At 44.5% G+C, this 281,260-nt stretch overlaps 3 protein-coding genes and 1 pseudogene across 6 annotated transcripts; 2 read left to right on the top strand and 2 right to left on the bottom strand.

Annotated features, from left to right (window-relative positions):
- Positions 1-56,874: 56,874 nt before the first annotated feature.
- Positions 56,875-64,900, bottom strand: LOC148454110 (receptor expression-enhancing protein 6-like). Of its 2 annotated transcripts, XM_088461308.1 has the most exons (6): positions 64,600-64,900; positions 63,240-63,333; positions 62,935-63,073; positions 61,335-61,503; positions 61,118-61,191; positions 56,875-57,210 (listed from the first exon to the last, which is right to left on the bottom strand). In XM_088461308.1, exons 1-6 carry the CDS (start codon positions 64,712-64,714, stop codon positions 57,193-57,195), a joined length of 609 nt encoding a protein of 202 aa, XP_088317434.1. In that variant the 5' UTR covers positions 64,715-64,900; the 3' UTR covers positions 56,875-57,192. The 2 variants fall into 2 exon arrangements, with proteins under 2 accessions (XP_088317434.1, XP_088317435.1); XM_088461309.1 differs by lacking the exon at positions 61,118-61,191 and having other exon boundaries at positions 64,600-64,895.
- A 300-nt stretch (positions 64,901-65,200) lies between these two features.
- Positions 65,201-174,644, top strand: LOC148454108 (proprotein convertase subtilisin/kexin type 4-like). 2 transcript variants are annotated; one of them, XM_088461306.1, is made up of 15 exons: positions 65,202-65,411; positions 68,623-68,727; positions 81,062-81,157; positions 82,050-82,178; positions 98,263-98,339; positions 149,346-149,434; positions 149,512-149,684; positions 150,254-150,466; positions 159,441-159,541; positions 159,756-159,859; positions 159,989-160,106; positions 160,989-161,168; positions 161,246-161,370; positions 172,872-172,991; positions 173,936-174,644. In XM_088461306.1, the coding sequence occupies exons 1-15, from the start codon at positions 65,259-65,261 to the stop codon at positions 174,472-174,474; spliced, it is 2,322 nt and encodes a 773-aa protein (XP_088317432.1). In that variant the 5' UTR covers positions 65,202-65,258; the 3' UTR covers positions 174,475-174,644. The 2 variants fall into 2 exon arrangements, with proteins under 2 accessions (XP_088317433.1, XP_088317432.1); XM_088461307.1 differs by lacking the exons at positions 81,062-81,157; positions 82,050-82,178 and having other exon boundaries at positions 65,201-65,411.
- On the top strand, positions 157,829-158,603 carry LOC148454109 (RNA-binding protein 7 pseudogene; annotated as a pseudogene).
- A 19,808-nt stretch (positions 174,645-194,452) lies between the features above and the next one.
- LOC148454107 (CTD small phosphatase-like protein 2) lies at positions 194,453-228,754 on the bottom strand. 2 transcript variants are annotated; one of them, XM_088461275.1, is made up of 11 exons: positions 228,680-228,754; positions 225,908-226,095; positions 225,359-225,470; positions 215,237-215,362; positions 212,800-212,902; positions 212,577-212,688; positions 209,833-209,895; positions 207,806-207,885; positions 207,429-207,555; positions 207,225-207,320; positions 194,453-194,751 (listed from the first exon to the last, which is right to left on the bottom strand). In XM_088461275.1, exons 2-11 carry the CDS (start codon positions 226,028-226,030, stop codon positions 194,689-194,691), a joined length of 1,005 nt encoding a protein of 334 aa, XP_088317401.1. In that variant the 5' UTR covers positions 226,031-226,095; positions 228,680-228,754; the 3' UTR covers positions 194,453-194,688. The 2 variants fall into 2 exon arrangements, with proteins under 2 accessions (XP_088317401.1, XP_088317400.1); XM_088461274.1 differs by lacking the exon at positions 194,453-194,751 and adding an exon at positions 202,342-202,897.
- Between the last annotated feature and the right edge of the window lie 52,506 nt (positions 228,755-281,260).

The following is a 281,260-nucleotide window of genomic DNA, read 5'->3' as shown; positions in this document are numbered from 1 at the left end:
GGTTCTCCCATACCTCCGAGGGCTCCAAACCGCATATGGTCAACAGTGCCTTCAACTTCTACATCTCCCCGAAATCCACCCTGAGTTTGGTTCTTCATTCATCCTAGTTGGAGCTATGCCAATCGTTTTCTAACCATTTTTTTAGTTGTTATTACAATATTGGGTTGGTTCACTTTTGATGTCTTAGTTAATAAGTCAATGCCTAAGTGAAGTATCTGCGCTTTCGCAGGTTTGGGGTTTTTTGTTTTTGTTTCTCTAGATATTCTTATAAAAATCTTGGGATAATTGTTTTCTTCTTTATATATATATATTATATGTAGTATTTTTAGTCATGTTTGCAGTGTGATCTCAGATAGTGATTTCTATAATATGTTTACGTATTTCGGATATTTTCAGTATTTATGATCCATGTTAAGTAGGGTTCTTTGTTCGGTGTTATTGATAGGAGTGAGAGGCCAGTGCCTTGCCCCCTGGGAATTGTTCTCCTACTATTCCTCTTCTAGGCGCTCAGTATGTCGGACTCTTACCTCTTGGGGTCTACGAGTCTTAATTTTTTCTTTTATGTATTTTGTTTTGTTTTATTAATCCATTTTATTTAATTTTTTTAATTTTGATTTTGTTTTCTCTTTTTTTTCGGGGGGGGGGGGGGCATTTTAACTTATAACGTAAAGGGCTTAAATAGCCCACAAAAGCGGAACCAAGTTATTCTTAGATCTAAAGCGAATGCCCGGTGATTTGATTATTCTTTAGGAAATGCATTTCCGTGGTTCAATGCACCCTGAACTCCGTTCCGCAAGGTATCCTGTTGTATTCCATGCCTGTGATTACTCACAAAAAAAAAGTGGAGTGGCGATTCTGGTTGCTACTCATTTACAGTTGGAACCGGAAGCGGTGTTTAGCAGGGGATTTTAATATAGTTCTTCATCAGAAATATGACAGATCCCACCCCTTGCCTCCATTGTTGACTTATATGGGAGAGCGTAATTCTAAAGCACTATTATCTCAGCTTAAAAACCATTTATTGTTTGACACCTGGCGGGTGCAGGACCCTCTTGCCAAAGATTATACATTTTTATCCCAAGTGCATAAAATATATACCAGAATAGATATGATATTTGTTGGCCAAGCCATGACCCCTCATGTTACGGGGGTTGATATACACTCTATCACATGGTCTGACCACTCACCAGTCTCCTCGACTTTATCTTGTCTTTCTCGACTTTATCTTTTCGCTCTTTGCGGATGATGTATTATTTACACTTTCTTCCCCTCATATCTCTGTCCCTATTCTTTTCAAACTCTATCCTCCTATTCTGCCATTGCTGGACACCAAATTAATTATTCTAAATCGGAGGCCCTCCCGTTACATGTATCCTCAGATACCCGTAAATTATTAGAACACAATTTTCAATTTGCTTGGTGTTCCACAAAGATTAAATACCTTGGGATCTATATCACTAGTTCCTATAGCTCTCTGTATAAGGACAATTTCCCATCTCTATTTGCTACTGTGGAATCAGATTTTAAAACTTGGAGGGGCCAGATAATTTCTTGGTTTGGCAGGATGACGGCAGTAAAGATGAATGTGCTGCCCAGAATTCTTTATTTTCTGCAGACTTTTCCAGTAAGAATCCCCAGTGAGGTTTTGAGTCGGGTGCAAGGGGCAATAATTAAATTTGTCTGGCTAGGTAAACCACCGAGAGTGAAGTTCTCTACTTTTATCAGGAGTCCCGTGGAAGGTGGACGTGGTCTTCCTAATGTGCGAAAGTATTATTTTGCTACTCATTTAGGCCAAGCACTCACTTGGTTTACACCCACAATCAATTTACCGTGGGTACAAATTGAAACTGCTGAATCCTCATTGTATTCCCTGTCTTCCATTCTCACCCCCTCTATCCCTAAACAGAGTGCCTGGGGCTTGGTCCGACCACTAAACTGACCCGTTCTCTATGGCTTTTATGCACTAGGCGATTTAAACTTTCATCATATCCATCCCCTCTGACTCCCATTTGGGATAACCCGGATTTTCTTCCTGGATTATATACCAATAGGTCTCACTCGTGGTTCAATTTACCATCACAACCTAGATTTCTATTTGATTTACAATTTTTCTTTTTATTGACTATTTTCTCAGTATCAGATATTACAAGTCTGCTGAAACAATCTACAAAAGGGCCGGCTGTCGATGTTGATCGACAGCTCGACCCGTTTTGTAGGCGGGCGGGGGGGTGGCTACACAAACGGAGGCGTTCCTGACGGAATGCTAGCCGTTTTGTGTGCGGCCACACTGACAGCAGTGATGTCACTGGGGAGTTTCCTGCTCTATCAGAACAGGAAGCTCCCTGGGCCTTGCGGTTGCCGAGACCCAACCTTATGGTCTCGTCGCAAGCCCCGATGGTCTTGACCATCGCGACCATCACCCTGGTTGGTCGATAAGCTGTGGGTGGTAACCCAGAGCTTAGCTAGCGACCAGGAGGCCGCACTAAAAAAAAGAAGCGGCCGCTCTCATTCAGAGAGAGCGATCACTTCTTGCGACCGCCTCTGAATGAGGGCTGCCTGTGTTAATTAGCTACAACTGGCCGGTGCACTACTGCTCTCAGCATAGCCTGTGTACTGTTGTTATTTTTCTCAGCAAAGGCCCTCATGCTAGCAAAAGACTGTGGGCCTGATTCAGAGGCGCACGCTATTTGCGTGCCCTCGCTCTGAATCAGGGCGTCCCTTTTTTTTTTTAAACTCCGGCCTCAAGGCTGCTCGCACACCCACAGCTTGAGTGAGCGGCCTGGCGATGGTCGCGATTATCGCGACCATGGCATTTCGAGGAGACCCTTGTGGTAGGGTCTCAGCACTCGCAATGCCACGTGGACGAGCAGGAAGTCCACTACTGACATCACGAGTGATATCAGTAGGGCCGCCCACAAGCGTTCTTCGGGAACGCCTCCGTTTGCACAGCCACCCCCCCCTCCCCGCCTACAAAACGGGGCGAGCTGTCGATCAACATCGACAGCCACCCCGTTTTGTTGCAAGACCCAGAGCGAGTGATTTCTCACTCGCTACGGGGCTTGCGCACGCGTATTGGCCCACCATCGACCCGCTTGTGAGTGCAATGCGCTCGCGAGTGGGTCTGAATCAGGCCCTGTGTTCATTAGCTGCAATTGGCCGGTGCACTACTGCTCTCAGTATAGCCTGTGTACTGTTGTTATTTTTCTCAGCAAAGGCCCTCATGCTAGCAAAAGACTGTGTATATTAGCTGTAATAGGCCGGAGAACTACTACTCCCAGCATAGCCTATGTATTGTGTTAATTTTTCTCAACAAAGGCCCTCATGTTAGCAAAAGACTGTGGGCCTGATTCAGAGCCAGACGCTATTTGCGCTCGCTCATTCAGAAAAAGGGGCCGGCTATTTAAATTGAGCGCTCGCTCTTTGCGGTCTGTTGACGCCTCTATGTCTGAGCGAGCGAACGAAATATGCGCTCGCTATTTTGTAAAAACGCCCCCTGGCCGTTCGCATCATACGTCATCTCCGCTATTTATTAGATTAATCGGGTACATGGAAAGACATCTGAACTGCTCACAGTGCTTGTGGTAGGATTTTCCTACCGCAATCATGCGAACAGTTCAGGCTAAGAGACAACCAAGTGACGTGGCCGATGACGCTGCTTTGTTAATTATGCACACCCTTAAAACGCCCGTTTTGACCATTTGGCATGCCTGCGTTCGGATCTCCACTCCCCGTTTTCAAGCACCTTCCCCTGTTACCACCCACAAACGCCTCATCCTGTCACTCAAATTAGCAGGCACTCGCTATTTTGCAAACACACGATTTCCGACCGCACTGACTGGTTGGCGCATGCGCATTACGACCCATACGCATGCGCAGATGTGCGAACATCGCTCGGAGCGAACGAGCAGCTCTGAATCAGGCCCTGTGTTTATTAGCTGCAATAGGCCGGAGAACTACAGCTTCCAGCATATCCTATGTATTGTTTCCATTTTTCTCAGCAAAGGCCCTCATGCTAACAAAAGACTGTGGACCTCATTCAGAGACGCTCGCAAAATGCGAGCACTAGCTCTGAATGAGGGCAGCCGCTTTTCTTTTGAAAGGCGGCCTCCTGGCCGCTCACTAAGCTGTGGGTTACCCCCCACAGCTTTAGCGAGTGACTAGGTGATGGTCGCGATGGTTGAGACCATCGCGACCATTGGGACTTGCGACGAGACCCTAGGGGTCGGGTCTCGTCTACCGCAAGCCCCAGGCAGCTTCTCTGTCACGGTGTGTCATACTTTTGCTACAGGGAAATCGGTCACCAAAGCATTCCGAACACACTTAAACCTGGTGCTAGTGGTGCAGCACTGTTAAAACTTTCAGAGCATCACATATATGCACCTTACCTATACGGTAGTTTCTCACAATGTGGAACCTCTGAAGTAATGTATCCTCCCTGGGAAGATGGCGTCTTCAGTCGGTGTTCACTATTCAAGTAGGTCACATCGTCCGGAAGATGCCTGTTTGTGTAGGAATTTTAAGAAAGTCATCATCATACAACAGTGGTTCAACCAGACTAATTTCCCCTGTGTAACCTTCTTCCCCCTGCATCTCTCAGCCACACAATCTCCCCCTACATCATCTCTCAGAACACCAACCCCTCCCCTTTGCGTCGTCTCTCAGCTAGACCATCACCTCCCCCCTACGTTGTCTCTCAGCACACCATCACTTCCCCCCTGCCTCGTCTCTCAGTCACACCATCACCCCCCCTGCATCATCTCTCAGCACACCATTGCCTCCCCCCGTCGGCTCTCAGCTACACCATCACCTTTCCCCTGCGTCGTCTCTCAGCCATACCATTGCCTCCCCCCTGCATCATCTCTCAGCACACCATCACCTTCTCCCCTGTGTCGTCTCTCAACCATACCATTGCCTCCCCCCCTGCATTATCTCTTGGTACACCATCACCTTCTCCCCTGTGTCATCTCTCAGCCATACCATTGCCTCCCCCTGCATCTCTCAGTACACCATCACCTTCTCCCCTCCATCATCTCTCAGCCACACCATCGCCTCCCTCCTGCGTCATCTCTCAGCACACTATCACCTTCTCCCCTGCGTCGTCTCTCAGCAACACCATTACCTCCCCACTTCGTCGTCTCTCAGCACACCATCACCTTCTCCCCTGCATCTCTCAGCCATACCATTGCCTCCCACCCTGCGTCATCTCTCAGCACACCATTGCCTCCCCCCCGTGGCTCTCAGCTACACCATCGCCTCCCACCCTGTCATCTCTCAGCACACATCACCTTCCCCACTGCATCATCTCTCAGCAGACATCACCTTCCCCCTGAGTCATCTCTCAGCCACACCATTGCTTCCCCGTGTTGTCTCTCAACACACCATTGCTTCCCCCCTGCATCATCCCTTAGCTACACCATCACCTCCCCCCTGTGTCGTCTCTCAGCCACACCATCAAAGATACACACACACACTGACACAGATACACACACACTGACACAGATGTACATACACTGACACTGACACACACACACTGACATAGATACACACACTTCTTTCACACAAATGCACACACCCCCTCCCCCGGCAAAAAAAACTAAGAGTCTCGCCTGGGTGCTGCGGAGCTGACAGAGCGCCAGTGAAGGAAGAATGATCACCCGGCAGCTCTAAGAATGGGAATGACTGCCTGGGAGGGGCTGTGCGCTTCTGCTGCAGCTCCCCCTACAGTCAGCACCAGCAGGCACAGTTGTCTGCCAGTGCTCATTTCAATTAATAGACAAGTCTTCGGTCCGGTGCCAGGTGCAATGGTGGTGGGGGGACGGGCAGTGCAGGTATGATGCCCTAGCCGGCGGTGCCCCCTCTGCTGGGCCTGCCATGGTGCCCAGGGCATGTGCCCCGCTCAACCCCCCTAGTTATGCCACTGCCTCAAACACACACAATGCTCCCTCATCACTCAGATTTCCTCCTCCACTAACTCAGCCACCCCCTCACACACACAGCTTTCCCCATTCACTGTGATCCCCACCTACAGCTCTCTCCCCCTCCTCACTCAGATCCTCCCTTCACACACACAGGCAGATTTCACCCTCCTCATGCAGACCAACCCCCACACACACTCATACACACACAGCACTTCCCCTTAATATAGCTCCCCTCCCTTCACATACACAGATATCCCACCTTACCTTTCTCCTCCCCCCTCTTGACTGTTGCAGGGCATCAGAGAGCATCCATCCGACCAGGGAAGGGGGGGATCACCTGCTGCCGAGATTAGGCTGAAGCACATACACAGATCAATGCCTCCATACTGGGGGGGTGTTGTGGGAGGAGCCACAAGCGCTGCTCCGCCCACACCATGCCCCCTGTTTGGAGGCTCTGATCTCTTTATGGGTCAAATTCAATTTAATGCAAAGCTGAATAGCTGCAGGAGGGAGCTCCCGCAGCTCATCAATACAACACTCTGTGGCCCTGATTCAGAGCCGGACGCTCTGACAGAGCGCTCACTCTGAATCAGGGCCATCCTTCTTCATTTTTAGAGCGGCCTCCTGGCCGCTCATATTGCTGTGGGTGACCATCGAGCTTGCGATGAGACCCTTGGGAACACCTCTGTCTGGGCAGCCACGCCCCCTGCGCACCCACCAAAGGGGGCGTGCTGTCACTCACCATCGACAGCACGCCCCCTTTGGTACAAGACCCGGAGCAAAGGCTTGCCCGTCGCTATCCGGGTCTCGTGCATGCGCACGACAGAGCCGGCTCCGTTGTGCGCATGCATACTGGGCCAACATTGACCCGCTTGCGAGCGGGTCTGAATCATGCCCTGTGTGCCTTGTTGGGAAATTGGTTAAGTCAGAGAATGCCAGTTCTCGCAACTTAACTTGATTGTTTAGGCGTGAGAACCGGCATTATCTGACAAAAGTTCCAGGCGTGCCCGCCACTTTTGTCGGATTTTTCCTCACATCCCCAAGGGGGTGCGAGAAGAAATCCTTTAGCCGCCGAAACAGAGCAGTGTATGGAATAGCTGTGAGAGCTCCCTCCAGCGGCTATTCAGCTTTGCATTGAATTCAATTCAATTATGTGCTTTAGGGCAGCTCAGCAGCAGGTGATCCACACCCCAGTCGGATGGCTGCTCTCCAGCACACTGGGCAGAGTAGGCGCCTGGAGCAGGAGCTGCACTGGAACCACCACGGCTATGCCCCTGCCCTAGTGTATCAGCTTTTTTTTCCACGGCAACCCTAGGCCAAAAGTTTCTTGAAAAACACAGCAAAAATTATTACAGTAAGTAAATTGTGCTTACATGTCATCTTTAGGTTCAGATATGTGGTGGTGGGCAGGGTTGCGCTTCTTTTTGCCCACATATTTTATGATTGGTGACAACCGTCACTGGTTTTTAGTATCACAATGACAAAAACTCATTTTATTTGGTACTGGACCACCAAACCGTGGCACCCATGCAAGTCCCTTGGTTGAAAACCACTGTTTATGTGATTCCAGCTTAGCTGTGGTGATGGGATTGGAATGGAAGAGGCAGAGATGTAGACATTTTGGTGGGAAGAGGCCTCTGACAGAAACCTGCACTGGCAGTGACAAGAATAATTTTTTTCCTGTTAACACTGCCAGTCTCAAGCACATCCTCTGGCCTATTATCATGGAGGCCTACCCAATTGTTTATCTGGCCTCGGGGAGGAGTGGGGGGTGTAGTCATACAGGCGCACTACTGTCCTATTACGTGGCTGTTTTTTAGTGCAGTTCTTACCAAAACTCAGCACCCATACACCTACCGACGGATCCTGCAATGGGATTGGAAACGTTGATCAGAAATTACATCAATGGTCCGCGATCCATCGGAAGATCGGTGAAATTCTACATGTTGAATTTCACCGATTTGCTAATCATGATCATATTCTGATCGTGATCGGCAACCAGTGAAATCCAACATGTTGGATTTCACCAATCCTGAGATGCCGGGTTGCAGGATCGCAACATTGCGGCAATCCGTCACTAGTGTATGATCACCTTAACAGTTCAGGTTTTAATGATATCCAATCTTAAGAACAGATACTTACATCAAATTTACTGAGGGGGATGCGGTGACATTACCGGCGGTCGGGATGCCGGCCGGCGGCATCCCGGCAGTGGAATCCCGACCTGGGACTAAAGATAGGCGTCGAAATCATGACACCTATCTTTAGTCCCATGCCGAATTCCTGACAGCTGGCATCCCAACAAAGGTAAGCGGGGAATGGGTAGCGTTAGCCGCAGGGGAGGAGGGTTAGGTTAGCCAACCCCTGGGGGGACATAGGGTTAGGCACCCCCACGGTGTGTTAGGGTTAAGCATGCCCAGGGGTAGTTAGGGTTAGGTAACCCCCTCGGGAGGGTTAGGTTTAGGGTGCGGGGAGGGGGGTTTCAGTTTAGGCACCCCATGGGGGGTTTTAGGGTTAGGTACCACTCCAGGAGTTTTAGGGTTAGGCACCACCAAGGGGGGTTAGGGGGGCGACAGGGGAGGGATACCTTACTTACCACCTCCTGTTGGGATCTTGAACCTTTGGGCCTCCAGCATCGGCATGAGAGCCGATGGCTATTCAGCCTTTGGTAGTTCATACCGATACTATTTAAGCCACCTATGCTCAAGCATGGAAATCCTTAAAATGCATAATGTAATTGCAGAGTTTGGGAACCTCTGGTCTAACAGATTCCCGATATTAGGAAAAACGGCATACACTATACCTTCTCTCCAGTGTATGGGGCTTATGTAGTAATAATTTGCAGCACTGCCACAATTATTCACAATCCGTATTGTGAAGGATGTTTTCATTTTGTATGAAAATATTCCTGCTATGTAGCGATAACCGCTGTCCCTGCGAGTTACATCCTTGGCATATTAGAGGAGTCCTTTATATTTGTGATAAACTCTTCCGAGGGAATGTGACGCTGCGCACGGTGGGCCTGATTTAGATGTGGATGGTATTGCTCAGCTGCAAAGAAGCGCTGTGTAATACCATCTAGCAAATATTTACATGCTGCAGGAGGCATCTATAAGAAGCAGACACCTCCTGCAGCAATTACCATCTGAGTGCAGCATCTGTAGAAGTCGCATTGGATCACCATCATGACCATCACACCGGCCAGTCTGAGTAAGCTTCAGCTTACTCAGGTTGGCAGCTTACAAGGCCAGGAAATCTGCGTCCAAAGACGCAGGACCTGGCCACAGCACTACCAGAAAATGGGGGCGGCACACTTCCCGGGAATGCAGCGCAGGCATCCCCTGTTCTGCCCCCCAAATGCCACAGCATGTCAGTCATCACGGAGGTAACTACGACAATGATCTGAGCATCCTCATGATGCTTCGACCAGCTCTACAGGTCAGTGACGTGCGGTGAGGTCAATAGCTGGGGAGGCACACATATCTTTTTTTGTATTATTATTATTAGAGATGTGCAGGTTCGGTTCTCTGAGATCTGGACCCACCCGAACTTCTAGATCCGAGGCGAGAACCGAGCTAGGCTCGAGGTTTTCCGCATGACTCGGATCTCAAAATGAGGCAAAACGTCATCCTCCCGCTGTCAGATTATCGCGGGTTTTGGATTATATAAAGGTCCCCGCGATCGGCACCAATTTAGAGAGAGAAGCTAGCAGACATAGTCAGTCACTCAGTGTGCATGTCCACTCGGGGTCTTGGCCTGAAGGCTCCTGCCGTGTTGTCCATGAAGGGGCTTAGGCTGCAGTATATAAAGGGGGGCTTCCTTCAGTGGGTGCTGCAGCTGCTGTGTCACTTGTCCTGTCAATTAACTGTGGCTGCTGCTGTGTTTTTGTCCTGTCCATTCGGCTAGGGCTGCAGTCCATAAAGGGTGCTGTGTTGTCCAGAGGGGGTGCTCTGTCAATTAGGGGTGCCCCAGTTTAAAAAAAATAAAAGTGCTTTTTTTGTGTGTGCGTTAGCAATTTAGCTGCACTATTATTGTTCAGTGACATTGCCGCAGTTTATCGTCCACGTATTTATGACTCTGCAGATGGTCTGTCCGCACTCGGCAGGGTTGCTTTGTTGTCTATAAAAAAGGGTGGTCTGTGTTGTTCATCATTGGGCTGCTACCTCATTCAGGGGTGCTCTTCCCCAGTGTGAAAAATATAAAAGTGAAATGAAATTAATATCATCAATATCAATACACAAAAAAAAAATTATTTTTTTTTGTGTGTGTGTGCATTAGAAACTTAGCTGCACTATTATTGTTTGGTGACACTGCCGGCCAGACTGCAGTTTATCGTCCACATATTGTGATACTATAAGTCATAGTGCAGTGTGTTATTCTTATTCATAAATAATTTATCTTGTGACACTGTAAGTGGTAGCGCAGTCTAATATTCAACTTTTCTCTTCTTTCCTCAATTGTGCTTAAATGATTACTCTACATGCTGACTACAAGACCACAACAAAGTGGTAAATAACATGCGTTATATTATATAAAACATAATGACATCACTGTAAGTGGCAGCGCAGTGTGCTATTCTTATTTATAAATAAGCTTCTGACACTGTAAGTGGTAACGCAGTATTATTCTTATTCATAAATAATCTTGTGACACTAAGTGGTAACGCAGTATTATTCTTATTCATAAATAATTAATCTTGTGACACTAAGTGGTAGCGCAGTGTTATTCTTATTCATAATTAATCTTGTGACACTGTGGTAGCGCAGTGTGTTATTCTTATTCATAAATAATCTTGTGACACTAAGTGGTAGCGCAGTGTGTTATTCTTATTCATAAATAATTAATCTTGTGACACTAAGGGGTAAATTTACTAAGAATCGAGTTTGGGTGACTTTGGTTGTGTTTGCAAACTCATGCGAGTTTAGCCTTTTTTTCAAGCTCGCAAATTTACTAAGACCAAACAGGTGCGAGTTTGGAAGTGAGTTTTCTCTTCTCACTGTTCAAACTCATGCGAGTTTGCAAACTCAACTAAACTCACCATCGGCCAAACTAGGAAGTACTTTACATGGAAAAGATGAAACTTGCAAATTTACTAAGAATCGAGTTTACAATCACGGGTGAGTTTGAAGCAAACTCACTGTTAAATTGAAGTTTTAAACACTCACCTCTTGAGCTGCGCGTTTGGCAGAAACATACACAGATCAGTGTGATTTGTGTATGTTTCTGGCTGAATACCGCATATATATTTGTTTCTTTGTAAAAAAAATTACGTAGGCCCCCCCCACTAAAACTTAACCAGCCCCGGACTTGCCAGCCTGTCCTGGTACCTAAAATTATGGGGAACAAAATGAATAGGGTTCCACCGTAAATTAGGTACCAGCACCTGGCTGCAGGGCTAGTCCAGGTTTTAATTATAGGGGGAAAACATTTGCGTAGGGGTACCCCTATAGTTAAAACCAGCTCTGGCCCCTTTATAGCGGGGGGGCTGCTGCCACAGGCAGGGGAGCCCTTTTACCGGGCCCCCCAGCAGCAGCATCAGTCCTGACCGCTAGTCAGCCCAGGCAAGGGATCCCTGGGGAGTTGGGGACCCCTCCAATAAAGGGGTCCCCCTCTCCAGGGCACCCCTGGCCTAGGCTGATAGCCCGGGGCTATCCCCGCCACCCCTGGATGGTGGGTGGCGGGTTGATAGTGTAGGTGTAGTGTGTAAAATTTAAAAAACAACATTGTCTTTACAGTAGAACTGCAGGTCCCAGCAAGCCTCCCCCACATGCTGGTACTTGGAGAACCACAAGTACCAGCATGCGGGGCATTAAGGGGCCACTGGGACCTGTAGTTCACCTAATGAAATGTGTAAAAAAAACACAAGACACACACACCGTGAATATAAAGTTTTTATTACATACATACATACACACACATACTCACCTTCTTCCAGATGTTCACGTCCCTTTCTCAATGTAAAGTATCCTATGGTTGTACCTGAAAAAAAGATCCAATACTCACCTTTTGTCCCACGATGTTCTCCGCAGTAATCCAAAGAGGGACCCGAATACACTGTATCAACATGCTACAGCATGTTGATACAGTACCGCTAATGATAGTTCATGGAGAATGAGCTATCATTAGTGGCAGAACGTGAGCCAATCATCAGCGGCTGAACAGTAGAGGCCACTCATTGGCTGTGACCCACGTGGGCTTAGCCAATGAGCGGCTCCTCCACGTGGGTCCCAGCCAATGAGCGGCCGATAATGTTAAGCCGCTGCTGATTGGCTAACGGCATGGTAACTAATGACAGCTCAAACCCTGAGCTGTCATTAGCGTTACTGTATCAACATGCTGTAGCGTGTTGATACAGTGTATTCGGGGCCCTATGTGGATTACTGCGGAGAAGATTGTGGGACAAAAGGCAAGTATTGGCTCTTTTTTTCAGGTACAACCATTGGATACTTTACGTTGAGAAGGGGACGTGAACATCTGGAACAAGGTGAGTATGTGTGTATATGTATGTATGTAATAAAACTGTATATTCACGGTGCGCATGTCTTGTGTTTTTTTGCACATTTCATTACAGGTGAACTACAGGTCCCAGTGGCCCCTTAATGCCCCGCATGCTGGTACTTGTGGTTCTCCAAGTACCAGCATGTGGGGGAGGCTTGCTGGGACCTGCAGTTCTACTGTAAAGACAATGTTGTTTTTAAAATTTTTCACACTACACCTACACTATCAACCCGCCACCCACCATCCAGGGGTGGCGGGGATAGCCCCGGGCTATCAGCCTAGGCCAGGGGTGCCCTGGAGAGGGGGACCCCTTTATTGGAGGGGTCCCCAACTCCCCAGGGATCCCTTGCCTGGGCTGACTAGCGGTCAGGACTGATGCTGCTGCTGGGGGGCCCGGTAAAAGGGCTCCCCTGCCTGTGGCAGCAGCCCCCCCGCTATAAAGGGGCCAGAGCTGGTTTTAACTATAGGGGTACCCCTACGCAAATGTTTTCCCCCTATAATTAAAACCGGGACTGGTCCTGCAGCCAGGTGCTGGTACCTAATTTACGATGGAACCCTATTCATTTTGTTCCCCATAATTTTAGGTACCAGGACAGGCTGGCAAGTCCGGGGCTGGTTAAGTTTTAGTGGGGGGGGCCTACGTAATTTTTTTTTTACAAAGAAACAAATATATATTCGGTATTCAGCCAGAAACATACACAAATCACACTGATCTGTGTATGTTTCTGCCAAACTCGCAGCTCAAGAGGTGAGTGCTTAAAACTTCAATTTAACAGTGAGTTTGCTTCAAACTCACCTGTGATTGTAAACTCGATTCTTAGTAAATTTGCATGCTGGTACTTGTGGTTCTCCAAGTACCAGCATGCAGGGGAGGCTTGCTGGGACCTGCAGTTCTACTGTAAAGAGAATATTGTTTTTTACATTTTTCACACTACACCTACACTATCAACCCACCACCCACCGTCCAGGGGTGGCGGGGATAGCCCCAGGCTATCAGCCTAGGCCAGGGGTGCCCTGGAGAGGGGGACCCCTTTATTGGAGGGATCCCCAACTCCCCAGGGATTCCTTGCCTGGGCTGACTAGCGGTCAGGACTGATCCTGCTGGTGCTGGGGGGGCCGGTAAAAGGACTCCCCTGCCTGTGGCAGCAGCCCCCCCGATAGAAAGGGTTCAGAGCTGGTTTTAATTATAGGGGTACCCCTACACAAATGTTTTCCCCCTATAATTAAAACCAGGACTGGCCCTACCTAATTTATGGTGGAACCCCATTCATTTTGTTCCCCATAATTTTAGGCACCAGGATAAGTTGGCAAGTCTGGGGCTGGTTAGTGTTTTGGGGGGGGACCTCACAGATTTTTTTAAAAATTAATTAACCCCTTTTATACAGGTCTTAACACACAAGCAGCTTACACATATCTCAGTGATATATGAAGGCTGCTTGGAAGAGAGAAAACACTGCAATCTCGGGTGAGTAATCTCACCAAAACTCTCCTTCAACTCTCCTTAAACTCACCATAAACTCACATGAAAACTCGCATCTGAACTCGCAATTTTGGGGGAAAAAACTCACTTTGCTTCACCATCAGAAAACTCACTTTCAGCTAAACTCACTTCTTAGTAAATTTGCGAGTTTTAAAAGGGAAAACTCTCCCGAGTTTTGGTGAAGCAAAGTGAGTTTAAACACAACCAAACTCACCCAGACTCGATTCTTAGTAAATTTACCCCTAAGTGGTAGTGCAGTGTGCTATTCTTATTCATAAATATTGTTGTGACACTCTAAGTTGCAGCACAGTGTGTTATTCTTTTCATATTCATAAAAAATCTTGTGACACTGTAGGTCATTGATACTCCAGTGTAATACTTAAAATTGGTACAAATTGACGTGTGTGCTGCACCCCACTTCATTCATGTTTGTTGATATGGAGAACGATCAGTTGAGACTTGAGAGGAGAGCAGGAAACACGTACTAGTGCTGGAGCTGCTGCCAGTGCCACCAATCATAACGATTCTAGTCCATCTACATAATCTACTAAAGCTGATGCCCAAGGGCATACAGGGCTTAAGTCAGGGCATCTAAAATCAAGAACTAATCTTTTACAGTGGTAATTCAAAGGGAAATTTGCTGCAGAAATACATAAAATTGGCAATATGCCAGTTTCACCACATGAAGTGGCAAGGAAAGGCTAAGGCCTTGGCCTTTATTTATAACTGATGGTTGCGATTCTTATGAAGATGTAAGCACAAGTGAACATGCTGACATAGAAATCGAGGATGCTTCTGTGGAAGTGCAACAGGATGAGCAGGATATTTGTGTAGCTGACACTAATAAGGATGTTGATGATGAGGATGTTGCTTGAATAAATTAGGCACCAGTGGATGAAACAGTTGTTGCCCATGATAAGGAAAAGCCCATTGTCATGCCTGGGCATGACAAAAAAAAAAACTTGGTTGTGTCGTCTCATCTGCATCACCAGTGGTTTTTTTGGGTGGAAACTTTAATTTTTTTCTCGGCAGATGCACTTGCTGGAGAAACTAAAGAAGTCATCACGTGCCACTTGAGCTGACAATTTGCTTACCAACAGCTCTTTGCATCTCTTCAGATCTATGTCCATTGGGAAGAAAGACACATGTCTTCATCCCTTCTGGGATGAAAATCCACTCCCAGCAGCAGCAGGCATAGCGCTCAATGATTCTCAAGAAAGACACAATGTACTTAAACCTTATCTTGCATTTGCTCTGTGGTTAAGTGGACAGTGAGTACAACAGAACTTTGGAGGCAACTAATTAAGTTTTTTTTTAATGTCCCTGTACAGGTTGGGAAATGCTTTTCTAATGAAGTGGAATCTTTGCAATGGATTGTTTAACAGTCAATTGTTTTAAGGCACTACTAGTAGTCTTCCTGGTCCCCTTCTGGAATGAAAATCCACTCCCAGCAGCAGACATAGCACTCAAGGATTCTTCTGGGGCAAGGACTGATGTGAATGAGTAAAATATTTTTTGTAAATACCTCCCCTCCACCTCTCCCTCATAAATTTGCTTCGAAATCAAAAAATGAAATAAAATTTACTACCAATCAACCCTTCCTGTCCCTGCCTTCAACTACATACATACTCCAACTCCCTCAGGCCTCTTGAATAATAAAAACATTTGTTTCCTGATATGCCATGTTGGAAGTTGAACTGCCACATGTTTGTGTCACCCACTGCTGCCGCTTAGCTTAGTCAGCCAGCTAGGAGCAAATTTTGGACCTATACCAGGTGAAAACAATGTTGTGAGCTGTGAGGTGGTCAAAATTGACTGGAAATGAGAGGAAATTAATGTTATTGAGGTTAATAATACTGTAGGAACAGAAATACAGATCCAAAATCAAAACACACAAGGGGCGGTTTTGGCAAAACCAAATCCAGATCCAAAACACAAGGAGATACAGATCCAAAACCAGAACACGGGGGTCAGCGCACATCCCTAATATATATATGTATAATTAATTCAAAAAAGAAATAAATTGGCCAAGGTTAATAAAGACTATGATGAACAAAGCGTGTATTCATGGGCCACTGGACATGCTCCATCTAAATTCCATGCTCAAAAGAGTAATTCATTTAGGAGACAACACTATAAAGATAATGACACTACTAGCGGTAACAACAGTTCAGCTGCTAGTGACCAAGGTAATACTGCCTCCACTTCATCCCACAAACCCCCTTTAACGGTCACTACCCAGGTCACTTGGGTGTTAGGAAGAGGCACCGTACGAGATGCGGGGGTCAGAGTGAAAGGACAAAGAACATACGGAAAGAGAATCTAGTAGTAAATCTCTCGTCACGCACCCCGACTTTGGCTGAGACTGAACTGCTAAACCATGGTCTTTCCTTCATCCCTACTAATAAATTTGACACTTTTAATTGGAAAATTAATTGGTGGAAATTCAACAGGAATTTGAAACTCAAAAGAACACTTTGGCAATACTTTGACTGATGTTCCACTTAGTGGCAAAGGTCCCATTAAATCTAAATCCACCTTTGAGCCTCATTCCTTGAATGCCTCCATTCATTGTTTTTCCCGTGTTGATGATCAGGACGTGTGTGGTGCCACCTTGGAGGATGCTAAACTGTTCTCTAATTTATCAACTTGTCATATTCAAGCATTAAAGTCCTTACAGGATGACCAGTCCATCATTATACGCCCCGCTGATAAAGGCGGGGCGATTGTTATATTAAATACAACAGACTACTGGACTGAACTTTACAGACAGCTCATTGATACTGATGTGTATAAACATTTGGACTTTGACCCTATTGGGATTTTCAAGCAAGAATTAGACATCATATTACAGGAAGCTGTCGATTTGAATTACATCTCTGACAAAACTAGATCTGGTTTGGTTACCGAACATCCTGTAACACGTTATACTCCCTCCCTAAGATCCATAAAAATCTTGCCTCTCCCCCGGGTAGACCTATAATCTCGTCTTGAGAATCACTATTCCAGCCTATTCCCAAGTATTTGGATTTCTACCTCCAACCTCTGATTCAATAAGAAGCTTCTTTTTTAAAAGATACAACCTCTTTGCTTCTAAAACTACAACAGCTGAAAAATTTACCATCTAATATGTTGCCATGTACCATCGACATTGTGAATTTATACCCAAGCATCCCACACCTTGAAGGCCATACCACAAAGTTGGTCTACTTAAGTGGAAATCTTTTCTATGCTGGCCCCAATATAGGACTGTTCCTGGATCTACTCAGATTGACCCTGAGTACAAATTATTTTTACTTTGACGGCAGATTTTTTTTGCAACTACACGGATGTAGCAGAGGCTCTAATGTTTCTTCCATCTCTGGCGAATATCTTCATGTTTAATATTGAAAAACAACTGTTTCTAGACAATCCGGAATTTTCCAGACATTTACTTTTCTACACACACTACATCGACGATGTACTGGTCTTCTGGTCTGGTTCTGTATCAACAGATCTATGGAGAACATTAATCTACAATATCAAACTATCAAATTTACATGGGAAACCAGCTTTGACCAAATACATTATCTTTTTTTTTTAACATCCTTATTTTTGAAGCACTGAATGGTACAACAAAATATAACATTCATAATATCAAATTACATATAACATTAAGATGAAAAGTGTAACATGTAATTAAAAAACAACCAAATATTAGAATAAGGTCATCAACTATATTAATTTACCTTATAATATAGATATTTTGAAATAAATTAGTCTAATAGATAAAGGTAACCTTGTAATATAGAGTGTACATAGTAGGCATAACAATCAAGTAACACCACATCTCAATATATAATCAAATAAACTAATCAAAATAAATAAAAGGAAAAAGAATTGTGCTTGCCCTCTCTCCCCCGACCCAATATTAATGGCTGAAAAATTAGAGGACAATGGGTGGATCACCCTCTGCCAGATGCGTCATATACCAAACAGTATTGGATAATGAACCATGAAGTTGAGCTCTAACAACACTAGCAGTGGCGTAACTAGGGCAGGGCGAGCGGGGTGCGTGCCCTGGGCGCCGTTGGACCGGCGGCACGGGGGAGGCGCCGCCGGCCACGGTACCGGCCCGCCCTAGTTAGCCAGTGTAGCGCCGACCGCAATGAGTGCGGTCAGTGCTACACATTTACACAGGACCGGCGCTAAGCTTCCAGCGCCGGTCCTGTGCTGCACACCTGAGCCAGTTCCCTCCCCCTGAGCGCTTGCCCAATAGCACTAGGAGGCGGGCTCAGGCTGTGCATAACACACGCATCACCGCCAGCGCTGGCGGCGATGCATGTGTTAAACAGCAGCCAATGAGAGTCAGATAGACTCTCATTGACTGCTGCAGCACCCACTGCAAGAGCCGGGCTTCCGTCCAGCTCCTGCAGTGGGTAATGGGACAGATGTCATGACGTCTGTCCCATAATGTTGAGCGCGCCAGCCCGGTAGGACTGGTGGGCGGCGGCGGCGGGAGCGGCGGTGCGGACCGGAGCAGCAGCAGTGTGGATTCAGGTAAGTATATTTTTATATATATATATATATATATATATATATATATTAGGGGTGAGCGGGTTCGGATTTCTGAAATCCGAACCCCCCCGAGCCCCCCCGATCCGAGGCCGATCCGAGTCAGGCTCGACTTTTCCCGCCTGACTCGGATCTGAAATCGAGGCAAAACATCATCATCCCGCCTTCCGGGTCTCGCGGGTTTTGGATCCTATATAAGGTACCCGCGTCGGCGCCATTTTCTCACTCGGCTGTGGACAGTGAAGAGGGAGGGTGGGAGTTAGGGCTGGCTGGGCTGTGTAGTGTAGTGTAGTGCAGTGTTGTGCTGTGCTGTGCTGCTGTTGTCCATAGGGGCTGTGTCCACTACTTCAAAGTCCATAGGGGCTGGCTGGACTGTGTTGTGCAGTCAGTTGTCCATAGGGGCTGTGTCCATTCCAAAGTCCTGTGCAGTGTCCCAGTCCTAAAGGGGTGCTGTAGTGTTGTCCAGGGGGTGCTCCCCCCAAGTGCAAAAATAAATAAATATTTTTTCTGTGTTTGTGAATTGTGTGCACTGTGGCTGCACGTGCATCAACAAAGGTGCAGCGCCAAGCATGCGCCTGTGTCCCATAAGTAAAAGGCTGGCTGGCTTGTCCGTTAAAGGGTGCTGTAACCCCCAAAGGGCACTCCAAACAAAATAAAAAAATATTTTTTTTTGTGTTTGTGAATTGTGTGCGCAGTAGCCGCACGTGCATCAACAAAGTAGTGCCAAGCGTGCGCCTGTGTCCCATAAATAAAGGGCCGGCTGGATTGACCACTAAAGGGTGCTGTAACCCCCAAAGGGCACTCCAAACAAAATAAAAAAATATATTATTTTGTGTTTGTGAATTGTGTGCACAATAGCCGCACGTGCATCAACAAAGTAATGCCAAGCGTGCGCCTGTGTCCCATAAATAAAGGGCTGGCTGGATTGACCGCTAAAGGGTGCTGTAACCCCCAAAGGGCACTCCAAACAAAATTTAAAAAAATATTTTTTTGTGTTTGTGAATTGTGTGCGCAGTAGCCGCACGTGCATCAACAAAGTAGTGGGAAGTGTGCGCCTGTGTCCCATAAATAAAGGGCCGGCTGGATTGACCGCTAAAGGGTGCTGTAACCACCCAAAGGGCACTCCAAACAAAATAAAAAAATATATTTTATTGTGTTTGTGAATTGTGTGCGCAGTAGCCGCACGTGCATCAACAAAGTAGTGCCAAGCATGCGCCTGTGTCCCATAAATAAAGGGCCGGCTGGATTGACCACTAAAGGGTGCTGTAACCCCCAAAGGGCACTCCAAACAAAATAAAAAAATATATTTTTTGTGTTTGTGAATTGTGTGCGCAGTAGCCGCACGTGCATCAACAAAGTAGTGCCAAGCGTGCGCCTGTGTCCCATAAATAAAGGGCCGGCTGGAATGACCGCTAAAGGGTGCTGTAACCCCCAAAGGGCAATATATTTTTTTGTGTTTGTGAATTGTGTGCGCAGTAGCCGCACGTGCATCAACAAAGTAGTGCCAAGCGTGCGCCTGTGTCCCATAAATAAAGGTCTGGCTGGATTGACCGCTAAAGGGTGCTGTAACCCCCAAAGGGCACTCCAAACAAAATTTTAAAAAATATGTTTTTGTGTTTGTGAATTGTGTGCGCAGTAGCCGCACGTGCATCAACAAAGTAGTGGGAAGTGTGCGCCTGTGTCCCATAAATAAAGGGCCGGCTGGATTGACCGCTAAAGGGTGCTGTAACCACCCAAAGGGCTCTCCAAACAAAATAAAAAAATATATTTTATTGTGTTTGTGAATTGTGTGCGCAGTAGCCGCACGTGCATCAACAAAGTAGTGCCAAGCATGCGCCTGTGTCCCTTAAATAAAGGGCCGGCTGGATTGACCGCTAAAGGGTGCTGTAACCCCCAAAGGGCACTCCCAACAAAATAAAAAAATATATTTTTTTGTGTTTGTGAATTGTGTGCGCAGTAGCCGCACGTGCATCAACAAAGTAGTGCCAAGCGTGCGCCTGTGTCCCATAAATAAAGGGCCGGCAGGATTGACCACTAAAGGGTGCTGTAACCCCCAAAGGGCACTCCAAACAAAATTAAATAATATATTTTTTTGTGTTTGTGAATTGTGTGCGCAGTAGCCGCACGTGCATCAACAAAGTAGTGCCAAGCGTGCGCCTGTGTCCCATAAATAAAGGGCCGGCTGGATTGACCGCTAAAGGGTGCTGTAACCCCCAAAGGGCACTCCAAACAAAATAAAAAAAAAAAAAAATTTTGTGTTTGTGAATTGTGTGCGCAGTAGCCGCACGTGCATCAACAAAGTAGTGCCAAGCGTGCGCCTGTGTCCCATAAATAAATGGCCGGCTGGATTGACCGCTAAAGGGTGCTGTAACCCCCAAAGGGCACTCCAAACAAAATAAAAAAATATATTTTTTTGTGTTTGTGAATTGTGTGCGCAGTAGCCGCACGTGCATCAACAAAGTAGTGCCAAGCGTGCGCCTGTGTCCCATAAATAAAGGACCAGCTGGATTGACCGCTAAAGGGTGCTGTAACCCCCAAAGGGCACTCCAAACAAAATTAAATAATATATTTTTTTGTGTTTGTGAATTGTGTGCGCAGTAGCCGCACGTGCATCAACAAAGTAGTGCCAAGCGTGCGCCTGTGTCCCATAAATAAATGGCCGGCTGGATTGACCGCTAAAGGGTGCTGTAACCCCCAAAGGGCACTCCAAACAAAATAAAAAGATATTTTCTGTGTTTCTGAATTGTGTGGGCTGTAGCTGCACGTGCATCAATAAAGGAGCAGCGCCAAGCGTGCGCCTGTGTCCCATAAGTAAAGGGCCGGCTGGCTCATTTCTTAAAGGGTGGTGTAACGCACAAAGTGCACTAGTCTCCTACAAAAAGAAAAAATTATTTTCTGTGTTTGTGTGCACGTATATATCAATATAACATAAATGGAGATCCAAACTTTCTCCGATAAAAATAAAATAGGGAAAGATCAAGAACCACTTCCTCCTAGTGCTGAAGCTGCTGCCACTAGTCATGACATAGACGATAACATGCCATCAACGTTGTCTGCAAAGGCCGATGCCCAATGTCATAGTAGAGGGCACATACAATCCCAAATGACAAAGGCCCTCATTCAGAGCCGTACGCTCTGAGCAGAGCGCACGCTCTGAATGAGGGCCGGGCTCCATTTTCATGGAGCGTCCTCCTGGACGCTCGTATAGCTGTGGGTCACCACCCACAGGCTATACGAGCGTGCTTTGTGATGGCCGCGATGGTCGAGACCATCGCGACCATCGAAATTGCGAGCCGGAGCCTGCGGTTGAGGTTTTCAACCGCAAGCTCCGGAGTGATTTTGGCTCTATCAGAGCCAAAATCACTCCCACTGACATCACTAGTGATGTCAGTGGGCCGGCTTCTGACGGGAGGCGTTCCCGTGGGAACGTCCCCGTCAGGGAGGCACGCCCCCGGCACGCCCACCAAAGGGGGCGTGCTGTCAATCAACATTGACAGCACGCCCCCTTTGATCGGACACAACGAGCAAAGGACTTTCCTTCGCTCGTCGCGTCTGGCGCATGCGCACGACGGAGCTCCCTCCGTCGTGCGCATGCTCAGTCCATAACATCGACCCACTTGCGAGCGGACAGCCGCTCGCGAGTGGGTCTGAATCAGGCCCAAAGTTCAGGAAAATTACCTTGAAAAAAACATTTAAATCATCTGAAGAGAAACGTAAACTTGCCAATATGCCATTTACGACACGGAGTGGCAAGGAATGGCTAAGGTCTTTCCCTATGTTCATGACTAGTGGTTCAGCTTCACATGACGACGGAAGCCCTCCTCCCACTAAAATAATCAAAAGAGTTAAGCTGGCAAAAGCACAGCGAAGAACTGTGCGTTCTAAGAAGATATCACAAATCCCCAAGGAGAGTCCAAGTGTGGTGGTGGTTGCGATGCCTGACCTTCCCAGCACTTGACGGGAAGAGGTGGCTCTTTCCACCATTTGCACGCCCCCTGCAAGTGCTGAAAGGAGCACCCACAGTCCACTTGCTGATATGCAAATTGAAGATGTCACTGTTGAAGTACAACAGGATGAGGATACTGGTGTAGCTGGCGCTGAGGAGGAAGTTGGCGAGGAGGATTCTGATGGTGATGTGGTTTGTTTAAATCAGGCTCCGTGGGAGACAGTTGTTGTCCGTGGGATGAAAAAGCCCATCGCGGTCATGCCTGGGCAGAAGACCAAACATTCCACCTCTTTGGTCTGGCAATATTTCTATCCAAATCTGGACAACAACTGTCTTGCCATATGTACCATATGTAAAGGTGAAATAAGTAGGGGTAGGGACGTTAACCACCTAGGAACATCCTCCCTTATACGGCACCTGCAGCGCGTTCATAAAAAGTTACTGTCAAGTTCAGAAACTTTGGCTAAGACCGTAAGCAGTCCAGGGACACCTAAATCCCGTTGTCCTGTTGTATCCAAGCGCCTGCAAACCACACCGTCAACTCCCTCCTCGTCAATTTCCTCCTTAGTCAGGATCGGAAGTAGTCCTGCAGGTCAGTCACTGGCATGACTGACTCTCCTATCCGGGATTCCTCCGGAGGATCCTGCATTGCTACGCCTCCTGCTGCCGCTGCTGCTGTTGCTGCTGGGAGTCGTTCATCATCCCAGAGAGGAAGTAGGAACACCACTACTTTTACTAAACAATTGACCCTCCAACAGTCCTTAGCGAGGAGGATGAAGTACGACAGCAGTCATCCTGAAGCAAAACGTATAACTGAGGCCTTGACTGCTATGTTGGTGTTAGACGTGCGTCCAGTATCCGCCATTAGTGCAGTGGGATTTAGACAATTGATGGAGGTAGTGTGTCCCCGGTCCCAAATTCCGTCTAGATTCCACTTCATTAGGCAGGCAATACCGAGACTGTACAGAAACGTCAGAAAAAATGTCCTCAGTGTCTTGAAAAATGCCGTTGTACCCAATGTCCACTTAACCACGGACATGTGGACAAGTGGAACAGGGCAGACTAAGGACTATATGACTGTGACAGCCCACTGGGTAGATGTATCACCTTACGCAGCAACAGCAGCAGCGTCACCAGTAGCAGCATCTCAGAAACGTCAGCTCGCTCCAAGGCAGGCTACGCTGTGTATCACCGGTTTCAGTAAGAGGCACACCGCCGACAACCTCTTAGAGAAACTGAGGGAAATCATCGCCCAGTGGCTTACCCCACTTAGACTCTCCTGGGGATTTGTGATATCTGACAACGCCACCAATATTGTGCGGGCATTACATCTGGGCAAATTCCAGCACGTCCCATGTTTTGCTCACACAATAAACTTGGTGGTGCAGAATTTTCTGAAAAGCGACAGGGCGTGCAGGAGACGCTTTGGGTGGCCCGAAAAATTTCTGGCCACTTTCGCCATTCAGCGACTGTGTGCCAAAGACTGGAGCGCCAGCAAACACTCTTGAACCTGCCCCGCCATCACCTGAAGTAAGAGGTTCTGACGCAGTGGAACTCAACCCTCTATATGCTTCAGAGGATGGAGGAGCAGCAAAAGGCCATTCAAGCCTATACATCCACCTATGACATAGGCAAAGGAGGGGGTATGCACCTGACTCAAGCGTAGTGGAGAATGATTTCCGTGTTGTGCAAGGTTCTCCAGCCCTTCGAACTTGCCACACGTGAAGTCAGTTCAAACACTGCCAGCTTGAGTCAGGTCATTTCCCTCATCAGACTTTTGCAGAAGCAGCTGGAGAAAGTGAAGGAGGAGCTAAGACAGAGCGATTCCGCTCGGCATGTGGGACTTATGGATGAAGCCCTTCATTCGCTTTGCCAGGATTCCAGGGTGGTAAATCTGTTGAAGTCAGACCACTACATTTTGGCCACCGTGCTCGATCCTAGGTTTAAAGCCTATGTGGTGTCTCTCTTTCCAGCTGACACAAGCCTGCAGAGGTGCAAAGACCTGCTGGTGAAAACACTGTCAGCTGAAGCGGAACGTGACACGTCAACAGCTCCTTCTTCATTTTCTCCCGCAACTGGGGCTGCCAGAAAAAAACTTAGGTATCCTAAGCAACCCGCTGGCGGTGATGCAGGGCAGGCAGGACCAAGTTTGGACATCTGGTCCGGACTGAAGGACCTGGCAACAATTTCTGACATGTCTACTGTCACTGCATATGATACTGTCACCATTGACAGAATGGTGGAGGATTACATCGGTGACAGCATCCAAGTAGGCATGTCAGACAGTCCGTACCTGTACTGGCAGGAAAAAGAGGCAATTTGGAGGCCCCTGTACAAACTGGCTCTATTTTACCTGAGTTGCCCCCCCTCCAGTGTGTACTCCGAAAGAGTGTTTAGTGCAGCCGGGAACCTTGTCAGCGAAAGGCGTAGGAGGTTGCTTCCACAAAATGTGGAGAAGATGATGTTCATAAAAATGAATTATCAACTCTTCCAGGGAGACCAGCCTCCAGAACGTACAGAGAGACCTGTGGTGGTGGATTCCAGCGGGGACGAGTTAATACTCTGCGAGGATGAGGATGTACACAACACTGAAGAGGGTGAGGAATCGGTGGATCCGTAGAGCCAGTTTGTGCAGGGACAGATTAATTGCCAGCTTGTTTTGTGGGGGCCGAAACGAACCAATCATTTCAGCCACAGTCGTGTGGCAGACCCTGGCGCTGAAATTATTGGTTTGTTAAAGTGTGCATGTCCTGTTTATACAACATAAGGGTGGGTGGGAGGGCCCAAGGACAATTCCATCTTGCACCTCTTTTTTTTCTTTGCATTTGCATTATGTACAGTTTGGGGCCTAGTTTTTCAAACTGCCATCCTGTCTGCCACTGCAGTGCCACTCCTAGATGGGCCACGTGTTTGTGCCGCCCACTCGTATCACTTAGCATAGTCATCCAGCTACCTCGGAGCAACCTTTTGGACATAAAAACACTATTGTGAGGTGTGAGGTGTTCAGAATAGACTGGAAATGAGTGGAAATTAAGGTTATTGAGGTTAATAATAGCATAGGAGCAGAAAAACCCACAAATTCTGTGATTTTAGCTGTTTTTATGCTTTTTTTAAAAAAAAATACAGATCCAAAACACAAAACCCAGAACCCAGAACCCAAAACACGGAAGGGTGGTTTTGGCAAAACCAATCCAGATCCAAAACACGAAGAAAGATCCAGATCCAAAACGAAAACACGAAAAGTGGCCGGTGTACACCCCTAATATATATATATATATATATATATATATATATATATATATATATATATATATATATATATTTTTAACCTATCTGCACTACTGGGGGCACAACGGGGGAGGGGGGTGGCTACTACTGGGGGGACCTCTACTGGGGGTGGGGGCACAACGGGGGAGGGGTGGCTACTACTGGGGGCACCATTATTGGGAGAACCTCTACTGGGGGGGCTACTACTGGGGGCACTTAATCGGGAGGGGGAACATCTACTGGGGACTACTACTTGGGGGGGGAACTACCACTGGGGGCATTATAAAAGGGGCCTACTACTAGAGGCACTGCACTCGGGGGACCACTACTGGGGGCAATAATAGGAAGGGCCACTACAGGGGACCCTGGATAGGGGTGATCACTACTGGGTGCCTGCATAAGGGGGACACTACTGGGAAAACTGCATGGGGGGACTACAGCTGGGGGCACTATATAAAGGGCACTGCATAGGGGGGGTCTACTACTGGGGGCACCATATCAAGGGCACTGCATCAGGGGATACCGCTACTGGGCGCACTGCATTGTGGGGACTGCTACTGGGGCACTGCATAAGGGGGAACACTGCATGGGGCACTGCATTTGGGGGGCCAGTACTGGGGGTACTGAATAAGGGGAACTAATTGGGGGCTGTATAAGGGGGACCACTACTGGGGATACTGTATAAGGGGCACTACTATGGGCCTGCATAAGAGGGACCACAACTGCATACTGGGGGTACTGTATAAGGGGTACTACTGGGGTTAAGGTGCATATGGATAGGAATGTTCAGTGTGAAAATAAAGGGGTGTGTCATGTTGACACGCCCTATTTTTAAGTGACCACGCCCATTTTTGCCACACGCGGCTTCGGTGCGCGCACATCAGGGGGGGGTTCCCTTTTCAAATTTGCCCTGGGCTCCAAATACCCTAGTTATGCCACTGAGCACTAGATAACGTTGTAATATAGCTCTCCCACACACCAAAAAATTGTTCCACTTTCCTGTCACTCTCCAACATTACTCCCACCCATTCCATCCGGAAAAGATAAAAGAGTTTAGCTTTGATTAGCGACAAAGATGGTGATTCAGTGTTTATCCAAATTTGTAAAATAGACTTACGGGCTGCTGCACTAATTGCAAGTAGCAGTAGCAATTTTTTACCACCTCTGGAGATATTTTGACCTCTTGGAGAGATGCCAAAGAGCGCCCATTCAGAGGTTAAGGGCAGGTAATTAACTAAATGTTCAGTTGAGAAGTTACGCACTTGTACCCAAATTCTACAAACTAATGGACAAAGCCAAAGGCAGTGATAGAGGTCTGCATATGACTCACCACATTTAAAACAGTTATGAGTGGTAGATACTCCTATTAAAAATCGAAGCCGGATGATTGGCTGAGACCAGATCTTAAATTAATATCTGAAGATGCCATGTTTGCGTTGTCTGCACGACGCCATCTGGCGTAGTCAGTATAATATCATTGTGCACGGCGCTATTTTAGCATTGTGTACATCTGCCATGTTACTGCACACTGTTAAAGACTTTACATAAATGCACACGAATACATATTTAAAGACTTTATATATTCAGTGCTGACAGACAAGTCTTGTGGACATGTCTGGGACTAGTAATTGAAATACACAAAGATATTGTGAGGTGCAGATGAGTGTTTTAACTAAACCATTGTCTTTAAGTCTGACTATCATTGTATGCCTAAACGAACTTGCATTTACATTTCCAAGTAGGCTGGAGAGGCCTTTGATTACATTGCGATTCCATCAAGTGTCTGCTGGCCATCTCTGATAACTTAGTTCAGACAGAAGTAATAATAAAACCAGGCACTGTTTAAAGCTATAATATATATATATACACACACGCATACTGTATATATATATATATATATATATATATATATATATATACATACACATACATACATACATACACACACTTAAGTGTTCATATGTGTATCCACAATGCGTGCACACATATACACTGTTGCTATTGTAAATAAAAACACACACAGCACATATTTTGCACTGTACACAACCCCTGCATACAGTACACCTTTTACGCTGCATGAAGACACACAACGCATACTTACATATAATCATAAATATACACGCACTCATAAAAGGTTCCTGCACATTATGGTTTATATTAAAGTTAATTATGATGTAAAATGGATGTATTTGATATCTAAGGTTTAGTACATGATAAGCAGAAAATGTTTGGTACCATGCTAAACCATTGTCTATTTGCAGATCTCCGGTTCCATCGACAAGGAGATTGCAACATGCGTCTGCAAGTTATGGATTATAGAGAATTAGGTGTCAGTATGTACTTTGTATGTAGTGCCTATTGATTAGTTAAAACACACACAAAGAGCCGTTGAAGGGCTGAACTACCACTGTACAAACTGACCTATGAACTGTATCGCAACAGAAGAACCAAGAGCAAGAACCAATGGGATTATGCCAACTCATTTCTTTTGTACTGTTCACTCTCTGTAGGGTATATATTCAAGCGCTCTATGTCAAGTAGTCAGTCAGTCATATTCTTTCTTTTGATGGATGCTTATACAACTTGTATCGCTTATCAGCGACATTTAGGGTGTAGATTATTAGGTATTCATAATTTAGATAGGGATTATATGAGTAACGCAGGAAATTGGGGGAATCTTCTCTTTGTTTTTGTTTTATGGAAAACAAATAAAATCACAAAAACTAATATTGCAATTACATATTGTGCCACTAGATGGCATTATAAGATCACAAATAGAATAAACCTATGTTACCTGTGGACTAAAATATATGAAGTATAGAGCCCAGCATAGAGATTACCCGGCACTATAGGGCAAGCAGTTTTGCTTTATAGTCATACAATGGTGGTACAATACCACAGTATTAGAAAAGTAATCAGAATGTTATGTTATAGAGAAATTATCAAATTGGGTGACAAGTCCCTAAAATATGCTATAATAATATAAATGATGAGATTAATATATCTCTATGTGCAGAAAAAAAGTAGATATCAATTTAAAGATGGCTTTTGATGAATAAACACATCAATCAAATATACTTAACAAATATGATGAGGTCTGGCTCCCCCACACAACACAAAAAAGTTAACTGACAGCAGCAGAGTCCCGGAATGTGTCCGTTATCGAATTTAGACTTTACCCAGACAACACTGTCTTCACTTGTTATCAGAGTATACTATAGAGAAGTTTCACCGTAGGCTGTCCTAGGAAAGACTCACTGTATGTTGTCCCAAGAACTCTGTGCTACTGCTGATAGTCAGGAAGGATTCCCAGCAAATTAATTCCATCCACAGGAGCAAGTGTCCTTTTCTTGTCCCCTGGGGCACTGCAATTATCAGGAAAGCTGGCTGAAAGGCAGTGGTCCCTGCAGGGAATCCCGATCAAGCCCAATCTGCAAAACGGAGGCGTGAGTGGTATGATGCTCAGACTGGTGTTTTCCAATTATGAGTCACCCCAGCTTAATAGCAGCAACCAGTCGCTCGTAGATGGAAGAGCAGCAGCAAAAGGCAGCCCAGATCTCCGCCGTGTCCTCCCGGCGGGCACCCCCCGCGAAGTGGATGCGTATATGTGGAGCCCCTCAAGCCGCTTCTTAGCAAAGATCTCCCCGGCAGTGCAGCTGCAACAGTCTCCTGCGGATGTCCTCAGCGGCAATGGAAGGCAACACAGGGTGCAGGATCCAATGCAGTGCAGTCGGCGCTCACTCAATGGAGATCTCCCCGGCTGCACAGAGGTAACAGCCTCCCACGGGTGTTCCCAGCAGCAGGCAAGGACGGCCAGAGTCCAGGGGCAGCTAGCAACGTCGGTGGGTACAGAGATCGACTGCAGTAAGAAATCCCTTCTCCGGAAGGGCAGAAAATTTCGCCTCTTTTCAGCAGCCCTGAGCAGGAACAGGCCCCCCAGGTGTCACTCCAGTCGGCAGCCTCCGCTTCAGCCACAGGGACCGCGCTCCAGTGTTAATCGCGTGGAGTGGGCAAATCAGCTTCAGGTAAGGCGCCCGTCTATTTACTCCCTCATATACAGGAGTTCCCGAGGTTTCAGGTATAAAGGCCAACCCAGAGACATCTGAGATCTAATGGTCACAGGCAGAGAAATATGACAGCAGGCTTTCAAGACAGCTGGTTTTCGCGCCAAAATGGCGGTCATATGAGCCACTATTTTTAGTGGCCGGACTCCGGTGAATAACGCTTCCCTAGACTAATAAAGGCTCCAAAATCTTCCTCAGGTTTAGCTATGTGTAAGGAGGCAGATGGTAGCCCCCAAAATCACCAGATTACGAGGATGCAAACAGATTTCAGGAGCCTCAGTGGGAGCACAACTAAAATGCAGCCATTCCAGAAGCCCCGCCCACCGGAAGTCCCAAATACATTATCTTGATGTAAACATTAGCTGGAATGGATGCTTTTTAGATACAAATCTGTTTACCAAGGCCACTGATAAAAACACTCTCCTCCATGGAAAAAGTCATCATCCTCTAGCCCTTAAACTTGGACTTCCCTACTCACAATTTTTGATTGTACGACGCATTGTTAGTGATGAAACAGAAGCCATTAAACAGATGAAAACTATCCTAAATAAATTCCATCAAAGAGGTTACCGTTTGAAGGATCTGAATACAGCCATGAATAAAGCTCTGTCCATTTCTAGAGAAGTGAGTCTTACACCAAAGAACACCAAAGATAAGAATACCAACAATATGATTTTTGTGAACACTTTTTCTACTTTGAGCCCTCAAATTAACTCAGCTGTCAAAAGAAATTGGCATTTGATCACAACTGATCTGCAACTCTGCTCACTTAAGAATTTCAGAGTTATGTCTGGTTACCGTAGGGCCCGAAACTTAAAAGATCGCTTAGTGGAGGCGTGGCTTGGTGGCCTAAGATGGTGGGTGCTTTTCTTAGGAGCTCCACACCCAGCATATCCTAGCGGATTCCCCTGCTAATCCTGGGGGACAAATCCACCAACCTCCACCTCCCATAGCCCCGCTGAGGACACAGGGGTCCTGTTGACTGTATTTGTGGGACCCCCTGACGGCGTATCATCCCCTGACAGCGTCTCATCCCGCTACCCCACACCAGAGGCCTGCCATGGGAGCCTCCCGACGCCATTACCCCGCGCTCTACGACCTCCTTACCGGACTTGGAGCGGCATCTGTGTCCGGATCTGCGCCGCCGGCGAGGTGACTGGACTTCCCGCTCGCGGCCACGGCTGGACGCCGCGGGTCCTCACAGCTGCGTTTCCATCCTCCCTCCTCACAGAGTGCTGCAGTCGGCGGCTGACGCCTCCGCGACCTGCGCTCTGGAACTCCCACTGCCGCTCCTGGCTGGGTCCGGCTGAGTAGCAGGATAGCGGGTGTATTATCTCCACCTCTTGCCCCCTTGCAGATTCTCCAAGCGGCGCTCAGACTGGTGGCCCGGGCTTCCTGCTCCCTGCTGGTCCATACCTCCTAGAAGCTCTGCAGCCCTCCCCTGGGGATATTCACATGCCAGACCAGGACTGCCTCTACTAAGGTCTGTATTGCAAAGCTACATTGGAGACCAATCTGTCTACACATATATATATTTTATAACTATTGTAAGAAGCAGCTTTCCACCTGGTTTTTCATAGTAATATTAGCTGCCTTGAAGAATATTTCCAGATGGTTCTCTTGTGCTGAAGCCCCACCTGGTGGCCACTGTCTACGATTGCATCCCATCTGCAATTATCAAATATGCTGTAGAGTTAACCAGATCCGCTATATAATGGGATAATTCCAACCATACGACCTCCAGGTGTGCTCTGCTGACAAGAAGTTACAACCGCTCCTCCCTACGTGTTCCTATACCCTATGTCCCTCTCCGTCAATATGCCTAGAAATAAAAAATCGGGCTCTCAAGGCCTTGTGTCCTATTTTAAAGCAAACCAGGTCAATGACTCTCAAAGACCTCCTTCTACCCCGTCTCTGGGTGGTGCTTCTGATGTCGAATCGGAGGCAGATGAACTAGCGGCCCCATCTACCAAAGCAGATATCGCTGCAATTCTCCCTGAGATGCGTAGTTTTCGTCAAACAATTCATGACGAAGTCCACAAGGCAATCTCTGGCCTCCAGTCTGAAATTACTGACATAGGTTCACTTGTGGATGCTCTTGAGAGGAAACAAGAAGAGATTATTAATTTCCAACAGATGTCTGAACAAGATAATATCCAACTGACTCGGGACTTTGTGTTGCTCGCTGACAAACAGGAGGACCTTGATAACAGGGGGCAAAGAAATAACATCAGGATTCGTAATATCCCTGAGTCCGTGGAGCCTGCCCACCTCGAAGATTATCTCCTACGGCTCTTCCGGTCCCTTGCCCCTACCATCCCGGATGATATGCTTCTCCTCGACAGAGCTCACCGGGCCCTCCGACCTCGCTCCCAAACATCTGAGTCGCCGAGAGACGTAATTCTCCATTTCAACTATTTTAAGGCGAAAGATCAGGTTTGCTCCCAGGCCAGACGTTCCCCAGATATTGCCTTTGAAGGTGCCAAGCTGTTAATCTTTCAGGATCTCTCTCCTCTCACCTTATCAAAACGAAGTGACATGAAGGACATTACCAGAATACTACGTGACCACAGCGTCCGCTATCACTGGGGCTTCCCCTTCAGTCTGCAGGTTCGATCGGGAGACAAATTTCTCATTGCAAGGTCTCCAGATGAAGCCCTACCTCTACTCTCTCAATTACATCTCCCTCTCCCTGGTCCTCCCACCACAAATGTTCCTCCTAAGAGCGATATGAGGACCTCCCCCTCAAAGGTCCCCGGACCCCCGACAAAGGATGTGGGGCCCTTACCTCAACGAGCCCCAAAGAATACTTGGCATACAGTTGGCGATAGCCCTAATCCTTCCGCAGTGACCTGACTTATCTACCGCTCTTTCTCTGCTATCTAATACTTTTCCCTACTTGGGAATTAGGTCCTTTTATTGGACTCTAAATTTCATCACGACTCAAGAATTCATATTACTGGTGCAGTTCTCAGGTTATATTTCTAGTTTTGCAACATTTTATTTCGTTATATTCTAGTAATAATGTTTTTTATTTCAGTTACCATGTCCTCCTGTGTAAACCACTATACTTCTTAGATTCACTGCTCTCTTATGGAGCCAGTTATCCCCTTAACGTGTTACTTCAAATATCCCCCATAGCCTTATCCCAATTATTTTTATGAGTTCTGGGGCAATATATACTGTAGATCGGAGGTACATTATTCTGCCTCTGATATCCCTACGGGACATCAAATTTTATTATCTGCCGTGTCTATTTCTCTAGAATTTCTCATAAAAGTTCTATGCTGTCAAACTTGTATATTTCGATGACGGACAAATTTTTTATTTTTTTTACCTATCCTGGCTAATGCCCTTCCATATAGTATTTAAATTATAAATGTGGCTCCTAGGAATACTTATTGTCTTGTCTATTACTATGTTTACTTTATGTTGCTGCTGCAAATAGGCAGAATGCTTTATTGTTGTACTTACTGTTATAGAGCTTTATTATTTCTATTGTACTCCATTTTTGCCTTATCGACCACACCATTGTTATATAGCCTTTGTAGGTTGTTCCCCCCCCCTCACCCTTTCTCTCCCCTCCTCTTAAACAACTGTATTATTCACCGTCCTATCCTGACCACCCTCCCAGTAGTGGTTATATTGCTATCCCCCTTCCCCTAACTCACCGTGTTGTTTTCTTGTGTCATCTTTGCTATCGTTTCACACCTAGAGCTTGTTCTCCACCTTACTATATCCTTGTAGATTAGTGCCACTCCTTTGGCACCTCTGACCACTCACCCCCAAGCGGTCATTATGACCGGCCTCGGACATTCTAGGCTTTTTAGCCAATTACTTCCGTGGGTCCGACCACAAGGACGGGGCCTTCCCCGTTACTTTTTTTCTCTCCTTTTCTTCCCCCTTCTTCTCTTTTTTTCTTCTTTCCCTGAGACCGAAGTCTGGACTTTCTGGTACACTACTCACCTACTCTCTTTTGACCACTACTTGATAACCATTTTATACACACCCCCATGACCACCAAACTTATCACATTTAACGTTAGAGGTTTGAACAGCCCACAACGTCGATCCACCCTGTTCCATACTCTTCGCCAACTCCAAGGCGACGTTATTCTTCTACAAGAGACCCATTTCGCTGGCGCTAGTCACCCCGAATTGAAATCCAAATACTTCCCCTCCACTTATCATGTTTGTGACCCTTCCTGTAAAAAGAAAGGTGTTGCTATACTATTCTCTCGACGAGTCTTCTTTACTCCCTCCTTGGTTGTTCGGGATCCAGAGGGGCGCTACCTTATCTTGGTCGGGGAACTGGATGGTACCCTTTTCACGTTTGTTAATATATATGCCCCCAACTCTGCACAGCCGCGCTTTTTTCGTACCTTGAGTTTGCTGCTGTCCCAACATAGAAGAAGTATAGTGGTCGTGGCAGGTGATTTTAATACTACCTTAGATTCACAGCTTGATAGATCTAAGCCTCCCCCACGATCATCGGCTAGCTCGGTTCGTGCTAATTCTGACGCATTACAACAGTTTCTCTCCCAACACCTCCTATTTGACGCTTGGCGCGTGAAAGAACCTACTGCTAAAGATTTTACCTTTTATTCACCTGTCCATGATGTTCATACAAGGCTGGATATGATCTTTCTTGGGATTGACCCCGCACAACTAATTCTAGACGCCAGTATTCACCCCAGCACCTGGTCAGATCACTCCTCATTTTCAGTTGATATTGACTCTCCCTTTCCTCGTAATAATTCTCATATTTGGCGCCTTAATGATAGACTCCTTATGAATCCTACCCTGCGGTCACAACTAGCCTCTGAGATTACAGAATATTTCTCTCTAAATTCTAACCCTACAATCTCTCCCCAGTTTCTCTGGGACGCCCACAAAGCTGTGATCCGAGGGTCTTTGATTAAGTCTGCGGCTCATGCCAAGAGGGCCAGAAGCAAGAGGCTTCTTGAGCTTATGGATCTCATTGCTCATCTGGACAAAATTCACAAAGCATCAGGACTGGCGGAGGATTATCGCGTTCTTGTAGCCGCCAGAGGTGAACTTGGTCTTCTCCTTACAGCAAAAGCTGAGACATCTCTTAAATGGCTTAATCAAACATTTTACGAAAAGGGGGATAAAGTTGACAGAATACTGGTGTCTAGACTACGTTCCAAACTTTCGCAGAACAATGTTTTGACAATTAAATCTAGCTCAGGTGTTCCTATAAGAGATCCCCTACACATTACTGAGGAATTTTGTAAATTTTATACTAATTTATATAACCTCTCGTCCTCTTCAGGCACTGTATTACCTGCTGTGGACTCAGTACAAAACTTTTTAGCCAGCTGTCATTTACCTAAATTATCCTCTTCAGTTCTTGAATCTTTAAACGTTGCAATTGAGTTGCAGGAGATCACAGAGGTGATAGGAAACCTTAAGGCAAATAAGGCACCTGGCCCTGACGGCTTTACAGCTACTTACTATAAATCCTCTGCCCCCCTACTCTCTCCCCATCTTGCCACGGTGTTCAATTGTGTGATATCTGGTGGTTCTTTCTCCAAAGAGGCCCTTGAGGCCAGGATTATTGTTATTCCCAAAGAAGGTAAGGACCACTCCAATTGTGCCCATTACAGACCCATATCACTGTTGAACACCGATGTCAAGATTTATGCAAAGAGACTCGCTAACCGCTTGAATTTAGTGCTGCCTGACTTGGTCCATAATGATCAGGTTGGCTTTATACCAGGGAGGCAAGCAAGAGACAACACTAGGCGAATTGTTAGTCTCATTCATTCTATTAACTCTACCCGAACCGCAGCCCTGGTGCTCTCCCTGGACGCTGAGAAGGCCTTTGACCGGATCTGCTGGCCCTTCATGTTTCAAACTTTGAGGGCCTTCGTCTTGGGCGGTAATTTTCTCCAGGGCATCCTGGCCCTATACTCTACCCCTTCAGCTAGAGTCTCCGTCAATGGTCTTCTCTCGTCCCCTTTTCATATAACTAATGGCACTAGACAGGGGTACCCTTTGTCACCTCTGATCTTTGCCCTTGTCATTGAACCCCTTGCAGCACAAATACGCCTTGACTTGGGCATTAGGGGTGTGTCACTTGGAAAATCTGAATACAAAATATCTCTTTTTGCTGATGACATACTCCTAACCCTAAAATCTCCTCATACATCTCTCCCGAAACTTTTTCAAGTATTGACTGACTACGGCTCACTTTCGGGTTATAAGGTCAACTTTCTAAAACTGAGTCTCTTGCACTTAATATGACACATAGGGCCTTGGATCTCCTGCGTCACAATTATAACTTCTCCTGGCACCCCTCTAAAATTAAATATTTAGGAGTCTACATAACAAACAGTTACGACACTTTATACTCTGCAAATTTCCCCCCTATGCTCAAAAAAATTAAACTGGACCTTCCTCGATGGCGTGATCTAATAATCTCCTGGTTAGGCAGGATAGCAGCAATCAAGATGAACCTTATGCCTAGATTACTCTACCTCTTTCAGACCCTCCCTGTTGCTGTTCCCAAATCAACCTTATTGCAAATTCACAGGTGGTTTGTCCAATTCGTATGGAAATCCAAACCTCCCCGCATTGGTTTCCTGACTCTCTTTGTCGTCCTACCACCAAAGGGGGAAACGGATTTCCCGATATTAACCTTTACTACTATGCTTCCCATTTAAGTCAGGCAATAGCCTGGTTTACATTATTTCAAATACCTCGCTAGGTGGAAATTGAAACAAAGTTGTGTAATGTTCCCTCCATATCTACTATTATAGGCCTGGCTTCACCTGATAGACCTCAATCTGCTCGCTCACACCCGGTCATCTCCTTTACATGCTCTATATGGGATTACTGTAAATCAAATTTTAACATCAACACCTACCCATCCCCCATTACCCCAATATGGTCGAACCCAGCATTCTCCCCAGGTTTCAACCTTGCCCGTTTTTCTCCATGGATTAAAAGTGGCATCAGGGTGGTATCTGATCTCTGTGAGTCAGATGGATGCGCCCCTCTGGATTCCCTACAGAATAAATTTAATATATCTTCTGTTAATACTTTTACTTATATTCAAATACGTCACTTTATTAACTCTTTTCCCATTAATTCAATTGTTAGATCTTTAACACCCTATGAGTCTCTATGTCTCCGTAATCCTCTTATGAAAGGTGTTATATCTGTCATCTATAATCTTTTATTGAATGTTAATATATCAAATACACCTGGCCATGAACTTCAATGGGAGAAAGATTTGGGGAGTCCACCAGATGAGGATACATGGTCTGTGGTACGGGAAAGGGTATCCAAATCTTCTATCTCCACCTTAATAAAGGAAAATGCCTACAAGATATACTACAGATGGTACCTGGTACCTACTCGCCTGCATAGAATGTATCACTTAGCATCTGATCATTGCTGGAGAGATTGCAGTGAGGCAGGCACCTACATTCACATTTGGTGGTCATGTCCTAAGATAGCCAAGTTTTGGGATGAGGTTGCTGTCCTCCTTTTGGACATACTAAAAACTCCACTGACTAAATCTCCCTGGTCCTTCCTCCTTGGCTGTCCACTTGAGGGCCTCAATCCACATGCTGATAAGCTTTCCTCACATATCCTAAACGCAGCTCGATGTTTAGTTGCAAAGCATTGGAAAGATATCAACCCTCCTCCTCGCCAACAACTTATAAATAAAATTTGGCATGTGGCGGCCATGGAGAAGATTTCAGCTTATCTCCATAACACCTCCCATAAGTTTCTTATAGTTTGGGGTGACTGGTTTCTCTATAATAACACCACACCACATGGATCTCTACCCTCAGCCTTTTCGAACCTTCTACTTTAATGATTATATTTCACCTATTAATTGTTGAATTCCGGACTCGGTCTCTTCTTTAATTCCCATGTCCCCTCCAACATATTTTTCCCCTCCTTTCTCTTCTTTCCTTCTCTTTCTTTTTCATCTCTCTACCTCCAACGTAGTCCTGCTTTCCGTGTATATTTTCCAATATTTTGTATTGCTCTATATGTTTATTCTAATCAGATTGGATTGTTGATATATGTGCTAACATGATATTATATTGTTTTTGTCGATCTGATTATTTCATATACCTCTTTATTGGATTATGTATTGTTGTATTATTTTACTTCTGTAAAATCTACAAAATAAACTCGTTAAAAAAAAAAAAAAAAGATCACTTAGTGAAAAATAACATCACCAGTTTTACTCAGACCGCTCCTATATCTAATTTTTATCTAAGAAGCCAAGTTGTTATAAATGCTTGGGGTGCACGACGTGCCGTTACATAGAAACTGGGAATTACATTTCACACCCTCACTCAGGCAAAAAGATCTTACTAAAGCACGTCCTTACATGCACCAGTTCATTTGTCGTGTATTCCATTCAATGCCCTTGTGGATTGCTCTATATTGGCAAGACTGTGTGCCAGTTCCGAGAACGTATGGCACAACATCGTTCAGCAATCAGATTGGCTGTTAATGGGCGTGAAAGTGACCAACCTGTAGCCCGTCACTTGCGTGATAATAATCACTCATTGGCTACGCTGAGTTATAAAATCAGAGACCATATTCCACCATTGCCGAGAGGAGGCAACAGAGGAAAAACTTCTTCAATGTGAAGCGAAATGGATTGACCGACTGAATTGTGTTGCTCCTTATGGTCTAAATGAAAATCTATTTTTGGCATGGTTCCTTTGAGTGATTACTGGTTGCTATCGACCCCGTTTGTAAATTAGCTATGGTTTTGCTCTTTTGGTCAATATAATTATCTTTGCCCTTTGTGTTACATTACCATATATTTGCGCCTTAACCATTAGAGTCTTTTTTGTATCGATTAGCTTTTTGAATACACCCTGCTCTGTCTCTTGTAGGGTTTATTGATCTGGCATGATATTTACTTTTTTGATGCCGATGCTGTGTATGGCGTTTTATATATTATTTGCCTTATGGGTTTTGTGGTGTTTGGTCTGATACTATACTTAGCTAGTCTGTATCTCTGATATACCACATAGGTGACAACACCTACCTGATGATGTTCTAACGGTGATGTTATTTTTCACTGCTGGATTTATATGTTTATTTTCAATGTATTGATCTCATTTGGGTACCAGTTACTTGTGTATGTAAGGCTTTATCTATTCTTCTCCCCCTCCCTCTTTTTATGCTACTTTTCATTAAGTTTTTGTTATGCTCATTATTTCATCATTAATGTGATCAATAGTATCATTTGTTTACTTTTGTGTTTTATCCATTTGTTTTCTTTGATTATCGTTTTTTATTTTTTGTCCAGCTTGCGCTTGACTATGATTATTTGGTTACTATGGTGATGGGTTGTTTCACTTTCCTATGGGTGGTCTCAACGGGATGACGCCTGGCGTTGTCTGGTGACGTCATCTGTCCTGTCCCGCTCCTCCGGCTGGCTGCAGGTCTCGTAGCACCTGGGTGAGTGTTTATGTATATAGGTTTGTAGCTGTATTGTAGTTGGTCCCTGAGGAAAATCTCAGAATGAAGAGATTGAAACGTTGGAATACAACTGACCTGTTGTTTCACCTGCTTTCAAGTCCTATGAGTTCCGCCATTGCATATTTTATATATAAAAAAATAAAAAAAAATAAAAAAAAAGAGCCAGCACATCCTTATAGATAATGCAAATTTACTTAATCCATATAAAGTGCAAAAACGACATCAGTGCATCCATACTAAAGTGTATATCCAGATAAGGGCGTAGGACAATTGGGTATAAAGCAGCAGCATGCGCATAAATAATGTCAGCCGAAAAGTACTCATCCATGAATGGCTAAGTCCCAGATCCTGTAATAACACCCAAACAATACTCAAGATCATTTAAAATATAGAAAAGTTTTGTAAATCTCTAGAAGCGCTCTCCACATAACATGTTTACAAAAAGATAACCAATGTGTATTACACAGAAACATATAAGCAATAATCACACATTTTATTATATATATATATATATATATATATATATATATACTGTATAATGAAGTGGCACTCTGAGACTTAAAAGCAGGTAACGAATGTTGTTTATTCCATAAGCTGGAAAAGCGACCAACGTTTCGGGGCCACACCGCCCCTTTGCTCACCTTGACAAAGGGGCGGTGTGGCCCCGAAACGTTGGTCGCTTTTCCAGCTTATGGAATAAACAACATTCGTTACCTGCTTTTAAGTCTCAGAGTGCCACTTCATTATACAGTATATTTTCCTTCATTAGGAGGCACCTGAGCACCGTTTTGATGGTGGATTTACTAGAGTGCCGGACTATTTGTACAGATATATATATATATATACACACACACATACATACACACACACACACACCACACACTATATATATATCCAAAAAAGTCCAGCACTCTCATGCATCACGAGACAACGTAGGGTGCTTCCAAGAGCCAACAGGCCCCTTAAATAGTCTGTTATATCCGTAGTCGGAAGGATGCACTCTCCATTAAAATCATCAAATAGAATTTATTCATCGATCAGATCAAATAATGTGTGAAAGAACCAATTCTTGGTCGGTCGACGTTTCGGTCCCAATCTGAACCTTTTTCAAGACCATTCATAGTAGTGTACTAGATTCAACAACAGTTACTGAATATAATATAATCATCTGTAAAAAATAAGAAAAACATAATGACCTGTCTAACAGGCTCCCATACTAAATCACAGAATAACGACATATGTAAAGTCATATTATGGAGACCACCACCATCACCCTTTAAGGTGACATCCAAAACTACCCGGGCATGACAGGCACCGCGTGGTAAACTCAAAAAGATATTTATATTCAAAAGACATACATATAAAAAAAAAAAATATATATATATATGTATATATTAGATACCTGAGCAGCGACAGCCCAATATAAGTCCAACAGGAGGTGGGCAATAAAAGGCTCTGAGGCAATAGAATCAATTGAAGATACAGTCAACTTAAGTTATATATGTCCAGCTGAAAAGCTGGAACAACATACAAGCCAACCCACGGCCTCCTGAAGACAAAAAAATGATAAACGCTCATTGTAAGCTACAATGGGTAAATGACTGCTCACAGTGCTAGATATCAAGAAAGAGTTTACCAACCTGTGCCAGACGCGGATACCGGATAGATGGTGAAACCACTCCCAGTCAGAATGGCATAACGGCGCTAAGTGCAGCCGCTGGTAGGAGACAGCCGTTGCTCTGAACATTCACCTGTTCAGGCTTGGCTTAAAAAGCCGCCGGGCGGCTAACCGCGTGACCGGAGTGTGTACTTCCGTGTCACGTGATCGCCAGGCTGATGGCCGCGTGACCGGAAGTGGAGTACTTCCGCGTGTCGGCTTGACACGCAAGCCACGTAGCTTAATTAGGGGAAAGAAAACAACAAGGACTGTAAATATGGGAGCCTGCAGGAACCAATCCAATCAAGTGACAGAGTCAGCTTATGTAAAAGGCTATATACAGGCAATAAAGATATGAAACTATTGATATCAAAACATAGAACAAAATAAAGGATCAAGCATATAAAGACAGAAACAAACATATATCCACATTTACCAAGACATACATAAATGACCTCTGGAGAAATATACTCCCTCAAGAAAGAATACACCTATGACTATATAATACTCAAAATATATATATATATATATATATATTCTTTCAAGTTATAGACTAAAGGAATATGCCTAATGGATTATGTTCATTAAGACCCCTTGGGGTAACAGGATCTAATTCATGGATCCAATAACTTTCTTGTTTTTTCAATGCCAAAAGTCTATCTATACCCAATCGAGGGGGAATCCAATCAATCAATTTACATCTGAGAGATGCAAGTTGGTGGGCTTGTTCAAGAAAATGCCTGGCTACAGGTTTATCGCTTCTGCCTGTCTGATTGGCTGCTCGGATTGATGCTCTATGATTTGCCATCCTATCTCGAAATCTTCTGGCCGTAAGGCCAACATAGTAGAGGCCACAGGGGCAGATGAGTATATATATATATAAGATGGTCTAGAGCACAATGTAACCTATATTTAATCTTGATCTTACGACCCGAGTGAGGGTGTGGGAAGGTAGGTCCACTTATCAAAGAGGTACAAGTAATACAGTTACCACAGGAGTAACACCCTGGTCTTTTAGACAATAAATCAGATATGTCACCAGGTTTCCCGGGGAATAGGGTGGGTCTCATCAACATCTGTTTTAAATTAGGCCCTCTCCTATACGCCATCATGGGTGGTGACATGTTCTGAAACGGTAATGACTTATCACTCCTAAGTACTGGGCAGTGCTTTTTAAGGGATTTTTGAGTTATCCTGGCTTTCGCATCAAAAGTGGTGGTGTAGATTAAACGTGTATCTTTCGGTTTGCTGACAGTTTGATCCTCAGGAGATGTCAGAAAGATCTCTCTAGCCCTCTGCAGACACCTCGCTAGAACAGATTGTTTATAGCCTCTATCAAGGAATCTCTTAGTCATTTCTCTTAGTTGCAACTCCCTCCTTTCCACCGTGGAATTAATACGCATGACCCTCAAGTACTGTGACACGGGCAAATTATCCTTCAATGCTGTCGGATGGTGACTTATAGGAAGTAAAGCCAAATTTCTATCTGTGCATTTCCTAAAGAGGGAGGTAGATAAAATCCCGTCGCTAAAGTTGATGGACACATCCAAAAAATTGATCATATTTCTACTAATTTCATGTGTGAAACGTATCGGATGATCCAAGGAATTCAGGTCCGCTACCATATCCTCAAAAGCCTCGATGGTATCCTGCCAAATCAAAAAAATATCATCAATGTAACGATGATAAAATCTGATCTGATTACCATATTTGGAAATTATATGTTCTTTCTCGTACTTTGCCATGAACAAATTAGCATACGACGGGGCTAGATTAGAGCCCATAGCTGTTCCCGAGATTTGCAGGTAATAACCATCTTTATATTGAAAATGGTGTTTACATAATACCAATCTGGCAAGTTCTAGCAGAAATTTCGTAGGGATACGTTTCAAAGGTCTAGTGATCAAAGCTTCTTCCAAGGATTCTAAACCTTCTTGATGTGGAATCACAGTATACAACGACTTAACATCCATAGTAGCTAATATGATGTTATTCTCCAAAACTCCTAACTCCCTAATGCACTGTAGAAAATGCCCAGTGTCTCTAAGATATGAAAAATGATCACAGACCAAAGGTTGCAATTCACTATCAACAAAGAGAGCCAAAGGTTGCAGGACTGACCCCATAGCAGCAATAATTGGTCTGCCCGGCGGTTTCTCAAGGGTTTTATGAATTTTGGGCAGGGTGTATAAAATAGGGCATTTTGGTCTATCTACTGAGAGGAAGTGATATTCATCCTCATCTAATCCACCTCACTAGCTTGTTGGAGTACTGAATCAACTTGTGATTTAATGTTGTCTACTGGCCAAGAGTCCAAACGTTGGTATACATTGGTATCATTGAGCTGTGACATAATTTCAGCATCATAATCAACCCAATCTTGTACCACTATTGCTTCACCTTTGTCCGCAGGGCGAATCACAAGGTGCGGATTCTCAACCAGAGATTGTAATGCCTTTTTCTCAACCAAGGGTAAATTATCGTATACTCTAGGGGCTGTGGTGGACGATAGATCATAGTTAACCAACCTTAAAAAGGTTTTAAGGCTAGCATTGCTAAAGGGCGGATCAAACGTGGAAGGTCTTTTAAATCTTTTAACCTCCGACATAGTGTGGCTTTTGTTGGAGAAAAATTCTCTTAGTCTCAAAGTTCTGCCAAATTTATACATATCTATAGTGTTCTTAAAGCTACTGTGTCTGTACGTCGGCACAAAGGATAAACCTTTGGCTAACAACTTCACTTGAGACTCTTCCAGTGGTACACTGGATAAGTTAAAAACCACATCTACATCCGTCTTCCCCTGCATCGCCGCCTTGTGACCACCCCGCTTCGGGTGCAGTCTTCGAAATTTTCTATATCCACTATGGGAGGATTGTTGCCCTGGTTTGGTCTGTTGTCTAAAAAATGACCCTCCTTTCTTCGCAGATCTGGATTAACATCAGTGTCAGAGGTAGATAGTGTAGACCCTGATTCGAATTGTTGGACCCGCTTACGCCTGGGAAGTCTAGGCTGTTGTCTAGATCTAATTTGTGAATTATCACCCAACAGCCATCGGTAGACCGTATGATTCTGATAGTCTGATGTAACAGTATTAAGTTTCTTCCTTTTAAATGAGGTCAGATCCCTCCGATACGAATCGATCTGACCTTGCAATCTTTCTAGCCAGTTGGTTCCCTTATCCTCTCTTAGCAAAGGCACTGTAACAATATTTTCTTGCTCAATCTCTACCTTGACTTTCTGCAATTCACTCCCTACTTCCTCAATTACCAGGATGATCAAGTCAAGGGAGCATTTATTCAAAATCGCACACCATCGACTGCAGAAGACAGGGTTGTTCCTCCCTATAGTGGGGACATTGTGGATAATAAAACCCCTTGGGATCTGCTTGCGACGGTGATATTCGGACAAAAATTGCCCATGTAGTTGTAGGTCAATTTCTCTCCTTTGCAGTCTTAACAGTCTATAAAATAAGCCTGCCGAAGTTTCAGCAGGTAATAGGTTAAAGTCAAGTTTGTCAAACAACACTTTACTGATCTCATCATCCGTAAAGGAAAGTGCACCACTTTCCGCCTGGGAGAGAAGATCGTCATCTAACAAACTAGTGCCACCATAAGCCATTCTCTAGGCAATCTATAAAAAGCTTGCGCAACCGGGTCGCAAGAGTTTTTGATATATCAAAATAGCATATGCATTTCCGAAAAAGATAACAATAGTACAAATACAATAGATAGAAAAAACCACAATGTGTTGAGCTAACTGCCAAACAACAAATGGTTGATTCTTTACAAGCAAAATGAGTTAGTTATTTATACAGATGTATAAAAATAATGTACATATAAATGGGTGACAGGAAAAGCAAGCATCGACAAATGCTGATGCAGCTCAAAATATCCAAAAAAGTCCCGAACTCTCATGCATCACGTGACAACGTAGGGGTGCTTCCAAGAGCCAACAGGCCCCTTAAATAGTCTGTTATATCCGCAGTCGGAAGGATGCACTCTCCATTAAAATCATCAAATAGAATTTATTCATCGATCAGATCAAATAATATGTGAAAGAACCAATTCTTGGTCGGTCGACGTTTCGGTCCCAATCTGAACCTTATTCAAGACCATTCATAGTAGTGTACTAGATTCAACAACAGTTACTGAATATAATATAATCATCTGTAAAAAATAAGAATAACAATGACCTGTCTAACAGGCTCCCATACTAAATCACAGAATAACGACATATGTAAAGTCATATTATGGAGACCACCACCATCACCCTTTAAGGTGACATCCAAAACTACCCGGGCATGACAGGCACCGCGTGGTAAACTCAAAAAGATATTTATATTCAAAAGACATACATATAAAAAAAATATATATATATATGTATATATTAGATACCTGAGCAGCGACAGCCCAATATAAGTCCAACAGGAGGTGGGCAATAAAAGGCTCTGAGGCAATAGAATCAATTGAAGATACAGTCAACTTAAGTCATATATGTCCAGCTGAAACAACAGACAAGCCAACCCACGGCCTCCTGAAGACAAAAAAATGATAAACGCTCATTGTAAGCTACAATGGGTAAATGACTGCTCACAGTGCTAGATATCAAGAAAGAGTTTACCAACCTGTGCCAGACGCGGATACCGGATAGATGGTGGAACCACTCCCAGTCAGAATCAGGGTCTACACTATCTACCTCTGACACTGATGTTAATCCAGATCTGCGAAGAAAGGAGGGTCATTTTTTAGACAACAGACCAAACCAGGCCAACAATCCTCCCATAGTGGATATAGAAAATTTCGAAGACTGCACCCGAGGCGGGGTGGTCACAAGGCGGCGACGCAGGGGAAGATGGATGTAGATGTGGTTTTTAACTTATCCAGTGTACCACTGGAAGAGTCTCAAGTGAAGTTGTTAGCCAAAGGTTTATCCTTTGTGCCGAAGTACAGACACAGTAGCTTTAAGAACACTATAGATATGTATAAATTTGGCAGAACTTTGAGACTAAGAGAATTTTTCTCCAACAAAAGCCACACTATGTCGGAGGTTAAAAGATTTAAAAGACCTTCCACGTTTGATCCGCCCTCTAGCAATGCTAGCCTTAAAACCTTTTTAAGGTTAGTTAACTATGATCTATCGTCCACCACAGCCCCTAGAGTATACGATAATTTACCCTTGGTTGAGAAAAAGGCATTACAATCTCTGGTTGAGAATCCGCACCTTGTGATTCGTCCTGCGGACAAAGGTGGAGCAATAGTGGTACAAGATTGGGTTGATTATGATGCTGAAATTATGTCACAGCTCAGTGATACCAATGTATACCAACGTTTGGACTCTTGGCCAGTAGACAACATTAAATCACAAGTTGATTCAGTACTCCAACGAGCTAGTGAGCAGAGGTGGATAGATGAGGATGAATATCACTTCCTCTCAGTAGACAGACCAAAATGCCCTATTTTATACACCCTGCCCAAAATTCATAAAACCCTTGAGAAACCGCCGGGCAGACCAATTATTGCTGCTATGGGGTCAGTCCTGCAACCTTTGGCTCTCTTTGTTGATAGTGAATTGCAACCTTTGGTCTGTGATCATTTTTCATATCTTAGAGACACTGGGCATTTTCTACAGTGCATTAGGGAGTTAGGAGTTTTGGAGAATAACATCATATTAGCTACTATGGATGTTAAGTCGTTGTATACTGTGATTCCACATCAAGAAGGTTTAGAATCCTTGGAAGAAGCTTTGATCACTAGACCTATGAAACGTATCCCTACGAAATTTCTGCTAGAACTTGCCAGATTGGTATTATGTAAAAACCATTTTCAATATAAAGATGGCTATTACCTGCAAATCTCGGGAACAGCTATGGGCTCTAATCTAGCCCCGTCGTACGCTAATTTGTTCATGGCAAAGTACGAGAAAGAACATATAATTTCCAAATATGGTAATCAGATCAGATTTTATCGTCGTTACATTGATGATATTTTTTTGATTTGGCAGGATACCATCGAGGCTTTTGAGGATATGGTATCGGACCTGAATTCCTTGGATCATCCGATACGTTTCACACATGAAATTAGTAGAAATATGATCAATTTTTTGGATGTGTCCATCAACTTTAGCGACTGGATTTTATCTACCTCCCTCTTTAGGAAATGCACAGATAGAAATTTGGCTTTACTTCCTATAAGTCACCATCCGACAGCATTGAAGGATAATTTGCCCGTGTCACAGTACTTGAGGGTCATGCGTATTAATTCCACGGTGGAGAGGAGGGAGTTGCAACTAAGAGAAATGACTAAGAGATTCCTTGATAGAGGCTATAAACAATCTGTTCTAGCGAGGTGTCTGCAGAGGGCTAGAGAGATCTTTCTGACATCTCCTGAGGATCAAACTGTCAGCAAACCGAAAGATACACGTTTAATCTACACCACCACTTTTGATGCAAAAGCCAGGATAACTCAAAAATCCCTTAAAAAGCACTGCCCAGTACTTAGGAGTGATAAGTCATTACCGTTTCAGAACATGTCACCACCCATGATGGCGTATAGGAGAGGGCCTAATTTAAAACAGATGTTGATGAGACCCACCCTATTCCCCGGGAAACCTGGTGACATATCTGATTTATTGTCTAAAAGACCAGGGTGTTACTCCTGTGGTAACTGTATTACTTGTACCTCTTTGATAAGTGGACCTACCTTCCCACACCCTCACTCGGGTCGTAAGATCAAGATTAAATATAGGTTACATTGTGCTCTTGACCATCTTATATATATACTCATCTGCCCCTGTGGCCTCTACTATGTTGGCCTTACGGCCAGAAGATTTCGAGATAGGATGGCAAATCATAGAGCATCAATCCGAGCAGCCATTCAGACAGGCAGAAGCGATAAACCTGTAGCCAGGCATTTTCTTGAACAAGCCCACCAACTTGCATCTCTCAGATGTAAATTGATTGATTGGATTCCCCCTCGATTGGGTATAGATAGACTTTTGGCATTGAAAAAACAAGAAAGTTATTGGATCCATGAATTAGATACTGTTACCCCAAGGGGTCTTAATGAACATAATCCATTAGGCATATTCCTTTAGTCTATAACTTGAATATATATATATAATTATATATATATATATTTTGAGTATTATATAGTCATAGGTGTATTCTTTCTTGAGGGAGTATATTTCTCCAGAGGTCATTTATGTATGTCTTGGTAAATGTGGATATATGTTTGTTTCTGTCTTTATATGCTTGATCCTTTATTTTGTTCTGTTTTGATATCAATAGTTTCATATCTTTATTGCCTGTATATAGCCTTTTACATAAGCTGACTCTGTCACTTGATTGGATTGGTTCCTGCAGGCTCCCATATTTACAGTCCTTGTTGTTTTCTTTCCCCTAATTAAGCTACGTGGCTTGTGTGTCAAGCCGACACGCGGAAGTACTCCACTTCCGGTCACGCGGCCATCAGCCTGGCGATCACGTGACACGGAAGTACACACTCCGGTCACGCGGTTAGCCGCCCGGCGGCTTTTTAAGCCAAGCCTGAACAGGTGAATGTTCAGAGCAACAGCTGTCTCCTACCAGCGGCTGCACTTAGCGCCGTTATGCCATTCTGACTGGGAGTGGTTTCACCATCTATACGGTATCCGCGTCTGGCACAGGTTGGTAAACTCTTTCTTGATATCTAGCACTGTGAGCAGTCATTTACCCATTGTAGCTTACAATGAGCGTTTATCATTTTTCTGTCTTCAGGAGGCCGTGGGTTGGCTTGTCTGTTGTTCCAGCTTTTCAGCTGGACATATATGACTTAAGTTGACTGTATCTTCAATTGATTCTATTGCCTCAGAGCCTTTTATTGCCCACCTCCTGTTGGACTTATATTGGGCTGTCGCTGCTCAGGTATCTAATTATATACATATATATATATATTTTATATGTATGTCTTTTGAATATAAATATCTTTTTGAGTTTACCACGCGGTGCCTGTCATGCCCGGGTAGTTTTGGATGTCACCTTAAAGGGTGATGGTGGTGGTCTCCATAATATGACTTTACATATGTCGTTATTCTGTGATTTAGTATGGGAGCCTGTTAGACAGGTCATTATGTTTTTCTTATTTTTTACAGATGATTATATTATATTCAGTAACTGTTGTTGAATCTAGTACACTACTATGAATGGTCTTGAAAAAGGTTCAGATTGGGACCGAAACGTCGACCGACCAAGAATTGGTTCTTTCACACATTATTTGATCTGATCGATGAATAAATTCTATTTGATGATTTTAATGGAGAGTGCACCCTTCCGACTGTGGATATAACAGACTAATATTATAATTATATATATATACACATACACACCAATTAAGGTTCAATTGTAGATCATCCATATGAGTCCCAGCTAGTCTGAATACACAGTTCCAACTTCTTTATGGTTTGTTTCCACCTGAATAACTCTATGGAAAGAATGTGCCCATCCTCCCTTATGCACTGACCAGCAGTATGGGCATAGGGGGGTGGGGGGCACACAGAAAGTAGAAAAATAGTGCAGATTTCCTATAAAAAGCAGTAATTTAATAACTAATTGCACTTACAATTTGCGAGCAGAACAAAGCATGTAACATAATCCAATGGTAAATACAGCATCAGACATCAGTAAGCGTGTTAATCACAGTCCCAGATATGGACAGGGATGGTAGGATCGTCACTCCGGATGTTCTGACAAAGGACCATTAGTGTCCGGAACACATTAAGCGGGGCTCACTCATTGGACCTGTTGTGGCTTTTGCAGTATCGGAGGTTGTGTTTTTTAAAGTGGACCTGAACATCCGGAGTGGATGGGCAAACAATTTTGGCCAAATTTGTAGTAAGAACCTCACTTAAACTTTACAATTAAAATGGAGTAATATTATTTTGACAATCATTGATCTTAGTACTCAGAGTGTGCACCTGTGTTCCTTGTCCCCTTCATTGTACTACAAGTCTCAGCATGGTAGCTCCTCTTATTGTTTAAATTTAGGGTGTGCAGTCCCCTCCCCCTTTCCTCTATATTTGTGTATTTGGTACACTTGAGGGCTGAGACTCCTCCTGGGTCATTCCATTTCAAGTGGACCAGGGAACCCACTTGACCCTCTCCGATTTTGTTTAAATTTTGCATGAAGGTTGGTATATATGTAGAACTAAAGGCGCCCATCCACTAGACCAGGGGTCTTCAAACTTGGCCCTCCAGATGCTGTGGAACTACACATCCCAGCATGCACTGCACATAGTTTTAGCATGCTGTTATATCAAAAAGGTGGCAGTGCATGCTGGGATGTGTAGTTCCACAGCAGCTGGAGGGCCAAGTTTGAAGACCCCTGCACTAGACGATAAAATTGAGCGATTGAACAGTAACAATATCCTTATTGTTCATTAATCGTTCGCAAATAGTTTAGAAAAATGTCTAAAACGACCAGCGATGCGCGCTCCCACTGGTTGTTGGACATCTATCATCGGGCAAACATGCTGTACAACCTGACAACGAGTACTTTTTTTGACAGTATGAGGCCAAAAAAAATTAGTAGTGTAAAATGTTTCCTGGAATTCAGCTGCCCATATCTCCAAAGGAAAAACATTATTTCAATATGACATTAGTATAGTTAACCATCCAAGTGGACACCATCACAATCATAAAATAAGAGTACTTAGTTCCTGTGACAATGTCATCTAAAATTGCTTTCACAAATAGTGCTTACGGCTTACACAGTACGTAATATTATAGACAACGAGGCATGTTTAAATGGCTCTCACCATAAGGCAATAAGTTTCAATCTTGTAATTAGGCACAGTTATACAACTTTTAGTGCTCATTTTAAAAATATTTATTTGGACTAAATAATATTCCAATAGTGTACAGATACATTTGGCACAGCTTTGATTAACTGAAAGTGTCCTAATTTTAAAGCCCGTTTTCTTCCTTCTGAGGCAAAACGCCTATCCAGATAAAATATATGTATTTTAAAGTGCGCTCTGAATGCTGGTTCAAGAAAATCGGTTAAGCTCCTTGTTTGCTATTGGATTTCAAAGATGGCGGGAATTTTAACGCACAATTTGTGAAAGCAATATTAGATGACATTATCACAGGAACTAAGTAACTTTAAAGTCTGTTATTTTATGATTGTGATGGTGTCTACTTCAATAGTTAACTATACTAAAATAATGTTTTCCTTTGGAGATATTGGCAGCTGAATTAGTAGTTAGTTCTACATATATACCAACCTTCTTGCAAAATGTCATCAAAATTGGAGATGGTCAAGTGGGGCCGTATTCAATATTGGTCCACTTGACACGGAATGACGCTCCAGGTTGGTATTTGCACCCTACCCATCTGCCCAGTTTCCTACATTGCGGTCTACATATTAGAATGGGCACTATGAGAGGAAAGTCCTGGATAAATTGACATAATGTGCTAGTGACCCATCTTATGGGGTCCACCTTGACGTGGTGGATGGGCAAACAAATTTGGTCAAACTTGTACTTAGTACCTCACTTATACCTATATGATCATAAACATCAACACTTACTGTATATTTAGACCAGGGTGGCAGGACCTATAGCAATATGTATCTTAAGAAGTATATCTGGAGATTCGGCCTACTTAAATAAGCTGCATCTTTAGGGAGAATGCTACGTTTACGTGTACACATGTACTGTAACAAAGTGGATTTTTGTGGCCCACAAATAGTTCACACAGTAAGCACTACATAGTTTTCCATGGACAAAACTATAGACTGTAACTAACTGCCAGACTCACAGACTAAGAACATTAGATGGACTTTGTTTTTTGCCCTTCGTAGTACATGAAGTGAATTTTGTCCTGTCATAAAATAAAAAACACTGGCCTGGCTCCACTCCCAAAGCAAGATTATACTGGTATTTGACACACAGGTTTTCCCCCAGTACACTTCTGTCTGTACTTGCCTTATTGACAGTTTCAAGATTTTGACAGGTAATTGTATAAATGAATAGCATCAAAATTGTGTCAAAATACTTAACATATGCGCCATAAAATACATTTATCTGAACTTACTCTGAATAAAAAAAAAAATATTCAATAGCAAATTGTTCATCCTGTTACTGCCTGAAAACAGGAGCAGAAAATTGTGCTCAATTTGAAATGATTAGTTTTTACAGGTTTTCAGTCAGAATTTGTAGGATTGGAGCAAGTCCAGGACTCTGGAGTAGTGGCAGAAGAACCGAGTACCGACATATATGTACACGTACACATTGGTCTCTTTAATAATACATTTTGTTTTGTTTGTTTCATCTCGATCCGGTAAGATAAAGCTGACAAAGTTCAGGTTATTTCTAGGGGTTTCCACTAAAAAATTATGCAGTTTTCATGAGAATCGGTTCAATAGTTCTTCCGCCAATTTGAAACAGACAGACACAACATTCTTATGATATTAGTATAGATATATAAGATAAGTGGCGAGGAAAAGGTTAAACATCCCATAATAAATATACAGTACATACGTAATATAACCAGTAGGAGATAGAACTGAGCTTTCTAAGCACACATTCACCCAACTCATTTATATGCCTGTGGGGTTAGTTGTACATTGTTCTGGTGCACTGATTGAGCACTCATATCCACACCCACAGCAGACTTGGGGGTCTATTTATAAAGTAGTGAAAAGTGTGGACAAGATGACCAGTGGAGAAGTTGCCGATAAATCAATCAGCTTTGAAACAGCATTTACCAAATACAGTCTATAAAATAGGCAGGAGCTGATTGGTTGCCATGGGCAACATCTCCACTGTCCACTTCTCCACACTTTTCACTGCTTAATAAATAGACCCCTTGATAGGAAGAGCTCCTACCACTAGGCATGTGCATCAGCTCTATTCCATCTATTAGACTGCATGATGTGGCCATGGCTCTAGTAAAATTATACTGTATACTACCGATTATGGTCATGATTTGAACTACTGGCAAGTGTGTTTCCGGGCAACTGGAAACCTCCCTGTGTTTACCTATGCTGTACTTGTTGAAACCTACATATATCAAAAAGATACCACAGGCCTGATTCAGCAGTGCACGCAAGTGCACTGCTGATCGCAGATTGTCGATCAGGAATCTGCACGTGCGCAGGATCCATTCTGTGAATCTGCAGAATGGGTCCTGCGTAGTCGCAAGCAGACCATTGAATGCCTCTGCCTGATTAACAGGCAGAGGCATTTAAGGGGCGGTGCAGGGGCGGCCAGCGTTCCTGGAGATGGGGGCGCGTCCGCCCAATTTTCAGGGAGTGGCCAGCCCAGGATCTGCGTTTATTGTCCTGGGCTCGCAAGCCAGCCAGCCTGAGTAAGCCGAGGCTTACTCGGCTGGTTGGAGGCTCGACTCCAACCACAATCGATGGTTGCAATGGTTATCCCAGCCTGCGACCTCAGTCACAGTACTGGGATCGCCTATGTAGCAGGGGCTGTCATACACCTCCTGCTGCACTTCCATAATAGCAAGGATCGCAATTGCAAAGCTGCCTGTGTGTGTACATCATATATCTATAGCCTGTGTGGAGCTTTGCAATTGCGATCCTTGCTGAATCAGGCCCTATGTGTACAAGTATAATAAAACACTGACTTAAGGATAAATTGAGTACAAAGAGCAAATATTATATTCTTAATGTTTAAAACATCTTCCGCAGTACTATCTGGTTTCACCAGGGATAAAAAGACACCACAATTCACCATCACAGGTGTACAGAGTGCAGGACACTAACTAACAGAAAAGGGAGCTCCATTAGAGAAAGTGAATACTGTAATAATAATTAATACTAGAAAGTTAAAATTAACACATACTGCATAGGCCAGTACAAGGCATGTGTAATATGTGTAGTTGCAATTGCTTCCTGCATTCTTCCTGTGACAGTTGATTGAGAGATTCCTCATCTCACATGTCAGTGGTGGCTCCTGTTTACTAATATATGAATCATGTCCAGTCTATTGTGAGAGAGCATCTGCCATTTAAAGTTCTTTAAATACACCACTTAAACCAAAGTTTATGAAGGGTTACCATATAGAATGAACATGCAGCATACACAACATGATCTTGCTTTGTAGAGTAGTGTGCAGATGCATGCCTAGATGGAGACCAGTATTCTGAATAAAATCATATATCAATACCCCTGCACTTATTCTGCAATCAATGATCCCTCGTATCATGCAGGGGGTGCTACCTCCATAGATTATAGAATACAGTACATGAAGAGAAAGGGAGATATATACTGTAGGTACAATTTGCTATAAGTGTTAAACATTTACTTTTGTTTCTGACTTAAGATTCCAAACCCACAAAGAAATAGCCACCAAAAAATAATAAAAATCGAAAACTGTAATATATAGAAAGTAGTGGACACTGAATGTAGACACAAATTGTTCTCCTTCACATTCACAAGGTGTAGGCAACCTGTGGCACACCGTAAGTTGTGGAACTACACATCCCAGCATTCCCTGCCATAGTTTTGCTGTTAGGGCATGCTGGGATGTATAGTTCTACAGCAACTGGTGCACAACAGGTTGGCATTACTACAGGGGGAACCACTCCTGAGGGCACTGCAAAAGGGTCACCACTACTGGGGTCAATGAATAAGGAACACTACCACTGTGGGCACTGCATAAGGAGCACTACCACTACAATGGGCACTGCTGTGGGCATTGTGTATAAGGGGCACAAATGTGTGTCATACAAGAATAAGGGACACTTCTATTTGGTGTAATGTGAATCAAGATTGTCCTGTGTGGCGTAATTTGAATTAGGAATACTATTGTGTGACCAAGCCCCTTGTTAAAAGACCACACCCCTTTTTCAGCACGCTGGAGTGGGTGCAGATGCCTCACAGAGATGGTGAAACCCAACATTGTTAGTCCCTCTTCATTTTTTGTTCCCAGTAGCAACCACACACTGCAATCATGGTAGTTTTAGCACTGTACACAAGTGTTCCCACAATACATATCTGATATTAAGATGACTTGTTCTCAGTTATCTGCTGCAGTCCTGCGGAACATCAGTCCCCAAAGTATTTTATGGGGCTGCAATGTGCCTGTATGCATCAGGCTCCGTAAAGTGTAGCTAAATTACAATAATTGACACATTCCGGCCTGTGTGTTTAATCCAGAGTTAGAAACAAATTTAAAAAACAATAAATTTAAAAAAAAAAAAAAAAAAAAAACACGGGGCAGTTTGCACCTTGGCAAAACTGAAGCTGAGGCAGACTGTATACTAGGTCCCAGGTTGAATTTTAATGCATCTGGGTGATTTGGAGCAGCACATCCCATACACTCAGTACATCTTGGATAGGGCAGACATTGGACAAACAGATAACCACCGGGTCTGTTCCAACTATGGCCCCATTTCCACTCAGCCATCTATAGCACCCTGGCAGCACTTTGGCCCCAAACCAGGGGCATACTGTAGCTGCCATGGGCGCGGTTGGTACAAGTCACACAGTGCCTACGGGACCCTCCTGCACCCACTTTTGGTGGAGTGAGTACTGAATTTTGCTCGACTGCGGGTGCCGCTGATCCCTCCTGCTTACTGCTTCTTAGTCATAGGCACACTTCAGCCTGGTGACTAGGAAGCAGTTTGCTGCAGGGATCATCAGCACTGCAGCCCCTGGCCCTTCTTTCATGACTCAAGTGAGGAGAGACACTGCTATGGGGAATCTGGCATATAGTTAAAAAATAGTCTAGTGTATACGCAGCTTAAAATATAAATATTAGCCTATTCTTTATTTACTGTATTTATTTTACTTTGTGTATTGTATTTTAAAATCTATCCCTTTTTATATACTTCAGAGGTCTAACTCTAAGAAAAGCTGAAAAATAAAACAAACTTCCATTTATTTTTCATCTTCAACAATTTAAAAAAGGGGGATGAAGGTGATGTAGTCAGTATCCAGGAGTGCGGGATGCCGACAGTCAAAATACCAGCGTCGGGATCCCGGCACAAGTATCCCGACCACCGGCATTCCGAAGGCAAGCATCAGGGGTTGGGTTCAGGCACTTGGGGTGGGGGGTAAGTTAGTGTTAGGCACCAAAGAGGGATGGTAAGGGTTAGGGACCTTACCGTGTAGTGTTGGGATTCTGACTGTCGGGAGCCGCTGTCTGTATTCTGACCAGCAGCATCCTGACCGTCAGGGATCCCATACCCAACCCTTTAAGAAGGACCCTATTACATCTTCATTATACACATTTTTCTTTTCTCAACCATTGTACCATGAAACGTACTTCTCAGAAGTGGAGCACGTATTAGTATGCCCTCCCTTCCAAGTCTGCTTACCGGCACGGATCTCAAACAGTAGGGAACAAGGTAACAGCAACATAAAAAACAAAAAATCATTTTAATTAAACAGCAAAGAAAACATATGAACAATGTTATGCTTAATTATTTTCAAAGAACTTATGAATCTAGCTCTGTGCTTATTTGTAAACATTAAAGCTATGGATGCTACAGAAATAAATTTTAGATATATATATCTAAAAAAAAAAAAACCTCCAAAAGTAAAGAAAGATTTAAAAAAAAAAAAAAAAGATTAAAAAAAAATAATTACGTGCTTAAATGTAAATTATGCTATCTACTATAGTGCAACCATAACCATTCTGTCTGGGATGATCTTATTCATTAAAATGTGTGCATTTTTTTGTGTCTGCTGGGTGGTGCCTCTTGCAAACTTTTTGGTGTAGGTTCCTGCCCAACCGCAACACAGGGACCACCATGCTTTCCTCTCTCATCCTCTGACTTAGAGGACTTGGGAGAAAAAAGAAAAGAAGAAGAAGAAGAAGAAGTGTTCACACATATGTAGTACTAATTAAATGATTTGTGTGTAATGACACTTGTTTAAAAGTGGTGCAGCACCACAGTGGCTGTACAAAGCTCAACACCCATATAAGTCTAACAAGGTAAATGTACAGCTCTGCATTTCTCCCTGTGCACGTAAACAATTATATAGCCAGTAGGATCTAATCTTAACCAACCGCAGATTCACATTTATTAGTCATGGCATTTCCATCAGATCACAGATCAGAGATTGCCAGATTTGAAGGAGTCACATACTTTAACCTTTACTCAGTCTACACTCTGCTATACAGCAGATAAACATATTTGAGATAATGGCGAGTAATAAATACATATAGCCACTTCCCAGCATACTTGCAGAAAACATGTAGTGAAATTAAAGAAAATTAGTCTTAACAGATTTTTTTTTTTTTTTTTCTGAGAAGTTGAGGCATCCTAGAAAGCAAAGAAAGTCCGTCATTCGCTCTGATCGACTTCCAAAGAATGGATCATTGCTCCTTTGAATGCTAGATGGAAACCATAAAAAAATACATTAGAAATCTGCAAAATAGTTAAAAAAACAAACAAAACACAACATGCACATTGTATTTTGAAAGGGTACAAAGAAGGAAACAGAAGGGAGCGCATGTATAGTATGAAACAGTCATACTGCAAGACTGACCACTGAAAATAGGCCAGGTTTTAGGAAACTGCCTGTGTCATCCTGCAGAGTTTAGCAATTCAAATAAAGCCTCTGGGTATAAGAAAGCGTCCTCTCACATAATTGGGCTATATATTTTTCAAAAGTAATTTGATAATTCACTCAGTTGTGAATTAGAACTGTCAGGCAGATTCCTCATACACAAAAACATATTCCAGAGGCAGTTCTACTGTATGTTGGATATAAAACTAACAGATTACAATACGGTATAGACACAATGCTCATGTACAACTATTAAGCTGGGTACACACCTAAAAGATATATCTGCAGATCGACTGATCTGCAGATGTTGGTTGTTCATACACACTGAACCACCATCTGGGTCACAGTGGTCGTGTGAACCACCATCTGGCTGTGGGTTGTGTCGCCCCACCCTCCCCGCAGCCTCTGCTGCAAGTGTACTGGCGGTTAGCCGACAGTCCTTAAGGTGCGTATCCACTTAGCGTTTAAACAGGCCGATTGAACGATAACAGTTATCGTTCAATAGCTTGTTAATCGTTCATTTTCGACCAGCGATGCGCGTGCTGGTCGTTTTTGACATCCATCATCGCCCGAACATGCTGGTCAACTTGATGAAATCCGGGTTGCCCATGTTCGGGGTTGATTGATGTGCTTACACTAAATGACTGAACGTTCAGTGTAGGCACATAAGACTGTGAAACGAATGCACGATGTCATAATAGTGCACTTGTTTCATTTCTATGTCTGCAAGTGGATACGCACGTTTACACACAGCACGATGGACAGATATCTGCGGCTATATCTGCCATTGGCTGTGCAGCACAACTGACATGATATGTCTGACTGTATTCGTACACAGACATAGCTGGTACACCCTGACTGAAGGGCACACGATTTATTGGCTGATCAAATGATCGGCCAATATATCTGCCAGTGCGTACCCAGCTATAGAAAGAAAAACCAATGCAGATTGCTACATTTTGTATAACTAGAATGAACAGAAGTAACTACTTTGTACACTAGGCTTTATTTTTATGGATAGATCGATCTCTTTAGAAAGGGAAACCAGAGCCTCCATCAGTAAATGCTCCCAGCTAAATGCAATGAAAAATCCACTTTCCCTAAAAGGTAGAAATATGTGGCTAACTGCTTTTCACTTTAAAATGATGGACTACAGCTGACATCCATGTTATCTAAAGGTCATAAAACTTACCTATTCTGTCCTTTTAGGTTCCAAAGGAAGATAAAGTTATAGGAATCTGTGGGAGGTTCAGTTAGCCCTGTAAAGTTATCAAGGGTGAAAAAGGGTGAGCCTCAAGCTTTATCACCAGAGGCTATACAATTAGAAACCCTTTTTCACCCGAGACCCTTTTTTACACTTGCTAAAAATGGGCATCAAATGCGTTAACTATGCGGTTATCGGGTGAAAAACCCAGTGATCAGGGATTTCTTTTCAGGTCTCATGAGACCTGACACAAAATCCCCGTTAAATGGGGCTAACTGAATATCCCCGGGGGATCATCAATTATGAGAAATTAAGTAAAGTTTGGGTATCAGGGGGAAAGGATTACAGTTACCTGGGAAAATATGAGAGACAAGGGAGCCTATCAGCACAATTTGCCGTATCTGCAAGACAAATCGGCTAGTGTGAACGCACCATTGCGCGCACCCACGGGTCGAATGCGACGTTTTCCGGTCAGCCATGCTGCACGGCCAACCTGAAGATATCGCATACGATTAGGTGTCAATTGTGTAGCGTGTACGGCCAACCAGATGATATTTCGGTCCGATTTGGCCAATTTTGAGGTCATATGCTATAAATCATATACAATCAAACGATACAATATATCGTTCGGTCGTATGCGATACAGTGTGTACGCTCAATATCGTATGTTCTGGCCTCAAGGGAAATTGAATGCAAAATTGGTCCAATTACAAATCGTTCAGGTGTGTACCAAGCCTAAAGGTGCACCGCATAGGGCGACTGCTGTCACCGCCACTGGCAATCGTGCGGTCTCCGCAGACTGCATGATATGCCGGCTTCCCCCTCCTTCATCTGAATGGGATCGTACATCGCATCCCAGGTCAGATAGTTTTGCAGAAAGACCTGGGGATGCGATGTACGACCCCGCGGGAGCGCGCAGCACAATATCAGGTACGATATCGTGCCCATACACGGCACGATATAGTACCTACATCGTGCCGATCTGACGGATCGGCACGCATATCGTGCAGTGTATGGGGGCCTTTAGAATGGTGTAAAACAAGGTACTTAACCAATTTTCTTTTACATTCACCAAAGTAACTAATAGACCCAAGCTGCAAAAAAATAAAAATTAAAAAAAAAAAAAAGATGAATTTACATACAAAATAAGTTTCAAAAGTGTAAGTTTTAGCAGGCTATTTATTTTGGAATTCTTTGTACAAGGGACGGAATTTTGCATTACTTACATCCGCAGAGGTTGTGCAAAAATAAATTGGTTGCAAAATCTAAAATTTGCCGATAAAACAGATATATCACCTACTGAAATGAGCATTGGAATTTCAATCATGAGGTAGTAGCAGAATAATATTACTACAATTACTTTATTACAGTTAACTATAATGATAGCACAGCAATAAGGTTTTAAGTATTGCAAACTGAATGCAATGATTGGAAATACAGTCAAGAAACAAACAAAACCTGTTAGATATCTGGATAAAAGCAGCTATAACAATAGTTATGCAGTACAAAATATCCAATCTAGTCCAGAAAAATAGCCAACTTATTCGTGAATCCTAGAAAAGCATGGTGTGCTCATACAACCAGGACCATCAAAGGACATTTATCAGCTAGATAAGGGAGCTCAGCTTGGAACAGGCCAATTTCATGCTAGAGCCATAGTTAGTACATATATTACCCAGATCACAAAAGCTACAAGATTTAAGACTTTTTATTGTTAAACTATGTACTTTGCAAAGAAAGCACTTTGGTTATTTTTCATTTCTTTACTCCATTATTCAGCAAACAGTGGCTAAGATGGAATGTGGGGCAGAAATTATTTTAGTTTTCTTTCCGTAAGAGACAAAATTAGTTTTCAAATTAAAAAGTTAACAGTAGAAAGGCAACAGTGTGGTTACTGTCTACAACATATTCTTCATTTTTGATTGCCCAACATCTTCCCCTCATTTAATTTCTTTTAAAAACAGAAAAAGAAGTGCATCATTCCCCCGACTTCAAAAGGTTTAAAATCCCAGAGCAGCAAGCTATAACTGACATTTTAAGTTGTGTCTTGTGCAAGATGTGCCATTGTGTGTGAGGGAAGATACCATAGAGCACAGCGTATAGAAAATTGACCCTAGATATCAGGAAAACAAAAAAGAATTGGCAGGTTGTAACTTCTAAACCTAAGGCACCATGGTAGGAATTTGTAGGTGCGAATTGGGGTAGTTATTTAACAATGGTCTCTAAAATTATCCAGCTTTTGTAACATGTATTAACCCCATAAATATTGCACTCTCTGTGGCTTCAATACAGACCACATTAAAAACTGTACTCAGCCAGGCAATCTGGCCATGTATCTCAATAGTTACACAAGCATGTGTTAAATATTCTGGCACTGATCTGTGTTTTCAATGTAGATTATATTCCAGTGTGGTGAAAGCAATGCTTGGGTTGAAACCTTAGATATAAAATCAGATATATTTTTTAAGCCATAATGAAATGGGCAGCACCAAACTGAGCTCCCTAGATCTTGAATTTTGGTACATACAGAGGTGCTGGGAAGGGCCTGCTGGCCCCCCTCACGAGCCAGGAGAGATCTGCTGCTGGTTAGAGTCTGCAAGACTGTGGCATTAGGGAGAAAGGGAAAAAATTGAAAGAAATTGATAGACAAAAAAAAAAAAAAAAAAACACACACCACAACATGTGTGGGGCCGTGTAAGTATCAGGTGAGGAAATTCTGGCAACATGGAAACAACATAACATACCATGCCTGGCGACATTTTCTGCTGTGTTCAAAGCCTGACCTCCTAGATCATTCACTACACTGTCGACAGCTTGATGGTGCTTTAGGAAGAATGGACGGATGAAGCGGCTGTAAATAATGTGGGACCCATTCCATGAAAAAGGAGCCATACACCAGAGCAGGAAAGCACACTGCAAAAAAAGCAAGGAGAGGTACTCATTAAAAACACAAAGAAAAATAATGGAGTACTTGCTAATCATGAAAAAGGAGATGAAGAAAGGATAAGCAATGGCACTATAGAATGAGCTTATCTGACAAGTATACTGCACAGAACAATAAAGCTGGATAGACACTGACATATATTGGCTGATCAATTGATCGGCCAATATATCTGCTGCCAGTCAGCCAGTGTGTACCCACTATATATATGTCTGAACGACGTCGTTCAGACATATCGCATTGGCTGCAGACATATCGCATTGGCTGTGCTGCACAGCCGATGGACAGCTATGTCTGCTGACATATGTCCATCGAAAAGTGTGGACGGGCGGACCGCCCATACATATACAGCGGCAGCCACTGGGAGGGGGAGGACCCACCCCCCCGCCCGATGGGACCCACCTACACACTGAACACAGATGATGGTTGTTCAGTGTGTACAAACAACCATCATCTGCATATATATCTGTGGATCACTCGACCTGTAGATATAGCTGTTAAGTGTGTACCCAGCATAACACACAAAACCAGAAAAAAAAAAACCTATTACAAGAGGAATCATTCTGCATGCATTCCCTGCCAGCAAACTGCTTGTGAACAATCCAGGAAATACTGCTCACACAGATTAGCCCTTATAAGAACCATTCCTGGCAGTTCTCACCTGTATGTGACTAAAATGGAGAAAAGAAAAGAGAAAAAAAAAAAAAAGTAATGTAGACAAGCCACCCATGTAGTTATTCAATGGGTTTTTTGTCTGTGGCATGTAACCGCACACAAAGGAGCAACTAAAAACAATCTCAAGCTATTCATTCAAGTATAGGATATGGGGTGTACATTATATGTGAAAACTGGATCGGCTGCACTTCCTGTAGTACATGAAGTTTATACCCGAATCTACTTGCCTCTGATAGACTGGTAGTTGAGTACAGGTAACAAGAGGGTCCCAAAGGGAGGGGAGGGGGGGGGGGTGTAGGTGTGATCAGAGAGCCACATTTCTTAAGCTGATAACATACTATGCAGATCCATTGAATGAACAATCATTCCGACGCAGATCAAAACGACAGATCGTGCAGATCGCATAGTGTGTATGGACTATCTGCACGCTCGCATGCAATATCGTCCGGTCGCCTGTGCTGCATGGCCAACTAGATGACATCGCATGCGGCGTGGCTGCAGGTAAAGAAGGATGGAACGAGGGATCATTCAGTTGTTCATTACATCGCCCAATGGGTACCCATAGTACAATATTTCTGCCCAACAGGAAGTCTTATCTTCTGGGTACACATCAGCAAGCGTGTACCCAGCTTAAGATGGTAGATAATTCACAAGCAATTTGCCCATGCAACTTGCCTGTCAACATCCTGCAATGAAAAGGCACTAGGAGGCACCGATAATCATCTCACCTTTCCCAGATAATAAAAAGGAAACCAGAAGAGAAATATATCAGAAAAGAACTCCACCACACTGAACACTCCATAAACCACCCAGTACGTCAGCCATATTGTGTCATCTTTTTTATCTGGACTCTCGATGGCTTTAATTCTAAAGGAAGAAGACACAAATATCAGATAATATGTAAAGTGCTTTAAAACTCAAACATTACATGCATGTGGGGGAAAAAGTTAAACACAGAATATCAATCTTGACTCATTCAAAAGCAAAGATTATGATCCTCCTTCTTGCTGTTAAAATAAATCTCAATACTTACGATGTGTAGGCAGGATATGCAAAACCAATTAAATTGCAGACCAGAGAAGCCCCATAGCCAAACACCAAGTACAAGCCCAGAGAACATATGGAGCCTAGAGAGACAGAAAGATGATCTGAATATGAAGCACAATAGATTTAGCAAAACACTCTTTACTCAGATGTAGAAAGATAAGTACAGTGCATCCGGAAAGTATTCACAACGCTTCACTTTTTTTCACATTTTGTTATGTTACAGCCTTATTCCAAAATAGAATAAATTAAAATTATCCTCAAAATTCTACACACAATACCCCATAATGACAACATGTAAAAAGTTTGAGAGTTTTGCAAATTTAACAAATTAAATAAATAAAAAAACCCACTAAGAAATCACATGTACATAAGTATTCACGGCCTTTGCCATGAAGCTCAAAATTGAGCTCAGGTGCATCCCGTTTCCACTGATCATCCTTGAGATGTTCCTACGGCTTAATTGGAGTCTACCTGTGGTAAATGCAGTTGATTGGACATGATTTTGAAAGGCATACACCTGTCTATATAAGGTCCCACACTTGACAGTGCATGTCAGAGCACAAACCAGGCATGAAGTCCAAGGAATTGTCTGTAGACCTCCAAGACAGGATTGTCTCTAGGCACAAATCTGGGGAAGGGTACAGAAAAATATCTGCTATTTTGAAGGTCTCAATGAGCACAGTGGCCCCCATCATCTGTAAATGGAAGGACAAAAATTAATTTATTCCATTTTGAATAAGGCTGTAACATAACAAAATGTGGAAAAAGTGAAGCGTTGTGAATACTTTCCAGAAGCACTGTATGTGAAAATGAAATAACATATGCTAACATGAAATAAAGAATGTATTTACCAATTTGAAATTCTGTTTAAAGCTGAAACAGAAGTTTGTAAGTGAATGTTTTATAAACAGGATAGAGCTGTAGCGAATACAAGGTTATATAATCCTGTGTAATAAGACTGTAAGCACCACAGGTTCACCCGATTAGTGACACCAGACATCCAGCTCCCCCTCCCCCTGTGGATGTATGTGTGCATTGTGCAAGCGTTATCAGCAGTGATCATGGTTGTGAATGACATGTACTCAGGGCAGGGGTCAGCCCTATACCAGCACACACACACAGCACGGTGTAGTTACCTAACCGCCTGCCACCTACTTTATGCAGCCACCGGGGGTAACAAGCCCAAACTTAAAAAGTGCCTAGTACGAATGTATCCTGCACACACACTGCTTATTATGGCGTACACGGAGGGTGGGAATCAGGGGGGACACTTGGTACGGGGCACTAGGGCTGCTCATAGCGGCTGTTATCCCCCCCCCCAACATAATGTAACACCGGCCGCTCACCGGTCGCCAGGTAATCCCTCTTGATACCGGTCTGTTCCTCAACGCTCCCCAGCAACCGAGACACAACGTTATCCCCGTTCAGGTAATTACGGAAGCGCTCCAGGAGAGACGGCATGATGGCGGCGGTGACGGCCGGGCTGCCCCACACACGGCGATAACTGCGGCTCAGAGACAGAAAGAAGAAATCCGCTTTTCTCCTGGCCAGCGATGCCTAGCCCCAGGCTGCCTACGTCACATCGCGGCCGCCAATCACTGAGGAGGGGTGTGTCCTGCTCTTCATACAGGTGCGGGGGGCAAAGGTGTGCAATGCATTATATTACACCTCCCTTCTTCTCATCTGTATTACTGCAACTACACACTGAGGTGCCCTGTGGCATCTCCTGGCCTCCCCTATTGTCTTCCCTGGTCCTTCTAGTTACTACTCTGTATTTATACACTGATCTCCGTGAGCGGTAATGATAGTACATAGTGTAGCGCTGCATGAGTAGAGTGGCGCTGTTACAGCGCTACACTTGGCTCCTCCCCCCTCCGCCTGTGCCTGAGCTGCGGCCGCGTGGAATCCCGCCCATAATCCCCCACGTGCGCCCTGCCCTCTCCCTCCGCGCTGTTGCTATAGTGACGGCGGTGTTGGGCAGCTGGAGGAGGCGGTGGTGGGGCAAATGATGGGAGCTGGAGCGGCCCTGTGCCTGCTCAGCCTACGCTGTGCCCTGGCATTCCGGGTGTACACCAACAGCTGGGCCGTGCAGGTGCTCGGGGGCCCGGAGGAGGCGGGGAAGATAGCCAGGAAGTTAGGCTGTGCCAGCATGGGACAGGTGATCACCCTGCCCCGGGCCCGGAGCACACCGCCCGTTTGTGAACGCATTAATATATACAGATATACTGGCGGGCGATATTTAAAAAATATATAGATATTTCACTCCCTTGTAAATGGCAGCCCTGCTGGACACTGCATTCGGCAACTCAACTAAGTTTTAACAGCAGTCAGATGTTTCAAAGACCTGTATAAAAATTGTCACCAACACATAGGCCCAGGTTTTTAATTCAGAGCACTGTCCTCTCTTTTTTTTACGTTTACTAGCAAAAGTGACCTCTTCATAGCATAGTGTGAAATTATTTAAAGTGTCAAAAACGTCTGAGTGTATAAGTATGTTACGTGAAATTACATCAGTGTTGGACCCAAGTGGGAGCTTGGCCCTGGGGAGGAGAAGGAGGCTACGGTCACCCCTAGGAAAAAGTGTGTGATGTGTGTGTGTATGTGATGTGTGTGTGTGTGTGACGTGCACTATTTATTTATTTTTAAATGTATTAAATTGCCAGCAAGAGTTACGGATTTTATATATTTGTTCCTTGTCAGTTATCTTATATTACAATTGCTCTTACTCCGTTTTTAAATCTCATCTGTTATTATTCTTTTGGCTCTACAACATATAGCTGAACTGCTACTTAATAGTTAAATATTACTAACCTACAGTATTTCTTCCCCTCACTGTGTACTTGTGTCTCTAGGAGCTGTGCCATGTACTTTATATCCCAAGTATCTTCTGTTTATGTATAGATATTTCAAATCTCTTATATTTGCCATTTGAAAATTACTTTTTTATCTCTTGAGGTGCATACGCACACAATGATCTTTTGAACGATTATCGTTAAACGATATCGTTTAAAAAATCGTTCACTTTCTGAGTCAAACGATGAACGATAATCGTTCATGCGCGTTCACGTTTGTAGTTCAGTCAGACTTGTCAACTCAACGATTTTCAGTAAGGGAATATGCAAAAATCTTTTGTAGATCAAAAAAATCGTTCATTACACTTTAAAAAATCTGACAGATAATGGAGCGTACACACGGTCAGATTTGTCAGACTTGTCAGATTTGTCAGATGAACGATTAAACGATCTGAACGATTTGAACGATTTTAACAAAGTTTTGAACGATTTGTACGATTTGAACGATTGAACGATTTTTGACTGCATTAAAATGAATGGAATCGTCCAAGTCTGACTGCAAACCCATCAGATGTCAGAAATCGTTATCTGACCATCGGGAACGCGCATCGTTGATCGTCCATCGTTCAGGCATGTCAGATATGAACTATTTTCCTTCAGATATGAACGACTGAACGATTTTTAAATCGTTATCGTTCATATCTGAAGGAAAAATCTGATCGTGTGTATGCACCATTATCTGACAGAAAATCGTTCATAAAATCGTTGGTAACAAAATCGTTGTGTGTGTATGCAGCTATAGTTTTGAGATGTCATACACCTATGATTATTATTTCATATGGAACTGGTGGAATTCAAAAGCTCACACACAACGATTTAGTTAATGAACGATTTTAGTAAACGGTTTTCTCCCTTGAAAAAATGAACTAAAATCGTTTACTAAAGTTGTTCATTTACTATGTTCATTTAACGATTTTTTAGAACTACAAACGATTTTTGCATATTCCCTTACTGAAAATCGTTGAGTTGACAAGTCTGACTGAACTACAAACGTGAACGCGCATGAACGAAAATCGGTCATCGTTTGACTCAGAAAGTGAACGATTTTTACAAACGATTATCGTTAAAAAAATCGTGTGTGTATATGCACCTTAATACTGCTGTTTCCACCCAAATCTGTATATGGCAGTCTGTGAGAGCTTGTCATTTGTTTGCTTTGTTTGAAAGCTCTACCCTTTCATTCTTGTCATAGCAATGCTTCCCATATGCCATCAGTTACAGTATATGTAAGAGTCTGCTTTTGTGAGTGAGGAATAGATTTGTTGTAAGTATACAAGTGTTGTGTAGTTCATGCCCTGTGTCAAGTGTCAACCCTTGTTTAAGATTTTATTGTCTATATCAGTTATGACAATGATTTCTTAGATTAAACTAAATTCTAATATATTTTGTATTATAATTAACCATTTTTGCTAATATCCAAAATTGCAATTGTATACCTTACAAGAAGATATCTAATGCTGCGTACACACGGTGCGATTAAACAGGACGATATGAACAATATCGTTATTGTTCATAGTGTTCCCTCTAGCTCCGGCGGGAGGCAGGGCGCCGGAGCTAGAGAGGGCATGTCCGTTCGTGCGCCCGAGAAGGGGGCGTGGTCATCGAGAAGGGGCCTTGCCAATGAGACGCGTCCCCTTTTCGTCACTCTTGGGGGCATGCCCGGCACTTACAGACATGCCGGGCAGCCCCCAAGCCCTGCTGACAGGGAGAATAGATGCCGGGCGCATGCGCCCGGCGTCTATTCTCCGGTCGGTGACCGGGACACTGCGACCCGCGGGTGAAGACGGTTCCCGCAGGCTGTTAGGGCAGGGCGCTTTTTGCCCTCCTTCTGGAGGGCAGGGCGCTTTTTGCCTTCCAGAAAGAGGGCAGGGCGCCGCGCCCCGCTAAAACAGCCTAGCGGGAACGCTATGTTCATATCGTCCTGTTTCTGGTCCTCTCAAACGACCAAATGATGGTTGATGCACGGGCACGAATGGTCGATATTGATATCGCCCATCGCCCGTGCATGCAGGAGTACATGGTCGATATCGACCATGTTAGCCTGTTTACTATTGGGACCCGCGATCGTTCATTGCAGGTCGTTATAGTTGTTCGATCCAGCATATGCAGGATGATCAAACAACGATCGTCTGACCGTGTGTACGGAGCATAAAAATAACATATTATTTTAAATGCAAGCAACCATGTTTTAAGCTCCAGTCCCCTTTATAATGAAGAAGCAAATCACCAATACATGTAACATACTCACAATAAATACTATTTCCACATAATATCACTTTACACAATTTAAAAAATTATAATCTTTGACTTTGTAAGCTGCTGGTTATAGTGGGGAATTATTATTATTTGGCCTGGGAAACAAGTTGAGATCTTAGTAATGAGATCGTAAACCAACTTCTATAAGAGGTTACCAAATGGGGTGGTAAGTTTGGGGACATTTCTTGTTTTTCTATGAAAGTGCTGGTCAAATATTGATAAAATCCAAGGTCATCCATGATGTTTTTTCTTTCTGTACAGGTAATAGTTGGCAGCAATTTTTATCATATTCAGCACCGCGGAGTACAAAGAAAATCATTTAATCCTCATAGGAGCTGGCATATAAGATTGCAAAAGGATCCTCGGGTAATTTGTAAAAGTGTGCATCATCATCATGTTATACTTGTGATATGACTCTATGACCTATAGCTGTGCTCATGTTTCTCCTAGTTGTGGGTAATATTGCTTGTTCTGTATAAGAGCCATACCAGTGTAAAGCATCATCTGGTTAGTTCTGTCCTATTTGGCCTTTCCTAGCCATAGTAGTTTTTTAAGAGACAATGTAATCCTATCATTGGGGCAATATTCAAATGTTAGTGGATGCGGTGCCAGGCACCCGACGGAGCAATTCAACTGTTGCTCCGTTCAGATGCAATAGATGCTGGTGCCGGCATTTCTGCTTGCTGCCTCCTGAGAAGGCCAAAGTAAATCAGAAAAGTGTGATAAATCCTGGACTTGGGTGCCTAAACTGCTGTTTGGCACCCTAACCAGGACTTTAAACGGGTTTAGCAGTTTTATGCAGCTAAACCCGGTCAAATTAGGCGTGCAAGCACAATAAATAATGGACGCCCAAAAACAATTGAATTGCAACATTGGGCACTCATTAATTAGAGCGCCTTAAAAAACAATTGTATCGCGCCCAAATATGTGTAATGGCATCTTTGTTGCTCCCCGATTTATGCCATGTGAATTGTACACCATTCTGTTTCTTCTGAGAAGCAAAAACCTTCATCTTTCAGTAGTAATTAGTCTATAAACTGTATATGTTTTGTAGGCTACTTTTTTATAATAGTAAGTTGCACAGCAATATGAAGTATTAGCCTTTATTTATTAGCCATTTAAAAAACAATTTGGGCAGAATAAAGATTGAATGGATACACATAGAGACCAAATCGCAGGTTATACAGGCAAGATCTGTACAATTACATAAAAGTTACATTTAAGCAGAATAAAATGAATGGGTGCAATTTCGACCAAATCCCAAATAATATTTCTTGACATAGGGGGCGATTCAAATCAACGCGAATTGAATAGCGCCAGGAGCGAGCTCCCGGAGCTATTCAATTCAGTGTGCTGTGTGGTCGGAGAATGACAGTTATCGCGCCTTAACAAGGGTGTTAAGGCGCTGTAACCGGCATTCTCTGACCAAAGTTCCGGGCGCGCGGCTGTTAGCGCCGCGCTATGTAGAAAAACAGCCGCGCACCCGGCACTTTGGTCGGATTTCTCTTCGCATCCCCAGGGGGGGTGAGAGAAGAAATCTTTAGCACGCACAAACAGCGCGGTGTGTTGAATTGAATTCCCCCCATAGAGTCCCAGATAGAAGGTGCTTTGGTTGGGGGCTTAGTAGCAGTCTCCGGGAAGTAAGAAGCTAGGCTGCAAATCTGCGGACTGCCAGGCAAGGATCTTGGCATACCTCACTAAGGCCCCTTTACCAATGAAGCATAACCCCTTTAGTGCTCGCTAAAGAGGTTATGGCCTCGTTTCTGCCTTTAACAAACAGCGGTAATCTAAGATCACCGCTGTTTGTCACAGCATCGCTCTCGCCATCTTTCAGCAAAACCTTCCAGGCACTGCCAGGTCCCCGTGTCATGTAAATACCAGTGAATTTTTCGTAAGTATAACAGTGATACTAAATGAAAAATTCCGCTGGTATTTGCCTTCGTTGGTAAATGGGGGCCTATATGACTTGTTTATGGTAGTAGAAACTGAAGCCTTCCTACATCAAAATTTCATAACTGTAATAGAAAACCTGTCCTATTCAGAATTGCTAATACTGATCGTGTTCACTTTAGGATTTTTTTGGGCAGGGTGCTGATCAGTGAGGATGGCACATTTTAAAGGGCAAAATTTTGGATGCAACGCATCTCTAAAGCTGAAGTATACAGTTATCATAATACTTTGATATAAACAATGTAACGTTATATATACTGTAATATAATGCCCCCAATTCATATAACACACTAGTGCCCACAATTCACGATATACCAAACAGTAATGCCTTCAGTTCATATTATGCCACATAGTAGTGTCCACAATTATTATTATTATTATGCCACACAGTAGTGCACCCAGTTCATAATGTGCCATATAAAATGGTTTCAGATATAATTTCATGAGAAGTTCCCTTTTACCTCACCTGATAAAATAATTTTTTTATTTATTTTTTGAACTTGTCATGTTGGGCACATTATAAAGAAATGCTTAGACTGTACTTGGGTCACAAGAAAATTATGCTAGAAAATGTATCAGTACTGAATACTAATATATATGACATGTACTAAAACCCATGTTCTTTGTTACGTTATAAAGCATATAATTTCATGGCTCTGCACGTGTTTAAACAGATGATGCATCAACTCCCTATGTTATGCAATACTATACAGAAAAGCAAGCTTTGTGAGTCTCGACGAGCTCAGGGTGGCTCATCTCTCCTTTGCAGCGGCATACCCCATGAATGGCAGAGGGACACCTGTTGTCTCCCGACTTGGGTGGCTCTGGGGCGGCAGATCACCTTTGGCATGTGAGCTGAAGCTCAATGCTGTTGTGTGACTGGAAAGCGCCTCTTGGGGACTGAGTTATGGCCAGGCACCTGGCCTTTTGCTCAGTCCATCTCCACCCATCTCACAGTGTGTGGTGGCTCCTAGACTGTCACTGGTATCTGTGAGGCTGCGGTGGTGTGCTTCGGATGGTGCATGGAGCAATTCAGTAGTTAATTAAGGGGCAATGAGCAGATCAACAAAATGGCCTAGTGGGAACACTACACTGAAATGTTCAGTCTTTTGCCCATTGATAAATTGTTTATAGGAGTCATCCTAGATTCCAAGATCTTTCCTCTTCAAAAAAACAGAATCACCTTAAATATCACGTTGATACTTAATCCATTCCTGATCACTATGCAAGAGTTAATGACCGTGGCTATTCCAGCAGTGCCTTGGGCACAACATCAGTTAAAGCCTCTGCAAATCGAAAGTTTAAGAACCTTCAACAAAAACAGTCTCTAGACCAGACATTTTGCAAGGAAGAAACTGCTAGGGCTATTCTAGTGGCCCATTTGCTGGCATCAGAAGGGACTGGTACTCAGCCTTGAAAATATTTGAAGATTCCTGGCTACTGCCAGAAATAGCTGACTTATGCTTTCAGTGTCCCATATTAAACCCCAGGGATACAGAAACTATGTACCTGGATTCTGAATTGGAGCTACTTAGGAAACATGGACTTTCAGGCAAAATAATCAGACCTATAATACAGGGCAGCAGTTAACCAAAGGATCTATCTTAAGGTTATCCAGAATGCTCTGTGGTAAGCCAAGAGGTCAAGGGCCTGATTCAGAGGTGCACGTTAATGCAGCCGCAACTGTGTCTTTTGCCGGAGCATGATTGTGTCTTTATGCTATATAAAGACGCAATCACGCTGCCGCCAATGAACTTCGCACAGAGCTTATTAAGATGCACCATCTGTCATTGCACCAGCCCCATGGAGGTGCAGATTGTCCATCTGAATGTGGCTGCTGGTGTCAGTGCAACTGCAGCAAAAGACTTAGTCGCTGACAGGGACACATCCACGCGCACTTCTGGTTAGCCACCTCACTGTTACCACCCAGAAACACCCACTGAAATTGCCTCTGTTCATATTCATTCTGTAACTCCTGGCAGTAACCATCAGGACACATGCGCAGAGTGAAAACCTTCTATTGCTTGCAGCATCGTCACTGTGTCTGCCTCTGAATCAGGCCCAAACTAAGTGTTCCATAAATTCTGGACTACTTACAATCAGACTTAGAAATACGCTTGTCCATTAGAATTTTAAAAGTGCAGTTGGCAGCTTTAAGCGTATCCTATGACCCTTTGTGGTGGAATCCACACTGGTTAAAAGATATTAATTTTAAAATTCCCAGCAGAATGTAATCAAAAATCTTTTTAATCCTTTAACTAAAATCTTTTTCCCTTTCTTCATGTGGGATCTCTACAGCCTGCAAGCTTGTGCTTTCACCAGTTCTCCAAATTTTTCTTAATTCTTGTGCTATTCTGAGACATGGTGCATTCCATCCTTCAAAAAGTAATGTGTTGATTTCCTTCATCTTAAAAAGTGACTCTTTTATCTTCTTGCCAGAACCCACAGTTCAGCACTTCAGAGTTTATCTGCTATAATCGCTGAATTGTCCTGATTATTAAGTATATCGCAGGGGATATTGTAATTTTTAGTGAAAATATCCCTGCTATGTACAAAGGGGAACTCTCAGGTACAGTGTTGTCCCTGCAAGTTATATCCCAAGCATTTAGTAGAAGTCTTCTCCTGTGGAAGCTGACACAGCGCATGCGCACAGTGTCTGCGTTGAAAGATCTCTCTCCTGCTCCTGGAGCCTCCATAGGCTTATATCAGTTTACACCGTCTGATGATGGTGTAAATTACTGGGACCAAAAGCGAGTTTGGTGCATAGGGGTCAGATCGTAGACCCCATTGACAATGATGGGGACTGCGATATGACGTGCCAATTAGCACTTTTTCTGTGAAGACTAAAGGGCTCTCTGATAACTTCTATATTTCTAGCAAAAGTTGTAACAAACTTTCTTAGATTATGTTCTGTTCTCTGATGGCTCAAACAAGATTCTTGATTCTGATATAAATGAGTTGATAAATTACCTTTACCAATTCGCAAATGTCTTTCTGCCAAAGCAGTATCAGCTACCTGGTGTCAAGATGCGGCCTGGGATTGGCTGCTACTCACCTCTGCGCCGGTGTCCTTGGGCTTAGGTGTTCAGTTGCTGGGAGTGGAGATGAGTGATGAATGAGTATTCTCCCTGGGGTCTGCTAGGGCTTTTGTACGTGCGTCCTGGTTCCCAGGGTGCCTGCCATGGGCGCAGCCATGTTGGTTCATATCACCTGACTAGTCTCTCCCAATGGTAGTCTTGTGGTCTCTCAGCTGATCCTCTGATCCAATGAACAGCTACCTAAGGGTATTTAAGTCTGACTCCAGGAACAGGAAACTGCTGTTCAACTTCGCTGTTCCAGTGTCTGTGTTATTCACCAGTGTTTCTCTGCGTTATTTCCTCAGTGTGTTGCTTCAGCCTACTCACTGTTCTCCAGTATACTTGTATTGGCTTCCATGCTAAATCTGGAGCGTTTTACTTTAGCTCTCCCTCGGTACTCCAGTGTTTCATGTTCCTATTCCTGTGTTGTCTTTTAGTGTGCTACTTAGCTCTCTTTCAGCCTCTCTGTGTTACTGTGGTGTCAGGTTTCTTGCTAATTACTATTTAGCTTTCAGCTGGACCTCTAGCAATTCCAGTTAATCTCCTGTGTTCAAGTATTCAGTTCATCTCCTGTGTTCAAGTATTAGTTCATATGCTAATATTCATTCTAATATATTTCCGGTCTTCCTGCCACTCCCAGATACCTGTCCAGAGGGCCACAACCTGCTCACTTGGTGCAGCAAAACCCAAATCCCGATTGGAGGGGATCATCGGTGAAGACCATGAAGTGGGTTAAACTCCGTGCCTCTGGGCAGGTCTAGCCAAACCTGGGATTGGCCGCAATAAAGAGACCTAGTCTGTCACTTACCTAGTTGTTCCCTAGCCACCCTAACCCCCTGGCTCTTGTCCTCACCTGAAGAACTTCCATGTGGTTCGTGACACCTGGGCTGAGAAACTAATTTGCAGCACAGTGACCTGGGACACTTTTCATGCCTTCTGTTATTTTGAGATCATGCCTTTAAAGGTTACCCTCTGTGCATACCTTTTTAAAGTTGTGTCATGGCGTTGTAACAAAATTGCAATTACAACTCTTGCTATTCCTTTTTTTTCCCCATGAATTGTTAATGATGGTGCCAATATTTATCTTCTCATTATTTTCCTCTATCCATTATAGTAGTGCTGTGACACCTTGCGGGGCACTTGCAGGAGTGTCCACGGGTTAGTGTTCTAGTACCAAATACAATTATTAATAGTCTATGTGATAGGTAAACTCAGTGCTGGAGGCTGCAAATCATAAAATATGTGAACAAACAGAAGTGAAGCCCTGTGCACCACCACACACTGGAATTTATGGATGACATATAAGTACAGTTTACTTAATTTATTACATTTGCTGAATTTCTCAATAAGAACTAGTGCCATGATTCAAGGAAGCTTGGGAACAACTGCATTATAAGATATCTACATATTTATCTAAATATAAAATGGTGAAAATATTTGAGGCATTTAGAAATGACAAGGAGGTGCCAAGTAATGTAATCACCTCAAGTAGAGGTTAACTGATCTAATAGTATTCTATCTTGGATTCAACTGCTGGACCCAGAGAATTCATCTACCATGATGAAAGAAGACATCTTTGTTCTTCCTTTGGTGATCTCATCCTCTAATGGTAGAAACTGGCACCACAACTTCTGCAGATATGGGTAATAAGTGTCCTGGTTCAGTTTCCAGCAGCATCCATGATGCCAACGTGCACGCAGGTACTCCTAGCTGGCAGATAACCACAAGAGTGCCCATACAGCTTACAAGCGGAAACCTGCTCCAGAATTAGAAGGCAATGAAAGAAAGTTCAGTGAATATAAATGGTGTAGGACAGGCATGATAGCCATCCGCCGTCTGTCTTAAAATTTCTACAAAGACTCTTTTATGTCTTTACTTTCTACTGTCTCTCCTCATTCCAACCATATCACATCATCTGCACATAAATGGCTTCTTCAGTATTGGTGGCTAATGATGCTCTTGACTTTCATTGACACTCAAACTTCCTCCACTAGCTACAATTGTTATTCTACTACCTTGTGTATCTGTTGTTTCCCTCTCCTCTTAGATTGTAATTTCATTTGGCAGGGTCATCTTTATTTTCTGTTTCATATTAGTGTAGTCGTTTTAATTGTTTCACGAGGCCATGAATGTGCAGTCCTTTGTTATATTATAAAGACTCTTGCAGTACCCAAGCATGTCTGCCTGCATGGTGTTAAGATGAGTTTTTTTCTTTCACCTTTCAATTGCCTACCTCTTTTAGGTCAATGTTTGTGTTGTTACGGAGAGTTAATGGAAACAAAAGTTATTCTTGTACGGTATGCCGGCGCTTGGGATCCCGGCAGTCAGAATCCGACGCCGGCAATCCGACAGGGTTAGGATACCAACACCTGTCGGTCAGTATCCTAACCCTCATCGCTGCCTAAACCTAACCCTCCCCCCAAGTGTCGAAACTTATAGAAGCTGGGGTCCACCCACAATTGTCCAAACCAGCCTTAGGGCTGTTGACACCAGGGTTGGCTTACCCAGGGGAGTCGGGCAAAAATGCATGTGGCCAACCTCCTGAGTATAACCAGCCCTAGTGCCAATAGCACTTGGGCTCTTCCCGCACACATCTAGGGGTGGGTGCTTGATACTAGTGTTAAAAGTAGATAAACACTTTGTTCTGGAAAAAGACAAGTCACAGCTTGACCTGGATGCCAAACATGTTGGCCCTTGGAGAACCACAGCTGCCAGCTTAGACCTGTAGTTCTGCAGGGGCAAAGAACATATAGTCTTTCAGCCTTCTTTTATCAAAGACTTAACTATTTCAGTTAACCTGAAGTAGTACAAATAGATGAATAAAGAAACAAAAAAAACAGGATTGCCTTGCTTGTGGTGCCCAAAATAATGAAAATAGTCTGTCCGGGACCAGAAGGAATTAGATTTACTTCCCTATACGTGACAACATTCTTATACTTAGTGGCTGTTCTTACAGTTTGGCCTCAAGTAACTGTAAGAATTTTTCAAGTTAAGTATAGGGTTAAAAGTACTCTACTTAACATGGAAGCTTCTCACAGTTACTTTAGGTCAAATTGAGAATTGCCCATGTTAAGTATAGGGAAGTAGTTATGCTAGTTCCGAACAAACCATTTTATAATTCCAGTCGTTATTATTCCAGTTCACTTTGATTGCTAAATCAGGGCCTTTGGATTAAGGGCCTGATTCAGACCCGGTCACTAGGCGACGTTCGCACGTAGCCTGCCAATGTTGGCAATCTGCACATGCATATAAGACGCAGTGCACGTGCGCGAACCAGTCCATGCAATCGCGAAGCGATCACCCCTTGTACATAGACGCCTCGCTAGAATGAGTGACTGGGCGAGCCGTTTGTGGGTGGTGACGGGGGTGGTCAATGAAAACAGGGGTGTGGTGGTGCGAACGCAGGCGTGTCTGTGCGTCTTAACGCAGTTTCAGGGGCGTGCATAATTAAATACACAAAGTAGGCGGCGTCTAAGAACACATATCAGGGAGCGTATTTATAAACCACCTTTATTAAAGGCTCAAATATCAGTATATGTAAACTTTCAAAAATATCAATAAAACTCCCAGGAGAATATGAAAATTCTGTACACACAGTATGTATTTAAATGAATATGTCTTCAAATGAAACACAAAATCACAATTAAAAGATAAACAATCACAATAAAATATATCTTTTATTCTCAAATTGATGGATTGAACATCTGAACTCTGGTGCTTCAATGAGCCAGGTGAAAATGACCCAGTTAGCAGCAATGTTCTGATTAACTGAGAATTTTTTTTTCATGTAGCAATGAATTGAAAGCTGAATGGCCCAATAAAACTAAGTAGCTGACAGTGTTCAACAGCAATTAGCAACAGTGTGTCCAATGACTGAGAAAAAAGCTGCTAAACTGCAGTAAATTGAGAGCTGAGTGGCCCAATAAAACTAAATAGCTGACAATGTTCCACAATGCGCTGTGAATATGCGCTTCCAATGTAATAATGACTAATAATAATAACTCACTCCCCTCTTGGCGGTCCCGCTGCTCCAGCGGCTTGCAGATGATGGTAGCTCCGACTCCAGCAGCATAAAAAATATATATTGCACACAAAACCACCGTCTATCCTGATGGAGAAATCCGTCCGCAGTCCTCCGAGTGTCTCACTCACAAGAGGCTGCGCGGGTCACGCGGGGCTTCAGCTGTTTGTATGATGTGTGATGTGTGAGCGCAGAGATATATAGAAGTAGTCCCAAGGGATGAGTCTGCGGCAGCAATTGGGTTCAGCTCTCACAAGTGGTCCGTGTCCTCAACTAGTTTCTCCGCACACCGGCGGCTTTTTCAAGAGGCGGAAGTATGAAGCTATGGGTCAGGTCAGAGCTAAATAGCTCAAAAAATCCAATCCTTGCAGCCTCAGGGACTCAATGAGACAAATTGATTTAGAATTTATCTGATGTGGGTCTAGAAAGGTTAGCATTGTTCTGTATGTGATATGTCTTCTATATAATTATGTGTTTGCTCCTAAAAGTGAGTTATAGAGGAGCAACTTAATAATGTATAATATATCTCTCCCGCTCACACATCATACACACAGCTGAAGCCCCGCGTGACCCGCGCAGCCTCCTGTGAGTGAGACACTTGGAGGACTGCGGACGAATTTCTCCATCAGGATAGACGGTGGTTTTGTGTGCAATATATATTTTTTATGCTGCTGGAGTCGGAGCTACCATCATCTGCAAGCCGCTGGAGCAGCGGGACCGCCAAGAGGGGAGTGAGTACAGCGGAGGACTGAGTTCTCTCATTCCGCATTATTACATTGGAAGAGCATATTCACAGGGCATTGTGGAACATTGGGCCTGATTCAGAGCTGAACGCTCTGACCAGAGCGCTCGCTCTGAATCAGGGCCCTCCTACCTTTTTTTGGAGCGTCCTCATGGACGCTCGCATAGCTGTGGGTTACCACCCACAGCTATAGCGAGCGTCCATGATGATGGTCGCGATGGTCTTGACTATCGCGACCATCGGGCTTGCGACGGAGACCCTGCGGTAGGGTCTCGCTGCCACAAGCCCTGGAGTGATTTTGGCTCTATCAGAGCCAAAATCACTCCCACTGACATCACTAGTGATGTCAGTGGGGCCGGCTTGAGACGGTAGGCATTCCCATGGGAACGCCTCCGTCTGGCAGGCACGCCCACCAAAGGGGGCGTGCTGTCAATCAACATCAACAGCACGCCCCTTTGGTGCGAGACCCGGAGCGATGGTGAGCCCGTCGCTCGCCGGGTCTCGCGCATGCGCACGACAGAGCTCCCTCCGTCGTGCGCATGTGCAGTGGGGAACAGCGACCCGCTTGCGAGCGTCCTGCCGCTCGCGAGCGGTCTGAATGACCACCCATTGTCAGCTATTTAGTTTTATTGTGCCACTCAGCTCTCAATTTACTGCTGTTTAGCAGCTTTTTTCTCAGTCACCGGACACACTGTTGCTAATTTGCTGTGGAACACTGGGCCTGATTCAGACCCGCTCGCGAGCGCTGAGCGCTCGCAAGCGGGTCGATGTTGGCCAAGTGCGCATGCGCACGATGGAGGCGGCTCCGTCGTGCGTATGCGCGAGACCCGAATAACGACGGCCAAGACGTCATTATCGGTCTCGCACCAAAGGGGGCGTGCTGTCGATGGTGATTGACAGCACGCCCCCTATGGTGGGCGTGCTGGGGGCGTGGTAGCCCAGACGGAGGCGTTCCCATCACTAGTGATGTCAGTGGGAGTGCTTTTGGCTCTGATAGAGCCAAAAGCACTCCAGGGCTTGCTGCAGCGAGACCCTACCGCAAGGGTCTCGTCGCAAGCCCGATGGTCGCAATGGTCTTGACCATCGCGACCATCATTTTGGCCACTCGCTATAGCTGTGGGTGGTCACCCACAGCTATGCGAGTGGCCAGGAGGCCGCTCCAAAAAGGAGGAGGGACGGCCCTGATTCAGAGCGAGCGCTTTCAGTTCATTGAGAAAAAAAATTTCATGTAGCAGTTAATCAGAACATTGCTGCTAACTGGGTCATTTTCATCTGGCTCATTGAAGCACCAGAGCTCAGATGTTCAATCCATCAATTTGAGAATAATAGAGATATTTTATTGTGATTGTTTGTCTTTTAATTGTGATTTTGTGCTTCATTTGAAGACATATTATTCATTTAAATACATACTGTGTGTATATAATTTTCTCATACTCCCGGGAGTTTTATTGATATTTTTGAAAGTTTACATATACTGATATTTGAGCCTTTAATAAAGGTGGTTTATAAATACACTCCCTGATATGTGTTCTTAGACGCCGCCTACTTTTTTCTGTATTTCTTTATTGTTGCTGGAAGTGTGGCAAAAACTTCCTGTGGGCGTACTGCAATCTACACAAGGAGGGGGGTTAACAGCACACCATTACTGGCGCTTGGGTTATCTTTTTTTAAGAGTGCATAATTAAGACACAGTGTCAGCATACACGTCACATGGCTGAATTATACACTGCAGCACTCGCAGTGCTTGCGGTAGGGTATGGTCAGCCACAAGTGCTATGTATTGTTCCGATGTTACCGATTGTTTCATACACTGCCTGGAGATGACGTGTGTTACTAAGGGAAAGTGGGCGTCTTGTGACAGGCTGCTGGGCGTCTAAATACATACCGCGATCACACGCCAAGACATAATGGGCGTGTTAATGTCTTGCCGTGCGATCGTGGGATTTGCATACTTTGGCACCCGACTGCTGCATATTAACGCATCTAGCGAGCGGGTCTGAATCAGGCCCTGAGTCTTTAAAAGCTGAAAAACTGTATCTGTATTATTTATTGAAGTGTTTTTTATTCATAAACCTGCTATCTTAATTTACATTTTTTCTTTGGTGTACTACAGGTCCCAGCTGACCTTGGTGCCATGTTTGGCTGCTAGACCATGCTGGGACTTGTAGTTCACAACGGAAAAGTGTTTGGCGCTGGTTATTCTGAAATCGGAGTAGACTGGACACATGTTTTCAACCATAATTTTGGGGTGAGCAGCACTAGGCTGAAAGTACTACTGCTGGTTCAAAAGTGGTTGGGATCCCCACACATTTTTTAACATACAAAGTAGGCACACAGTGTCCGTCTACATTAAAATTGTTCATTTGGAGGGAAAGATGGAAACTTTCCCCATACACTGAGATTATTTGAACAATGTTGGCTGTTGGAGGTTTGTTAAATCCAGTTTGTTGGATTTAACCAACCAGTTGGGTACAAATGTGTTTTTGCCCATGTTTAGCGTTTTCACACTACCGTACGATAATGTTTTACTACCATACACTGTGCAATTATTGTTCCAACTTACCGTTTAGTTGATCCCCAACCCTCCCCCACATTCAATTTTATTCCCCTCCAATGTAACTTGTCTTAAATTATTAGGTCTTACCCAATAATCTTCATGCAAAAAAAAGGGATAACAGATATAAATGTCAATAGTTGCATTGCTGTTGTTAGTAAATAGTATATTTGAAATGAGGTTTATATAGCAGAAATCACTGCCTGGATGCCCTGAGGATGGAAATGGAGAGTGTTTTTTAAGGTTTGTGATTTCTCTTTGCTACTCATTGTATGTGTTCTTTGTTCTGTACAATATTGTCAGGGGAACTGGGTCTCTAGGTACATCTTCACCTTATGGACTTTTTTCCTCTCCAGGTGCATTGGTTTGAGCAGCAAACTCTGAAGAAAAGAAAAAAAAGACAGATCAGTTTGTTGCCCACAGATCCCTTGTTCCTTAAACAGTGGTACATGGTATGAGCACAGCCGATATATCTGCATGTGTGTATGTGCGACCTGCTAATCCTCCATACACTTGCTGAAAGTACCGCCGATACTATCATCTCAACTGGGCAGGCAAATTTAAATGCCCGCCCAGTTGTGATGTCAAGCCAGACACATCAAGGGTTCAGTGTAAGTGGTAAGTGTGTATAGCTTACCAATTGGCCGCTCAGACAGTTGATCAGTCTGCTGATTGATCCTTCATCCTAGCGTGAACCCAGCATTAGACCCATTATTTATCTGATCTGCAGGGGGCCTAACAGTTTGTATAAACTGCACAGCATTCTATTGAACACTGCAGAAATGATCTATTAGTCAGTAACCGTTCTGGTCGTCTGTATGTCGTTCTGGGCTGTCACCGGCTTCAGGTAAATGGCTGTGTATAGCTCCAGGTGACCACCATTCTTTTATGATATATATGTTTTGACTGCCAAATATAAAAAGGTGGTAAATAGGCGCTAATGGTTTAATCGGCAGTTGGACTTGCTTTGTTTGTAAATCTGTCTTAATAACTATCAGGATTGCCACATTGGTAGGTCAAATTAAGTGCTGCAATGCACCAAATTGACAAAGGGCATCAAAATAAATTTACTTTCTTTAGTCTGGTGAAAGGAAGGAAACTGCATGATATTTTTGGAATATAATATTTTTGGAAACTTCTTTGAATACAGTAATGATTAATATAAAATAAGTTTGGTCTTTTGTAGGTAATGAGTATGTGAGACCTGGTGAAAAAATTATAGAGCCAGTGGTACAGTTGAAAGGCTTTGCCGTTAATCCAATTATATAATAATTAAACCACTTGTTAATTCTGTAGTCATAAATTCCTGACTTCCACATAACACATACTCTGTTTGCTTTACAGAACAATGATATCAATCCTGACTTGAACTTGCTGACTGCATGGGGTCACGGCTTCACAGGACAAGGTGTGGTGGTGACAATCCTGGATGATGGACTTGAAAAAGATCACCCTGATCTGGCAGCAAATTTTGTACGGAATATTTATATATAAATAGTTGGCAAAGGTGTATCACATGGGCCCTTAAGTCCAGGGGGGCCCACAACGCACGCCATGCGCATATATATATATATATATATATTAATAACAAAAGTCAGGCGGCACACAGAGTCTAAGTAAATCCAGGGGTTTAATAGAGGGATTTAATAGTCGACGTTTCGAGGTGAATCCACCCCTTCCTCAGGACAACATAACAAAGTGAAACACATACATCAGAGCATATAAATACATAAAACAATATACACTTACCCGACTGTACAACCATGCACACCTGGGCTCCGTCCGGCGTCTGAACTTCCGGTCGTGGCAGCTCTGCAAAAACCGGAAGTGACGTCACTCGGCTGGGACCCAGTGCCATGGCAACCCTAAATATACAAAAAATATATAATATCACACCGTGCAGCATGAAAAATTATCTTCCATCAAATTGTGCAACGTGCAGCAGCTGCTCTAAAACATCAATATTATCAAATACACAAAAAAATCGTTTACATCAAAAATAAAACACACACAAAAAACGTGTTATACGTTTGTGAAGCCTTAATTAAGACAAATGATTAAAGTACATAGTAAAAAACATACATTAAATACATGAAGTAAACACTGTGAATATACATCATAAAAAAATAAATAAATCAACACCTATCAATGGATACAGATATCACTACCAATATATATAATTATACTTACCTCTCCGGTAAGCAGCACTGTCTCAGGGGAATATATATATTTCAGTGAATCGCAGTTGCTAATACACGCAATCGGCCAATTGTTACATACTGTGCATGCATATCAGTATGCGTGCGCAAATCGGCCACTGAGACTGCAATCGCAGTGACTACTCGGACCCATCGCAGAGTGAATGACAGGAAGTACCATTTGTGGGAGGTGACAGGAGAATGGTCATTGAAATACAGTCGTGCCAGTGTGTTTGAACGCCGTTGCATGGGCATGCCTAAATTATCCACAGCATGCTCTGAAATTAGTAATTTCTGAATAAGGCTTGACCTTTATACAAGTGTGCGTGAGGATGCGATGGTACTCGATTGTACCGATGGTTTCAAAGTCTTGTTAAACATTAGGGATGTGTGTAAGGTATAGTGGGCGTCCTTATGTTGTGCTGTGGCTGCGGAATGGGATTGAAATGCCGGCGGCTGTTTTGCCGCCGAGAGGAGATCCCGACAGAGGCAGGTAAGTATGCTAACCTTCCCTGCCCCCCCCTAACCCTAACCCTCCCTTGGTAGTGCCTAACCCTAACCTGTCCCCAGGGGTGCATAACCCTAACCCCTCCTTACCGCTGCCTAAACCTAACCCTCCCGGGGGTGCCTAACCCTATCCCTACCCCTTAAGGGTGCCTGACCCTAACCATCCCCCCCAAACCTGACCCTAACCCCGCTAACACCCTGAAACCTAACCCACCCCGCGCGGCTAACAGGACGCGCAGCCCGTACTTGCCTCATTCGGGCACGCGTAGTCCTGGATTCCGGCGTAGGGATTATGATAAACGCCTATCATCAATACCTAGCTGGCATTCTGCCATCGGGATTGTGTCACATAACTACATCCCGTGGCGGCATAGCTATCACAATGAATTAGCATACTATCGCAGTTGAACTGCGTGCGTAATCGCTATTGCATTCGCAGTTGCAATCGGTAGTGAATCGGGCCCTCTCCTCTCTTAAAACGCCCCTGATTGTTGGTAGAGCATCCATTAAGATAAGAATTAGGTTGGCTAAAATGATCCATAAAATATTATATGTGTCCTAGCCACAAAACTTGAGAAGAAAGTAAAGGAATTAATTCTCACTGTAAAGTTAGTTACCACATGAAGCAAAATGGTCCTTCACCCTCGCCCCTGGTTAACAACCATGTCCAAAAATGGGGCAATGCAAGTTGTGTGACCAGTCAGACGCCACAATCATGGACATTGTAGCTCCTGATTGGTTCCTTCTGCAGCCATTTGAAAATAATGAATTAAAATGTTGATCGCTTTAGCTAGTTATATAGATTTAAAGGATTTTTCTGGAAACATGTATATCACTCCTTCTATGCACCTTTACTAACCTGCATTAGTTGTACATATATCTAGTAAATATACTTATTCTTACTATGTTTTTCAGATGCTGATTTTCTCACATTTTTCTTGTCAATAAATCTAACTTCTGACTGTAACTACCAAAATACTTGTGATACATTTTAATGTTGTTATCTTGTACCAGTGTTGGCTAACCTTGACACTCCAGCTGTTGTGGAAGTATATATCCCAGCATGCCCTGCCACAGTTTTAGCATGCCCTAATAGCAAAATTGTAGCAGTGCATGCTGGGTAATGTAGTTCCATAACAGCTGGAGTGTCAAGGTTAGCCAACACTGTCTTATACCAATGGAACTAAAACCCTCTGCATACTTTCAGTCATGAGTGTCAAACAGTCAATCACGTCTATGGTCTTTAGAGATCTTAAATATACCTAAAATATTCGCTGAGTCTTGCATTGACCTGTTTCATTCTTCACTGAATGGCAGGAGAAAAAAAGTGCAAAATCTGTATTTTGGGGTGCAAATGTGGGGAATTGATTCAGAACCCATTGGACACCCCCAAAGGACAAATCAGCCAAAAAAAAAACAACAAACCTTAAAACACCCCAAAAAAGCATGTCATTTTTGGGGCAAAAATAAAAAGTAGCGAAAGGTTTCTTGGGGGCTGTATGGATGGGACAGGTGTGCATGCAGCAGTTGGATTTTTTAAAAGTGCACTTTAGAGGCACAAAAATATGCTAGCTACCACAAATTTGACTGGACTATTTTCATCAAATACTGTTTTCTATCATTCTTCACCACTTTGTCAAATATGCTTATAGAAAGCTTTTAACACAACTTAAGGACACCAAGTACTTTTATTAGGGCTAATAGTACACATTGTAATGTAATGTCAGTGCGTCTTATTTTGGGGTATAGACTGATTCCTCCAATGTTTTCAGTACTTTCCACCTGTTGTGCATTCGCCTATTTGCGTTTTCGCCTGTTCTGCAATTGCATAGGGCGAATCGCGGGGACGCGCATGCCGCAAATTTGCGTCTCAAACAGGCAAATGCGGCGGAAAGTGCAAGAGGCATAAAGTTTCTGACTTTTCACCTCTAATTGAATTCAGCCCACAAAGGTAAAACGGCAATAGTAAAAGAAAGCCCAGGAGAGCAGGTATCAATGCTTGCGAAGCAAGGCCCTGATTCAGAGCCGGACGCTCTGACCAGAGCGCTCGCTCTGAATCAGGGCCCTCCTCCATTAAAATGGAGCGTCCTGGACGCTCGTATAGCTGTGGGTCACCACCCAGAGCATATCCGAGCGTCCAAGAAGATGGTCGCGATGGTCTTGACCCCGGGTTTCCCAGCCGCAAGGCCAGGAGTGATTTTGGCTCTATCACAGCCAAAATCACTCCCACCGACATCACTAGTGATGTCAGTGGGGCCGGCTTCAGACGGTAGGCGTTCCCATGGGAACGCCTCCGTCTGGCAGGCACGCCCACCATAGGGGGCGTGCTGTCAATCAACATCGACAGCACGCCCCCTTTGGTGCGAGACCCCGAGCGATGGAAAGCCCGTCGCTCGCCGGGTCTCGCGCATGCGCACGACGGAGCTCCCTCCGTCGTGCGCATGCGCAGTGGGGACCATCGACCCACTTGCGAGCGTACTGCCGCTCGCGAGTGGGTCTGAATGACCCCCCAAGTCTTCTATTCGTAAGAGTAACTGAATTCTACATGTGTAATCTCCTTGGAAGGGTGGGATGGGGGATTGTGCTAGAGCAAAGTGGGTGACAGTACATATTGTGGTATGTTTTTATGTGTCGCCTATGGGCAACATCTCTTCTAAAAGTCACTTCTAAAAACTCTCACTTTAGTACATTTACCCCCTGGAATCTGGTTGGTTGCTATTGGCAACATCACTTCTTAATAGAACGCCCATCTTAGTAAATTTACCCCTAATTGTCTTAATTATTAATAATCTGAATGTGACTTTGAAGAAATCTGTACCACATGACTTGTTTTAGGAATCCGTAAGAAATTGCGGAGTGTTTGTGAGGTGCTGGCAGTAGATGCAACTGGAAATTAATATTTGTCCTATAGCCAACTTGTCAATGTAGATACTGAAATATCACCACGTGTTAACCTGGAGGCAAGACAAACCGCAGCATAATTTCAGGCTTCTCCCCGTACACACCTGTTATTTTGTCTTGCCAACAGGAGGCACAGGTTACATTTTTATGTTTAATTTTATTAAAGCCTTTTTTATATGCTTCTGTTCAGGCTTAATTTTGGTCTGGTGACTCTCACAGTGGTCTCTTGTGATACTGCCCCGTGGCTGCTGGATAGTCCTCCTTCAGATTGCGTTTTGAAAATACAGTTCTGCAGATGTACTGTAGTTTGATGAAGTCTTATACACGGATAACTAAACCAGATGACTGCAACGTAAGCTTAGATCTAGGTTTCAGCCAGTTGTATGAGTGGGTACAGGTCTCTCAAGTCACATGAAGTTCTTTCATACCTCACTGATGTCTCTTTACTTGATTGATTTATAACTAATAATTGATTTACTTCATCTACCTTGCACTTACGTGACTGTTTTCTGGTTCAGATCCTATCCTTTGTGAGGGTTTTCGGGAGCAGTGAGTAGTTGCATATACTAGTTAATCACAATAAATATATAAAATATATACACATACACAGAGAATACACTGGATAATATTTTCCTCCATTATCACTTGCTGCTGTGAGGCACTTGTATTGTATTATGCTGCCATGGCATCTGCTTTGTATTCTGCAGTCAGCCTCTGCTATATTCAAGCCTACTCAATGGCTCTAGCAAATACCCAGAAGGCACTCTGTAACCTTCATGAAAATACAGTGGAATGTGAAGTCTCCTTTAAAGCCATATTTGCCATAATTGGACACGTTTTTGTCAAGGGTAAAAGAATACTCCATTTTGTTTTCTATTCACTTAGTCGTCAAAGATGTTATTGAGTCTGAGTAATGCCACGTATCCACTACGCGACTGTGAAACGAGTGCACGAATACGACATTGTAATCGTGCAGTCGTTTCACAGTCTGTGATGTGCCTACACTGAACGATCAGTCGTTCAGTGTAGGCACATCAATCATCCCCGAACATGGGTAACCTGACAACGTCGTAAGGTTGACCAGCATGTTCCGGCGCTCATAGATGTTAAAAACGATCAGCGGGCGTGCGCATCGCTGGTCGTCTTTTTCGTCTTTGACATTAACATTGCCAATTTGCGAATGATTAGACAGCGATTGAACGATAACTATGTCGTTATCGTTCAATCACTCTGCTTAATCTTGTAGTGGATACGCGGCTTAAGATACACCAGTTAAACCCTCTATCTCCCCTGTGTCTGCTTTCTGAATTTAGAAACAGGAGCGGTGAAATTGGCTAATGGTGGGTACACACCTAAGCAATATATCTGCAGATCGAGTGATCTGCAAATATATCTGCAGATGATGGTCGTTCATACATACTGAACAACCATCCCCTGCTGGGTCCCAGGGGGCGTGTCTGTAGACCGCCCGTACACACCTGCCGATGGACAGATATGTCTGCAGACATATCTGTCCATCGACTGTGCAGCACAACCAATGCGATATGTCTGTGAACGACGCCGTTCACAGACATATCACTGGTACACACTGGCCAACGTGCAGCAGATATATTGGCCAATCAATTGATCGTCCAATATATCTGTCAGTGTGTACCCAGCTTTAATCTTTACAACAATCCATTCAAGAGCTTCTTTCTACTTCAGGGTCCATAGGGTATCCACAGGATACCTTGGGGATGTCCCAAAGCAGTATCCTTTAAGGGTGGGGACGCTCCTGTGCAGAAAGGAGAATCCGCCGCCCGAAGGAAGCAGATCTGGACTGCAGAGGCACCATGTCGAGCTGCCCACGAAGGAGCCACAGACCTAGTGGAATGAGCCTTCACAGAAGGAGGAACCGGCAGGCCTTCATGAAGATAAGCTTCAGAAATAGCCATACGGATCCAGGCTGCCAAAGTTTGCTTTGAAGCAGGCCAACCCTTTTTACGGAAGCCATAGAGGACAAACAAGGCGTCCGACTTCCTAAACGAAGAAGTGCGGTCAACATAAGGCCCGCACAACATCCAAAGAGGCATCACCCACGGAAAGACCAGGTGAGTTAAAGGCCGGAACAACGATTTCCTCGTTAACATGAAACTGGGAAACAACTTTGGGAAGAAACTCGGGCCGAGTGCGGAGCACTGCCCTGTTTCCATGAAATACCTTGGGGTATAGGTGTGACGTCGGTCATCGGGCACCATAGAGTTAAGCTTTCAGCCTCCCAGGATGCACTAGGGTCCCCCTCCTATACCCCGCCCCCGAGCCAAGGCACCCCAGTTTAGTTTGGTGCCCGGCCAGAGTCGGGTGCACCTGTTGGAGTGGGGGCTAGAAGAGCCCCTGAAGCTTTTTCTTCATGCAGCTGTGGCAGCACATCTGGATGGACAGTCAGTCCTGACGTCCATGCTGTCTTCCCTACACCCCCGCCGGTACCAGAACGCCGGTACCGATCCGGGGATGCTGGTGAGCATCTGGGGTCACAGCTAGTGGTGACCCCAGATGTTCCGGACCATGGCCGGATTCAAGGGGGACAGCAGGTAAGCAGCGGGGTCCCGCGGTGGGTCCCCGCTGTTACATGGTCCAGAGTCCCCAGGCAGGGGGCTCACTGGGGACTGGCTGCAGCGTGGAGCCAGGTATGAACCTGCGCTTCCACTACCCCCTGGGACAGCGGACCGCAGCAGAGCGGTAGCGCTGCGGCGTCCCGGGGGTTAAATGCATGCCAGGGGAGCGCGCCTTCCCTGTCTCACAGCCGGCGCCTCCCCCGCTGCACACAGCCCTCTCTGCACACTGCCGACTGGTCCTGTAGCAGCGCTCCTCCCCCAGGCCAACCTCCTCTCTGCTCCTCGGTGGCCATCTTTCCAACGCATGGTGAACGCTGCTGGAAGCACTGGACGGAAGCATCGTGGTCTGGGTCCCCCCGCATACCTCTCCGATTTGGGTCAGGTCTGTGTATGCTGCGCTGTGTCCTACCAGGCCCTGTGTCTGCGTAGTTGAGTGATCAGCGCTGTTAGTGCAGGAATTGATTTTTCTTTGCATTGTATGTGACTGTGGTAGCGCTGCTGCCTGTAACTTTTCTTCTAACTGTCAGCTTTATTACTGTCCCTGTCCTTTCTGCTAAGCCCTTGCGGTGCGGTGCTGCAGGGTGGTCTCTCGCCTATTTAATATATAATTGGTGAGAGGGGTCACATACTTGGTGCCATCATGTCTGAAAGTGATTTTCCTCTCCGGCTACAGTGTGCTACGTGTAAAGTACCGTTAGCGGAGGGGGAGGCTAGCGCGGAGAGCCTCTGCCGGCAGTGTTTGTCTATGGCGCGGCCTATTACGGTTACAGCACCGGTACAGGAGCCGCCCTGAGCTTGTTTCGCTCAGGCGCTTACAACCTTAGTGGGCCAGTTAGCTCCGCAGCCCGCGTTTACGCCGATGGGTTTGTCCCAGCAGTCAGTGGTGTCGTCACCCATGCAGGGTTTCCCACGACAATTGGTGGTACCCCACAGTCTCCCTATTTCCCCGCTCCCGGTTTCTCAGGAGCCAGCGTGGGTTAACTCCCTGACGAGTTCAGTACAGCACTTGTCGGATGTGTTGCAAGGGGAGTCTGTGATGCGGCCACATAAACGGCCGGTGGCGTCTCTGTCGGCTCCTTATGAGGATGACGAGGGGACGTCTGATGATGGGGAGATTCTGGATCCTTGCGATCAGGAACCTCTCCATACTATGGACGCTGACGCTAAGTCCAAGGTATATATTCCTGGACTTATTCGGGCAGTCCGCACAGCCTTGGTGATTGAGGACGAAGTTCCCCCAGCGGCTAAATCCAAGTATGCCTTTTTTAAAGATGTGAAGTGCGATGCCACAGTCTTTCCTCTTTCGGGTCAGTTAGTGGACCATTTAGAGGAGGCGTGGAAACAGCCTGGCAAAAGATACCAGCCGCAGAGGCGCCTGGCAGTGGCTTATCCGTTCGCGGATAATTATTTTGCTAAGTGGGAATCCCCTCCACAGGTGGATTCTCACGTGACCCGTCTTGTCCGTAGTGCCACATTGCCGATGCCATCCATGTCCTCCCTTAAGGATGCTACGGACCGCAAGGTGGAGATCTGCCTGAAGTCCGCTAATTCCCTTGTGGGGGGGGCAGCACGGCCGGCTATCGCCATTTGCTGGGTTGCCAGAGCGATGGAGCGCTGGGCGGATTCATTAGAGGCGTCTTTTGATTCCGACTGTCCGGCCGAACAGGCGGAGTTGATTGGTAATCTCCGTGATTCGGCCACTTATATCAACGAGGCGGCCTTAGACATTAGTACTCTGGTGTCTAGAATTTCTTCAGCAGCGGTGGCTGCTCGTCGCACCTTGTGGCTGCGATCCTGGAAGGCAGACGCAGATTCCAAAAAGGGTTTGGAGGCGTTGCCATTTACCGGAGAAGTTCTGTTCGGTCTGGATCTGGACAAGATTGTGGCCACGCTGGCGGCAGCCAAATCGGCTTGTCTCCCGTCGGCCGCTGATCCTTCTGGTTCTGGACCATCATCCTTTCGGTCTTATAGGGCCCAGGGCAGGCCCAAACCACAGTCTTTTCCTCGACAGGCTGGCCCTAAGAAATCGGCCAAGCCCCGGAAGCAGGCATGGAGTATCAGACGTCCGGCCCCTAAGCCAGATGACAAGCCTGCGGCCTGACGGTCCGGGCCTCCCTTTGGGGGATCCCAAAGTGGGAGGCCACCTGCTGCAGTTCGCCCAGTGTTGGTCGGTCACTACGACAGACACTTGGGTTCTCGAGGTGGTCTCCCACGGGTACGCCCTCTCTTTCCGGCACAGACCCCCGGCTCGATTCTTCACCACGGGTCTACCATCAGACCGGAACAAGGCTACGGAGCTGCGGAAGGTATTGCACACTATGCTCCAGGCTGGAGTTATAGTGCCTGTTCCATTCTCCCAGAGGGGCCAGGGTTTCTATTCAAATCTTTTTTTGGTACAGAAACCCAATGGGTCGTATCGTCCGATTCTCAACCTCAAAGCTCTCAACAAGTCTTTGCGGGTACCGAAGTTTCGGATGGAGACCCTACGGTCCATCATTCTGGCGCTGGAACCTGGGGACTACATGGTGTCATTGGACATACAGGACGCTTACCTGCATGTCCCTATTCTTTTGCGCCATCAACAGTTCCTCAGGTTTGCAATCCGCAGCGACCACTTCCAGTTTCGGGCATTACCTTTTGGCCTGGCGACAGCACCACGTGTGTTCACCAAGGTGATGGCGGTCATGGCGGCTTCTCTGTGGCTGCAGGGAGTCCGCATGTTGCCGTACTTGGACGACCTTTTATTGGTGGCAGGATCTCCAGAGCTCCTTCTACGCCACTTGGACCTGGCCATTGCGCTACTGCAACGGCACGGCTGGCTAATCAACTGGCAGAAGTCCACTCTAATCCCGTCTCGGCGGATTCTGCACCTCGGAGCCTTATTGGACTTGGAACAGCAAAGGATCTTCGTGACGGGGGAAAAGATCTCTGCTTTACAGTCGAGGGTGCGCAGTTGTCTGCACAGCCGCCGGGTGTCTCTACACTCAGCGATGAGGTTACTGGGCTCCATGGTGTCGGTGTTCGACATGGTGGAATATGCCCAGTTTCACTCCAGACCTCTGCAGCACCTGATCCTGTCCAAGTGGAACGGGCTGCCTCAGTCTCTGAAGTCCCAGACGATTGTGCTCACCCCGGAGGTTCGCCTGTCCCTTGCCTGGTGGTTACAGACGACCCATCTCAGCAAGGGACGTCCGTTCTGGGTTCCAAATTGGGTCCTGTTGACAACGGACGCCAGTCGCTGGGGAGCAGTTTCGGGTCCACACTTGTTCCAGGGCAGGTGGACGCCGACAGAAGCGGAGCTTCCAATCAATATCTTGGAACTCCGTGCGGTCTTCAATGCTCTCCAGCAGGCACATCGGGTTCTCCAGGGTCGTCCGGTACAGGTCCAGTCAGACAACGCTACCACCGTGGCCTACATAAACAGGCAAGGAGGAACCCGAAGTCAGGCGGACTTTCTAAGTCGCCAGAAAGTTCATCCGGGGGAATGGTCCCTGCACCCGGACGTTTTTCAACTGCTGGTGGACAGATGGGGTCTTCCAGAGATCGACCTCATGGCGTCCCGGCACAACAACAAGTTGCCGGTGTACGGGTCACGCACAAGAGACGAAGGGGCGTCTCTGGTGGATGCTCTGTCCGTCCGGTGGACCCGGTTCGCATACCTGTTCCCTCCGGTCTCCCTTCTTCCACGGGTAATCCGGAAATTCAAACAGGAAGGAGGGACGCTCCTGTTGATAGCTCCCGCGTGGCCCAGACGGCACTGGTTCTCAGACCTTCAGGGTCTGTCCGTGGACAGTCCTCTGCGGTTGCCGCTACGACCGGACCTTCTGTCACAGGGTCCTTGTCTTCACCCGGACCTGACTCGGCTGCCTTTGACGGCGTGGCTGTTGAGACGGCCATGCTGAGGTCCAGGGGGTTTTCCAGTTCTGTAGTGCGTACCATGTTACGAGCTCAGAAACCGTCTTCCGCGAGGATATACCATCGCGTGTGGCATACGTTCTTCCAGTGATGTCGACCAAGAGGTTATGCACCACGGGAGTTTCGTCTGTCTCGGATACTCGCCTTCCTACAAGCGGGACTAGATCATGGGCTTCGCCTTGCTTCTTTGAAGGTACAGGTTTCGGCCCTGTCTGTCTGGTTTCACCGTAGGATTGTTACAATCCCGGATGTGCGCACCTTTATGCAAGGTGTTCTCCGCATTCAGCCGCCCTTTGTTCCACCTGTGGCGCCTTGGGATTTGGCTGTGGTCCTGAGGGCTCTCCAGGGACCGCCGTTTGAACCACTGGGCTCAGTGGATCTTAAATGGCTAACAGCTAAGACTGTTTTCCTTCTGGCTATTGCTTCGGCCAGACGTGTTTCTGATTTAGGGGTTCTTTCTTGTAGACCCCCTTTCTTGGTTTTTCATGGGAACAGGGCAGTGGTCCGCACTCAGCCCGAGTTTCTTCCCAAAGTTGTTTCCCAGTTTCATGTTAACGAGGAAATCGTTGTTCCGGCCTTTAACTCACCTGGTCTTTCCGTGGGTGAGGCCTCTTTGGATGTTGTGCGGGCCTTATGGACTTATGTTGACCGCACTTCTTTGTTTAGGAAGTCGGACGCCTTGTTTGTCCTCTATGGCTTCCGTAAAAAGGGTTGGCCTGCTTCAAAGCAAACTTTGTCAGCCTGGATCCGTATGGCTATTTCTGAAGCTTATCTTCATGAAGGCCTGCCGGTTCCTCCTTCTGTGAAGGCTCATTCCACTAGGTCTGTGGGTCCTTCGTGGGCAGCTCGACGTGGTGCCTCTGCAGTCCAGATCTGCTTCCTTCGGGCGGCGGATTCTCCTTTCTGCACAGGAGCGTCCCCACCCTTAAAGGATACTGCTTTGGGACATCCCCAAGGTATCCTGTGGATACCCTATGGACCCTGAAGTAGAAAATATGAGATATGGTAAGAACTTACCCTTGTTATCTCTATTTCTACGAAGTCCATAGGGTTCCACAGGACTCCCGCCCTGTCGCACCTGTGCTGCAGATGGGCTTTGCTCTGGTCACCGGTTTTTTCCGTCTCCCTCTGGTGAGAATGTGATTCTTGTGTGTGTTCAGATCTTTTTTCTCTCTCTTCCTTCTCCTCCTCCGGCCTATGGCTTAGTAACTAACTGAGGTGCCTTTGCTCGGGGGCGGGGTATAGGAGGGGGACCCTAGTGCATCCTGGGAGGCTGAAAGCTTAACTCTATGGTGCCCGATGACTGACGTCACACATATACCCCAAGGTATCCTGTGGAACCCTGTGGACTTCGTAGAAATAGAGATAACAAGGGTAAGTTCTTACCATATCTCATATTTTTATCTAGCTTTGTCCTTCAAAGATTCTATTGATAACAATTTCACAAGTATACTAATAATAGATCAACCAATCCAGTACACTGGACTCCAGCCTATTCTCAGCAAGGTCAAGCAGTCCAACAGTATGTTCATTAGTGAAAGACTCTAACGGGTAAATTTACTAAAGTGAGAGTTTTTAGAGGTGAGTTTTAAAAGTGATGTTGCCCATAGCAACCAATCAGATTTTAGCTATTATCTTCTAGAAGGTGGTAGTTAAATGTTAAGTAGAATCTGATTGGTTGCTATGGGCAACATCACTTTTAAAACTTAGTCAACTTTAGTAAATTTACCCTCAACAGTTAATGGCTGGGTGATGATATTGTACAAAACTGTTGCAAGATCCTGTTACCATGCGCGCTGCCAAGTTCTTTTTCCTTCTTTTTTTTATGCCCAAAGAGTCATCCAGAAGACAGTCAAAGTCACCTGCTGACATTTTTAGGCTATTACTATTTATTAAATAAAATGACTTAAATACTACATTCCTGATAGTAGATGTAAATAGGAGTCCAGACTCTTAAATGTATTTACTAGTGAATCATATCTTCCTAGGTTTGATATATTATAATGTTGATATTGTGATAATGTCTACCGACAAGATTTTGACATGTTCATCATGTCAACACTGCCCACAATTTCAACAATCCATTTCTGAGATACTGTCATATGAATATCGCCACAGTGACTGCATATACATGGAATTATAAACAGAATATAGTAAGCAATTAACTAAAAACAAATGAACAAGTCATATTGTCATAGTGGGAGAAATTAATATGGTGGAATAGGATTTAGTTCATTTGAATAACCTCTCAGAAAAGAGAGGGGGATGGGGGAAGATGAATAAGATCAACAAGACAAGGGAAGGAAATGGGGAGGTAAGAACGGAAAAAAGAGGAGATTGGGTTGCATGTCAATAATATAGAAAAAATATACATCTCAAAGTGCAAAGCTAGGGAAACCAATGAGGTGAAACAACATAGAGGGGAATTCAATTAGAGGCGAAAAGCCATATTCGCCTGTTTTTTTGTGAAAAATTCACCTAAAAATAAATTCGCCAAATTCAATTCCAGGACAATTTCGCCTAAGTGGAAACAATTCTTCAAAAATGATTCTCCAGTCAATAGCTGGTGAAAAGAAATGCAAAATCTTTATTTTGGAGTGCAAACGTGGGGAAACAACTCAGACCCCTTGGGACAGCCCCCCAAAGGACAAATACGCAAAAAAACAGAAACTAAAACCTAAGAACCCCCAAAAAAGACATGTCATTTTTGGGGTGAAAATTTAAAAAGTGGGGGGATAAACATTAAAAGTAGCGAAAAAGACTTCTTGGGGGTCCACAAGTATGGGTCAGGTGTTTTTGGGATTGCAGGTGCATGCAGCAGGTGGATTTTTCACGTTTTTTAAAAGTTCACTTTAGAGATATAAAAATATGCTTGCACCCATTTGCAAGCACCCCAAATTTGACAGGACTACTTATTTTCACCAATAAATACAGCTTTATGCCATTCTTCACCACTTTTACAAAGACGCTAATAGCAAGCAATTTACACAACTTAAGTACGCAAAATAGTTTTATTAGGGCCATTAGTACACATCTATATTGATTCCCTATGTTAGAGCATCTTTTTCTGGGGTACAGACTGATTTCCCCAACTCTTTCGGTACTTTTCACCTGTTCCGCATTCGCCTATTTCCATTTTCGCCTGTTTTGCAATTGAAATAGGTGAAAAGCGGGGACGAGCACGGAATAAATTCGCCTCTGAAACAGGCGAAAACTTTGCCTCTAATTGAATATGGCTCATAATCTTTCTGGAAACAGGCAATCAAAACATTGAGTTTCTGGTGGTATGCTTTTAACTTAACTGGTGCAGCATGTACCATGTAGTAGTTTAAAAAATGGTACTGATGTTGTTTTGAACATCATCTGGTAATGCCTATACCTAGGGCATTACCATACGATGTAAGCGGTTATGGGTGATGTAAACTCTTACGGATCATTCTTCCTTTGCGCTATCCTAGTCACCAGTGTTCCGTTTCCTTGTCTCCTGACTCGGGCTGCATCAGAGGTGAACGCCATGTGTATTGGTGCTGCGTTTTTAGTCGCAGTGGATCTGAGTGCATATGCTAATGCTGCAGGTGTGGTGTCTTTTCTCAGGTTACTCAGGGTGTTTGTCAAAACTACACTGCTGGGGCCAATGATACTGCGTCCAAGGACGCAGCCACTGGCTTCGGCATTCCTAGAAAACAGGGCTGACATGCCCCAGTTTTCTAGAACGCTCCCCGTCACCGCCCACAAACGCCAGCAGTATGTCAATTATGCTGTGGCTTACAGGTTCACTGAATGAAATCCCTCTGCTAACACCTTCTCGCTTCAGTGATTTCCCTACCCCTGTCCTACCCCTGTTTAATCTAGTCTGTGGTGTGATTTTATGTTTTGTACTTACCGGTATGCTGTGTACCTATGCAATTGTCTGCATTGTGTACTATATTAATGCTCTATAATCTATTACTACGTTATATGTTAACCCAGTATGTGGCACCTTTTACAAATTAAAAGTTTATCATAACAATAGGCTCCCACCTATAAAACCATTTGACACTATTTTCTACATCTACAATATCACCACGTAGATGAGCTCGAGGAAATTACCTTTAATCTTCTATAAAAGGAGTGTATTTAGTAATCCAGTTGTCACTTCTGCAAAAATAAAATACAATAGTTAAATGAAGCCTGAGAATCCCCTTAGTACCCAATATCAATGTCCGGATATAAAAAATGGGCAAATAATAGTAGTTAAGGGTAAAAAGAGTGTGTGAGACCAAGGCTAATAAAAAACAAAACCCTATTGCAAAAATATTTGAGCTTTGGTCAGAAAACTGCCTGTTTGGCCTTCGACCATGTACTTTCCCTGTCCTAGAGAGTAAAAGGCTTTATGAATAGACTTTAAGTGGACCACCTGTTACCTGGAATAGCTGAGCGCTTTTAGAATTTTTCTAGTATGAGTGAAAAATTTAGAGAAGTCACTAAGGTCAGGCAAATCTTTTATTGGAGTTTACAAAATGTAACGGAATTAAGCGAGTTCACGGATGAGGAGGGTCTCCTCTGAGCAGGGGGATCTTCCTATTTATACATTGTATTTGTCATCAACTGTTGGAAAGTCAGGAGACGTCCACCCGGGTCAAATATTTGTTAACGCTTAGGCCTTTATTTTTTCTAATAGAAAACCAAGAGATGTAGAGAGGAAGTAAAGGCAGGATTACCCAAGCAAGAAATATACTTAGTGGAGTTGACATAATATTTGTCTATGTACCAGTGTTACTTTCAACTTGTGTACTGCTATTGCCAATCATAATAATGTATGAGCTCTTAAGATATTTTTTCTTTTTGTACCAAAGATTTGATAAAGTGTTTGTAAATATATTATATTGGGCCTGATTTGGAGTTGAACGCTATTCCGATGTTCACGCAGTTGAGTGATTATCGTGGTACGTGCATGTTTCACAACCGTATTGTGCATGCGCTGCAAATTAATTGCGATTGAGCTCGCTATGAGTTTTCACTCACGATTGACGGGAAGAGACCGTTTTGTAGGTGGTTACAAAGAGTTCGGCAAAAATGCGGACATGTCAGGGCTGATTCCTGGACTTGTGCTAGCCAGCGTCTGCGATCACACATGCAGAGAACAAAGCTCCAGCGTATCAATTACCACTTCCATTCTGAGTGACCATAAGCTCACTCAAGGAGTCAATGTTTTGAGGATGTGTGTCCAATGCTGTACGCAGTTGAGAGCAGCTACGAGGACTCTGGTGGGCATCTCAATACAAATTCTTGCTGGCTGCTGCATTAGCATGTTTTAGCAATTGCTAAGCGGCAAAGTTTGCATTCGTGTTAGTGTACGACTCTGAATCAGGCCCATAGTGTGGTGATCCACTCCTGCAGAATTTTCTTTGCACTGGAATGACACTGTATGAGGTGGTACTTACTGTTTAATTATGTCTTTAGGATCCTGTGGCAAGCTATGACTTCAATAATAATGACCCTGATCCACAGCCTCGATATGATCCATCTGATGAGAACCGGTGAGCACTTTTACAAATGTTCATGTCATACTAGAAAATCACTAATGGACCTCCATTACCTTCCACTTTCTGTACCTTGTAATTGCTCTCAATGGGCAGTACTGCGATGAATAAAATGGCAAAGATAATACTTTGCAGTCTCATAGAGGTGTTGTCTGAGGACTCCAGAGAGCAGTAATTAGAGCAAACTGTAATGGAGAATGTGTGTTTGAGCAAATGTTTCCTTTCCGTAAGAATTTACCTAATTGGACATATATTGAGAATTAGCTTGGCATGTGGACACGTGTATGCATATGCATGTAAACTTCTAGTTTTATTAATTATTTTTACTTTCATATCAGTCATCTTTACCATATCATATGCCTTGAAAAACAAAATTCTATTCTTCAAATTTATATTTACAATAGGCTCTGATATTATTATTGAATGAAATAACTATATACTAATTACATGTCTCAGCAGATGGTTGAGCAGTAAAATGAGCTCAATAGTGATAAAGAAAAGGTCTTCCACTGACAGATACATGTCCACATTCATGAATATACACTATATAGACAAAAGTGATTGGACACTGATAGCAAATAGATCAACGAGATTTTATTGGCGTCAGTACTTTGTAGGTCCACCACATGCAGTGATTACTGCAGACATCCTTCTTGGCAAACTTGCCACAAGTTCCTGGACAACAGCCATTCTTCCTTAAGTACAGTGACCAACTGTGACACTGAAGAAGGTTAAGAATGCACCCATCTCTTCAATTCGTCCCATAGGTTCTCAATGGGGTTAAGATCTGGACTCTGAGCTGGCCAGTCCATCCTGGTTACCAAATTTTCTTCTTCAGGGTCCATAGGGTCCACAGAATCTACCTTGGGGTATGTAGTTGGAGAGATCCATTGCACCAAACAGCTTACAGCTTTAATGCTCCCAGGATGCACTTTTCCTCCTCCCTAAATACCCCGCTCCCAGCCACAGGCATTCAGTTTTTTTGTTTGGTGTGCGGCAAGTATCCAGACGCACCTGTTTAACAGCGGGACTGCCTAGGCAGTCCCAGCCTTTTTCTTTTATGACTTACCTTGGTTTTTGAACTTCTGAGTTAAGCGGTACCAGCGCCGTATAGGACGCAGGTACTGCGACTCCATCTACCTCCGCCTATGCCGATACGCCATTACTGCTATATGCCCTGGGGATTTCGGTAGGCGTCAGGGAGGCTTAGCTAGCGGTGTCGCTGGGGTCCGGACTGCGGTCGGATTCACGGAGATGGCAGGTAAGCGATTCCTCGTGAGGGGAATCCTGCGCGAAGCAGTCCAGGCCTCTGGTGTAGGAGACTCACCTGAGACGGCTGCGGGTGGAGGACTCGTATAACGTGTACTCACTAAGGCGGCCAGGGCCATATCGTCTGTCGCCGGGGATGGGTAGTAGACGCACTAGTTAGCATCTACTACTGTGAGGTCAGCGTTCCCGTGTCGTCAAAATCACAGCTTAGAGGAAATAGGCGCTCCCCCGGCTGCTCCTACCCCGACCCAGACGCAACTTCCGGTTACGGATTCCCACCTCTGGGTTGCTATTTCTGACCACCTCATGTGTAGGACGTTTGCAGAGCACAAAGGCGCACTTGTGTGTACTGCGGCAGGCTGGTTGTCTTCCTGTATACCTCTCCTATGGGTCGGGTATATAGCGCTCTATATCCTGCCAATATCCCGGCGGGGCTGGTCAGTTGATTCAGAGTCAATTTGCAATAGCATTATTGGTATTTATGCATTGTATGTGACTTTCATGCTAGCTGCTGTATATACACTGTCTTTTTGTTTTAAACTGTCAGTTATATCTATCACTGTGTTTCCTCCTCATCCCTCTGAAAAGGTGTGTGGGTTTTTCATATATGAAGAGCGTCACATTGCATTTACTGTACACCTTATACCGATCACACACATGTCTGAGGGTAAAGGTGAGAAGGGTGAGCCTCCGGTGCTCAAATCATGTAAATCCTGTTTTGCAGGCCTGTCTGAACAGGATTTTGTGCAAGATGGATTGTGTAGTGCCTGTTGTAAACAGCCACCTTTCCTATCTGGTACACCTGCACTGACACTCGGGTGGCATCTTGGTCGCAGGTTTTGTTGCATATGGTGGATAAGGTCGCTGCATCGCGTGCTATTACCACAATATTGGCTCCTACTGTGGGATACCCACAGCAGTTGCATCCTTCTATGTACATGTCCCCTATGAATCCCTGTTGATATGATTCTTCTGCTCACTCTAGTCAGAGTATGCTGCCGTCTATAGCCCCTCAGCAGGTGGTACAGGCGAATAGACCAGTGGCAGTAAAGAAGCAGCGGCATAAGAGTAATTCTCTTCAGACATTGCCTCAGGATTCTGAGCCAACCTCCTCATCACAATCTGATATTCTGAGTTCTAGGTCTTACTCAGCGGAAGAAGACCATCAATCTTCTTCCGCTGAGGAGGTTTAGCCGAAATCTAAGACTCTGGTCTGTAGGCGCCAGAAGGTGGCTAAAGATTATTTCTTCTTCAGGGTCCATAGGGTCCACAGGATCTACCTTGGGATTTGTAGTGAAATGAAACGATCCATTGCACCAAACAGCTTCCAGCTTTGAAGCTCCCAGCATGCATCGATCCTCCTCCCTATATACCCCGCCCCCAGCCATTCAGTTTTTTTGTTTGGTTCACGGCAGGTATCCAGGCGCACCTACTATACAGCGGGACTGCCTGGGCAGTCCCAGGCTTTTTTCTTTTATTATTTACTTAGTGTCAAAACCCACTGCACTGCGAGTGCATGGCGAGACAAACGCCGGACGAGTGTTTGCTGAAGCTCCTTCTGCCACCTGTCCGTCATTTTGGGATTCTTCCAGGAATGGCTCCGGGATCTTTTTCCTCCTGGTGCGAACGCTGCTCTGATGCCGGTGATAGTTTTCGTGTTTCTGATTCTCCTGTTATCCAGTCGAGCTCCAGTTCTCCTGTCTAAGATTATTATACTGCCGTTTGTGTCATCTAGGCGGCACAGTTCGCATACCATCTATCTGCCGTTTGTCTCATCTAGGCGGTGCGGACAGCACTCTGTGTCCGAGTGCGCAGTCGTGCGTGCGCTGCTTGTGTCAACCAGTCAGCACAGGCCGCATTATTGTTTCCTGAGTATGCAGTCCTGTGTACTAATGCCTGTCCTTTTCCTGTGGCACTAGTCCTATATCTGCCGCATCCAGCCAAGCTTACCAGCCCTTAAGGCTGCTACACAGCCCAGAGGCTGCTACCTGGCCCAAAGGCCGCATCTTGCCAAGCTTACCAGCCCAAAGCTACTACTCTGCCCAGAGACTGCTACTCCACCTAAAGGCTGCTACACAGCCCAAAGGTCGCATCCAGCCAAGTATTCCAGCCCTCAAGGCTGTTGATGGACTCTGTTGGTGTAAACCACCTTTAACCATACCTCAGATCCTAACATTATCACCGGCCCAAAAAAGAGAGTTGATCTGAGAATTTGTTTTGCTTATTTGAGGTATTCATCAGTCTTCCTCTCTAGCCATGGACCCTGGTCAGAATCCCGCACAAATTCTGGCAGGCCAGATTCAAGTTCTGACTCAGAAAGTGCAGGAACTTTCTCTCCGAGTGGAGGAGTCTGCGGCACCACTTGCCAGTCCTATGGTCTTTGAACCCAAACTGAATATGCCACAACGGTTTACAGGGAATCGCAAGGACTTTGTGAATTTTAGAGAAAGTTGTAAACTTTATTTTAGGCTCAGACCTTTGTTCTCGGGTTCCGTGATCCAGCAAGTCGGGATTGTGGTTTCTCTCCTACAGGGAGATCCTCAAACTTTGGGTCTTTGTTCTTCCCTCCACCTCAACTGCACTTCAGACTGTGGATTCCTTTTCCACAGCCCTGGGATTGCTTTACAATGACCCTGACAAGGCAGCCATGGCTGAGGCTAGCCTCTGGTCTTTAAAACAGGAGAACAGGGCAGCAGAGGATTATTGTCCGGAATTCCATAAGTGGTTTGTACACTCCGGGTGGAATGATTCAGCTTTTCGGAGTCAATTCTGATGGGTTCTTTTGGACCAGATAAAGGACATCTTGGTTCACCATCCCTCTGCAGAAACCCTGGATGATCTGATGAGTCTGTCCATTCGCATCGACCGAAGTCTCTGGGAACGCAGACTGGAAAGGAATCTGCCTTCACAGGCTCCTTGATCACCTCTTTGGATGTCTTTTGCTGAACAGAAGGAGCCTATGCAATTGGGGGCTTTTCTACATCAGGGTCCATAGGGTATCCACAGGATACCTTGGGGTATAGGCGATGGCGGCAGACATCCAGGCACCACAGAGTAAAATTTTCAGCCTCCCAGGATGCACTGGGGTCCCTCTCCTATACCTCGCCCCCGAGCCTCAGGCCACTCAGTTTTCGTAGGTGCCTGGCTGGACCAGTCGCACCGTACAGAGGGGGGTCTTTTTAAGGCCCCTGAATATTTCTTCGCAGCTGTGGCTACACAACTAGAGTGCTCCAGCATAGGACAGTCAGTATTGACGTCCATGCTGTCACTCCTACACCCCGCCGGTACCAGAACGCCGGTACTGATCCGGGGATGCTGGTAGGTAGCTGGGGTCACAGCTAGCGGTGATCCCCGGCTACCTGGAATGTGGCCGGATGCACGGGGAACAAGGTAAGCGGCGGGGTCCCGCGGTGGGCACCCGCCGGTAACACAGTCCTGTTTGGTCCCCAGGCAGGGGGCTCCCTGGGGACCGGCTACGCGTGGGGCCAGGTACTGATCCTGCGCCTTCCACTAGACCACCAGGGACAGCGGGCCGCAGCATGTGCGGTACAGCGCGGCGTCCCAGGGGTTAATAGCACGCCAGGGGAGAACGCCTTCCCTGTCTCACAGCCGGCGTCTCCCCCGCTGCCCAGTGCCATTCCACAGCGGTCTGAGCGGGCTGTGTCAGCGCTCCTCCCCCGGGCCCTGCCTTCTCTCTGCTCCTCGGTGGCCATTTTCTCACTACATGTGCTGGGGATGGCAAACGCTGCTGGAAGCTGATACAGATGCCATTGCGGTCCGGGTCCCCCGCATACCTCTCCTTCAATTAAGGTCAGTGTATGCAGCACTGTTTCCTACCAGGCTCTGGTCTGTGTAGTTGATCGCAGTGCTTGTAATGCAGGATGTTATCTGTGCATTGTATGTGACTTAAATGCTAGCGCTGTTTGCCTGTACTTTCATTTCTGACTGTCAGCCTTTTCCTATCCCTGTTCTTCTGCTACAGCCCTTGCGGTGCGGTGTCGCAGGGTGTTTATTACCTCACAGTAAACGTGGTTTTTCTGTGTGGGAGGTCACATACGCTCCGTTCACACTCCTCATGTCGGAAAGTGAACGAGGATATCCTCTTCCAGCTATAATGTACTGATATCATGTGCAGTTAGCGGAGGGATATGTAGACGCTGAGGGTTTATGGAGGGCATGTTGTATTATATATCACGCCCCATTTCTGTCACTGTGCCTGCACAAAAAAAGGGGACTGCCCTCGGCTGGCTAAGATGCTTACAGCCTTTATGGGCAACGCCCCTGCGTTTCCCCATAGGGGTTATCGCAGCCTGTGGTGGTCTCATCACATGCAGGGGTCCCTGGACAGTTGATGGTACCCCAGTGTATCCTGCTTTTCGCCCCCCCAGGTCTCGCAGGAGCCTGTGTGGGTGAATTTATTGTCCAAATGGTATAGCACCTGATGGACGTTTTACAGGGGGAGTCACCATTTCGGCCTTCTAAACGGCCTTTCGGGTCTCAGACGGGTAAAGACATGACGTCTGATGACGGTGACATTATTGACTTTTTCAGACACGAGCCACTTAGTGCAAAGGAGGCGTAGTCTGGGTCTAAAGTCTATATACCTGGCCTTCTACGGGCAGTCCGTGCGGCTTTGGTTATTACATATCCCCCGTGGCTAAATCCAAATATGCCTTCTTTAAGGATTAGGGTGTTGCCACTGTAATTCCTCTATCTGGTCAGGTGGATCATTTAGAGGAGGCGTGGAAATTCCGGGTAAGCGGTTCCAGCCTCAAAAACGGTTGACCTTTTGCATACCCTTTTTGCGGATAATTACATTTCCGAATGGGAGTTACCTTTACGGGTAGGTTCTCACGTTACACGCGTAGTGAGGAGTGCTACGTTGCCCATGCCCTCCAGGTCCTCTTTGAAAGAGGTTCCAGATTGCAAGGTGCAAATATATCTAAAATCCAATATTCCCTTGCTGGAGGGGCTTCCAGGCCGGCTATGGCCGTGTGCTGGGGGGCCAGAGCCGTGGAACACTGAGTAGGTAACTGGATCTCTGCACACTGACTCTCCAGCAGAGCAGGTGGATAGTGGCAAATTCTCAGAGACTTTGCCACGTTCATAATGAGACTGTCTTACATATAGCCTACTCCTTTCCAGAATCTCCTCGGCAGCAGTAGCGGCTTGCCGCTCCCTGTGGTTGCGCTCTTGGAAAGCGGACGCAGATTCCATTTGGAATGCTTTGCCTTTTACGGGACAAGTCCTGTTTGGCCCTCGTCTGGACGCAATTGTGGCCCTGCAGGCAGCAGCTACGTCTGCGTGTCTGCCATCGGCTACAGTCCCATCAGGGTCTGGGACTTTGTCTTTTCGGCCCTGTGAGGCCAGGGTAAGTCTAAAATACAGCTTTCCAAGACAGTCAGTAGCCAGGAAATCTGCTCAGCCATAAGAACAGGCTTAGAGTACAAGACGTCCTACTCCCAAGTTGGACTATAAGCCTTCAGCCTCACGGGACGGGCCTCCTCTCGGGAGCCCCCAGAGTTGGAGGCCGGCTTCTCCAGTTCGCCCAGTGCTGGTGTCTGACCACCACGGACACTGGGGTAAGAGAAGTATTTTCTTGAAGGTATGTCCTCTCTTCCCGGTAAAAGCCACCCAGACGGTTTTTCGTTACACGTCTTCTGTCAATTCAGGACAAGGCCCTGTAATTTTTGAGGGTGTTACACTCTATGCTCCAGGCAGGAGTTATAGTACCTATTCCGTTGCCCCAAAGGGGAACGAGGTATTACTCCATCCTCTTTCTGGTACAGACACCCAATGGGGCTTACCAGGACATTCTCAACCTCGAATCCTTCAACAAATTCTTAAGGGTTCCTCGGTTTGGGAGAGGGACCCTGCATTCCATCATTCAATGGAGCCTGGGAATTTTGTGGTGTCGTTAGATATATTCAGGGTGACTACCTGAATATCCCTCTTATCTTAGCACACCAGTGTTTTCCTCAGGTTTGCAGTGGTCGATAAGCGTTTCCAGTTTCTGGCATTGCCCCTTGGTCTGGCCTCCGCGCCTCACGGTTTACCAGGGTCATGGTAGTTATGGCAGCCCACCTGCGGATGCAGGGGGTCCGCTTGTTACCCTATCCAAGTGACCTCCTGTTGTTACCACGGTCTCCAGAGATACTTCAGTGCCATATGCAATGGACAATATCTGTGTTGCTACGTTAGGGCTGACTGATAAACTGGAAATGGTCCTCTCTGATTCTTCACAGAGGATGCTCCATATCCCAACATCTGACGATCTTTGTGATTGAGGAAAAGATCTCTGCAGGCAACTGCGTACCTTTGCCTGTAATGCAGAGTCGCCGAGTGTCTATTCACTTGGCAATGTGGTTCCTGGGTTCCAGGATGTCGCTGTTCGACATGGTGGAGTACCCAGCTTCACTCTAAAGAACTTGATCCTCTCCGGATGGGATGGGTTGCCCCATAGGATAAAGTCAATAGGCTTTCCCCGGAGGTTTGTCTCTCTGTGGCCTGGTGGCTGCAGAAAGCTCACCAAAACAAGGGGCCACCCCCTTTGGGATTGCGGACAGGGTCCTTCTGACGACGGACGCCAGTATCCGTGGCTGGGAAGCAGTGACGGGTCCACACTTGTTCCAGGGCAGGTGGACACCAGTAGTTTTTGCGCTTCCCATAAACATCTGAGAACTCTGAGCAGTATTCAAGGTTCTCCAGCATGCAGGACAGGTCCTCCACGGAAATACCCTGCAGGTACAGTCTGACAACGCCATCATGATGGCTTATGTAAGCCACCTAGGAGGTTCCCGAAGTCAGGCGACACTAACAGTGGTGTCCCGAATTCTGGCTTGGGTGGAAGGCTATATCCCTGCCGTCATCGGCAGTGTTCATTCAGGAATCCTCAGATGGAAAGCAGGCTTTCTCAGCCGTCAAGATGTGCATTCAGGGAAATGTCCTCTTTATCAGGAGGTGTTCAATCTTCTGGTGAACAAGTGGAGCCTTTCAGAGATGAGACTCTTCTGATAGACGTAGGTAGGTCCAGTGGACCTTCCAAGTTGTGTACCTCGTCCCTCCGTTATCCCTTCTTCCTCCAGTAATAGCAAGAAGGAGGCACGCTCCTGCTGATAGCTCCAGCGTAGGCCAGATGGCACTATTACTCAGATCTTCGGAGCCTCTCAGTTAACACTCCGAAGCTGTTGCCTCTACGCCCGGACCTGTTGTCTCAAGATCCTGGCTGATACCCAGACCTGGGTTGTCTGTCCTTGACGGTGTGGCGGTGGAGACTGCCCTCTTAAGGTCTAGGAGTTTTTCCAGCTCTATAGTTAACAGGGGCTCTGTCCATGCTAAGAGCTCGGAAGTTTTTATCTGCAAGAATTTACCATTAGGTATGGTATACTTTCTTTCAGGTGTCGCCCTAGAGGCTAGGCTCCTCGGGTATTCCGGATATCCACAGGTTGGCTTTCCTACAGGTGGGCTTAGATAACGGTCTTCGCCTTGCTTACCTGAAGGTGCAGGTTTCTGCCCTGTTAGTATGGTTTCAGTGTAGGATTGCTACTCTTCCTGATGTCCGCACCTTTGTGCAGGGTGTACGTTATATTCAGCATCCCTTTGTTCCACCTGTGGCTCCTTGGGATTTGGCTGTGGTCCTTAGGGCTCTCTGAGGACCGCCATTTGATCCACTGGGCTCAGTTGTTTTCAAATGGCTTACGGCTAGGACTGTATTCCTTCTGGCTCTTAATTTGGCCAGTAGGATCTCAGAATGGGAGGCTCTGTCATGTAGACCTCCCTTTTTCTCATCTTTCCTAGGAACAGGGCAGTGCTTGCCTTTACTTCCCCAGTCCTGTCTGCTGGTGAGGCCTATTTGGCTGTGGTACGGGCGCTAAGAATTCAAGTTGACCGTACCAGTCCATTTAGGAAATCAGACTCTCGGTTTTGTCCTTTCTGATTTCCATAAAAAGGGTTGGCCTGCCACTATGCTAACTTTGGCAGGATGGATTCACAGGTCTTCCTGTTCCATCCTCTATTAAAGCTCTTCCACTAGGTCTGTGGGTCCTTCGTGGGCAGCTCGACGTGGCGCCTTAGCGGTGATTGGCAGCCACGTGGTCATCTGTCCATATTTTTGTAAGGTATTATGCTTTTGATACCTTCGCCTCTCAGGATGCTTCCTTTCGGCAGCGGATTCTCCTTACAGCACAGGAGCGTCCCCACCCTTAAAGGATACTGCTTTGGGACATCCCCAAGATATCCTGTGGATACCCTATGGACCCTGAAGTAGAAAATATGAGATATGGTAAGAACTTACCCTTGTTATCTCTATTTCTACGAAGTCCATAGGGTTCCACAGGACTCCCGCCCTGTCGCACCTGTACTGCAGATGGGCTTTGATCTGGTCTCCGTCTCCTTCTGGTGAGAATGTGATTCTTGTGTGTTCCAGACTGTCTTCTCTCTCTTTTTTGCTCCTGCTCCGGCCTATGGCTTGTTACGAAACTGAGTGGCCTGAGGCTCGGGGGCGGGGTATAGGAGAGTGACCCCAGTGCATCCTGGGAGGCTGAAAATTTAACTCTGTGGTGCCTGGATGTCTGCCGCCATCGCTATACCCCAAGGTATCCTGTGGAACCCTATGGACTTCGTAGAAATAGAGATAACAAGGGTAAGTTCTTACCATATCTCATATTTTCATCTCTCTGCTTAAGAGAAATAGAGGAGACGCACACTGGGTCTTTGTATGTATTGTGGAGGGAAAGGACATATGGCCCAACTGCAGGGGGGCCGAGAGGGGGGGGGGTGGGTACAATTTGCCCGGGCTTCCAGAGGGGCCCGGCGGGGGCCCGGGTCCGGCGCCCCCCCCTCCCTCCTCACTATCTCCCAGCACACAGCGTATGCTGAGATGGAGTGGGAGATTGCTGTGGCTGCTGCTTAGCAGCCGCGAACAATCTCCTATGCCTGAGGGGGGGGAGCGATCACACTGATCGCGCCCCCCCTGGCTTTGCGCCGGGCTGAGGGGCTCGCAGCGCCCCCCTCCCCGGCGTGCAAATGTATACTTTTTTTACTGTTTTATTCGAGGGGACGTGGCCACGCCTCCCGCGATTAGGCCATGCCCCCTCTTTACCGGGGCCCGGCAGCGCTCTCAACGGCTCTGCCCAACTGTGTCCCGTCAAATCGGGAAAAGGCAAGGTCTAGATGGTAGTGGAGAGTTGCATCTAGGCCTCGCATCCATCTCTCCCGAAAAATTCAGTCCTTTTTCCCACAATACTCAAGTCACCATACCGTCAAGTATCTGTTTCTGCCTTCGTTGATAGTGTAGCCGCGGATAACTTCATGGACCTGGCATTTTTTGAGACTTTGGGACTTATAACTGAACCGTTATGTACTCCGGTCACAGTCATTAGTCTAGATGGCAGGAATCTTTCCTCAGTTCCAATTTCCTTCCAGACTCCACTGATACAGTTAACCGTTGGAGCTCTGCATTTGGAAGAACTTTCATTTCTCCTCCTTCAGTGTCCGCTGGCTCCCGTTGTACTAGGATTGCCGTAGTTGAAGAAGCATAACCCAGTTATCCAGTGGCAAACTGGGGAAATACTGCAGTTGGGGTCCTCTTGTCTTGCTCATTGTCTGTCTCGTTATGTTCGTCTAGCAGTGGCCATTCTATCGGAGACTCGGCTTATCCCCGCTCCCTATCGTGACTTTGCAGAAGTATTCTCCAAGAAGATTTACCGACGTTCTACCACCTCATCGGTCCTTCGATTGTGCCATCGTTCTGATGCCAGAGTTCCCAAGGCCAGGCTATACACCTTGTCTGTTCCCGAGAGTAAGGCGATGCAGGAGTATATCCAGGAAGCATTAGAAAAAGGGTTTTTTCGGCATTCCAAGGCCCCAGTAGGAGCCGGTTTCTTTTTTATTTTCTTTAATAATTTTTATTGGCTTAAAGAGCAAAATAGAATTGTTACATAGTGTCTTTTGAAAGTACATTCACACAATAGTAAGGACATTTACAACAGAATGTCAACGGAATATTTAACAATGCTCCATTTACATACAGGAGCTAACAATTAAGAAGTGACATATTATCATAAGTAACTGTCTCATTGATCTGTGGCTTGAGAGCTCCCTCCAGAGGTACTCTGATAGAAAAGGAAGGAGAAGAAAAAGGAGAGAAAAAAAAAAATATATATAATATTTTGTCTCAGAAGGGAACACCTCCATCCAAGACCATCATGTTATACCATGTTGTTAATTGGAAACATGTTTTGAGTGTCTGTTTCAGCTTTGTGGATTGGGTCTTTATAAATGGTAACCAAGAAGAGAAAAACTTATCGGCCATACCCTCTCTGTTAGTGGACGTACCTGTCCATTCCATGAGACTCTAGGCAAGAATAACGTAAGGCTCAGTGTCGTGGGTTCTATCCACTGTGATAAAATAGTTTTCTTTGCCGCTCCTGCTATTTTAACCAAGAGCAATTTATTACCCCTGGTTATTCTATAAAAACAATCCTCTGGGAATTCGCCCCAGAATATCCAGTTTTGTGAGAGGGGGACAGTAATTGCTAGGTCTTGTTGAATGTATAATGGTGAACCTGGTTCCAAAATTCTGTTACTTTGGGGCATAGCCAGAGACAGTGGTACATATCCGCCTCTGGCGAACCACACTTATAACAATTGGAATTATCAGATTGTCCTATTCAAAAATAAGAGTTATGGTATGACATACCTTTGTAAACTCTTTTTCTTCGAGGTCCATGGGGTCCACAGCCATTACATTGGGGTATGAATCCCTGTCACCAAACAGTTAACACAAACAAATTATCTGCTCCCAGGATGCACCGGGGTTCCTCCTCATATACCCCACCCCCTGCCTCAGTTAGCCAGTTTGTTACCAAGCTCAAGCAGGCGGAGACAAAGGGTAAGAAAGAAGAAACCCATACTCATGAGTCCAGACTCTCAAGAGAAGAAAATTACGGAAACCTCCCCCAGAACTACAGTTGCGTCTGGGTGGGTGTCCTGTGGACCCCATGGACCTCGAAGAAAAAGAGTTAGCAAAGGTATGTCATACCATAACTCTTATTTTCTTTTTCGGGGTCCATGGGGTCCACAGCCATTACGTTGGGGATATCCCAAAGCACTAACCCTACAGTCGGGGACGCTCCTGACTCTCGGAAGAGAGGAGGATCCTACGCCCGAAGGAGGCATCCTGAGAGGCAAAAGTGTCAAAGGAATAAAATTTGACGAAGGTATGGATGGAAGACCATGTGGCTGCCTTGCATAATTGCTCAGCAGAAGCACCCCGGCGGTCGGCCCATGATGGACCTACCGCCCTAGAAGAATGTGCCGTCACTGAATCCGGCACCCTCATACCAGCCTGTGTATAAGCCAATGAAATTGCCATGCGAATCCACCTGGCCAGTGTCTGTTTATTGGCTTGCCTAGCCACGCCTATGACAACCATAAAGCACAAAAAGTGAATCAGACTTCCTCCATTTGCTCGTGCGTCTCACATAAATTCTAAACGTACGGACCACATCCAGGGAAGCCTCACCTGGTGAGAGACTAGAGCCCTGAAATGCTGGAACTACTATTTCTTCATTAATATGAAATTTATACCCTACTTTCGGAAGGTAACCCTCCCTAGTACATAGTACTGCTCTATCTTGATGAAATATCAAGAACGGCCCATGGAAGGAAAGCTCAGCTAAATCCGACACTCTACGTGCAGATGCCATAGGAAGGAGGAATACCGTCTTTGCTGTTAGCCACTTGATGTCTATTGAATTTAAAGGCTCGAACGGAGGAGCCTGTAAAACCTTCAGAACTAGAGTCAAGTCCCACAGAACAACCGGGGAAATGGGCCTGTTTCAGAGCCACTCGTAAGCGGCAGCCCAACTGCGCATGCGTACGGATCGTTATACGCATGCGCGAACCAGTCAGTGCGGCCGAAATTCATGTGCTCGCAAAATAGCGAATGCCTGCTAATTTGAGTGACAGGATGAGGCGTATGTGGGTGGTAACAGGGGAAGGTGCTTGAAAACGGGGAGTGGAGATCCAATCGCAGGCGTGCTTAAAGGTCAAAACGGGCGTTTTATGGGTGTGCATATTTAAAACAGCAGCGTCATTGACCACGTCACTGTTTTTTTTTAAGCCAGAACTGCTCGCAAAATTGTGGTAGCAAAAACCAACCACAAGAATAGCGAGCAGCTCATACCCTGTTCGATGTACTCGATTAATCTAATAAATAGCGGACATGACGTAGGATGCGAGCGGCCAGGGGGCGTAGTTTCCCAAAAAACGACCGCAAGTTCTGTTCGCTCGTTCAGACCTAGAGGCGTGAACAGATCGCAAACAGCGAACGGTTCATTTGAATAGCCACCCCTATTTTCAGGACGAGCGAGCGCTAATTGCGTCCGGCTCTGAATCAGGCCCTGAATCCTCAACACCCCCTGAAAAAAGGTCTTTATATCTGGCCTCAGAGCAATTTTATGTTGGAACCAGATTGAAAGAGCAGACACCTGTACCCTCAAAGAGGCCAGGCGGAGCCCTTTTTCCAGACCGCTTTGAAGAAAATCAAGCACTCTGGATATCAGAAATTTCTGTGGGTCATACCCTTTCAGTTCACACCACTGAAATAAAGTATGCCAAATTCTATAGAATATACGGGCTGAAGATGGTTTCCGTGCCTTCAGCATCGTCCGTATAACCGACTCGGAAAACTTCTTCTTTCTCTAGACGGAGGCCTGAAGAGCCATGCCGTCAACGATAGCCGATTAAGATCCGGGTACCAGCAGGGACCCTGTAGCAACAGATTCGGTCTCAATGGCAGAGGCCATGGAGTGTCTATGGAGAGAGACCATAGATCTGGGAACCAGTGCCGTCTCGGCCATGCCGGAGCTATTACTATCACGGTGCTGCCCTCTTGTTTGATCTTTCTGACCACTCTGGAAAGAAGAGCAAACGGGGGGGAACAGATATACCAGCTTGTAACGCCACTTTACTGTTAGTGCGTCTACAAACTCTGCTCTCGGATCTCTTGTCCAGGATCCGTACCTGGGAACCTTGTTGTTCCTTCTTGACGCCATCAGATCTATTTCTGGTAGACCCCACCAGTCCATAAGGTTCCGAAAAACCTCTGGATGTGGGGCCCACTCTCCTGCATTTATCTCCTGCCGACTGAGAAAGTCGGCCTCCCAATTCAGGATCCCCGGAATGAGCACGGCAGATATCGTGGGAAGATGAGTCTCTGCCCAGACCAAGATTTTTGGTACCTCTGCCAAGGCAGCCAGACTCCTTGTGCCCCCTTGATGATTTAGGTAGGCAACCGTGGTGCGATTGTCCGACTGTATCTGCACCGGCCTGCCCTTTAAAATTTCCTGAGCCTGCACTAAAGCATATAGCACTTAGTTCCAGGATGTTTATCGGTAGCCGGCTTTCCGCCACTGGCCACTTTCCATGGAAAGTGTGTGACCCCGTCATCACCCCCCCAACCTTGAAGACTGGCGTCGGTTTTGACCAAATGTCCAATCCGACACCCAAAGCTGCTTTGTCTGCAACCACCAGGACAGGGACAACCGCACCTCTGGAGAGAGACGCAGCAACTGAGACCTGATCGTGCGATGATCCTTGTCCCAGCGAGACAGAATTAATTGCTGTAGTGGTTTGGAGTGGAATTGAGCGTATTCCACCATCCTGAAGGTGGCCACCATCGACCCCAGGACTTGCATGGCCCCTAGAACGGATATCTGCCTGTTGCGAAGCAACCTGCGTATTCGTGATTGTAAGGCAAGAATCTTCTCCTCCGGCAGATATATTTTCTGCACCACGGAGTCCAATCTTGCTCCCAAATGACACATCTGTTGTACCGGACAGGGTGACTACTTTTGCCAGTTTATGATCCAGCCGTGACTGTACAGACATGATACTGTCAGCCTCAAATGATCCTGTAACTGCTGCGGGGACTGCCCTAGCAACAGGAGGTCCTCCAAGTAAGGCAAAATCCTGACGCCTTGGCGTCTGAGGCATGCCATCATCACCGCCATACCCTGGTGAATAACTGAGGGGCTGTGCACAGGCCAAACGGTAGGGCCTGGAACTGAATATGTTCCCCTCCTACCGCAAAACGAAGACATTTTTGATGAGCCTGTGTGAGTGGTATGTGGAGGTAGGCATCCTGTATATCTAAGGATACCATATAGTCCCCTTGCTCCATTGCCAATAAAATAGATCGCAATGTTTCCATCCTAAACCCGGGGGCTCGAACAAATTTGTTGAGCTCTCTCAGATTCAGAATAGGCCGCTACGACCCGTTTGGTTTTTGAACCAAGAACAGATTGGAGTAAAACCCCTCTAGGAACTGATTCTCTGGCACCGGAATCACTACCTCCGATGCTAGTAAAGCAAGAATTGCTTTCTGAAGGGCCAAAGCTCTTTCTGAACCCTCCTGTGGGTTTACACAAAAAAACCTTTGAGGAGGACTCCTCCAAAACGTCAGGGTGTACCCTCGGGAGACAACTCCTCGAACCCAGGCATCCTCCGTCGTGAGGTGCCAGGGCTCCGAGAACCGAAGCAGTCGGCCCCCCACCCTGGGATCCCCCTGGGGGAGGCCCGTCCCATCAGGCCAATGGTTTATCCTGGACCCTAGATCCTGGACGTTTGTTCTGCCAGGGCTTCCTGGGTCCTGCCTTTTTTGGTGGAAATCTCGCTGAGGGCTGACCCTTGGCCTTGCCCTGCGGCCGAAACCCCCGAAAGGACGCCCTTCTCAGTTTAGACGAGGTTGCTAATGGCAAACCTGCCATCTTTGAGGCTGCCATGGAGGGTACAATTTTATCCAATTCTGGACCAAAGAGAACACCCCCTGTGAATGGAAGGGATTCTAGGGCCCGGCATCTGCCTTCCAGTCCTTTAACCAGAGAATCCTACATGCCACCACGGACTCCGCTGAAACCCTGGAGGAAAGGATCCCTGCATCCAAGGCGGCATCTCCCAAATAAGAGGCCCCTTCTCTAATAAAGGAGATCATATCCAGTTGCTCCTTAGAGGCATCTGGCAAAGACTCTGTTAAAGTTTTGGCCCACTCCTCAATAGCTTTGTCCCAGCGAGAAGGTATATGGATGGTCTTCCATCCATACCTTCGTCAAATTTTATTCCTTTGACACTTTTGCCTCTCAGGATGCCTCCTTCGGGCGTAGGATCCTCCTCTCTTCCGAGAGTCAGGAGCGTCCCCGACTGTAGGGTTAGTGCTTTGGGATATCCCCAACGTAATGGCTGTGGACCCCATGGACCCCGAAAAAGAAAATAAGAGTTATGGTATGACATACCTTTGCTAACTCTTTTTCTTCGAGGTCCATGGGGTCCACAGGACACCCACCCAGACGCAACTGTAGTTCTGGGGGAGGTTTCCGTAATTTTCTTCTCTTGAGAGTCTGGACTCATGAGTATGGGTTTCTTCTTTCTTACCCTTTGTCTCCGCCTGCTTGAGCTTGGTAACAAACTGGCTAACTGAGGCAGGGGGTGGGGTATATGAGGAGGAACCCCGGTGCATCCTGGGAGCAGAGAACTCGTTTGTGTTAACTGTTTGGTGACCGGGATTCATATCCCAACGTAATGGCTGTGGACCCCATGGACCCCGAAGAAGAAATTTTGAGTTTAGGAGTAAAGTATGCCCGTTGAAGGATCTTATAATTCATTTCTGCATACGATCCAGCAATCAGCTGTTTGTTTAATCTCTGGGTGGCTATTGTTAATTGGGATAAATTAAAGTCCGGGAAGACCTCCCTCCATTTAGCCAGACCTCCTGTAATAGTCTCCGAATCAATAACCAAGCGAATAAATGTGTAAATATATGAAGACGAAAAAGGTTCTAAAGGCCTTAGATATATCGTATTATCCAGTCGGAATTACTTGTCTTCATCAGACATCAGTCTAAGTGTTGTCATAAGATAGCTTGATATTTGTAGATAAGGAAATTTCGGAATAGTGAGGTGAGGGAATTTAGTTGGCTAAGTGTGTGAGGTTTAAAGGTATTAACATCTAAAAGTTGGTGTAGATATCTTAGACCCCCGTGATGCCAATCTCTGATATATTGTGATGATCAGCCTCCTGAGAAATCAGGGTTTTTCATTAATGGGAGAAAAAGGGATTGAGACGGGGGATATTCCCAAAAGTGATCTGAGCTGCCTACAAGCAGACGAAAGCAGCACATTGTCTCTGATTTGTTTTGGCATCAGGGAAGGTTTGGTGTGTAGTAATGCTACTAAATGTATATCCGGACTAAATGCCTGTTCTAGTGGAAATAGAGAGTAGTTGTTGGCCCCACTAATCCAATCCATAGCAAAGCGATAGTTAGCTGCTATGGAATAGCGTTTTATACAAGGAAGGTTTAAACCTCCCCGGTCTGTGGTTTGTTGTAACTTATAGAGGGAGATTCTGGGACGTTTATTAGCCCATATAAACCGTTGCATTTCTTTGGTAAGTGTTTGGAGATCTTTTTTTGATACAAGAATGGGTAGCATTTGAATCAAATATAGTATACGGGCAAAACTGACCATTTTACATGACATCGGCCTATATATGAAAGGGGTAGGGTACTCCATTTATGAAAATCTTCCAATGTTTGTGTCAAAAGTTTTTTGTAGTTTACCGAGTATAAGTTAGAAGGGTGTGGGGGAAATAGTATGCCTAGATAGTATGCCTAAATACTTCAAAGTGGAATTAGTCCACTTAAATAGAAAGGTATTCCTCCAGCCCACACGAGCATCTGGATAACATGCTAGGGCTTCTGTTTTGGAGGTATTGATCACAAATCCTGCTATTTTAGTAAAAACCTGTAGATTATCTACTAGTAAGGGAATAGCCTATTTGGGATTATGAAAATACAATAGTAGGTCGTCTGCGAAAGCAGAAACTTTAATTTCATGATTAGCCACACGAATACTTCACCAGTCAGATAGTTGGTCAAAATGTCAAATTAGCGGATCTATCGCTAAGTTGAAGAGCAGTGGTGATAGTGGGCACCCTTGCCTGGTTCCCCGATAAAGAGAGAAACGTCTGGTATTTAATGTGTTGATAGTTAAATAAGCGGTTGGGGATTTATGCAATGTTTGAAAAACCTACGTAAATTCAGGACCAAAACCTTGTAAATTAAAAATGCGAAGAAGGTGGGGCCAGCTGACCCTATCAAATGTTTTATCGGCGTCACAGCTGACCACTACGTTTTGTTTTTCATTTGTTTGGAAAGTATGTTCCATTGCTGCTATAAGTGTTCTAATATTTATGACAAAATGTCGGCCTTTTATGAACCCGGTTTGTGTTTGATTAATTCATTTGGCTAGTATTGGTTGCATGCGTTGGGCTATGAGTTTAGAGAAGATTTTTAAGTCTTGGTTGAGGAGTGATATAGGCCGATAAGATGTTACAGAGGTGGGGTCTCTACCCGGTTTAGGCAAGATGATTTGTGCCGTGTTAAAGTTAGGGGGTGCTACCCCTCCCTTCATTATAGAATTATATAGGGTAGTTAAGTAAGGGGACCCTTGGGATGATAATATTTTGTAATAGTCTGCTCCAAGACCATCTGGGCCTGGTGTCTTGCCTGTAGGCAGAGTGCGGATAATTCCCCTCACTTCTTCCTCTGTGATAGGGGCATTTAACTGATCTCGGTCTTCCATTGCAATTTGTGGTAGGCCTGCTTGCTGTAAAAAAGTTGCACCTAAAACAGTCATCTGGGGGAGCAGAGTACAAACTTTCATAACAACGCAGAAATTCGTCCGCTATCTGATCGGGACTCGTTAAAGAATCTGAACTTGTGCACTTAATTTTTGTTATATATTTAGGAGATGTTTTTTGCCGTAACATAGAGGCGAGTAATTTTCCTGATCTATTACCCCATTTAAAGAACTTATGCTTTTGGAAGGATATATCTATATGAACTTTTTCGGAACATATAGTGTCATAGAAGGTTTTTGCCTCAAGGTAATGTTTCGTGTTTTCAGATGGTGTGAGAAGATAAGTAGAATAAGTGTCTGATAAATTTCTGCTCAATCTTTTATACTCATCTCGCAGAGCTTTGCGTTTGTGGGCGACATGTGCTATTATATGTCCACTCAGGATAGGCTTGGAGGCAGCCCAGAAGAGATTGATGTTTTCTATATGTTGTGTATTATCGGTCACATAATTATTAAAGTGGGATTCCAACAATTTCTTGAAGTCCTCTAAGGTACTTAAGTAGGAAGGGAACCGCCAGCTATAGTTACTATGCATGGGGGATTTTAATTGTAACGTTAGCCAGATGAGTGCATGATATGAAATCGCTATATTATTGATGCGAGAATCCATCACTCTGTGTAGTATATGTGGGGAAACTAGCCAAAAATGAATTCTGGAAAAGGTATCATGGGGGTGAGAATAGAAAGAACAATCTCTATTCGTGGGATGCCTGCATCTCCAAGGATCAAAAAGTTGTTGTGAGTCAGTCATATGAAAAAAAGAAGATGGTGCGCTGCCCCCTGTTCTGCCAGAACTTCCCGATTTGTCTAGTGTGGAGGATTGCGCTTTGTTGAAATCTCCTCCCAGAATAAGACGTCCCTCTGTCCAGCTCTGTAACTTATTATACAAGTTGGAAAAAAAGGAAGCGTTAGGACTATTAGCATAAACGTTTGCTAAAGTGAATGTCTCTCCTTCCAACAATATCTTAAGAAAAATAAATCGTCCCTGGGTATCTAAGAGGGTGTCTAGGATCTCGTAATGCAATGATTTATGAAATAAGATGAGCACTCCTCTAGTTTTATTATGATAAGAGGCCGCTACATAATCACGAGCCCAGTTTCCCCTCAAAGTATTTTTATCTGAAATCTTCCAGTGTGTCTCCTGGAGGAACACAATGTCAGGGTGGAAGTGTTTCAGTTGTTGCATTATTGTTGTTTTAATGTTATCTGTTACCAAAGTTGGGTTATTAGTGTGAGACATTTAACCTATTCCCTGTTTGAGCGTTATCACAGTAGAAAGTAAAAAACGTAAGTCCCGTGTTTTGTCCCAGCCAGCAAACACAGGACAAGGGGGGTCGGAGAGCAAACTCAAACACTCATCAATAAGAATATAATTCAACATAATATCAGTTATAGACACCTTAGTAATTATCAAACTAATTGAGTCAATTTTACATTTTAGAAAAACCCAGATACACATCTGACTGGGTGAGTGCAATAACAAACAAATTATTGTGAAATATAACATTAATATGGAAAACTGTGTGAACCATGAATAGTTTGACGGTAATAGGGAGCTATGCAGTAGTGGGATTTGTGGCCCACAAGTACCTAGCCAAATGTGTAGCACCTGAGCTATACAAAATGAACCCCTATATGGAGCAAATATCAGTACAGCATCATCGCCACAGTAACAATCAACATTTAGCATGTAGGAATTATAGTATCTTGCGGGGGAACTTCTGTCAAAAGGTTCCTCCAAATAGAGCAATGCATAGAATATACTATACCATGTGGTCAGAAAAGAAAAACAAACAGCAACTTCCTCCAGCACATATCCTTCAAAATGGTTGAGGAGGATATGACTGTATAGGGGAACTCCTAAGTGTCCCCAGTGACAGCACAGCATGCCATTCAGTCATCTTGTGTATGTCTAGTAGGAGAAGCAGACTGGATGGATTTAAGAAAATTGCAGGCATATTTAGGGTTATCAAAGAAGAGGGCTTTGCCATTATGAAAAACACGTAATTTGGCAGGGTAGAGGAGGGCGAAATGGAAGCCGCCTTCATAAAGTTCCTTGCAGACCGGAGAGAATTCCCTGCGTCTCATAGCCCCATGTAAGAGAAGTCTTGGAAAAGTAGCAATTTTGCATCTTGATAATTCAAATCTCAATGTTTACAGTATGCCTCCATTAGCTTGACCTTGTCTGCATAGTTAAGGATGCGTAGGGTGGCAGGTCTCGGTCTTCGCTGATCTGCTTGGGGTTCTGGGCCCACTCTGTGGACTCGTTCAACCAAGAGTGATTGCGTGGTGGTATCCAATCCCAGCTTATCTGGTAGCCATTCTGAGACCAGGGCCATCTTTTTGTTTCACCAACTCAGGTAGGCCTATAATGCGGACAATGTTGCGGCGGTTACGGTTTTCGAGATCTTCTAGTTTATCTTGAAAATGGTAATGGCAGATTCACTTTTGTGAACTAGAGATTCGGTAGCAGTAAGTTAGTCTTCTAGTGTAGAAATTCTTTGCTCTGCCTCATTGAGACGTGTAGAGTGTTGTAGTAACTGTGTGAGCGCAGAGTCGACGGAGATTTTCAGCTCTGTAAGACCAACTAAATTTTTGTCAAGTAGTGGTGATATGAGATCGGATATTTCTTGAGCGCGTTGTACAGATTGAGAACTGAAGCGTGCAGGGTCTTCTACCACGGTGGCGATATCCTCCCTTTGAGGTGAGGAGGGGAGGGCGGGTCGGTGGTCGGAGTAGAGTTCTCCTTGTTTTTATTAGTGGCGCCGCCTTTTGTACCCCTTTGTCATCTGGCCACGTATTTATCCATGGGCATATTTATTATTAGCTCAGTAGTAGAGATTTATATGGTTAATAAGAGCTGTGATGACCGTTATGAAAGGTAATAGTGACTGTGATGGTATTAATATTACTGTAAGTAGTAAGTTATCATTGAATAAGTTATGTCCCTGAGGCAACTAAGCTGAGTATTTTTAGAGCAGGGAAGGAAGTCAGGATTTCCCAGATTCTTCTTCTTTTGATAATATCTGATAATGATAGTAATATTGAGTAATATAATATAAGCAAGGTATGATCAGGAGATAGCTAAACTGAGCACTGTGAGAGCAGGGAAAGAAGTCAGGATTTCCTGATTCGTCTCTTTTAATAATATCTAGTATTGATAGTAATGACAATAATAGTAGGTAATATAATGTAGTCACTGGCGTCAGATGATGTGATATACCCGGCAATCGGTTGCAGCTGAGATTGAAATGGATCAGGCAGCAGGATCCAATTTTATCAGGTGCTATTGTGACACTTAGCTGGGGGAAGATGGCAGCCAGCAGTGTGTGTCTGCTTCCGTGAGACAGTGGTGGATTGTGCTCAGGCACCCCCTGGGGAGAGACACATGGTACCCTAGGTGTGTGAACACAGCCATTCAGCTCCACAACATGGATGGTAAGGAGAGGAGACCTCAGAGGGAGGTGAGCGCCGGGTGGAGCAGCCTGTCCGGACCACAAAATGGCAGCCGTGGATGTCGCGGTGCAAGAACATGAAAGGCTCGACCCTGGTAAAGTGGCTGAGCATTCTGCTGGCTTCCCGGGAAAGGTGGGTGACCCAGCAGACGACGGTGGAGGGGATGAGAAGTAGAAATGTGCCCGGCCGCGATCCAAGATGGCGGCCGCGGGTAGCGCCATTTTCTCAATGCGGCTGGACTCCGGTGCTTGAGGCAGTGCGGTGGGCTGGGGCGTGCGTCGCTCTTACCCACAGTTTCCCGGGGATCTCAGGGTGACCCTGGGGGGGTCTAGTAAGCCTCTCCAGCTGGTGTAATACAGCTGAGGAGAGACGCTGTGGGAGCCCATTAAAAGTGCGCCCAGTTCATTTGGTCCGCCCACCGGAGGTGCCGGTTTCTTTTTTTGTTCAGAAAAAAGACGGATCTTTCCAGCCCTGCAAAGATTTTGGAGGACTGAACAAAATCCCAGTCAAGAACATCTCAGTCCTATTCGATCAATTACGGGAGGCTTCTATTTTTTCAAAGATTGACTTACGAGGAGCATACAACAACATCCGCATCCGGAAAGGAGACGAATGTAAGACAACGTTTAACACACACTTGGGGCATTTTGAGTATCTGGTTATGCCATTCGGTCTCTCCAACGCCCCGGCCGTCTTCCAGGACTTTATTTATTATTATTTTTTTATAAACTCTTTTTATTGAGCAAATCACAAAGAAAACAGTACATTCCAATATTCAAAAATAAGGTACAGCACATAACATACTTTTATAATGGGAACTGTACTATTTCAGAATAATAATATAATATAATAGAAGATTTTCTCATTATAAGAAAAGAAGGAATATAGAAGCAAGAGAAAAATCTTGCAGCAACGGTGTGGCAATCCGTTTAAAAATAGAGAAAAAATAAAGAGAAAAAAGGAAAAGAAAGACTTTTTAGGAAAGACAAAGGAGAATAAGAGGAGAAAAGAATGGGTGGACTCCATATAGGATCACTCTCTTTCAAACTAAACATAATAGAGAAAAAATATAAAAGGACAAATTAATTGTTAAATGGAGAGGAAACATTTTGGTATGTCAGCCAAGGGGACCATATTTTATCAAAGGTTTTGGATGTATTACGTAATAAAGCTGTCATGTATTCCATCTTGTATATATACCAGATACGTGATAATATTGCCTGCATCGGAGAGGGATGAGGGTTTTTCCAATCTGCTGCAATTTGGCAGGTCATAGCAGACACTATATGTCGGAATAACCTATTCTGAAACCAGGACAGAGAAGGCAGATTCAAGGGAAGTAGAAAATGCAGAGGATCAGATGGAATCGTAATATCGAAGAGGTGCGAGAGGAGAGTGAGAACCTCCTGCCATATACTAGTTAGTTTGGGACAACTCCACCAGATATGCAAAAAATTGCCCTCCACCGCAACCCCTCCAACATCTATCTGAAGCATCGGGAAACATTACATGTAGCCGCGATGGTACATAATACCATCGGTATAGCAATTTATAAATATTTTCCTTAATTTTGACGCAAATAGAACTGGTGGCAGCATTGTCCCATATCTCCATCCAATCCTCAGCATCTATAGAGTGTCCCAAATCTCGTTCCCACGCTAACTCATGAGGATCCCGATTGGAGCTTACTTCTTCCCCTAGTCTTCCAGGACTTTATTAATGAGGTTTAAAGAGATTTCCTGGGGGATTTTGCAGTTGTCTCACGGATTTGGAGTAGATGAGAATGTCATCTAAATAGATGACATTCTGATCTACTCCAAATCCGTGAAACAACATCGACAACACGTGAGGCTGATACTGCAGAGACTCCTGGATAATAATTTGTATGCCAAGTTGGAGAAATGTGAGTTAGAGGTGGAAAAGGTCTTCTCCTACTTGGGCTACATTATCTCCTCTCATGGATTCTCCATGGATCCCAATAAGGTGAAGGCTGTCTTGGATTGGGAACAGCCCACATCATTAAAGGCCATTCAGCGATTCTTAGGATTTGCGAATTACTATCGCAGGTTTATCAAGTCCTTCTCCGTAATTGTTTCCCCGTTCGTGGATTTGCCTAAGAAAGGTGCTGATGTTGGAAATTGGTCCTCCATTGTCGTTCACGCTTTCAACTTTCTCAAGGCGGCTTTTGCGTCTGCTCCTGTCCTCCTACATCCCAATCCAGACCTTCCTTTTGTGGTAGAAGTGGACGTTTCGGAAATCTGTTTTGGGGCCATCCTGTCTCAGAGGGATTTGGTGGATGACAAGTTACACCCATGTGCCTATTTCTCTCGAAAATTTCATCCAGCAGAGAGAAACTATGATGTGGGCAACCGTGAGCTTCTGGCCATAAAGTGGGCGTTTGAGGATTGGTGTCACTGGTTAGAAGGGGCTAACCATGTTGTCTCAGTCTTGACGGATCATAAAAATCTGGCCTATATCGTGACTGCCAAGAAACTGAATGCTAGGCAGGCACGATGCCTAGCATTCCTTTCGACCTGGCTCCAAGAATGTGAAGGCGGGTGCCCTTTCTCGTAGCTTTCCTAGTGATCATTGTCCTAAGATTAAGGAAGAAACCATCATTCTGGCTTCCCTGATTCATTGAGCCTTAACAAGAACCTTGGCGGAATCTCTTAGGCAGTGCCAATCTGAAGCTCCTCCTGAAATGCCCCCAGGATTGGTATTTTTCCAGGAAAAATCTCGTAAGGCAGTTCTGAACGACTTCCACTCGTCTTCGGTTGTTGGTCATCCTGGCATTACTTAGACCCTTGAACTTCTTTCCCGCTCTGTCTGGTGGCAGTCCCTGATGTTCATGAATTTCTGGCAGCTTGTGATGCTGCTCCAGAAACAAGACTCTCTGAACCACTCCTTCTGGCCTGTTGTGTCCGTTACCACCTCCTCTTAAACCATGGACTCCTATCGAGATGGACTTCGTAGTGGATCTTCCGTCATCTTCTCGCTGCTCGGTCATCTGGACTATTGTAGACCGGTTATCCAAAATGGTACATTTTGTTCCCCTCAGCAAATTACCCTCAGCCAAAGAGTTGGCAGTGCTCTTTGTTCAGCATGTTTTTAGAATTCATGGACTTTCCTCAGACATTGTCTCAGACCGTGGTACACAATTTGTTGCTCACTTTTGGAGGTGCTTTTGTGCTGATCTAGGCATCAATGTCAGCCTGTCATCAGGGTATTACCCACAGTCCAATGGGCAGACAGAGCGGGTCAATCAGTCTCTGGAGCAGTACCTCCGTGGCTTCATTTCCAAATGTCAAAACAACTGGATTCCACTTTTGCCTTTCGCTGAGTTTACATACAACAACTCCTGCCACTCTACTTCATCAGTCTCTCCTTCCTTCTGCACTTTATATCCTACCATTACTCCTGCGGGGCTGGTCAGTTGATTTAGAGTCCATTTGCGATAGCAATTGTGCGTATTTATGCATTGTATGTGACTTTAATGCTAGCTGCTGTATTTGTACTGCCTTTTTGTTTCCAAATGGTCAGTTATACCTATCACTGTGTTTCTTCTCATCCCTCTGAGGGTGTGGAGGGTTTCATTGATAAGGGGTCATATTGCATTTATATTGTACACCTTATACCATTTACAGTATACATTTGTCATGTCTAAAGGTGTAGGTGAGAAGGATGATATTGCCAGTATTAAGATCATGTGTGTCTTGTTTGGCAGGCCTGTCTGAGCAAGTTGTTAACCAGGATGGATTGTGTAGCCTCTGTTGTAAACAGCTACCTGTTCAAGCTTATAAATCTAGAGCTCCAGCGCTGGAGCCACCCGGGTGGTGTCAGGTTTTGTCGAACTAAGTGGACAAAATCGCAGAAGCGCTGGCTCCAGGCTGCGGTATTTCCATGAATTCCTGTTGGGTTAATTCTACTGCTCACTCTAGTCAGAGTATGCCGCCGTCTATAGCTACTCAGTGTTCTGGGTCTTACTCAGTAAAAGAAGACCATCAGTCTCTTGTGGATGTGGACGGTTAGATCTGTCCTCAGTATAGAGGAAGAGGAGGCCCCGCTGACAGCCAAGGCTCCAGTCATTAGGCGTCAGAAGGTGGCTAAGGATTATTTCTACTTCAGGGTCCATAGGGTATCCACAGGATACCTTGGGGTATAGGTGTGACGTCAGTCATCGGGCACCATAAAATTAAGCTTTCAGCCTCCCAGGATGCACTAGGGTCCCCCTTCTATACCCCGCCCCCGAGCCAAGGCACCCCAGTTTCGTTTGGTGTCCGGCCGGAGTCGGGTGCACCTGTTGGAGTGGGGGCTAGAAGAGCCCCTGAAGCTTTTTCTTCATGCAGCTGTGGCTGCACATCTGGATGAACAGCATGGACAGTCAGTCCTGACGTCCATGCTGTCTTCCCTACACCCCCGCCGGTACCAGAACGCCGGTACCGATCCGGGGATGCTGGTGAGCATCTGGGGTCACAGCTAGCGGATTCAAGCATGTGTGGATGGGGAGCAGTGACAGGCCATCACACCTTTCAGGGAAGATGGACGGTTCAGGAAAGTCTCCTACCAATAAATATCTTGGAGCTTTGTGCAGTGCATAGAGCGCTCATACTGGCGCAGGACCTCCTACAGGGCAGGCCTGTCCAAGTTCAGTCCAACAACACCTACATCAACCATCAGGGAGGCACACAAAGTCTGGCAGACATGAAGGAAGTTGCAGAAATTCTGCTATGGGCAGAATGCCATCTTCCAGCAATCTCTGCAATATTCATCCCAGGTGTTCTCAACTGGGAAGCGGACTTCCTAAGTCGCCAGGACATACATGCCGGAGAATGGCCTCTTCATCCAGACTTCTTTCAACTCCTGCTGGACAAGTGGGGAGTACCGGACGTAGACCTCATGGCGTTACGTCACAATCGCAAAGTCCCCAGGTACGGGTCCAGAATAAGGGAACCCTCAGCCGCCTTCGTGGATGCTCTGGCGGTGAGTTGGGATTTCGGGTTAGCATACCTGTTTCCTCCAATCTCCCTCCTCCCAAGTGTGGTCGGAAAGTTCAAGCAGGAAGGCAGCAGGATAATACTAATATCCCCTGCGTGGCCCAGGAGGCATTGGTACTCCGATCTGACATGTCTATCCATAGTCAGTCCACTTCCACTGCCTCTACGGCCGGATCTGCTAGTGCAGGGTCCCTGCCTGTATCAGGATTTACCTTGGCTGGCTTTGACAGCATGGCTGTTGTCTGCCGTTCTCAAGGCCAAAGGTTTTTTGGCCTCTGTGATTCAGACGATGCTGAGGGCAGGGAAGCCTGCTTCCGCCCGCATACATCACAGAATTTGGTATTAATTTTATCTATGGTGATAATATGACCCTAAGATTTTCATGGTCGCAAGAATGCTTGCTTTTTTTCAGGCGGGATTAGACTTAGGTCTTCACTTGGCTACCTTGAGAGTTCAGGTTTCTGCATTGTCAGTTTTGTTCCAATACAGGATTGCCCCTCTGCCTGATGTTGGAACATTCCTTCAGGGGGTTCTCCGGCTGCAACCTCCATTTGTCCCTCCGGTGGCACCGTGGGATTTGACTTTGGTTCTCAGGGCATTGCAGACGGCTCCCTTTGAACATTTGGATATGGTGGACTTAAGTTCGTTGACAGCAAAGACATTTTTTCTCCTCGCTATCGCCTCGGCTCGTAGAGTTTCTGAATTGGCAGCTCTGTCATGTCGCTCTCCATATTATTTTCCAGCAAAATAGAGCTGTCCTCTGTACAAGGGCAGGTTACCTTCCTAAGGTATATAAATGAGGAGATTTTAGTTCCGGCCTTTCAGTCTTCAGACCTGTCTACAGGTGAAGCTTCCCTGGATAAGGTTCGAGCCCTTCGTATTTACGTGGATCGTACCAGCTCCATAAGGAAATCAGATTTGCTCTTTGTGTTATATGGGTTTCACAAACGAGGCTGGCCAGCAAACAAGCAGACTTTGGCTCGCTGGCTGCGTACGACTATTTCTCAGGTCTATACACAGGCTGGTCTCCCTGTCCCAAACAAGGTGACAGCACATTCTACTCAGTCTGTGGGACCTTTGTGGGCGGTTAGACATGGCGCTCGGATGAACAGCTGTGCAAGGCGGCCACTTGGTCTTCCGTCAATACTTTAATCAAACTCTATGTATTTGATACTTTTGCCTCCCAGGCTGCTTCCTTTGGGCGGCAGATTCTCCTCTCTGCGCAGGAGCGTCCCCACCCTTAAGGGAACTGCTTTAGGACGTCTCCAAGGTAGATCCTGTGGACTCTATGGACCCTGAAGAAGAAAATTAGAGTTATGGTATAACATATCTCAATTAACTTTTTCTTCGAGGTCCACAGGCCACCCTCCCTGACGCACCTGGCCTCAGCTCCTTCCCTACCTCCCTTAGATATTAGTCTTGTCATCTCTAGTCATTATACAATCCGCTGTCTGTGTCTTCTCTCTCTCCTAGATCACCTCCTTAACTTCCTGTCCTATGTTTTATTAATCTCATGCTTGTATCATTTTGGCATTTGATGGTTGGAAGACCTTTTTTTTTTCTTCTTCTCTCTATTTGTATATGTGTGTGTATGTACATTGTGTATATGGATGTATATGCATGTACAGTGCCTTGCAAAATTATTCACCCCCCCTGGGCTTTTTACCTGTTTTGTTACATTATAACCTACAATTTATTTATTGTTTTAATCTGAATTTTACGTGATGGATCTGCACAAAATAGTCTAATTTGGTGAAGTGAAATGAGAAAAATCTATATAAAAAAAGAATCTTTATAAATAAATTCTGAAAATTGGCATGTGCATATGTACTCACCCCCTTTGCTATGAAGCCCCTCAAAAGTTCTGGTGAAACCAATTACCTTCAGAAGTCACATAATTATTGAAATGAAGTCCACCTGTGTGAAATCTAAGTGTCACATGATCTGTCAGTATAAACACACCTTTTCTGCAACACCACAAAGCTGGAGGCATCACACCATGAAGACCAAGGAGCTCTTCAAATAAGTCAGGGAAAAAATTGTTAACAAGTACAATTCTGGGTTGGGTTATAGAAAAAAAATATTACAATCTTTGATGATCCCCTGGAGCACCATCAAATGGAAAGAACATGGTACCACAACAAACCTGCCAAGAGAGGGCTGCCCACCAAAACTCACAGACCGGGCAAGGAGGACATTAATCAGAGAGACAGCACAGAGACCAAAGGTAACCCTGAAGGAGCTGCAGAGTTCCACGGCAGAGACTGGTGTATCTGTTCATGTGATTACAATAAGCCGTACACTCCATAGAGCTGGGCTTTATGGAAGAGTGGCCAGAAAAAAGCCATTACTTAGTGATAAAAATAAGAAGACACGATTTGAGTTTGCCAAAGGGCGACTCCTCAAATGTATGGAGGAAGGTGCTCTGGTCAGATGAGACTAAAATTGAACTTTGCGGCCACCCAGGAAAACGCTATGTCTGGCGCAAACCCAAATCATCCCATCACCCCAACTACACCATCCCCACAGTGAAACGTGGTGGTAGAATCATGCTGTGGGGGTGTTTTTCAGCAGCAGGGACTGGGAAACTGATTCGAGTCGAGGGAAAGATGGATGGTGCTAAATACAGGGATATTCTTGAGCAAAACCTGTTTCAGTCTGCCTGTGATTTGAGACTGAGATGGAGGTTCACCTTCCAGCAGGACAATGATCCGAAGAATACTGCTAAAGTAACACTCGAGTGGTTTAAGGGGAAACATTTAAATCTGTTGGAATGGCCTAGTCAAAGCCCAGATCTCAATCCAATTGAGAATCTGTGGTCTGACTTGAAGATTGCTGTTCACAAGCGGAAACCATCCAACATGAAGGAGCTGGAGCAGTTTTGCCTTGAGGAATGGACAAAAATCCCAGGGGCAAGATGTGGCAAGCTCATAGAGACTTATCCAAAGCGACTTGCAGCCGTAATTGCCGCAAAAGGTGGCTCGACAAAGTACTGACTTTAGGGGGGTGAATAGTTATGCACGCTGATGGTTTCTGTTATGTTGTCCTAAATGTTGTTTGATTAACAATATAAAAAAAACACAACTTCACAGTTGTAGGCATGTTCTGTGAATGAAATGATGCACACCTTCAAATAATCCATTTTAATTCCAGGTTGTGAGGCAACAAAACATAAAAAATGCAAAGGGGGGTGAATACTTTTGCAAGGCACTGTGTGTGTATGTATGTATGTATGTATGTATATATGTGTATGTATGTATATTGTGACACAGTTAGGTTAGGGGGTCCCTCTCCTGGGTAGAGGACTCCTTCCTTACACACACACACAGCAGCAGGGAAGCATCACACCAGTCTGGATGCAAGTACAAGCTGGTCGGCGCCAGTCTTTATTGTGCAAAACAGAAACAACAAAAGAAACCATAAACATAAATCCTAGCCCTGTCGGGGCACTAACTTCACAGGTAGTTCCCTCACTACCAGAACCTGGCAGTGCCTAATGCCCTCACCAGCAACAAAAGCACAGCACAACACTTACAGTTAGGTTTTTCCAGTGTCTCTGAGCAAACTCCCTGTCTGCTCTCCCAGGTGAGACAATCAGCCCTCAACACACTAGGCTTATATTGGCCACTCTCAGGTGGGAACCCAATCAAGCCTGTTACCAGGCTAAGAGAACCAAAACCTGGAGTGGCCGTGGGTGGAGCCCTCCCTCTCCTCTCACCCACAACCCCCAGGTCCCAAACCGGCTTTTCAAAAAGCCGAAACTCAGGCCTGCTACACTGCAGACTTTCTCCTGGGGATTTTAAACACATAGGACAGGAATCTGGGATAAATGTCCCTGCCACAGACCACTTTACCAGTGATCCTATCACATATCCCCCCCCCTTTGTTTCGACCTATGGGGCGGAACAACTGAAGCCCCCAAACAATGAACGCGTGACAACGCGTCTGCTTTAGACAACAGGCCCCCTGGCCTGTGTTCCACTGAAAATTTAAAAGTTTGTAACGCCCACTTTATGACCAACGCCTCCTTCTCCACTGTGGCATCGGGTAGGCATCGAATTTTGAAACACTGTTCAACTTTCGGAAGTCATTGCAGAAACGCACACTCCCGTCGGGCTTTGGAATCAACACAATGGGATTTGACCATTCACTATGTGGAACTTCAATAATCCCTTACTTTAACATATTTTTAATTTCTTTCGACACCGATGCTCTTGGTGCTTCTGGTAACCTATAGGGCTTTAGATTAACTTTAACCCCTGGGTCAGTGATGATGTCATGTTTAATGACCGAGGTTTTCCCAGGTACGTCAGAGAACAGCACCCTATTTCTGACCAGAAACTCCTTGACCTCTCGTTGTTGAATTGCCGACAGGGTTTTTGCCACTGTCACTTCGGGAACTAAGGGCCCTGGATTTACTGGAGCAAAGCTGCGTAACCGAGCATTGCGGTTGTATACCCTCTGCCGTGCCTGTTGAGCCGGTTCCAGGTGCTCTCTTACTATCGGCACCTCTATAATAGGCACTGGAACTAGTGGACCCTTAAAATGTGGTCTGGGAGCATGATACTGACATTTAGGGCAGGATGCGCAGAAGTCAGACACCTCTTTATGAAGCCTGGGCCAGAAAAACCTCTGCATTATTCGCTCAGTGGTTTTCTCTACCCCTAGATGGCCTGCCGTTATATGACCATGGGCCAGATCCAACACTGTTCTTCTGTAGGCTTTGGGAACTATTAGTTGTTCCACAATATCTTCCCCCTTCTTAGTCACCTGATATAACAAATCCTGACACATTACCATGTGGGGATAGGACAAAGGACTATCAGGGTCTACGGGTTTAACTACTTTTACATTCTCCCTGGCTTTTACCAAAGTAGGGTCATTCAACTGCTCCACGGCAAAGACCTCTCTTCTGACCTCTAAATCAGGCAGACGATCCACTGGCCCAACAACACTTCCCACCTTAATGGGAGGCACATCAGTTGGCGGGCCACCGTCACGCTCCGCATTCTCTAGTTCGCCAACCATAGTAGGAAAAGGGAATAACTCTGACTCAGAAGAAACTCCCTCCTCCACTATATCGACAACCTTCTCAAGTGGACCGGGGTTGTTCACTTCTGGAACAAAACGACTTTCCCACAATTTCCAGAAGTGAGCAAAGTCTCTCCCCAATATTGCATCGTACATCAGACCAGGCACCAAACCCACAGAAACTATAGCAGAGCCACATGGTGTCTCGATGTTCACCTCGGCAGTAACATAATATCGATTATCCCCATGTATGCAGGTCACATCAACAGTTTTCCCCTTATGCCTCGAGGGGTTCACCAGCTCAGCTTTTATAAGTGTCACCAAGCTACCAGAGTCTAACAGTGCCTCTACTCGGTTGCCATCTACAGTGAGTACACACATGTGCTTATCAGTCTCAGCCTGCCGGTCAGCCGTACAGGCTGTCTGTGCAAAGAAAGACCCCCTGCGGTAGACATGAGCAGTATCACATTGCATAGGTTCAGTTGCAAGTGAACAATTAGCGGAAATATGGCCGAAGTCACCACACTGGAAACACTGAATCATATTAATGTCTAGTCGTTTACGGGGCAAGAACCTTCCTGGCCTGGCAGGCCTGTCTCCAGGTTCTACACCCTCAGTCTTAGGTACAATCCACCGCCCAGCACCCTTCTCCCCTGGAACAGTCTTACCAGTGTCTGTGGGAGTTCGCCGGTGCGCCATCGGGGCTTGGTGGGGCATACTCCTCAGCTCCTCAGCCGCCACATACCTCTCCACTAGCTCGACCAACTGGTCCGCGGTCTTAGGGTCTGCATGGCTCACCCACTTGCGCAGAGTCGCGGGTAATGATCGCAGGTACCGGTCCATCACGACCCTTTCCACGATCTGTGGTCCCGTCAGCGTCTCGGGCTGTAGCCATTTTGAGGACAGATGGACGAGGTCATGCATCTGTGAACGTGGAGGCTTGTCCATATGGAACTCCCAGCGGTGGATCCGTTGGGCACGAACAAAGGTGGTGACTCCCAAGCGAGTTAGGATCTCCTGTTTTAGTTTTTTATAGTCCTTGGCATCAGCCAGGCATAAGTCGAAATATGCTTTTTGTGGCTCCCCAGACAAAAAAGGTGCCACCAGACTTGCCCACTGCTCCTGGGGCCAACTCTCCCTTTCGGCCGTTCTTTCAAATGCGGCGAGATAGGCCTCCACATCATCGCCCGAAGTCATCTTTTGGAGGAAGTGACTGGCTCGTACGGAGTGAGTGGTGGTGGGAGGTCCAGTAATAACATCTCTGGGCCGGGCGACCAGGTGCTGTACCACCTCTCTTAAGGCCTGACGGGTTTCCTCGATGGCGACCTGTTGTTGCCTCTGGGCTGTCTCCAAGGCCAACAGTTGCACCCTGGTGGATTCCTGCTGAGCCCTGGTAGATTCCTGCTGAGCCCTGGTAGATTCCTGCTGAGCCCTGGTAGATTCCAGCTGAAGTTGGTTCGTCTCCTGCTGAAGTTTGTTCGTCTCCTGCTGAGCTCCTGTAGCTTGGAGCAAGGCCTTAATAATTTCCTCCATTTTGTTCTGGGGTGTAGGTTGGAAGCTGAACCTTGCCTCTCTGAGCATTGGCTGACGCCTCCTCTATGGGACTCCAAGGACACAGTGTTATTTCCACACTCACAAATTGGGCGTCTGTCCCTTTAATTTTTAAATGGAAAGTTTTCCTCTCGCTGCAACTTCAGTGTGTGTGGGTGCCCACATTCTCCACCATATTGTGACACAGTTAGGTTAGGGGGTCCCTCTCCTGGGTAGAGGACTCCTTCCTTACACACACACACACAGCAGCAGGGAAGCAGCACACCAGTCTGGATGCAAGTACAAGCTGGTCGGCGCCAGTCTTTATTGTGCAAAACAGAAACAACAAAAGAAACCATAAACATATATCCTAGCCCTGTCGGGGCACTAACTTCACAGGTAGTTCCCTCACTACCAGAACCTGGCAGCGCCTAATGCCCTCACCAGCAACAAAAGCACAGCACAACACTTACAGTTAGGTTTTTCCAGTGTCTCTGAGCAAACTCCCTGTCTGCTCTCCCAGGTGAGACAATCAGCCCTCAACACACTAGGCTTATATTGGCCACTCTCAGGTGGGAACCCAATCAAGCCTGTTACCAGGCTAAGAGAACCAAAACCTGGAGTGGCCGTGGGTGGAGCCCTCCCTCTCCTCTCACCCACAACCCCCAGGTCCCAAACCGGCTTTTCAAAAAGCCGAAACTCAAGCCTGCTACACTGCAGACTTTCTCCTGGGGATTTTAAACACATAGGACAGGAATCTGGGATAAATGTCCCTGCCACAGACCACTTTACCAGTGATCCTATCACAATATATATATATAATGTGTGTGTGTGTGTGTGTGTGTGTGTGTGTGTGTGTATATATATATGTATATGTATTTTCATAATTTTGCAAGGATATCCATAATATTAACGCTGGTTAGAATAGCCTACCAATATACTAACTTGGGTGCCATAGACGCGCCCCTCATATTGATTTGTTGGTCTAATTATATTATCTAGCTAATATATAATGATATATTCTATATTATTGAATTTTTATTTTTAGTATGTGGACCTTTTAATTATCTATAGTTAATTATATATAACCCGTAATACTTCATAATATATAATTTTATTATTTATAATTACTTAGATTTATTCTAGTAGTGAAGAGATCAAGTAGCTGTTTATTAAGTTATCCATCTATGTAAAAACTACTAATTCTAAATATCACTATTTTTATATTTAAGATTATACCTTTTTTAAATATAATATATTTCTGTTATAATTTATCTTCTTTGTTTATATGTGTATATTCGCTATCTAATCTTGACATTTTCATGTCATATTTTTGCTGGGACATCAGACTATGGCTAAATGAATGTAACATAGTGGGCGGAATTCAATTGATTTCGCGGCCCGCATCTCCCGTCTAAAGTGACAGGAGATCGCGGGCCGCTATGCAATTGTACCAGCTTTTCACGCTGATCGCGCCCATAGAGGTCAGGTTTAGCCGCGTAAAGAAGCTAAACCCGACCAAAGTGCTGGGCGCGATCGCGAAAAGTGATGTTTGGGCGCCCAAACATGTCACTTTTCGCACATTTCAGCTCTCATCCCCCTGGGGCTGCGAGCTGAAATGTAGCGCTTGGCAGCTGATCGCGCCCGACAGGAGCAAGAATAGAATAGCTCCGTCGGGCGCGATAGGGGCTGGAAAGAATTGAATTACGCCCAATAATTATGTAGTAACATATTATTGTGTTATGTATATTATAATGATTTGCCTAAGATTTGAATATTCGTATAGACTGTTCTATAAATTGTGTTTATTGTGGTTCTAGGTTAAAATGAAACTACTACCAGTCAATTACTAAGATAAGTCACCTAATAGTTAATTGGATTAATTAGCTGACCAATCATCTATGCTCTGGTGCTGTTTTAACTGCCCAACTAATGGAGGTGAGCAATCCAGCTTGAAAAAGGCTACAGTCAGTAGCCGAAACGCCGCGTTGCTGCTCCCTCCCCGGCTATTGGAGATCCACCCTGGGCTGTTATTCTACACTGACCATTACCCGACTGGTTGACAGGTGAGCGCGGCTTTTTCCACCTCAGTTAATCCAGAGTGAATGGGTGGATTGAACACGTGAGCTGTTCGGGTCCAGCACCGCCTCACAGGGTCAGCATCTCCTGCTCCCTTCACACCGTGCTGTGTGTTCTGCCTCCATGATATCAAGACGGTGGCTGTGAGCATCTTGCGGCGGACCATTGCACTGACGCCGCTGTCGCCTATTGATTTAAGAGCCGTGAGTACTGTGGCAGATGATATATACTGGACTCATTCTTTCCTGTCCTAACATACAGCCTTAGACACAGGGTGTCAGTGAATACCCATTAACATTAATCTGCCATGATTAGACACGGATATACAGGATTTTGACTATTAGCAGTGGATTATAAAGATACAGATCCTCACATCTTTGGCCAACTATTTCCTCAACACAGTACTGTTAGGCTAAATTTAATCCTCATAACTAGAGGAATATAAGAGTCTGATCAACTCTTTTTTTTTACTGTTGAACACACTGTATTTGTTGGTTTTTTTTATGTTTAATAGGATTTATTGTACTGATTTTTCTTAATTATTCATGTACATCAATTAATGTGATCCATGTGGTGCGATTTGGCTCCATTTTATAAAATACTATATATTTTTTACTTTTAATTCATGTGTGGTATATTGATGTCCCAGCTTAAATATTACAGCGCAGTGTTTCTCTTGTTTAATTTTTGTATGTGAGGTTGACAATAACCTCTTTTTACACTTCTGCACTAATATTTGATCCCCTTGCCCAGTCAGCACCTGGTTCTTTTTTTTTCTCTGTTCTTTTGCTTTTTTTCTTATCACTGATTCCCTCTTCGTATGTTGTGTATCTTGTGTGCGATGTATTTCCTTCTCCACTTTCTGTCTCTTGCCGTTAGGCTTGTTTACAAACTGAATGCTTGTGGCTGGGGTATACATGGAGGAGGATCTGTGCATCCTGGGAGCTTCAAAGCTGTAAGCTGTTTGGTGCAATGGATCTTTTCCACTACATACCCCAAGGTAGATCCTGTGGACCCTATGGATTCTCTGGGACAGAGGATTCTTATGCCAGAGGACAAGATTGTAGCATTTCAATCTCGTGTGCACAGTCTACTTTGCAAGCAGGAAGTATCGGTTCACTTGGCAATGCAGGTGCTGGGCTCCATGGTATCCACAGTCAACATGGTGGCTTATGCCCAGTTCCACTCCTGGTCCCTGCAGCAATGGATTCTGTCTCGTTGGGATGGTTGGTATCATCGGATAAAGTCTCAGATGATCCGCATTTCGCCAGAGGTTCAGCTTTACCTCGCTTGGTGGCTGGATACGTCTCATTTAGACAAGGGTCGCCCATTATGGATCCTAGATTTGGTACTCCTCACTACAGATGCAAGTCTGCGAGGATGGGGAGCGGTGACAGGTCATCACACCTTTCAGGGAAGGTGGATGGATCAGGAAAGTCACCTACAGATAAATGTTTTGGAGCTTCGTGCAGCGCACAGAGCGCTCATTCTGGTACAGGACCTACTTCAGGGCAGGCCTGTCCAGATTCAGTCCGACAACGCAACTGCGGTGGCCTATATCAATCATCAAGGAGGCACACTAAGTCCGGCAGACATGAGGGAAGAGGCGAACATTCTGCAGTGGGCAGAATGCTATCTTCCAGCAATCTCGCAATATTCATCCCAGGAGTCCTTAACTGGGAAGCGGACTTCCTAAGTCGCCAGGACATACATGCCGGAGAATGGGCTCTTGATCCGGACGTCTTTCAAATCCTGATGGAAAGGTGGGAACTACCAGACATAGACCTCATGGCGTCACGTCACAACCACAAGATCCCCAGGTACGAGTCCAGAACAAGCGACGCCTCAGCCGCCTTCGTGGACGCTCTGACGGTGAGATGGGACTTCAGGTTGGCATACCTGTTTCCTCCAATCTCCCTTCTCCCAAGGGTCATCAGAAAGTTCAAGCAGGAGGGCGGCAGGATAATATTAATAGCTCCTGTCTGGCCCAGGGGACATTGCTTCACCGATCTGACATGTCTATCCATAGACAGTCCTCTTCCACTGCCTCTACGACCGGATTACTAGTGCAGGGTCCCTGCCTATATCCGGATTTACCTCAGCTAGCTTTGATGGCATTACTTTTGAGTCTTCCATCTTAAAGGCCAAAGGCTTCTCTATTTCTGTGATCCAGACGTTGCTGAAGGCAAGGAGGCCTGCTTAAGCCCACATTTATCACAGGATTTGGTATTCATTTTTTTTTTGATGTTCCCACAGATAATATGACCCTAAAGATTTCAGGGTCTCCTGAGTGCTTGCTTTTCTTCAGGGAGGATTAGATTTAGGTCTTCGCCTGGCTACCCTAAGAGTTAGGTTTTTGCATTGTCAGTATGGTTCCAGCGCAGAATTTCTCCCCTGCCAGATGTTAGAACATTTTTGCAGGGGGTTCTCCATCTGCAACCTCCATTTGTCCCTCCGGTGGCACAGTGGGATTTATCTTTGGTTCTCAGGGCACTGCAAGCTTCTCCTTTTGAGCCCTTGGATAAGGTGGATCTTAGATGGTTGACAGCGAAGAAATTTTTTCTTCTAGCTATTTCCTCAGCTCACAGAGTTTCGGATTTATCAGCACTGTCATGTCACTCCCCATATTTGATTTTTCATAAAAATAGGGCTGTTCTTTGTACTAGAGCGGGTTACCTTCCTAAGGTGGTATCCCATTTTCATATTAATGAAGACATTCTAGTCACGGCCTTTCAGTCTTCAGACCTTTCTAAGGGTGAAGCTTCCCTGGATGTGGTTCGTGCCGAACGTATCTACGTGAATTGTACCAGCTCCATCAGGAAATCAGATGCGCTCTTTGTGTTTATATGTGTTTCACAAACAAGGTTGGCCAGCTAACAAGCAGACTTTGGCTTGCTGGTTGCGTATGACTATTTCTCAGGTCTATACACAGGCTGATCTCCCTGTCCCGAACAAGGTGATAGCACATTCTACTCTGTGGGACCACCGTGGGCGGTTAGACATGGCGCCTTGGCTGAACAGCTGTGCAAGGTGGCCACTTGGTCTTCCGTCCATACTTTTTCTAAAATTCTATGCATTTGATACTTTTGCCTCCGAAGCTGCTTCCTTTGGGCGGCGGATTCTTCTCTCTGCGCAGGAGTGTCCCCACCCTTAAGGGAACTGCTTTAGGACATCCCCAAGGTAGATCCTGTGGACCCAATGGACCCTGAAGAAGAAAATTAGTTATGGTATAACATACCTCAGTTAAATGTTTTTTTTCAAGGTCCATAGGGTCCACAGGGCATCCACCCTGACGCACCTTGCCTCAATTGGGATCTGTTCTTTGGTTTTTTTGTATCACTGATTCCCTTTTCGTATTTTTAGTGTTTCTTGGGTACATTGTACTTTCATCTCCACTTTCTGTCTCTTGCCGTTAGGCTTGTTTACAAACTGAATGCTGGGGGCGGGGTATATAGGGAGGACCACCAGTGCAGTATACGCCGGGTACGCGCCGCTTCGAACACCAGACTGAGGAGGGCGCCGTGGAAGTCACCCGGCCGGAGGCTCGAGTCCATGCTGGAGGGGGAGGAGGGACCACTCTCCTCCCCTCTCATCTATAGAGCGATGAAGCGATCGGATTACAAAAGTGATGATCCATGGCCAGCTGCTGGCCACTTTGGTAATCTGATCCGAGCAGTGCTGGCTGCACTGAGACCTACGCGGGAGGGGGCAGGGCCGGGTGACGGGTCATTTGCCTCCGGGCAGACTGTGTCACTGACACAGCTGCCTGTGCAGGCACGCCACAGCGCCCACCGACATCACTGCCGGCCAGACCTGTTCCCCGCCTTCAGTCCTCTGCTGCTGCTGTTGGAGCCAGCAGGTAAGTCTGAGTAAGGGGCTGTGATGGAGGTGACTGTGATGAGGGGGAGTGAGAGGGGCTATGTTGAAGGGCTGTGAAGAGGGGATATGAGGGGCTGTGATGGAGGTGACTGTGACAAGGGGGAGTGAGAGGGGCTATGATGAGGGGCCAGTGATGGAGGGGCTGTGATGAGGGGGGTTTTGATGACTGGGGCTGTGATGAGGGGTGTTGGGCTGTGAGGGGCTCCATGGGGGGGGGGGGTGAGTGAGCTAGGATGAAAGTCCACTGAGGGGCGCCAAAATCTATTCCCGCTTACCAAAAAACTTTGGCTCGGGCCAGCCCTGGGTAGATGGACCTTGAAGAAAGGGCTAACTGAGGTAAGTTATACCATAACTCTAATTATGTATCTGCCTAAGATTTAGAATTTATCTTCATACCCAAGGTATCAATTAATATATCAAATTCCACTACAATCTCAAATGGTCAGGTTGATGCCCTGTGTTGATTTGGTGTGGAATAACCCGTATATAGGGTATGGGGGTGTATGTATGGGGTGTGGTTATGTATACATAAGGTGTGGGGTGTACAGTATATATAGTGTGTACTATGTATATATAGGGTGTGGGTGTGTATATATAAGGCGTGGGATGTATACAGTCAGGTGCATAAATATTGGGGACATTGACAGAATTTTCGTATTTTGGCCTCTATTCACCACCACAATGGCTTTGAAATGAAACAAACAAGATGTGCTTTAACTGCAGACTTTCAGATTTAATTTAAGGGTAATTACATCCAAATCAGGTGAACGGTGTAGGAATTACAACGGTTTCTATATGTGCCTCCCACTTTTTAAGGGGCCAAAAGTAATGGGACTATCACCTCAAAAGCCATTTCAGAGCCTGAGTGGTCGCAAGTGTGATGCTTGATAATCCAGATGCATAAGTAGGGTCAGAATATGACCTTTATGGGCCTAAAGGTGCCCATACACGGTACGATTTTTTGCCCGATTTGGACAGTTTCGACGGGTTGTACGGACCAATCGTATGACAATAGGTGTACTTATGTACATGTGATTTCTTAGTGTTTTTTTTTTTTTATTAAATTTGCAAAAATCTCTAAAAAACTTTTTACACGTTGTCATTATGGGGTATTGTGTGTAGAATTTTGAGGAGAAAAATGAATTTATTCCATTTTGGAATAAGGCTGTAATATAACAAAATGTGGAAAAAGTGACGCGCTGTGAATACTTTCCGGATGCACTATATATTGGCCAAATGACCTGGCAAGCCTGGCATAGCTAGAAGCAGGGTAGGACATGCCATCTGGCTGTTCTGGCAAATGCCAGAATGGCCGATGGCAAGATGGGCCAGTCTGGCTGCTGAGATGCCCGGCTGAGCATATCTTCAATAACACACACCACATGTGATAAAAACAAACAAAAAAATCCTTCCCAAAATGGCCGCCGACATGAAGGAAACCACTAAAGTATAAAATGCCTTGTAGATTGCAATGTAATGGCCACAGTTCTAATTATCAGGGGCGGGCTGGCGGGCCCCCCTGGGCCGGACTCCTCATCGGGGGTTTTAGGCTGGCAGCTGGCCATCTGCGTGTGGTGTGCAGTCGACTCTCTCACTATTTTATCCGGTAGCGATAGTCCCTCCTGTGTGGCTGCGTCATTCACCATAGCAACTAGTACTGTTATAGCGAATGACGCGCGATCACATCTTCCTGGGCAGCATTTTTGCCACTCTTGCTTTGTTTAATTAATGAATAATTCACTTCTATTTTATACTATATTAGAATATAGTATATATTCACCACAAAATGAGGCTGCGCTCAGTGACTGCGAGATTCTGAAAATTTCAGGGATTTACTGGACATTTATGTTTCAGGGACGGACTCCCCTTCATGAGGATTTTCACTAATCTTACTGTCTGAGGGGTATATTTACTAAAGTGGGTTTTTAGAAGTGAATATGTTGCCCATAGCAAATCAGATTCTAGTTAACATTTATCTAGCACCTTCTAGAAGATAATGGCTAGAATCTGATTGGTTGCTATGGGCAACATCTCCCCTTCTAAAAACCCGCACTTTGGTAAATATACCCCTAAGTGTGCCGCCTCATTTTGTGGTGAATATGGAGGGCACAATATATAAATACTCTAGAAAGGACCGGCAGCAAGATATTGGCTGGTCACGTCAATCTTCATAGCAAACAATGTGGTTTCTATCGGAGGCTTCTTAAGTACCGAATATACCAAGCTCCAGTAGGCTTTGCATTCCTTAGTCTGGCCCCAGTAGCTAATGCCATCTGCAGATGGCACTAGTCATTGTAGCCAGTAAGCCACATTTTTCAATAGTTATTGGGAGAGGGCGCTCCCACATGTGTGGTGCTGTAGCACGTCAGGGTTCCAAAGCAGAAGGAAAGGGATCTCATTAGTGAATGCTTCAGTTCTAACTAGAGATTGCAGATCCAAGGTAAAACCGAGTCCGGCTCGGGTTTTCCACCCGACTCTGTTTTCAAAGCGAGGCAAAACTTCATCCTCCCACTGTCAGATTCTCATGGGTTTTGGATTACTATAAAAGGTACCCGGTCAATAGGTGCCATGTCACTCCGGCTGTGGAGAGTGTAGTGAACGGATGTGCTGTGTCCATCCAAGAGCTGCTGTATCTATCCAGGGCATGGGGCTGATGTGTCCATCCAGGGGTTGTTGTGTCCATCCAGGGCAGGGGCTGCTGTGTCCATCCAGGCTAGGGGCTGCTGTGTCCAACCAGGGGTGCTCTGTCCATCCAAGGGTACCCAGTGTTTAAAAAAAAAAAAAAAAGCTAAAAATAATATAATTCATAAAAAAAATAATATATTATATATTTTTTTGTGCTGTACCCCAGTGTTCTTTCCGACGGACATAAATCTGAAAAGATGCAAAGAGCTGTTGGTAAAAAAATTGTCAGCTCAAACGGCACATGACACAGCAGCATCTCCTCCTTCAGTTTCTGCGGCTGTCAGGAAAAAACAAAATTTTCCTAAGAGACCCACTGCTGTGGGTGATGCAGATCAGTCAGCAAATCTTAATGACATCTGGTTGGGTCTGAAAGACTTCCTACAATTAGTGACATGTCTACCGTGACTTTGTCTGATACGATCACCATTCAGAGAAAGGTGGATGATTATTTTAGGGATAGCATCCAAATAGGCATGTCAGACAGTCTGCTTCACTACTGGCAGGAAACAGAGGCAATTTGGAGTCCCTTACACAAACTGGCATTGCTTTACTTAAGTTGCCCACCCTCCAGTGTGTACTCTGAAAGAGTTTTCAGCACAGCCGGGAACCTTCTTAGTGATCGGCGTAGGAGGTTACATCCCCAAAATGTGGAAAAGATTAAGTTCATCAAAATGAATTACAAATTCCACAAGGAAGATCTTTACCAGAATTAAGGCGAAAAAATCCAGAAGCACCTGTAATGGTGGATTCCACCGTTGACGAATTAATATTGTGTGAAGAAGAGGATGTACACACTGATGGGGATGATGATGGCTATTACGATGATGACATCTGATCTTACCTATGTTATAAAGCCAGTTTGTGAATGGAATTATTGCCACCAATGTCCACTGAGCATTGTCAGCTTGTTTTGTGGGGGTCCAAACAAACCAATAATTTCAGCCACAAGTGGCAGTCCCTGTCACTGAAGTGATTGGTTTGTTAAACTGTGAATGTCCTGTTTCATATATACAACATAAGGATGGGTGGGAGGGCCCAAGGACAATTCCATCTTGCACCTCTTTTTTTTTTTTTTGCATTATGTGCAGTTTGGGGCATTGCTGCCTGACATTTTTAATTTTATAGTTTATGAATGTACAGAATTTGTAATGGCCATAGACAGCATCTCCTGTATGACCCTTTCATTTAAAAAAAAAAAAAATTCTGAACCACCAAGTTGATGGGGTGGGCAAATATGAGCAGCAGCACAGAGCATCTTCCTGCCAGGATGTGTGCAATAAAGTGCAAATACGTTTAATGCAAAAATTAGTTGTGTATATTGGTCACATACATACATACTGTAGATACGTACGTACATATTTACGTGGTACATGCAGTGTATAACCTGAAGCACGCCGCCTGTTGTTGACAAATGACTTCCAGTAGGCCCAGCAAACATCACAGATGCTGGGAGTTCTAGTTCAGCTGGAGAACTACAAGCTGCTTTCCTCTGATGTAAACAGAAAGTCTTGGTCCCAGTATTAAACAAAAAAGTAAATTCTGCGCTCCTATGAACGAAAAATGCTGCTCAGTAAAAAATGCAGTCCCCACTGCATGTACATGAAATAGACACAAGAAAAAACATAAACCAAGCGCAATATCCTTTGGGGTACTTAGCGATATGATATGATATGAAATGTCCACCAACACAGTGACAGCTGTCAAATAGTCCGCATGTGTTCAAAATTCTCCCTCTGAAGCTGGTTCTTTTTAATATGTTCCTCCAAGACCAGAAGAAATAATACACCATTCAGTAGATGCCCAATAATTAAAGTGGAATCAAATATTCCTACTTACATCTAGGATAAGGATGTCCGTCTCCCCTCTTATGTAGCCTGATGGATTCACCTGCAAAAAGCACTACTTCCCTGGCCGCTTGTACCTCAAAAATATTTATAAAGAGGGAAATACCATAGTGTAATTCTATAAAAACTGTATTGATTTATACTTAAAAATACACAAGAATGCCTGTGTACCAGAATGGGCCTTCAGACCAAGGCAGGATGTAAAAACACATGAGTGGTCCTATAATCCGGATAAGGAACACCTCAGTGTGATACCTCTCAATCCCTGTCCGACTGCCCAGACTTCCGTGGTTCTCCCCAGTCACACTAACGCGTTTCGGCAGTATGCCTTTGTCAAAGTGTAACTGGTGAGCAGCTTTGGGCTTTAAATAGCCCTACTTCTAACCCCACCTCTTAATTAGTGGGTGTTTCCCAAAATGATCCACATGGCTACAACCACGTGGTCATCACCTCTTCTACATATACTGGGACGCGCAGCGGGTCCTCTGACCGGAAGTTACCTGCCATCTGGAGGGGCCTCCTATATCTGACTCGCCCTCTCCAGCATCACGTGACCGCTCACCGCAAGTGACCTCTTATACATACATGTCAACTTCTGGCGTGGCATGTCCTTCAACTGGAAATTCCCCGCTATTGAAGGGACTTCCTGTATCAAACTCTCCTCCTTCGGCGTCTGGACTATTATCTCCCATAACGCTCCAACAGGAAGTGATATCTGTTACGGAACGTATCTACTTCAAGTCACACTTGCCGTGCTGACTAAAATTCCCCACTATAATAAATACAACGGGGATATGTAATATAGGTTCCTCTTTCTGAATAAAAGGTTCCTACTATCCCAAAAAGTGCATTTGTGCAAAATGAACATTATAAATAATGCAATCCATATACAATGACATATCTGGAAATATAAAAACAATCCACATAATAGTAAAACAATTGATCCATATGATAATAATAAAATTGAAGCACATAAGAGACATAAATATAGCTAATAAGGTAAAAAAATATGTAAATTCACAATAAAACATGCTAAAAAATCACAATAAAAAACACGAAAAATAGAAAATCCCTAATAAAAACCACTTAATTTCAAAATCTCTGTTCAACCCTTTTGGTTCTAGTGCTTTTAGATTATAAATCTATTTAATTTCTGCTTGTGCTAGTGCTATTTCACTTCCTTTGGTCCTCCAGTTCCCATATACTTTCTTTATACCAATCATAAATTTAATATTGGACACAGAACATTTATGTTTATCTCTAAAATGTAATGATAGAGAGACCACCTGTCCCTTAATCTTCTTTTGGTTTTACCCACGTATTGAAGACCACAACTGCATTCTATCAAATATATGCAGTTAGTGCTGTTGCATGTCATTAAATCTTTAATCTTATATTCAATCACACTCTCAATTTTCGCAGGTTGTTGTCTATGAGAAATGCATACATTGCAAAATCCACATCTGTGGAATCCTACTGTCTTAATGCGTCCTGTTTTCTTTTCTTCTATGGCACTTGTCACCAAGTGGTTTTTAAGATTAGGTGCTTTTCTATATATAAAACAAGGAACGGGAGGGATAATGGGTCTCATTCAGAGTCGGTCGTAAGCGGCCGCTCAGTCGTACGCATCCGATGTTTCCAAACCATGCATGCGTACGGTTAGTTGTGCGCATGTGCGTACGAGACCTTGCGATCCAAAATGCTGTAGATCGTACGGCTAACGAGCAGGAAGTGGCTTCCGAGAGTTGATTGACATGAAAGGCCGTTTGTGGGTGTTGACGGGGGGGGTGGTGGTCTAAAAACGCAGGCGTTCCTCACCGTTTTCAGGGCATTTTAGGGGCGTACATAAATTACCTGCTACGACCGACATAGAAGGCCGGAAATAGTAAAACGTCACTCTGCGAGCAGGTTCGAGGCCTGGCTGATCGTACAGCTTGAGGTTGGGTACTTGCTCTCGCTAGCCCCACAGTACAATCGATACTATCGAATGTTACTGATGTTAGGATTGATGTTTCAATTTTGAGCCACACAATGCAAGCAGCTAATAATCGTTTGTTATAGCTAATAACACTGCTAATTGGCTTGTAATTGATTCAGTTGTGTTTGCATTAGCGAATAATAAGAATAAATTTCATGGGGATGGATTATTCTATGCGTTTTTTTGTAAATTTTTGGTGTAATTTGCACACAACACAAGTGGCCGCAACCATCAGAAGAAAATTAACATACAACGACTGACAACGATTGACTCGATCGCTAACTGCTATCACTCTCTAGCTAGAGGAGGTGCATTGTTCACGTATGGGCGTCACTTTGGTTGTGACCGGCCATGCGACTGCTTCCTTTTTCAGTTTCTCGGGCGTTAGGCGTACGACCATGCAGCCGCTTACGACCGACTCTGAATGAGGTCCAATGTCTTTAAGAATAGTGTCTTGACTTAAAATATACCAATGTCTTTTAAAAATGCATTAAATTTTACGGTATTGCCTAACGGTCAAAAGGGCGTTTAGTGGGAGTGCATAATTATTAAAGGAGCGTTATCGACCACGTCACTTGGTTGTCTTTTAGCCTGAACTGCTCGCAGTGATAGCGGTAAGAAAATCCTACCACAAGCACTGCGAGCAGTTCAGATGCCTTTCGATGTTCCCGATTAATCTAATAAATACCTTAGATGACGTGTGATGCGAACGGCAAAGAGGCGTCTTAGCGAGCGCATTTTTCGTTCGCTTGCTCAGACATAGAGGCGTCGTCAAACTGCAAAGAGCGAGCGCTCAATTTAAATAGCCGGCCCCTTTTTTGGAACAACGTCCGCAAATAGCGTCCGGCTCTGAATCAGGCCCAATGTGTACATCGGCCTTACATGCGACTCACAATACGGCCCATAGAGAGAAAGACACCAATAAAATGATGATTGAGTATAGAGGACACTTACTTATGGATAAAAATTAAAAAGGCTGCAAATATAAAGGGTTTGTAAATATAAGGACATTTATGTGCCCAAATATAAATTGTGACACTCAATATAATAGCAATAAAGTAAGCAGATGTTTATCAATAATCCCTGATGGGGGAAGAAAGCATTTGGAGAACAAATAGGCTAAGTGAACTTTACATTTAGACTCTTAAGGCCCCTACACACGGAACAATATTGGCAACGGTCTGACGGATTGGAACGATAATTCACCAATATCGATCTGTGTGTATGCACGATATCGTGCATTGCGCGCTCCCGTGGTGTCGTCCATCACTTCACCTGATCTTTCTGCATGTTCAAAAGATCAGGCGAATCGACTGACTATCCCATGCAGCGCTGTGGGGTGGTGGGTTCGGCATATCGGGCAGTCGGGCACCGGATCGCCCCGTATGTAGGGACCGCCCGTTCCCTACATACGGATAATCTGTCGCATCGGTGGGTACACATCGTACCGTGTGTACCTAGCTTTAGAGGTATATTTACTATTGGGCGGTTTGTCAAAGCCACCGATGACTAGCGCCTTTGACAAATAGTTTTAAAGTGGCAACAGAAATAAATGCTAAACCAGCCTCACTTTGCTGTATTACTGCCGGTCAAAGCCGCTGATCATCGGCTGCTTGTACATACTGCTCAATAGTAAATATATCCCTAGAAACAGACAACCTAGATCGAATAGTAGACCCTAATGTTGTGTTTTGTAGTTACACAGCAAGACAAAGTGGCAGATTACGTTGTAATGTGTACTAAGGCCCTGATTCAGAGCCCAATGTTTAGGCACTGCGCATGCGACGCGTCCGGCATGTGCGAGCCCCGCCGAGTGACTTAAGGTCAGTTGCTACGGGGCTCGCAACAAGACGTGGCAGCTGTTGATGGTGAGTGACAGCTCGTCCTGTTTTGTGGGTGGGTAGGGGGGGTGGCTGGACAAACGCAGGCGTTCCCAGGGAGGTCTTACTGACATCACTAGTGATGTCAGTAGGGGATTTCCTGCTCTATTAGAGCAGAAAGTCCACTCAGCCTTGCAGCACCCTAGACCCTACCGTAGGGTCTCGTCGCAAGGTCGATGGTCGCGATTATCACGATGGTCTCCTGGCCGCTCGCACAAATACAAATACTTCTATTAAATTTGACTTATTAACAATGCTCATACAATTGTTTGACATGTTTCAGAATTAATAATAAAAAAATCATATATTAAAATATACTTACATTAGGTAATGGTGGGTAATGTGTTTTTATTTTTTTAGACCCATACATAATTGGATATTTATTTAAATCAGAAGAAAGTTGCAATATATGTCAACAAGATTTAGATAAATCCTGTGATTGTATTAATTTACATGTTGTAAAGAAATCGGGTTTGATAACAGACCACTAGTTCTTATGTTTAAGAACTCATATTAGGATCACTACCACATGACTGGCATAAAAGAGATGTCATAACAATACTTTAAGACCAAAAACATGGACGAAATCTTACACCAGTATGGCCCAACCTTGGTTGTAAGTAAAATAATTTGGAATTTGTTAGGTTGCTATTAAGTAATAGGTAAGTTCATAACTCATTGTCCACATAGGTTCATGAAAGACCAATTGTGCCAAACCAATCGTTTTTAAGTTACAAATTAGATTTTAGTAATGCAGTGGATGTAATATTTTTCACCTTTTGAAAAGGATCTAATAATGTTTTTTAAAACAGATTGTTATATAAGATGTGCATGTCAGGCGTAAAATGTACATTTATTAATACTGATTTAAGAACAGCAGAGGATTATTATAAATGGAACATATTCAGAGTGTTTACAGTGCTTCCCACAGACATCCGTTTTAGGCCCTATGGTTTTTAATATTGATATTAATGACCTTCTAGATAGCCTACACTGTATACCATCTATGAGGGTGATGCAGAGTTGTACAGTAAAAGCATTGATTGCTGGGTCCTTGGATGCAGCAGCAATGCCAAAAAATTCTAATGCCACAGGAGGGGTCTAAAGGTAATGCTGGCATTGCAGTTCCGAGTGCTGCATCCTAAGACACAGCGTCTAATCACTATCATCAGTCATGATGGGAGCTGCCATCGGTCATCTGAGTAAGCCTCTGCATACTCAGAATGACCAGTGGAACTGCTCAGCCAGGGCCAGGCAGTCTGCATTGAAAGACGCAAACTTTGACCTGGCCACGCCTACAAAATGGGGGCGACACGCCCCCATTTTGTTGAACAGTCCTGGGTCGATGCCCACAAAACACAGCAGTATACCAGTCATGCTGCGGCTTGGGGTAACTGCAAGCAATCTCGCAGAGGGAGACCTGAACATGTGCAGTATAGATTCTCTGCATTCCTCTTGCAGTCGGTGTTTGAATACAACACTGAATCAGGCCCTATATATTCAACTAAACAGGCAAGGAAATTACTTCTTTTTTTTTTCCACAGAGAAAACATATCCACAGTTGCCTTGCAGGTATTGTTTTGCCTTCCTCTGGATTAACACAGCTAGTTCATGTAAAAGTAGATTGAACTTGTTCGACTTGTCTTTTCTTTTTCTTCCAACTGTGTTATGTAACAATACATTCTTGTTGACATTCTATCAACCAACATTTCTGTCTTATGAAATAGGGTCACTGATAGATATTGAACTTTATAACAGAAATAATTACCAACATAACTTATGTGGATTAAATAGATAAGTAAGAAACGTTCTGTACGGTATGTGGTCAGGAAGCTGTGAAAATCCTGGCATCGGACTAATGATAGGCGTCGAAATCCCAACGCCTATCATTATCCACCCGCCAAAATCCTGAAGCCCGACATACCAAACGAAGGTAAGCCGGGCGTCTGGAGCGGACAGCCATGGGGGGAGGGTTGAGTTTAGGGGCTCCCGGGGGGACTTAGGGTTAGGCACCCCCACGGGAGGGTTAGGTTTAGGGTGCGAGAGGGGGGGTTAGGTTTAGGCACCTCTGGGGGGAGGTTAGGGTTTGGCACCCCTAAGGGAGGGTTATGGGAGGGAGGGTTAGGGATCGTTCACATACTTAAGCTGCATACACACGTAAGGATTTTCTGTCCAACCAACCAACTAGTTGATTGGTTGGAATGAAAATCTGGTAAGGTATGAAAGCAAATGACAATCAGCAATTTGCTCCCAAATGCAGGAAAATGGACAAAAACTGTTGTTTGAACAAATTGTTTAGATCAAACATGTAACAAACTTGTCTGACGGCCATTTTCATCCGTTTTCTGGCATTTAGGAGCAAATTGCTGATCATCAGTTACTCCCATACGTTACCAGATTTTCATTCCAACCAATCAACTAGTTGGATGGTTGGACAGAAAATCTTTACATATGTACCCAGCTTTACCCTGATGAGATCTTCAGTCTTCTGCCTTCTGGCGTCGGTATTGCATCCGCCGGGCTTATGTCCGGTGGTATGTCATGCCGATTCCATTTTATACAATACCCTCGATTTGTATGAGTTTGAGTCATTACAATAAGGAAAACTTTCTATGTTTATCACTAGTATCTATTTCTGTTTAGAGAGTAGTTTATTGAAAACTTTTTTTCTCTGATTTCCAGCCATGGAACGCGTTGTGCTGGAGTAGTGGCTTCAGTAACTTATAATGATGTGTGTGGTGCAGGGATTGCTTACAATGCAAGGATAGGAGGTAATGTGTGTGGCAGGAACCATCATGACCTATAGCACAGAAGTTGGCACTGTTTCTAAATGTATCCTTTTTCCTAGGGGTGCGGATGCTTGATGGATTGATCACTGATGTTATAGAAGCTCGGTCATTGAGCCTGAACCCACAGCACATACATATCTACAGTGCCAGCTGGGGACCAGAAGATGACGGCAAAACTGTGGATGGGCCAGGCATATTAGCCATGGAGGCTTTTTATAGAGGGACTGTAAATGTGAGTTTGTAGTAATACTCTGCTCTCTCATTAAACAGATGTTTATATACCTTTCTTCATTTGTTGTTTTCACTATCTACTGGCTCTGTAGCTTTCTCGCCCTCCGGTTCATTTTCTTTAACCATGTGTAACTGTGTGTGTCAGGCATTTATCTGCATCAACCAGATTATTTTCCAAAGAAAGTTATAATAATCATTAAATGGGTGACTGAAGTCATCCCAAACAAGTGTTTCCCTACTTGTCCCTGACTCTCTTGTTTGCTATGTTATTATTTTGAGGAATTGCTGAATATTGCTTTGTGGCAGCTCCTCAAACTGATATAGACAATTCTAATTATCCTACTGTGCAATATGGTAAAATCATAAGAGACTTGCAACTTTTTATTTTCTCTCTGCATGATAAGTTAATGCATTTGCAATATAAATGGAACGCATTAGATGTTATGTGGCATGTTTGCCTTGTGTCAAAGAATTTCTCTTCCTAATAGAAAAATAAATAATGTTTCTGTTGAGTGTATTCATGCTTTTTTCTATACTTGACCTCTTTCTCAATCTTCATTTCTTATATAGGGGCGTGGTGGCCTTGGTTCAGTTTTTGTTTGGGCATCTGGAAATGGAGGCTTGCACTATGATGACTGTAACTGTGATGGCTACAGCAACAGTATCTACACAGTATCTGTTGGCAGCACCACAGAGCATGGACAGGTCCCATGGTACAGTGAGGCATGTGCTTCTACACTCACTACCACCTTCAGCAGCGACAAAAGAAAGGGCAGACAAATTGTAAGAACCCATTTTACAGCTTGCCATTTAAAACCCAGAAGACTTGTGCAGTCATGGAACTAGTTGAGCAGTTTTAGAAAGTAAGGTAAAATTAGTGTTATTGTGACGATCAGGTAGAGACACCCCCCCCACCGCACCACTACCACCACCGTCCCGAACCAATGCTACCTACTCATATAATAGGTGTAAAACTGTGTTCTATGAATTTGGCATTTGATTAATTAGAATTTCTGATCCCACCATGCTGACTACCATTTCATATTTTGCCAATTAGTACATTCAGTACGGTCACAATCGGATCACTCCCTCCTAATTAGAGATCTGCGCTGACCCCCGTGTTTTGGATCTGGATTCATCTTCATGTTTTGGTTTTACAAAACCACCCTTAAGTGTTTAGGTTTAGGATCTGGGTTTTTCTTTTTTAAATGATAAAAAGTTTTTAAAAATAGCTGAAATCATGTAATATTTTTAAATCCAAAATTCGAATTTAAAATCCGAATTCTGAACTGGGGAAAGATCAGTAACGCGACTCTGATTTGTCCGCATCTCCCCTGGAGACCAGAACTGCGACTTGGATCTGTCCAGATTCACGAAATTCGGGTGGATTCGGATTTCTGGAGAACCGAACCGCACTCCTCTAATCCTAATGTTGAAGCCTCATTATCTGAAATTGGAGGTGGGGGAAACATTTGGCCTCAAATATTAGTATGCTGTTGAATTAAATTTCTCTTCACAAAAAAAATTACAACTGCTTATCTCTTTACTAATTTACCATTTTAAGGATTACACAGTAAGATTGAGAGACTCATTTTATGTTTGTACAATGATGGAATTCTCTTTCCTCAGTATGTTAAGAGTTAATCAGTTAGTTGCTGACCCAGGTAGTTAATTTTGACTTTGGTTGTCGCATGCTGTGTGGTGTAAAGACTGGAGAAAAGTTAACTGTGGATAATAATAAATCCTAATAAAAAATAAAAGGCAATTTCATCTTGTAGTTTGGGTGTGGGAACTTGGCTATCCTGTCACAGAAGTGGAATAACCTGTTTGTAACCAGAGTCACCCTGGATGATGATATTGATACAGGGTACTGGATTGCATCAGGAAATAAATTGGTAACCTGTCCAAGTAGGAGTGAGCTGATGTGGAGGCCTAGAGGGATGACAGAACTACCAAAAGAAATGGCTCTGTTTTTTTCTATATACCCAGCGAATTAAGTAATAGCTTGCAAGTCTTCTGTGATTGTCTTGTTCGTTCACATGCCCTTCATTTGTACTTGCCATGTAACTTGTTTATACTCCTTTTTTTGTTTTGTTGGTTTCTAAGAAGAATTATTTGTCTCTTCAGATGGAATGTAGTCAGGAAGCCGACGGTCGAAATGCCGACCGCCGGCTTCCTGATTGTCTAATCCCGGCAGAGGTCTAATGACAGGCGTCATTTTACCTACTCCGGGAGCCCGGCATACTGATCGAAGGTAAGGTGGGCGCAGAGGGTTAGGTTATGGGCTCCCGGGGGGGGACTTAGGGTTAGGCCATCCCCGGGAGGGTTAGACTAGGGGAAGGGGTGGTTAGGGTTAGGCACCCCCCTGGGAGACTTAGGTTTAGGCTGCGGGGAAGGGGGGGGGTTAGGTTTAGGCATATACAAGGGGGGTTAGGGTTAGGCACTTGATGGGGAGGTTAGGGTTAGGCACCCCCTAAGGGAGGGTTGGTGGGGGTTAGGTTAGTAAATATAAAAAATACTTACCTGTCGGTGTGTGTTCTGACACCATTCTATGTTAGCCACATTAACATTAAAATTTTCTACAATTTGTGCTACAGTAGCTCTTCTGTGTGATCGAACCAGACATGTAGTGTTCCCGCTAGACTGCGGGGAGGGCATGGTGCTGAGAATGTGGGCAGAGAGTTTCTGTGTGCGCCAAAAGCACGCATGTTCCCTAAAAGGGGGTGTGACTGACTGGGGAGGGGTTTGTCCTGGAGACGCACCCCAATTCGTCACACTTTGGAATGTGCCCAGCATTTACGGAGGTGCTCAGCTTCCCTCAAGCCCTTCCCTCACAGTGAATAGATGCCGTGCGCACGTGAAAGGCATCTATTCACCCAGCGGAGATCGGTCATCGCAACTTTTCCCACCCGCGGGACACTGCGGCCCAGGGGTGGAGAAAGGCACAGGGCAGGCTATTTTAGTGGGGTAACGCTAAAAAAGTCAGGCGCACTTTGCCCCTTTAAAATCGGGCAGGACACAGCACTCCCCACGTGCATCAATGAGCCTTGGACCACTCTTGGTTATTACTAACCTCTACATAATAGAAACCCCCCAACAAGATCTTCCGTTTTGGAGATGCTGTAAACCCAGTGGGCTAGTCATCACAATTTGGCCCTTGTGAAAGTCGCTTAGGTCCTTATGCTGACCAATCTTGCCATTTTTCCTGCTCACAACACATCAACTTCAAGAACTGACTGTACACTTGCTGTCTAATATACCCCACCCCTTTACATGTGCCCTAGTAATGAGATAATCATTGTTATTCACTTCGCATGTCAGTGGTTTTAATGTTATGGCTGAATGGTTATATATTATAAGGGCACAGTCGTGCCCTTATATTAAGGCTGAATCTAAAAAAATGAAATTCTCCCATAGAGAACTCCCGAGGGGAAATAATGGAGTTTAAGGGGCTACATCTCAAAAGCTATTGGAGGTGCCGAGCTGAAATTTGCCACAGGCGGGTGGAACTGTCACTCGGTGCTGCATGCCAAATTTCAGGGCAAAAAATTAGGATTTGGGAGTAATCTAAAGTTCCAACTGGCACTCTCAATTAGGACAACTTTTCTGCTGTTCTCTATGGGGGATTTTTGGGAAGGCATAATTCAGGGTAGGGGCGAATTTAGACTTTGGGTTTGCTTTATTAGGTAGCTATTGTTCCAGGATAGTTGCTTTTGGGGTTTAGGTAATTGAGAAAGTTACAGTTTTTAAACTATTACCTCACAAATCTGCCATTATAGAGATAGGAAGTTTCAACTTGTTGCGCAGCCTCAGTAGGAGCCTCTAGCAGGTGTACTCACTGTGGCTTCACTTGAGTGCACCAAGATGGCTGTCCTCTGCGGGGCCGGGACCGGGGGGAAGAAAGCCAGCGCTTGCTGTTGCTGGGACCCGGGGGAAGATATGGGGGAGAAAGCAGGTGGCGGTGCAGCAGTTAGCAGTCTAGGGGGGGCGAGTGGCGGGCAGTAGGACCCGGGGGAGGTAGACGGCATCAGCGGCAGATGCAGGCTCATGAACCCTGCATCTGTGTGTAAATTATTTTTTACATATGTAATAAAAAAAATTAAAGGCAAAAGGCATGCCTCCCCCCCAAGAGAGCAACCATCACCGGGCTCCGGGCTTTTAGTGACCTAGTGCGGGTTGTGCAAGATACGGAGGACAAACAATGTAGGCGTCCCCCGTATTAAGCACAACCAGCACCAGGCTAAACAGAACCAGTCCTGGTTGACAAAATACGGGGGACAAATGATGTAGGGGCCCCCGGTATTCAGCGCAACCAGCACTTGGCTCTGATCTGGTTCTGGAAATACAGGGGGGAAAAATTAGTAGGGTTCCCCTGTATTTTCCAGAACCAGCACCGGACTTTTTATAGGGGGGGGCTGATGCCACAGCCAGGGGAGCCCTTTCACCAGGCCCCCCAGCCGAAGCATCAACCCTGATTGCTAGTCAGGCCAGGGGATCCCTGGGGAGCTGGGGACCCCCCCCCCAATAAAGGGGATCCCCTCTCCAGGGCACCCCAGGCTGATAGCCCGGGGCTATCCCTAGCACCCCTGGGGCTATGGGTGCCGGGTTGATACTGTAATGTGGTGGTAAAAAAATAGAAGTTAAATATTGTCTTTTGCTGTGGAACTACAGGTCCCAGCAAGCCTCCCCTCCCCCGCATGCTGGTACTTAGAGAACCACAAGTACCAGCATGCGGAGCATTACAGGCCCGCTGGTACCTGTATTTCTACAGCAAAATAAATATTAAAATAAACACAGGACACACACACCATACAAAGTAAAAGTTTATTAAACATACATGCACTCACACATGTACACACATGTACACATACTCACCTATGTATCCCTATAGCCTTCGGTCCCCTTCTCCAGTAGATTATCCATAGGGTACCTGAAAAAAAAAAACACATACTCGACTTCTCCTATGCGTGGATCGGTCCAAAGTAGGCTATCCCTGTGCTTGGCAAAACAAAAAAACGAGATATGCGACCCACGGACATTAGTTCTGTCCTGCAAGGACAGTACTACCCGAATGAGAGCTTAGCGGCGGGATTTCACTATGGAAACCCCGCCGCTGAGCTCTCATTGGCTGAGAGAGACGAGCCTTCCGCTTCTCAGAACATGAGCGGTTCTCACCATTGACTTCAATGGTGAGAACCGTGATCTCCATTCAAAAATGGCACCTCAGCGCCATTTTTTAAATTTAAAGATGGCTGCTGCGAGCCAGTAACGGCTTGCAACGTCTTCTCCCCTCAGCTGTCTTATATAAAGCCAGCGCGAGGCGCCGTCAGGCCATTCTGTCAGCGGGGATGCTGGAGTGAAGAGCTGCAGAAGAAGTCCTGGATGGGCGGTGCCCTCCAGGTGAAGTCGCTGTGGAAGTCCTGGGGCAGGCGGCAGCCATGAAAGACAGCTTAAAGGCTACAATCCCCCCAGGTGAAGGTGCAGCACAATAAAATAATAAAACGGTGTATGTGTATATATATGTGTGTGTGTATATATATATATATATATATATATATATATGTGTGTGTATTTATGTATATATATGTATGTATGTGTGTATTTATATATATATATATATAAAATAAAATTTATTTCTTTTACAGGGGTACTATAGGTACTGGCAGGCCATTAATGCCCTGCTTGCTGGTGCTTATGGTTCTCCCACTGCAGAGGGGGACCCCTTTATTCGGGGGGGTCCCCAGCTCTCCAGGGATCCCCGGCCTGGGCTGACTAGCGTTTAGGATTAATGCTTCCCCGATAGAAACAGTCCGGTGCTGGTTCCCCTGTATTTCCAGAACCAGGACTGGCTCAGAACCCAGTGCTGGTTGCACTAAATACGAGGGACCCCTACGTCGATTGTACCCCTTTTTTTGGCAAATAACAGGTGCTGATTTGCCTGGTGCTGGTTGTGCTTTTAACGGGTGACCCCTATGTCGTTTGTCCCCCGGTGAAAAGCCCAGGGCTGGTTGTGTTAGAGGGGGGAGCTTCGGGCATTTCCCTTTTTTTAATTTTTATTTTACACAAATTCAAATTTTAACACAGATGCATAGATGGATCTCACTTCATCCATGCATCTGTGTCTTATTTTCTCAGATGCATGCCCAACGCCAGTGAGCACCTCTGTCGCCTGCTGATGCCTCAGTGCACTGCTCCACTGCTGCCACTGGTCCGCACCCATGCTGCTGCCGCTGTCCCGCACTGTTGCAGCCCGCCCCCATAGCCTTCTCTCCCTGTGCATCCCCAAAACGCCTCCTGCGTGCCGGCCTTCCTCCACATGCACTAATGTACCATTTTGGTTGCCCTTCTTCTCCCCTGCAGGTGGCCCGGTTTCACAAAACCTATTGAATTTCTGCCACTCAAACTTCAAAGAGCAATGAAATTACGATCATTAAGGCTGATGCCTTAATGAACGTGTTCCTTGCGCAATACAGATGCGGTATGCCATGACACCATGTAATTAACGGCAGATTTAGCACTCTTACAGAGTGAGATTGCTGTCACTCACAAAATGGTGGAGCTGCTATTTCACAGAATTGTGTACTCATTGCAATACACACATGCAGTCTATGAAACTGAGGTCTGAGCAGAACATAGAGCTGCGCAGATGAGATAAGAGTATAGTGGATGGGGTAGAAGACAGTGCGGTGTGGGTAGGGCAGACAAAGGCATGGAGAGGGGAAGATTAAGCAGCAAAGATGGGGCAAGCCAAAGTGATGCAGATTGGTGGAAAACAGTGGTGGACATGGGGGGGGAGACAGCAACATGAATGGGGGGTACAGAGTGACATGGATGCGGGAAGACAGATTGGTGTGGATGAGGAATGCAGACTAGCACAATGGGAGAACACACAACAGTAGGGATTGGGGAAGAACAGATTGGTGCAGATGGGTGGGAAGGCAGAGTTGTGCAGGTCAGAGGGGAAAGACTGAGTGGCACGTTTGGGGAAGGGGGGAGGCAGAGTGGTGCAGATGGAGGAAGAAAGAGTGGCAGAGATGACGGGAAGGCAGAGTGATGTGGCTGGGGGCGAGGCAGTGGTGCAGATGGAAGGAAACACAGTGGCATGGATGCAGGAAGACAGGGTGGTGCACATGGGGAAAGACATATTGGTGTTGATGGGGGCATGCAGACTAGCACAGTTGGTAGAACACACAGCTGTAGGGATTGGGGAAGTTATAGCAGCATGGAGGCGAAGATAGTGTGCATGCATGGTCAGGTTATGATAGTTTTAGCAATTAGAGAGCTGAATGAGATGGATGTATTGAGTGAGAAGGATTTTGGAACACAGTGGGATTATTGTGGTGACTGAATGGGAATATTGTGGGCACTGAATGAGATGTGTGTGCTGCTCAGACCTCAGTTGCATAGATTGCATGTGTGTATTCCAGTGAGCACACAATTCTGTGACTTAGCAGCTCCACAATTGTGTGAGTGACAGCAATCTCACTCTGTGAGAGTGCAGAATGTGCAGTTAACCACAGGGTGTGATGGCATACCATATCTGTATCACGCAAAGAACATGTCCATTAAGACGTTAGCCTTAATGATCGGAATTTCATTGCTTTTTGAAGTTTGTGTGACAGAAATTCAATAGGGTTTGTGAAATTTCAGATCATGTCTAGGAAGCCTTAATGGGACATGTGAAACTGTAAAGTTTTCTGTCTATAGAAAATATATATATTAGGAGTGTGCACCGGCCACTTTTCGTGTTTTGGATCTGGATTGGTTTTGCCAAAACCACCCTTCCGGGTTTTGTGTTTTGGATATGTATTTTTTTGGAAAAAAGCATAAAAACAACTAAAATCACATAATTATTTTTTTTGTCCCTACGCTATTATTAACATCAATAACATTCATTTCCAGTCTATTTTGAACACCTCACACCTCATAATATTGTTTTTAGTCCAAAAGGTTGCACTGAGGTAGCTGGATGACTATGCTAAGCGAAACAAGTGGGCGGCACAAACACGTGGCCCATCTAGGAGTGGGCCACGTGGCAGACAGGATGGCAGTTTGAAAAACTAGGCCCCAAAAGGCACAGCGCCGAGACTTATCGCATCACCGATCGACTGCTGCCGGGCACACAGGACGGAACTCAGGAGAGAGATGGGTTCCGCCGAAGCTGATAGGACGTTGTACGTGGGGAACTTAGATCCCAAGGCCACCGAGGAGATCCTGTTCGAGCTGTTTCTGCAGGCTGGTCCTGCAATTAACGTTCAAATTCCAAAGGACAAGGATGGAAAGTCGAAACGATTTGCTTTTGTCAATTTCAAACATGAGGAGTCTGTTCCCTATGGAATGAGTTTGTTAAATGGAATCAAACTCTTTGGGAGGCCGCTGAAAATTCAATTCAGATCAGGAAGCAGCCATGGCTCCGCAGAAGCAAATAGCACAGCCTACTCACCACAAGGAACTGGCAGTTTTACTGGAAACAGTCCATCAACACATGACCGCAGGCATGATGGCAATGGGGAGTTCACGAAATACTCTGAACTTTCACCTCCTGTTCCAAACTATCAGAGATCTTACTCTTCTCTGGACAATCTTCAAAGATAAGCAATGATGAATAACTTCTATAGGTCGGAAACCCCTCATGGATCCAGCACAGCAATGATGGCCCAACCCAGTTACTCGCCATCACATTATCCGCCTCACCAAAGTTGGTACAGTCAAGGATCCGATCATTCTCCCCCACACAGGTGATTCCTCTTCCAGCCACCGATCCAGTAGAAGCCATAGCTCTCATCCTTATCAAAAGAAGAGTTACCACAGTAGCAGAGACGTATACTACAGAGGAGGTCAGGAGGAGCACTATCATGGCACTGGTGGCTGGAGTCCAAACCAGAGAAAAGAGCCTAGGTGGCATTCATCTCGCCACTAATCTGTCATGGTCACGTCTACTTTTTAATGGATCTCTGTTTGGCCAGAATCTCTTTTTTACTTTTACGCAAAAAAATCCCTTCCCTTGAGCTGTTAGGTGTCCTCTAAAGGACCAGAGAATAAAACTGCAAAATATTCTAGTATTATGGGTAGATGGTTATACAGCATACAGGGCAGCCCCTGTAAAAATGATTTGTATGAGCGTACCCCTATAGCGGACAGAGCAGCCCCTGTAAAAATTATTTGTACGAGTGTACCCCTACAGCAGACAGGGCAACCCCTGTAAAAATTATTTGTATGACCGTACCCTTAGAGCAGACAGGGCAGCCCCTATATGGACAAGGACAACAGTAGCCAGCCAGCCCCTATGGTCAGCGTCAGCAGCAGCTCCAAGCTCCCTCCCTCCCTCCCTCTTCACAGTAGCCAGCCAGCAGTACTTTTATTTTTTATGTTTATAACTAAGTCTAACACACAACACTGAGCTCCCAGCTCCCTAACTCTGCACACTCCACAGCCGGAATAAAAAATTACGGAGATCACGGGACCTTTATAGAATCCAAAACCCGCGAGAATCCGACAGTGGGATGATGTTTTTCCTCGATTTCAGATCCGAGCCAGGTGGGAAAACCCGAGTCTGACTCTGTTCCCGGCTCAGATCAGGGGGGGCTTCGGATTATAGAAATCCAGAACCCGCTCATCCCTAATATATATACACATATAGTGTGAACTTTCTGCATAATATTATACTATCAGATCACCGTAATATATAATCAAATCTTTATGACAACTTGTGTATGTAAAATCTTGGCTTTCTGTTACAACTGCAATATATTTTCAGATCACCACAGATATACGCTACCGCTGCACGGAACACCACACTGGGACATCAGCCTCTGCGCCTCAAGCTGTTGGAATAATTGCTCTTGCACTGGAAGCAAAGTAAGTAGTAAATAGTTGTTGGAAAGCTGGGGGCAGCCCAGTATGTAAGTGATGGGCATGCCACCAAAAGTGATGAAAAAGGGACTCGTCTTAAGGATATGCCCCCTTTTCTCGTGGTCATATTCCCTTTTCGGCGCACGCTGGTGCCCTTTTTACGGACCTAGAATGATCACTATATAAGAAAACCTAGGATTAATTTGTTTTTCTTTCACAGCCCTACACTTACTTGGAGGGATGTACAGCACATTGTGGTGCGCGCCTCAAGTCCTGCTAATCTGATTGCCAATGACTGGGTTATAAATGGAGTGGGAAGAAAAGGTAAGTTCACAAAAACAGTTTCTGTATAATAATGTGGAAGAGTGCAGTGCACAATTTGATTGGGGTTTTTACACAATGGTTAATGTACAATTGCACGTAATTCTCTTTATTCTTTTTCCCTCCATCCAGTTAGTCACCATTATGGCTATGGACTTCTCGATGCTGGACGAATGGTGGATCTAGCCCAAAAGTGGGAAACAACACGTCCTCAGAGGAGGTGTTTGGTTAACTTTGTGAATACTCCTCAGTAAGAGACCATTGATCTTTTGTTTCCTCACTAAAATCCATTTCCGGCTGACCTAGTAACCTCTTGCTATTTTTGTTTCTGCACAAACACCATGTCATGTCTTGTACATATGTAAGCTCTAATACAGGGGTCAAGGAACTTTTTTTACCTTTTACCCCAAAATATATTTAGATAAGCCGACGTTACCCCCTTGATTTGAAAGGAAGGAAATCATATAGTAGTGCCCCCATAGTTATGCCCCTGTAGCAGTGCCCCCATATAATGCGCCTGTAGTAGTGCCCCCATATAATGCGCCTGTAGTAGTGCCCCCATATAATGCACCTGTAGTAGTGCCCCCCATATAATGTCCCTGTAGTAGTGCCCCCATATAATGCCCCTGTAGTAGTGCCCCCATATAATGCCCCAGTAGTGCCGCTTGTACAAAAAAAACCAAACACCTTAATCCCCGCTCCTGCATCCGCCGCCGTCCTGTCCGCCCGGCTGCTCCTCGGAACTATGGGAGAGACGTCATGACGTCTCTCCCATAGTGCGCATGGAGAGAGGCGGAAGCTGGAGTTCAGAAGAGAACTCCAGCCTCCGTCTAACGCGGCGCTGCAGGGAAGGAGCCGGGTGCCCGCTGGTAATAACATCTCAGCGGGAGTCCGGCTTAGAGCCTCCCTGCGGCACAGCTGGGCATGCATATGAATCATTCTATATTATAGAATGATTCATATGCATGCCCGGCTGTCCATCCATTACCCCCAGGAATTAAATTTTTACCCCATGTGGGGTAATTTACCCCTGTTCCCTGACCACTGCTCTAGTAATAACCACAATATATATCCCATTGATTGCATAATTTTATGGTCAGTTCCTTGCTAATCATCTTTTTCTGCCTTGTAGACAAGTATCTTCCAGCTTTGTATTAAGTCAAAACATCAGTGCGTGCATTGAGTCACCCAATTATATCTTGTCCTTGGAGCATATCCAAGCCCAAATCTCTCTCAGCTATACCCGTAGGGGTGATCTTGAAATTTACCTCACCAGTCCCAAGGGCACTCGTGCTGTGCTGGTTGCACTGAGGTAAGGATGTGAGTTGTGATACTATCTGACTTGTGTGTGTGTTTGTGTGTGTGTGTACATATGATTTAATTTTATAGGCCGTATGACAGCAGCACCAAAGGGTATAGGAACTGGACTTTCATGAGCACACACACCTGGGATGAAAATCCACAAGGAATGTGGACCCTGGAACTGGTGAACAAAGGGGACTACAATAACAATGGTATGTACCACAACACTTCATTTTGTGCAGAGTTTACTATCTCTTCTAATGTATCTTGTATGATTTTTAACTCTTTTACTGCTAAAGACGAGAAGGATTTGTCCTCCAGATATAACTCATGATGGGAAGGGAGAGTTCAACCACTTCTCAGCAGTACACGCTGTTTAGGGGCCATTAAGGAATACTTACCACTCAATCAGCAATAGACTGGTGTGTATTCCTTCCTTTAGTTTTGGATCAAGGGGATGGAGCTAGGGACTTCATTTTGAGTGTGTTAAATTATCTCTCAGAAGGTTTTTTTCAGCTCCCGCACACTGGGTAAGTAAGATGAGTCCTGAAATTGTGAGATACTCTGAAAGTTTTAATAAATCCCAATTCTGACAACCCACTCTGCACGGGAGCAGGGCCGAACTGGCCATCGGGCACTTTTGGCACATGCCAGAAGAGCCGATGGCCTCAGGGCTGGCTCAAAGTGGGCGGAAGTGCCTCCACCCCACGCCGCCGGATACATGTTATGCGCTCAGGGGGAGGGAAGGGGTGGCGGCAGTGATGAGATGGGGGCGTGTTGCAAGGCCAGGCCCCGTGACTCACGGCACTCCCCTTCGCAAGCACCCGCGCCCAAGGAGCGCACACAGGGCGGACTGCCAGGGTTGAACAACAGCCTTAGTCCGTTCCTGCCTAGTCTTGGGATGTACAGTTAAGTGGCCTAAATTGATGCAGTAGCATGTCTTTTCTCCTAAATGGTATTTATTGTTGGCCTACCCTTATAAGTTCCTCGCATTTCAGTTCTCACTTCAATTAGGAACCAATATAGCTAAAGAGTGCAAATTTGCATCAGGATAAATGATATTGCCATAGTGCCAGCTTTTGCGGGTATGGTTCATTAGATAGACAGTGTATAGGTTAACACCAAATGGTCGACATGCACTATAGGTTGACTGGTACAAAAGGTCGATGTCGGAATAGCCGGCATGAAAATGGTTGACACTTTCTTTTTCTAACCCTAACCATCCCTCCTAGTGCCTAACCCTAACTGTCCCTCCTAGTGCCTAACCCAAACCCTCCAGTAAGTGCCTAACCCTAAAAAAACATGTCGGGCATTCCCATTTTGACCTTTTATATCTGTGCAACTAAACCCATGTTGACCTTTTGTGTGTCGATGTTTTGCACATCTCGAACTATTGTCCCTGTCAACATACTGACTGTCAACCATCTGCTGTCAATCTATTTCTTGTCAACCTTTTTACTGGTGACCTTTCATCTAATTTTCATGGTCTAATTTTTTTAAGCATAAATTAATACAGATGAATGCCAAAACTGTGTACCCACAAAGTGTTTTTGGTGAACTTTAGATGAAAAAAAATGTGCCATCAAATGTTTAAAGTACATTTGCTTGAAAGTTTGATGAATAAACACATTTAGATTTTATGTGCAATGTTGTAAACAAATCAGTGGGATTTTTTGGAAAAAGCAAAGAATGCTGAAAAAAACAAAGTTTTGAGTGAGTACTGCTCAAAAAAGTTATATCTGTGTTGATAGAGACCTTCCCAAAAAGTAGGTGCAATTGAAGTCTCAACAGTGAACACCTTTGTGTGTTTTTGTTTCCTGGCATCCATCATGGGTTAGTTTTTTTTCTTCCCCATATAAGCACTGGTGAGGCCTGTATGTATTACTTAGGCATACTATAACCTGCTTTGGGGAACATGGAACTTCTATAAAAAGTGTTATACTCTTTCCCCTTTTTTGTATAATTTTGCTTTGTAATTTGATTTATTTAGCAACCACCTTTTCCCCATGAAAAAAAAAAATTGGGTGATGGTGGTATGATTTTATGGGACATAAAATCTCTTAATGCATAATTATTTGCAACATCTCTGGGCAGCAGAAATACATTATATGTCCCTGGCATCCCTCCTCTCCCAAATATTCTTATCCTCTCAGAGCCTTTTTTTATGTTGATTTTTACCTGAAAAGGATGCATATGTTGTCTTTAACCTGAAAAGGATGCATATGTTATCTTTAACCTTAGTTCTTCTATTGTTGCTAAGGCCTTGAAAAATTAGACAAAATGATTAAATTGATGGCAGTGATTTTGCTCCCTCCAGTCACAGGACTGAATCATTTTTGTAATAGATGTTTTGAACATTTATTTATATAGCACCAGCTATTTTGTTAAACTTTACAATTGAGAACATCAATCATAAAATAAATTTAATTTAATTAATTCCTTCTAATAGCTCTTTGGGGGTGGCCTACAATAGTTTATTTTTATCAAGAAATTTTTACAGAGGGCACAAATTAGGTCATCATGAGAATAGGAAAATTCCCAAAATTCTTCTAGAAATGCTTCAATTATATATGTACAAAATGGCAGCCAGCAAGTTTGAATGTGCAGAAGTTTCTGATGACTGGTTTTCATTTTGAAGTGGTTCATCTGGAACCCTGTTAAAACATTTTATTCATCCACAGTCTTGTTCAGAGTCTTCCCATTTCACAAAAGAGATATTATTTTCCAGTATGCGGATCAGTTGTTGGAACAGTTCTAGAGACAACTGCCAAGGCTAACCTTTCCTTATTTTTTTAAAAGTTTATTAAAGTAAAGAAATTCAAGATGGAATCTCTTAACAATTTCTGTAGATGTCATGAGACCACCAGACTGGGTATCATCAATATATGGATACTTACAGCTATGTGTCCCAGCTGTACATGTCCAAACATTTTATTACTAAACCATAAACAAATTAAACTCAATTGTTTTTTTCTGAGACTCCAAACATTTTTGGGCTTTCCAGAAGGTACAGCTACAGGCTGCACGCCTCTACAATAAACCATCATTGTTGTCCAGTTCAACACTCCCATCGCTTTTGCACTATCAACCTGGTCAATAACTTTTTTCCACGTAAGTCAAAAATCTAGACTGCAATTTTTGCATTAGGCTTCAAATTTCTTCGTATCTGCTTTCCTGTAGTTTAAAGTTTCATGAGAATATATACTGATTAAAGCACCGTCTTCAAAACTTATAGCATTGGGGATAAGTGTGATTGAAAGCACTTTCAAAATTGTAATGCAGAATGACTCCTCACATCATATTTGATGCTTCAGAAGACCATGTGAATGGGGAGGGAAATTGGGCGTAAATTGTTGTAAAAAAACAAAATGGCGTAATTCCACCCATATGCACATGCACATTTGAGATTCATACAACTCCACATCTGTGTCAACATTGTCAACCTTTTGACTACACACAGTACCATGGGGAAGGACAGAGGGCTTTTAGCAGTCCTAATTATCTTGTTGATCAATACACAAAGAAATTCTACACTGCGCTCAGCAAAAGGCTGTCAAATAAAGGTCCTTTCGTAATGTTGGTAATTACTACATGTATATAGAAAACATCTAGTGTGTATCCTTAAATGCTTGTAATCAACGTACCACTATGCTGAAATTATGACCACATGTGAAATCAATGAATTAATACTCATTTATTGGAAAATAGATAATAGAAAATTATATTTCTTGATGGTAGATCGGATCAAGAATATTGAAGATAAAAATATCTTGCTTAGAAAAATTGACTTGAAAATAAAAAATAAAAAATAAGGAAAAATATATATAGGGAAAAATTATTATGAAAATGATTGGGAAAGAGTACAAGTTCTTTACAGTCACTGGAATCAGCTACTAAATATGACAGTCTCAAACGAATGAATGATTGCGGCGTCCCGCTAATAATACTTATTGTGGAGTTGATGTGGATTTTTGGTGATGGTGAATGTAGTTCTTCCCGGAGTAGGAGTGCGGTAAGGAAGCTGACAGGAGGCTGGGGCTCTCTGGCCGGTTCCTATCACCGCTGGCGGATAGCGGCCGCGCGCCCGAGTGACCGGAAAGACGTCCTCTCCCGCCTGGCAGTGGGGGTCAGGGCCTATGGCGGGGATATGCGGTTGTGGTTTGCACCAGACGCCGCAATCCCCTCCAAGGTGAGATGCACTTACCTCCTTGGATCCGTCAGCTTCACCATTCCTCCTCCTTGCCGACTGGTGTGCTCCTCGGCGGCTGCTTCCGACTTCGACTTCCGGGTCTGGTCACGTGATCGTGGCTGTGCAGAATAGATATCCATGTGGGTATAGTAGCTAATTCCTTCTGGATGCAAAATAAATGTAGGGTTCTCTCCAAAGCGTTTCAGCTTCTGTGAAGCCTTCTTCAAGGAATGATGTAACACTGCTCTGATCTGTCCTGGATATATAGGGAGATCTCTTATGTTGACAGGTGTTCAGTAAATTTCTTTGATCTAATTGGTTCTTCCTGTGTTGTCATAGTAACCAGGAAATGTCACTCAAACACATGCTTGATCTTTTTAAAGGTGCCTGACACATGTAGATAGATGTTATCCAATCATTTGTGTGGGCAAATTGGTATGTAAACATATGTATCTCTTAGGACACGTATGTATAACTGAAATGTGAAATTGAATAGACATAGCTACACAATAAAATTATAATTATAAATGTAAAGAAAAAAATCTAATAAAATTGCATTTAAAATTAAAAATAATTAAATTTAAAATAAATTTGAATATAAATAAGTATAGATCAAGGTTGGGTTGAGATTAAAAGATTATCCTAATCGAGGTGACTACAGGCATACGAATTAAGTTGGCAAAATAAATCAATAAATAAACATATATTTCTTGATAGTATTATTAATAGTGTAGCTATATTATTCCTATTGAGACAATGGTGTATTATTATAAGAGACTAACTTGGTTGCATCACTCTTATTCGTTACATCTGTGAAAATAATTTCTCACTTTTTACAAATGATAGCTTTTACTTCATTATCTACGTTATGTCCCTGAGGAGCAAAGGTTTTTAATTTATACATCCATTGTAGTTCTGCTACATTAATTTTGTGATTGAAATCTCCCCCCCTCCAATTTGGTGTCACTTCTTCTAATCCCAAAAATTTAAGGGATTTTGGGTCGCTGTTATGATGAACCTTAAAATGGTGTGAAAGGTTATGTTCTTCTACCCCTTTCCTGATGTTTCTAATGTGTTCACTCACACGCATTTTTAATGATCTTACAGTTCTACCTATGTATTGTTTTTGGCAGTCACATTCCAACATATAAATAATCCCTTTGCTATTGCATGTCATTCTGTGTTTTATTTCATATTTTTTTCCCGTTACATTGGATTTGAATGTAGTAATTGGTATTGTGCTCCTTGTTTTTGCGTTAGTGCAGCCTGGACAGGTACCACAATAAAAAAAACCTTTTCTTGGTGCAATGTCCCCAATGGTAGCTTGTTTCAATGTTCTTGGTGGAATGTGGTTCTGCACTATCTTTTGTCTTAAATCTGGTGCTTTCCTGTAAACTACTCTAGGTCTCGATGGTATGTGTTCTACTAAAGATACGTCACCTAACAGGATAGGCCATCTTTTCTTAAGAATGTTTTAATTCATTTGCTTGTTTAGAATATTGCGTAATGAATAAAAGTTCTTGTTCGACTGTACCTTTATTTTTTTCTTTATACCTCAAAAGGTCATCTCTGTTTCTGTCCTCTGCCTCTTTCTGTGCTTGCTCTATAATCGTTTTGTCATATTTTTTCTCTATAAGGGCTGTACTGAGATCTCGTCCTTGTGTTTTGAAGTCTTCTAATTTTGAGCAATTTCTCCTTAATCTCAGGAACTGTCCTTTTGGAATAGTCTGTAACCAGGTTGGATGATGCCAGCTAGTAGACAGGATATAGCTATTTACATCTACTGTTTTTTTGAATGTATTGGTATGTATTCTACTGTCCTCTATGAATATATTTAAATCCAAAAATTCAACTTGTTTTTTACTGTAATTGGCAGTGAATTTTAGATTATTGGAATTGTCATTCAGAGTAGCGATAAAGTCCATTAAAGTATTTTCTTCTCCTCGCCAGATGAAGAACACGTCATCAATATATCTTTTCCAGAGTACGAGACTTGCCCCAAGCTTGTGGTCACACCACACATGGTGGTCCTCCCACCAACCCATAAATAGGTTGGCATAGCTTGGGGCAAATCTCGTACCCATCGCCGTGCCTGTGGTTTGTATGTAAAATTGATTATCAAACCAAACATAGTTATGTTTGAGGATAAAATTAATGCTGTCAAGAGGACAGTAGAACACATACCAATACATTCAAAAAAACAGTAGATGTAAATAGCTATATCCTGTCTACTAGCTGGCATCATCCAACCTGGTTACAGACTATTCCAAAAGGACAGTTCCTGAGATTAAGGAGAAATTGCTCAAAATTAGAAGACTTCAAAACACAAGGACGAGATCTCAGTACAGCCCTTATAGAGAAAAAATATGACAAAACCATTATAGAGCAAGCACAGAAAGAGACAGAGGACAGAAACAGAGATGACCTTTTGAGGTATAAAGAAAAAAATAAAGGTACAGTCGAACAAGAACTTTTATTCATTACGCAATATTCTAAACAAGCAAATGAATTAAAACATATTCTTAAGAAAAGATGGCCTATCCTGTTAGGTGACGTATCTTTAGTAGAACACATACCATCGAGACCTAGAGTAGTTTACAGGAAAGCACCAGATTTAAGACAAAAGATAGTCCAGAACCACATTCCACCAAGAACATTGAAACAAGCTACCATTGGGGACATTGCACCAAGAAAAGGGTTTTTTTTATTGTGGTACCTGTCCAGGCTGCACTAACGCAAAAACAAGGAGCACAATACCAATTACTACATTCAAATCCAATGTAACGGGAAAAAAATATGAAATAAAACACAGAATGACATGCAATAGCAAAGGGATTATTTATATGTTGGAATGTGACTGCCAAAAACAATACATAGGTAGAACTGTAAGATCATTAAAAATGCGTGTGAGTGAACACATTAGAAACATCAGGAAAGGGGTAGAAGAACATAACCTTTCACACCATTTTAAGGTTCATCATAACAGCGACCCAAAATCCCTTAAATTTTTGGGATTAGAAGAAGTGACACCAAATTGGAGGGGGGGAGATTTCAATCACAAAATTAATGTAGCAGAACTACAATGGATGTATAAATTAAAAACCTTTGCTCCTCAGGGACATAACGTAGATAATGAAGTAAAAGCTATCATTTGTAAAAAGTGAGAAATTATTTTCACAGATGTAACGAATAAGAGTGATGCAACCAAGTTAGTCTCTTATAATAATACACCATTGTCTCAATAGGAATAATATAGCTACACTATTAATAATACTATCAAGAAATATATGTTTATTTATTGATTTATTTTGCCAACTTAATTCGTATACCTGTAGTCACCTCGATTAGGATAATCTTTTAATCTCAACCCAACCTTGATCTATACTTATTTTTATTCAAATTTATTTTAAATTTAATTATTTTTAATTTTAATAGCAATTTTATTTGATTTTTTCTTTACATTTATAATTATAATTTTATTGTGTAGCTATGTCTATTCAATTTCACATTTTAGTTATACATACGTGTCCTAAGAGATACATATGTTTACATACCAATTTGCCCACACAAATGATTGGATAACATCTATCTACATGTGTCAGGCACCTTTAAAAAGATCAAGCATGTGTTTGAGTGACATTTCCTGGTTACTATGACAACACAGGAAGAACCAATTAGATCAAAGAAATTTACTGAACACCTGTCAACATAAGAGATCTCCCTATATATCCAGGACAGATCAGAGCAGTGTTACATCATTCCTTGAAGAAGGCTTCACAGAAGCTGAAACTCGTTGGAGAGAACCCTACATTTATTTTGCATCCAGAAGGAATTAGCTACTATACCCACACGGATATCTATTCTGCACAGCCACGATCACATGACCAGACCCGGAAGTCGAAGTCGGAAGCAGCCGCCGAGGAGAACACCAGCCGGCAAGGAGGAGGAACGGTGAAGCTGACGGATCCAAGGAGGTAAGTGCATCTCACCTTGGAGGGGATTGCGGCGTCTGGTGCAAACCACAACCGCATATCCCCGCCATAGGCCCTGACCCCCACTGCCAGGCGGGAGAGGACGTCCGTCCGGTCACTCGCCAGTGGTGATAGGAACCGGCCAGAGAGCCCCAGCCTCCTGTCAGCTTCCTTACCGCACTCCTACTCCGGGAAGAACTACATTCACCATCACCAAAAATCCACATCAACACCACAATAAGTATTATTAGCGGGACGCCGCAATCATTCATTCGTTTGAGACTGTCATATTTAGTAGCTGATTCCAGTGACTGTAAAGAACTTGTACTCTTTCCCAATCATTTTCATAATAATTTTTCCCTATATATATTTTTCCTTATTTTTTATTTTTATTGTTTATTTTCAAGTCAATTTTTCTAAGCAAGATATTTTTAACTTCAATATTCTTGATCCGATCTACCATCAAGAAATATAATTTTCTATTTTCCAATAAATGAGTATTAATTCATTGATTTCACATGTGGTCATAATTTCAGCATAGTGGTACGTTGATTACAAGCATTTAAGGATACACACTAGATGTTTTCTATATACATGTAGTAATTACCAACATTACGAAAGGACCTTTATTTGACAGCCTTTTGCTGAGCGCAGTGTAGAATTTCTTTGTTTATTGTTGATGGTAGAGTCAGCTACCATACACAGCAGCTCGCAATTAGCATAAACCATCTATATTCAGTGCGCAGATACTCCTACCATTTTCCATCTTGTTGATCAATAAGTATGCTGCAGTGAATGGACACCAGGAATATAATATAAGATTTTGGTGTGTTTTTTTTTTTTTCTTTAAAACAAGCCTGCATCTTTATACAGACATGGACAAATATGTTGGTACTCTTATAAATCATTGAAACAATACATCATTCCTACTGAAGTGATTAAATGAAAAGCCATTGTCTCATGTATACCAGCATGCCTTTGCTATGTCAGTGAATAAAGCAAAGAAACGGAAAAGAGGCAAATCATTGCTTATGCTCCACAGATATTCTAAAATGGTCTGGACAGATTTGTTGGTACCCCTATAAAATATAATAAATAATGTGATTATAGTGATATTTCAAATTCATTGTTTTCTTGAATTAGCATCACACACGCCTTCAATCTTCTAATCAGTCATTCAGTGTATTTAAATGGAGCAGAGTAGTCACTCTGCTGTTTAGTATCATCTTGTGCACCACACTGAACATGCACCAATAAAAGCAAAGGAGAGAGTTGTCCAAGGGGATTAGAATGAAAATGTTAGACAAGCATGGTAAAGGTAAATGCTGTAAGACTATCTCCAAGTAGTTTGATTTTCTTGTGACTTTAGTTGCAATTATTAAGAAGTCCATGGGACTGTAGCCAACCTCCCTGATGTTGCCACAAGAGGAAAATCGACCCCAGATTTAACAGAAGGATAAAGAGAATGGTAGAAATAGAGCCAAGGAAAACTTCCAAAGAGATACAAGCTGAACTCCAAGGTCAAGGTACGTCAGTGTCTGATCACACTATCCAACACTTTTTGAGCAACAGTGGACATCATGGAAGAAGACCCAGGAGGATTCCACTTTTGGTAAAATAACATAAAAAGCCAGACTGGAATTTGCTAAAATGCACATTGACATGCCCTCTGAACACATCAGTCAGAACTGGAGCTTTTTGGCAAGTCACATTAGCTCTATGTTCACAGATGGGAAAAATTAAACTTTCAAATAAAAGAAAACCATACCTACTGTGATACATGGAGGAGGCTTGATTATGTTATGGGGCTGCTGACACGGCGTGCCTTGAATCTGTACAGGGCATAATGAAATCTCAACACTATAAAGGCATTCTGGAGCAAAACCTATGGTTCACTGTCCGAAAGCGCTTTTTCAGTCGCAGATCATGGGGCCTTCAATGACCCAAAACACACAGCTAAATGCACTCAAGAATGTATAAGAACAAAGCATTGACCTATTCTGATTTCTGAGCCCTAATCTGAATCCTATCAAACATTCACTAGAAAGAGATGAAACATGCAGTCTAGAGAAGGCATCCATTAAACCTGAGACAGATGGAGCAGTTTGCTCAGGAAGATTGAGACAAACTATTTTGACAGGTGCAAAAATCTCAAAATACAATATTGTAGAGGCAACCTGCGCCCTCCAGACTGCAGCTCAGTCACACACCCAGAGTGCACCACAACTCCAAACCTTAAAATAAAAACAAAACTGGTGGTTCAATAAGCGCTGTCTTCCAGGACCACGCGAAAGTCCATACGAGAGTCCTCCTTGATTGGGACTGTCACTCAAAGACAAAAAGGGAAATACACCAGCAAATTATGCTAATCTTGTTCAGTATTTCTATTGATATGGAGTCTTGATTCCACGACTCACCTTCTTAATAAACAAAACGTTCCTATCAAGGTATCTTTGTGTTCAGAATGTATCTCATACACTATATTGAGATTTTTCCATACATTCCCACCAGGAACCCTTCAGTAAACCAACTCACCTGAAATCAGGCATCAATGTCCATATAAAGGTGTCTTTGTTCAAGATGGTAAATGGTTCTTGGCAATCAAAAAAGTTCTTTGTCCAAAATCATTCAAAGGTATAAAATTTATTAAGACAAGACCAAAAAATTGGTAAATACATAAAACACATTCACCACTAGAACTAAGTGGAGAATAAGTGACAAGAATAAAAAATGGAAAAAATACCAAAAAGTTCCTGGTGGGAATGTATGGAAAAATCTCAATATAGTGTATGAGATACATTCTGAACACAAAGATACCTTGATAGGAACGTTTTGTTTATTAAGGAGGTGAGTCGTGGAATCAAGACTCCATATCAATAGAAATACTGAACAAGATTAGCATAATTTGCTGGTGTATTTCCCTTTTTGTCAGGTGCAAAAATCTAATTGAGAGCGACAGAAATCGCTAACTTGCAGTGATTGCCTCTAAAGGTTGTGCAACCAATTATTTGGTTAAGGGTCCCATCATTTGTGTCCATGCCTTATTCATTTGTTTTATTTAAAATATTCTGTTGAATCAAACATGAAATGCACATTCTGATTTCTATTAAATATGTAATAAACAATTATGGATGCCAATTACTTTTGCCAGTTTCAAGTTAGTGCGGAGAATAAATTAGGGTTCTTTTTTCATGGAAGGGTACCAACAACTTTGCCCACGTCTGTAGTAAATCCTTACTCTTCAAAAGGTTCATCATTGGCTTTGTCACCTTTTGTATCTTCCATTTGTTTTCCAAATTGTGAATTTCACTTTCTGAAATGGAACTGCACTGTTACATAATTAATTCTATGCAGATTGAATTATATTCAGTTGTAGAAGCTTGAAACAGTTTGCATGCATGTCAGCAGCTATGTATTAAGGCTAGACGAAGGCACAGTACATTCTTATTTCTCACTGGATAATTTATTTTTTTTGCTTTACTTTGACAAATGTCTTTGCTCATATTTGCTGTTTTTGAGCCATCTTTAACCTAACCTTACCTGTTTGTCTAAGGATTATTGTACAGTTTTGTGCTCCTTCTGTATGGAACCAATGAAGACTTGATGGCTAGAAAAATACAGAATCCTGTGCTAAGAAAATGTGTAACTTCTGATCTCAATGGAACATGCCTGGGTAAGTTGCACACATACAGTATACTACATATACACAGAGTTGCCGACTTTCAGCCCCTCCTTCCAGGGGGAGTGTCATGTCAAAAGGAGGCGTGGCCAAGCAAATGATGTGTCAGTGGGGGCGGGGCATGGGTGTGACAATGCGATCGTGGCCCCACCCCCTCTTCACAATGCCGAGATTAATGGCATTGTGATGCAGGGGGCAGGGCCACGATGACACGACTCAGCGCAAATCGTGTCACCGCTTCCCGGAATCGTGTCACTGTCGGGGATCATACTGTATTTGCACGGAGGGGCCAGATGGGTCACCGGGGACCGGGAGACTTGCCTGCCTTTCAGGGGGACCGGGAGACTTGCCTGCCTTTCAGGGGGACCGGGAGCGGCACCCTATTTTTGGGAGTTTCACAGCCGAAGCAGGAGGGTAGGCAAATATGCATACACAAACATGCATATATTTATACTAACACTGAAGTACTACTTGAAGGAGTATCCACTTTAGCAGAATCCCCACTATTCTACTTTCATTTAACCCTCTCTAGTGGGGGGATCCATTGCTACATGGATTTGGAACCCAGTTGAACCTTGCTGACAGTTTACTGAAGACGTCACACTCAGGTTGACTTTCAGGTCCATAGTTTGTGTGTACATGGAAACTGACTGAATTGGCCACAACTCTGACCAATCAGCTGCTGTGATGCACACCCCATTGAACTGCTAGGATGAGTTCTTAAATAGGCTTAAGTAAAAGTTTATGTCAAACCTTAGTTCTGCTGGTGTTATTGTATATGAGTGATGCATTCTATTTTTTGGGAGGAGGGGAGAAAATCTTGTACTGTACATAAGAGTATATTTTGTAAGGGTATATCAGTACAGTAATGTTTTGCTATATACACAATGCAGGGCGTTCACAAGAGCATTATTTAAGATCCCATTTATTTTTTCTAGAGTGTGAGAGGCCATTTTATGCCGTTGGACGCCTCTGCCTTTCCTATTGTCCTCCGAAATACTTCAAGACCCTACAGCAAGTGAAGAAAACAGCGAAAGTGCCACAGATCTATCGCACGGCTATAGTCTGTGCCCCTTGTCACCCTTCCTGCTATACATGCAGGGGCCACTCTGCCAATAACTGCACTGTCTGCCCACCTTTTGCTACGTATAATTCACAGGAGCATTCCTGCTCACAACCTCACTTTCCAAGGACAGATCTCAGTACTGGTGATTCTTTGAAAAACACCCAAATTGCAGTAATAGTAGCCATGGTTATAGGGATGACTTTCTTTTTTTCTTGCCTAATTTGCTTCCTCTACTGGCTCCTGAGAAGGAGAATATCTGTGTACAGACATTCCCTTCCTAAGACACCCCATTCACCTATAGTTGAAATGTCCAGATTACACCCAGTGAATGAGGAGGCTACTGATGAAACACGCAGATTTCTCCCATCCACCGAGAGTGATGGGGAGAGTAGCCCCAAGGAGGAGCCTTGATAGAAACGGACTATGATGTTACATGAATGAGGTTCACATTACTTGTTTGTGGGATTTCTAATTTAGGTTACTACTGCATCTACACAACCAGATGGGGGTAATCAAATTTATGTAAAACATGAGCCATGAAATGAAAGGCTGCGAGTTTAGAATTATAGTCCAGAAATAAAAATAATACTGCAGCATGTATTTGTGTATTCTTTTAGAGTGTCTGTCTTTTTATTTGCGACAATAGTGCATACATTCATTTAGAGAAATAAGAAAAGTGGAATAGATGTGATATTGTATTTCATATCAATTATGTCACTTAATGCCCAGACATGTATATTTTCATGTACAGTGTAACAGATCACCTGAGCGATGGATCGGCATAGACACCAATCTGCTGCCCGACATACCTGGCCACATGAACCGGAAGTGACATCACTGTCGCCCCTACACACAGGCAGATGCTCCAATATATCTGCATAATATAACAGCTGTGCTGCAGGGCCAACCTGATTTGTACACACCTGCCAATCAGAGCCGTAACTAGATATTTTGGTGCCCTGTGTGAGAAAGAGCATTGGTGCCTCAATATTGTGCTTTTATTGTGGCTGGAACATGCCCTAGAACCAGTCACCAATGAGCTGAGCTTTCCAAGCTTGATCCTCCTCTCCTGTCTTCCATCATCCTCCCTTCTCTAAACCTGTCCTCTCATTCTAGTGCCCTTCCTGTCTTCTCCACTACTGCCCTCTCTGCACCACTTTGTCTCCAGGCATTAACTTTAGAAACCAGGGGGGTGGCTTGGGAGGGGGGTAAAGTTAAAGGTTATATGGGAGGTGTGGTTTTGTTGTTTTAATATGTGCTTCCATGGATAAGTTAAAGGTTGAGTTACAGTATTAAGCATGCCAAGTCTAGTGTAAGTAGTGCCTGGTTGATAATAGTCATGGAGAAAAAACAAAGAACAAAACAGATCTGTATTTTTATGTATGTGTATGTATATATTCTGCATATAGATATACACACACACCAAACAAATACAAATAGGGCGCCAAAATGATATAAAATGGAATCCAACTAGTGTAACCTCTTTGGTGTGCACTTATATGCATTTAAATGACTCAACAATTCATCAACATAAATGGTTCTTCTTTAATCAACCAGAAAGGTAGGGAAAGAATTCTTAGTTGAAATCACTCCCACTTGGAATTTTCATCCTTTGATTGATTAATGGATGTGTATCTCTTTATGGATCCTGGAATCAGACCGTCATTCCAAGAAATCACACAAAAAAAAGGTCCATTGGCCGCACGTTAAGTACTATTTAAAATGCTTATTTTTAAACAATTATTACATTTAAGAACATGCTTACCTATGATAGCATAAAATGCAGTGTTGCCCCACAAGTAGTTAAATGTTATTAGCCTTCTGTCTCACCCTAACTAGGTGTGAGCTCCTGACAGTGGCTAACACCCCATGGTGGGTATTTCTGCAAAGTCACACGATAGGTTTCGTCTTATAACAATACTTCTTCAGTGGTAAAACAGATGGCAAATGGAATTGTATCTTACTATCACACAGAATCTGCAACTTAACTGCCAGTTTTGAAATGTGTTCTCTAGTCTGTCAGCAGAATCTGTTTTACCCCTGAAGAAGCCGTGATGTGATCAAGTCTTCTAAGGTGAAACGCACATTATCTTCTCATGGCAACGGCACATGTGAATCGGACCTACAGTTCCTCTCCGAACTCCCCTCGGTCAGTTATTCCCAACTCCAGGTACCCTCTCAGTAGTGACCACAGAGTTCTGCTCTGCAATGTCCTTTGATATCATTACACTACAGCTGTGGACACACTGACAGTAGAAGTGCACTATCTTTTCTCCCCTCTGTTCTCTCACCTGTCATCCTCAGAAACTGCATGATGACGTTACAGCAGAAACAGGGGCATTTAGGCACACTGAATCTTCTCTTACTACACTCTATCTGAGATTAGCCGGCTATTATAATTTACATTGGCAAACTTGCATTAGCCAAGCCTATATTTACATCCAATATTTCACCCAATTAGGAGGTTTAAAATAAGGAAAGTTACACCTCTGATATTCACATACCTTTTATAGATGTTCCAGAGTGATCTCTGAAATAAGAAATGTATCCAAGTGACTTACAGCTACTACGCATTAGAACTATATCTGTTTGATTATATTAAACCTATATTTGCAGGATATACTATTTATTTCCCCTTGAAGTAAGAAATGTGGAACATATTTGTGTTATCTAGCACCACTAATGTGGGAGCAGTGTGATTCTCTTGTATCTTTCTACTGCTGCTGTTTTAAACCATCATTTTATTGAAAGTATAAAATTAGGTACAAAATATTGAATAAGAATAAGAACATGGGAATAATGTTCACAACAATTAAACTCATCTGATAGGAATCAAATGAGGGAGAGCGAGTCAAGAAGGAGAAGAGGAGGGAAAGATCAACAGTAAGGGCATATGGCATTATGAAGCCTATACCAGGATGACCAGACTACATGAAATGTATCCACTGTGTTTTGGGGTGCTGCTTCCAAGCCCTAGCAATTTAATATTTTGAAGCACAAGTTATGTATAGGATCAGTATGTTGATGTGTTTGGGTAACTGGCAGATTAGGGCACATAGTATCAAGACCGGGGCGAGGGAGTGGCCAATGGGGTTATAGTGGCTATGAGTGATTGGACCATCGCCCAAAAGAGTCTGATTTGTGGACAAGTCCACTAAATGTGGAAAAAGGATCCCACCTGGCCACATTGATGCCAACATAATTCAGATGGCATTCTGGGACAAGGTACCAACGGGTATAAACCTTATAGGAGTTCCCCTAAATGATACGAATTCAGCATTTTGATATGTTTGAGCAAATTGCCTCTCTGGTATCCTCACCCAGGGATGTTCTCAGCTCTGTCTCCCAGTAAATCTCATGAGTGGCTAGAGGTGGGTGGTCTAGGGTTAAAATAGAGTGGTATAATTGGGAGATAATACCTCCGTCCATGGGACGGTAATTGCAAAGGTGTTCCATTGCTGTGGGGTTGCAGAAGGAACCTGGTGCATACTTGCCTAACCTCCCGATTTGGTCGGGAGCCTCCCGAAAATCGGGGGTGCCGCTCCCGACCTCCCGGGAAAGCAGGCAAGCCTCCCGCGATCAGCGACACGTCCGCCCCCCCTGCACTTACTATAAAAATCCCGGCAGCGGAGGGGCCAATGACACGATTCGCGCTGAATCGCGTCATCACGGCCCCGCCCCCTGCCTCACAATGCCTTTAAAAACGGCATTGTAAAGAGGGGGCGATGACGCAATCGCAATGACTCCCCCATGCCCCGCCCCAAAATGCATGTCGCCGCCGGGCCATGCCCCCTTTTTGCCGTGACCCGCCCCCCGCCAAGAAAGCCCGACAGCTCCCTCCCGGAAGGAGGGAGTGAAACGTCGGCATGTATGACCTGGTGCAATAAGGGAGGAGGTGACGAACTCCTGAATTTGTACATACTGATAGAAGTAGGAGTGTGGTAGAAGATGCCTCTCCTGGATTTCTGCAATAGATTTGCCAAGGATATGGTGGAAACGGATGATTCTAGCTGCAGTCCAGATGGAGGCCACGTGGGACGATTGACCAGGGGGAAATAGGGATGGTGCCAGAGGGGAGTTTGAGGAGAGGGATATGTAGAGAGAATTTAATAGCAAGAGAATCCCAAACGGACAGAGTTAGAGCAATGGTAGGGACCATCAGGGCAGAGGGAGTTCTGTGTTTGTAAAGAAGGCATGAAAGGTTAAAAACAGAGGCCCTTATTCAGAGCCGTACGCTCTGAGCAGAGCGCACGCTCTGAATGAGGGCCAGCCTCCCTGAAAATGGAGCGTCCTCCTGGACGCTCGTATAGCTGTGGGTCACCACCCACAGGCTATACGAGCGTGCAGTTTGATGGCCGCGATGGTCGTGACCATCGCGACCATCGAAACTGCGAGCCGGAGCCTGCGGTTGAGGTTTTCAACCGCAAGCTCCGGAGTGATTTTGGCTCTATCAGAGCCAAAATCACTCCCACTGACATCACTAGTGATGTCAGTGGGCCGGCTTCTGACGGGAGGCGTTCCCGTGGGAACGCCCCCGTCAGGGAGGCATGCCCCCGGCACGCCTACCAAAGGGCGTGCTGTCAACATCGACAGCACACCCCCTTTGATCAGACACAACGAGCGAAGGACTTTCCTTCACTCGTCGCGTCTGGCGCATGCGCACGACGGAGCTCCCGTCGTGCGCATGCTCAGTCCAGAACATCGACCCACTTGCGAGCGGACAGCCGCACGCGAGTGGGTCTGAATCAGGCCCAGAGTCAGCTAGATCCTACTCTAGGATTGATTTAGCATTATCGGATAAGTGGAGTTTGACTTCCTTTAGTAAAATTGACATACTCCCTATGACATGGTCCGATCACTCCCCTCTCCTTTTGAAATGGGATATAGGTGTCAGGAAAGTTGTTCCGGACCCTTGGAGGTTAGGTAATTATATTTTCTCTCAGCCAGAGGTATATCAAGCCATACAGGAATCTTTCCCTTTTTCTTGGCACTAATAACCCTGAGGAGTCCTCCGTATTTAATATTTGGTGTTCTTTAAAAGCAGTTGTGAGAGGTTCAGCGATTCAGGCCGCAGCTAGACTCAAGAGGGATTATAAACAGCACTATGAACAAGCGAAAACTGAAGCTGCTAGATTGGAGGAGGCCCATAATGCAGTTCCGTCTAATAAAATGATGTTTAAACAGTTTTTTGGTGCCCGGGTGAGGGTAAATGTTTTATCTCTTCAGGAGCCGCAGTGCAATATTGCACGCCTTAACCATAAATTTTATGTTTTTGGAAATCGTGCTAGTCGTTTGTTGGCTCGTAAGTTACATGGTTGGTGGGCGAAGGAGTGTGTACACCGAATCTATACCTCATGAAGCAAAAGTACTGATACGGTTGAGATTGCCAACGCTTTCACTGCTTACTACACTAGACCGTATAATCTTAGATGACCCTAATACTCCTCGGCTGACTGAGGTTAATATTGAACACTTCTTAAGTGAACTCTCTTTTCCTACTTTGAACTCTGAGGCCTGTCTGTCCCTTAACTTTCCCTGGTCTTTGGAAGAAGTGGAGGTGGCTATAAAATCTATGCCTTCTGACAAGGTGCCTGGTCCAGATGGTTATCCAGCTAATTTTTATAAAGTCTTTAAACTGATCTGGCTCCAGTCTTGCGGTCAGTTTTTAATGAAGCCACTGAAACTAAACAGTTCCCAAAGGAGATGTTAGAGGTGCAAATAGTAGCTATCCCGAAACCGGGTAAAGACCTGTCAAAGTTGAATAATTGAGTGAGACAAGTTCAGTTTAAAATTTAATCGCAGCAACGCCATCTTGCGAATGGCCGCAAGACTCCATTTTGGAAATGAGATCGCAAGACACCATTTTGTGTGGTCAGCATTAATTCAAGTTATAACCCAGGAGCTAAGAACAGATGGCAATGTTTTTGTTAACCTACCAAGGGAAACGGGAAAAACCAGCTTTCTAAGTAGAAGTAAATAAGAAGAGACAATGGGTGTTTTAGTTGATGGAATGTTACAGGAGGCGTTACCAGAAAGACCCCGGCTGTTAGAGGCAGGGAAAGTCTATTTGAAACAACCTGTTAAATGTGTCGTTACATATGCTCCTCCTCTGGGAACCAATGAGATCAGCAGGAAGTTTCCCCTTTGTCCTGTTTCAGTCTGGGGGGGAATAAATACATGTGTCCAAACACTGGTTTGCCAGTTCATGCTGAATTTTGGGTGAACTGAGGATATCTAGTCAGAAGTTTATCTCTGGGTCCGGAGGCGCAGCGTATGTATAACCGTACTTGGTCTGTATTATTTCCTTTTTACGCCTAAATTATGTATGTATAGATTGCGTGTAACTGACTGTACTTTTACCTGAATAATACTTGTGCGTTGGAAACACAGATTCCACTCCTGTCTTTATTTGCGGTTAAACTGCGTACACAATTAGCGTTCTGTTTTAGGTTTTAGGCAGGGTTTTGTCTTAGAGGTTCTAGGCAGGTGAATCTTAGAGGTTTATAGGCAGGTTTTGTCTTAGAGGTTCTAGGCAGGTGAATCTTAGAGGTTTATAGGCAGGAATGTATTAAAAGGTTTATTTACAAGTTTAACAGTGGGGGCTCGTCCAGGATATCACACTATCTGATACACGATAACACTCCGTCAGTCCTCTCTCAGCAAAAGGGTGGAGGCGCCTTTTGAAAGACGCATTAGTCTTTCATTACCACAGTGTTGCTGAGAGCGTACTGCCGGTTATTGTGTAGAGGAAGCGCTGATTAGAATCCAGGGACAAGAGAGGAAAAAGTTTGTTTTCCTCTGTTGATAGAACCTTGTGTTTAGAGGGGTGCCGCAGTATTGAGTATGCGGCTGAGATGCATTTTTGCGTACGCAGTTAAAAAGTCATTATACGCTTGTGTGGTAGTCGCATAATTGTGTATGCGGCCGGCCGCACAATAAGCATATACGCACTTCCGGTTCTGCTGCCACGTGTTTGAACAAAACCATTAAGGTTTACATTTTTTTCTATCTACCAATATCCGGGTTAAACGTTTATTTTCTGCGCAGAGAAAAAGTGTGTAACAGTGAGTATGTGTTGGACAGTTAAGGGTATCATATGATCCTTAAGGGCTAGGTGCAAGGGTTAGCCTAGCCGCTCGGTAAGCAGCTTACCGTTCAGTACACAGAGCAGGTGTATGGTTTGTTATTTTTGTTAGGGACCGGCTCTCAGTGTGACTGCAGTGTTCAATAAAATTTGATCATTGTAGTTGAGCCGCACTAGGTGTGATTGTAAGCTGAGAGATAATAGGTGAGCGTGGCGCATCTAGAAATTTCGTCCATAGGTGAGCGTGGCGCATCTAGAAATTTCGTCCGTAGGTGAGAGTGGTGCATCTAGAAATTTCGTCCGTAGGTAAGTGAAAGTATCTTGATTGTCTTTCACCAGTTGAAATTTTTATTGAAAAGCATAGGAGTTGTCTCAAAATGGGAGCCACGCAAACGGTAGAAATGTTAAGCAATGATGTGCTGCTAATGGAGGCTCCAATTGGATCAGCCCATCGTATTATGCATACTAAGTATGGTACTTATGCAATAAGGTATTGTGATATATGGTTTAATATGACGAGAAAGAGTGTTAGACCGTTTCCTAGACTTGGTAGTTTTGATAAAAATGTGTTAGACAATGTCCAGGATCACATCAGTATGGTGCGATCCCGAGAGAAAAAGATTAAGTATTTTGAATGTTTAAAAATATGGCAGCATGAAGGGGATGCTTGGCTTAAAAATGTGCAAACGACGCAAACTAGCGTTGCGAACGCATTGCCAGAAAATACATCCACGACGCTGAGATGCAATACGGGCGAGCCGCAAATTGGCGCGCACGTGCGGCAAAGTAGCGTTGTGGAGAGTATTGCCAGCAGTTCACACTCACCTCCCCCACCTTATGTGGATGGAGGTGCAAGTATGGTTAGCAAAAATACCAATAAAAATGTAACAAGCAACTTGTACCCTCTCTTAAGCAACCATAAAGAAAGTGTTTATGATATGGATGATGAGCCTATTGTAATGTCTGCTATTTCCCATGCTGTGCAAATGATAGATGCTGCATCACCACAATCACGGGTGGTGCCGCCATCTCCATCGGTAACAGCAAGGGAAGTGTTAACACACTCTGCACCCATAGAGGAAGTTGTTAATACCATACGTAGCAGTAGCAGATTAAACCCCCAGCCAGGTAACCAGGTCAGAGGTAGCAACGCTGCCGGTCTGCATCCCATTCGGACAATAACTGTTCCGAATGGAAATGCAGATGCAAACGGTGTAGTGCCCACGAGGGAAGTAGTAATGCATTGTCCATGGACAAGAGCAGAACTGAATTCCATCATAAATGATTTCCCCAATCCCAAAAAGGAACTAGCCAAATGTCAAAGATTTTTGAGAAATTTGGGTAGTTCTCATGAGCCCACTAATAAAGATTGGCGTGTAGTGTTAAGGGCCTGCCTGCCACACAATACCGACGTGACAAAATTTATCACGGACTGTGTATTGGATGGAGATGTTCCCTTAACAGACCAAGTAAACCAAGGTAACATTTCCCGCATTGTGACTCAATTGGGCGTATATTTTCCAGTAGAAGTTAACTGGAACAAAATCTTCACAATTAAGCAAAAGGAGAGTGAAACTGCAGAAGACTATTGCGACCGGGCTCTGCAGGCTATCACCCAGTACACTGGGATAGAAGATATTAAAGATAGCACTCACCACAGGGGAATGATAGTCACGGTACTCATGGACGGTCTGAAAGACGATTTAAAGATTCGGGTTCAGACCTCACAACCTGGCTGGAGGGGACTTACAATAGATAACCTCATAGAGTCTGCCATAGAACATGATAAAAACATCTCCAAAAAGAGAGAGACCCAGAGCGAAAAACTAATGGCTGTCAGTATACAAGCTCTGGTAGGAATGACAATAACATCACAGCCAACCGACACACCTGCACCCACACACACACCTGCACCTGAACAATTACACGTCCTCACCAATCCCACACCACAGCAAACACATCCTTACCCCACATATCATACACAACCACAGGTCCCATACTCATATCCCCCGCAATATCCTTACCCTCCCTATCCTTACCCATACCCACCACCTTTCCCTCTTGCTCAAATCCCACAACAATCTTTTCATCTACCCCGTTCAAAATTATGTTTTAACTGTCACCAAGTGGGACACGTAAGTAAGTACTGCAAAGCGAAGAACACCACGCAGGAACACGAGTTTCCCATGAGTTCATAGGTAACCCCAGTATCTTCTCCCAGGCCTTATATGACTGTTTATAATTTTTTTCAACCTATCAATGGATCTGTTCTAATGTAAAATGTGGATGATTTATTGTTGTATTTTGGGTCATGTTTAAATGATATTAAACTGTTGTGCTTTATCTCCCACTCATAGGACACAAGGTTGCTAAGGATAAACGGCAGCCATGCCAGGCTGAGGTCGACTACTCGGAAAACTATCCAACCCAGCGGCACAGGCATTATTTAGAGCAGTAGCTATTAATAACAAGATTTAATTGCAGGAACCTGTATGCAGATACTATATCCCTAGAATTATTAAAAGTGATAGGGGGACTTATTTTACAGGTGACGTTTTCAAGAACATGTGTAAGATGATGGGTAACAACACTAAGATTATCCCAGACTGTCTTTTCCTTTATTTGCCCCCCTTTGAGATACTGTCCAAACAGGCAGCCTCATGTGAAAAATTGATAATGAGGTTACTGTGCAGGGTCTCACGAAGATGAATGAGAATAACCGAAATTGGAAGTGTTATTAACTAACATGTCTAATGCAACCTGTCATGATGTCAAATCTGGAAGAATTTGTTATGATCCAAATTTTTTTTAGCTCAGGTTGTTTGACTGATCGGTGGAAAGGTCCGTATCTGACAATACAGCATCCTCAAAGGGTGGCCAGGGAAGACACGTGGATCCATTCCGCTCACTATAGGGAGGTTAACCAACCGGTGGAGATACAAGGCAGAGACAAGGCTGATAACGTGGACCTGTCGATTGCGAGCTTGTGCCGGAAGGATTAAAAAGGTGACGGTGAGATATCTGAGCTAAAGAAATGTGTAGATCAGTGCTTCAAGCAATGGAGTGGTCTGCTGTGGTCATCCTAGTTCTTTTTTTTCTAGAGGTTTTTTTTTTTTTTGTCATGATGTTCTGTTTGGGGATGCTCGGTGTCTGTGATGGGGGACCAATAAAGGAGATGTGAGCTGATGGCAGAGCTGATGGAGTGGAGTCAGGAGGAGGAGTGCTATACCAAATCAGGGGAGTGCCGGTCCAATTTCAGTACAGTAAATTGTTGGGAAAATGTGAATAATAATAATAAGGAAGAACTGTATTTCAATCCTGAGTTATGACGTAGTGTATAACAATGTAGCCTGAGTTTGAGTGGTCGTGCATGGATATAACGTTTATGTTGTTTTAAGTCATCTTAGGTAATGCAGTCCCAACCCCTTCCAAGGCTCTCCTTATAGGATAGGTGCATCCCCACATCTTTCCCATGATCCCTTAAGGATCCGCGGTGTGCGTATAAGGGCAGTTTTATGTCCCTCCCGGAGACGCATTATCTGAATGGTTCAAATGACCATACTGTGTCATACCATAATAACATTGAACGGTATATTCTCATGCATGGCTAAACAGATTCAAATAGCAGATTGTGATAGCATGTTGTTTGCTATCAAAGGGTGGACTGTCGAAGTTGAATAATTGAGTGAGACAAGTTCAGTTTAAAATTTAATCGCAGCGACGCCATCTTGCGAATGGCCGCAAGACTCCATTTTGGAAATGAGATCGCAAGACACCATTTTGTGTGGTCAGCATTAATTCAAGTTATAACCCAGGAGCTAAGAACAGATGGCAATGTTTTTGTTAACCTACCAAGTGCAACGGAAAAAAACAGCTTTCTAAGTAGAAGTAAATAAGAAGAGACAATGGGTATTTTTACATACAAATTGGGAATCCCCGGATGCAGATAAAGTATAGTTGTGGCAATTGTAATATAATATCTACACAATTGGATTTGCCTGAATCCTAGACAAGATGGCTCCAAATCCCACAGTTTGAGGTGATAATACATTTGCACTTCACACAAGAGTCTGTGAGAACAAAAGAGGTTTTGTTTTCCTTTGAACACAGCAGGTAGGGGCCTGCTGACAGAGGGCATGTAGAATTACAACCCTCAGCCATCCACACTGCTGGATGTTCACTTCGTGTATGAGAGATTATGCACTTAAATCTCACCCATTAATAACTAGCGTCCTTATATCAAACCCCGAATACCCACACACTACATATTCGCACATAAGGTTCCATAAGCATCAAAATGTATGATTCAAGTTGGTTAAGTTAGTTTAAATGCTAAGAAATAGAGTTTTTTGATATCTAAGGTATTATACATGATATGCAAGGTATGTTTGGTCTCGTTCTGATGCGTACGCTTTTTACAGAATCCCGGTGTTATCGGTGGAGAGATCGCATCATGCAAACTCAAGTTACGGATCACAGAACTTATAAGCAACAAAATGTTTTAGTTGATGGAATGTTACAGGAGGCGTTACCAGAAAGACCCCGGCTGTTAGAGGCAGGGAAAGTCTATTTGAAACAACCTGTTAAATGTGTCGTTACATATGCTCCTCCTCTGGGAACCAATGAGATCAGCAGGAAGTTTCCCCTTTGTCCTGTTTCAGTCTGGGGGGGAATAAATACATGTGTCCAAACACTGGTTTGCCAGTTCATGCTGAATTTTGGGTGAACTGAGGATATCTAGTCAGAAGTTTATCTCTGGGTCCGGAGGCGCAGCGTATGTATAACCGTACTTGGTCTGTATTATTTCCTTTTTACGCCTAAATTATGTATGTATAGATTGCGTGTAACTGACTGTACTTTTACCTGAATAATACTTGTGCGTTGGAAACACAGATTCCACTCCTGTCTTTATTTGCGGTTAAACTGCGTACGCAATTAGCGTTCTGTTTAGAGGTTTTAGGCAGGGTTTTGTCTTAGAGGTTCTAGGCAGGTGAATCTTAGAGGTTTATAGGCAGGTTTTGTCTTAGAGGTTCTAGGCAGGTGAATCTTAGAGGTTTATAGGCAGGAATGTATTAAAAGGTTTATTTACAAATTTAACAGACCCTACATCTGGAAATAATTATGGACCAATTGGTCTGTTAAACACAGATGTTAAATTATTTTCTAAACTGGTAGCTAACCGTTTAAGGCCCGTATTCAATTTGAGGCGAAAACTCCGGACTTTTCGCCTGCTGGACTTTTTGCCTACTTCGCCTGTTTTGCAGGCAGAAAAGTATTGCACACGTCCCCGCTTATCCCCGTATTCAATTCGTAAGGACACGTAAACGGGACCCGGCGAAAATGGAACAGGCAAAAAGTCCTGTCAATTTTCGGGAAATCATCCTGGCACCCCCCTAAAGATGTCCTGACATGGTGGATCACTATGGGTACCCCCAGTTTTTGCCTGCTGAAGGGAAGTCAGGTTTTTAAATAGCCACGCCAGGTGCATAAATGCGGCTTTGAAGAACAGATGAATAGCATTTAGCTATTTTTTTTGGGGGGGGGAAATAACTTTGCCCATCAAATTTAGGGTACATGAAAATGGGTGCAAGCATATTTTTAAGTCCCTAAAAGTTTTTTATTTTTATTTATTTCTTCAAAAATGCACCTGCCGCTACCACCCACAATGAAGAAAACACTTGCCGCATACTTGGGAACCTCTCTGGAATCAATTTCGCTACTTTAGAAGTTTGTCCCCCATTTTTTTTGTTAATCACCTCCAAAATTCAAGTACATTTTTTGGGGTGTCCTGAGGACTTTTTTAAAAAAAATTTGACACAGAAAACTTTTCGGGGACACTCCCAGGGGTGCAGGCTATTTTTTTTTTAAGCCTGCACCCCAAAACCCTAATTCTGCACTTTTTCTCGCCATGTATTACATGGAGAAAACATCCCCGATTTTTAACAAAGACTTTTCGCACTGGCGAAAAGTCTTTGTAATTGAATACGGGGATAATTGAAACAGGCGAAAATTATCGCCGATAACGGGTTTTCGCTCCAAATTGAATAGGGGCCTAATGGTGCATACACACAGTCAGATTTTCCTTCAGATTTGTACAATAACGATTTTAAAAATCATTCAATCGTTCATATCTGAAAGAAAATCTGACATGACACAAAAACAACGATGAACGATGCGAGTTTCCATTTGTCAGATAACGATATCTGACATCTGATGTGTTTGCAGTCAGATTTAGTCAATTTTAATTCATTTTAATACTGTCTAAAATCATTTGTAGTTCATGAAATCATTGGTATAATCGTTCAAATCGTTTGTCGTTTATATTGTTCGTAGTTCATAGTTTGTCTGACAGATCTGACCTTGTGTATGCACCATAAGTCATCTTTTGCCTGCTATTATTAAACCTGATTAGGTTGGGTTTGTGCTGGGCAGACAGGCCCTGGACAATACGCGTCGGGTTATTAATATTATAGAACATTATGATTCCCTTCAGGAACCACTGTTGGTTTTGTCTCTTGATGCCGAAAAGACATGTGAAAGGCTACTTTGGGAATATTTAAAAGTTGTTTTACGTCGCTTTGGTTTTAAAGATAGAATACTCAACTTCATATTGGCTCTATATACTTGCCCATCCGCTAAGGTGTTTGTTAATGGCTGTCTTTCCTCAAGATTTGACATTACGAATGGCACACATCAGGGATGTCCCCTTTCACCTCTCATTTTTGCACTGGCAATTAGATCTCTGGCTGAGAAGATTAGATCTTCTCAGCCAGAGCATATACAGTCAGGTGCATAAAAATTGGGACATTGACAGAATTTTCATATTTTGGCCTCTATTCACCACCACAATGGCTTTGAAATGAAACAAACAAGATGTGCTTTAACTGCAGACTTTCAGATTTAATTTGAGGGTAATTACATCCAAATCAGGTGAACGGTGTAGGAATTATAACGGTTTCTATATGTGCCTCCCACTTTTTAAGGGGCCAAAAGTAATGGGACTATCAACTCAAAAGCTATTTCTTGGACAGGTGTGGGCTATTCCCTAGTTATTTCATTATCAGTTAAGCAGGTAAAAGGTCTGGAGTTGATTCTAGATGTGACATTTGCATTTCAGGAATCAGTTGCTGTCGACTCTCAATATGAGATCCAAAGAGCTGTCACTATCAATGAAGCAAGCCATCATTAGGCTGAAAAAACAAACCCATCAGAGAGATAGCAAAATCATTAGGTGTGGCCAAATCAACTGTTTGGAACATTCTTAAAAACAAAGAACGCACCGGAGAGCTCAGCAACACCAAAAGACCCGGAAGACCACGGAAAACAACTGTGGTGGATGACAGAAGAATTATTTCCCTGGTGAAGAAAAACCCCTTCACAACAGTTGGCCAAATCAAGAATGCTCGTCAGGAGGTAGGTGTATATGTGTCAAAGTCAACAATCAAGAGAAGACTTCACAAGAGTGAATATAGAGGGTTCACCACAAGATGTAAACCATTGGTGAGCCACAAAAACAGGAAGACCAGATTAGAGTTTGCCAAACAACATCTAAAAAAGCCATTACAGTTCTGGAACAACATCCTATGGACAGATGAGACAAAGATCAACTTGTACCAGAGTGATGGGAAGAGAAGAGTATGGAGAATGAAAGGAACTGCTCATGATCCAAAACATATCACCTCATCAGTGAAGCATGGTGGTGGTAGTGTCATGGCGTGGGCATGTATGGCTGCCAATGAAACTGGTTCCCTTATATTTATTGATGATGTGACTGCTGACAAAAGCAGCAGAATGAATTCTGAAGTGTTTCGGGCAATATTATATGCTCATATTCAGTCAAATGCTTCAGAACTCATTGGACGGCGCTTCACAGTGCAGATGGACAATGACCCGAAGCATACTGCAAAAGCAACCAAAGAGTTTTTTAAGGCTAAAAAGTGGAATGTTATGCAATGGTCACGTCATTCCCCTGACCTGAATCTGATTGAGCATGCATTTCACTTGATGAAGACAAAACTGAAGGGAAAATGCCCCAAGAACAAGCAGGAACTGAAGACATTTGCAGTAGAGGCCTGGTAGAGCATCACCAGGGATGAAACCCAGCATCTGGTGATGTCTATGTGTTCCAGACTTCAGGCTGTAATTGCCTGCAAAGGATTTGCAACAAAGTATTAAAAAGTGAAAGTTAGATTTAGGATTGTTAAGTTTGTCCCATTACTTTTGGCCCCTTAAAAAGTGGGAGGCACATATAGAAACCATTGTAATTCCTACACCGTTCACCTGATTTGGATGTAATTACCCTCAAATTAAATGTGAAAGTCTGCAGTTAAAGCACATCTTGTTTGTTTCATTTCAAAACCATTGTGGTGGTGAATAGAGGCCAAAATTTTAATATTCTGTCAATGTCCCAATATTTATGGACCTGACTGTAAGTATCCTTGGAAGTCTAGATCACTTCGTTATTAGGGGTTAATCTGGCAAGAGATTGTGACATTATTGACTGTAATTATGGCCCTCTATTGAAGGCTTTTAAGAGCTTATGATGGATGGATGATGCATGAGATATCTTGGCTGGGTCGAATTGCTTTTGTTAAAATGCTGCTTCTTCCCAAATTCATGTATCTTTTCCGTACCATACCTAGACCCTTTCCTAATCCTATTTGAAATAACTTTTATCAGATTCTCATTAAATATATTTGGAAAGGGTATAAACCTAAAATAGCAAGGAATTCCCTAAACTTGCTGGAGAAGTAGCCTTTCCAATTCTTGAAAAATACCATTCAGCTTGCCTTCTTAGCCAAGCCAGGGATTGGTTTGTAATCGACTCTCCCAAACCCTGGGTAACCATTGAAAGAGAGTTTATGCATCCTTTTCCTCTTCCTGATCTGTTTTGGCTGCCTCCTTTGGCAATTCCTTCTCGGTCTAGGCTTTGTAAGGCGGCTCAAACTACATTATCAATTTGGCATAAATTTGTTTCTTCTAGTGAGGAGATATCTTTACCTTCTCCAGCTTTGTCCCTTAAAACAGTAGCCAATTTCATCCCAGATTTGCAAATAGGATCCTGGACTGGGGGTAGTCTTTTGTCCCTGTGCAATATTTTTGTAGAAATTTTTTTTTAGCATCTTTCACATATCTCCAAATGCACTATGGGCTGGCGAATTGGTTGCAAGTTGCCTTCCTTTTCCATGTTATTCACTCATTTGAGATCTACTAATCATAAAGGGGGTGTATCTTGGTGGTACCAACATCAGCTATTGACAAATAAAAAAGGGAAATTACTATCTCAGATTAGGTGGGAGAGGGATCTAGCTAGGGCCTTGTCAGAAGAGGAGTGGGATATTATGTTCTGCTCTTGTTTTACAATATCCAAGTGTATCAATCACTTAGAAATGTATTACAAACTGCTTCAAAGAGCATACTTTACCCCAGAGCGGCAACATATAATCTGGTCCTCTGTCTTTCAGTATTACTGGATAAATTGTGGATGTGTGGGAGATATCTTCCATATGTTTTGGTCGTGGCCGCTGTGGACAGCAGTTTTTTTTAATGATTAGCAAAGTAGTAGGGATGCATATTCCTGCAGAGCCTTTGACTGTTCCGTTTCATTTTTATTCTGGGAAGTTGTCCCGTCGAGATAGAGGCCTTTGTAGCTACCAAAATGTGACCCATGATATATCTATTGCCCAGATGTGGAAGACTGCCTCTTTACCCAAGCATTGCAATTATAGAGAATAAAGTCCAAAAACATTTTATTTTGAAACAATGAACTGTAAAAATATTCTTCCTTTGCTAATTCCATTCATATGAAATGGTTCCGTTGGGGGGGATTATAGAGAAAAGCAGGGACACCCCACCTTTTTTAGTGGTTCTTTATTCCCCTCACTCGGAATCTTGAGGAGTTTGACCCTTGCTAGACCTTGTCTCAGTTTCTTTAGTTTTCTTCTATTTCTCTTAGAATTGTTTTAGATATGTACTGTTTCTGTATATTTTTGACCTTTTGTTTTTCTGGATATGCAATATCCCTGGCTCCCCTTCCTTCCCTTTTTAATTTCTGTACCCCCATTTCTTTGTATTAAAATTTCAATAAAAATATTATGAAAAAAGAAAAAAAGTCAGCCCTACCAGGGTTACTAGGTCAACCAATCATTTGGTGCCTTTTGGGGAGTACCAGTCTACTAGCTAAGGCTAGAGGCCTGGTAATATTTAGATTGATGGGAGACCTAGATCCCCAACTACGGACCTTTTGAAAAGGATATCTCTGCGAATGCCGGGTTTCTTGCTATTCCAATTAAACTTGCAGTAAAAGGTTTGAAGTGAAGCGAGGACTCAAGCAGGGACCACTACAGGAACAATCTGGAATAGGTACAGTTAGTTTAGAGCAGTGGTTATCAAACTCGGTCCTCAGGACCCCACACAGTTCGTGTTTTGCAGGTCACCCAGCAGGAGCATAGGTGTACTCATTGACACATTTTAATAGATCCACAGGTGAAACTCATTATTTGATTTGTGATTCTTGGCTCTATTTACTACAATCCGCATATTGAATGCGGATTGTAGTGTGATATTACCGAGTGAATTCGCATTGCGAATTCAGGCAATATCACAGGGATTTACTTTAAATCCCTTGCAGGGACAGAGCTTGCGATAAAGCTCTGTCCCTGCGGATCCCATCCGCACTCGTGTCGCGTTATTTTCGGAAAAAATACAGCGACTAAGAGCCCGCGCATGCATCGACCCACCGTCGCTGCTGCCCCCCCCACCGGCGCTAAGCCCCGCCCCCCGCGACCTCCCCCGCAACCCACCCTCTCTCCCTTCATTACACTTACCTGCATCCTCCTGGCCTCCGGTGATCTTCTACGGGCTTCCCGATCAGGTGATCTCCCATACTGCACTGGGGCCCGATCACCTGATGACCGGGCAGCAGTGCACTGTGGGAGACCAGCTGACCGGAGACCCGTTCACCGGTCCCTGGATTCAGGTAAGTAAAAAAAAAAATGTTTCAAATTTTTTTTTTTCTTTTTTTTTACAGCAATCAGCTTGCGGTCTATTTAGACCACATAGCTGATTACTTGTACCGGCTCCCGGCTCTGCTCTCCCTGTTAGAGCAGAGTGGGAGCCCGGTAACCGGGGGAGACCCTGGATAACGCCACCTCCAGGTGGCGTTATTATCACAGGGGTTCCCCCAGTATTTTTTTACAATTTATTTTTAGTAACTATGGTCGGATCACATTTCCCATTACAATTATGGGAAATGCGATCTGCTTTACTAAAAATAAGTGATACTAGGGGTTGGAGTAGAATTTTACTAATTCTACTCCAATTGCCCTATAGTAACTAAAGGTGAAACTAAAATAATGTGAAAAGGGTGTGAAAACACCCTTTTTCACTTTATTTTAGTAAAAATAATGTTAATAAATAGAGCCCTCTGTCAGGAGACTTGGAAAATATGCACTGTTTGGGGTCCTGAGGACAGAGTTTGAGAACCTGTGGTTTAGAGAACATTAATTTTTATCACATTTATATGGCCGGTCCAGGATATAAAGTATTTCAGCCAATGAGAGGTAGCCTGCTCCACGGCCTGGTAGAAGGTAGGACAATTGGCTATGTACCAACAGTGTTTTGCTGGTGTTGTTAAATATCAGTGTGTTTTGTACCACAAATGTGGGAGCAGGTTATCCGTTTTGTTGCTGCATTTTTCTACTAAATACCAAAATAATAGGTCCAGCTAAATGCTGAAAAAAAAGTTAACTATTATACTGTGGAGATGTATTTTGCAACTGTTTTTATCGATTTAAAATTAAACTTTTTTTTTTTACCAATTTATTACTATTTGCAAAAAATACTATGGACTTCTGATTAATGGGAGAATTTGATACACAGAGATTTATATATTATAACAAATGCATGTTGAAATTTAGCACAATTGTACAAATCTGACAGATACCTCTTTTCCGCCAAAAACCTAGGGACTGCACTGGCTACACTGTAACTGGCAGTGGCTTCACTTTGGAAGCACTACCCGCCAGTCACATACACAGCAGGCAATCTCAGGGAACCACTACTGTGGGCATTGTGTATTACGGGGCACTACTACTATAGGCATTGTGTAAAAGGGTCAATAACATGAATAAGAGACACTACTATGTGGTGTAATGTGAATCGGGCACTGTGGGTCTCATTCAGACCGTCTCACGAGTGCAGGACGCTCGCAAGCGGGTCAATGGTACCCAAATGCGCATGCGCACGACGGAGGGAGCTCCGTCGTGCGCATGCGCGAGACCCAAATAACGACGGCCAAGCAGTCGTTATTGGTCTCGCACTAAAGGGGGCGTGCTGTCGATGGTGACTGACAGCACGCCCCCTTTAGTGGGTGTGCCGGGGGCGTGGCTGCCACACGGAGGCATTCCCATGGGAACACCTACCGCCTGGGTCCGGCCTCACTGACATCACTACTGATGTCAGTGGGAGTGATTTTGGCTCTGATAGAGCCAAAATCACTCCTGGGCTTGCGGCAGCGAGACCCTACCGCAGGGTCTCGTCGCAAACCCGATGGTCGCGATGGTCTTGACCATCGCGACCATCATCATGGACGCTCGCATAAGCTGTGGGTGGTCACCCACAGCTATGCGAGCATCCAAGAGGCCGCTCCATTTTCAGGTAGGAGGGCCCTGATTCAGAGCAAGCGCTCTGGTCAGAGCGTCCGGCTCTGAATCAGGCCCTGTGTGCGGTGTAATGTGAATAAGATTGTGCTACTGTGGTGTAATTTGAACTGGGGATACTATTGTGTGACCACGTCCCTTCTTTGCAGCACACGCTGTCCCTTTATTAAATATGCTCGGGGGTCTCTAGGACCACTGCATATAACCCAAATGACAGTATTTAAAATAAAATGTATGGACACTTAACACTCAAAACATGAGAGATCATATCAGGGCTGTAACTAGGGGTCTGCAAGCAATGCAGCCACACACAATGCAGGGCTCTGTGGAAAGCACTATCGCTGCCCCACGGCCCTTGCTTCTGGTTAGCAGGGTGCCTGGAACGGCACCCTGCAGCCAGTGCCATCTGGAGCATCCTTCGACCCCGCCCCGTCTGTGTGATGTCATGCGCTTGTGGGCAGGGCTGACAGAGTGCATTGCAGTTCTGTTACAGCACTGGATCATATACAAACAGCGAAAAAATATTTACATACCACCAAATGTGTTCAGCAAGATATAAAGGTTGATGTTTCGATCACATAGACTGGACCTTTGTCAAGACTCAGATGTAAAATTAAGACCACTTGCCTTATGTGTGCAGCTATTGAGGGCTAGAGCTAGTCTTAGCACTGGCCATACCTTTAATCTGTTTTCTGTTCAACTACATGGCAACAGTAATACCAATTTTAATTGTACATATTTTACATTGCATGATACTATAATAAAAATGGATTTTATTGCATAAAAACAAAAGACAACACTCAAATGTAGACATAAAAATCCATTATAAATATAGACAGAATATTATAAAGACAGTTTATCGTAGATCATAGACATGGGTCTTCAGGATTCTGCAACCAGTTCATCAACATGGAATCTATTTGAAATAAGCAACCGTACATCATCCTGTCCAAATAAAAGAATAACATCAAATAAACAGGACAAGACAGCCATGAGAAAAGGCAATTTGTCTGACTCAATGAGCATGATTCACTTCAATGCCATGTTGAATAGTCCCGGGAGGGAGCTCCCGAAGCAATTCAACTCATCACGCTGTTAAGTCAGAGAATACCGGTTCTCGCGACCTATCCTGGATGTTTAGTCACGAGAACTGGCATTCTCCGACTAAAGTGCCGACCGCACTAAGCCGGAAAACAGCCGCGTGTTGTCGGATTTCCCCTCGCATCCCAGGAGGGTGCGAGAATAAATCCTTTAGTCCGCCCAAACATCATGATGAATTGAATAGCTTCGGGAGCTCCCTCCCGGGGCTATTCATCACCACATTGAATTGAATCACACCCTTTGTACAAGTTCAATAGGAATATTTAGAATAAATGGTGATCACTGTGTATAGCGCGCAAATGCTAACACTATGCAGGGCCTCCCCTGGGGTTAACATTTGTGAGTGAGTGGCTGGTATTCCTGGTGAGTGCCATATTGATCAACCACTAATTACAGTACTGGTAGAGACTAAAATTATTATTAACCCAGCACTACAAGCAATACAATATCTGCTGCCAAAGGTTAAGGATATCTTTGGAGTTCTGTCTGTAGGACACTGCATTACAAGAATAGATTTAGTACAAGCTTATTCACAAATGAAAATTATTGACAAACACATTTAATTCAGTACCATTATCTTGTCTTTTGAATAGCTTCAGCTGCAATACATTGGCAAGGGCCATGGATCAAGTGTTATAGGGGAATACCTGCTACTGATGTGAATGGCCAAATATTCTCTGAAGCGCTGTGGAATATGTGTGCGCTATATAAATAACTGGTAATAAATAAATACTGAATGTTACTTATGCTGGCCATACACGCTACAATTATCGGGACGATCCGCCCGATATCGGCGGATCGCCGCGATAATTGTAGCGTGTGGGGAGGCGACAGAGGGTTAAATATTGCTCGGTCGGGCATGCTGGATTGTCCAGCATGCCCGTCCGATGCGATATTTCCCGTTAAACTGTCGGCCGCATCGGGCAGTGTATGCCCAGCGCAGCCGACAGACAGACATTTCCTCTGTTCCTTCCTATGGAAGGAACAGGGAAATGTCTCCTCCCCCGGGGGCGGAGCGCAGATGTCTGCTGAATACACTGTGAGAGAAATCTCAGTGTATGCCGGCGACTTCTGCGGCTGGCAGCCGGCCAGATAAAATGTCTGTCGGTCTGACAGACACTTTATCTGGTAGTGTATGCCCAGCATTAGATGTTATTTTTACAGGAATTGATAATTTTAACAAACTTAAGTGTACTCACATGATTACATGAATAAGGGCTGAGAACCTTTGAGATAAATGGGAGTATTTTAAACAGAAGAGACTTTTCTTACTGTGGATGTGTATTGGACAAGTAAGGCCTGCACAGGTCTGAAGACAAAATTGAAGCAGTACTGTAAGAACCATGTCAGGGCCGCAACTAGGGGGGGGCTGGAGGTGCACGTGCACCGGGTGAGCCGCTGTACCTGGTGCCAGTGACCTCCAGCCCGGCGCTGCAGAGAGGCTCCAAGCCGGACGTCCGCTGGTAATATTTATTACCAGCGGGCGCCCGGCTCCTTCTCTGCAGCGACGCGGTGTAGCCGGAGCCGGAGGCTGGAGTTCTCTCCCGAACTCCAGCTTCCGGCTCTCCCCACGGGCACTATGGGGGAGACGTCATGACATCTCCCCCATAGTTCCAAGGAGCAGCCGGCGGACCGGACGCGACGCTGGATGCAGGAGCGGGGTTCAAGGTAAGTATTTTTTTTTTTAATAAGCTGCACTACAGGGGCATTATTATGGGGGCAGGGGCATTACCACAGGGGCATTACTATGGGGGCATAGGCAATAAGGGGCATTACTAATGGGGCATGAGCACTACAGGGGCATTACTATTGGGGCATGGGCACTACAGGGGCATTACCACAGGGGCATTACTGTGGGGGCATGAGCACTACAGTTGCATTACTGTAAGGGCACTACAGGGATATTACTATGGGGGCATGGACAATACAGGGGCATTACTATGAGAGCATGGGCACTACAGGGGCATTACTATGAAAGCATGGGCACTACAGGGGCATTAATATGGGAGCATGGGCACTACAGGGGCATTACTGTATGGTGGGCACTACAGGGGCATTACTATGGGGGTATTAACATATGGGCATTACAATATGGGCACTACTGCAGGGGGAATTACATGGGGGGCGCCAAATTACTGTCTTGCCCCTGGTGACAAAAATCCTAGTTTCGGCCCTGACCATGTCCAGAATCCATGGCCGAGTTGAGAACTTATCCAGATCTAGTGAGCAATCGTAAATTTCTGCCTCAATTATCAACAGTGTTAAACCCATTGAATGCATTCTTACAGAAGGGAGAAGGGAGCATCATGGAAATGGTCTACAAACTGTGAAAAGCTTATTTACCTCTTGGAAAGCCTATCACAAGAAGACTATCCTCCTGTCTGCAAACCTTCAAGCATTCCCCAAAAGCTACCTCTTTAGACAAGCTTCTCGGATTCCAGAACCACCTACATAACCTCCACAAGCTATCCTACCCAATTACATCTTATCTATTCAGTCCATGCACAACTTTACATATGTTCTGTTTCTACACTCACACATGGACCAATATGCAAAAGGTAGCATCTATCCTTGTGTATCAATGCCTAGTTCCCTATAGATTACACACTTGCAAGCAGGGCCCCTTACAGTACCTTTAGGTCTGTTTTAAAACTTATTACCCGGTCTTGTTCTATTACTGTTTATTCCCAATTGTAAATAGAATATGCTGGTGCTATATAAGCAAATAATAATAATAAATAATTTTATTTATATAGCGCTTTTCTCCTAAAGGACTCAAAGTGCTTTACATTTGCCTTTACAGTACAAAATAAGCTTAAACAAGGGACATTAGTGAAATGCTTGGGTGAAGAGGTGAGTCTTGAGTCTATTTTTGAAGGATTCTAGAGTGGAGGCATCTCTAGAACTGTGCGGGGAAGTGAGTTCCATAAGGTTGGAGCCCCAAAACTGAAAGCTCGACCCCCAGACGAATTCTAGGAGATTCTAGGTACTGTTAATTGCTCTTAGTCAACGGATCGCAGTACTCGTGTGGGACGGTACGGAATCAGAAGCTGCTTTAGGTACCTTGGGCCATGGTCATGTAGGGCTTTGTAAGTTAGTAATCCAATCTTGAAAACAATTCGCCAACCAGACCCAGACAAGAACCATCCAACCAGACCCGTTCCAGCCACATAACACCCACTCTCTACTCCCTTCACTGGCTGCCATCTGACAGGCAGCCAGTGAAGAGAGTACAGAGTGGGTGTTATGTGGCTGGAATGGGTCTGGTTGGCTAATAGCCTGGCAGCTGCGTTTTGTACCATTTGCAAGCGGTGCAATGCTTTTGCTGGGAGTCCAAGGTAGAGGGCGTTGCAGTAGTCTAGGCGTGATGATATAAATGCATGTATGACTTTAAGCAGATCTGAGGGAATTAAGTGCTTGATTCTGGCAATGTTCCTCAGATTAAAGAATGAGGATTTCATTATGGCTGATACCTGAAGTTTAAGTGGGTTCAGTTGCAGCCAACTGGCACTGATACACTCCTGAAGCTCAGCTAAGCAGCCATTTACGGTTGTTATGGGGTCCTTTGTACCTGGAGCAAAGGACAGGTACAGTTGCTTATCATCTACATTGCAGTGGTACACCAGGCCATGACGTCTGATTATTTCACCCAATGGTTGCATGTATACTGCAAGAAGCATGGGAGATAGTATAGAACCCTGTGGGACACCGCATGGAAGTGGCACTGGTGATGAAGAGTTTACTCCAGAAGAAACGCTCTGTGACCTGCCCATCAGAAATTATTTGACCCAGCTAAGGACTGTGCCATCCAGTCCACAGAAATTTTTCAGGCGCTCAATTAGAATCCCGTGGTCAACAGTATCAAATGTTGCTGAAAGATCCAGAAGGATTTATATTGATCAACCACCTCTGTCTCTTGCCATCAGAAGAACATTAAGCACACATACCAGAGCTGTTTCAGTGCCATTTCTTCTCCTGAATCCTGACTGGAATGGATCATAAATATTATGGGTAGACAGGTGGGTTTCCAGTTGCATTGCCACTACTTTCTCAATGACCTTTCCTAGAAAAGGAAGGTTTTATACTGGTCTATAGTTGGTCATGCATTCGGGGTCTAAATTAGGTTTTTTAAGAAGTGGTCTAGCAATTGCTTCCTTTAGCGGTTCTGGAAAAATGGCTGTTTGCAAAGAGCACTGAACTATTTTTGCAATTGCACGGCCCATCATGTCCATACACCCTAAGAGAAACTTATTTGAGGCAGGGTCCAGATCACAGGTGGTGGGTCGCAACATTCTGATAATTTAGGCAATGTCTTTTACATCCACTATGTCAAAGCTGTTCCAGGGAGAAAGGTGGCTTACCTTTGCAGGCTTGGTAGTTTTGCAATCCTTTGATGGCACTGTGGGGATTCCAGGCCGGATGGAGGATACTTTATCTGCAAAGAATTTTACAAACTCATTGCATCTGGACTCAGAGAGGGTTTCATCAAGCTGCAGGCATGCTGGTTTGCAAAGCATCTCCACTGTACGGAAAAGCTGAGCTGGCCTATTGTTTGCTGCCTTGATCTCATTTGAAAGGAACTCTGTTTTCTTACGGGTGAATGTTGATTGATGTTCTCTAATATGTTTGATTAGTGTCAACTTATCCTTTGCCAGGTTATTCTTCCTCCATCGTCTTTCAAGTCTACGCCCTCTTTTCTTGAGTTCACTAAAGGGGCTTGACTGTGTGGTATGTGGGGTCATATACGCACAGGAGCGATAATATCCATTGCAGCTGTCACATCTCTGTTATAGTAATGGACTAAAGAACAAGGATCTTCACAGGCCCCCATTACCGCAGAAAGATCCAGGTTTGCTGCAAGACACTGGGGGGGGGGGTCATGCCTCTCCTTGGACGATACCTTGTCAAGTCCATGGGTAAAGTTCTATTTTGAGGGGTTGCAACTGAGAAGCGAATTGAGTGGTGGTCTGACCACATGACTGGGTTTATATTTAGGTCAGAGACTTCTAATCCAATCTGGAAGACAAGATCAAGAGTGTGACCACTTATATGAGTAGCTGAGGGAATGACTTGTGTGAGGCCCAGAGCATTCATTGTGCACAGGCGATCTTGGCCAAGGCGAGAGAGCTCATCATCAACCCATGCATTGAAATCCCCAAGGATCAGCCATCTTTGATGCTCCAGAACTAGTCCAGCAACAATATCTACAAATTCTTGTAGAAATAACTTTCCATCTCCAGGGGGGCGGTAAATGAGAAATACTCTGAATCCTAAGTCTGTAGAACTCCGAGCAGCAATGCACTCAAATGAGTGAGTAATTTCCATTGGGTGGACCCCAAGTTTATGTTCTTTTTTAAAGCAGATTGCCACTCCCCCTCCCCTGCGGTTAAGTCTTGGGTTGTGAATGACATCGTAATTTGTTGGAACTGCAGCTTCATAAATAGGAGCTGCATTTTCATCTAGCCAAGTCTCTGTAATACAGGCAAGATCTGAAGATTCAATAAGGTCAGCAATTGTAGCACTCTTGTTTCTTATAGTTCTGGCATTACAAAGGACGGACCTGATTGGGCATACCAGAGGGCCTGTAGTTTTCTTTATATTGAGTGTGGGGGCTCTGGGGATGTCAGTCACAGAGCGAGAGTTTACAGGTCTGTTCTTCCAAGCACAGGGCCGTTTGATAGGTACCACTTCTATTTGTCCCTATATGAAACTGGTGAGCCTGAAGGCAAGGAACTTACGTGGTTACAGCGGATAAGAGACTTTCGTTCTCGCTTCCCACGACTGCCCCATTGAGTTTTTTTTTTAAATGCCAAGGGATTTAAGAATGGAAGCCTGTGCTGGATCAATAGGAACTGCTGCTCATGGTGAGCGGAGTGAAAGCATAAAGCTGGAGGTGTAAAAATACATTGGGTCATCGGTGAGAGCATGAATTGCATTTGATGATGAGAGAAGATTAAGCAGTTTTTATTTTTCTGTTTTCTCAACTCGGTGTGTGATCCAGAAGTTATAATGGGATTCATGAGCAGCCTAATTTAATTTGGCTATTTCTATGTCCTGTTGCTTCTCTCTTGTACAAAAGGTATATTTTGAATAAGGAGTATCTAATAAGCTAACTTGTCTTTTCAGTTGATAATTTAGTCATACTTAAAAGAAGGCTTGTAAAAGGTGTTAGAAGCCATTCCTATTGTATAGGTGTGAAAATCCCAGTGTGAGGCTCCTTTTGAAGTGGATTTTCTGTGCAATGGTAAAGATAACATGTCTCCAGGAAGAAAAGAAGAAAAAAAAAGGGATCCTGTTTTAAAATGACCAGACCTCCGGATTTCAGAGACTGGGGATACTGTATTTCAGATTATTAATGCAAGAAATGAGTTATTTGCTGAGAAGAGAACAGAGGTGAATGATGTCTTAGGGGGAAGCTGGAGCCAAAGATAATTTGTATTCCACAGTACCTTGCTCTGGGGTGTCCACTGCAGAGGTAATGCCAGTCTGAGTTCTAGTGGAGAAGGTAGAGGTTTCAATCCAATCCAATGTGAATCTCAGTGCAGGAATGTAATCCGTTGATTTTGGAGAGATGTCCATGTAGTGCAGTACAGGTTAAAGGTAAGTCCTTGGATATTTCTTGTGCTTCTGATGTCACTTGTGTAGAATTTAAGCTGTTTTATGGAGATGTTCAGGAGCACGTAAAGGGTGAGGCAGCCATCTTGGGCGCCTAGGGAGTACAGATCACATTGGACAAGGTCCTCACCCACTTTAATTCATCTCTACTTACCAAGCTTTCCAATATCTTGTATGGGTAGTTAAGGGATTTCATCATTATCTTTATAGACAGATGTTCATAATAATATGTCTCTGCATACAGTAACACCTGGATATATAACATTATTTATTACATGTAGGGAATAGGGGATGTCTGTATGGAAGCTAACATTTTTCCACAGTTCATATTGGTCTGCCCACCAACTTTGTGTCTCTTTATTCTGTCCCTAGAAAGGTGTGTCTGCTATGACAGTGGCCAGATTACAAAATAAGGAATTCTTGGGACCTCTAGAAATTGGTCAGATAGTGTTAGCACATGATTAAGGGGCCTATTCATCATCACTTATTTTTCACAAAAGCATGAGATTTGCTTTTCACAAAAGTATGTGAAAATGTTAGTGTCGGGGCTATTCATCAAGTTCTGAAAAAGCATTTTTTTCTAAACTTGATGGTGTTAATGAACGCTGGCGTTCAGCTCCCGATCACCTTCACAGGCTGCTGTTTACACGGCAGCCTGTGAACATTTACAAGGCAGCCACAGTAGAGGAATCTATTCAGATCCCTCCCTGCTGTGTCTGCACTGCCGAGCCCCAGAGCTCTCACTCCGGGGCACTGCAGACATGTGGCCCGGCTCACCGAAAGAAGACAGGTGAGCTGGGCTAAGGAGAAGAGGGGGTTTGCAGTAAAGTCCGCAGCTTGAAGAAATGTAGTTAAATCTAAGAGAGAAGTCTTTCACTTCCAAAAAACTGCTTCGTAGAAGGTGGTGATAGTTTAGGGCAGGAGGCATGATGAATGCCTCCTAAACAGTGTTTGAACTCGCAACGAGTTCAAAGCATAATTATCACATGTTATAATTATGTTTTGATGAATAGGCCCCTAAATGAGAAGTGGTAAGGAGGAAAAACCATTCCAATGGCAGGTCCTTTAATATATACTGTCGATGTTGGAGAAGGCTTATGGCATCGCCAGGTAGATCAAACGTTAGTGAACAAGGGAGGTCCCAAGCTCAGACAACTAATCTGTTCAGATATTGAATCAATTCAAGAGCCATATGTGATGCTGGTTGCTTCTACAGAGATGTAGATTTAGCAGGATGCGACTTTAGAGATTGTAGTTGTCACATCAGTTATCCAACAAGAATGGTGCATATTCAACTGTATTCAAGGCAGTCCCAGAGTCTCCAGAGGAAGTACAACTTCCGGAGTCCTATGCCCATGGTTTCACAGCCATTATCCTGAAAAATAATGGAGACTTCCTCAAAGGCTCAATTTAGAGAGTGTAAACTATTTATACAGTGAATGCATTTGTGTACAATTATTCTGTTGTATGCTCATCACTTTGCTATATATATATATATATATATATATATATATATATATATATATTTATATTAGGGGTGAGCGGGTTCGGATTTCTGAAATCCGAACCCCCCCGATCCGAGGCCGATCCGAGTCAGGCTCGACTTTTCCCGCCTGACTCGGATCTGAAATCGAGGCAAAACGTCATCATCCCGCCTTCCGAGTCTCGCGGGTTTTGGATCCTATATAAGGTACCCGCGTCGGCGCCATTTTCTCACTCGGCTGTGGACAGTGAAGAGGGAGGGTGGGAGTTAGGGCTGGCTGGGCTGTGTAGTGTAGTGTAGTGCAGAGTAGTGTTGTGCTGTGCTGCTGTTGTCCACTACTTCAAAGTCCATAGGGGCTGGCTGTGTTGTGCTGTGCTGCTGTTGTTAATAGGGGCTGTGTCCACTACTTCAAAGTCCATAGGGGCTGGCTGGACTGTGTTGTGCAGTCAGTTCTCCATAGGGGCTGTGTCCACTCCAAAGTCCTGTGCAGTGTCCCAGTCCTAAAGGGGTGCTGTAGTGTTGTCCAGGGGGTGCTCTGTCCATCAGGGGTGCTCCCCCCAAGTGCTAAAAAAATAATATTTTTTGTGTGTTTGTGAATTGTGTGCGCAGTAGCCGCACGTGCATCAACAAAGTAGTGCCAAGCGTGCGCCTGTGTCATAAGTAAAGGGCCGGCTGGCTTGACCATTAAAGGGTGCTGTAACCCCCAAAGTACACTCCAAACCAAATAACAAAATATTTTTTCTGTGTTTGTGAATTGTGTGCGCAGTAGCCGCACGTGCATCAACAAAGTAGTGCCAAGCGTGCGCCTGTGTCATAAGTAAAGGGCCGGCTGGCTTGACCGTTAAAGGGTGCTGTAACCCCCAAAGTACACTCCAAACCAAATAACAAAATATTTTTTGTGTGTTTGTGAATTGTGTGCGCAGTAGCCGCACGTGCATCAACAAAGGAGCAGCGCCAAGCGTGCGCCTGTGTCCCATAAGTAAAGAGCCGGCTGGCTCATTTCTTTAAGGCTGGTGTAACCCACAAAGTGCACTACTCTCCAGCAAAAATAAAAAAATATTTTCTGTGTTTAGCCGCACGTATATATCAAATCGATATAACATAAATGGAGGACCAAACTTTCTCCGATAAAAATAAAATAGAGAAAGATCAAGAACCACTTCCTCCTAGTGCTGAAGCTGCTGCCACTAGTCATGACATAGACGATAACATGCCATCAACGTCGTCTGCCAAGGCCGATGCCCAATGTCATAATAGAGGGCACATACAATCCCAAATGACAAAGTTCAGGAAAATGACCTTGAAAAAACCATTTAAATCAGCTGAAGAGAAACGTAAACTTGCCAATATGCCATTTACGACACGGAGTGGCAAGGAACGGCTAAGGTTGATCCCTAGTATGTTCATGACTAGTGGTTCAGCTTCACATGACGATGGAAGCCCTCCTCCCACTAAAAAAATCAAAAGAGTTAAGCTGGAAAAAGCACAGTGAAGAACTGTGCTTTCTAAGAAGATATCACAAATCCCCAAGGAGAGTCCAAGTGTGGTAGTGGTTGCGATGCCTGACCTTCCCAGCACTGGACGGGAAGAGGTGGCTCTTTCCACCATTTGCACGCCCCCTGCAAGTGCTGAAAGGAGCACCCACAGCCCACTTGCTGATATGCAAATTGAAGATGTCACTGTTGAAGTACAACAGGATGAGGATACTGGTGTGGCTGGCGCTGAGGAGGAAGTTGGCGAGGAGGATTCTGATGGTGATGTGGTTTGTTTAAATCAGGCTCCGGGGGAGACAGTTGTTGTCCGTGGGATGAAAAAGCCCATCACGGTCATGCCTGGGCAGAAGACCAAACATTCCACCTCTTTGGTCTGGCAATATTTCTATCCAAATCCGGACAACAACTGTCTTGCCATATGTACCTTATGTAAAGGTGGAATAAGTAGGGGTAGGGACGTTAACCACCTAGGAACATCCTCCCTTATACGGCACCTGCAGCGCGTTCATAATAAGTTACGGTCAAGTTCAGAAACTTTGGCTAAGACCTTAAGCAGTCCAGGGACACCTAAATCCCGTTGTCCTGTTGTATCCAAGCGCCTGCAAACCACACCGTCAACTCCCTCCTCGTCAATTTCCTCCTTAGTCAGGATCGGAAGTAGTCCTGCAGGTCAGTCACTGGCATGACTGACTCTCCTATCGGGGATTCCTCCGGAGGATCCTGCATTGCTACGCCTCCTGCTGCTATTGCTGCTGCTGGGAATCGTTCATCATCCCAGAGAGGAAGTAGGAACACCACTACTTTTACTAAACAATTGACCCTCCAACAGTCCTTAGCGAGGAGGATGAAGTACGACAGCAGTCATCCTGAAGCAAAACGTATAACTGAGGCCTTGACTGCTATGTTGGTGTTAGACGTGCGTCCAGTATCCGCCATTAGTGCAGTGGGATTTAGACAATTGATGGAGGTAGTGTGTCCCCGGTTCCAAATCCCGTCTAGATTCCACTTCACTAGGCAGGCGATACAGAGACTGTACAGAAACGTCAGAAAAAGTGTCCTCAGTGTCCTGAAAAATGCCGTTGTACCCTATGTCCACTTAACCACGGACATGTGGACAAGTGGAACAGGGCAGACTAAGGACTATATGACTGTGACAGCCCACTGGGTAGATGTATCACCTTACGCAGCAACAGCAGCAGCGTCACCAGTCGCAGCATCTCAGAAACGCCAGCTCGTTCCAAGGCAGGCTACGCTGTGTATCACCGGTTTCAGTAAGAGGCACACCGCCGACAACCTCTTAGAGAAACTGAGGGAAATCATCGCCCAGTGGCTTACCCCACTTAGACTCTCCTGGGGATTTGTGATATCTGACAACGCCACCAATATTGTGCGGGTATTACATCTGGGCAAATTCCAGCACGTCCCATGTTTTGCTCACACAATAAACTTGGTGGTACAGAATTTTAGTGCAGCCGGGAACCTTGTCAGCGAAAGGCGTAGGAGGTTGCTTCCACAGAATGTGGAGAAGATGATGTTCATCAAAATGAATTATCAGCTCTTCCAGGGAGACCAGCCTCCAGAACGTACAGAGGGACCTGTGGTGGTGGATTCAAGTGGGGACGAGTTAATACTTTGTGAGGATGAGGATGTACACACTGAAGAGGGTGAGGAATCGGTGGATGAGGAGGATGAGGATGACATCTTGCCTCCGTAGAGCCAGTTTGTACAGGGACAGATTAATTGCCAGCTTGTTTTGTGGGGGCCCAAACGAACCAATCATTTCAGCCACAGTTGTGTGGCAGACCCTGGCGCTGAAATGATTGGTTTGTTAAAGTGTGCATGTTCTGTTTATACAACATAAGGGTGGGTGGGAGGGCCCAAGGACAATTCCATCTTGCACCTCTTTTTTTTCTTTGCATTATGTACAGTTTGGGGCCTAGTTTTTCAAACTGCCATCCTGTCTGCCACTGCAGTATCACGCCTAGATGGGTCACGTGTTTGTGCCGCCCACTCGTGTCGCTTAGCATAGTCATCCAGCTACCTCGGTGCAACCTTTTGGACATAAAAACACTATTGTGAGGTGTGAGGTGTTCAGAATAGACTGGAAATGAGTGGAAATTAAGGTTATTGAGGTTAATAATAGCATAGGAGCAGAAAAACCTACAAATTTTGTGATTTTAGCTGTTTTTATGCTTTTTTTTCAAAAAAATACAGATCCAAAACACAAAACCCAGAACCCAAAACACGGAAGGGTGGTTTTGGCAAAACCAATCCAGATCCAAAACACGAAGAAAGATCCAGATCCAAAACACAAAAAGTGGCCGGTGCACACCCCTAATATATATATATATATATATATATATATACTCCCTTTTTAGACAAGAAAGAGACTACTGTACTTTAATGTTGCGGAGGTGGATGTGTGTCTTCATGTTCCCGACTGTTGTTTTTTGTTTTAGTGTATATGCTCTCAAGTAAACCGTTCAGCAGTTGCAGTTCTCATTTCCAGGGCCAGGAGACAGGAGACTGGCCCTGGGTACTGAGAGGGCATGGCTAAGCCTCATCTGGGTTCACAATCATATGGTGTAAAACGTCACAATGTAGCAGCATGCGCAATGGGGGGGAATGTTTACACCTCCCATGCATGTTCATTTAAAACTACACAAATCTCAGTAAAGTTGTAAATCAAAGAATGTGCAAAGCTGGGTTTAGTCCGAGTTACTTACCACATGGGTCATTTGCTCCAGAGGCGGAAGCAGAAACAGAAGTTCTTTATCTCTTCTGCTGCCTGTCCAACGATGTACTGGAATTCTATTGGTTATCTGACAAAGTATATACTTATTTAATAAATTTAATTGGACAGGAGCAGAGCCTACAATGTATAAAAGGCAGCAATATAGTATTAGGATCAGCAGAAAGGATGAACTTACATGGAAGGGCAGAGTGTAAGCAACTGTGTCCAGTGCAACAGTTTTGGCCAGATCTCTATTTAGAACACTCAAATCCTTCACATAATGACCTGCGACACAGATACAGTGGTCCTGGTAGAGCCGGTGCCTGGAGATTAACCAGAAGGAGATTATGAATTGTAAAAACTGGCTATTGTTCCTTATAGATATGGAATCATTACACAAGTATAGAACAGAACATCCTCTTACAGAAAATTACTGTAGAAGTCTTTGCAGCCGCTGCACTAATTTATCCTGAGCTAATTATGCCTTGGGAACACCATTCCATATAATAAATGTATTTTCCATACTGTAATTGTACTTCACGATTTGACAGAAGAAACTTGTAAAAATGGCACCTTATTAGCTTTTTCTGAGGGTCCAGGATTTCCACTATTTTCTCTGCATATTCCCTTTTTGCTGTGGTAAAGACAAATATCTGCATGAAAAGAAAATCATTGAAAACACCATTACCAGGTCACAATGTAGTTCTCCCCCAGCTCTGTGTACATAGTAGTCATAATACAGTCACACGTCAGTGCATTCTAAAACTGCAAAGCTTTTCGTTTGACTTATTACCACAAAAAAAGTACAAAAAAAAGACTACCCATATGTGTTGTGAATCATGGCTTAAAAAATATATTTCTTTTTCTTCCACTATAAAAACCTGCAGTGTCTTCTGTAAGCAGGAGTAGTGTACCTGAAAGTGAATAGCTGAGTGCCGTCATTGGAATGGACTACCAATAGGCCATGACACTCCCATAACACACTCCTAATACGCTACCTCTGAATACACCTTTTTTGCCACCCCTGTTGCTTCCCAATCACACCCCATACTGTACATCGCCTATACAGGCGTGCACCTGAATCTGTACTGTGGCTTTGTAAGAACACCATAGGAGCGTATGCATAGTGCAAATTTTTAGGGGTTTTCACAAATGCACACTAGCTAAAATGAGGGGTCTCCAAAAGGTCCCTCATGTGCTACTGGAGACCCCTCATGCCATCAGACCTGAGGCCCTCATGAGCCTTGCCCTTTTACATTCCACTAATGTCGGCGCCCCATCACTCTCGGAATAAAAAAAAGTTACTTCTGCTGTAAGGGTAACCAATATTGAAAGATGGGGACATTTTTCATAGCAAAAAAGAACAGAAAAGAGCTACAAGTCTTTAAAACCTGGGACAATGCTTGGAGCCTAGGTACAGTTATGCAGCACATGTTGCTTACAGTAAATTAATGACATGTCTCCTCCTGAGTGACAGCTCACTAGCCTATAACAGCATTCCATATGTGTTACTTCTTTTACACTGAATTGGGCTCCTGAAGGTACATTTTCTACACTCACACTGGGCATAACTGACGTGAGCAGCAGAAAGGCCCATAACTATCAAACACCATCTGTCTTGGATTGCCAAGCCGCCAGACTGATCTTGCGATTTCCAGACTTCCCAGAGAAATCCAGAATGGGTGGTAACCCTACATGTGATTACCAAGACTAACACAGTCATATGATACATGAGAGGTTTTGGAACAGTGTCTGATTCCGGTCTACACTTTAAAGTCCTCAACCTTTGCATGACGAGCCGAGAGTCGGATTGGGTATGTGGCTGGCAGTCATATTTGTCTGCCCTTCAGAGAAATTATGAAAAAGGATATAATAATTTATAGAGGATAGCTAAGAATAAAAAAAAGGATGTATGCATAAACAGTACTTGCTATTTAAAGAACAAACAAAAAAACAAATATACTGTATGTGGGATCACCACTTTAAATTTGTTCTGTTTAATGACTGAACACCACATGTGTATGGCACCCTAGGACATGATCAGAAGTTAGCGTGGGATGCATTCCCTATTGGGAGTCAATTAAAGTATGAAGAGTTGTTTGAGTAAAGTCCAAGACAGTTAATATATCCTTGACCTTGCCTAGTGGTTGGCTTATTATGCTCACGGGAATGGACAGTGGGGACAGAGTTGCAGTTAAGAGATACACTGGGCAGAATTCCAAGTGGGAGACTAGTAAGAGCTATGTGGAGTTGCATAGACATCAAGCTCATTTTCAGGCATGCTGAGACTTATGGTGCACCAAGTCTGATCATGGAAATTCAGCTGGCTTAGTGAAATGATACAAGAGTTGTAAGTAGAAGTACAAGACTTCTAAGATTCATAATACAGCCATGTCAGCTGAAAGGGACCAGGTCCAAGTGACATTGAGGTTGACTTAAATGGTGAGCTATTAGGGAGGTGAGGAAAACTGAAAAGGAAAAAAAAAAAAAAAAACCCTGAAAGCAACAAATCCAAGGTGCCCACTACATCCATTATATTATCTCTCTATAAAACGTAATAGATCAGGAACCCTTTCTGAGATCATTACCTTTCAACTCACCTCATATATTTTACAGAGTGTCTCAAGGAATTCCCTGATGTGAGGCCGCAGCTTCAGATATACCTGAGACATAAGATAGAGTATGAATATATATATATATATATATATATACACACACATACACACATATATACACACTGTATGTGTAATACAAAACACATCATTTAGCAACAATCATTCACCTGAAGAGTCAATATTTGAATTCTGTGTGTCATACATGGTTGGTCAACTATATAAAGCAAACTTTCCAGCAAGAAAACCACTCAGCATTATGATTATGCTCAGGATGTAGTTAAAATCAGGAGGTGACTATGCATTTCATGCTGGTAAAATACTTTCTAAATGATTATACACTAATTAATCTGCAGGTTTTTATGGACTCTCACATATGTGAATGACAGAGATTGAGTACACAAAGTATAAGGGCATTTCATTAGAGGACCATTAGGTCATTGCTAAATGTATGGGTGCAGAAGTGGTGATTACAGAGAAAAATATTGTAAAAGTGTCATGCCAGAACCCCAAACCCTATTGATTACAATGTTCTAAACCCTATTAGGACAAGTAATCAAACTATTACTAAATTGACCACAACCCAGTCAAGGAAGGTGGAAGGGTACTGGGTGCCCCAAGGCACCTCTAAGGCACTGGGTGACCTACACCCTTTCTTACCTTATGTAGAGCAAGTGGGATGAGGGGGAGGGGGGGGGCAGTTCTGTCTGTGATGCTTCCCACTGCTGCTCCTCTACATCTGGTACACATCAGGTTTAAAGGAGGCACCCACAAGTCACACATTAGTAAAATGTAAAACCTCCTACTTAGGACCACACTGGAGCTCAAGACCTACAGGCATGGTGCAATTCATCCGTATTGTAATCCATCATTGTCTGGGAATCCAGGTTCTAGTTGCAGCTTCTTTTAAAAAGAATCATCACTACACGAGAGAGCAGGATGGGATCAACGCAACTAACCTTATAATATCTATCTTGAAAGGGGGGTTAGGAATGTGAAGTCTGCATCAGGATGTGGAAGGAGTGAGCTCACAATCAGTACGTCTTCTGCGTTTAGAGACATTTCAATAATGTTTACTCTATGTATATAGTGGACCAACTGCAAGTAACAGAAAACTACAATAAAATCAGTTTAATAAATGTAATCCAACTTTCTCAGTAAAGGACTTTGGGGTCTATTTAGTACAAACAGCTAGAGAGCTGATCAGAGTTTTTCGCCATTTCACCTTCAATGTATTAATTAAATACAGAGAAAGTGAAAAGGCAAAAAACTCTAAATTAACCTTCTTCCTGGACAGTCCATGCGAAAACGACCGGTCCTGGCAAGGAGAAAACTGCCCTGACATTGTACAGTAGTCTTTTACAAATGCAAAACACAGAAACACACTTTTGTGCACAATGCGCATGTACCTACTCACACAGGGCACAGAACAGGTCCAAGGGACACACAAAAGTCATGCACTTCAGGAGAAAGGCAGGAAGGGAACAGTCTCATCCTACTTGGCTCCAGTGTGACCAGACATCCAGCGATGGCGTTATGTTTTGAGAGAAGCATCGCTTCTCTCAGCTATTTGAATAGTGTTTGTGCACAGACTTCATTGAGACCTATGGGGACTGCAGAAATAAACACAAACAATACTAAACATGGAGAAGCTACATTTACATTTTCTCCAGCTAAAAATCCTGGAGAAAAACATTTTTTTTTGTTTTTGAATTTATTAAATACTTAAGCGGGCCCATACACGAAGTGAGAAAATCAGCCGATCCCACGGATTGGTACGATTTGGCTGCTATTTCGCACCGTGTATGGGCATGATATCGGACAGAGCGCGCACCATGGGGTCGTACATCGCACCCCCAGATCTTACTGCAGGTTCAGTTGATCTGGGGATGCGGGTGCGATCCCATGCTGTGCTATTCGGGTGGGGGAGGGGGAGGGGGAGCCGGCATATCGGGCGGTCGGCCACCTGAATGCCCAATATGTCAGACGTCGGAACCCCCGTCGCGTTGCACGGTGCATATCACACCGTGTATGACCGGCTTTAGACTTGCGAATGTCTACATCTATCTTTACCTTATCAATGTGAATCCTCCTAAGCTCTGCTGTATATAAAAGGACAATTCATTAAATTGTGTGATGAAACTTGCACGATAAGACTCTGCGGGTTATTGAAGGTAAACACGATTGCATATTCTTTAGAAGTGAAAGCAAAAATAAGCAATGTTTTACTTACTGTGATACCCGGAAGTACACGCAGCTGCACATAGTGGGGAGCTCACCGCTAACCTGCCCTATATTTATTTGTGACATCCATACTGCATGGCTAAAATTTTTCTTCCAATTCTATCTTTACTAACTCTCATAGCCTTCTAAATGATTAGTCCTTGGTCCTGTGTTCTTCTCACTGGACACGGACTCTCTTGAAATACATACAGAATTTTCAGCATCTGGCAAAACCAGTAGGTTGATGACCAATACTGCAACCTAGACCCTCACCAAGGACTTGGCATCTGTAGAGAGGGACATTGTTGAAAGCAGCAGCCACATTAAAACATATGCTACACACCTGGACAGCAAAATGCCAACTACATAGGGTAGGCAGGATTAAAAAAAAAAATAATAATAATAATAATCTCTATTCATAAACACACACACACACACACACACTTTGTAGTAAGCAGCCAGGCAACTGATTAAACGCTCAAGTCCTTGAACATGAAAGTCACATTTACCAAGTCCAGCACTAGAGTCATCGCTGGAGCGCTGCGGGTTTTAAATGGGATCTCGTTCTTTCTCTGCCGTGGACCAAATGTTGTGGCTTGGGCATTGCAGATAAACTTATATCTGAAAGAAACAACCAAAATAATAAAAAAATTAATAATTAGAAACAATTCACAATTTACCTACAACATTAGCTGCACAAATGTAGTGTACTCCATAATCAACAACACTCACTGATTGAATTCCTCTCCAGCCTCATCCTCTGGGAGGTGGCTAAAATAATTGCAGTCAGGAAGATCAGTAGTATGTACTACATGGTTAGGTGGACTACAGCCATCTAAAGGTTGAGAAAGATGGATGATCATTAAATCTGATGTAGTTTGTTTGCCATGAAAGTTTCAGAAATGCACCCATCACATCATGTTGGTGACTGACTGCATACCTCTTAAGGGGTATGCAGACATTATGACGACATGGCCTGAATGTTGACATTTAAAATGTTGACATGGTGATTATGGTTTGGTTGTGACATTCAAGCCATGTTGACATTTAGAATATCAACATTTTGTACCACGTCCCCCCTTAAGGGACAATATACTGCCTGAACATCCTCCTGCTTCAATGTATTAGGAGAAGTTACTTTACCCCAGCAATCATGATACTCAAAGCCAGGCTCAACCTGAAGCTGACTATGCAGGATTGTCAGTTGAAAGCCAGATAAGCAGCAATGGCACTCAATATCATCTCTAAAGCTAGCTACACACCCATCAATTATTTGGCCGATTTGCGAATAATCGGGTGATCGGCCTGATTTATTGTATAGTGTGTATGAACGATCGCTTTAGGGTTTCACCGACAAAACGGTAAGAAAATATCCACAAACGCATTCCTTCGATTATCCGATCTGTTGATCGAGAACGAAAATCTTAGCCTCAAATTCCCGATATGGAGCAGTGTGTCTACATTTTCAATAATTTGCCCATATTTTCTATGTTCTCCTGTCACTATGTCATCATCCTTGTGGGTGAACATATGCAAAACCAGTGTGGGGTGATTGAAAAATTGCTAGCCTCTATGGAAAAATTGCATAATGTATAGCATAGATATTGTGGCTTTCAATTTTCCGAAAAATCATCCCAATCCCAAAAATCTGACAGTGGGTAGCTAGCTTTATGATCCAGCCAATAGATATTGATCACTTCAAAGAATTTGTCTATTTTTAGACACCACCCTTCTTTCCCTTTAGTTTGGTCTCCCATGTAGCACTTTGGATAGCACCATTAAAACCCACTTATGCACAGCTGGGTGATTGCGGTCAGGGCATGGTGAGTAATGGGTGGGAGGTTCAAACTAACCAGTCAGGAAGTGGATAGTGAATGTAACACCTTATTTGATAATGGCTTTGACTATTCGAGTCTGGTACTGTAGTCACTGCCTACCCATCTTATCAAAATGGCAGTATGCAAGCACTGATGGTTCTGTCTCCTATACCTGCTGTCAACTATGGCCCTGCTTGGGTAATGCTTTGGGCTTCACAACTGCCGTTTGTGGGGTGACTAAAAAAGTGGACAGTTGCCCAAATTAAGTAAGTGTAGTAGATTTTTTTTTTTATATCAACATACTGAGATTGAGGTAAATTTAAATTACATTAACTCAGTGGTTCTCAAACTGGGTGCCGTGGCACTTTCAGGAGTGCCTCGGGTTGGTGGTTCAGTACCAAATAAAATGATTTTTAGTCAGTGTGATAGCCAAAACCAATGCTAATGACTGCCAATCAAAAAATGTGGACAAAGAAGCGCAGCCCTGTCAACTACCGGTGGCTGTTTAGCCGCCAGTTCAAATCCCGACAGCGGATGCCCGACAGGATCAAGATCCCGGACAGGGGCAGGTAAGTACCCTAACCTCCCCTGTCCCCCCCCAACCCTCCCTTAGTGGTACCTAACTCTAACCTCCCCCTTAGTGCCTAACCTACCCCCGGGGGTGCCTAACCCCCCCCCCTCTTACCACTACCTAAACCTAACCCTCCCGGGGGGTGGCTAACCCTACCCTCTCCCTGGGGGTGCCTAACCCCAACCTTGCCCCCCCCAAACCTAACCCCACTAGACTCCTTAATCCTAACCCTCCCCCCGCGGCTAACGCTAAGAGTGCCCTGGACTTACCATAGATCGGGATGGCGTCCTTGGCGTTGGGATTTCAGCATCTATCATAAATCGCTAGCCAGCATTCCGCTGTCGGGATTGTGACCGGCGGCCGCAACAAGACTACATCCCCAACCACCACATAACTGTCCCTAAAGATGACATAAGCACAATTTACTTAGTTTAATTTTTGCTGAATTTTTCAAGAAGAAACTTTTGGCCCAGGGGTACCGTGGAAAAAATGCTGATTCTCTAGGGCACCACGATTCAAAAAAGTTTGGGAACCACTGTATTAACTCATTGATTTACTAGAAATCCCAGACCTGCTAATGTATTTGTAAAGTAGGCATATCATTGCGATACTCAGGTAATGTTACTTAATAATGTTATGCTCATGTAGTTTTATTTGGAAAATAGAAACATTCATTGTTCATAAAACAGTTATGTTGAGATTATATTGAACAAGCAAATCAGCCATGCAAGTTCTGCCCTCATGAGAGGCCTTTGTACAGGACAGATTCCAGAGTACTTACCTGGCCCGTTTATGTGAGGTGAATAGAGGCAAATAACTGGGCTGGAGTGTGAGGTATTTTCAGGGGAAGATTCATCCAATTGAAAATGGACTCGCACCGAATGCTGTCTAGGTGTGGTTTGTAGATCTGAGGAACAAAGTTTATATCAACTACAATACTACCAGAACCAACCCCATAACTTACTTATAATCACCAAGTACAATGCAAAGATATTTTGGACAGTTGTAACATTCTGAGCAGCACAATTCTCATGTGGTATCATTACAAAAATTAAACACGTTCCTTCATCTGATTTGGAAGACATTTTCCTGACTCATATGGGTATAAAAATCATTTACTTGTGTGAGGTAAAACTCCTCCACACTCCTCACCAGCTCATTTAAATAATCCTCCCCTGCATAAAATCAGTACAAGGCCAGGGGCACGCACTCAGATCTACAAAATATTTCCCAGCACACAGTAAAACCCATGAGGTGCTGCCCTGCAAATCCACATGCTACCCACAGATACCCACTTATTCTTAAAAATACTGGTAAGTGATGTCACAAGTACATCATAAGTAAATAACAGGAATGCAATGTAAGGCAATATCCTGGAAATGGCCTGTAATTTCCCCAGCCCTGCTCTGATGAACGGTTCCGATTGCTTAAAATCCAAACCAGCCAGAACTTCAGGAATCGGAGGCAATCCGAGCGGAGGTTCAGGTCTTCCCGTCTGACTCGGATTCCACTTCGAGGCAAAACATCATCCTCACGGCGTCGGATTCACGTGGGTTTTGGATTCTAACGAAAGCGCCACAGATGGGACTCCTTTCCATGTCAGACACGCTGCTGTATGCTGCGTTTACTCTGCTGTATAGGCTGTACTGTGTTCAGATGCAGTAAAGGTTGTGCTGCTCTTAGTTAATGTGTATAGGGCAGGAGTGGGGAACCTTTTTTCTGCCGAGGGCCATTTTGATATATATATAACATTATTGGCGGAACCGGTGCAGGCCACGGCCCTCTGTGTGACATCACACAGGGGTGGGGGCCACAATCGCCGGTGATTACAGCAATTCCTGGAGCATCCTGAGAGTGCTTTGGGGAGCTGTAAGGACAGCTGTGTCACCATCTGAAGTGTCCTAAGGATGCTCCAGGCGGCACTGCTGCATAGATTCTGGCTGACTTATAGTCAGATGAGGCTAGCAGAAAAAGCTTGGAGGGCCAAACCAAATGTTTCTGGGGGCCTTATATGGCCCTCGGGCCTGGTATAGGAGGTGCATGCTGCTGCATGCTGTGCTCTACTCTGTGCATATAGGCTGTGCTGTGTCCATCAGTAAAGACATTTACGTACATATATAAACCCTGTGACTCCACGCAGTTTGAATAAAGCTGCAACATAAAATAAATAAAATAAAATTCTTTTGTTTGTACAGTTTGGTGCACTTTACCCTAGTGTGCTTTGTTCACTTGCATATATAAGCCCTGTGGCTCCGCGCAGTTTGAATAGAGCTGCAACATCAAAAAAATAAAATTTTATTGTTTGTACAGTTTGGTGCGCTTTACCTTAGCGCGCTTTTTTCACGTGCATATATAAGCCTTACAATGAACTGCAAATTTAAAAATGGATAACGTTCAGTTTAGAGAATAACAACCAAATATCGTCACTGCAGCTGCTGCCAAGATGACAATGCTAGTCCTTCAACGTCATCTACTAAAGCCGATGCTCAAGGGCTTAGGAGGGTCTAAATCAGGGCATCTAAAAAAAATAATATACAGTGCTAAAGAAAAAAACAGCTAATAAAGGGAAAGTGTGGTGCATAAAAAACAAAATTGCCAACATGCCTTACAGTGGTAAGGAAAGTCCGGGGACTTGGCTTTTATTTATGATTGGTGGTTCTGCAAGTGTCAGTTACTGTAGGCATCTTCCTCTGCCTCTCATGATGATGCAAGACCTTATCACTCAGTGTAGAAGAGGTGTAAAAAAGGCAGTAGAACAAACTGTGCATTCAGAAACAGAAATGTCACCATTCCCTGAGGAGAATAGAAGTGTGTCCTCGAGTGCCATGTGTGAGCCTAACCACTCTGATACTGTTGTACTCGCACAGAAGCCTCCTTTCATTTCTGCTCCCTCTGCAAATGTGGGGATGAGGAGCACAAATATAGCTGATGATGACATACAAATTAAAGATGCCAACAAGAAAGTGCAAGAGGATGAGGAGGATATTTGTGTAGCCGAAGCCGGCACTAATGGGAGGATGAGGATGTTGTTTGTGTAAGTCAGGCACAAGTGGAAGCAGCTCTTGGCCATAAGAGGAAGGCAATTGTCATACCTGTGCATAGGACCAACAAATGTACCTTTTAGGTGTGGAATTATTTTTACCCAACTCCTGACAATGGTCAAGACATCTTTAGCATTTGTAAAACCACAGTAAGAAGAGGTAGGGGATGTTAACCATTTAGGAACCTCCTCCCTGTTACGTAATTTGCAGTGAAGTCATGAAATTTTTTTGACATCAAAAAATCGTGCTAAAACAACAAGCAGTCCAGCATCATCTAGCTCCCTTCTCTCAAGTTCAACTAGATCCCCACACCTGTAATCTCTACCACCAACATCTTCATCGTCAAAATCCACAGTAATGATCGGAGGTATTACTGCATCCAATTTGTTAAGGCTAGGTGACTCCTCCCCTATCCACCAGGATTCCTCAGAAGATTCCTTCAGCGCTAGGCCTGCAGCTGCTGGGGATGGATTTTCATCCCAGAAGGTGACCAAGAAGACTAGCATTTAAAAGAAAACAAAAAAACACAACTGAATGTGAAACGGAATGTGTATGAAGTCCTGGCTGCTGAATGTCCCGACGCCGGAAGCCCGAAGAGAGAAGATGCCAACAGATAAGGTAAGTACCTCCTTGAGTGGTGCCTAACTCCAACACCCACTTCCCACACCCTAAACCTATCCATCTCTGGGGGGTGCAGGGTTTTTGAAAGAAATGACAGGAGCGTGCAGGCAATGCAGTCTGTGGCCTGAAAAATTTTGGGACATTTTCACCATTTAGCCACAGCATGCAGAAGATTGCAGCAGCTGCAAAAACAGTTGAATTTGCCCTGCCACCAACTGTGGTAACCTGGTGGCTTCAGCGGATGGATGAACAGCAAAAAGCTATCCACAGCTTTACAAAAAGCCATGACATTGGGAGAGAGAGGGGGAGAGTGTTCCTTAGTCTGGAGCAGTTGAAAATGCTTTCAGTCTTATGCAAGGTGCTAAAACCCTTCGAAGTAGCCACCTGTGAAGAGAGTTCAGACACTGCTAGCTTGAGTCAGGTGTATCACAGTGCACCGATCACCGGCTATCACTTACTGGGTCCGGCAGCACTGGAACCTCCGTCGGCGGCGGGCGAGTCCCCGGCACCCACTGCTGTGATGTCAGCGCTAGGTTCTCCTCACAATCTCGGAGGCGCGAGATTTGGACTTCTCCTTATAAGAGGGAGTCTCTGGCACCATGCAGGTGCCAGAGTATAGGCTCCATACCATACTCCAGTGTTCCAGTACTCACCTGTTATCCAGATCTTGGCTTGTTTGTGACTCAGATTTCGCCTGATTCCTTTGTACTGCTCCTGATATCTGGTTCTGACCTCGGCTATTCTCTGTCACCTGTCTACGGCTGCTTCCTGGTACAGTTTCGTCTGTTTGGTATTAACCCGGCCTGTCGACTAAGTTATTCTTCTGCACTACATCCAGTACTGACCAGTACCTGTATAGGGGAACCTAACCTGAGGATCGCGACCTGTGTGTCGGACGCAGCCAAGTCCAAACCTTCTTGCGAGGGTCCATGGTGAGTACCGCCGGCACATTAGACTCCGCGCCTCAGGCATAGGTCCAGCCAATTCCCTAAATACGGGCTGCATCCACAATCTGTCCGAGAGTTTGTGACAGAATACTCTAGCCCAAAACATGGATGCTGATGGTAATCAGTCACCACAAGACTTGCTCGAGAACTTACTTGCTAGAGTCGAGAAGAACGAACAAGACCAGGCTCAGATTATGCAGTGTTTGCAGACACTAATGCAGCAAGTCGGTGTCGCTCAAGCACCTCCGGTACAACCAGGTCCATCCGCTACTGCACCTGCAGCAGGAGCTTCTGCACCAATACGGATTCCGAATCCAACAGGCTGTCGTGGATTCCTGAACCAGGACAGGACAAAAGTGGCTTATATAATCTCGCTATTGTCAGGTCAGGCATTGGCTTGGGCCTCTCCATTGTGGGAAAGGAATGATCCACTGATCAACAACAGCACCGAATCCTGAAAACTTTTCAGAAGGTCTTTGACAAGCCTGGACTGGTATCCTCCGCAGGGTCGGCCATTTTACAGCTGAAACAAGGAAATCAATCTGCAGGACAGTATGCCGTGCTGTTCCACTCCAACTCCGAAGCCAGGGTTCGGAACAACGAAGTCCTGGTTGCCACCTTTATGCAGGGGCTGTCGGATCAAATTTAAGATCTCCTTGCATCTAGGGAATTGCCGACTTATTTGGATGACTTAGTCTCCTGTGTATCAGAGTGGATCTGTGCCACAGAGAGAGCACGTGAAAGGGAACAGTCTCGCCGCTTTACCTTTAAGCTTGCTCCACGTTTCACAGCACCTACCGAGCCCCTAAAAGGAACCCATGCAGAATTGGAAGTCTCGCCTCCCTGCCACAGAAAGGGATAGGTGGTTTAAAAATAAAACTTTGCTTGTACTGTGGCGAACCGGTCATTTTCTTTCCAGCTGTCCAAAGTGTCCCGGAAACGAGAAGGCCTAACTGATCAAGGGGTGGTCAGGTTAGGTGCATTCCGAAACACCCCAAAAAACAGTGTTACTTCCCAGTTTTCCATCGATGTAACTCTGGTCGTGGGAAACTCTTCTGAAGTCATCAAGGCCTTCTTAGATTCAGGTGCCGATGACAATTTCATTACGGCTAAGACGGTTCAAGAGTTAAGGATTGAGAGTATGCCGCTGCAAAAACCCCTTTGCATTATTGGACTGGATGGGAATAAACTTCCTACGGCTACCATTCACTCACGGATGACAGAAGTTACCATGCAAATAAGGGCCCTTCATCGAGAATTTAACGGAGTATGTTATGGAATGTCAGGGCCCAAACAAACCAATCACTTCAGCCACAAGTGGCAGTCCCTGTTGCTAAACTATGCATGTCCTGTTTAATATATACAACAGAAGGGCGGGTGGAAGGGCCCAAGGCCAATTTTGCAGGAGACATGGCCATGCCCCCTTAGAGAAAAAAAATCATTTTTGCAGCGGCGCAAAGCTGCGTGCTGGGGAGGGGGGCGCTGTGTGCCCCTCAGCCCGGCGCACAGCCAATGGGGGGGTGCAATCAGCTTGATTGCTCCCCCCATACGCATAGGAGACTGCTCCGGCTGCTACTTTAACAGCCAAGAGTAGTCTCCCAGTGCAGCCCAGTACACAGCAGCGTGTGCTAGGCTGCTGTGACGTAAAAGCAAAGAAACTACTTTGCAATGCAAGGGGTGCAATTCCATGTATATTTTGCATGCAGGGTAAATACTGGATGGTTCTGCATGTAGCCCATAAATGCTGGATACCTTTATTTTACACTGCAATTTAGATTTTTGTTTGGATATGCCCCTTTCAAATATGAATTCATGTCCAAATTTCATATCTGCCCCACCTGCAGTGCAACATGGGTAGGAATTCATGGAAGCCATCAGGGTCGTAACTAGGGGTGTGCAATCGGTGCCACCGCGCAGAGCCCTGTGGGTCTCCATCAGAACTGGCACCCTGCAGCCAAAATTGCTATTGCAGTGCAGCCCAGAGGTCCTTGAGATGCTCCAGACATGCACACTGCAGCTCTTACAGACCCCTGGACCATCCAAAGGGCGCTTCTGGCTGTGCTGTAATTCCAGGCGCTGCCGACCCAGTGCCGTCCACATTACATCATGCACTCGGGGGGCCAGAGTGGCCCAGTGTACAGAAAAGCCTTGTTACAGCGCTGGAGGCCATGGTTACATTTCATTATAACTAGACATATGCTTGCGAGTCTGGGTTGTGATGAATAGAATTTCTAAGCAGTAAATCTAATTTTTTTTTTCAAACCCATCACCCTAATAACAACTGTAACATAAAAACTTCCTAGCCTCTGTGTCCTATGAGCACTGCAGCACATTACTATTACTACAGAAAGAAAAAGACGGCACTCCAGTGTTAGAGCAACTTATACAATCCAAAAACATGAATACACACACACACACACACACACACACACACACACACACACACACACACAGCGAGTCGCCAGTGGACAAAGCCTTTTCAATGCACTTGATCTGTCCACATCAGGTTTATTAGTTGAAGAAAATCTGCAGCAAATTGATATTAAATCTAGCATTGTTTTGCTAGCTCTGTTCTATGTGAAAGTCACTGAAATGGGTTGGGGTTATGGGATGGCAGTCTTCGGGATCCCAGCATTCAGAATCCCAACGCCATCATCGTGACAGAGTTAGGATACAGAAACCCGTCGGTAAGTGTCCTAACCCTCCCCCTACCATAGGCGAAACTAGACATTTGGTAATGGTTGTTCCAGTTCCAAATACCTTGAACGTGCGTAAAGTCACAGTTTCGACTATGACCACAGATGTAAAGCGTTTTCAGCAGCCTGCCACTCACAATCAGGAACTAGTTTTTAGAACCTTTTTTGTACCACATTTTCATTTAATTATTCACACTTAAGCTGGCCATCCACTATACAATTTTATGTCAGATATCTGTCCAATCTGGCTGGATGGAATGAAAACCTGGTAATGTATGGGAGCATATGACAGTCATCCATTTGCTCACAAACACTGGAAAATAGCCAAAAATGGGTGTTCAGACAAATTGGTTAAAACACACACATTTAACCAATTTTAAAAATTTTTGTTATTTTTTCAGTATTTAAGACCATATGATCGACTGTTATTTGTTCCCATACATTACCAGGTTTTCATTCCAAACAGCCAGGTTGGACAGATAATGGTGTAGTGGATGCCCAGCTTTACTGGTCCTAGGTTAGCGAACATTACTGTACCATACAAGCACACTGGGCTGGATTCAGAGCTGGATACAATTGCAGCTGCGACTGCATCTTTATGCAAATGCCACAGCTGATGGCCTTCCTACGCTTTAGATTTGCGCATATACCTCCAAATTTTATAGAAGTCAAACATGTTTGCCCATTATATACTATCTGACTACACCGATAGGAGAAAAATAAAACACAATGGCTACCACCAAAAAAATAAAACATATAAGCTTTACATGAAAACAAAAACAAATTAGCACCGGTAAGAGAAAAATAGAACACAATGGCTCTCACAGCACTTAAATAAAACATATAGGGCCTCATTTATCAACGAGTTTTATCACTCACGAGTGATGACACTTGCTGCATTCCAGAGAGTGCTTCCTCCCATCCCACATAGTGCTTTCTCTTGCCTCCAGTTCAAATTCCATAGTGCTTTCCCTGCCCCCCATCCCACAGTGCTTCCCCAACCCACATAGTACTTCCCCCCCCCATTCCACATAGTGCTTCCCCAATCCCAGTGTTATCCCCTGCCTCCCATCCCCCATAGTGCTCTCTCTTACCTCCCATCCCCATAGTGCTCTCTCTTACCTCCCATCCCCCATAGTGCTCTCTCTTACCTCCCATCCCCATAGTGCTTTCCCTGCCCCCATCCCACAGTGCTTCCCCAACCCACATAGTACTTCCCCCCCCCATTCCACATAGTGCTTCCCAAATCCCAGTGTTATCCCCTACCTCCCATCCCCCATAGTGCTTTCCCTGCCCCCTTTCCCACATAGTGCTTTCCCTGCCCCCTTTCCCACATAGTGCTTTCCCTGCCCCCTTTCCCACATAGTGCTTTCCCTGCCCCCTTTCCCACATAGTGCTTTCCCTGCCCCCTTTCCCACATAGTGCTTTCCTTGGGACTGTCCCAAGGGTGCTAGTTTGTTCCCGCAAGTTTGCATCCCAAAACCCCAATTGTGCACTTTTTTTGACAGGTTTCATAGGCAAACCAGCCAACTAGTTGATTGCTTGGAATGACAATCTGGTAAGGTAAGAAAGCAAATGACAAGCAGCAATTTGATCCCAAATGCCGGAAAATGGACAAAAACTGTTTGCACAAACTGTTTAGATCAAACATGTAACAAAGTTGTCTGAACGTCCATTTTCATCTGTTTCCTGGCATTTAGGAGCAAATTACTAATCAGTTACGCCCATATGTTACCAGATTTTCACTCCAACCAATCAACTAGTTGGCTGGTTGAACAGATAATCTTTAGATGTGTGGCCAGCTTTACAGTGGTGCGATGAGTCATAAGGCAGCTCCGCCCCCACCCCAGAGCTCACTCCTGTCCACTGTGTCCAGTGTCCATTCCCCGGCAGCAGAGTGACGCTGATGCCGAGCAGTCAGAGTGCACTACAGGGGGCGGAGCTGCTCCTCGGCCACATCAAAGATTATTATTATTTTTTTTAAATGCTGCCGCAATTCTAATGAGTGGTCCGGTGCACCCCCGGACCACCCCGCAGTTTTGCCTATGCCCCCTACTACTCCCTACTGCCTAATCCTGACCCTCCTCCTAGTGCCTAACCCTAGCTCCACTACTTACTGCCAGCACCAGGATTCTGACAGGTGACAGAATTCCGGTATCCCGACTGTTGGTATTAGAACTACATCCCATTGAAATATATGGGTGGTAGTGGGTAGTATAAATAAAACACTTTTGCTACAATAAAGGATTTAGTGGCCTATTAATTTCCTTAAAGTAGATCAGAGTTTCCCAAACTACCATTACAGTCCAGGTTTTAAGGATATCCATGTTTGAGCACAGGTGAGTTAAGTACTTTAGTCAATTTGATTTAACCATCATGACTCAAGCATGCATATCCTTAAAACCTGGACTGTAATTGTGGAGTTTGAGAAACTCTGGAGTAGGTAAAAATATTTTCTTTTTACATACTTTTGTGAAACTAAAGTTTTGTTCCAATTCATTAAACAGGTAACTGAGATTTCACTGAAATCTCCTGCTTCACCATCAATACTGAAGCAGAACATGGTCCCCATACACTAGTAATTAGATTACACACTTATTACCGAAATCATCCAATTCCAAAAATACTAATTCTCGGAATTTGATTGTGAGAACAGATGCCATCTCTAGATGGGGTCAGTTCTCAATGCCCTGCTCCTTCCTATGGGGCGGGGCGGGGCAGGGGCGGTGGGATCCATTTGAATCCCACCGCCCCTGCTCGGATCACTCTTCGCACCCTACAGATTGCATTTGTTCTCGCAATCAAATCTGTTGATGAATACGGAAATAAGAAGGGTCCACCATCACATACATTCGGGTCCTTCCGGCTGCTGGGTTCTTTGTGCGCATGTGTGAACCAAAGTTCTCGTATGTGCAGAGCCGTAACTAGACTTTTTGGTGCCCTGTGCCAGAAAGAGCATTGGTGCCCCCCTCATTATTCAAAGGGACATAATGCACCCAAAAAAGGGCCATGGCCTCATGGGGAAGGGCCAGGGAAGAGATAGGGGATGCCAGGAGATGCTAGGGATGAAATAAGAGGAAGCTACAAACAAGAATGATAATAAACAGAAATTTGACAGGCCCAAACAGTGCCCCCTGACCTGTGGTGCCCTGTGCGATGGCACCGACCACACTACCCTAGCTACGGCCCTGCGTATGTGCATTAACACTGCGGAGTCAGACTCGGCAGTGTTCATTTTTACTGCTACAGAAGTGGTGATAAAGTTACATGGGCAGTTGATTTTCAGACAGACTGTTCACGCACCAGAACAATGTTGAATCTCTCCGATGATTTTGTATCCACCAACCCGCTGCTACTTGCAGCAAGATGGATACTCAATTAAGGGGGGCTACTTGCCACCCCCGAAAATGAATAGGCCCCTTACTCATTTGCCAGCTCTATATGATTGTTCTATTTCCAGTCATTTTCTCATTGACACACCTATACATCTGTGCTGCTTACTGGTTTAATATCCTTTTTAACATCACGGATGGGACAGATCAATCATAAAAAGGCATTTACAGATTACACTTGGCGATGGCTTCATGTGATTATTTACCTTCCTCTGCAAGATAATTCTGCACCCGGCAGAGTGTGCGTTTTTTACTAGATGGCGTTTCAGTGTCATCCGTAACGGTTATTGGACAAACGTAAGGTGATCTCAGCTTCATCTGGTTAGAGAGATGATCATATGTTAAGAACAGCAAGGCATTGAATAAGCCAGCAGTTGTACCTATTTTTACATTTTCAGAGATGTGCAGGACGGAGAACAGGGAATTCTATTTTCAGCACTGGGAGCATGTACTGTTGGCATATATCTTGGACTGGAGACTTACACTTCTCTAATTCCTAAAACTTCCAATGAATTTCAGAAATAACCCATAGTAAAGATTCTATGTGAAATGTGCAATTCTCTTTATAATTTTATTTATTTAGCTTGTAACAGTGCACACTACATTTCCACAACACTATCCATAACTAGACAAATCGTACTTGAGTATTTAGAAAAACAGGAATTACTGTATTTCCATTATGTCCCCAGTGGCTGCACATAGTGATATCTACCTCACCACACTAATAACAGACAGTGGAGCTATTGTACACTCACCCTTTGCTGTCCCTTGCTTGTAGACTGTGGGGTCACAGGGTGGTTGCCATTGTCTAATCTATTCTTTGGAGTGTTGGGTTCCTTTGAGGGTCGGGCAGGAATTTTACGTGATCTCAGAATCATTTCCTGTATGCATCCAGTGTCCCAGGGTGATGTCAACAATTTGATGCCTTAGCAGTAGGTTTCTCCTGAAAAATATATATAGTATATATACACTGAGTTGTGTTAGCAGAACCTATGCTGTATATATAATAACTATTCTTAGAACCACCCATAATAATTACAAGGGTCTCATAAATTTTGAGACCAGGCCAACGTTTGCTTGTGAGGAGTTTGTAAAACAATTTTTATAGCTTATCCTCTAATTACTAAATTAATTCCATTAATTTTTGTATTAGATAAAGCAAACAAATCAGTGGGTTACAAATAAGAGATGAGCTGTTTGGTTTTGCTGAAAACCAAACACACACACTTGAAATTTGGGGTTCCGGGTTGAATAGGGTCCCAGTTCAGATCTCTTTGCGGTAGAAGAGTCCCAACTTGTCTCTGCTTGCCAAGTTCGGAACTCGGATAAAAAAAACAGATCTTGCGTTCTTTGAATTACATTTACAGTATTTCCTTCCCTCGTAATTTCAGGTGCTGTGAAGTGGTCAAAATTGACTGGAAATAAATGAGGTTAAGAATACTATATTAACAAAAACAGGTCCAAGTTACAAGATTTTAGCTGTTTATATAAATTTTTAAACAAATCCAAAACAAAACACTTGGGTGGTTTTTCCAAAACACGACGATGATTTAAAAGCAAAACACAGCCGTGGGAGGGGGGGGGGGGGTGTTAGGTTTAGGGCTCCCGGGGGGACTTAGGGTTAGGCACCCCCCCAGGAGGGTTAGGTTTAGACTAGGAGAAGGGGGGGTTAGGGTTAGGCACCCCCCCCAGGGGACTTAGGTTCAGGCTGCGGGGTAGGGGGTGGTTAGGTTTAGACACTTAGAAGGGAGGTTAGGGGTAGGCACCCCTATGGGAGGGTTAGGGGGGGAATTAGGTTGGCGATACTTACCTTAGGGACAATTGGGATCTTCATCCTTGTCGGGCTGCCACCGTCGGGATTTGAACCATGCGGCTGGCGGTAATATCTACTACACCCTTCTAAACTTTCTTCATAATGCAAGTTCACACACAGCCCTCCTAGTCTACTCCTACTATGCTTCCTCGGCTGCTCTTGTGAATTCTCATATTTTGCAGTGCATATTGTGAATTTGTGTTCCCCTGTACAATAAATAATATATTGGAAGTGAACCAGACCTGTATATGATGATCAAAACAGGAAGAACTACAATAAAACTTTAGAATGTAAGCTCTTGCGAGCAGGGCCCTCTACCCTCTTGTGCTTCTCCGTTCTCTATTTCTTACTCCCCACTAGGGCACCTAACACTTGGTTGCATTGCGCTGTTGCTTATCTGGGTGTTATGGTCACGAATGTAGCAATGTATATTATTCATGTCCTGTATTGTATTGTACTGCAGGTCACTGGTCAACCTATTTGTTTATATACTTTGTAAGGCGCTGCGGAACACTTGTGGCGCCATATAAATGATGATAATAATAATAATAATAATACTACATTATATTTTGGAAGTCAACCAGACCTGTATGTGCAGATCAAAAACGTAAGATCTAACAGGCAGTGTACTGTAAATTGTGAAACTGGAAGACAGTTCTATTGGGAGAAATATGCTATAAACATTTCAAATGGATGCTTGGGGGTATATTTACTAAAGTGCAGGTTTTAGAAGTGGAGATGTTGCCCATAGCAACCAATCAGGTTCTACTTAACATTTATTTAGCTAATAGCTAGAATCTGATTGGTTGCTATGGGCAACATCTCCACTTCTAAAACCTGCACTTTAGCATAAACATAGAACATATAAAACAAAAGGTACAGTGCTAGACTAGTACAGAGCAATATGTAGTATCACCCATGACTATATACAAAGGAACATTTTGTTTATATAATATAGGATTACTCCCCAAAAGGTATCTCAATTCAATGAGATAGTAAAAAAAAAAAAAAAACTAAAATAAAAAATATGGACATAGCCAGCAATCATCAACTTGGAATACAAATAATTCAATTTGAAAAAGATCAGTAATGCGCCTGAATCACAGGAGCTCAAACAAGAAATTACAGAGAAATTTACTATTACGCTCACTGTTCTACTACTTTACCTGTCAAAGGATATGAAATGTAAGTAAATTTAGATTTTGTTAATTCACATTATAGATATTTTTAATTCAATAAAAAAAACTTTTCTAAATGCATTTTGTTTTTGCGAGACAACCATAGGTTCTTTCAACAGCATCTTAGTGAAAATATTGGCATACTTAAGCTTTGAAGCATATTTGCTTGTGTTTCTACATTGTATGCAGTTATTTTGTATGTATACTAACTACCAACAATAATGAAATACATGTGCAATTATGTGTAAAAACTTATGATGGACAATTTCAAAGGAGCACAAACAAGATTTTCAAAGTAGCATTTTTAAGGCAATATTTAGTTAAGGTAGTACAGTGTTCACTAAATGGCCTTGGCATGACATAATAGGGTCTGTGAACTTGTAGAGGAGTAAACTGAAACCACATTAGCAAAGCCATATTTATTATTGTGGCACAGACAGCTGAAATGTGTGATTCAACCAGTTTGCAGAAGTTAGATGTTCGCTGCTTTGTATTCAGTAGGACCTAACATGTTTGATCAATAAAATATACCTTACCACAAATATCTGGCGACAAGTACATATTCAGCAAGGAAGCTCTTTGTGTTTCTCTTCACTCTAAGCCAACTATCAATAATTACTAATTAGGTGCACCAATGTTAGCTTAGTAAGCTTTTGTTAACTTATTCACTGCTGGATTTATCAAGTCTTTCTGGAATTTGTATAAATTGTTTAACCCATTCAAGACTCAATAATTTTCATCCCAACTGGACTAGCCAATCTGCGCTTTTTACATTTTATTACTTTACTTGAAATAACTTTTTTTAATTGATATATATTAGCCTATAATTGCTAATGTTATATTTTTAGGAATGACAGGGCTTTCCCTCGGAAGTATATCTGTATAAATATTTTGTAATTTTATTGGTGTTTTGTAACAAAAATAGTCCAAATATAAACACATACACTACTCAATAATGCTTTACTTAGTTACTTTCATGAACACAAAATATACCATAAGTTACTCTGCAATTTTTATAGCATAAATGGATACCATACCATGTATGTGTACAGATATGTCCTCATACATTTATGCTGCATACACACGGGACAACTTGAACAACCATAGATATCATTGATAGATTTCCCTCCAACTCTCTGTAGTGCAGGGCAAACGATTTTGGTTGTACACACTGATAGATATCTATGATAGATAGTTCAGTGAAGCTATCTTTTTACAGGCAAATCTTTACAAAATCGTCCAAATTGGCTTGCATGCATGAAAGACCATAGATATTGTTATCGTTCATGCGGGAACGCACATCGTTGGTCATTGTCAGTTGGTGACTGCAAAAAAATGAACAATATGAATGATAACAATATGAATGACATGAACGATATTAACAATATCGTTCAAATCGCTCATAAAAATCGTACCGTGTGTACGCACCATTAGCTTCTATACACCATACGGCATGAGACACCCTGCGCAAAGGAGTAGTGTACCAAAGAAATGTTGCATTGTATTCACATCGCAGAAGCAGCAAAACACCACTCACAGGGTGCTAGAGACACTGGGCTGCGAACTTACCAGCACAGGAATTAATTTTAAATCCGTCCATAGTCGAAGCAGAAGCACGCTACTTGGTGTGAGAAAAGTCGCATTCCGCTGCATCAGAGTACTTCTTACACAAGTTCAGACTCAGGACCTGATTCAGAGCCGGACGCTATTTGCGGTCGTTCGTTCTGAAAAAAGGGGTGGCTATTCAAATTAACCGTTCGCTCTTTGCGGTCTGTTCACGCCTCTATGTCTGAACGAGCGAACAAAACTTGCGGTCGTTTTTTTTTTAAACTACGCCCCCTGGCTGCTCGCATCCTACGTCATGTCCACTATATATTAGATTAATCGAGTACATCGACCAGCGTATGAACTGCTCGCTATTCTTGTGGTTGGTTTTTCCTACCGCAATCTTGCGAGCAGTTCTGACTATAAAATAACCCAGTGACGTGGTCAATGACGCTGCTGTATTAATTATGCACACCCAGAAAACGCCCGTTTTGACCTTTAAGCACGCCTGCGTTCTGATCTCCACTCCCCGCTTTCAAGCACCTTCCCCTGTTACCACCCAAATACGCCTCCTCCTGTCACTGAAAATAGCAGGCATTCGCTATTTAGCGAACAAACGATTTTCGGCCGCACTGACTGGGTCGCGCATGCGTATTACGATCCGTACGCATGCGCAGTTGGGCAAACATCGCTCGGAACGAACGAGCGGCTCTGAATCAGGCCCTCAGTCGCACACAGATGTATATATGTTGCACATCAAATTGATCAGTTTAATCTAGCACGTCCAGTTCTTTTATTTATGTGAAAAGGATGCACATTTAGAGCTCAAAGACACTCGGAGCTGGTGAGTTGCACAGAACCTTGCATGTCGGGAAGGGTAATTTGCTACAACTTGTGTAAGAGGACACATTTGTATTTTGTAACATATTTTAGGGCTGTAACTAGGGGTGTGCGAGTGGTGTCATCACACAGAGGGCCTGATTCAGAGCCGCTCGTAAGCGGCCGCTCGTTCGCTCTGAGCGATGTTCGCACAACTGCGCATGCGTATGGGTCGTAATGCGCATGCACAAAACAGTCATTGCGGTCGGAAATCGTGCACTCGTAAAACAGCGAGGGGCTGCTAATTTGATTGACAGAATGTACCGTTTGTGGGTGGTAACAGGGGAAGGTGCTTGAAAACAGGGGAGTGGAGATCCGAACGCAGGCGTGCCTAACGGTCAAAAGGGCGTTTAATGGGAGTGCATAATTAGTAAAGGAGCGTCATCGACCACGTCACTTGGTTGTCTTTTAGCCTGAACTGCTCGCAGTGATACCGTGTTTCCCCGATAATAAGACACTGTCTTATTTTTTTGGGGGGTCAATAAAACTCCATAGGGCTTATTTTCGGGGTAGGGCTTATTTTAATTAACAGCATCATGCCCTCAGTCCTGCTTTTATCACCATCATGCCCTCACTCCTGCTTTTATCCCCATCATGCCCTCACTCCTGCTTTTATCACCATCATGCCCTCACTCCTGCTTTTATCACCATCATGCCCTCAGTCCTGCTTTTATCCCCATCATGGCCTCAGTCCTGCTTTTATCCCCATCATGCCCTCACTCCTGCTTTTATCCCCATCATGCCCTCACTCCTGCTTTTATCCCCATCATGGCCCCAGTCCTGCTTTTATCCCCATCATGCCCTCACTCCTGCTTTTATCACCATCATGCCCTCACTCCTGCTTTTATCACCATCATGCCCTCAGTCCTGCTTTTATCCCCATCATGCCCTCACTCCTGCTTTTATCCCCATCATGGCCTCAGTCCTGCTTTTATCCCCATCATGGCCTCAGTCCTGCTTTTATCACCATCATGCCCTCACTCCTGCTTTTATCCCCATCATGCCCTCACTCCTGCTTTTATCCCCATCATGCCCTCACTCCTGCTTTTATCACCATCATGCCCTCAGTCCTGCTTTTATCCCCATCATGCCCTCACTCCTGCTTTTATCCCCATCATGGCCTCAGTCCTGCTTTTATCCCCATCATGGCCTCACTCCTGCTTTTATCCCCATCATGGCCTCAGTCCTGCTTTTATCCCCATCATGGCCTCACTCCTGCTTTACAATTCTTTGCTTACCATTATTTTTTTTCCTCTTTTTTTTGTTAGGGCTTATTTTCGGGGTAGGGCTTATTTTAGACTGTTTTTCAAAAGTAAGGGTAGGGCTTATTTTCGGGGTAGGTCTTATTATCGGGGAAACACGGTAGCGGGAAGAAAATCCTACCACAAGCACTGCGAGCAGTTCAGATGCCTTTCGATGTTCCCGATTAATCTAATAAATACCGGAGATGACGTGTGATGCGAATGGCAAAGGGACGTCTTTACAAAATAGACGCTCGCTCAGACATAGAGGCGTCAACACACCGCTAAGAGCGAGCGCTCAATTTAAATATCCAGACCCTTTTTTAGAACGAGCGTCCGCTAATAGCGTCCGGCTCTGAATCAGGCCCAGAGTATGGTGGTGTGTACGGAGAGGCTGTGGGCTGCCCAGCAGCTCCTGGAGCACTGGGCAAGCCTTCAGGGTAGCACACACCAGAGGGCATGACCTTGTGGGCATGAGGCTACACGCTGCACCAGGTGTCATGAGCCATAGTGAAGCCACTGTTCCTGCTCACTCCATCTACCTTAAACTCTCTCTAATGGCAACTAGTATGTAGTATTGCAGCATGAACTACAGCCCTCACCCTCTCCTGTGTGAAATGCCACCTGAAATATCTAGGGAGGGACTTACATGCAATCCAAAACAGGCAAGATCAGTTTTTGAGATCTGAGATCCGAACTTGGTGAGAAGACTCAAGTCAGGTTTTACTCGGAACCCTAAATTAATCCCAGCTGGGACCCAGGAGCTCATTCAAGCGGCAGCTCGTTGCAGACGATGTTCACTAATGTGCGCGTGCGCAAACTAGTACGAGCGATCGGATTTATCTTGCTCGCCCTGCAAAGACAGCCCAGTGGAATGAGTGACAGGAGAGGCCATTTGTGTGTGGTAACAGGGGCAGGGCATTAGTAACGGGGGAGTGAATTTGCGGACGCAGGCATGCCAGAGTGTTCACGCCGCTTGTGGGGCGTACATAATTAACAGGCAGCGTCATAGTACAAACGGTATACGTCCAGGAAGCCGGCGGACGCAATGCTGACCGCCGGCTTCCCGACTGCTTAATCCCGGCGAGGGTTATATGACAGACGTCTAAATCTAGATGCCTGTCATTTTACTGACACCGGGAGACCGGCGCCCGGCATCCCGAACTAAGTGGGCCCCTGAGTCCAGGGGGGGGGGCCCACACCGCACACCCTGCACCCACATTTTCTAATATTTGCCCGCCACGGCCATTTACCCAGTATTTTTTGCGCATACGCAGTGGGAAAATCGCCAGGAAAATGGCAACCGTGTCATTTTCCTAGTGACTTGCACATCATACTTGCCTACCCTCCCGATTTGGTCGGGAGCCTCCCGAAAATCGGGTGCCACTCCCGACCTCCCGGGAAGGCAGGCAATCCTCCCAGCAGTAGACTCTGGGCACAGACTAGTGCCTAGAGTTTACTGCAGCATGCAGTCCGCTGCTGGCCACCGGAGAAAGAGGAGGGGTCCCCAGACGGAGAATGCACATGGGCCCCCTCCTCTCTTAATAGGCCCTTGGGACAGATCATCAGGAGAGGACCATTGCACCAGCAAAAGGGAGTAAGACTAGCAGAGCAGGGGCATGTGCTGAAACTACATTACTAGTAGAGCTATATGTGTGTGTGTTTGTTGCGTACATGCTCAGTGCTGCAATCCATAGGTTATTCAGAATGCATTATGGACCTCATTCAGAGTCTCTCGCTAGATGCGATCACTCGCCCCCAGCATATGCAAACTTGTCAAACTGACGCCACGGAAAGCGATCGCTCGTCAAGGCATAAGCACACGGCCAGCATACGCCCAATCGCACAGGTAGAGCCGCCCACCATAACACGTCATCTCCAGGAAGTGTATTAAAACATTGGTACATCGAGGACAATCGGAAGCGATCGCAGCGCTTGTGGTTGCCGTACCCTACCGCAAGCACTGCGAGGACTTCAGTGTTAAAATCAAGCATGTGACGTGTACTATGATGCTGCGTGTTAATTATGCAAGCCTCTAAAATGGCGTTGAAACACTCAGGCACGCCTGCGTTCGCACCTCCACTCCCCCGTTATTAGTGTCCTGCCCGTTACCACCCACAAACGGCCTCTCCTGTCACTCATTTCACTGGGCTGTCTTTGCTGGGCGAGCGAGCAGCCTGCAATCGCACAGAGTAGTTCACGCACGCGCAGAATGAAGCGTGCGCATGCGCGTACGCAAACCATCGGACCACTTGCGAGTGCACAGCGCTAGCGTGAGACTCTGAATGAGGTCCTAAGTCCATTGGTAAGAACATTGGGCCAAATGTAATAGGGTGAGAGTGTAGAAAATGTGAGTGTAGCAGTAATCTCTCACATTGGTCCAGTTTTATCTTCAAAATGGGAAAACATCTGGATAAGAGTTTAAATCGTGAGAGATTTTTATAATTTTATTAAAACATGTGAGTTTCCATGTTCTCGGACTCTGTTACATTCACCAAGTTTAAAAGTGTGAGAGTTTCTGCTAAACTCACATATTCTAAACTCTCACCCTATTACATTAGGCCCATTGTGTCTGTTCCAAGTTGGCGCAAAAACTGCGGAACCGATTTTCATGCGAACTGCAATATTTTATATTGGAAACTCCTAGAAATAACCTGCACTTCTTTGTTTCATCTCAATCCATCAAATTGAAGCTGAGCAATAACAAAAAGAAAATTTATTGACAGCATCAATGCATGTGTGGCGCTATGCGTGTGGCCGGAAAGGGGTGGGGGGAGAGGTGCTTTGGACCACTGGCGTCACAAGGAGGGTGCGGGGGATGCAGGCCGCACTGGGTGACACCATCTGAAGGGGTGACACCATCAGAGTTGCTCTGCTATTTTGGTGTCATCCCCTCGGATGGTGTCACGGAGCAGCCACACTGCAGTGAGGGGGGGTTGAGGAATGTCACGTGAGGGGGGTTATTTGCTGTAAACATATGAAGACTGTCTTCTCGTGCTCTGTGAATGTATAATAAATTAATTAGTGTGTCAGTAAGTGGTGTCAGTGTCAGTAAGTGTATGTGTTTGTGTCCGTAAGAGGTGTCTGTGTCAGTAAGGGGTGTCTGTCAGTAAGTATGTATGATAATGTGCCAATAAGTGGTGTCAGGGGTATCTTTCAGTATGTAGTATCTGTGTCAATAAGTGTGTTTGTGTCAGTGTGTATTTGTCAGTAAAGGGTGTCTGTGTCAGTAAGAGATATCCGTGTAGGCAGGGCCGGATTAATAATGGGGCGGGTGGAGCTGCAGCTCCAAGCCCACCATGGAATTAGGCCCACAGGATCCACTGCAGACAGTACTGACAGGGAAAATAAAAATCCCTGTAAACACTGTCTGCACTGCACTGAAGCCTGACAACATGACTGTCTGTATTGCAGACAGTGAACTAGGATACGAATCCCGGACCTTTCACACCCTCCCCCCCCCTATGCCGCCCAAAGCCACGCCCCAAACAGACAAGCTCCGCCCCTGGCTTTCCAAAGATCTCTGTGTAGTTCAAAACTCCGCCCCCATGCTCCCGAAGCTCCGCCCCCAGGTCCTGCTTAACCAACCCGGCCTGGGTCGCCCACCATAGTTGTGTCCCCCAGGTGACCAGATGGTCGGGTTCCGACTCCCTGGGTCATCTAAAGCTCCCCCGCCTTCCTCTGCAACTGGGCTGATACAGCTGGCCCTGGAAATTATGAGGCTGAGGTGGAGCGCAGAGGCTGAGCTGCCTTGCACAGGAGGGAAGGCACCTGTCACCAGCTGAAAAACAGCATGCATAACCAGGTCAGTGTAATGCCTGCCACCTATGTATGTGTTTATCTACTGTATTTGTGTATGTGTATGTATGTATATAGTGTGTATATATATATGTGTGTTTATGTATGTATATAGTGTGTGTATGTGTGTGTGTATATGTATATAGTGTGTGTATGTGTGTATATGTATGTATATAGTGTGTATATGTATGTGTGTATATGTATATAGTGTGTGTATGTGTATATGTATGTACATAGTGTGTGTATATGTATGTATATAGTGTGTGTATGTTTATCTATGTGTGTGTATGTAGGTATGTATATAATATATATATATATATATATATATATATATAGTGTGTGTGTGTGTGTGTGTATATATATATATATATATATATATATATATTTATGTGTGTATATAGTGTGTGTATATATTATATGTATACTTTGTGAACCTTGAAAAAAGAGTCTGGAGGCTCTGAAGCGTTGGTTTCTATGCTAATATAGATCGTCTTGTGCATCAGACTTGGAGTGCCGCAGTTCTTTCTACTTTTTCTATGCATCACTGAGGGCACCCAAGCAGCTTGGTTATATAGTCAGGAGTGCCAGTTCAATAGCGAAAGGGAGAGAGAGAGAGGGGGGGGAGAGATAGAGAGAGAGAGAGGACTGCAGCTATGTTGGCCTCCTGCCACAGCCGCAGTCTCAGTGTGCCCATGATGGCACGCTGGCTGCGGTGCACACAGTATGGAGGGAGTTGGGAGTGAATGATGGGGGAGGTAGGAGGGCGCAGGGCAGTGCTGTATTATAGATATAGGGCCTGATTGATGGTCAGATGCAGGTGAGGGATACCACACAGTTTTCCAATTACTGGAAAACTGCGCGTATGCAGAACAGATTCTGCAATATCGCTCTGAGATCCTCCAAGCCGCAGCATGATTGACATGCTGTGGTGTTTGGGTGGATGGAGCGTGGGCATGCCTGGGCACCGTTGCCAGAAATGGAGACGGGTCACCCCTGTTTTCCGGGAGCACCGAGGCCAGGGTCTGTGCCTGTGGACGCATATTTTCTGGCCTCACAGGCTGCCAGCCTGAATAAGCTGGAGCTTACTTAGTCTGGCCAGTGCTGCCGCCATCGAGACCGATAGTCGCGATGGGGATCCGAGGCAGCATCTACAGACACTGCACTCAGATTGCTCATGCTGTCAGGAGGCGTTTGCTTCCTATAGACACCTACTGCAGTATACAAATATTTGCTATACAGTGTTGCACAGCCGCTTCCTTGCAGCTGCCCAATACTGTCTGACCATGATCAGGCCCATACATCTGCCAGCAGCTTCCTATCTAACTTATCCCATTTCAGGTGCCATAATCGGTGGGTGTGATGTCCCCTGTATTTTGTAGTGGTCTTTGGAGTTCTCTGTATTATATGTCACTATGTGCAGTGTTCTTTGTAGTGTATGGTGGCCACTTGGATGCTTAGTGTATTATACTGTATGGTGGGTACTGATGGTCTATATGATGGTCAGTATTATATGGCACTAACTCTTTACATGGCAGTCACTTAATGCTCTCTGTATTATATGGCACACACTGTGATGCTCTCTCTATTATTTGGCACTCACTGCGATGCTCTCTGTATTATATGGCACTCACTGCGATACTCTGTATTATACGGCACTCACTACGATGCTCTCTGTATTATATGGCACTCACTGCAATGCTCTCTGTGTTATATGGCACTCACTGCGATGCTCTCTGTGTTATAATTGTGTGCGCAGTAGCCGCACGTGCATCAACAAAGTAGTGCCAAGCGTGCGCCTGTGTCATAAGTAAAGGGCCGGCTGGCTTGACCGTTAAAGGGTGCTGTAACCCCCAAAGTACACTCCAGTCCAAACCAAAAAAAAAATTATTTTCTGTGTTTGTGAATTGTGTGCGCAGTAGCCGCACGTGCATCAACAAAGTAGTGCCAAGCGTGCGCCTGTGTCATAAGTAAAGGGCCGGCTGGCTTGACCGTTAAAGGGTGCTGTAACCCCCGAAAGTACACTCCAATCCAAACCAAAAAAAAATTATTTTCTGTGTTTGTGAATTGTGTGCGCAGTAGCCGCACGTGCATCAACAAAGTAGTGCCAAGCGTGCGCCTGTGTCATAAGTAAAGGGCCGGCTGGCTTGACCGTTAAAGGGTGCTGTAACCCCCAAAGTACACTCCAGTCCAAACCAAAAAAAATAATATTTTCTGTATTTGTGACTTGTGTGCACTGTGGCTGCACGTGCATCAACAAAAGAGCAGCGCCAAGCGTGCGCCTGTGTCCCATAAGTAAAGAGCCGGCTGGCTCATTTCTTAAAGGGTGGTGTAACCCACAAAGTGCACTACTCTCCAGCAAAAATAAAAAAATATTTTCTGTGTTTGTGTGCGCTTTAGCCGCACGTATATATCAATATAACATAAATGGAGGACCAAACTTTCTCCGATAAAAATAAAATAGGGAAAGATCAAGAACCACTTCCTCCTAGTGCTGTTGCTGCTGCTGGGAGTTGTTCATCATCCCAGAGAGGAAGTAGGAACATCACTACTTTTACTAAACAATTGACCCTCCAACAGTCCCTAGCGATGAGGATGAAGTACGACAGCAGTCATCCTGAAGCAAAACGTATAACTGAGGCCTTGACTGCTATGTTGGTGTTAGACGTGCGTCCGGTATCCGCCATTAGTGCAGTGGGATTTAGACAATTGATGGAGGTAGTGTGTCCCCGGTTCCAAATCCCATCTAGATTCCACCTGCATCCTCAAAGCAGCAGCGACAAGCGTGCGTCTGTCTGTTAAAGGATGGTGTAACCCTCAAAGTGCGCTCCACAAACAATAAAAATATTCTTCTTTTTTCTGTCTTTGTGAATTGTGTGGGCTGTAGCCGCACTTGCATCCTCAAAGCAGCAGCGACAAGCGTGCGTCTGTCTGTTAAAGGGTGGTGTAACTCTCAAAGTGCTCCAAAAAATAAAAAAATATTTTTTAAATGTGTTTGTGACTTGTGTGCGATGTAGCCGCACGTGCATCAACATAGTAGCAGCGCCAAGCGTGCGCCTGTGTCATAAGTCAAGGGCAGGTTTGGACATCTGGTCCGGACTGAAGGACGTGCCAACAATTTCTGACAAGTCTACTGTCACTGCATATGATACTGTCCTCAAAGCAGCAGCGACAAGCGTGCGTCTGTCTGTTAAAGGGTGGTGACACCCTCAAAGTGTGCTACACAAACAATAAAAATATTGTTATTTTTTTTTCTGTCTTTGTGAAATGTGTGGGCTGTAGCCGCACCTGCACTCCTTAAAGCAGCAGCGACAAGCGTGCGTCTGTCTGTTAAAGGGTGGTGTAACTCTCAAAGTGCTCCAAAAAATAAAAAACTATTTTTTTAATGTGTTTGTGACTTGTGTGCGATGTAGCCGCACTTGCATCCTCAAAGCAGCAGCGACAAGAGTGCGTCTGTCTGTTAAAGGGTGGTGTAACTCTCAAAGTGCTCCAAAAAATAAAAAACTATTTTTTTAATGTGTTTGTGACTTATGTGCGATGTAGCCACACTTGCATCCTCAAAGCAGCAGCGACAAGCATGCGTCTGTTAAAGGGTGGTGACACCCTCAAAGTGTGCTACACAAACAATAAAAATATTCTTCTTCTTTTTTCTGTCTTTGTGAATTGTGTGGGCTGTAGCCGCACTTGCATCCTCAAAGCAGCAGCGACAAGCGTGCGTCTGTCTGTTAAAGGGTGGTGACACCCTCAAAGTGTGCTACACAAGCAATAAAAATATTCTTTTTTTTTCTGTCTTTGTGAATTGTGTGGGCTGTAGCTGCACTTGCATCCTCAAAGCAGCAGCGACAAGCATGCGTCTGTCTGTTAAAGGGTGGTGACACCCTCAAAGTGTGCTACACAAACAATAAATATATTCTTCTTTTTTGTGTCTTTGTGAATTGTGTGGGCTGTAGCCGCACTTGCATCCTCAAAGCAGCAGCGACAAGCGTGCGTCTGTCTGTTAAAGGATTACATCAGTGACAGCATCCAAGTAGGCATGTCAGACAGTCCGTACCTGTACTGGCAGGAAAAAGAAGCAATTTGAAGGTCCCTGTTCAAACTGGCTCTATTTTACCTGAGTTGCCCCCCCTCCAGTGTGTACTCCGAAAGAGTGTTTAGTGCAGCCGGTAACCTTGTCAGCGAAAGGCGTAGGAGGTTGCTTCCACAAAATGTGGAGAAGATGATGTTCATAAAATGAATTATCAACTCTTCCAGGGAGACCAGCCTCCAGAACGTACAGAGGGACCTGTGGTTCCAGCAGGGACGAATTAATACTCTGTGAGGATGAGGATGTACACAACACTGAAGAGGGTGAGGAATCGGTGGATGAGGACGACATCTTGCCTCCGTAGAGCCAGTTTGTGCAGGGACAGATTAATTGCCAGCTTGTTTTGTGGGGGCCCAAACGAACCAATCATTTCAGCCACAGTCGTGTGGCAGACCCTGGCGCTGAAATGTTTGGTTTGTTAAAGTGTGCATGTCCTGTTTATTCAACATAAGGGTGGGTGGGAGGGCCCAAGGACAATTCCATCTTGCACCTCTTTTTTTTCTTTGCATTATGTATAGTTTGGGGCCTAGTTTTTCAAACTGCCATCCTGTCTGCCACTGCAGTGCCACTCCTAGATGGACCACGTGTTTGTGCCGCCCACTCGTATCTCTTAGCATAGTCATCCAGCTACCTCGGTGCAACCTTTTGGACATAAAAACACTATTGTGAGGTGTGAGGTGTTCAGAATAGACTGGAAATGAGTGGAAATTAAGGTTATTGAGGTTAATAATAGCATAGGAGCAGAAAAACCCACAAATTCTGTGATTTTAGCTGTTTTTATGCTTTTTTTCAAAAAAATACAGATCCAAAACACAAAACCCAGAACCCAAAACACGGAAGGGTGGTTTTGGCAAAACCAATCCAGATCCAAAACACGAAGAAAGATCCAGATCCAAAACCAAAACACAAAACACGAAAAGTGGCCGGTGCACACCCCTACCCTGCACCCATTATAGATACGCCCCTGCCCCCACATCACTAGTCACATCACCACAGCGCTTATCAAACTCCCCTGTGGTGACACACAATAGGCCCTTCATAAATTTCAGCTCCAGGCCCATGTGGACCTTAATCTGGCACTGCGTGTAGGCAAGTTTGTCTGTAAGCCGTGTCTGTCAGTAAGTGTGTTTGTGTCAGTAAGTGGTGTCTGTGTTAGTAAGTGTGTGTGTATCAGTGTCAGTAAGGGGTCTGTGTCAGAAAGTGGTATCTGTCAGTAAGGGGTGTCTGTGTCAGTAAGGCAGTGTGTGTGTGTTTGTGCGTGCAACTACTGTATAGGGGCAGTGTTTGTATGTATGCGGCTATGGGACAGTGTGTGTGTGTATGTATGCTGCTATGGGACTGTGTGTGCGTATGTATGCGGCTATGGGGGCAATGTGGGTGTGTGTGCAGCTATGGGGGCCGTGTATATGTGAGACTTTGGGGGCAGTATGTGTGTGTGTATGCGTTTATGGAGGCAATGTGTGTCTGCGGCTATGGGTCAGTGTGTGTGTGTGTGGGTATGGGGCAGTGTGTGTGTGTGGGTATGGGGCAGTGTGTGTAAGTGTGTGTGCGCGATTATGGGGCAGTGTATTTGTGCGGCTACGGGGGCAGTGTGTCTGTGTAAGTGTGTGTGTGGCTACGGGTCAGTGTGTATGTGTGCAGCTATGGGGCAGTGTGTCTGTGTAAGTGTGTGTGCGGCTACGGGTCAGTATGTATGTGTGCAGCTATGGGGCAGTGTGTGTGTGTGCACGGCTATGGGGCAGTGTGTCTGTGTAAGTGTGTGTGCGGCTATGGGGGCAGTGTGTCTGTGTAAAATTGCATACAGTTGAGGGAAGGGGGCCCCAAACTGATATCTTGCTTAGGGCCCCATGAGGTCTAAATCCGCCTCTGCTGACAGAACATGTACAGAGCGCAGCATAAAGGTAAGGCATAGAATTGGAACATACCCATGAAACCCCTAGGAGAACACGAGCCCCAACAATAAGTCCATAAATGAAAGGGGAGAGGCAATATCCCCTAACCAGTAGAAGGGCAAATGTTACATATTGTTACACTTCGACAAATTGAATGCAAATCAAGGGAAGTCCTTGTAGTGTAGAATCCGGCCAAACCCAGGACCTTGGAATATATAAGGCTGATTAGTGCGCAAATAATTCAGGTCACTAGACTATCAGATGGTCGATAGCATCACTTAAGACTCTCTGCCGGACGCTCAACGACCTGCCATATTTTGTCGTACATCTATAATGCAGGTGGAATTGAGCTTATGGTCGAATCATTCCAGTCTGGGAGCTGGGGAGGAGTAAAGATAGGGAAATCCGATGAGCTGTTTTCCATGGTGCGTTACCTGAAGGCTGAAAGGGAAGCCCCATCTATAATGCAAATATGAGATTACATGAGATGAACATATTTTTAGGGGAAGGTTTTGTCAAGTAGACAAAACAAAAAAGAGAAAACCTCTTTTTGGGGGCACTCTTATGTAATTGTTAGTTTTATTAAAAGAAGCTATTTTTATTAGATATGCATTAAAAATATATAAACATAAACACATAAAAAAACACACAAAACAAAAATACAAGGAAAGAGCATAAAGATAAAGGACTTTTCTGTATTATATTTGTTACAAATAAACAAGAAATCTCTATCAATATTGATAGTGGGGAAATGTCCCCAGAATTAAGTCCTTAATAGTTGGGCGAAAGTTTTTATGTGTAGATAGCACCTCTGCTCCAAATGCAGGTGCTTAGTACAGTATTAATAAAGGCACATATGTTAAGATAAATGTAATACGTATATCTTCAATTTTCGCAGGTAATCAGAGAGAGTGAGATCATGTATAGTCAGAAACGGACCTGTTAACAAATTAGATGATCTTAATAAGGTGGTGTTATAGTGTCAGATATTATTATGGCCATAAATGCGCAGCATATAAATCAACATATATTTATATAAAGAAACAGTGGTCTCGACCATAAATTTTTCTGATGAGCAAATAATATATGTCCATTGATAATATCACAGGTGATTCCACAGGTATCAGAAGAAAAAATGCACTGAAATCAAGAGCCTATAATGAACTCACACATAGCTCATTTTAGACAGTACCAGGTTTTCCATATTGTATTTTAAATACAGATCCTATACAGGCTATAAGTAATCTTCAAAAGAATCTATCTATGATGACAGGTTTTATCCAAGCTCAGATGCTGCATAGAGATGGTGTAATATCACATGTGCATCTATAACAGTGCCATGTTTTCCAATATTTCTGTTTTTTGCAGATGGTCACCCTGTTTAAATAAAAATTGGTTTTCCTAGACAGCTGTTTAGCCACAATAATACAAAAAGATCTGCAAAGGATAGCAGTACCAGGTTTTCTGATTTAAACACTAATAATAATTGTTATTACTTAGAATAAACACATAGTATACACATCTCTAATAATTCTTCAAGATATCATTACATATCATTCCAATAATTTATAAAGAAATAGCAGAATTGGCACATCTCCTCCAGTGATTGTGAATATCTGGATATAATATTAGGTACTTTGATGAACGATTGCCTGGCACCTAAATTCCAACTGCTTCTGCTTCTATCCCGTGTGGATACTAATTCCAGAGAACGGGAGGTGAGAGAGCAGCTGGTAGGTCAGTTAATTAAACACAACAATCTCGTATTGGAGGAAGTAGAAAAGGAAATTGACGTCCTTGGTAAGAAATTGGAAATCTTCGAAAAAGAAACACACTTCTAGAAACGGTTTGAACAAAAAAAAAAAGAGTTGGAAGTCTATGAGAAAATAATCATTGAACGTAAACAGACCAAATTTGCCAGAGATAAAAAAGATTTTATTAACAATAGGATATTTAAATGGAATAGAATAACTACAAGAACTAACGCTAAACGAACAGAACAGTATACATCATCAGAGCTTGAGTCTTCAGAAACTGAGGAAGGATCAGATAATAACATCTTTGAGTCCAGACCAGGACACACAAGGGACAACGACAACCGCCTCACTTTTTTAGGAGAAAGAAGAGGAACCAGGGGTCGCCCTATAAAAAGAGGACGAGGAGGGGCAGAAAGAAGGGGAAGAGAGCTAAGATGGGACTCTCCCTCACCATCCAGGTACCAAACCCAGAGAACAAAAATATGACCGACATGGATACAAAACTTAGAGTCATCAATCTCTCAGATCGAATATTGACAGATGAACATAATAAGGTTCTATCTAAAGGACTATCAATGGGAGAAGAACCTCCGACTATTTGGGAGGAAACTATTACTGGCTAAATATCATGCCAATAACAAAAAAACCCAGTATGAAACTCCATCACAAAGAGAGATAGTTCCATCTGGAATGATAAACTCATCCTTGAACATAGACGAATTAACAGATGAAGAACTTCAGGCCATCTCTATCCTAGAAGAACTTGAAGATATTAGAGATGAGAGAGGTGTACCCAAACGCCCCATATGCAAAAAACCTTCGACCTTCTTCCCACAGGAGAGTTTATGTCCGGAGGTGAAGGTCTTTCAAAATTTAGTCTCCCGTGATTTGGATATCTTGCAAAAAAAGAAAAAATTCAGCCCCAAATATGACAACCTAACCAGGAAAGAAAGGGAGGCCATCCGTGATATAAAAACATGGAATGACACTGTTATCAAACCATCTGATAAAGGTGGAAACATTGTGGTTTGGCCGAAAGACCCGTATATGAAGGAAGCACGTCGTCAACTAGATGATATTGAATGCTACAAAAAATCTATCTTCAATCCTAATGATAATAAAGCGATCATGTATTCCCTGATTATTAAGAAAGCTTTTAAAAACGGTGTCATTACCAATCAAGAACATCAATACCTGACAGTAACAAACCCCAAGGTCCCTACCTTCTACCTACTTCCAAAAACACATAAAAATCTCAGAGAACCTCCTGGACGGCCAATAATTTCTGGCATAGGAGGATTATCAGAGAAAGCCAGCACTTTCATTGACATACATCTACGTCATCATGTGCTGGGATTACCATCATATATTCAGGATACAACAGATGTACTTAAAAAGATCAATGACGTGAAATTGGAAGATAACCAACTATTGGTAAGTATAGATGTGGAATCACTGTACACATCTATAAGACACTCGGATGGTCTAAAAGCAATAAAATACTTCCTTATGATGGAGGAATACAATGAATTCCATAAATTTTTGATTGAACTCTTGGAGTTCATTCTCTACAACAATTATTTCACATTTGACGATGCATTCTACATACAAGTCAGAGGAACAGCTATGGGGGCAGCATGTGCCCCTACATATGCCAACCTCTTCCTTGGCTGGTGGGAGCAGGAATATGTCTTTCACGAACGCAATGATCATCAGACTAAAAACATTGCAATGTGGCTCAGATACATCGACGATGTTTTTATGATCTGGGAAGGAGATATGGAATCCCTCAAACAATTCATTAATGACCTACATAAGAATAATCTTAACCTAAGATTCACATATGAGGCCAGCAAAGATAAGATCTCATTCCTTGATCTGATGATTTACAGAAATGACAAAAATATGTTAGGAACGGAGCTATTCAGGAAAACAACTGCAACTAACAGCCTACTACATAGATCTAGCTCCCACTTTCCTCACACTGTGATAAACATACCACAAGGAGAATTTCTCAGATTGAGAAGAAACTGCTCCGATGATAATATCTACATGAAAATGGGTGATGAACTCTCTAGGAGATTGAAAGATCGAGGATACAGTGGCAGATTAATTAAAAAAGCAAGATCAGAGGTAAATAAAAAACCACGTGATTCCCTTATCTTTAAAACAGACAAAGAAAATAATAAGAACATGATGAATGAGATCCGTTTCGTAGGCGATTTCTGTATTGAATGGAGAGAAATTAGATCAATAATACAGAAACACTGGCCAATACTATTAACGGATCCAGACCTTTCAGAAAAGCTGAAAGAAACAGTTTCCATGAGCTGGAGAAGGTCTCCTAACCTGAGAGATGAATTAGTACAGAGCCATTATACTAGAACATCACCTAAGAAACCATTGAGAACAGGAACATATCCCTGTGGAGAATGTAAAGCCTGCAAACATATTCTCAAGACTGACACAGTCATGGATAAATATGGAAATCTAATTAAAATCAAAGAATTTATTAATTGCAAGGCAATCAATGTGGTATATTGCATAACATGCTCTTGCAATATTAAATATGTTGGTATGACATCAAGAATGTTAAAACAAAGAGCCCTGGAACATATAGGCTCAATTCGCAATGCAGCAAAGGACCTTCAAAAATTCAAGCAACTAACAACAGTTGCTAGACATTTTCACTTTGAACACAAAAACACTTATGAAGATCTCCGCATTTTTGGTTTGGAAAGAATACATCTGGGAACGAGAGGTGGAGACATCACGAAAGAACTCCTAAAAAAAGAAAGTATGTGGACATTTAAGTTAGGAGCATTATCACCAGGAGGACTCAACGAATTTATAAATTATAGTGTTTTTTTGCTGAGCTAATTCTATGTGGCTCCCCTCAGAAAATTTCACTTTCTTATATACGTGTATATGTGTTTCACTGTTCACAGCACTTAAAACCCTTCTCACAAAATAAAACTCCCCTTTTCCTCCCTTTTTCTTTCCCCCCCCACTGCCTCCCTTTTTACACATACACAATGATGTATGTACATGTGTATATATATATATATATATATATGTGCATACATTCATATTTACAACACATAATTGACCATCTTACCTCTATTTATATTTTGGTCCACACATGTTCCATTATTATCAAACACGTTCACATATTATCTATCACATTTATATTGCATGGTTTATTCACATATATTTCTTCAATATATATGTGTAAATTCTTTTAATTTTACAATCCTTTATTTAATATCTATACTCACGCTCACTATTTCTAACATATGACACAACTATGTAATCACATACATTGTTTTTTATGTGTCAATATTTGTATAATATGAGATATGGTGATTTATTCCAATGTTGCATCATGGGAGAAACATGAGTACGTAGGGATATATGGTATGCATTATCCTCGTGTACTCCTTTATTTATTATTGTTACAATCCTCCCTTTCAAACTTGCATTTTATAACTACGCTCACTGTCTCCTTATATAAGAATATATAATCATACACACTGATAAACAAAAGTGGTATTCTGAATAGCAATGTTTGCACTATACAATATGATCTTTCTACATTGTATCAATTATGGGAGCCATATGAGCACGTAGGGATGTACGATATTTGTTATCCTTATTAACATATGGGGACACATATGGGCCATGCATGTGTATATTTTTGCTGATACATGTGCAGGTGAGCATATGTACATGTATATGCATATATATGTTATTTATGAATTCTTATGTATTATAATTTATTATCTATTATTCGTTTATAATTATCTATTGGAAGATACACTACATTCCTTGGAGGACTATGTGTTTTGAAATATACAACCAGATATATACTGTTGTAATATATATAATATATAGGACAGTATATTAATGATTATCTATCAAATAGTTAATCCCTCTTTTTCTCTTAAGGAGGACGTTGGACATCTTTTGATTGGAGATTAAAAATGTCAATCAATCATTAGTCGTGTGATAGGATTAGGATAGCAGGAATATGTGATTGGCCGCACGGGCTGTCAATCAGGACTGTGCAGCCCGTGATTGGCCGCATGTATAAATAAAACCTAGTCCCAGTATATGCACAAGAGGCTGTATGTGATCAAGCCCAGCAGGGGCGAAACGCGCGTCATACCTACGTCACTTCCGGGTACTCGTGGTGCGCACACGAGTCCCGGCAACAGGCACCGTTACTGCAGGAATCAGTTGCTGAGATCAACCCATTATACCAACACATCTACACAGGTACATTCTCTCTTCAACGCTCTCTCATCCGGATGCGCACCGCCCTGACCGCCCTGCAATGTTTTTCTAACAACAGGGTGGTGGACGATAGCAAATCCCGACAGCAGAAGCGTCTCTGCACTTTACCTCTGTCTGCCCTACCAGCTGCTCTCTCACCTCCCGTTCTCTGGAATTAGTATCCACACGGGATAGAAGCAGAAGCAGTTGGAATTTAGGTGCCAGGCAATCTTTCATCAAAGTACCTAATATTATATCCAGATATTCACAATCACTGGAGGAGATGTGCCAATTCTGCTATTTCTTTATAAATTATTGGAATGATATGTAATGATATCTTGAAGAATTATTAGAGATGTGTATACTATGTGTTTATTCTAAGTAATAACAATTATTATTAGTGTTTAAATCAGAAAACCTGGTACTGCTATCCTTTGCAGATCTTTTTGTATTATTGTGGCTAAACAGCTGTCTAGGAAAACCAATTTTTATTTAAACAGGGTGACCATCTGCAAAAAACAGAAATATTGGAAAACATGGCATTGTTATAGATGCACATGTGATATTACACCATCTCTATGCAGCATCTGAGCTTGGATAAAACCTGTCATCATAGATAGATTCTTTTGAAGATTACTTGTGCTCCTTATAGCCTGTATAGGATCTGTATTTAAAATACAATATGGAAAACCTGGTACTGTCTAAAATGAGCTATGTGTGAGTTCATTATAGGCTCTTGATTTCAGTGCATTTTTTCTTCTGATACCTGTGGAATCACCTGTGATATTATCAATGGACATATATTATTTGCTCATCAGAAAAATTTATGGTCGAGACCACTGTTTCTTTATATAAATATATGTTGATTTATATGCTGCGCATTTATGGCCATAATAATATCTGACACTATAACACCACCTTATTAAGATCATCTAATTTGTTAACAGGTCCGTTTCTGACTATACATGATCTCACTCTCTCTGATTACCTGCGAAAATTGAAGATATACGTATTACATTTATCTTAACATATGTGCCTTTATTAATACTGTACTAAGCACCTGCATTTGGAGCAGAGGTGCTATCTACACATAAAAACTTTCGCCCAACTATTAAGGACTTAGGGCCTGATTCAGAGCCGTTCGCTATTTGTGGTCGTTCGTTCAAAAACAAGGGGTGGCTATTCAAATGATCCGTTCGCAAATTGCAGTCTGTTCCCACCTCTAAGTCTGAACGAGCGAGCAAAACATACGCTCGTTTATTTGATAAAAACGCCCCCTGGCCGCTCGCACCATACGTCATGTCCGCTATTTATTAGATTAATCGAGTACATCGTACAGCGTATGAACTGCTCGCTATTCTTGTGGTTGGTGTTTTCAACCGCTATTTTGCGAGCAGTTCTGAGTTAAAAAAAAACAAGTGACGTGGTCAATGACGCTGCTGTATTAATTATGCACTCCCTTAAAACGCCCGTTTTGACCTTTAAGCACGCCTGCGTTCGGATCTCCACTCCCCGTTTTCAAGCACCTTCCCCTGTTACCACCCACATACGCCTCATTCTGTCACTCAAAATAGCAGGCCCTCGCTATATTGCGTACCAACGATTTTCGGCCGCACTGACTGGTTCGCGCATGCGTACTAAAAACCGTACGCATGCGCAGATGTGCGAACATCGCTCGGAACGAGCGTACTGCCGCTAGCGAGTGGCTCTGAATGAGGGCCTTAATTCTGGGGACATTTCCCCACTATCAATATTGATAGAGATTTCTTGTTTATTTGTAACAAAGATTATACAGAAAAGTCCTTTATCTTTATGCTCTTTCCTTGTATTTTTGTTTTGTGTGTTTTTTTTATGTGTTTATGTTTATATCTTTTTAATGCATATCTAATAAAATATCTTCTTTTAATAAAACTAACAATTACATAAGAGTGCCCCCAAAAAGAGGTTTTCTCTTTTTTGTTTTGTCTACTTGACAAAGCCTTCCCCTAAAAATCGATTAATATAAGCCCTGGGGAGCACCACCAACACCTTAAGACTTAACTTGGCACTGTTCTGTCAAAAATTATTTAGACATGTTGGTAAGCGATATACTAAACAAACAGTACTGAATATATAGAAAATAAGAAGTTTGGTGCAGGTATTCTCTTCCTCTTTCTAATGAGATGAACATACCTAGGAACAGGAGAAATAAGCAAACAAATAAAAGTCTATGGGGCTTATTCATTAAACATTAAAATTCTCTGGAGATAATTAGCTTTAGAACTCTCTTGGAGTTCTAGCTAATTATAGGTTGAATTCATCATTCCACCTCTCCATAAGTATCTATTCCGAAAAGCTGTCATTTTTGCGACGACAGCTTTTCGGGAAATAGATACTTTTCCCTGCCTACACTACCTTATCGCGTCTGGAAACAGTGCTGCGCATGCGCTGTTACATCTGTAAAACCAGCGCATGCGCAGCACTGCCTACAGATGCGTTAGGTTTCGTACCCCCCCCGATCCCCCCTCACCCCCCCCCCCCCCGACTTACCTGTCCGCGCAGCAGCCTCCGGCTCCGTCCTGCTGGTCTGTCATGTGGTTTCCCAGCAGACCACATGACAGATTAGAAAAAAAAAATTTTTTTTTCTTTTTCTAAACTTTCTTGTGCTCTGTCGGGGGAGCACACATGACAGACCAGCCTCCGGAGCCTGAGGACGGAGCAGAGCGTCGGAGGGACACGTCGGGGGACCTGCACACGTGGATACAGGTAAGTGAATTCTGCTATTCACCACCTCACAGTGGCGAATAGTAACTGCATCAAATTCCGAAAATTTATAATTTTCGGAATTTGATGAATATCACAATTTCCACATCCCCATACTAATGTATGGGGAGTGTGGAAATTAACGCAGGGGAACTTAGCAAGGAGATATCTGTGATATCTCCTGTGTTAAGTCTGTTCATGAATACCAAAATAACGTTATTTAAGGAAAATGTCCTTAAAAACGTTATTTTAGTGTTGATGAATAGGCCCCTAAGAGCAATATGTGCAAATGCTAGGAACTTAGGAAATAAAATCCCTGAACTAATTGCAATAATGACAAGGGATGATCTGGATATTGTGGCTATTACGGAGTCATGGTGCAATGAAAATCATGGCTGGGACATAGCTATACCAGGATATACTTTATTTAGGAAGGACATAATGGGAAGAATAGGCGGAGGAGTAGCAATGTATATCAAGGAAAGCATAAATACTACGTTAATACATAGTATTGAAGAAAAAACCGAGTCCCTTTGGGTGACTATAGAAACAGGGGAGAAAGTGATTGTTCATATTGGGGTGATCTACAGACCACCAGGTCAGGAAGAGGAACTGGACAATAAACTATTGCAGGACATCACTAAAATGGCATTAAAAGGAGAGGTTATATTCATGGGAGACTTTACTCTACCCGATATAAACTGGGAGGTGTCTGTGGCAAGTTACACTAGAAGTAGGGACATCCTGAATTCATTGCAGGGAGCCTCCCTCCAGCAATCGGTGAGGGAGCCCACTCGGAAAGACGCAATATTAGACGTAATACTTACAAATGGAGACAGAATATCTGATGTAAAAGTGGGTGAAAACCTGGGATCCAGTGATCATCAAGCTGTATGGTTCAGAATAAAGACAGATACTGACTCACCCCATGAAAATGACGAGATGTGCACGCTGACAGCGGTGAGGTGATTGTTGGCCACGTTCCCCCTGTGAACAGAGAGGCTCGGCAGTCATACTTTTTATTCATCACGTCAAACGAGCACATCCCGGGGCCGTGTCCAGACCCAGCAGGTTTATTGAACAGGTAGTTACTCAGCTAAATGGGGTCACACTAAAAGTGCTCATAACGATGGTCCTATTCAACACCATGGCTTTTGAGGCAACGGAATGGAGAAACCTAACAAAGTCCTGTAATTATTAAAGATCCCACTAGATGGCACCAACGCATCTCAGAGAGTTCAGGGACACAGATTGTTATATACAGTGGTGGCCAAAGTTTCGGACACTTTTTGAAATTTTAATGTTTATCAACTTCGAATGCTTATAAAAACTGTTACACTTCATGCAGTGCAATGATTCATATATCAAATGAAAGGAAATGTAATGCTGAATTCAACACAATAAACAGAGGTCAAATATTTGCATTAAAAGGGAAGTTATGCAGTGAAAACAACACTTAGGGTGAAAATCCCTGTGTACTTATGATGTTACTGTCCTGGATCTCTTCCTGGGTGACCAGTCACCACTTTGCCTGGACGACATTGTTGTATTTATTTTTTACACTGTCAATAGCACTAAACAATACACACAAACATCCAATCGTAATTGCACTTCAGTAACCAACTTTATTCTGCAAAATGAAACAGCCAACCTGACCTTTCCCACCTTTGAACATGACCTCGCACCTGCTCATAAACCACAGCTGATTGGTCCTCAGAACAACGATTCCGATTGGCTGGTAGTAGCTGTTACTACAATCCGCTTCTTGAATCTCACGCATCTGTGCTTCTTTGTCTGACTGGAAGTAGCATAACTTCCCTTGTTAAGTAATGCAAATATTTGACCTCCTTTTTATTGTGTTGAATTCAGCATTACATTTCCTTTCATTTGATATATGAATCATTGCACTGTGTGAAGTGAAACAGTTTTTCTAAGCATTCAAAGTTGAAAAACATTCAAATTTCAAAATGTGTCCGCAATTTTGGCCACCAGTGTATGTAAAATAAACACCTCACAGTAACTGATCTACAGCAGCATATAGATGTGTGAAAGTAGAAAAGACCACTGGTCTGTAATAGATGCATAGAAAGGTATCCCAGAAGAGTGACACAGATAGGATGATTGGTCCCACCAGGTGTATACAGCAGGATCTGTAGGCAGGGTATGAGGGGGTAATCCCCTGATGTAGGGCTCTTGCATACTTGCCTACTATATTTTTCTCCTCCCCAGGAGAAGCCCGGGAAGGAGAAGCAGGTGGGTTGCAACGGGGGCGGAGCCTGATGGTTTGCATAATTAAGCACCGCCCCTTCATGGTAAATTGCAGCAAATGGCGCATATTTAAATAGGGGGCGAGGTTAAAATATGCGAATCTTGAAGAATCCCGTCATTAAGCCCTACCCCTACACAGAGACCCACGATTGCCGTGGAAAGTCTCCCCATGCGGGAGAAATGGCTACTCTACCAGGGGTGCGTGGGGTTACCTGAAAAATCGGGAGCCTCCCGTGACTTCCGGGAAAGTAGGTATGTATGGGCCGCTCTTGTAATGAAACAGCTGGGTGTTACGCTATGTAAAGTGCAAGCAGCAGGTAACGCACCAGCACCAGGGAAAGATAGGAAAACAGGAGTGATCAGTCACTTTCAGCCCCCAGGATGTAAGCTGCAGCTGCTGAGGGTTACAGAGTCCAAGTCATAAGGACTCTAGGGGATCGCACCACCGGCCACCACACTGTCTCAGATGGACTTCAGCCGTGGCTCGGGCAGGAGAAGAGATCACCAAGATGCAGGGGGGCCCAGCTGCGAGGGTAGCTAGCTGGGAGCCGTCACTAGGGACCACCAGGCAATAGAAGCAGGTACCAGCAGGCCGCAGCCCACTCCAGTCTTAGGGAGGCCTCAGAGAACTTTTATTTAAGGCCCAGGCAGGGATAGGATTCACCAGGATACTGGGCGGCCCAGCTGCAATAGAAAGGGAGAGGCGCTGTCACCAGGGTCCTACAGCAAGGGAAGCAATTTGCAGTAGATCCCAGAATGCCAGTCCAGACACCCGGTGACAGATTGATAAGGACCCTGGAGCCACCAGGGAGGTTTCAGGGATAGGCAGAAAACAGGGTGTGGTTGAGGCCCCCCTGGGAGAGCTTAATCCAGCTGCCTGACACAGAGTTCTAACTAAACATGTCTGACCACCATGGCCGCCAATCCCCTCCCCCCCCCAAATATTCTGATTATTAAACATACTTCAAAATTGTTGCCCCATTCTTTCCCATATTGTTGAACAAAAAAGGGGAGCAGCATGGAATGTATATTATTAGTTTATTATTAGTTCTTTGAACAATTCACTATGACCATCTTGATCATAACTTCACCTGCTATACATATATATATATATATATATATATATATATATATATATATATATTAGAGATGTGCGGGTTCGGATTTACTCGGTTCTTATCACCATTTTACCGCAAGTTCGGATTAGTTCCGATTTAATTAATTGGCTATCCAAAACACGTGATAGCCGATAGCCAATAAAATGCCGTTTTGAGATCCGAGTAAATCCGAGTAAAACCGAGTAAATCCGAACCCGTTCATCTCTAATATATATATATATATATATATATATATATATAGATACATGTAGAGGGGCACTCGCATTATCTTATTCAAATGCCGGGGTGCCATCCATGAAGTTTAAGTATACACCAAAAGACCCCTGTATCCCAGGGACCAGGCGGCACTCGGCGGACTTCAAGAATACCAAATAGATTTTAATCCATAAATCGACGTTTCATGACCTGTGCGGTCTTTTCATCAGGATATACATTACATGAATGAAATAAAAATGAACTCACCTATATACCCAAGTGTATCAGAGAAACAGCTAACACCAGTTGCTTTCCGTAACTAGCGTCGTCTCATGGAGCACAGAGTCCGTGACCTCATCACACTGCGACTAGACCGGCAAGGGATCCCAGCGTTGTCTGGGTAACGGTAACTAGGCAATGAAAAACAACTTGACTCCAAAACAAATTATGTGTTGACCAGGACCACGGACCACTGCTGCTCACCGTGCGGACAGCTGTGGAAAGCACAAACATAACATTTTACTACTAAAACAGTGCTATTACATAGAAACACCCAACATGAATATATAGAGAGGCATACATAAAAGCAATACTATGGTCACATAAACAATCGGACCCCGATATATAGTAGATATTAGACAAAGCCCATAAATCCGGGCAACCTTGTAAATATACTAAGGAATGAAAAATCGCATAGCCATACAGAACTAGAAATATATAACAATGAGACCTAGGTTTTGTTTTTTTTGAAAAATTCAAGGTGTTCAATATTGTAAAATATGAAGCGGCTGCAGTATATATAATAGACACATCAATTATAGGCATAGGTTCCAAGGAAGTTTTTCATTAAGCCCACCAGGGGATACTGTGTTCAAGGAAAAAATCCAACGTGCCTCCCTGATGGAGAGAAGTTTAGCTCTATCTCCTCCTCGTTTTAATGGGGGTATGTGGTCAATGATCTTATAGTTCAAATCTTTCAATAGATGCTTTGCTTCACTGAAGAGTCGAGCCACCGGTTGTTCACTAGTTTTACCCTCGATGGCTGCTTTGATAGCCGACCGATGGAGAGCCATCCTTTCTTTAAACATTCTGATAGTCTGCCCAACATAGCACAAGCCACATGGACAGGTTATCATATACACTACAAAGCGAGTTGAGCAAGTGACCACATGTTTGATGTTAAACACTTTTCCCGTGTGTGGATGTTTAAACGTGGAGCCTATTTCCATGAATTTGCATGTGGTGCAGGAAATGCACCTATAGCATCCAGGTTGTTTTGTAAAGGGGAATTCGTTCTTCCGTTTAATTGAAGTTATATCACTCTTCACCAAAATGTCTTTGAGATTTCTACCCCGTCTGTAACTTACTAAAGGGTATTTATTAGATAAACCCGGCAAATCTTTATCACTCCGGATGATTGGCCAGAGTGCTTTTGATGCTCTAGGGATCACCGAGCTGGCCAGCGTATATTCTGTAATCAGGGGGATCTTGTCTCTAATGTCACGTACATTCGTGCTATTCAATAAAGCGGACCTTGACATTTGTAGTACTTCTTTCTTTTGTTTTAATAATGTCTGTTTGTTGTATCCTCTATTTTCAAACTTTGTGACAATCTGGTCCAATTCGCGCTCGACATAACTGTTTTCACTGGTGATCCGCATTGCACGTATCATCTGGGACCTAGTCAGTCCCTTCTTCAACGCCGGAGGGTGAAAGCTGCATAAGTAACGTGTTGCGATCAGTGTCCTTAGTATATAATGATGTCTTAAATTTATTGTTAATTATCTTGATTGTCACATCCAGATAATTTATGGACGAAGTACTGAATTCAAATGTGAATTTAATCGGGGTGTTCTGCTGATTAACATTAGAGATCATAGTTTTAAAAGACGATTCATCCCCTTTCCAGAGCAGGAACAGATCGTCTATGTATCTCACATAGAAACTGATGTTAGCTGCAACTGCTGGATCAGTAAAGAAAAAATATTCTTCCTGGGCAAACATGTATATGTTGACAAAGGCCGGTACAGAATATACGCTGGCCAGCTCGGTGATCCCTAGAGCATCAAAAGCACTCTGGCCAATCATCCGGAGTGATAAAGATTTGCCGGGTTTATCTAATAAATACCCTTTAGTAAGTTACAGATGAGGTAGAAATCTCAAAGACATTTTGGTGAAGAGTGATATAACTTCAATTAAACGGAAGAACGAATTCCCCTTTACAAAACAACCTGGATGCTATAGGTGCATTTCCTGCACCACATGCAAATTCATGGAAATAGGCTCCACGTTTAAACATCCACACACGGGAAAAGTGTTTAACATCAAACATGTGGTCACTTGCTCAACTCGCTTTGTAGTGTATATGATAACCTGTCCATGTGGCTTGTGCTATGTTGGGCAGACTATCAGAATGTTTAAAGAAAGGATGGCTCTCCATCGGTCGGCTATCAAAGCAGCCATCGAGGGTAAAACTAGTGAACAACCGGTGGCTCTACTCTTCAGTGAAGCAAAGCATCTATTGAAAGATTTGAACTATAAGATCATTGACCACATACCCCCATTAAAACGAGGAGGAGATAGAGCTAAACTTCTCTCCATCAGGGAGGCACGTTGGATTTTTTCCTTGAACACAGTATCCCCTGGTGGGCTTAATGAAAAACTTCCTTGGAACCTATGCCTATAACTGATCTGTCTATTATATATACTGCAGCCGCTTCATATTTTACAATATTGAACACCTTGAATTTTTCAAAAAAAACAAAACCTAGGTCTCATTGTTATATATTTCTAGTTCTGTATGGCTATGTGATTTTTCATTCCTTAGTATATTTACAAGGTTGCCCGGATTTATGGGCTTTGTCTAATATCTACTATATATCGGGGTCCGATTGTTTATGTGACCATAGTATTGCTTTTATGTATGCCTCTCTATATATTCATGTTGGGTGTTTCTATGTAATAGCACTGTTTTAGTAGTAAAATGTTATATTTGTGGTTTCCACAGCTGTCCGCTCGGTGAGCAGCAGTGGTCCGTGGTCCTAGTCAACGCATAATTTGTTTTGGAGTCAAGTTGTTTTTCATTGCCTAGTTACCGTTACCCAGACAACGCTGGGATCCCTTGCCGGTCTAGTCGCAGTGTGATGAGGTCACGGACTCTGTGCTCCACGAGACGACGCTAGTTACGGAAAGCAACTGGTGTTAGCTGTTTCTCTGATACACTTGGGTATATAGGTGAGTTCATTTTTATTTCATTCATGTAATGTATATCCTGATGAAAAGACCGCACAGGTCTTGAAACGTCGATTTATGGATTAAAATCTATTTGGTATTTTTGAAGTCCGCCGAGTGCCGCCTAGTCCCTGGGATACAGGGGTCTTTTGGTATATATATATATATATATATATATATACAAGATGGAATACTGCAGAAAAGGCAGCATTCTGAGGCTATGGATTAGTCATTGGTGTGATAGGGAGAAAAGTCCTATTATCTTCAGAATTATCACCAGAGATCGGGGGCTTCTACCAATAAAGGGGTTAGCTGCACAGCTATCGCTGGAGGTACCCTTACTAACATTAAGATTTGCAGGGGTTCTCTGGAGATAGTTTCCCCACTTTGCATAGGAAAGCCTAATTAATGATCATGGTGGTGTATGTAGTGCCGGAATCCTTCTGATCAATGGAAAATTGCTTAATTTATCAAAAGCATTATTTCAGTTTAGAATTATTTCAAAATGTTAGTTTTTTATCTAGCATTAAACTATTTATTTGTTGTCATTTAGCGGAATTCAAAAGCCCAATCCTGGGATTTCAGTTCCACTGTGTGAGCTGGCTGCCTGCACACACATGGGCAAGTCATGCACCCATATGAACCCAGGCCTTTCGAGAGATTGAGGATGTAGTGATGCAGCCGCTGGTCTCAATGCCGACAGCTGAATCCCGGCAAGGGATGTAACATAGGCGTCGAAATACCGACGCCAATGTTAAGCCTGACGCCGGAACGCAGAGGCCGCCAGCCCGAACAAAGGTAGGTCCAGTGCGCCCTTAGCTTTAGCTGGGGGAGGGGGGTTAGGTTTAGGCACCCCTGGGGGGAGGTTAGGGTTAGGCACTAAGGGGGGGAGGTTAGGGTTAGGCACCACTAAGGGAGGGATATGGTTACTTACCTACCCCAGTCGGGATCTCTTCATATCGGGCATCCGCTGTCGGGATTTGAACCGCCGCCGGAATTTCATTCCCATTCCGAGAGATAGTATTGAGGCTGATCTACATTCTTAGTAACATCATTTTTACTAGCCAGCTTTTTAGATTTTTACTAAGCTTAAAACAATTTAAATTGTGAGTAATGCTAAGGGATATTCTTATTAGAGATGTGCGGGTTCGGTTTTATTCGATTCTTAACGCTAAATTATCACAAGTTCGGATTAGTTAAGGTTATTTTATTGGCTATCCAAAACATGTGACAGGCGGATAGCCAATATGATGCTGTTTTTGAGATCCGAACATATCCGAGTAAATCCAAGTAAAACCGAACCGCACATCTCTAATTCTTATCAGTCCTAATAAATGGCCATAACAACAAAAGAAAGAAAATAACCTATGGTGCTATGGAAACCAATATGTAACAATAATGAGGTTTAAATTACAAATACAAAATAGAGGGACAGATACGCCTAGCTGCTGTGATAAAAGTTACCAGCAAAAGACCCAAATCCATATCCAAAACACACAGCGCTGGGGAGAATCTCTTAATCCCTTATTAATGGGTGTGTAACTAATCCACTGTACACATCACTACAATAAATTAATAAATAAGTCAAATCAGTGAAAATAAATATAAAAATGCATATGTGCCATTAATAAACCAATCAATGCAAAATAATGAATATAAATGATAAAAAAGATATAAAGATTTATACATAATCATGCATAATATAGGTCCAATACACATTGCACAGTATGCAGAGAATATTTTTCAGAAGCTGTGAACCCAAACACTAAATCAGTCTGACTGAGTGCCGGTGATTATGTATCGTATAAAAGTTATAGCTGGCAGTTCTTTAGTATATCCCTGGTTGCAGCCGCAATAATGCTTCAGTTAGTAATTCCTGTCAACATTTGCCCACATTTATGAGAAATAGAAATAAGTCTTCCATGACAATTAGGAGAAATATGAAATAGACATAGAAATGTGATGGATGTGGCACTTGTTATCCACTAAACACTAAAAGGGTGGAATTCTACCTGGTTACTGCCTCTTGCTACAGTTGGTGGAATGGCAGATTGACCTGTGGCTGTAATATTTTACATACGGTTGCTGAATGCCAAAGATGCCAAGAAATGTTGCGGGCCACAGATAGCATCTCCTACACGCACCTGTCATTTAAAAAAAAAAAAAAATCTAAACCAGCAAGTTTATTGTGTGTGCAAAACATGGTATGTGTTCAAACCCACCCAGTTGTAATGCTTATATTATGGTACTCGCGTTATCAGAAATGACAAATACTGAGGAGAGTCTTAGGGGTATAATTACTAAAGTGTGGGTTTTTAGAAGTGGAAATGTTGCCCATAGCAACCAATCAGAATCTAGCTTTTATCTTCTAGAAGGTGCTAGATAAATGCATACTTGCCTACTTTTGAAAACTAGTTTCAGGGAGATGGTAGGTGGCAGCAGAATGTGCTGCGCGCCGCTCAGGGGGCGTGTCATGTTCCACCTCAATGGGCGTGTCTAGTTCCGCCTATGGGTGTGTCTATTGTCACTCAATATTAAATATGCCACAGTGCCCCCTAAAGAATTAAATTATGTGCCCCAGTATTAAATATTATGCCCGAGTGCCCCTTCAGAATATTTAGCTCCGCAGTGCCCCAACATTAAATATTATCCATAACAGTGTCCCCTCCAGAATTTTATGCCCAGTAGTAAATATTATGCCCCACAATGCCCCCAGTATGCCGCATATTACCCAAAGTATGAATAGTATGCCCTTTAGTATTAACATTATACCCCACAGTGCACTCTAACATTAATATTATGCCCCCAGTATTAAAATGTATGCTCCATCAGAATTAATATGACAGCATACTTACCTTTTGTGGCGGGCTTCTCTCCTGATGATAGCCCGGTGTCCCGAACATGCTGCCGCTGCTTCTGAGTGCATAGTGCATACAGAGCAGCTTCCGAGTACCTTATGTATCACGGAAGTGATGTGAAACATAAGGGACTCGGGAGCCGCTCTGTATGCACTATGCATTCAGAAGTAGAATCCAAGCGCTGGGCTTGTGATGGTCGGGGGGCGGTACCTGCTCTCAGGCATCGGAGGCTCAAACTGAGCCTGTGTGGGGGACCATTGCCCCGCCTTTATTCCAGCCCTGCTGCTTGCTAGACCAGCCACCGCTATCCACAACCCCGCGGTGGCCGGCCTTTAAGTCATGATGTCCCCTTCGCAGACCCCGCCCTCCGTCCCATTCTGGACTCGCAGGAGCTGAAGCATACATTGCGGGACAGCGGGAGGCTAAATTAAACATCGGGAGCACTATGGATAAATGTTAAGTAGAATCTGATTCTGATTGCGTGCAGCTTTGCTGTTCTGCCTGAAGCTGAATTACCCCCATAGTTCACATACAGGGCCGGACTGGCCATCGGGCACTTCTGGCAAATGCCAGAAGGGCCGATGCTGCTGAGCGCAGGCTTAGCTCCGGCACTGCGATATTCACACTGTTTTTTTACATTCACCGCGGCTGCATCACTGCGTAATGACGTCAATACACGGCCGTGTCATGACGTCATTATGCGGCAGGCGGTCATGTGAACCTGTGCGGCTGGAGGCTATTTAGCCAGTTCCTGTGAGCTGGCAACTTGCTACACTGCCCGGTGTTATGTTCGGGCGCGTCTTTACACTTCCGCGTCATGACGTTATGAGACGCTGCCGGGTTTGAGGTTGTGCGGCGGGTGCAGGGGGTCAGGGCCAGGGGTTATCAACGCCATTAGCTCCCCTCTGTCACTCTATTCGGTGGGCGGAGTTTCAAAAACCTGTGTACCGCACTACAAGGGAAAGGAAGCCATGGGCACACCAGATGAGATCCAGTCTCCCACATCCCAGCAGCAGTGGTTGGAGCTAAAGGGCTGCTCAGGAGGCTGCCGTGTGAGCGCTCAGTGCTGCAGCAAGTGTGCGGGGCCAGGCAGAAATGGAACAGCAGCAGGTTAGTGCTCCCATGCCAGTGTTTACCCTTTCTCCAACCACGTGTTCCCCACCATAACTGACCCCCCATCCCAGTGTCTCCCACCTTCCCTCCCCAACCATCCCACTGCACCCATCTCACTGCTCCCCACCTAGAACCCCCAAGCCAATCACAGTGACCCCCTTCATTCAGCCTTGTGTTCCCACCTACCAACCTCATCTCTCTGCCCTTTCCCATCCTGCCCAGTCCCCCTAACCAGCTGACACCTCATTGCAGTGACTCCCACCCTGCCAGCTCATTGTCTCTCCCCTTCGCTCCCCAGTCAGACCACTGTCCCATCTAACTGCCCCTCAGCAAGAATACCCAGACACTCATGTCAGTGCCCCCCCTCATTCAGTCCAGTGTACCGCCTTTTCCAGCCTAGTGTCCCCCTCCTTACCACCACCATCTCACTGCCCCTTTTCCATCTAGCCCAGTGCCCTCCTATATATCACCCACAGCCTCTCCCCATCACCCACTGCCTTTCACCCTCTACCAGGCGTCACCCACTACCTCTCCCTGTCACACACTGCCTTTCACCATCATACTCTGTCATCTACTGCCTCCCCTCTGTCACCCATTTCATGGTGTCGCCCACTGCCTCTCGCCCATTGCCTCTCTACATCACTTATTGCCTCTCACCATCACCTTCTCCCTGTCACCCTTTGCATCTCCCCACATCGACCACTGCCTCTACCTGTTACCTTCTCCCTGTCACTGAACTGCCTCACCACCTCCCACTATCTTTTTCTATCACCCGCTGCCTCACCCTTTGCCTGTCACCCTCTTGCCTCTTCTCGGTGTCACTATCTCCCCGTCACACTCTCCCTGTGACCCTCTACCTGACATCACCCACTGCCTCTCTCTCTCTCCGTCACCCACTGCCTCTCCCTGTCATCCACTGCCTCTCCCTGTCATCCGCTATGTCACCCACTGCCTCTCCCTGTCATCCTCTGTCACCCACTGCCTCTCCCTGTCATCCGCTATTTCACCCACTGCCTCTCCCTGTCATCCTCTGTCACCCTCTGCCTCTTCTCGGAGTCACTATCTCCCCGTCACACTCTCCCTGTGACCCTCTACCTAACATCACCCACTGCCTCTCTCTCACTCCATCACCCACTGCCTCTCCCTGTCATCCTCTGTCACCCACTGCCTCTCCCCGTCATCCGCTATGTCACCCACTGCCTCTCCCCATCATCCGCTATGTCACCCACTGCCTCTCCCTGTCATCCTCTGTCACCCACTGCCTCTCCCCGTCATCCTCTATGTCACCCACTGCCTCTCCCCGTCATCTTTTATGTCACCCACTGCCTCTCCTCGTCATCTTTTAGGTCACCCACTGCCTCTCCCCATCCTCCTCTTTCACCCACTGCCTCACCCCATCATCCGCTATGTCACCCGCTGCCTCTCCCCGTCATCCGCTATGTCACCCACTGCCTCTCCCTGTCATATTCTGTCACCCACTGCCTCTCCCCGCCATCTTTTATGTCACCCACTGCCTCTCCCCGTCATCCGCTATGTCACCCACTGCCTCTCCCTGTCATCCTCTGTCACCCACTGCCTCTCCCCGTCATCCGCTATGTCACCCACTGCCTCTCCCCGTCATCTTTTATTTCACCCACTGCCTCTCCCCGTCATCCGCTATGTCACCCACTGCCTCTCCCTGTCAGCCTCTTCCTGTCCCGTGCGTCTCCCACCAGTGGCGTTAGTTCATCACAGACGCCCGGAGGCAAGTTCTCATTTGGTGCCCCCCCATTCTCCATATTTACAGCCCTAAGTGTGGTGAATATATTGTGGGCGATTTGAGGAGGAGCCCCTTCAGTGCTGGTGCCCAGCAGCTTCATTGTCTCCCATAGTCCTCCTGCCCCTGTCTTATCACTGTCGTGTAAGGGGGGTGATATATTTAAAGAGCATATATTTTATCACTCTGTCATGTTAAATAATTTAACATGGCAGAGTGATAAAATATATGCTCTTTAAATAAATCACGCACACTGGGTGCATGCGCCAGGCATCCATTCACAGTGACCGCAGCGTTTGGGGGCTGCCCGGCATGTCCGTAAGTGCCGGCCACACCCCCAGGAGTGATGAACAGGGGGGGTGTAATAAAGACACGCCCCCTTTTCGGCCGCGGGTGCCAAAGGAGCGCGCAGAAGTGCCCTGTCTCTTGATCTGCCTGCTGCCGGACCTACAGTAGGGCCTGATTCAGACCCGCTCGCGAGCGCTATCGATGGTCGGCCAGTGGCGAGCGCGAGCCCTGGAGTGACTGAGAACTTCACTCGCTCCGGGGCTCGCTACAAAACGGGGCGCCTGTCGATGGGAGGGGGGGGTGGCTGGACAAACTGAGGCGTTCCCGAAGGAACGCCTGCCGTTTGTGGGCAGCCCTACTGACATCATTTGTGATGTCATTAGTGGACTTCCTGCTCTATTAGAGCAGGGAGTCCACTCGGACTTGCGAGACCTGAGACCCTAAGACAAGGGCCTCCTCGCAAGCCCGATGGTCGCGATAAACGCTACCATCGCCAGGCCGCCCGCTAAAGCTGTGGGTGGTCACTCACAACTTAACGAACGGCCTGGAGGCCGGGCAAAAGAAAAAGCCATCCCGCCCTGATTCAGAGCAAGCGCTCGCAAATAGCGAGCGCCTCTGAATCAGGGCCCTAGAGTGAACACTAGTGATAGCCCACATTTTACTAGCACCGGCATGTTTTTGTGCATAAAGTCCACAGCAGGAGCGCCTGTGTGCTTCAAATGCCAGGGCTGATTTTTAGTCCCAGTCCGGCCCTGTTCACAGATATATTGTGTGTACAGTGCAACTGCTAAAGCATACGCAGAAGGGCGATGATTGCGTACTGTGCATGCGTATGCTTCGCAGTGCGTGAAGGCACCACACAATGATTGACAGGCAGTGAGCGTTTGGGGGTGGTGACGGGGGGGGGGTGGTCTGAGAAACACAGGCATGTCTATCCGTTTGAATCCATTGCCTGGGCGTGCATACATTAGCTAGTGAGATTGCATACGCAGCTTGAGTACTTACTGCGTGCAACTAGGTTAGCAATTTGTAATTAGGGTCAGGGCTGCTGTAATTCTGCGTGAGGGGCCGATGGTACTTGATGTTACCGATGTTTAAGGTTTGCAAGGTATTACAGATGTGAGGTAGTGGTAGTGGGAGGCAGTGGGCGTCTCTATGCTGGCAGTGTGACGGTATTACGATTGCAGTGATTAGCATATTTTCGCAGCAGACCTGCATGCGATTAAGGAGCTGCAATTGCAATAGTGATCCTTAATGAATCAGGCCCTTAATACATTATATTATAAAGGAGCAATTGGCACAATTGAACAGCTTTACCAGTTCCTGGAAGCTGAAGTCCCTGTCATCAATAGCGGTCTGCTCCTCACATGAAGAGAGTAATATGCAGCGCATGACTGTTTAAATGTGCTGCATATGATCCGGTTGCCATGGATCTTGGTGGAAATAGCATTGGTATGGGAAGATTAATATGCGCTGAAGCTAATCAGTTTCCGGGCAGTAGGAATCCTCCCCCAAAGTGGGCATGTGCCTATCTTGGACTGTTGAATCAAATCTAAAAGAAACTGTAGCACTCTTGGGTCTATTTCTTATAGGGTACCATAGATAGTGACACTTGTATTTAATCATTGTGGCTGACCACTAATAATAATAATTCACTCAAGTGTGTTCCTTTGGTGTTATAACATACTGGGTCGTATTCAATTGGAAGTAAAAAGTCAGTCTCCATGATACTTTTTCGCCAATGATGTAATTTTCGCCGGTTTGAACTTATCCCCGTATTCAATTATTCCGACTTTTCGCCAGTGCGAAATGTCAATGCATCAGACCTGGCGAAATAGCATCACCTATGAATAGGTGGCGAGAAAAAGTGCAGAATTGGGGTTTTGGGGTGCAGACTTCCCAAAACCACCCTGCACCCTTTGGACAGTTCACTAAAGGTAATCTGTGTCAAATTTTTTTTAAAGTACCTTAGGACACCTCAAAAAAGTACTTTCATTTTAGGGGTGAAAAAAAAAAAACAATTTGGGGGACAGACTTGAAAACTGGCGAAATAGACTCGGGGGGGGGGGGAAGGGGGTCCCCAAGTATACCCCAGGTGTTTTTTTTATTGCAAGTAGTTGCGTCAGGTGCATTTTTCAAGTTTTTTTAAACTTCATTTTAGCAACTTCAAAATATGCTAGTACCCATTTTCATGTACCCCAAATTTGATGGGACTAGTTATTTTCCCCCAAAAAAACTCCAAAATGCTATTCTTCGCCACATCTGTAAAAACGCTATATACCATTTAAAAACCCCAAATACTTGCAGCAGGGCTATTCGGGGGTATCCAGAATGATCCCCCCCCCCATGTCAGAGCATCTTTTGGGGGTTGTGTGTCTGAATTCCCCAAAAATGACAGAACTTTTAGCTGATTTCAGTTTCGCTGGGTCCAGTTTTTGCTGATTTGGAATTGAATACGAGGATAAGCGGGGACGAGCGCGATACTTTTTCGCACCAAAAACCTCCGATGACGGCAAAAAGTCCGGCGACTGACTTTTCGTTTCTAATTGAATTTGGACCATAATATACAATATATTTTTTTATGATCAAAATGAAAGGACAGCTCAGTGAGTGTAGGGTTTAGCATTACTGCTTCAGCGCTGAGGTCGTAAATCCAATGCCTGACCAAGGCTTTTTCTGTATGGAGTCTTTATGTTCTCCCTGTGTTTGTGTGGGTTTCCTCTGGATGCTGCATTTTCGTACTAACAAACTGGAAATCAGGATAATCATGAACTCCCCTCTCATTTATCACATTACCTGTCAATCACCAACAATCGCTTCCAGTTCCTCCTTCCTAGTAAATGCAGCTCTTGGGGCACTTGGGGCAGCTCTGACCACTCATTAGCAGTGTTCTCCATTCCAGTCCTTTTAAGACACCAATTTGCACCGTTGGGGAGCAAGGACAGGTGGGGTTAGTAGCTGCAACTCTAAACAGTAATCGCTGGGTGAGAGAGGAAGCAGGTTAGCGTACTGTCGCTTAGGGGCTGGAGAGAAGAACCACATGGTCAGACTGGGTGAGCCTGAGGAGAGGAAAGAGGAAGAGTGTGATGGAGCCCATCCCAGCGGTGTGTTAGGAGTGAATTGATTGCATCAGAGGTCACATTTACATTTTCCGGACTCCTGCGCATGCGCGGTCTACTGACCATGTGCAAAAGCCAATGCCATAGATGGTGTTTTCCTATCCTATGCCTAGGAGGAGCCATCTTAGCTTATAGGCACATTGGGCAGCTGCCCAGGGACCCACAATTCTAGGGGCCTTTAAGCAGGGGCAGGTTGGGCCAGGGGCTATCTTCATGGAGTGTTTGGCCACTCGCTGCGTCCATAGGGCAGCTGGCTGAAAGACAGGCAGAGAAAGATGCTCCATGGCTGCTCTGCCTGTGATTTGCACACAATCAGATTGGGCAGGCAGTATTCTCTACCTGCCTTCCAGTCTGCAGCCACAGACCTGGATTTGGGAGGAGGGGGACTGATAGCACATCCCCCTGGGCTCCCCTTTCTCAGGGGCCCCCATACTTTAATCACAGCTGCAGTCAGGGCTGAACTGGCCATATAGCAGTTCTAGCACATGCCAGAAGGGCTGATGGCCAGCCGAGCAGCAGCAGTTTTCTTCTGAAGAAACGGCTTAGGAGCTAAGAAACTTGTTTAGCCACGTCCCTTGAGGTATTCCCAAATGGGCCACTGTCTCAGAGCCCCGTCCTCTAATGTGGGGGGGGGGGCTATGGCTCTGCTGCTTTCTGCAACGGGAGTACATAGGCAAACGCAGGGAGGGTTTCCTTCTGCCTGGAAACCCCTGTCCCCAGCTCACACCATGACCACAGTAGAAATAGTAACATAATAGTTCTTAGTATCACAAATGAAATAATTAGCACCACCTGTGGATCTTTTAACATGTATCAGCCAGTAATAAATAACCTGTGCACCAACTAGGAGATCTGAAAAACATGCACTGCTAGGGATGCACTGCTATAGAGCCCAATATGTACATATATGTCCAGGGCAGTGCTAGGTTCTTCTGCTGCTCCTCCAGGCTCCCAGACTTGCTCCAATGCTCTGGAATGGTGTCCACATCTAAAATAAAAACATTCAACTCAGGCAGGATAGCACTACTGCTGCATCTAATGACTTCCTGTGATCCTGTATATGCTGGAATTATGACACACAATACACTTTGTTTGATGCATATTAAAGATGGATTAGTGCTAATTATGCCCTCTTCATGGACTGGCCACACTCGCTCTAAAGTCAAGCATTTGGAAACCCCCTTCTAGAAATCCTGCATTTGCCACGGGAGTCCTCTAACATAAATCATGAGAGGCTGAGGCCACCCACAGACTGTAATCATTTAATTAATATTTTATTTCTTTTTCTTTGCACTTTATTAAACAGTTATGGTGCGTACACACTGGGCGATTAAAGTGGACGACTGAACGATAACGATATCGTTATCGTTCAGTCGTCCACTTTATCGTCCATTTTTAACACAAAAAAGATGAACGATGACGACGACGCGCGTTCCCGCGGGTCGTTCGTCATCCTCGTTCATCGGGCTGACATGCAGGCCAACCTGACGACCTCGTCAGGTTGCTGCATGTCAGGGAATGGATGAGAGAGCCCGGCGCTGAACGATATCGCTAATGATATCGTTCAGCGGCTGTGCTCAATGTCATGAACGACATTGAGCACAGCCTGCCGGGGACACACTAGACGATATCGCTCAGGGAGCATATCGTCTAGTGTGTATGCACCATTAGATTGACTTGACGAGAGTCCAGGTACTCGGAGGGGGCGGAGCCTTCAATGTGGGGGCGGAGCCTTCTGTCTGGGGGACGGTGCCTTCAGTGTCTAATGCTTGGCTGGACCACTGTGCACTGCTGCCTGCTGGGTATTCCGGTTGGTTGCTCAGACAGGATGTCACAGGGAGGTGGAGCTCCTGCCAGTGACATCAGCATGGGAATTTGTTCATGGACACCCAGAGCTGCTCCCTTTCACAGTGGGGTGAGCTACATCATACAGTCTACCTTATTGTGTACTAGAAGTCATCCCTGGCTGGCTGTGCTGTTTTTTCTCTCCATCTCTTCCCCATTTCCCTGTCTCTCCCCAACTCACCTTCTCCTCCCCTCCTCTCCCTGTCTCTCCCCATTGCCCCTCTCCCCCCTCCTCTCCCTGTCTCTCCCCATTGCCCCTCTCCCCCCTCCTCTCCCTGTCTCTCCCCATTGCCCCTCTCCCCCCTCCTCTCCCTGTCTCTCCATTGCCCTCTCCCTCCCTCTCTCTCTCATAGCTGGTAGTTGTTAAGCATTGGCAGGCGCTGGATTATTTATATTATTGTCAAAGTATTATGTTTGTGTTACACTCAGCAGAAAGGAAATTAGAATATTGCAGTGTTCTGTAGTTTCTCGTTAAATGTAGTTTTACTTAATATGTTTTTCTTATAATGTTTTTTCTGTCACATATGTTTTTAGAATTGTTTATATATAAATTGTAGACTGTATATATTGTGTGTATTTCCATAAGCCCATATGCACACATACATACAGCTGTATCTATTTATATGATATATGATAATACATACCGGTGGAAAAGTATGAGATGTACAATGACATTGGCACATAACAGCACGGTGCACATCACATTTAGAATAGGAACAATACATCCCACCCTTTCTCTCTTCCCATCATTTTATATCTCTCTCCCTCCCTCTCCCCCCTTCCATCACTCTTCCCCATCTCTCTCTCTCTCCCATCTCTCTTTCCCACCGCTATCCTCCCTCCGGTATAATTGGATTATTGCATTTATTTTCTTGATACTCTTCTTTTTTCTTCTTTTCTTTTTCCTAATTATCAGTGTAATGTGTGTGTTACCTGTGTATAGTGATCAGTGTATATAAGTTGTGTGATATCAGCATAAACTGCGTATTGTGATTGGTGTATATTTGGTGTATGATGTCTGTGTTACCTGTGTATAGTGATCAGTGTATATAAGTTGTGTGATATCAGCATAAACTGTGTATTGTGATTGGTGTATATTTGGTGTATGATGTCTGTGTTACCTGTGTATAGTGACCAGTGTATATAAGTTGTGTGATATCAGCATAAACTGCGTATTGTGATTGGTGTATATTTGGTGTATGATGTCTGTGTTACCTGTGTATAGTGACCAGTGTATATAAGTTGTGTGATATCAGCATAAACTGCGTATTGTGATTGGTGTATATTTGGTGTATGATGTCTGTGTTACCTGTGTATAGTGATCAGTGTATATAAGTTGTGTGATATCAGCATAAACTGCGTATTGTGATTGGTGTATATTTGGTGTATGATGTCTGTGTTACCTGTGTATAGTGATCAGTGTATATAAGTTGTGTGATATCAGCATAAACTGTGTATTGTGATTGGTGTATATTTGGTGTATGATGTCTGTGTTACCTGTGTATAGTGATCAGTGTATATAAGTTGTGTGATATCAGCATAAACTATGTATTGTGATTGGTGTATATTTGGTGTATGATGTCTGTGTTACCTGTGTATAGTGACGTGTGTTATCACAGGTGAGCGATTATCGGCTATCTACTTGCTGCTGAGTCGCACTGCGCAGGTGTCAAAGTCCATTACAGTAGCCACAAGCAGCGACTTTTTACTCAAAGAGTGACTGACAGCTAAGGACCGTTTGGGAGAGGTAACAGGTTGTGCCGCCAAAAGAGCAGGCGTGTCCATCTCCTACACACAAAACATGGCTCCGGCGTCTCAGTCCATACAGCCATTCTGCGCGACCATATGGTTACCCAGGAGGCCAATTATCCATGGATCTGCGTTATTAGTATGCAGTTGCTTGGATGTATGATGACACCTGTGGACGTCTTAATACAAATCCTGTCGCCTGGGCCATTAGCATATTTCCGCATATCTTCTGAGAACAGAATCTCGGCAGCGACGGCAATATTGTATATTTCTGAATCAGGCCCATTGTGTGGATAAATATTCCTTTATGATAGAAGTGATCTGGCTGCCAGTACTACAGTATCAAGTGGATTGGTGGGGGCAGAGGGCAGCCTTACATGGGTTAAAATTATACCCCCACCCCTTTGACTGTGCCAGAAGAATAGAAAGGATAACTCAGGGGAGGTGACTGCAGTTATTCTTCATTCCTTCTGTCCTCTGGCGGCTCGTCACACCTCTTAGGGTGGAATGTACTAACATTAGCGATGCGGTACATGTCTGTCTTCGGGTACATACTGTGGTTCATTACCGCGGTATGTACCAAGAATATTGCAAAGGACATCTCTCCTGATAAGAGCTATCATTTGCGATGCTGCCGGGCAGAGGGACTTCCGGGTATAACACCCAGAAGTCCCTCTGGCGTCCTTCTGTACATGTGCACAAGGCCACGGGGCTCATTGGAGGGATCCGATCAGATCCCTTCCAAGGGGGAGCGTCTTGAAAAGAAGCCCAAAGGCTTCTATTGGGTAACCATCGGGACGAAGCACTGCTAGTACATTTGCAGAAAGCGGTAAAACCCCAGAAAACGGGGGGGTTTACGGCTTTTTCACGTTTAGTACATCCCCACCTTAAGCTTTTTTTCACCAGCCTTCAGTGAGCCTCCACCACTGCATTCCCCCTGTGGGCTCTTTATGCCCGAGTCCGACACTGTCTGTGTGTGGCATAATGTCTTATAAGGGGCATTACTATGTGTGGCATAATGTATTATAAGGGGCATTACTGTATGTGGCATAATGCAGGGCTCGACAAATCCCGGGGGCCAGGTCGCCATGGCGACCATGATTTTAGTCCTGGCGACTAACTTTTACAAGCCAGGTAACAAAACTAATTGTTAAAAAAAACGCTCCCCTGGAGGTGGTTACAGACATGGGCGTTTCATTATGTGCCTGTCATTGGCAGCGCAGCATGTTCCCGCCCCATTCAATCAGCGTGGCTCTGCCTTCTCTAATCTGCCTGCGAGAAGTGTAAAGCGGAGATGGAGACCATGCTCAGATTGGCATCGGAAGCTGCGGGGACCTAGGTGTGAGGCTCCGAATATCACTTTTATACAGCTCGCTTCATAGACTCCTGCCCTCCGCTATGCTGCTGCCTGCATGCGCCCAGGGCTCTGCAGTCTCCGCCAGCACCGGAGATGCCATGTCCTGATATTATTCACAAAAAAGCAGATAGTTACACGCTGTGATCTAAATACAATTAGCGCAAACAGATTATACAATCACTGGGTACAGTCGAATACATACACATGCGCTCTGAATCCAGATTCCCGGCATCAACTATGAAACCTCCGTCGACAGCAAAGAAAAGATGACTGACCAGCAGATTCAGGGTGCTTGCATATAAACCCTTGCAGAGATAGGCAATACAATAGAACAAGGTGGCATAATCTCATTGGTTCTTCTTCCTGGTTCTCCTGTTATGATGCAGTTCATAGGTCAGTTTGTATTGTAATAGTTCAACCTCCAACAGCTTCTTTGTGTCCGTTTTCCCGCCGAAGAACAAGTCTAAACTGGCTAATTACATTACATGAACAGAGTACATTTCAATGCCTATCTCTCTATGATCCATAATTCCCAGATGCATGTTGTGATTTCCTTGCCGATGGAACCGGAAATGTGCAAATAAACAGTGGTTCAGGATGGCACCAAACATGGTCTGCTTGTCATGTACTAAACCTGAGATCTTAAATACAGTCGCTTTATTACATAATTAATAATGAATAAAACCTCGGATATTAACCTTAATGCTAGGGTGCAAAGTGAAAGTGTAAGGAAATTAAGAAAAGACGCTAGTTAGCGTTGTGCGACTACGTGTTTGTGGAGTACACCGTGGTACATGTTTTGCAGGGTTGTTCATATTATATGTTTTAGTAAATGTATGTATTTATATAATGAGGACATTTAACATTTTTCTATTGCGTGGGAATCGCACGACGCTAAAAAATAGCATCACCGTATCTACTTATAATGTGTGAGAGTCGCTAAAATGGCGCTGGGCGGCCATTCGCACAATGGCGTCTGGTTGCCATTTGCAAAATGGCTTTTTTGCAGATTTTAATTTTAACAGATTCTGTCTCAGCCAATCATCCGGCTTCGACACCGTCTAAAAAAGTGACCTACGCCATGCATCCTTAAGCTTATCTGCAACTTTATACCAATTCCTTTGTGACAGAAAACTAGTCCTAATACCTAGTACACTATTTCCTTACTAAGACGCAAAAATGAGGAAAAAGTGTGCAGTACGGAAATCTTGGCAGGCGTCTCGGGCCATATAGCGCTATAGGTATAGGTGTATGATGACACAGCTGTATGGCACGTTGAGTAATGACATTACCTATTGTTGCTTCTGTCTCTGGCTGCACTAAAGAGCTGATTATTACAAACACAAATCCCTGGTTCTCCTTATGATGGATGATCACTGACTGATTGTCATGTAATATCCTGAGGAGGAAGGGAGTCTGGCTGACAGCAGGGCACTCGCTGCATACATAATCAATAACGCCCAGTGGCGCACACACAACCCTCCATAACTGCAGTTTTACACCATTGTGGGCCAGTGCAGTGGTCATGCCACCCCCAGGGCATCATGCTGTGGGCGATGGCACCAGCTGCACCACCCTCGCTACCTTCCTGGTTACATGGTCACTTCTTGTGCTGGCACCTAGGAGAGGAGAGCCCTGATGGGGTAAACTGGTGGGATCATTAGATTGAATTATCCATGGTATCTGTTCCATCAGGAGGCGCTGACACTGGTAGACGGCAGTGAATGAAGCTGGAGAGTAATATGAAATATGCAGGTTGATGTAAAGATCTGTAATAAGCCATTGGTGTGTGAGCTGTCATGTCTGCTACTCACGCTTGTTTCTCACCAGCTATTTAGCCACTTCAAGCTGTGTTTCCCTGTTATGTGACTGAAGAGGAAATTCTCACACTATACTACTGTATAACAAAACTAATGAACCAATAAAGGCAGATAGGGAGCATGTAAGCGCTCCCTATATACCTTTATAGGTTTTTTAGTTTTGTTCAGTACTGAGTATCTCCAGAAATACTCTTGGGAGCTGCTAAGTAGGATAAATCTTCAGTTCATTTTTAATATTGTTGCGCCTGGTTTAGATTTTTAGAATCTTTTGGTGAATCAATTTACTGTATAACAAAGCTGTAATGCAGAGTCAGGGGAAAACCTAGGGGTCTATTTACTAAGCAGTGTTAGGACAGAGTGAAAAGTGATAAGGTGCCAGCCAATCAGCTCCCACCTGTCATTTTTCAAACAGCCTGTGAGATGGCATTTAGGAGCAGATTGGCTGGTACCTTATCTCATTTCACTCTGTTTCCTAACACTGCTTAGAAAATAGACCCTAGTTTTGTATTTTAACTCCATTTCTCTTTGACAGTTTCACGTCTAGTTTCCACATTGGTACAAGAATGATGCTTTCCAGTGTGGAGTCATTGGGGCAGATGTGCTGTTATACATGTTTGCAGGTGCTTAATAAATGCTGTTTAACAAATACTGTAGAGGTAAAAATGGGTTTTAATACTTAATTGTTGTCTTTTACAGGTCTGCTTTTAACAACAACCTAAGCGCTGCCTATGACTGCCTCAGTGCTGGGGGGAGGAAGAAAAAGCCTGGTGTGACTGGAAAGAGTTATTGTGAGTTGCTGACCAGTATTTGCCAGGAAGGTGATATCCCTGGTGACATTTCTTCTTTTCCATAACAGGGTGGTTCTGTTACACCAGATCACTATGTTAGGCTAATACACAGGGTTTTACTTGTCTGGGCTGCTCCTGACCAGTGTGGGTTCAGCACTGCTCTATGCTACTTCATCTAGTCTGTATTAGGCAGGCCTTGGTGTTGTCATTGCCCCTCCTCTGTGATATTCCCACTCATGTGGAATGGAAAAGTCACAAGGGATAGGCATTGCCGACACTACTTCCTGTATAGCACTGGCCATCACTTAGATACATAGCACAGAGGTAAGAGGAGATGGAGGCGGTAACCAGTGAGCGCTGCACCCAAGGTAAGTAACTTCTGTACATTAGCTATACATGGTGATCTTCATGTTATGGGAACTTGTCTCTTTCTATGTTAAGGATTCCCAGCTGCTTAGAGGTGATGTCCATCAAAATAAGAATTTTGAGAATAACCCCACCCCCCCCCCTCCCCTCCCCTTCTGGGTCAGTGCATTATATCCCTGTCATTCAGGAGAATCTTCCTCCTAGCAGTTAACAGATTGTTCTCCTGCCAGGAGACTATCAGATTTTAAATTCCACCCTTTCTCCTTCATGCACTAGGGGACACTGGAGGCTTCAGACAGTAGGGGGTATAGACGTGTGCCAAGTGGGAGCTGGCACTTTAAATTTTTAAGTGTGACTAGCTCCTCCCCCTCTATACCCGCCTACAAGCCCAGTCTTAGTTATTCACATTCTCAGGGTATTTAAATAGAGGGTTGCTGCGCTGAAGCTAAACAATATCTACATTGAGGAACAGACAGGCTGCAGCTGTGCTGCCTCTCTGCATCGATCGAACTGCCAGGGGGACCCGCTCGCAACTGCACGCAGTTCGCCTGGGGTCCCCGACTACAGAGACTACAGTCTCCATATTGGCGGTCTAGCATGCCGCTGCTCGCAGTGCGCATAGCGGTCCTCCATTAGTCAGCGGAGCAGCATTGTGAGTATGCCCTGGCTCTCCGTCTAGCGGGGTAGCCAGGTCAACATTAAGAGCGGCATATACAGGAGCAGGCTGCTCCGATTAGCGGGGCAGCCAAACATATCACTAGCACATCCTCCTCGTGCAGCAGACATAGCGCGCTTATAACCCAATTTAAGCGCAATAGTGTGGGGGGGGGAGCCTAGCTCAAGAGTCCTGCTCCTTCCTCCCAGCGTCCATCAGCGCTTCCCTCGAGGGTGCTGGCGACCATTACACGGAGGGACATTCTGCTACATAAGTTAAATGCTGCTGCATGGACTGTAAGTCTAACCTGGACTGTAAGTAAACAGTGGGTTTAGGCTGGTCAGGAGAGTATTTAAGGCAAAACTGCTTAGTGGTTACTTCCTTCTTTGCCTAGCGTTTTCTGGCACTGCTAGGAGCTCTATTAGGGCAAGTGTGGCTCTCTCCTGCCTCTCTGTATCTCAGATTCTTCTTTTGACCTTTTTCACTACACTTTACTGTTGTTTGTGTGGGGTCTGTATGTATCGTAACTCAAAGGGATGCTAAGGCGTCCCAAAAGTTATTTAGCTGCAAAAAGTGTGCAGAAAAAATGTACAGGGGCAGTCATCTAACTCCCTACTAATGTGTGACCATGCAATCCTGAATAACAATCTTCAGGGATGTCATTTCCGCTGTCTTGAATGGCGCAGGTTACAATGTGCTCCAGTGGCGCAATCGTTCAGCGTGCTGTACTTATAAGATAGTATCGGTTGAGCAGTACCGAGGTTGTGAGTTCACTCACCTGGAGCAAATGTAATTTTATGTCCCATCTCTCTGACGAGATGGAGGCTTCTCGGAAAGAAGAAGAGGTCTCCAGGTCAGCGGCTCTAGAAAAACCAGCATGGGCAAGGTCCTTAGCTGAATCCAGGGATGGGATCTCAAAAGCGTGACTATTTCCCGTACACAACTGGATCCTCTCCACAGGTCTCAAAGAGACTGTTGCCCTCAGTCCTCCTATTGGAGGAGGAGAATATGCCAGTTTTCCAAGGGCGAATATGCCCCAAATTCACCTAAGGAAAACCAGTAGGAGCCTGAGCCGGTGACCGGATAGAGGCTTTACTTTCTGCAATCCGCCAGGTATAGTAATTACACGACAGTCTTTCTTTCTAAAGAAACAAAGACAAGCTTTTGCATTCAGTAGAGCGGGATTCTCTTGTGATGTCAGATTAGGAACATCCATTTTAAAAAAAATTCAGCTGTCCCAGCGGTTGTTATCCTTTTATCCTACAGATAGTAGAAAATCTGGTGAGGAGCTCAAGGGCCTCACCTGATAAGGCGATTACACCAGTAACAGAAAGGTCCCAGGATCGAAAGCCAGTCTGGGACAGCATGCCACTTTGTTAGTTTACTCCCCCTACAGTAGTCTGTCTAGGAAGGCTATGCTACCAGTTCCTGGGGCAACAGCTTTAAAAGATAATACTATCAAGTCCCTTTAAACAGCTGCAGGCCTCTGCGTCCTGCGATTGTAAGCTGCTGGAAGCTTATTCTGTTAGCAATATAGGGGAAGCTGCGACTTACCTTGGAGAAATTGGTTGACGGGATGAGAGGTCGTCGTCCAAAGACGTTTGCAATATTTTCAGCTCTGGTGTTTTCGGCGCATAGGGCGCTGTGGCTTAAACAATGGCAGGCGAATGCAAGATAGAAGAAAGCTGTGAAAGCACTTTCATTCACGGCAAGTGTATTTTTTGGGAACTAGATAAATGGATTTCTCAAGCTACTGGGGGTAAATACACTTTTCTTCTGTCTGCGGCTCCTCCCTCTAGAAGATCTTACTCGGGACCTTCGTTTTGGTCCTTTCGTGCTCCGGGACGTTCACGTGGTCGCTTCAGACGAGGACCATCAACTTCCCGTGGTTCCAGAGGACATGGCAAAGCCACAACAACATTTGATCAATAGGAGGTTAAGTCCACTACCAAGCCTCGGGCAGGATGGGCTTCCCTCTCACCTGGGGAACCACAGAGTGGGAGCGCATCTTTGGGACTTCAAAAAAGTATGGACTCATCACTCGGGGATGCAAGCTCATTTTTCAGCTTCAACCTCCACTTTTTTTACCAGGTTTACCAGTCTCCAATGACAGGAGTGTCGTTTTACAAGAAGCAATAGACAGGCTTCTATCCACAAGAGTGGGGGTCCAGGTTCCCAGAAATCAGACCGGAAAGGGTTTTTCTACTTCAGGGTCCATAGGGTATCCACAGTATACCTTGGGGTATAGGCGATGGCGGCAGACATCCAGGCACCACAGAGTTAAATTTTCAGCCTCCCAGGATGCACTGGGGTCCCTCTCCTATACCCCGCCCACGAGCCTCAGGCCACTCAGTTTTCGTAGGTGCCTGGCTGGACCAGTCGCACCGTACAGAGGGGGGTCTTTTTAAGGCCCCTGAATATTTCTTCGCAGCTGTGGCTGCACAACTAGAGTGCTCCAGCATAGGACAGTCAGTATTGACGTCCATGCTGTCACTCCTACACCCGGCCGGTACCAGAACGCCGGTACCGATCCGGGGATGCTGGTAGGTAGCTGGGGTCACAGCTAGTGGTGATCCCCGGCTACCTGGACTGTGGCCGGATGCATGGGGAACAAGGTTAGCGGCGGGGTCCCGCGGTGGGCACCCGCCGGTAACACAGTCCTGTTTGGTCCCCAGGCAGGGGGCTCCCTGGGGACCGGCTGCGCGTGGGGCCAGGTACTGATCCTGCGCCTTCCACTAGACCACCAGGGACAGCGGGCCGCAGCATGTGCGGTACAGCGCGGCGTCCCAGGGGTTAATAGCATGCCAGGGGAGAACGCCTTCCCTGTCTCACAGCCGGCGTCTCCCCCGCTGCACAGTGCCATTCCACAGCGGTCTGAGCGGGCTGTGTCAGCGCTCCTCCCCCGGGCCCTGCCTTCTCTCTGCTCCTCGGTGGCCATTTTCTCACTACATGTGCTGGGGATGGCAAACGCTGCTGGAAGCTGATACAGATGCCATTGCGGTCCGGGTCCCCCGCATACCTCTCCTTCAATTAAGGTCAGTGTATGCAGCACTGTTTCCTACCAGGCTCAGGTCTGTGTAGTTGATTGCAGTGCTTGTAATGCAGGATGTTATCTGTGCATTGTATGTGACTTAAATGCTAGCGCTGTTTGCCTGTACTTTCATTTCTGACTGTCAGCCTTTTCCTATCCCTGTTCTTCTGCTACAGCCCTTGCGGTGCGGTGTCGCAGGGTGTTTATTACCTCACAGTAAACGTGGTTTTTCTGTGTGGGAGGTCACATACGCTCCGTTCACACTCCTCATGTCGGAGAGTGAACGAGGATATCCTCTTCCAGCTATAATGTACTGATATCATGTGCAGTTAGCGGAGGGATATGTAGACGCTGAGGGTTTATGGAGGACATGTTGTATTATATATCACGCCCCATTTCTGTCACTGTGCCTGCACAAAAAAGGGGACTGCCCTCGGCTGGCTAAGATGCTTACAGCCTTTGTGGGCAACGCCCCCTGCGTTTCCCCATAGGGGTTATCGCAGCCTGTGGTGGTCTCATCACATGCAGGGGTCCCTGGACAGTTGATGGTACCCCAGTGTATCCTGTTTTTCGCCCCCCCAGGTCTCGCAGGAGCCTGTGTGGGTGAATTTATTGTCCAAATGGTATAGCACCTGATGGACGTTTTACAGGGGGAGTCACCATTTCGGCCTTCTAAACGGCCTTTCGGGTCTCAGACGGGTAAAGACATGACGTCTGATGACGGTGACATTATTGACTTTTTCAGACACGAGCCCCTTAGTGCAAAGGAGGCGTAGTCTGGGTCTAAAGTCTATATACCTGGCCTTCTACGGGCAGTCCGTGCGGCTTTGGTTATTACATATCCCCCGTGGCTAAATCCTAATATGCCTTCTTTAAGGATAAGGGTGTTGCCACTGTAATTCCTCTATCTGGTCAGGTGGATCATTTAGAGGAGGCGTGAAAAATCCGGGTAAGCGGTTCCAGCCTCAAAAACGGTTGACCTTTTGCATACCCCTTTTGCGGATAATTACATTTCCGAATGGGAGTTACCTTTACGGGTAGATTCTCATGTTACACGCCTAGTGAGGAGTGCTACGTTGCCCATGCCCTCCAGGTCCTCTTTGAAGGAGGTTCCAGATTGCAAGGTGAAAATATATGTAGAATCCAATATTCCCTTGCTGGAGGGGCTTCCAGGCCGGCTATGGCCGTGTGCTGGGGGGCCAGAGCCATGGAACACTGAGTAGGTAACTGGATCTCTGCACACTGACTCTCCAGCAGAGCAGGTGGATAGTGGCAAATTCTCAGAGACTTTGCCACGTTCATAATGAGACGGTCTTACATATAACCTACTCCTTTCCAGAATCTCCTCGGCAGCAGTAGCGGCTTGCCGCTCCCTGTGGTTGCGCTCTTGGAAAGCGGATGCAGATTCCATTTGGAATGCTTTGCCTTTTACGGGACAAGTCCTGTTTGGCCCTCGTCTGGACGCAATTGTGGCCCTGCAGGCAGCAGCTACGTCTGCGTGTCTGCCATCGGCTACAGTCCCATCAGGGTCTGGGGCTTTGTCTTTTCAGCCCTGTGAGGCCTGGGTAAGTCTAAAATACAGCTTTCCAAGACAGTCAGTAGCCAGGAAATCTGCTCAGCCATAAGAACAGGCTTGGAGTACAAGACGTCCTACTCCCAAATTGGACTATAAGCCTTCAGCCGCACGGGACGGGCCTCCTCTCGGGAGCCCCCAGAGTTGCAGGCCGGCTTCTCCAGTTTGCCCAGTGCTGGTGTCTGACCAAGAAGTATTTTCTTGAAGGTATGTCCTCTCCTCCCGGTAAAAGTCTCCCAGACGGTTTTTCGTTGCAGGTCTTCTGTCAATTCAGGACAAGGCCCTGTAATTTTTGAGGGTGTTACACTCTATGCTCCAGGCAGGAGTTATAGTACCTATTCCGTTGCCCCAAAGGGGAACGAGGTATTACTCCATCCTCTTTCTGGTACAGACACCCAATGGGTCTTACCAGGACATTCTCAACCTTGAATCCTTCAACAAATTCTTAAGGGTTCCTCGGTTTGGGAGGGGGACCCTGCATTCCATCATTCAATGAATTTTGTGGTGTCGTTGGATATATTCAGGGTGACTACCTGAATATCCCTCTTTTCTTAGCACACCAGTGTTTTCCTCAGGTTTGCAGTGGTCGATAAGCATTTCCAGTTTCTGGCATTGCCCCTTGGTCTGGCCTCCGCGCCTCACGGTTTACTAGGGTCATGGTAGTTATGGCAGCCCACCTGCGGATGCAGGGGGTCCGCTTGTTACCCTATCCGAGTGACCTCCTGTTGTTACCACGATCTCCAGAGATACTTCAGTGCCATATGCAACGGACAATATCTGTGTTGCTACGTTAGGGCTGACTGATAAACTGGAAATGGTCCTCTCTGATTCTTCACAGAGGATGCTCCATATCCCAACATCTGAGGATCTTGATTGAGGAAAAGATCTCTGCATTACAGGCAAAGGTATGCAGTTGCCTGCAGAGTCGCCGAGTGTCTATTCACTTGGCAATGTGGTTCCTGGGTTCCAGGATGTCGCTGTTCGACATGGTGGAGAGTACCCAGCTTCACTCTAAAGAACTTGGTCCTCTCCGGATGGGATGGGTTGCCCCATAGGATAAAGTCAATAGGCTTTCCCCGGAGGTTTGTCTCTCTCTGGCCTGGTGGCTGCAGAAAGCTCACCTAAACAAGGGGCACCCCCTTTGGGATTGCGGACAGGGTCCTTCTGACGACGGACGCCAGTATCCGTGGCTGGGAAGCAGTGACGGGTCCACACTTGTTCCAGGGCAGGTGGACACCAGTAGTTTTTGCGCTTCCCATAAATATCTGAGAACTCTGAGCAGTATTCAAGGTTCTCCAGCATGCAGGACAGGTCCTCCACGGAAATACCGTGCAGGCGCAGTCTGACAACGCCATCATGATGGCTTATGTAAACCACCTAGGAGGTTCCCGAAGTCAGGCGACACTAACAGTGGTGTCCCGAATTCTGGCTTGGGTGGAAGGCTATATCCCTGCCGTCATCGGCAGTGTTCATTCAGGAATCCTCAGATGGAAAGCAGGCTTTCTCAGCCATCAAGACGTGCATTCAGGGAAATGTCCTCTTTATCAGGAGGTGTTCAATGTTCTGGTGAACAAGTGGAGCCTTTCAGAGATGAAACTCTTCTGATAGACGTAGGTAGGTCCAGTGGACCTTCCAAGTTGTGTACCTCGTCCCTCCGTTATCCCTTCTTCCTCCAGTAATAGCAAGAAGGAGGCACGCTCCTGCTAATAGCTCCAGCGTAGGCCAGATGGCACTATTACTCAGATCTTCGGAGCCTCTCAGTTAACACTCCGAAGCT

Source organism: Taudactylus pleione, unplaced genomic scaffold, assembly GCF_031769625.1.
Source record: "Taudactylus pleione unplaced genomic scaffold, aTauple2 ptg001032l, whole genome shotgun sequence".
Taxonomy (NCBI): domain Eukaryota; kingdom Metazoa; phylum Chordata; class Amphibia; order Anura; family Myobatrachidae; genus Taudactylus; species Taudactylus pleione.
The sequence above is the reverse complement of the archived record's forward strand: the minus strand, read 5'-3'. Positions and strand labels throughout refer to the sequence as shown.

Coding starts and splice junctions, on each gene's coding strand:
- LOC148454107 (XM_088461274.1), bottom strand. CDS start 226,030: ATGATTCTGAGATCACGTAAAATTCCTGCCCGACCCTCAAAGGAACCC. Junction 209,896..212,576: donor TGACTCTAGTGCTGGACTTG/GTAAATGTGACT, acceptor CTTATGTCTCAG/GTATATCTGAAGCTGCGGCC. Junction 207,556..207,805: donor CCTCAGAAAAAGCTAATAAG/GTGCCATTTTTA, acceptor GTTAATCTCCAG/GCACCGGCTCTACCAGGACC.
- LOC148454108 (XM_088461306.1), top strand. CDS start 65,259: ATGATGGGAGCTGGAGCGGCCCTGTGCCTGCTCAGCCTACGCTGTGCC. Junction 81,158..82,049: donor TCCTTAAACAGTGGTACATG/GTATGAGCACAG, acceptor TTTGCTTTACAG/AACAATGATATCAATCCTGA. Junction 161,371..172,871: donor AGGGGACTACAATAACAATG/GTATGTACCACA, acceptor TGTTTGTCTAAG/GATTATTGTACAGTTTTGTG.
- LOC148454110 (XM_088461308.1), bottom strand. CDS start 64,714: ATGCCGTCTCTCCTGGAGCGCTTCCGTAATTACCTGAACGGGGATAAC. Junction 63,334..64,599: donor GAGGGATTACCTGGCGACCG/GTGAGCGGCCGG, acceptor CTGTCTCTCTAG/GCTCCATATGTTCTCTGGGC. Junction 61,192..61,334: donor AGAAAATGTCGCCAGGCATG/GTATGTTATGTT, acceptor CTAATGCCACAG/TCTTGCAGACTCTAACCAGC.